We start from the raw sequence: 251,692 nt of genomic DNA on the forward strand, positions 1-251,692 counted from the left end.
TTGGTGCTGCAGTTCTCAAAGCGTTTCTCAATCTCGCACTAAAGTCTTGTTTACAATAATCTACCCAATATAAAACGAAAGAGCAAGGAATCGAACCACAAGAATGTCCACTGTTGTCGAATTCCAGTCTCCTCCCAACAGCGATGCTCAGGTCGTAGATCACCCTAGTCCTCGTTTTCTATCTATCTCATTCGTTTCCACCCCGAAATCACTAAACTGTCTATCACATCCACTTAGCTGTTTTCTACCAGAAGTATAACAAAGCCTCAAGCGCTCTGTGCAAAAATCGACAAGACAATGGATATAAAATAATGTAGTATAAGTAATGCAGCGGGATATTAATTGACACTAACTGATTGCTTTTTTAAAAAAATTATTATTTTATTTGTTTTATTCTATAGCAAGAAACTATAAAAAAAAACACACACACACACACCACCATTACTAAGAATATGACTGGGTAATATTAAAAACAATTGTAATGCAATTTCCTACAATGTGTATATTTTGATTGTGTACAATATTTGAATACTGCATGTCGCCCAATTTTAAATAGAGACACCGACCAGGCAAAATCCATCCCGCTTTTCGGATTTCTCATTTTCTGGAATTCAGAATCCAGATCCCGAACTCCCGGGAAGTCCAGATCGTGTTTTCCGCTGGCGCTCACAGAATTCTAGACCTCTTCCACGCTGCCGTTTTCCAGGCAGTAGCAGCGGCTGCGTCTCCCGCGGCACATCAGATTTTCAGACAGGTCTATTTGGTCTCCTTGTTTACCCACCTTTTTAAAGTCCTTTTGGGTTTGTTTTGTTTTGTTTTTAAATCCGCCCTGATTGTTTTATCAGTGATGCTATTATTTATGAGCGCGGCTTCTCCTATGTTATGGATTGACTCCGATCTCCCTGCTTTCCTTTCTAACTTATTCAAGAAAACAAAATTGAACCCCTTCGTGTTTCTGATCCCAGGTCTCCTTAGTTATACTGCATGTTTCACCCGGCCAGCTTCAAACCAAGCTGATCCATGATGTTTTTGATTAATATAATATAAAGTGAAAAGGACTTTTCTGTTTAGCTTTGGGAGGAAAGAGAGAGGAACGGAGCAAGAGACGGTAAACGAAGAGGATTTAAAACGCGGATTTTTTAAAAACATTTATTTTTGAAAAGTGATGGCGGAGTGGGGAGCTCGGTTGCTCTTCTCTATTTCGTGTATCACCGTTCTTTCTTCCGCTACCGTGGCTCGGCACGCAGACAAAGGTAAGTTACGATATTGTAATGTTTGCGTGCATTTTTTTTCAATTTTTTCGCGGAGACTTTTAAATCAGTTGCACTTCAATTAAACGTGGTTTTTGATTTGGCTGCAGCATGCGTGTGGTTTGCACAGCTAAGTATTGGAATGCAACACAGTCACGCAAGGTATAACTGACACGTCAATTTGCAGTGTCAGATGTATAAACATATTTAAACGGATTGTTTAAAAAAATAACCTGACTCATTTGTTTACTTATCCCGATCTTTAGTTTTGTTTACAAATAAGATACGCTAGAATAGTACTGCTAGCAACAGTGGTGCCCTGCAATGTTGCAATGTGTGTGACACAAGCTCAATCTCATCGAGTACGGCTCTCGTGTATGTCAGTGTTTCTTTGCACTAGTTTGTGTTGGTTTTTTGTCTTGTAAGACGAACACATCGTTGGTTTGTGTACGGGTGCATTACATTCCGAAATCGAGTAATGCTCACAGACTGAGAGAGGTGGCTTGTCTTTCTGTGTGGTAAATTAAAAGGAGATTTAAATCATGTTTTTGTTTAACAAAATAAATACTTAGTTTGAACCGCAAACTCGTGGGGTCTATATTATTTTTGGTTGTTGTGAACTACGGAGAGATAGTGAAGATTTACTTTAATGGATTTGTGTAGTCAGATTTAGATAATCTAAACGTAATAACATTTATTCAAAAGCAAACCCTAAATCTCAGCCTGTTATATTTAGGGACATATTCTGGTTATGTACATTGATGTTGGTCTTGTAATTTGTGTGGTATAATGTGAATATCGGAGAACGCGATCCATTTAGGAGACGGTACATTATTAAATAACATCATTTCTGCGTTTACAGACTATAGAGTGGAACTGGATTAAACATGGTTGTTTTTTATATACAGGTATATTTTGGTACTTACAGGAGAAATCTAGTTTATTGCAAAGTGACCATAATGTGTGAAAACGAGGTTCCCATTATGTTGCTTTTGGTTATCGATTTTACTTCGTTGCCGTTTCAGTACCTAGTAAAAGTCCATGTACAGGGTTATTTCCAAAAGCGTTTTTTTTTCACCCTTGTATTTGCGTTTAATAACGATACATAGCTGAACTGTTTATTTACAATGTTTTACAGTGTGTAACGGTGCTGTGAAAACAATTGACAGAATTTAACGTAATAACTAAGTAATTACAGCAATTTTGTTTCTCCAGTTGAATAGAAAGAGGCGATGGTAAATAAAAATCAGATGCTAGCACGGAGCGGGTTTTTTTTTTAAGTGGTTGACCTCTGACTTTTTGTGTGTAATTTATTCAGTCGGCAAAAGTATTTCCACAGGGACTCGGGACTTTATTAGTACAGTGTGCGTCGTGGGGGTAGACGAAATTAAGACGTGACGATCCCAATACTGTAACTGCTGTGCTTTCAATATTGATCTGAGCAACACGTTTCGCTGCTCATGCTTTTAAATTATCGCTCATTGCATTGTCAGGGCAGATTGCTTTGAAATTAGCACTTATTTATAATCGTTGGATATGGTTCCTTTCGTTCCCAATACCTTTATAGATTATCAGATGATTGTCTGTTTTGTAATGAGAATGTATTAATGACACTATTAAAATCCTAACTGTGTAAGTGCCAGATAACCGCGTCTAGTCTTGGCGCGCGATTGTCTATTTTATAATACATGATTGCTGTTGATTTTAATTTTTTTTTTGTTTATTTTACGTGTAGTTACAATGCAGTTATTGTTCTGCGGGTGGGGTCTTGTGAAGAATGACCTGGGAAACTGCATACAACAGCAAACAAAGACGCCGTTATTTCACCAACTGAGATTGAATACCCTCTGGTTGGCGATTATTTAGGCTGGAAATGTTATTGGGGGATCTTGGAGTGAAATACGATTTGAAGATGAATTGACTTATACAGTAAATTATATTAAGCTGCCTGCCTGCACGCACAATTACATCATGCACATAAAGCATTGCCAAGTATTATTCAGCACCGTATCACACTTTGTGTAGAATACTGGGGCATGAACAAGGACAGCACATGTATGTACAGGAAAACCTTGATCTTTACAAACTTCAGTTTGAATAAACGCACTCTGCAGCCCCTGTATCTAAGTGCAGCTGTCTTCTTGTCAGAAAGAAAGTGCTGTACCCAGCAGTCTCTCTCTGGTATCAGTGAAGTACAGTAGGGCTGTATGTTGTATATTTAAATGTACTGTAGTTATTCCTGGTGTTTGTTTATGAAGAATGTAATGCTGTTTGAACTCAATCTTGGCAGAGCGTGGGGCGCAAGCCACTATTTAGGCCTAGTCTCATCAAAACAAAAGCTACAGGCTATAAACTTGTGGAAGTGAAATGATATCGGTGAAATAGGCAGCTGCTATTGAGGGTTGGAGTTGAGGTTGTTCGGGGCTTTGAGTCAAGAAGGTGATGAAAACCGGAGAGAGCAAAGCAGGAGCAGGCCGCAGTGGAGTACAAAGGAGGAGAGGTGGGGGCAGGGAGGAAGGGGACAGGGGCCTGGAAAGCAATAAAACAAGGAGCTTAAAGAGGGAAGGATTCCTTGGGGAATTTTCCCGGATTCCAGGGGATCGAGAAGGGGCTTTGCATGCAGCGTGGGTGTCAAATTACTAATGGGTCCAGGCTCTCCTGAATTACTACTATTAATTTAAAACAGCTTTAGAGGATTTATTACTACATGCACACGCACACCCTGACACACACACACTGACACACACACACACACACACACACAATCTCACCCCCCCCACACACCCTGACATGCACACGCACACGCACACACACACACACACCCTGACCCCCCCCACACACACACCCTGACACCCCGCACACACACACACAATCTCACCCCCCCCACACACCCTGACACGCATACGCACACACACCCAGCCCCCCCTCCCACACACATCCCCCCCTCCCACACACACAGCCAGCCCCCCCCCACACACACCCAGCACCCCCCCCCCCCCCACACACACACACACCCAGCACCCCCCTCCCACACATACACCCTGACACACGCACACACACACACACAGGTTTATTCCATGCTGTAAATGTGCAAGGTTAAATGGCTTGCAGTTGTAGTCCACTTACAGCTATGGCCAAAAGTTTAGCATCACCTAGAACTGTAAGATTGAGACATTAATTAAAGAAAAAAAATCTATCTATAATATATGAGAACATAATTTAGATCTTTTATTTAACGTCATGTATTGAAAGACACTACAAAATGATGATGCTAAGGTCTACCGGAAGCCATACAGTATTTCATGTTACATTTTTCAATTTCTGCCGGTTTTTCATTAAGTATATATGGTAAACTGCAAAGCGGTATGTAATCATTATTCAGCAGGTTTCATACAAAGTTCTGAAGCAGAATGAGTTAATTCTATAGGGGTGATGCTAAACATTTAGCCATAGCTGTATATGTATAATGTCCTGGGGATTGATATGAAAGGGTTTTGTGCAGTTATAAAACCTGTGCAGTAACCGTGTAACTGCTGGTCTTGTCACTGGGGCAGCTTGCTTGGAAATGCCCTTGTCTGTAAAAGCGTGCCCTTTACACAGTGTGTACATGTTGCCTTGTCTTGCTTTCAAAGTCATTACAAAGTATTTTGTGAAGTGAACATATTGTATGTCACAAACTGCCCACTGGAAATTCAAGAAAGGCCCTGAATTAAATGTTACACATGACTCCAGAAACCTCCTTGGCAGGTAGGCCCCACTGGTGCTTTCGTGGGTGACATTTAGAAAAGTGTTCCCTCTATGAGATTTAATAAAACGACATGTGCTTGAGAGTAGAACATGACTGGGAGGGTGACCCTGGCCTCAAGCCAGTTCGACTGTGGATTTTACCAAACTGCCAGCATGCTTCATAGGGTTAAATGGTACAACTGCATAGCGTTCATATTTGCTAGCAAATATTCCCACAATTTATTGTTCACTTGTATATTATTGTTTCAAATCACACACTCAAGCACTAGTCTTTGCTCTGTGGTTTCCGTGTGAACTGCCTGTTTAAGGAGCTTCACATATTGTCTCTTGCTCCTTCCTTTTGGCTGATGCTGTTTTCAGTGCTGCCACTCTGTTAAGTGAAGTGCTGGTCTCTTGTCACTGGGTGTATGAAGGGAAGGAAGTAATCAAGTTGTCACATGGGAGGGATGCACCCTAGAGTACTGAGAGATGAGAAATGCTACATGGATGATTGCTGGGGGGCAGTTTATGGTTACTGGTGTACCAGATTATGTTTGATTATGCACTTGCTGTTTTTTGACTTGGTACCTGTACTAATCTTGGACTGTCTTACCTATTGGTACATTAGGTAGTCCAATTGGTGCTAATCAGGGTCTGTGAAAGAAGTCCTAAGAGTAAAGTAGAAGGCACAGGGCTTTTCTTTCAGAAGCCATTGAAAGAAAAAAGCCTTGTGCCTTCTCTGGTTCATTAAAATGCTGCAAACAATGTGAAATTAGCTGGATGACGCCACAAACACCAAGCTCACCTTACTGTTCAAAGTAAATCAAGCTGCTGACTAATTATGTCTTCGTTAAGTTCAGTGATAATCTCCTAACGGATTCCTTGAGATCGAGGGGATGACTGCACGGTTTGCCAAGCTGTTGATTCATCAGTGTGCCTAATTAAAATGTCCTAGTTAAGCGATTTCATTACATTCTTTGAGCTATGGTTTTAGAGAGAGCGCTGTGATCGCCTGGGTTAAGCTACCAAAAAACTAAGACTTGGTTAAAGTTGTTAATGGAAAGAGATGCATGCATGCAGTTCAGCTAAATTGCATGCCCTTTGCTTGTTACACAATATACAGAGCAGCAGCTTTGTACTGTTTAATGAGACGTGTTTGAAGGTGTAACAGCAAAGGGTCATTGTAGCTAACAAAATACATACATGCAGTACATTTTACCTGTGTACATGCCCAGTTTATTTTATTTAACATTCGTTTAGTCATGAAAATCCCATTGAGATTAAAATCTCTTTTTCAAGGAAGAACTGGTCAAGAAGGTTGCATATCACACAAGGAACACAACCAATACAAACATGTCTATCAAATTACAAGAAACAATTTAGGAGCCTCAGCCAAAAAAAGCGTTTCTCAATCTGTTTGTTTTTTTTGTTTGTTTCTAATCCTTTAAAGGTATCAAGACACTAAATTTCAGTTCTTCCTGAATTTTATTGAACAGTCTGAGATTATGAGTACTACTAGAGGTAATTAACAGTGTATTAAGGTCATTTGGGATTCTGCCAAGGATAACCTCATATATAATTTCAATCTTTGCGGAGAAAGAAGACAGACCAGCCAAACTGTATGAGTCACAATGAATTGGATCTCAATGCAGAATGGTACAAAGGATCCAGTTTTATTAAGACCGTGGTAGTAGATGCTGTATAAATAATATCACCAAAGTCAATCGGTGGTGAAAATCTACTCAAGAGCAATTGCTTTCTTGTTTGTGCTGCAAAACAGTGTTTATGTCTATTTTATACAGTTTCCAATGCAAAAAACAAATGTAAGCAAGCAAACCTGCAAGTAATAATATATAAAACTCCTTACTGTACCTTCCTACATTAGAACATTAAATTACTGTAGAAGCCTGCCACTAAACCTCATGGTACAGGTGTAGGACCGAATCACGTGTATTACACTGAAAATGATTGTAAGATACTGTAGCTTTAACGGCTGTCATTTTGTTCCCCGGGATTAAATCTGTCTGCTGGCGGGGGGTCCTTGTTGCCACCAGCTGCTTTAGATAGCTTCTGGATTGGTTTATTAATTCTAATAGCCAGAAAACAGACAGAATAGCCCTTGGCTAACTGTCTTAGGGACATAGCCGGGCCTGTAAAGGGAGTGAAGTGAATTTGAAAATGTGTCGTCTTCTTTTGGATATGTGCCTGCAGTAAACGCTAGCCACAGCCCAATGCTTTGACTATACAGTAGACTGCCTGCATTAGAGGGGGCATTTTCTGAAATGTTTTTATTTTTTTTATTTTTTTGTTTATACTTTTGTTTTTCTCTGAAGTATTTAATTGCAATATTTGACCCTGATTTTTATATTTTGAATGAGACTAGGAGTATAGGAGGTTAAAAGCTTCCCGGGCCTTGTGACAGAATTTCATCACTGTAACAACAAAGCTGACCGCAGCCCTTCGGAGGCACTGCACCAGGACGCCCTGTAATTCAGCCACCCCGAAGCCTCAAACGATATTCAATGAGCTATAATCATCAGATAATTGAAAGTCTAATAGGAATCGTGCAGGTTGAAAAAGGGGCAATTAGGCAATTAAAAATCAATGGATTGTCAGTATTTCAGAAATAGACACTTGCTGCAGTATCTCCCTCCAGCAGGTAATTATTGCTCTTCTGACTGAAAGTACAATATCACCAATTCCCATATTTGAATAAAAACAGATTTTAGCCGCTGCCTGTTTCTTGTTTGTTGAATTACCTTTTCTCCAGATTACTTTTTTTGCCCCCCTCTCCCTGTGGTTTAGTGTGCCGGTGAACAGCGAGTTCATGGGTCTCTGGTTCTCCCATTAGAGCATTTTATATGGAAGTGAACTTCGCCTTTCCAAACCGTGTGCCGTGTGACAAATAGAGCCCTCTTCAGCAGTTGCAAGTACTGTATCATTTGTGCGGTTAATTTTTAGCACTGTACAAAGATATTCCGACATTCTCACTGACTGCCTGCACTTCCCAAGTTAATTTGAAGTGTGATATTTAACCACAGATGTGATATTTTAATGTAATACTTCTAATAAAGGGCATGTCATTTTCGCATCATTTTTCGCATGCCACTTATTGTAAATCTTGTTTGGGATGCAGAAATTATGTTCTGCATAATACTGCATTACATTATTGGGGGTGGCCTTTAGCAGTTCAATTAATGTTATGCTGTATCCCAACGCCACAGAGATTCAGAGGTGTGCTAAGCAACACGCCAATATGGAGGACTTCTGTTGCTGATCTTGGATTTACTGTGTGCTTTGAATGCATTGAACTCCCTGTAAAAATGCACTCGGTCAATAAGCAGCTGGGCAAGCACACAAGAAAACTCTGAGACTGCTGCTTCACAGTTGGCTGTTGGTGGCCTATAGTTAAATCAATTTCAGAATCTTTACCTGTAGGGTTCTAAGTGGGGGGTGCAATCACACTAAAGTTCATGTTTGCCTGAACTTTCACCTTACTCTAACCATCAATGTTAAGATTTTGTACTTTTATATCACATCTTACTTCTCTACCCATAGATAAACAATGAATTCATGTTCCAGTGGGGGGGTGACATCATCATTAACCGTTTGACACCATAGTCCTCCTCAATGCCATCGTGTTCTGAGAGCACAAGTCTCCTGATATCTACTAAACGGGGATTTCATATCTACACAACTTTAGAGAAAGAAAACTGGCTTCACTGTGGTCTGTCTATTGATGTAACCTTTGGTATCCCAGCTGAGTGTGTCCCAGGTTAAGAGATTCCCTTCACTTCAGTTCAGACTGACACCTCTAATGCAGACCCCAGGCCCACCCCTGTGCTGAAGAAATGTTTCGTTTTAGCATTTCAGTCTTGCTGCATGGCTTGGTTATAAAGCACTGAACACAGTGCAGTATAACGTTGATGATTCCAGGCAAAGCATTAACCAGAAATAGACACGAGGAGGCTGTGTGGTCCAGTGGTTAAAGAAAGGGGCTTGTAACCACGAGGTCCCTGGTTCAAATCCCACCTCAGCCACTGACTCATTGTGTGACCCTGAGCAAGTCACTTAACCTCCTTGTGCTCCGTCTTTCGGGTGAGACGTAATTGTAAGTGATTCTGCAGCTGATGCATAGCTCACAAACCCTAGTCTCTGTAAGTCGCCTTGGATAAAGGCGTCTGCTAAATAAACAAATAATAATAATAACCACACTGCAGTACATGTGCAATACAGGTTCAAATTCTCAGTTCAAGTGTTAAATCTTTAGCATTTTAGAATATGCATGGCAAATATAGATGCTGGCCTCTGTGTGTGTGTACAGCGTGAGGTTTTTTAATATTCACTGTTTATTCAAAGGAATTCCCGTACACATGTAGTCTCTCACGCATTTTTAGTACTTTTAAATAAACAGCTTCTCATAATGGGGTTTGTGATTGACAGTGAAACACTAAGTCTGGCTGGATAGGGGTGGTGGGCTTCTGAACCTGTGTGTGATAATATTTGCGGTTCACAGAGATGAGGAATGTGGGATTGTGTTGGTGGGGGCTGGTTGGGCTGGGGTGCTATGGGTATGGAGGAGACAGCATGTACATTAGTCATACAATGAACTAATACTATTGGATCTCAGTACAGTAGCTGTACTTTGTAAAATGACAAAGCACAATATTGCTGCATTTCTAATGAAATTCCAGTATTTTTCACTAAAGGGCAGTGCAAGAGTTCCTGTTCATGAGTTAGCTTTTTATTGTTGACCATTGCTTGAATAGGCCTGTTGTCTGTGAGCTCACCGTTACACAAATTATTCTTGCTGTAGCTTCATTTGTCAGAGTCTGTAAAATGGAAATGTTTCACTTACTGCGACATGCTGACAGTCCCAAATGTAGTTTATCCACAAAAGAAGTGTGGCAAAAATACAGCCCCCTCCAACAGACAGGAAGCTCTTTTAAATCCCTTGATTCTCACAGTTAGTGCTTAACAATGTCCTTGCCAAGTTTCAGCACAGCACATTTATTTCAAATCCTCTTTGTATACCAGTTTTGAACTGTTTAATTTGTTTATTTGTTGCTGTGCTACAGAGATATATCTTTCTTGCATACTGTCAGTTGACTCTGGGGTTTTGGAAGTGTGATAGACCACCACAGCACGGTAAAGTGTAGCGCAGAGGGTTCATTTAAATAAAGTCCCTTTTATTTAAATTTATTTTGTAAAAATACTTAGACTGACACTGTTGGTGCTCTTAACATTTCTTCAAAGCCATTTTTTTAGACATGTGTATGAAGAGGTTAATACGGCTGTTTGTATTTTGAAATGCACACAAGCAAACATCCTCGATAGTCCCACACTGAACGAGCTTGCTAACCTATTGTCTGGCCCAAGGCCCCTTCTCCTGTTACCTAAGATTTATGGAAATTATATTTCAGACTGACTGCTCATTAGTTATCTCCTTTAGAACTCCCTGCCATTAATGTATCATGAGGGTGAACCATTCACTGCTGAGCTACAAACCTGACAAACCAAATGGGTCATGTACAATCATCAGACTAACTGGAATTGTAATGGGTCATGTACAAGCATCAGACTAACTGGAATTGTAGTGGGTCATGTACAATCATCAGACTAACTGGAATTGTAATGGATCCTGTATAAATCATCAAACTAACTGGAATTGTATGCAGTTTAAAAGACTTCTCTGCTCCTGTATGGCAAGCCAAATATGGAAAACACATGCACACACACACAAAAGGGGGCAACACAGAGGCATGGGCAGGCTTTCAAGGCTAGAGAATACTGTTTACACAACAACCCCCCCCCCCCCCCCCCCTTTTCCTCGTTGCCACCCAGGTTCTGGGGCACTGTATGATTCCAAATGAGACACAGATTAATATGAACCGATTTGACCCTGACCCACTTAGTAAATAAGAAAGCTTTTGATGGGTTACTGCTTTCTGTTCCTAAAAACCAGGGCTGCCCAGTGACCTACTTCCTTTACCCAACTCCACACACACACATAATTTTCAAGTGCTTTGTCTTTCCCTCACTGAACTCTCAAGCAGGTACTGTTGCTTGCACTGCTTTTCATTGCCAGGCACACATCTTGAGGCAGTCTGGATCCCTCTCTGCCCTTTTCATTTTCTCTTCTCTCCACGCTCTATCAAAGGCCCATTTCAAGACAGGAGGCGCACACACATGAAGAGGGTTACAGAGGGAGTCTTGTGTGAGCTGCTCAAACAAACCTCGGGTCGGCCAGCTCTGCTTGTAGCACTTGGCAGCACTAAACAGAGGGATCTGTGTCCTCCAGTGCGTGGACTGCCTCTTTATCAACACAGCCTAGAGAAGACTGCCCTAACTGAGGGCGCCCAAGCCAAATAAACTAGTTAACAAGGAAGAGAAAAAAAAAAAAACACTGTACCTTTATGCTTGCATTAATTTGCCAAATTCAACTTCAAATGTGGCAGTCACAGATGGATTTTGTTTGGGTTTGTGTTTTGCAAAGGAGGGAGCTGGCAAAATTAGGCTCTCCCCCCCCCCTCTTCTAAAATGAACTACTATACAAACATGCTGTTTTCCATATAGCTCTGGCTTTCTCTGTGAACCGTTTGATGTGAAAGCAGGCTGTTATTACTGATCTAAATGGCCATTTACTGTTAAGTTGAATTCCGTTTGCTGAGGTATGAGCGAATGGGGGGAATTTAGTAGATATTAAGATAGATATTACTATTTATATATATATATATATATATATATATATATATATTTTTTTTATTTATTTCTGTTGGTTTATCAAAATAGTTGGCTTAAGAGCTGGCATTTGATGGCCAAACACAGGTATAGGCCTACTTTACAAAAAGTTATTGTCTTTTAGCATGGGCCTAGTTAGTCTTTTCTTTTCAAGTAATTACCTAAGTGATGTTGTCATGGCATTTTTATATAAAAAGAAAAAGTGGGAGTGGTGTACCTGTGGCCCAGGAAATGTTTTCAGCACACTACCACACCTGGTTAGGCTTTTGGGAAGTGAAACTGTCTGTGTCCTGAAGGTTCTAGTAATTGTTATTTTTGAGTTGCTCCTGTCATTGACAACTGCATTCCATTGGCCTAGATCAGAAAACAGAACTGTCTCTGTTTATCCTCGCTGTACAGAACTCTGCTAGTGTTACTTCTGCTTTCCCATTGCTGCTAGGGTGACGTTTTTAATTTTCATCTAAATTAAGTTGTTTACATAAACGTGTCATTCAGAGCAACACTTCATAGGCAGCTTTGGATCTGAAAGCAAGGCCTGTCAGAGAAGTTTCTGTGGTGGTGTTTAAGAAAGCAGTTCTAAGCTTCTGGCTTAACAGCTATGGAATGAAATTCAGCTTACTATGTAAACTTAGTTTAATTTCTCATTGCCAATCACTACAGGAGCTGGCTATTTCCACTCAAGTACTGTCACAGTTTAACTAACTACGTTTTAAAACCAGTCCTTGATTGAGATTTTCATAGCCCTACGACTGTACTCTGCCTAGTTCTAACTGTGTAACTTCAAGCAGTGGGATAATGGTACAATATTTGAACTTTTTTATTGACTTTTCATTTACTTTAATCCCGCCCCCCCCTTAAATGTTCTTTAAATGCACTGACAGTACCTGTCTTAAAGCCTACCGTAGTAAGTAAATAGCATAAGGCCATTTTCTTTCTATGCCTATTTAAACTGTCCCCAGAACTGAATGGCAGGGGGTGTTCTAGTAAGAGCTGTGCAGGGGAAGCTCATGGAGCCTGTCTGTAGCCAGTGCCATTGTCACTCCGATAACATTTTATAACCAACAAATGATACTCAAGGGTTCTTTCCTTTCCTGGGGAAAAAAATAAAGTAAGCATGAAATGAAATGCCAGTTGCCAATAAATGTATACAGTTATTGCACAACGCTCCATAGTAAGCCCACATCAACAATATAGTTTGACGTGAAGAGGTGATTGTCATAGCTACCGGGCATGCTAATACTTCTGCGTTAAGAAAAGAGCAAAGTGCTTCAGCTCAGCCAAACACTAGAGGGACGTTTTCCCGCTGCTTCTTTCATCCATCACTGCTTTGTTGTGCGCCAGACCTGCAGCAGGTAATGTGACACTGTGGTCTGGCTTTTATTTATTTGTGGCTGGTTTTCTGGCTGGAGAAGCCCAGGGGGCTGGCTCTGTAGGAGTGAGAACTGTGTAGTCTCTATTGTTTGAGACACATGCCTGAGGGGCAGTGCTGAAACCCCACTCCCCAGGGCCTCCCCCTCTCCTGCACATGCAGTAAACGGGGATCTGGAGTTTGAGGTTGCTGGTTTGAAAAGAGCCAGAAGTTGCCGCAGTGAAGTCCTGAACAGTTTGTTCTTGCAGCCGAGTGACTAAGCTGCAGTCCCTGGAAGTGATCACTTTTTGACTTCCTTGAATTCTGTTGCTGATTTTATGGTTTATTCTCTAGCTGCACCACCTGTACTGATGAAACTGCTATGCAACAGGAGTCTTATTTCCATCCCTGCCTTGGAGAAAGGGAAGGGTTTAAAAGCTGCACTGTAACATCCGACAGTCTGCCACCGCAATATTAACCAAGTCCAGCAGTCACCTTGATCCTGGGGGGGGGGTTGTGCTGACTGACCTGCCATTGCTGGAGGAGTTTCTCTGGGCCCGGAGGTTCTTGACCGTGAGTAAGCAAAAGCAGCTACACAGGAGCTGTGGGGACTCTCCAGACCTCTGAACCCTGACCCCTGACCCGAGAGGTAATTCCTGGAGAGCGGCGACACAAAGGGAATGGCAGGAGCACCTGCGGATTGGCTGCTGCATTCCTGCGCAGGACTCGCATGTCAGACATCTGAAGGGACTTCCACTGGGGAGGTGGGGGAGGGACGGGAAATAACAGGCAAGCTGTTAGCGCAGAACATTAATGAGGCTTCTTGGCAGCGAGTCAGCGGGAGCAGGTAAACTAGCAGGCTGCACTGCCTCTCTCGTGCTCTGTGCCTTCGCTGTGTGCCCTAATGGTATCGCTTGGAGTCTGTCTTCCCTTAAACAGCTCATCAACAGAATTAATCACCCCCCCTCCCCCACCACTATTCATTGAATTATTAAACAGACGTTAAGAGTGCAGTGCATTTCAGGTTTGAATGTTTATGTTTTGTTGTATTATCTAGTGCAGAGTCAAATGTATCTGAATATGCGCGGGACATTTTCAACCCTTGTGAACCCTTGCCGACAGACTGCTGACAAATAAGTAACAGGTAGAGTGATTTTATATATATATCTATTTCTAGCTGATTATAAATAAATATATGAAAAATGTGTTCTTGTCCCAGCACTTCTTTGTACTGGAGTTCTGCGACAGCTGGTTACTGTCCTAAAGGTAGTGCATGTCTACATTACAACACAATCAGCCACTGGTTAGAATAGTTGGCAATTATAGTAATATTATTTTTTGAGTAATTAACTAAAATGATCACAAAAAATGTCTTCAATCTTATTTCAACTTTGTATTTTGACTTTGTATTTAGTTAGTCACACCATTTGTTTCTCACTGGCTTTTTAACCTAAAGCCAAAAGAAGAAATTAACTCCTCAGCTCCCCTCCTGTATATAAAGTAGTAGTTTTAATAAAGGTCCATTAAACTGTACAAAGCTGTTTCATTTCAGACTCTTGAGATAGTGTCATTGCTCTTGCTGTGATCAGTCATCCCTGTCAAGCTTGTGTGCATTAGACCCACCAGAGACAAGCTTCCCTGTACCCTCCCTGAACCCCCAATGCACAAAACAACCCCCTCCCCCCGCTGCTCTGAACAGATGACTTGTGACCTGTTGTTGCACGTCTTGACGGCAGACTTCATGATTCACTGTTTTCTATTTCCATAATCCTCAATATATAATAAGGAGATTTACCTCCCTGCAACACGCTCACACTCACACACCCTCACATACTGGAGGAAGCCTGGGAATGCACAGGGCCTTCTTAACTTGGCTGGGTGCTGTCTGGAGAGTTGTATCACGATGGTGGTCACAGTCTCCACTTCGGTTCAGTCAATGCACTACACTCATGTCATGAACGAATTGGGACCAAGGGGCGTTCGGATAAATTGTTCTGATCATCGACTGTGACATTTTTAAAATGAAAGAAAGAAACCTCCTAAAAATATATCATTCATCCCTTTACCTGTAAGTATATAACCTACAGCACTGCACTGCTCTGTAAATACCTGGGATTGAGGGCTGAATTGAGCATTTTCTTTGCAAACCTCACAGAAGGGCTCAGCACACAAGAAGACGGGTTAACAAGGAGCCGTTTGGATAACCGAGGTGTTCAGATAATTGGGATTCAGATAACATATACAACTAATAATAATATAATAAATAAACTTACTGATGTGTTTCATGAGTACTGTAGGTTACCTCAGTTGCAACTCAACCTCCATAGTGGGATAGGTTATTGTAACATTTGAAATGTATTTGCTTACGATTGTAAGTCGCCCTGGATAAGAGCGTCTGCTAAGAAATAAATAATAATAATAATAATAATAATTATGTTGTTGTCGTTTTGCTGTATTACTCGTTCGCGTTGTGTTCCAGTAGGTATAGGTTTAAACTTTGTTCAGACTTGCTGGTTATGGTCGTGCTTGTTTTTTTTTGGTCAGCACTGGAGTGCTTTGTATTGATTAGATTTCCTGAGGGGAAACAATTGTGTGAAATGCAGGAAGCCATTAGGAAGTGTAGGCCTCATGCCTCGGCGCGCTGAGAAAACACTGGACTCGCCTCTCTCTCGCTCCGCAATCATAAATGATCAAGATGGCAATAATAAAGTCGTCATACAATATTTAAAACCGGCCTTTCTGCCTTCGTTCAGAACGCAGATTCAGACACAGGGCTGCCTCTTTAGAACGGAAATCTTTCCACTAATAATATTTTTTCAAAGGAGTCAGTTTCCACAAACTGAGGGTTGATTTTGTAAAGTTAATTTGGACCATTTTCTGCAAACCCCCCCCCCCCCCCCCCCCCCAAAAACATTCACTCTGGAGCAGTAGCTTCGCAGTCGCACGGAAAGATGAGCAAATGGATTCTGGAGCTGTAATACCACCACAGGTGATGGCTTAATATTGAGAGGGGTTTCCATTGTCACGTTAAAAACTGCAGAATGCTCATTTTCAAAGGGACACGCTGCACCTCTTGATGTATGGCATCCTTCAAAACAGCAGCAACAAGTGGGCAGCCAACTTCATTATCATTCTTATACCGGGGCTTCCGTTCATATTGAACCGCCTTATTTTATCAGTAGGGTTAGGAACTAGCATTACCCCTGCTGCATCCAGTCCTGGATTTCAGAATGACCCATTATTTCGAATATTATTGAAATGATCAGGAGCCAGGAGTTTTGAGCAGTCGGACCCCTGTTCAATAAATTGTACCTGTCCGTTGACTGCATCAACAATTCTCAGGTTAGGCTTATTCACGCTATGATAAGGGTGATCAGTTCAGAGCAGATATAGCAGGGGCGTGATTGTTCAGATTCCTGTCTCATTTCAACAATGTACTGAAACAAGGGGAGTTCTGAAACCAACTAGGTGCAGGATGGGTGTTGGTTTCTAACCCTGGTACAGCTTTTGTGTATAAAGATCTGCCCAATCTTGGCTTGTATGTGCTTATATTGGCTCTGTGTCATTAGACAGTGTTCTTAACTTGTTTTTCTTTATCTTGATTTTAAAAGTTTTATTGAAGGAAATGACTATGTCTCTGTCTTTTGATCAGTATGGCTTGGGAAATAAAAAGTGCCACTTTTTATTTTGCTTAAGCTAAAATTGAATCTAATATAATGTAACATTTTCCTTCCTGGTTTTACACTCAGTTTTTGGATGGAGGTCATGCATGCATAGATCATAAACACATCACCTATGCCTTTTTAAAAGCATTGCAGCAACCACAACCGTTAGGTGTGAAGCTCCTAACGATACCGTATTCATTCCCTGTGGTGAGGGGATTATTTTGAGTCTACAATGCAGCCTTTTCATTACCCTGATTGCCCCTGGAGATGTGGATCCTGTTAGCGTTTGGATACAGCAGAATTTCCAGAGGTGCCGGCACAATGCAGCTCTGTTACACTAGTTTACATTATATCAGTGATGCCCTATATCTAATAGCCATTTGCCTGCATCTATTCCAACATTATTAAATAATGTGCCACCTGCCTGTAATTACATTTCTGAGCGTGTTCGGATCATTTCTGATTTCAGACTTTCCGTGTGAAGCTAATTTCCTGTACGCTGAGCACTAGGATCCTGGTGCACACACCATGATCTCAAGCAGTGGTTTTCTTAGGTTGCTCACCTTGGTTACACACTCCGTCATGAGGATTCACAGTCAATTCACCTCCAGGCTTGTAGAACAAACGAACTGGCTTTCCAGCACCTTTTTTTTTATAGAACGTGGCCAGGGCTAATTGATAATCAGTAAATCAATGAACACCTGGCCACATTCCACACCCGTTTAACCAGGGAGGGGATTCTAACCCCGGACCTGCTTTGGTTAACACAAACTTCAATTTTAACAAACTTTTATTTACAAAACCCAAATAAAATTCAAAATACATTCTTTCGATGTGCAGGGCCTCAGCCCTGCCACACTCATGCAAGCCCAATAAGGTAACCAATTACTAAACCCAGTAAGTAAATTCAGCTACTGGTTTAGTAAAGGCAGTGATTATGGTATAATTTCAGCATGTTCTTGGCAGGCCCGATTGATTGCAAAGCTTTGTACTCTACCGCACTGAATGACTACACCTCTCACTCCTCATGTCAATTTCAATCAGCTATCCATACATGGTGTGTAGGGGCTTTTCACCACTTTATTTTTCATGCCATCCAATGGTGACTTATTTGAGGGTTGTTTTTTTTCCTGGGGGGACATGCCATTAACTGCTACCTGCTGGTTCTTGGTGTGTCTGTTTTCTGAACACCCTCCCAGCCCCCATCCCCAGAGCTCAGGCAACGCAATCAATGAACGCCCCCTCCCTCCTCTTTCTACACATCCCTTCATCATTTGCTGCCCCCCCCCGCGATGACGTCTGGGTAAATTTAAATGAAGTTCTCTGCAATGACTGCCTGCTTCTCTGAAGTAGATGGAGTAGCTTCGGTATGTTTGTTTGTAGGACGAGGCTGGTAACACTTGGGGTGAAATGAAATATCCCACCCAGTCATTCTGCATTGGGATAAAATGGATAACATGCATGGTAGTTGAAGTCTGGCTTATTTCACCTCTTTTATTCAAGAGGGGACAATCGCTTCCATTTCAAGGATAACAAGATATTTTTTAAGAAAGTGGTCTGGTGAGTTAAAATGGGCCAATGCACTCAAGCTAATGTAGCACATTTTAATTGTTTGTAGACCAATATTTTGCATGCTTTTCAGACAGCCATCTTCTTTGCAATTATCCAATATATATTTTTTGTGGTTGTGCATCTGTTTAAATTATTTGACTTTTCATTGACTTTGCTTAAACACACATAAAAAAAATAAGAAACAAAGTCAAGCAGACAAGTGTTAACACTGATGAGTTTTACCTTCAATGTGGGGAATATACTTTTACAGAATTTAAGCCATCACTGATTTTATTGTTATGTGTTGAAATAAGCATTGTCAGAAAACCACTTGTTTGTAATCATGAGCAGGGATGGAAATAAGACACTCATTGATTGCATAGCAGTTTGATCCAGTCCTGGTTTTACTAGGAGTTTAATAAGACACACCTGAGCTTGTTAGCTATACACACTGTGGCTAATCGAGCTGGAAGTAATAGGTGAAATGCCAATGCAATAGGAGTCTTATTTCCAGAGCAGGTGAAGGAGCCAATGTACCACTGTGCATAAAAAGTGAATTAGGCTATAATGTGGTAAATAGAAAAATGAACAGCACACAAGGAGGAGGGAGTAAGTAAGTGTGCAGGGGAAGAATGCTGAGTAGAAGTGAAGGAGGAAAGGTGAATCCGTTTGTAATGGTGGCAGACACAAAAGGGCTGTGTAGGAGAGAGAGTCAGTGTGTGGATACAGCAATGGAGCGGGGGCGAGGAAACGGGGAAAAGAAAACGGCAATTTGCGTTTCCATGCCTCAGCCACCTCCTGGCCCCGCAGCAGACTAAATTAGATCCAGAGCCCTAAACAGGGCTGCTTGCATTAATAATTAACACAAACGCACTCCCCTGCTGCAGACAGCAGCAAACCTGTTAAATTAACCAAAGCCTTCTCTTTCTTTCCCCTCCCCGACCGTGTGTCCTCGGCTCATTTTTTCCTGTTTAAATTCTTGTCCCGGGACTGCGCCGGCTGCCTAATGAGTCTTTTTGTGTTTGCCTTTTTCGTCTGTCTCTATTAAAACAAATTCATTTATCTTGAAGTGGGAATTCTGCAGTATTTCAGATCGGTTTGGTTGTTTGCTGCGAGTGGATGGTTGTGCCAGCAGACATGTGTGTGAATTTGCAGTTACAGTAGATACCGTTCCAGGGGGTGGAATCAACAGGGTTGAAAAGATCTGTTAGAATGCAGCGGGATTCTCTTCCAGCCTGACCTCCCTAAACCACAGTTGACTCGGTTTGGTTTATCATCACTTGACCGTATTGCTACAGCGCAGTGGCAAGGGAAATTATGGAAGTTCCTTGCCAGAGTCAGCTGTGGGCACCATGGCTACACAGCATGGTACGTAGTAGACATGTAGACAAAGTATTGTAGCCTGCAATATGCATTCATCTTGTACTCACCCTGAGGACACCTTTTCCAACTGTTTCAATTGTTTTTCTTGGTTTTCAGAACAACACTAACAAAAACCAAGCCAGACTGTGCCTGGGAGTGATTTTTCATTAATAGTCTGTACTGCAGCTCGTGAGGGAACAAAAATACCATGCTACCTAACAAGGCCATTGTAGGGACCAACACAATGGTTTTAATAGGGGGTGGCCAATGAGGGTGCTTTTACATAGTGTTTACATGCAGTGTTTATTTTCTTAAAGCAAGGTTTTATTGTCTAGAGAATAAACAGACTCCATTTATTCACCTGTAGATAATCCCTTCCCTTCTGTAAGGGAGCTTTGCTATCATTATAGCAGATAGTAAAGCCCCCTACTGTAGCTGCATACTGGAACACATTATTATTATTATTATTATTATTATTATTATTATTATTATTATCCTGGAGGATTGGACTAGTCTCGTTGTGCACCATGTGGGAGCTGAACTCTGCAGATTATTAAAAGCTACACCCCATTTTACATGCAGGACTGAATCCCTCAGGCTAGTAAGAATTTGAGAGCTTTTTGTTTTTAATCTACAAACAAAGTTTGTAAGAGAGTGTTTGCATGGTAGCTTTGTACCATATTCAGTTATAAAGATTCTCCCCCAATGAGCAGATGGTCAGTCTTGTATAAAAAAAGCCTGTATTTGAATGAGAGCTCCACTGTGTCAGTGGGTTTATCTCCTGTCACAGCAGACGGGGAGAGAAAATGAAATCAATGAGAAAAACAAAAAGGCTTCACGTTGACAAGAGGCTAGGGTTTAACAGACACTCTTAGATAAGGGCAAAAAAAAAAACGGGCTAAAAATTGACGTTCTTTATTTTAAAAGCCTGAGATTTAGTTCTCTTTCATGAAGTTCATGTTATATATATATTTTTTCTCTTAACTGATTGTTATCCCGGTGACACTTGGCATTTAAGCAGGTGTTTTACAGATGGGAGTTAGTCAAACGTGTATCAAAGAAAGCTAAAGAACTCCTTTCAGACAGTGGGTGTCTAAGGTATAAAAAGGAACTATACATGGGTATTTTAGACTGATGAGCCTTCAATATACAGTAGGTCTTTTAAAGCAGATCGTTTGTTATTTTAAATAGGAATGGACTAGCGATGCAAAAATTAATTGATTATTGATCGCCATCACTTATTTTGCGAGCATCAGTTAAACCTTCATTGATTGACCTGGTACCCTCTTTGGAACTACCCAATATGCAGAGAATTAGCCCTTTGAACCCGATCACCTCATTGGCATGATGTCCTGTGGAGGCAAGTACACATCCCTAAATGACTGCCATAGTAAAAGAAACAAGTGTGTCAACCCAGTTGCTTAGTGTTTAGCGTCGTGTCTAAGGACTGTTTGATTATGGACTTGTAAAGACTCGCATGTGTACTATGGGAAGTGCTGTATCACAGTAGCTACCTGTCTGAAAGCTGTACATGTACTTAAAAAGACAGTACAAAGAATAGCTGAGGGGCCTTCAAACTGTTTGTTTTATTTAGCATGTGTTTTCCTTCAGTCTTAATCCCCGAACGCACTACAAATATTTTAAACATGATTTTATGGCAGCTGAGGAAATCCGATTTTACAGACTCCCATTCTGTTAACTTCTGTTTTGTTGTCTTAATTTTAGTGCTGGGGCTAACGAATAGTCTTTCATGTTTAATATATATATATATATATATATATATATATATATATAAAAATTTAATATATGCACCATATTACCCTAAAATAAACGCTGTATCCCCATGAAATTCGAGAAACACTTGTGTAGTTTTTCATTACACGGATAGCTCTGATGTTACAGACCTGGCAGGGTATATCGTTGACTCTTGTTTGATAAAGTGCATTGTGTGTTTTTCCATCGGTCACGTTGCGGTGACTTCTGATGTCCCAGATTGTACAGTCCGTCTCTGTTGCTAGCGGTCCAGCCTGTGAAAGCCACTAATCCAGAGCTGTTAATGGGGATGGCGGTTCTGGAAGATGTCCTGATTTTATTCCAGCTCCTTCTCCCCAAAGTGATCCATCTTCCTCTCACCCCATTGATCTACACCTCATAAATATGGATGGTGTTGAGGTTTGGTGGGAAAGCGGCGACCAAGCAACGATCTGTTTTAATAGAAATGAAAACCAGCCTGTCTGTATATGTGTTTGTAATCCTGTTGTCCTGTATTCGTGTGCCTGAATTTGCACAGGTACTGTTTATAAAAGACTGCATACACATGTTCTCTTGTTCAAAATCATTTTAGACCACATTTAACACAAAGAACAGTACACAAAGCCATTTACTGTAGTTACTCTTGAGCTTGTGGCTGCTATAGACCTTACTTAACATTACAGACCTTCATTTATATATTAGGCAAATAGATGTGTTGGACAATTGGAAATGGCCAACAAGCCTAGGCTATAGAAAATCCTGATGCTTGGATGACCAGGGACCTGGTATATGGGATTGCACTGACCAGCAGCTGTTCTGGTGTAGACTTGCTCATGGGGTACAGGTGAAACATGTAGCCTGCTGTGTACAGCTGTTCAGTACCTGAGGGGTTCAAGCTGTGAGTTTGAAGCTCTTGGCGTTTGACACTGAAATAGGAATTTCAGGGTTACAACTGCAAACTGATACCGTTTCCCAGACATGAATATAAACTCCTTTTCTTGGTGTTTGTTGCTGCAGTATTTTTGCTATGCCAGCCCACGTACCTGCGGAAAGGTTAATTGGTTTATGATTGATTTGTTTTATGGTAATACCGTAGTTTTGCAATGTGCGGGATTGGGAATTGGCTGGGTGTCTTGGAATGTCTAAGGTCCCCCCCACTTGTATCCCAGGCAAAGCAGTTCTATGGCAGCTAATTAATCACAGGGTTACTGTGCTGGCTGTTCAGGGATCTGGTGTGATTTTTTTTTTTTTTTTATATTCACGCTGGCTTTCACAGTTACCGTACCATATGTTGTGTGGGTTCCTGGGAGCCTGTGTGATTTGGAGCAGATGACTTGTTGTTTTTTTTATCGCAGTTCATTTTGAATACAAAGTGATGTGTTTAAGCTGTCTGGTTTACCTGCAGGAAGAAAAGCAGAGCCCACCTAGAGTACGAAAGGGAATCTTCTAAGGCAGGACAATCTAATGACTGGTTTCAGGGGCGGTGTCTGACAGAAAATATCTTTCGTAGCTTTTAGCCAGGGGCTGGGCACCAGTCAGGGTTACGTGAGGTGAAATTTAACAAAAATATTAGATGTTTTTAATAAGGTCTATTTACAGCGGAGACAGTGCAGTGCAACGCAACACTGCCCCGATATGAGAGATGAGCCATCTTTACGGGAGATTAAACAAAGTCTTTTGGGTATTGTTTGTGTAGGGATGTGCAGCACAATTTCTCATTAAAACTGTTACAACTATGGAGGTGCAAGCGAATTCTATAATGTCCTTGCCAGGCTAAAACAGGAGGTGAAATAAAACCTCTGGAAGAAAAGAGGTGGACTGATTTAAAATACAATTATAAACTGCACACATATTATACAACAAATAATTGCATATTTAAAAATATGGTTTTCAAATAAGAAATATGGTAGTTTTGAATATGCAATATGACTTCAAGGCTTTGAACTTCAAAATCCTTCAACATGCCCCCCTGTTTATCCTTATGGAGATTTCTAGTCTTTCATTTTTTTTTTTTTTTACTGTGTTCATGTTATTTGAAAACCAATTGTCACATTCTCTGTATTTTGATCAAATATAAAAAAAGACATGGTCTGCTAATTTATAAGCAAGTAATAGGCATCTGTGACATCATAAACCACTTGAAAGTGGACTCAATTTATTTAATTCACTCCCCCCCCCCCCCCCCTCCCCCATATATTTAATATTTCTAAAGGAATGAATTGGTGCAACCACAGACCTTCCTGTCATCAAAGAAGCACATTTATATGAAACTGTCCCCCCCCCCCCCCCCCCTCCCCCACCACAATGAGTGACTCAAACATTTTAAAGCAGCAGTTTCTCTTTCAAAAGCATCATGAAAGAAACTGACACCTTTGTGTCTCTCAGTATGAGCATTGGGACCTTTGAACCTACAGTCATTCAGTCAATTTATACTGTAACTGGAGTTGGAGAAAATACAGCAGCAACGTGCAGTATACAGTATCTCCCGACTCCTACTCATGCTAAGACAACAAAAAATGTTACAAAGGGGAACAAGTATATAAGAGTTATCGTATAGAACAACATGCAGTGTTTGCAAGAAGCACGTCCCTTTACCTTTGCTGTATGCCTTGATGCCTGTATAATATATTTTTAAACGTATGCATATTTTTATTTTATTCACACACAGGTCTAAATCACCTGGGGAATACGTTTCTCAACTTTGATCTGAGTATTTCTCTTCCAAGCACTGTAATGTGTCCTGATGATCTCCCCGCTGCAATGCTGCTCACTGTTTCCAACACGGGATACAGCAAGAGAATGTTATTCATGTTAACATTGTTAACACTAAGTTAAAAAACAGGAGTGGTACTGTAGCATTATTAGACCCATTTCAGGTATTACTGTGAGTTTCAGAGAGACCCTGCATACAACTGACAGCTAAAGCTGATAAGAGATTTTGAAAGAACAGCAATAGCTCCTGGTCCTGACGGTGCGCTGTGGTTCTGAGGTGTCTGTGCAGCTGATGAAGACATGTCACCTGTGACACTCAAGCGCTCTCCTTCTGTCAACAATTCAGGTTTCAGTGCTACTGCTGCTCCTCACCCTCGGGATTCACAAAGACAATGTTAGCATTCTGCGGTGAGATTAGCGGGTAAATGTACAGGGTAAGGGTTCTTATAAGAATGGTTGTGTTTACCGGTGCAGTGAAATGGGTCCTCATCTTGCTGGGGACCTTCACATGATCTTTCCTTGTGTTTTAAATCCACTCTACACTTGTGAAAATGGGTGTCCAGGCTGTCAAAATACTGCATTGTCCCTTATAGAGAGAGACACTCCTGGAATTGCGTTCCATAAAGGAACTCTCGAAACGCGTTTAAAAAAGTTGCCGGCTCTGTGTAGATATAAACACAGCAGGGCCTGGGGATATAGACTGTTTTGTAAACAGGCATGCTTGCTCAAAATAATGCTGCATACGTTTAAATAAACGTTGCCTACTGGGAATAGCTCCATTCAGAGTTTCTGCATTGTTTACTGTCTGCTGAAGTTGTAACCCTGGCATTGTTTTGACTGAATAGCGATCTGTGCTAAACAGCATAGGGGCACAGCGTAGCGCTGGCTACACTGTGGAGTATTTGCATAGTGGTAATGGCTGTAGATAAACCGATGCGGTGGGGTTGGTGGGACCATTCAGATAGACCTCATAGTCTACTGTGATGCTCACTACAAAAGGGTTGTCAATAGAATCATACTGCTGGAAGTCAAATTAAAAATGATACTGCAGCTTATTCAAAAGGGAGGTTGGGAAATTTGATTACAAAACCAATAATGTCCTCCACATTTATTTTGTAGCTGTCATTCGATACTTGATTAGTTCTGTAATTATAACTGTATAATGCAACACAGAGGGGATATTGTCAGCTAAAAATGGATCCTGAATCTTAAATAATTGTGTACGCTTGTTGGGATTCATATGATAAATTCAGATTGCTTACTGTTTTGTTTAAGAAAAGGCGTTTCTGCTGTTGCTTAGCAATAGCGGTGACCTGCTAAGCCGTTTTTGTGGTCTGCTTTCTAAAGCCATTTGTAATTTTGTCGTAACTGTGGGTTGATAGATGTGTTGTTGGAAGCAGTTTTTCTGGCTTTTTTATGCGTGTCCAGCATTAAAGGAAATGTTATATTTTAATTGTCAAGCTACTGTACATACAGCAAGCTGTCAAATTACAGTAGAAAACTGTCGAGTCTTAGGAAAATTTAAATTGCGGTAAAATTCCAAATTAGCATTCAACTGCCACTCACTGAAAATGAGTCTTCCTTTAAAATAAATAAATCAAATTATAATTTTTTTTTTATATATATATATATATATATATATATATTTATCATGCTGACAGTTTAAATTGGGCTTTTATTAAGAGAATTGTCAGTTGGAGCTGAATCATTCTCCTTTCTTCAGCCCTAATTAAGCTTACAAGTTATTAATTACCTGGGATTGCTTCTTAATGGGAGCCTGACCTGCCCTCCTCTCCCTCAGGCCGTGTCTCCATGGCGACCTGTGGCTGAGCTGCTGGCCCCTGCAGTAAGAATCTGAGTCTCTTACTCTCACCACAGTTCCATGCTGTCAGGACTGGGAGCTGTGATGTCAGGGACTGGCTGGGGGTTTGAGGAGGAAGCTGTGGAAGTAGGGAGTCTCTCTTGGCAAACAAGACTGGCTTTTAAATCTGGGGTGAAGCAATTGCTGTATAGTATCTTCTTGCATACTGTACACTGTTAAAATGTGTGTCACTATAGACTTTCTATCCAGATGCTTTATTCCTCTGTGGATAAATCTCAATGCACAGTGGTGGTGTTTACTGCAAGAAAGTTAGTCAAAAGCGTTTCATAAGTGCTAATTGGTATAATGTTCTGAAATATATTTACTGGAAAACTTCATTGCTTGTCCCTGAGGGTAAGCGTTGCAGTATTTATAGCAAACCACCTGAGTCTCCATAACTTAAGCATTGGCGTTTTTAAAGTGCATAATTATAGCCTGCAATACTTGCACTGCTTTGCTCTGTCGCCTTCTGTGGTCATTTTCTTAGCTTCTTCCAGTAATGTAATGCGAAAAACCTTGACGTACCTTACATTGCTAAAAATAAAGGTTGGAGCGGTGTTTTATGAACTAAAAACATCTAACATAGGTCTAAGGCACATTTAGAACAACAAGATACTTAAACTGCTGTGAGATTTCCTCTTACAAGCTCAATGCAAGGTAGAGAATCTCAGAAATATTCTCTTTGTGATTGCAAACAATGGGGAGACGATTGGGATCTCACTGCCTTTCCTATTCATTGGGCTTCCAATCCTGTTACGCTAGGGGCAGAACAGCTGACAAGACCAAAGCACTTGTCATGCAATAGCAGGGCACTCCTTGTACACTCAGTGCACCCTATACTTATCGCTTTAATATGCATTACCATAACCAGTAATATTAGATTTCTTGATGGGAAACTCCAATTACTGCACATAAAGACTGCTTAACTCCCTAACTACAACAGACAGAGGCGGATGTACGAATGCCTCTTGTATATTATTTCATATCTTCATTTTATTAAATGTACGATATGAATAAACCCTGCTGCTTTTAGTAGCCACATCCTGATGCACATCTTTTCTTTTATGAGAAAGACCTACTGACCCAAACATGGTGGTGTTCCTTAATGTAGTCTCTCTTAGCATATTGTTCATTGCTGTGATGTCAGTGTGTGTGTGTGTGTGTGTGTGTGTGTGTGTGTGTGTGTGTGTGTGTGTGTGTTGACTTCCTCTGTCTCCGGCTCACCTTGCATGTTCACAGACCTTCCCCCTCCTCACGCAACCTTCCCCGGTCTTTAGCTCAGCCTTCGTCCCTCGGGGCTCCATAAATATCATTTCATCCAGCAGAGCTGCTGACATGAAGCAAAGGGCTCCAATAAATAATTCATCTGCTGCGCTCTCTCCCTCTCCCTCTCTCTATTTAGGAATTCACGCGACTCTTGCTCTGGAAGTTCTCCATGGCAGGAAGCCCTTTGTGTGGGGGAAGCGATGAGCTGTCTCTGTTTCATTTTTGTAGTATTCCGTGTTTGATTTTCCCCTAACCTTCCATTCCTAAATGCGCATAGCTTTCTGTATCTATTTCTAATTGCTCAATACTACAGTATAAATCCCCTTTTATTATCTATTCATCTTGGCTAATTCTGTGGTTTAGCTGTAAACTTCAATGCTAATTGTGAGATGTATTGTATTGTATTGTATTGCATGCTACATATGGCAACTGTTGCTCGTTGTCCATCACAAAAATGTATAGCATCTCATTTATTTAAGAAATATATATGTGTGTAATTGTATAAGAATGATTTGATATGTGTAATAAGCATGGTATAAGATACTATTTTAATGCAGCTTGAGAAACTTACTTGTTCTGCACCCAGTTCTGGTTTTCAGAAATGATGTCTATTCAGTACATCATTTAAATGATTTTGAGCCAGGAGTTTAAGCAACCAGGCCTTTGTTAAATAGATTGCTCCTTCTCCCCTATAGCTGCACAGACAACTTCTAAACCTACGGGTAAGATTCACACATTGATAAGTGCAATCAGTTCAGAGCAGATTTAGGAGTCAAATTCCTGGTGCCTAGTCAACAATTTCTAAACAAGGCGAGTTCTGAAGCCTGGGACTGGAGTTTCTAAGTCTGTAATTTGCGCTTGTGTGTGTTCAGGAAATTTCCATTAAAGAACTCCAACATACTGTAGGCCTAGTGTAATCCACATCTTGTTCCATGCTTTGAGACACAAATTGGGTTGGCTTTACAGTAGTTCATCCATGCCTATGCTGCCCTGTAGGTTTTGAAACCAGGGACTTGTCGCTAGACCACACTCTTTCAGCCTGCTAACTGAGCGGCAGTGTGTACGTTTTGGCTGTGCTAAGTGTGTGTTTCTGCGAGCGTGCCATTAGCTCAGTGTCTGTAGCGTGCCGGCTGGTAATGCGATGAGACAGGTAGCTCGTTCCGTGTGCAAGGACTGGAACAGCTGCAGGGCTCAGCTGTGTGGTGCCAGAAAGACCTTGTGTACCTGCCAGCGGAAACAGAATCAAATTAATTTTGTACCAGAGTCCCTAGGAGAGGTGCCCAGGGAGTGGCAAAGGGGAACCACTGAAAACAAAGCATGAATGTTTCACGTAGGGCAAACCACATTCGAAACGTTGTGTGTATCTGAGAGAGAGAGAGGCAAAGGCCAGCACATGCTTGCTTACAACTACAGCAGCAATAAAACTGTATGGAATTAATTCCAAAGCTTGCAGTAGCAGGACCTGCATACACTATTCTGCCAGTACCTCTGCTAATGAACTCGGGGGGGGGGGGGGGGGGGCTGCCTAGTCTCTCTGATCAGATTCATGCATCCAAATACAGTAATTAAGAGAATGCATTAGAGTGCAGGCCATTTTTGGTGTATCAGAGTTCATCTTCTGCTCCATTATCTAAGCGGCGCTACAGTGTGCCTAGCACTAATAAACAGAATAAGCCGAACAGTATATTGGAGCAGTTCTGTTGGGGATGTAGAGTTGTGAGTAATGTAAAGAATAATTACTTATTCCTAATAATGTTGTAATTGCATACAGCGCTTCTGGTAACATGATAAACCACAAGAGAGAAACTCTTATCTGATCCAGTGTTGTCGGAGATCAGAGGTAGGAGTTACAGCCTTGTACTGTTCAGTTTTAGTTTATTTACATTTGGTTGACAGCTGTATTTTGTTATATATTGTAATTGATTCCTAATGATAATTTTTAAAACTTTAACCAATTTGTGGCCACATTTGTTGTACCTCCTTTGTTAACTAGACACCCAACCCCGCCCCCAAACACAGACTGGCAGTTTTGATGCACAGGTATCACCCGGGGGCTAGCTTGAGATCACCAAACCCATCTCCCTAGCGATCTGAGCCGCATTTTAAACCAGGGGCCTCAGGAGGTGAAAGAGTTAATCAGCTAGTGAGTTCATTTTGTGGCAATGCCTTTATATAACACTGAAAGTTTCTCACAGTCACCTGGGCTGCTGTTGGTACAGATTCTATTTCGAGAGACAAGCGACACTTTAATAAATATAGATGCCGCCTATAAAAATATATTGTACCAACAGTGGACTTGCACGGTTATTCTCTTGACAAATAAGCTTGTGCAGCCACTGGTTGACAGTATAAATCTTGCTTCACAATCTCGCCGGTAAACATTGTCATGGCACAGGATTGTGTCAGGAATATTGTCTCTCTCTTGTTAGAAAGATAAATGACAGTGTAATACACTGGCTCTTTTGGGACCATGAATGGGATGAAATGTCTGTAGTGCCAGGAAAAAGATGACAAGTACTGCTATGGTCCCTCAAGTTTGCTGGCGGCTTACAAGGTTTTTGTAAAAATGTTTTCATTATGTTTAGGGCGTTAAGTTTAACCGATTTAAAACCCAATACAAAAAAAAAATTTAATCGGTGGATTGCCAATAAACACTGGAAAACACCGGAAAAACTGTGGAACTGGTTAATCAATTCACGTTGACTTTACCCATTTCCCATTAAAAAATAAAACCTACTACAAAAATAATAATAAATACATTTCCCAGTGCTGCAGGGCAATGCCCCGCCTTCCTATCATTGATTCGTTTTGAATACTTTAAACCCGCCCCAACTACTGAGTGACAGCACATTCCTACATTTTTAATGGAGACTCCGCTTGCGAGATTTAAAACAAGATTACAATCAGGATGGAGGCTTGTTAGTGGAATTTAAAGCTGTATTACAGTTAAGATACAGAGGATTTAAAACAGAATTGTGGCAAAATGTACAAAAATGCCTACACACAAAAACCCCAGAAGAATGTGTCCTTGACCATAGGGATTTTGTTGTGGAAGACAGCAAAGGAAAGAAGGTACAACTTAAGTGTGCAAGTACTGTTGAGTTACTATACATATTTTGACATACAAAAAAAAAATGCTCAAGGATTTTGGAAAGTAACTGAAGACACTAATTTCATACAGTATATCAAAAACGAAAGCCCCCCAAAAAACCGATATACATGATAAAACCTGAAAATAGCTAAAAATAAGTACCGAAAAATAGTATTAATAAAACCCAAAAAACAGAAGCCCTAATTATGTTATTGTTTGTTTTAGTTAATTTATTCATCTTGGGATGTTAGATTTGTGTTTTAATATCCTATTTTAACGTTAGGGTTAAACATATTTTAAGAGCTCTTTTCACAGACCATGATTAGCACCCATTTTTGACTACCAAATGTTGCCTGAGTTAGTGGGTATAGATAGTAACTGAAGGCTATGTATTCATCCTTTAAATTAAAGCCATATTTCATTTTACAGCAGGCAGCAGTTGCATCCTTACAAAATGTAGGGCCGTCGGAAAATCGTTCTGATTTAGATGACTTTTTGTTAACTTATGTTCCCCATTGACTACGGCGGATAAACTTTATCTAAGGCTTAATCAGCAATGTATTGCTATGGATGCTTGTAAATGTGAAACTTAAAACATTTCTAGAACGGTTTCATGTGCCTGACTCAAATGCATATAATGACACTGATGCACCACTTACTTTAGCCATTAACACCATCCATTGGAAATGCACTGTAGACCAGGGGTGAAGTGTGAAAAGCCTCTGCACTGACCCCTGCTGTCCACTTGTTATTAGTGCTTATTCCTCTTGCATTGCTGAATATCTGGAAATGCAGTTCCTGTGCCTTTAAGATTCAGCTTGATGACCTGCAATCCGCGTTTGATTTGGATGCAGCTGTCCCTGAATCAGTACTGTGTAGACTTTCCTGAAGGAGCATAAGTAATCCCTCAGAGAGGAAATAACAGTGAAAGTGTGAAATATCAATACCTTATCATATTATCGGACTGCTTGAGATTTCCACTTCCCTAGAAAGGTGCAATCCACCCTTCGGATGTCGCTCGATAGAGATTTCAGCCCTTGGCAGGAATGTTACATTCTCATTAATGCTGCTGCTTGCCATTCAGTTTCCCAAATGAGTCGAAGGGATGGTACTGGAGGTGGGGGTGGGGGTGGGGGAGTATGAGTGTTAATATATGCGGTACCTTCTTTTGGAATTCAGTGCACTGATGGATCTTTCACAAAGGCTGAATCTGATTTAAAATGGGGCTCTCTCTGACAAAGGCACCTTGGATTCATGTGAACACATTAATAGCTTGTACAGTACTGGATCTTCTCGGGAACACTAATGTTTCTGTAGAGGGTCCATTTTCCTTGCCACTGCTTCTAGGGGCTTTCTGGTCTGTTGAATTCATGTGACATGTAGATGGGACTAAAAACCAGCAACACCTGCCGAAACACGAGCAACGCTTAATAATTATTGATCACCTTTTATTTTGTGAGTTTTTTCAGCATTCATTGATCCCCCTGGAGCCCTATTTGAAGCCTTATGTGTATATTCTATGGCTTGCAGCTTTCAGTTATATTTGAATGCTTTTGTGACTGTTCCTGCTTTGTAATAATAAAGCTTTCTTAGTGTGTTATATTGCTGTGTACAATAGCATGCACAAGCATATTTGATGGCTTTTGGCAAGTTTACACATTTGTTTGCTTCTTGCTTTTGAATAAAGTGTTCTCAATGCAATGATTATTGCTGATTTATTACCACTCTTGGATTAGGAAATGAGTTGCTGATTGCAAAGCTGCAAAACCCTTTCAGTGCACTACAGGGCCACCGGAACGGGGACTTTTCTTGAGGTCTATACTCCCATTACTTAATGACTACAGTGAAATCTGCTCTGTCGACTGTACCCAGGGTACCCCAGTAACTTGTGCAGGCGTGGGTATGAAAAGCCCCTGCCAACTGAATGCCTACTCAAGCAGAGTCTGGAAGATCGTCTTTTTGATCTTGCAACAGGGAGATGCAGTTTTTTCTGTCCAGAATGCATGTCAGGGATTGAAAGCCTATCGGCCGACTGTCACTCTGAACTTCTGTCTTGTAGATCTAGACTGAAAATGGAAAAGGGAGGTGCAGCTTTTATATTTTACAGACGTCTGTGGTGGACATGAAACACCTGCCATAACTGTCAATCGGTCCATGACAAATGAAGTCACGTTGTAAAAAGTGTGTGTCTGTCTGTTTCTGTTTTTATCATAAAGATGCGACTTCATTTGTTCTGGTTTGACTACATATGACCAAGCAGTGCTGTTTTGACTATTGGCTTCAAGTGTACTGTAGTACAGCAGTACAGATCTTGATTTCTTGTTGATGGTCAGTCCCAATTAAGTTCTTCCGGTCCCTGAGCTTCACTGTCTGTAGGGACAGTTGTACTTGAGCTCTATTAAATAGCCTTCTGCTGTTGCTGTTAGTATTAAGTGAATCCACTTAACATGAATCCAAAGCAGCTTAACACCAGCTTTCATTAATACTGTGATCGTTCCCCTTGGAAACAGGTTACATCATAGACGTCCCCATTGAGGAAGCTGACTCTTTTTCAATAGCAAGCGCTGATAGCAAAACAACTTTTATCTTGGATTAAATCTATTCTGGGAGAAGCAAACGTCATTCCCCTACACACACACACAAATCCATCATGGCTTTTGTTTCCTTTTTAAATCTGCTTTATACAAATCTGAACACATATTGAAGTACTCATTCCAACCTGCAATAGCTCACCAAAAATCAATTTCGTTTGCTGCCTGTCAGTGAGCAGGTATACGTGTATATGGAAATTCAATAACTGCAAGCATAGCTATATCTGAAGACGGTCTGTACACTGAATCAATCTGCATTCTTTTTTAGTAGCTGTATGAAGCTGAAGTTGTGTCCCATCAATATCATGAACCAAATCCAAGAAATCGTTTTCTGCAGGTTTATACAAGCCTCCCTAAACTGCGCTGAATCAAACCTTAGGCATGGGTATTGGGTGAGGAGGGTCTAGTGCTCTTGAAAACTGTGATTTACACTCAAATCCTTTCAATATCACTTCAAAGGGATCACTGAAGTGCACTTTATCAAGAATCCAGGGGTTGGTACAGCAGATCCTGTCCTGGATGGCTGTTCCAGTCCATGTTTAACAGACAGTGGTCCAGGCTGAGGTAAGGCCTGTCAATATAGTATTAAAGCAATCGGGGCGTTGCATATCAGAATTGTTGTATCCCCTTAAAAAGTAATCTATTGTGGAATTGCGAGTTTGAATGTTTTAGAAAACATTGAAATAAAATGTTTGTACAGTATATCCTAGAAGATAATAATGAACAGAATTGTTCAGTTAGGCCTGTATTTCCATGGTAAAATGCCACAGGAGCATATCTGGACAGGAATGGCAGTGTTTATGCTGTGGCTGAATGCTGCTCATTGTTAATGCTAGAGAAAGGCTATGGATCCCTCAGCCTGTTCCATCCCCACTAGCAGAGCTCTATGCTCGTTGTACTGGTCTGCTTGTAGTAGTTTTGCAGAGAAGTTTAACTCATTTTCAGCAGCTCCCTTCCACTAATCCCGCTCCAGTAGGATTGTTGTAAGCCTCTGCTAGGTAATGTGGTTAGAAGTGATTGAATATGCATACAATCAGGGCATGTAATGCAGCACTCTAAACCTGAGTATTTAAGGGCTTCTTGTATTTGAACTGCTAGCTGGCTGCTCAAGAAAGCTGCGCTGCTCATCAGCCTTTTTATTTTCTTCTTTGCGCTGTATGCCTCTGATGTGTTCATTTGTCTTCAGGGTGAGGGGTTGAGTAATATACAGTACCTGCATGCTATACACAGAAACCGCTTCAATCCACCACCAAGTAAGGGCATCTTTAATAGGGTTGCTATGGGATACAAACAGCTATGGCCCAACATTTTGCATCACCTCGAATTTTAGGATTGAGACATTAATTAAAAAAACAAAAAACCTATAAACATAATTTAGATATTTTATTTAACATCATAGGCAAAGAAGCTACACAATTATATTGCAGAAGTCTACCGGAAACCAGAATAGTAATGCAGTATTTCATATTGGATTTCAAAATGTCACTTTTTTCAATTTGTCAGTTTTTCGTTAAGTATATGGAAAACTACAAAGCGGTGTGTAATTCAATATGTTAACGGAACGTTGTTCAGCAGGTTTCATTCGACTTTATGAAGCACAATATGTTTATTCTATAGGGGGATGCAAAACTTTTGGACAGAGCTGTACAGTAAAAACAATCGGTTATCCAAAACTAATCGGGACTCTCATTATTGTTGTCTTATAATGCAGAGAGGAACAGCACTAGTAGAAATTGTGTGCTTCCTTGCGTGAGGTTTGATTTATCGATCAGGTCCTGCCCATAAACATGTAGGCTCATGCTTGTTACATTAAATAAGTTGTCAATATCAAACTGCTGGCAGGCTCAAGACTTTCTGATGATGCTTGCAGTAGAATTCCGTTATAAAAGACACACACATTAGGGTAACTGTATTTTTGTCTAAGATATGAACACAATTGACTGCATCATCCCTGTATGAGGATTACATGAACATTGAAAACATGCGATTTGGTTAATTACACAATGCTGTTAAACCTCCCTGAAACCTGACCCTTTCGTTCTACTTTATCAGTAACTCACATATTTTATTTTGCTCATAATCACTTGGAAAAACTACTGTCAGAAAATTGTAATTCATGTTTACCGTAACATGTGCATCTTTAATAGAAAAAAATGCCTGTTTTTAATGGAACTAGTTTGTTTGCTGCAAGTACTTTACATTTCTATGTTAGGAACAAAACAGAAATCTTGAAAGTTGACCTGCAAAGTTCACAAGCTCCTGGTGTAGGCTGCATGACTTCTATCTTGATAAGGGGCAGGGGGACGCGTTGGGCTTATTGAGCTGATTCTGAACCTCTTCTGTTGACATGAAAAACAATTCCTTTATCGTGAACTATTACATTAGTTCCACTGATTTCTGTGTGTGTCTGCAAGACTCTAGGATGAAATTGTTAATCTGCAGTTGGTGTTCGTGCTTGCAAAATAAGAGTGAATTGCATTTTCCAGGCTGATTGGCGCACGTTGTAATTACGCTCATTTTATTATGTAAATGAAAGGGGACGATCGTTTTTCAAATTGATTTGCAATGCCCTTACGTTGAGCTGGAAGTGGCTGTACCACGGTATAAGCCAGGTGTTTTTTTCTCTCTCTCTCTCGCGTGTATTCTCTGGAGTAATGCAGTGTTGTGCAGCCCTATTATTAGTGGAGGTGAATTTCATTTCACTGTCTGTAATGGAGCAAGACAAAGCACAGTTTCAGGGTTTTTTTTCCCAGTGTAACTAGTTTACACCTGGCAAATGAAATTGTTTTTCAAAGTCTCCCATTTTAATAAATTACCAGAATATTGCCGTCCTGTAATGTTTTGTCCAGGGGCTTTGTTCTGTCTGTATGAGAATGAATACATGTTGCCTTTCTTTGTTAATATACTGTTCAGCATTTGTGTGGACTGGCCTATTGAATTATTATTGCCTTCACAATAATGAAGCCACATACATTCATTAAAATGTAAATAAAAAAGTCTTAGAAGTCTGGAACATCCAGACGGCTTGCCACTGTGATCCCTGTTAATAAACTGCAACAAAGCGATTTGCCTACTGCAGCTATGAATTAAAAAGTGTATCATTGCCGTGCATTTACTGCTTTGAATAACCATCTTGTCTTGCTTTGCTGGGTTCCTATTAGCCCAGCCATCAAGAATGAGTCTTTGAGCGTCTGATGCTTGATCTGGATTGTTCAGCTGTATAATTAAGATATTATTTATTACAATGCTTTACAATATGGATGGCTTACTGACTATGTGTTATAAATAAAGTGGCAGCTGAATCTTTGTTTTCAAAACCTGCACTATTGAGAATGGAGAAAAAGCAATTCTACTGTAGTTTTAAACTTTCGATATCATTAAACTCCTATAGAAAACACTGACGTTGTTCTGAAACCAAAAATGTTTTGAGGGAATGCTGTCCTGTTTATCAGTTGCATCTAGTGCACTTTTGTAATGCATTCTGTGCAGCCAGAACGCTGAGTGATTTAGAGCAGTCCTGTTCAAACCATTCCTTCACACTTCAAAATAAAGATAAATACAGACGTGCTCAAATTTGTTGGTACCCCTCCACAAAAAACGAAATAACTTGAAACTGACAAAAGTAATTGGCATCCACCATTGTTTATTCCATATTTAATAGAAATCAGACTTTGCTTTTGATTTTTTATTCAACATAATATTGTAAATAAGAAAACAAATGAAAATGGCATGGACAAAAATGATGGGACCGCTAACCTAATATTTTGTTGCACAACCTTTAGAGGCAATCACTGCAATCAAACGTTTTCTGTAGCTCTCAATGAGACTTCTGCACCGTTAACAAGTAGTTTGGCCCACTCTTCCTGAGCAAACTGCTCCAGCTGTCTCAGGTTTGATGGGTGCCTTCTCCAGACTGCAAGTTTCAGCTCTTTCCATAGATGTTCGATAGGATTCAGATCAGGACTCATAGAAGGCCACTTCAGAATAGTCCAATGTTTTGTTCTTATCCATTCTTGGGTGCTTTTAGCTGTGTGTTTTGGGTCATTATCCTGTTGGAGGACCCATGACCTGCGACTGAGACAGAGCTTTCTGACACTGGGCAGTACGTTTCGCTCCAGAATGCCTTGATAGTCTTGAGATTTCAAGGCACCTTGTGCCAGGCGCAGCAAAGCAGCCCCAAAACATAACCGAGCCTCCTCCATGTTTCACTGTAGGTATGGTGTTCTTTTCTTTGAAAGCTTAATTTTTTCGTCTGTGAACATAGAGCTGATGTGACTTGCCAAAAAGCTCCAGTTTTGACTCATCTGTCCAAAGGACATTCTCCCAGAAGGATTGTGGCTTGTCAATATGCATTTTAGCAAATTCCAGTCTGGCTTTTTTATGTTTTTCTGTCAAAAGTGGAGTCCTCCGGGGTCTTCTTCCATGGAGCCCACTTTCGCTCAAAAAGCGACGGATGGTGCGATCAGAAACTGACGTACCTTCACCTTGGAGTTCAGCTTGTATCTCTTTGGCAGTTATCCTTGGTTCTTTTTCTACCATTCGCACTATCCTTCTGTTCAGTCTGGGGTCGATTTTCCTCTTGCGGCCGCGCCCAGGGAGGTTGGCTACAGTTCCATGGACCTTAAACTTCTTAATAATATTTGCAACTGTTGTCACAGGAACATCAAGCTGCTTGGAGATGGTCTTGTAGCCTTTACCTTTACCATGCTTGTCTATTATTTTCTTTCTGATCTCCTCAGACAACTCTCTCCTTTGCTTTCTCTGGTCCATGTTCAGTGTGGTGCACACAATGATACCAAACAGCACAGTGACTACTTTTCTCAATTTAAATAGGCTGAATGACTGATTACAAGATTGGAGACATGTGTGATACTAATTAAAGAAACTAATTAGTTTGAAATATCACTATAATCCAATTATTTATTATCTTTTCTAAGGGTTACCAACAAATGTGTCCAGGCCATTTTAGAATATCTTTTGTAGAATAAGCAATAATTCATCTCTTTTCACAGCTTCTTTGCTTTATTCTATGACATACCAAAGGCATGCAAGTATACATGATAAAATAGCTTTTAAATTCTTCACTTTTCAGGAGGAATGAAGCATTATTTCAATGAGCTGTAAGGGTACCAACAAATTTGAGCACGTCTGTATTTGTTTTAGTTTTGCTAATCAGATGGAGAATGTGCTGGGCTCCACAACACATTTGAAATGTATCTAAGACAGTTTAACTGAGTTTTTATAAAGCCACTGCCCCTGGTTTATATAAATGCTGACATGCAGCTTGTCAGTAGATTTTAATTCATTCATTTAACTCTAATATGTGACACTCCCCTTTAATAAGGATACCTGTTGTCCTGCCCAGAAGGATTAACCTAAAGAACAGTGTTGACACAAACTACAATTTTGTTTTGTGTTTTGAGAAAAAATAAGTTGACCAGATTTTTATTTTACATAATTGCATGGTCTCGGGACTGTTCTGAAGTCATGCACATAACTGGAGTGAGGGAATACAATGGGATACAATGACAATAGGTCTATAGGTACGTGCACATGTATATAGGATGCGGTTTTATCACATTCAGAACTTTATTTTTCCTGTTTAATATTTTATTACAAGTAACTTAAAATACTGAACAAGTTCAGACTTGAAGTAGGTTATACGCTCAATGCAAACAACATTACTGTTTGGCAACGCACAATATGAAAAGTAAAACTTAATGTAAAGAATCAATAGTTCCTAGTTTATTATTCGTTCACAAAAATGTTGCTAATTTAATGATGTAAAGACCACTTGAGGCGTACCTGCTTGGAAAAAAAATACCCAGTGTGAAAGAATCCTTCTATTCCCTGGCTGGCGTACGTTGAAAGGCAGGCACTAATGGCAGTGTGCCCTCTGCAATGTCAACCACACAGGTCCAGGTACTGTACAGAGCAGCAGTATCTACGCTGTCCTGGGAAGACTTCCCTCAACACCTCTCGTTATTTCCTGTCATGGAATCAGTGGTGCATTACAATGAGCTGCATCCCAGTTCTTTTAAACCCCCTGGTGTCCCGGTTAGAAATGAGATGCAAATGAATGTGCATGGGGAACTACAAAGTGTCAACATCAACACAACTCATTTTGTACTGTTTTTGATGTGCTTGTTTATGCAGTTGAGAGGCGAGTTTTATTAAATTGCGGCGTATAACACAAAAATCTATATACAATAAAGGAACACTGATTTTGAATCCACCTCTACTGGTGTTTACAGTAAATATTTTAGTCTTTTGAAGCATTTGAAAGACTTGGTGCTAGGGCATATCAATTATTATTATTTTTTTTTATTATTATTTTTTTTTTTAGACCTAACAAATAAGGGTGGTTCGTGTTTTGGACGAACCGCATATGGAACTCTTTCCAGGAGATTTGTTTTTTTTTTTTAAATGTAAATTTTTGGAGTTCAGTAAATCATCTGTTAAGTTCCTGGGTTTCTCAGCAAAGCAAGGGCCTCCCTCGAGTCTGTCTGTCTGTCTGTCTGTCTGTCTGTCGGTCGGTCTGTCTGTCTGTCTGTCTGTCTGTATGTTTGCCGCAGACAGACAGCGAGACCTGGAACGTGGCCCTCTCCCAAACCACCTCCTTCCAATTTACAGCTCTTGGACCGAGATCTGTCCCTGTGCGAGGCCTGTAATTTAAGCTGAAACACGCTGCCTCTTCAAAAGCTTTTTTGGGGCGAGGGAGTGGTCTGTTGGGGAAATTATTATTTTTTTTTTTTTAAACCCACATTTTTTTGTTTAAAGAAAAAAACTGATATTTTTGTCGTCAAGAGGGACATACTGAACCAATTTACTGTCATGGTAACATTGCTTTATTCACAACTCAGTAAAAACGTGTGTGTTAAATGTCTTGAGGATGTTACAGCAGTGATAAATTATAACAATCCAGGCACCGAATTTGCACTTTTTTTAAAATCTCCCAGTGTGGTGCTTACCAGTTCCAGTTATTAAACAGCCCAGCAGCAGGGAGCCTATTCAAAGTGTTGGAGGGGAAAAGTGTTTTGAATTGAATTTTATTTTAATCTGCTTTGTAATACACTGAATGTTATTGATTTGAAATTCCCCAAACCTCCTTCCTTGGTTACAAGAATCTATCGGATGATGTACGTACAGCTGGAGCAGTTTCAGGCTTTCTTAAAGAGACATTGCTTTGCATTCTAATTTTTTATGCTGTGGCAAAGTCCCATATTCCTGCTGTGTTAGTCAGTGTGACTTTCTATTGTCCGTGTTGCCTTATCAGAAGTGAAATAATGACAGCTAACTTGTTTGTGTTTAACCCATGTGGAGACTTGCCATAAAACAATATATTGCCTGTTTTGTATGAATTCTGTTTACTTAAGTATCAGCGGTTCATCCCCATGGCCAACGTCTGTAGAATAGAACACGTCATCAAACTGGTCCTCCCTTTTTTTAAATGCATCAAAACCAGTTTCATTTAGAAGGAGGCCAATTCAGAGAAGCAGTTGTTTGCCCCGCCTCCACCCCCCTCAAGTAAGGCTGCTGAGGGAAGCACCCTTGGGGATAGTGAGCGCTGGTTATTATGAAATGCCTGCCTCTGTCGGTGGGTCACCATGGAAATGGATGGTATGTGATTCCCACGGCGACCCCCCCCCCCCCCCCCCCCCTCCCTCCTCCCCGTGGCGTCTCTTGAAGCTGTAAATGCCCAGGGCCTGTTACAAGCCGAGGTTTGTGTGTGTGTGTGTGTGTGTGTGTGCATGTTAGTGCTGGTTTACAAGGATTTACACAGCAGTAATTGTGTGGGCCTGGATTGTTCCAGTGTAATTGTGTGCTGATTGATGGTCCTGCGCTGCACTGCAGCCACGCCTGCCAGCACAGAGATGCTGGAGCTGCAACAGGATTAGCACCGGTTACTGGGGACACAGAGGCTTACCGGGGCTTCTGAGAGGGCCTGTGAGGGTGTAGAAAAACTCCCAGGCCTCTGCCGATTCCTGAACACACTGAAGATGCTTACGTTTGAATGCACGAGAGAGAACCCAACCGGGAATTTCAGTGGGATATATGTACCGGATAGAGAAGTGCTTATCCGATTGTGAGGTAACTTGGTTAGGACAGGTTTCAGAACGCATAATTGAGAGAGCACCAGAATCCGGGCATATAAAATAATACACTGATAATCATGTGCAGCTGGGCAAGAGCACATACGGATAAGAAGACGCCTGGTCTGTGCACAACTTGTTACAAATAGCAAAGACAACAGTCTTACTCAGGAGCTGCTTTTAAACTTTGTTTTCTTAACCTTTGCGCCTATGATCTATGTACACTGGACATGATGTACAGTACTAGCAATTTGACAAACTGACAATACGTGAGTTATAACAATTACTAACAGTGCCACCCTTTTGGTATAGACTGGAACAAGAGTTGCTACCTACTGTAGATGCATACTGTATACAGTAAAGTGAAAGACTGTACAAAAACATACAGCCGAGACAGTACTGCATTTTCTGGATAACATTCAAATGATTGCTAAAGGAATTCCTACTGCAGTTCCGTGGGTATTACCATTCAGCTTGCTGTTTAGGAGCCTTTTTTTTGTTTTGTAAGAAGAGGGACATAATAGGGAGGAATTCAAGAGGGAGTTTCAAGCTCTGTGGACCAGAGATTTTTTCCTCCCTGGTTCTCACAAAATGACATTTCTGTAGGAGATTGCAGCCCTATGCTACTGTAATGTACGCTACTGTCGTGCATGCTGGCTGGGCAGGGTTATGTTAATGTGATTAAGGGGGATTAGGGCGTCCGTCTGCAGATCAAAAGAGCCAAACCAATTAGCACCCCCGCCTTTTTCAACAACACAACTATTGCCAGATCAAACGTGCCTGTCCCGTCAAAATGCCACATCGCCAGAGGAAAAAACTGCCAAAACGAAATGCTTGAGTAATGTTTATTATCATAATCCTCCTTGAACTGCATTAGCATATCCGTACCCCAGGACTCTAGCGTTAGAAAAATATTGGTTGTTAACTCAAATTTTGTTTAGTGTGCCCCTAAATCTTGCACCAAGCCTCAAGTGGCTGCCAAGCGAATGAAAAGACAGAAGAAATCAGAAAGGGGTGGCTGCAGGTTAGAAACTTTAATAAAACCAGACTCCTTTGTCCTTTTTATTACTCCTTGTAGAATTGCACCCTCAGTATTGTTCAGGTTATAGATATCAATTGAAATACCTAGAAATAAATATTTTAAATTCCTTCGTCCGTGTGTTTGTATTTCTTTTAAAGCTTATCGCATGGCTAGTGCATAACAATGCGCTCTTCCTCCTGTTTAGATACCCTGAATGCATGAGCACATCACAACGAGCTGTACAGTAAAAGCATGTATTGATTTTTCTCGTTGATGCATAGCAAACCCAGCAGAAAAGACATTCATTGTGTGATAACTACCACAAGAATATGTCTGCCTGCTCATTGGGGAACATGTAAGCATCGGCTTAATTGCAAAACATTCCTCACTTATAAATAGGGGGGTGCCTATGATTTCCAGCTTTATAAAGATGCAATATTTCATTTTGTTAAGGCATAGAGGAATTTTGGAAGGTATGAGTATTGCTACCCATATACAGTACCTTTTTATTAGCCTTTTGGTTAATATTAGTCTAGGAACATAAGCCTATAAGCATATATTCAAACAAATATTGCTTGAAATGTATTCTGAGTTTAAAAAAAAAAAAAAAAAATTGCAACAAAAAAAGCCAAACAAAAAAGGTGCATTACTGTCATTTGGTGGGGTACAGGATTCAGATATTTCTTTTACTATTCTATGTAAGACAGTACTGGTTTGATTTTTAAGTGACTTAAGAAAAGAGAAACCAAAATTTCAACCACAAAATACAATTATTAATTATAAATATTAGATAAACAATATTACCTGTTTAGTAAAGTCCTCCAAGAAGTAATTCCTCTTTCAGTCTCTTAACAGTTAGTTAATTAATGCCGAGTGCTGTGCTAACAAGTCCCTTTTGTGATTCGGGCTGCGGAGGCTACCTGTTTATTTCTATGAATAAGACTGGAGCCTCGTGTAAGTGGATATGAAGGCATGCAGAGGGGATTAGGAGGTCAGGCCTGGAGTACACATCTATTCTGAAAGCTCTCCAGTCATGCAGTGACCCCCACCAGGCTGCACTAAAGAGCCTTTCAAATATTACAGTCCTGTGCAGTCTCTTCGACGTACAGCGCAGTGCAGTTGACGTCTGAAAAAACAATTCCAGGGTGTATGGTTACCACATTCTTCCGTAGTTTACAGGGACGGAAATTAGACTTCTACTGCATAGCAGTTTCATCCATTCTGGGTTTTACTACATGCTTGATAAGCCACCACGGATAGGCAACAAGCCCTGGTGTGTCTTATTAATAAAACTAGGAATTGCTATGCAATGGGAGTCTTATTTCCATCCCTGGATTAGCTGTCAGTGCAGCCCTTGTTAACTGGTTGGTTTGTTTACATTCCCCTAAGGTCGTTTTGGCTTTTTGAAACTTGCTTGCCATTTAGATATCCGGTATGCTACAACGTACAGCAGTGGGAAGTTATAGATGACATTAGAGTTTCCGAACCATCGTTAGTATGCCAGGTTAGGTTAAAAGTTGCATTACCTTTGTGTTTGATTGTGTTCTCCGTTTGGTGTGCCTGCTTTTACAACATTTTTTAATTGCCATCTAGCGTTTTGATTGATTTTTGAAGGTTTGTTTTTTTATTACTATTGTTGCCATAAAGTTTTTGTTATTTTGATGGGCGTCTGCACTAGATCATTCTGCCGTAGATATCAATGTGATATTAAAGTAGACTTTAGATAGGATTACAGGAGATGTTGGGCTGCATGGCTCGGAGCTCAGATCCTGCGTCTCAAGTCAAATGACCCAGAGCCGGTCGATAAGATGGGATTTAGATCGCGCCAGCCGATGGATTTATTGAGTGTGAAAGAATGCTGCTGCTTATTGATGGACAAATCTGGTCTGGTAAGCTTGTCTCAGTTTGTCGATAAATAAATCTGTTGCTGAACTGGCTCAAAAACATACCTAGTCTGAGGGAATGATACTTAAAGCTTGGGGAGAATTTAGGAATGGTGTCAGTAACTGTGATGGCATTTGGTGAAGTGGTTACAGTGTGTAACAATATACATTTGGCAGTGGTGTGAGTATGCATAGCATATTGCATTGTATTCTTATGTGCAAATGAAGTGTTGGGATGTTTTAACAGCACATCTTACTGGACAAACAGGCAAAATGTACACCCTTTATTAGGACCTGTCCACCTGATTGGCTTGGAACACCCTGGTTTAGGTCTTTTGATTACTCTGGAATACTGTAGTTTACTGAAGAATCTCTGAGGATCAAGTCACCCAACAATGCTGCACTTGTATCCTGATGGCGATGGCTACTTTCAAGATGATTGTGCAACAATCCACCGTGCCAGAATCCTGTGTGAATGATTAAAGGAGCATGGCATGATGTGGGTTACTGTGTCTTTCAGTGTTAACTGTTGCAGGAAAGAGCAAAAAAAATCAAGACTATAACATCATTTTAAAATTCTGAACGATTAAGGAAAATTAAAACACGAACATGTGAGATTTGCATTAATAAATAAACATGACCTTAAACGATCACATTGTCTAATTGGCTACAGTAATAATAATTTGAAATAATGAGCTGCTTGATTTATAAGTAACACATGAGACGGTGGTTATTACAAAGTTTCACAGGGATAACTAAATTAGAGGAGACTATTACAAGTGACAATGCAGTAAGTGAAATGTGACAGCCCAATGCTGATCTGAAGACTAGCAGCTTGGCTCTGAGCTGTGCAGTTCTGCACTATAAGCAGTGACTGGGCGTGATTGTGTCTAGACCAGATCCCTCAGCATTGATTTCAGATGGCTGATGGCTGACAGCATGCACTAAAGCTCCCAGTGTGTGCAGCAGCCATGCAGTGAGTGCTCCCTGGAAGCCAGGCCGGTGTTTACAGTTTACAGAGGCATCTTGGTCTGCCGATAAAGCCTCCTTTTGTCTGTCCTGATCTCATCTAGTCGAGGAAGTGTCTGTGTGAAGTGTTTTGGCCTGCTTCTTCCTGTTTCTTTATGTTCCAAACATTGAGATGAAATCGGATAGATAGTGATGGGCCTGGAGAGAATCCATCACTCACAATCTCTCCCTCCCTGTGGCTCTGTACACACATCCAGAGCCAGGACTATTTGTCTCTGTCTGTCTGTATTTCTCTCTCCCGCCCAAAATTTAACAGTAAGAAAAGAGAAGATGTATGGAAATCCCTTTGCACTTCAAATGAGGTGACGGGCTGCAATATAATGTGTCGAGATTTTTGCTGCCTCCTTTTTTTTCTCGTTTTCTTCTCGTCCCCTTTCACCAGCCTCGAGGGAGAATGTTTCTCTATTTTGTACAATGGAGAATTCAATGCATCTCGGATTGTCCACTGTCGCAGTGGTTACTGTCTGTCTCTACAGTATTGCTTCCCCATTCTTAAGACAGGCAGTTTCTTATCGTCACCAGATCTAAAAATGACCAGCGCAGCTGTGCACACAGTCCAAACCTGGGTTTGTTTACTCAGTCGCAGTAATAGATTGCAGAGCTCTGTTACTGTATCACCATCATGGGCCTTTTTCTTTCTTCACTTTTAATCTTTCTATTGTTTATTTTGATGTGGTGTTAACATTACCCATATTGTGATATTAATGATAAGACACTGTGAAGAAGGTGTTATCTGTTAATGCCTGGCTGAAGCGCTTAAACTATTAACCTACCATATGGCCCATTGAATAACAGCAAATTAGCTATTGCAATCAGAGCCACAGGGTGCCATAACACAAGCTCTTCAAACAGTGAGATGTTATGGGTTACTGTCCAAGTCAATAAACCCATCACTGAAAATGTGATCTCTTTAGTTTACAATTAAACGTTCCGTTTCTAATTTCACATGGGTGGCTATGATAATGTGAACCCTTGTACAATATTCCTTTACCATAGTAAAGCATAACAAAGTGTGCAGTGGAAACATGGTAAAGCATTAAGAACTATAAAGACCACGAGGTATGGTAAAGCATATTCTTAAACATGAAAAACCAGGGTCAATGTGCAGCATACAGTAACCACGAGACAACTGCAAAAATACCATGGTGAACCTTTATAAGAGTTCGCCTATTTAAAGATACCACGGGATACTATATAGAATACTGTAAATAGTAGGAGGCTGTGTTGTCCAGTGGTTAAAGAAAAGGGCTTGTAACCAGGAGGTCCCCGGTTCAAATCCCACCTCAGCCACTGACTCATTGTGTGACCCTGAGCAAGTCACTTAACCTCCTTGTGCTCCGTCTTTCGGGTGAGACGTAGTTGTAAGTGACTCTGCAGCTGATGCATAGTTCACACACCCTTGTCTCTGTAAGTTGCCTTGGATAAAGGCGTCTGTTAAATAAACAAATAATAATACAGTACTTCCAACTTTGTATATTTACAGTGTGTAACACCCATTTGTAACTTGGGGGGGGGGGGGGTTGTACACGACTCTCCCCAGTTTGTAAAAGTGTGCGAGTTGTATGATGTATTTATAAATCTCACCACCTCCTGCCGAATGAATGATAAAGACCATTCTCTTCCAGACAGTGTCTTTACAGCGTCTGTCTTCTATGATTCTCTCAATACACTTCAACTACAAGTGGTTTCCAGGAGAAATTATCATTCCTTTTATAAGCTCTGGACATATCAATGATAGGCCTTGCATATCTTTTTTTTTTTTTTTTTTTTTACTTTGTTTACAAATCTTTTCATCTGATTCTGTATGACAGCCTTCTTCGATTATGCCTCAAACATTTCTAGTTTCTTACTGAAGCAGTGTATATGTATGTTGGTTTTGTGGTGTGCATGCGTGCGCTGGGTGTGTCTCCAGTGCCTGCAAGGTGTTAATTAGTGCTGCACGACCCGATTTTTCTGATTTATTCGGATCAAGCTCTCCACAGGTGGGGGTTGATGGTGGTGGTTGGGCTGATTTTGCCATTCCAAGTGAAGAAACAGCTGCTTGGTTTTGTGTGGATTGCTGTTCTTCACACAGTCTAAGAAGAGCAGCAGTCCTCCCAAATCCAGACAGGTGTTTCTTCACGTCTTTCTCTTGGAATGGTAAATTTGGCCCAATCAACACCAATGCCCCTCCCCTGATTTTCAGCACTTGATTTCTGTGGAGAGCTCAATCTGAATAATGGGTTTGTGCAGCAGTCTTTGTCTATGAATAAGGATGAATATTAAGCATGGAATTAATCCAGAAACGATGACATTATTGGAATTCAATTGGAAATTTATTTTGTATGGAATTATTTAAACCATTAACAAAAAATGAAATCGGTCCAACTAAGAGGCATGTAAAAATAAAACCTGTACTTTCGTTACTTAATGTTTACTACAGTCAATAGCTGGGGTGGCAAAGAAAAAAACAAAGACCTTTGGAGAAAAGAGAGCAGAGAGAGGGAGGAGGGGCGGGGGGCGAAGTGCTTACTCCAAAACACATTCCAGATTCTCCCAGCGGAACAGAAAAGAAAACCTCTGAGGATGGAGTTTGCTGCTGCAGATATGATCAGTGTACAGAACTCCTGCTAATGATGGCTGTATTGCCAGTGTTACATGCTGAAAAGCCTCACTGTGCTGAAAAGCCTAAGGGCTGAATAACCAATCAGGAAGGACCCCCGTCATATCCAATTGGCTACAATATTTAATATGGCGCAGACACCCCAACATTGTCGCAGTATTTTTTGCTTTTATGTCGAACCAATTCTAAAAGTACAAGTCATTCTGAAATAAAAGTTTTATGTTTTTAGATTGTTTATACTCTCCTCTTCTATTTCTTGCTTATTTTCCTTTTGTCTTGTTGTCGGTTTTACTTATTTGAATAGTACAAAGTGATCTCATCTCGTATTTTGCCCCCATATGTCGATATTGCGCAATCCACGTACACCGCAGAAATCATTGAAGAAATTACTTCAGAAAAGTTTTCAATAAATAGTTAAGTCTTTTTGTATCACGTTTGTCCAGTCAGAATTATCAACATAGGAAGTATAAGGCATATTCACATCACAATGAAAAAAGAAAACAAGACCAAAAAACTCTAAACAAAATGAGTTTATAAACAAGCAAATGACACAGCTCGTCACTTTTTTTTTTTTTTTTTTAATTCCACAAATTGTTTTAAACATGTCGCACGCTTGTAAGATCTTTGCATCATTTACTGGATTTCGGTGTTGTTTATTGTAAAGTTTTATTAATCAGTGTTTTCCATTTTTACAAGGTATAGGCTTTTCAGCACGGCAGGCTTTCGAGCACGCACCAATCCCGTGCTGAAAAACCTATAGGCTTTTCAGCAGGTAACACCGGTAATAACATTTAATTTCTCTCTGTGGCATACAGTACAGTGGCTTGCCTTTTGTTTAATTAGCCCTTTAATAGAGCAGAGAAACAATGACAAGGCTGTAATTATCAGTTGCATTTTTGGGTAACCATGCTGTTAAAGTTACAGTAAGGTTCTGTTTTTGTAACATGTTGTGTTTGGAGCTCCGGTTTAATAAGGTGAACAGTAACTCCAGGCAGCTTGCAGGAAATTAAGGCAGTTTAATAAAGCAATGAAAGAAAGGGTGTACATTAGTTGACAGTTTCATGTCGTTTTTCAATTTGCTTTCATGCAGCCTGTTGGACTTCGGGAATCTGCTTGAAAATGTCACCTACGATACTGTACAGCTGGGTGCTTCGGTGTTTGACATATGAAGCATGTTTTTAGATATGTATGTCTCTATTTTAACAGCACATGAAAAGGGATGAATGAGCTACAGTGTGATACTTTAGTTATTATATTGTCAAATGTCAGTTGTGTGTTACTAGGGTAAAAACTTTTATAAGAAGCGAAGAAACTTTCATCAGTGTACTGAAGACTGTGGTTATGATATCAGTTAGGAAGGGCTGAGAATTTGGTGTGAATCTCCTAGTCATTGTAACTGATATTGATACTTCTCTAATAATCAGTGACAGGCAGAGTAAATCACAGGGGTATTGCTTTGACCATTTTTAGTTCTGCTACAGTAGCATGAATACGTTCTAAAGACAAACAATAAAGAAGCTACAGTAAGACATTGGGGTAGTGACTGAAACATGCTGAACTCTCTCCGTTCATGATCTGTACAGATCCAGTTATGGGCGCTATGATGGATGGCAGTGGTGACTTGTGAGAGTGAGAAGGCACACTGTCTTTATTCAGGATAGCTGTCAGGCAGTGCTGAAAGCTTGGAGACACGAAGAACGATGAGGAGGGCCCCTCTATACCAGAGTGAGAGACCGACAGCCAGTGGAGTCTGCAGGATTTCCCTGTCAGTAGAAAAGAGAGGGTTTGCCTGAGGGGAGCAGATAAAACCCACTCCACTCCGTTGGCAGTCAAGTCATTTTAACAAAGCTTTGTACAATACCGGTATGATTTGTCCTGTATTGTAGGAGGGTGGGGGAATTCGGAGCACTAATTATAAAATAAACTCCAGCAGACCTGTGTGCTGTACATTTGAGATGAAAGATAAACTATAACACTGCAGTGCAAATAACAGCCAGTTACTGTAAGGTGGCTTTAAATGGGCAATGATAAAATAAAATCAGTTTGTGGTTTATGTATCCCATAGTCGTGTTAAAAAAAAAAAAAAGGTAGATATTTTTTATCAGCTTTTTCCACTGTACTAAGCCCCCTTTCCTCTCCAGTCTATGCATATACAGTACTGTGCAAAAGTTTTAGGCAGGTGTGAAAAAATGCTGTAAAGTAAGAATGCTTTCAAAAATAGACATGTTAATTATATTTATCAATTAACTAAATGCAAAGTGAGTGAACAGAAGATAAATCTAAATCAAATCCATATTTGGTGTGGCCACCCTTTGCCTTCAAAACAGCATCAATTCTTCTAGGTACACTTGCACAAAGTCAGGGATTTTGTAGGCATATAGTCAGGTGTATGATTAAACAGTTATACCAAACAGGTGCTAATGATCATCAATTCAATATGTAGGTTGAAACACAATCATTAACTGAAACAGAAACAGCTGTGTAGGAGGAATAAAACTGGGTGAGGAACAGCCAAACTCAGCTAACAAGGTGAGGTTGCTGAAGACAGTTTACTGTCAAAAGTCATACACCATGGCAAGACTGAGCACAGCAACAAGACACAAGGTAGTTCTACTGCATCAGCAAGGTCTCTCCCAGGCAGAGATTTCAAGGTAGACAGGGGTTTCCAGATGTGCTGTCCAAGCTCTTTTGAAGAAGCACAAAGAAACGGGCAACGTTGAGGACCGTAGACGCAGTGGTCGGCCAAGGAAACTTACTGCAGCAGATGAAAGACACATCATGCTTACTTCCCTTCGCAATCGGAAGATGTTCAGCAGTGCCATCAGCTCAGAATTGGCAGAAAACAGTGGGACCCTGGTACACCCATCTACTTTCCGGAGAAGTCTGGTCAGAAGTGGCCTTCATGGAAGACTTGCGGCCAAAAAGCCATACCTCCGACGTGGAAACAAGGCCAAGCGACTCAACTATGCACGAAAACACAGGAACTGGGGTGCAGCAAAATGGCAGCAGGTGCTCTGGACTGATGAGTCAAAGTTTGAAATATTTGGCTGTAGCAGAAGGCAGTTTGTTCGCCGAAGGGCTGGAGAGCGGTACATGAATGAGTGTCTGCAGGCAACAGTGAAGCATGGTGGAGGTTCCTTGCAAGTTTGGGGCTGCATTTCTGCAAATGTAGTTGGGGATTTGGTCAGAATGAATGGTCTCCTCAATGCTGAGAAGTACAGGCAGATACTTATCCATCATGCAATACCATCAGGGAGGCATCTGATTGGCCCCAAATTTATTCTGCCGCATGACAACGACCCCAAACATACAGCGAAAGTCATTAAGAACTATCTTCAGCGTAAAGAAGAACAAGGAGTCCTGGAAATGATGGTATGGCCACCACAGAGCCCTGATCTCAACATCATCGAGTCTGTCTGGGATTACATGAAGAGAGAGAAGCAACTGAGGCTGCCTAAATCCACAGAAGAACTGTGGTTAGTTCTCCAAGATGTTTGGGCCAACCTAGCTGCCGAGTTCCTTCAAAAACTGTGTGCAAGTGTACCTAGAAGAATTGATGCTGTTTTGAAGGCAAAGGGTGGTCACACCAAATATGGATTTGATGTAGATTTTTCTTCTGTTCACTCACTGCATTTTGTTAATTGATAAATATAAACTATTAACATGTCTATTTTTGAAAGCATTCTTACTTTACAGCATTTTTTCATACCTGCCTAAAACTTTTGCACAGTACTGTATTTGCTGTTTTAAACAGTTTCTATAGATAAATATGTAAATGGAGCTTTCAGGCTCTTCAGGTAGAAACTAAAGGTAAAAATAGTTCCTCTAACAGGTCTGTTCAGCCTCTGAGGAAATTACTGGACCTTCAGTTTCCACTTCTCTCCTGAAGAAGAGGCTTTTGTGGTTTTGAAAGCTAGTATAATGTCATGTTGCTATTAGAAGGTAGGTCCACGCATGAGAATCAACTCCTACTCTACATTCAAATGGTGTTGAGCATTTCACTTTTAAATCCTGCACAGTGGTTTTTCCATGTGTTCTTAGTCCCTAAACCAAACCCTACTGGGTATTTAATACCACCTGCCCTAAGCTGTCACCTGCTCTTTGCCATAAAGTAATCCCCATAACAGAAAATCATTTGCGTACACATAGAGGTGAGCTGTGAAGATCCATTTCTGATTAAAATCTCCAGCTGGCCTGATTTCCCAACCCGATTAGCTGCTCAAACACATGCAGGCTCTGTCTGTGCAAGGGGCCAGGAGCTGGAGAGGAGAAGGGAGGCGGTGCTTATGGATGAGCACAGTGGAACACTTCTGCGGGTTCCACTTTATTAATAATGCTGGTGTTGCCTGTGACAGACAGATACTTAATGAGGCATGGCGTGAGTAGGAGGGCATGCTTGAGTTTAACTACATTAAGGAAATCTTATTATAGCAGAGATGAGATGAAGGGAAGGTATACTGGATTGAAAATATTGACAGTAAGGCATGTACCTATGGGATAAAAGGTTTACCTCCAAACATTTTTTTAATGCATTTTTTTAGGTACATTAAATATGCTTCAATAGGGCTGTGTTAAGTTCAGATGCATCAGAAGGGATAATGATGTGCAGCAAATATACTTGTTTCAGAAACCTAAGACACAGTATTTATTATTTTACTATCAGTACCATAACATGAAGATCCACGAAATGAGGAAGAAAACCCAATATGCCCACATCTGTTTATTGCAGACCTCTGGTTTAGCTAGGAGGACATCAAGATTGACATGTTAAGTGACATGCAGTACATTTAGAGCTTACTGTCTCTTGGATCTGTGGGCTGAGGTTGTTTGCATTGTAGTGTGTTAATTGCCTTTCTACGGTTTAGTCTAATGCTTTGTTGGGGTGTCTCGTCAGGTTAACAGACCTCTATTTGGGATAATGGAAAGATTCTCTGCAGATGCAAACAAATGGAGCTACAATAAGTGGCTTTTTACATGAATGATTCACTGCTAGGGTGAATTTTCAACATTATAGTTACTGTATGTTTCATATGAACTTAAGGTATCTAGTACATGTCAGTATCTTGGTGTGTGTGTTTTCTTACTGCATCTCTGAACAAGGTTTCTACAAGAACAGGATACAACCCCACAGGCTGGTATCCAGATCTCACACCACTCTTATATTAATCATGCCTCCCAGGCTGGACTGAGTGTTCCCCAGTAGATCTCACACCACTCGCAGGCTGGTCTGAGTGTTCCCCAATAGATCTCACACCACTCGCAGGCTGGTCTGAGTGTTCCCCAGTAGATCTCACACCACTCGCAGGCTGGTCTGAGTGTTCCCCAGTAGATCTCACACCACTCCCAGGCTGGTCTGAGTGTTTCCCAGCAGATCTCACACCACTCCCAGGCTGGTCTGAGTGTTCCCCAGCAGATCTCACACCACTCCCAGGCTGGTCTGAGTGTTTCCCAGCAGATCTCACACCACTCCCAGGCTGGTCTGAGTGTTTCCCAGCAGATCTCACACCACTCCCAGGCTGGTCTGAGTGTTTCCCAGCAGACCTCACACCACTCCCAGGCTGGTCTGAGTGTTCCCCAGTAGACCTCACACCACTCCCAGGCTGGTCTGAGTGTTCCCCAGTAGACCTCACACCACTCCCAGGCTGGTCTGAGTGTTCCCCAGTATATCTCACACCACTCCCAGGCTGGTCTGAGTGTTCCCCAGTAGATCCCACACCACTCCCAGGCTGGTCTGAGTGTTCCCCAGTAGATCTCACACCACTCCCAGGCTGGTCTGAGTGTTCCCCAGTAGATCTCACACCACTCCCAGGCTGGTCTGAGCGTTCCCCAGTAGATAAAACAACGAGATTGCTGCTGCAGGGCTGCTGGTAATCTCCAGAGGAGAGTGGTCTCTACCCTGCACTCGGCAGGGGCTCCTGTTGCTGGCAATCCTGCCCTCGTGCCAGCATTGCATAAGAAGGTTGTTTCTGATCAGTGGAGGCTGAACAGGGCACAGGAGGATAAACAGAACGATACTCCACAATGGAACACATGTGTTGCTTGTAACCCACACTATTAGTAGTTGTGCAGAACCTTTTTTTTTCTATAATAAATGGTTCAATGTAGGTGTTTTAGTTTGGAGGTTCCGTAGCTGTGTGTGTATCGGTACAGAGTTTTTTTTTTTTTAATTTACTGTGTGATCTGACTGCTGCTGGCATTTTAACTTTGAAGCGTTTGTATCCGAGCAGGCATTAGTGCTAGTCAAACACTGTGACAGTATCCTGAGCTAAAGGCATCTGAGGTACAGTAGGCATCCTCCCAGAATGACAAGTCTGTTTAATGGGTGCGCTGTGAGGAAATGCACTGGACTGTAGCTGTAATGAAAGAATGCAGCAGTTCCACCTGTTTGGAGTCTCTTCAAGAGAAACTTAGACAGAAAGTAAATAATTCCCATAACTGCTGCAATGTAAATATGTTGGCAGATCATGTGATGGTTGTGGTTGTGCTGTATTTGGTTTCATTGTTGAATAGGGAGCACCTGGCTGAACTGACAGATAACACAGGAGCTCTGCCAGGATTGTTTTTCTGCTTCAGACATCTGCTGCTATATGGAGTAAATGCAATTTTAATTTTGAATTGCAAAAATTATATTGTGTTTTTATTTATTTATGTATTTATGTATTTAATTGATCAGTTAGGTACACAGGATGGTCATCCATAACTATTAAACACTTAATAGTTCTAAATGTCTTCCAGGAAAAGACTTCTAGTAGAAACATTTGTCTTTGAATTTGCAACATTTCTTTTAGTATTTCTATATACACAGTTTGGTCGACCATCCATTCAGCTTGAATGTTTGTGGCTAAACTACTTCTATAGCGTACAAGACTCCTTGAAGGCATTTTGTTTTAATCAAAGCTACCAAAGGGGAATATCTATGAAGTTAAAACTACGAAAATAAATCCTGTTTGCTACCAATAAGTGACCCCAATTACTGTATGCAGGATGGAAAGGGTTTCTTGCTTTGTCGTATCCCGCAGTTTAGACTTTTGACCACCGAGTGGCACTGCAGGGATTGAAATGATGGCCATTCCATAACTTTTTTTTATCCATTCCAGGTTTTACTACGCTCTTAATTCACAAACGTTTTTACAGAATGTGACACACTTGTGTATCTAATACTGTAGGCTCCTAATTAAATTGGAATGGTTTAATATGCGTTGTTACTTCTAGCTTCTTATTCTGGAACTAAGAAACTTGCTGAGATATCTAATGTTTTCTTCAATGCCGATGAATGTTGTTTCGAAACAGGAATTCCTTACAGTTTATTCTTGTTCATTTATTAATGTACTATTTGGGTTTTCTTGGTAATGTGAGCTGTTTTTGGCACTCAAAGAGAATATATTAATTCTTTAGTGTTCTGCTTCACAAAAGAAATTCCTACTCTTAAGGTCATCTTAATTCGCCTGCACCTGTCTGTAGTGTATTGATTTCTTGAATGTATGTGAATACTGTAATGTTGTTCCAAGAGAAAAAAAGCAAGAGAAATCTATGGAGTTTTATTGATAATCTACTGAGGGCATCAAAGACCCACAAATCCCCAAGATAAAGAAAAGAAAAGTGAATCTGAATGAGCTGCCTGTGTACAACAAAGGGTTTGCAGTTAAACAATTTTCCTCCTGCTGTAGCCAGCAACACTGTGCTCTTACTGAAGAGCTTTCTTTGAGGACGTAACCTTTGAGTAGAGATCTTCTCGTGTAAATGTTGCGACTTGTATGCCATGCTAAAATGGGATGGTGGTGGTAGAAGGTATCAAGTTGATACAAGTCTTTTCTCCCTTGAAATGTGTTCCTCTTGAAGTAAGTTGTGCAGTTTTGCATAGAGCGCCCCCTACTACAGCATGTCTCAATTGGAGCCTGTCAGCCACTATCGTGGGTGGAGCTGACCTGGGAGATGCAGATATATTCTGCTGGTTAGACGGCCCTACATATTGCAGGCGTTGCAGTTGAATTTGTTTGAGTTGCCAAATAGGTCCTGCCACATGCTGCAAGTAATTCTTAAGCAACGTTCTTTATTAATGACGGCTGTGTTACACCTTGCACATTGCTCTGCATGAAGAACACCACAGAAAATGAAGCTGCTTGGCTTTTGTATACTGTACAAGATCATTTTGAGAGAATGCCTATAGCTAGGATAGCCGTAATCACGAATCACCCAAGTTCTCCCAGGAAATGTTCAATACAATACCGTCGGATGAAACACACAGACACACGATAATCTGTGAAAGACGCCGATTATAATAAATAGTGTTTTCATTAGGAGAAGCCTGCTTTTCACGTCACACTTAATTTTCCTACAATGAATTCCTGGGCGCCCGCACCTCGCTGTTATCTGCTGCACGGGTATCATTGAAAGTGACAGTTATGTGCCGTGTTTCCGAGTTCTTTTATTATTCTCTCCCAGTAACATGGAGAGTCCCCTGATAAAGGACACTCAGTGGAATAAAGTGCATATTAATTATATAGGAAACTCTCCGAGTGACATTCCACCTTGAAATTGGATTGTTATAGCGCTGCTTGGACTGCGCTTTGGTTTGATTAGCAGGATAATGTGGTGACTAATCGAGGAACAACGGGATTTGTCACACTGGGGATTGAGCTGGCAGGGGCAATTTTATCGATTTTTATGGAAAATGTACCTATTGTGAGTTTTCTAATGTCTATCCTTTGATGTGACGGCAGCCACATCTTGCCTCTCTGTTTTATATCAAAGGGGACAAAAGAGATTGGGAGGGGGAGGGGGGCGGCACCAAAAATGCAAGAAAAGATGATTACACTATAGAATCACATTTTCCCAGTCCCTACCACATTACTAGCACAAAATGGTGAGTAGCTGCAACCACTTCTTATTTTACTTCTGAAGTGCATTTCCTAAAAGCACTTGAGAATTACATTTGAGGCTCTCATCGTTTTGCTTTTGCGTAGCCTACTGTATGTGTTAAAGTTGTGCTTGAGAAGCAGTGATAGTCATGTCAACACCAGTGCGATTGTGTGTCTGTGTACTCCTGATAGTGTTAGAATCCTGAATATCCCACAACTAACCCAGACTATACTTGGGTAGCATTTGGGGACTCATAATTGGACATCTGCAATGTTAATGTTACAAGGAGTCCCCTCCTTGACTTTCGCAATTGGAAATGGGACAAAAGGAGTGTTGCTCTCCCAGGCGCAGGGTGAGCGGAGCGGTCTCTTTGTAGCAAGGGGCTCTTTGATGGCGCAGGGAGATAGAACTCCAATCTGTTTGGTTAATTAGTGTGCCCAGCGCAGGTGAAAGGTGCTGCTGTGGTAAAAGGAAGACTGCTGTGTGAAATTGCCTCTGTGCTCGGGGGAATCGTTATCACAGAGAGACAGGGTGTAGTTCTGATATCTTCTGATCCTCCTCCAACACACACAATCCCGGACCTTTCTCCCTGACCCCAGGGTTGCTGCATGATCAGACACATCCTATTTATTTTCGTTTTTGGTCCCTTTTTCCCAAATTGTATTTATTATTATTATTTTTTTTTTTTTTCAATGTCTTGGTGGTTTTCAGTTGCAGTTGTTGGGTACTGCCTGTCTTATGCTGGTCACCTGTTATTCTCTTTAATTGGCTATAGGGGTTCTTCCCGGTTTAAGACATGGTTTACTGCTTCGGTGAAATTCTGGGTGGTTGCCGTAGTTACCAGCTGTAAATAGAGGCCTTTTCTATGTATGTAACATTTTTAATAAAAAATATACCAGTATTCCAGTGTCAGTTTTATTTATTTTTAAGAGAGTGCAAAGTAACTGTTACTTCAAATTAGAGGAATGATAAGGTGTGACATTATTCAAGTATTAAATGCAGCATTTTCCTTTATTATAATATGCAGGTCAAATACATGACCTTGTGAAATATATTTAGTAACTGTACAGTATTAAGTAAATGGATTTTTACACCTACTGTAGAACATGGTGCAATCACTGTTACAAAACCACTATTTCATTGAGTTTATTTAAAACTTGTATACAAGCCCTATTTAAAGTCATACCTGAAGTAAAACTGTTAATCAAGTATAAAAAACTTTACATTGCACTCGAAAGGCAATAGCTGAAAAGTTTGTCAGCTTGTAGTTTTGCCTCTCTAGTGCTGTGTGTGTGTGAGTCGCACTGGCGCCCAGCACAAGGAGTGTGTTCAGTACAGCAAGCTGCAGGGAGCTGTGCTGTGAAGCCCGCACTTGGCGCTCAGCTGTGTGCTTGGAGCATTGATAGAGAATTAGGTGCCTCATTCATCCCTCTGGGCTGTGGTTTGATGGAACAGACTTGTGTGTCTCCAGGGTGACTCGAGATTTAAACTTGTTTTTAAAAGCTGTTAGCTGTCGATGCAAGCCAAGGCCTCCATCTTGCTTTAACTCCACAAGTCCCTGTAGAAGCTTTCGACTCACCGCAACCAGCTGTGGGGGACATTTTCAGACTAGAATACTTCAGTGTTTTATTTTAAGCCTGCGGGAAATTACTTGAAAATATCACGTACAATTGTTTCTTGTGACAAAAAGCTACGTCGCCCCAAGTCGTAGGCAAACCTGTAAAGCTTTATTGGAATACTTTCCAGAAAGAGCTGGATGCGGTGGAGCAGTGCAATCAGAAAGTGTGATGGTAGAGCTCTGGTTTCCTAAATGAGAAAACCCATGGTCAGACCGAAGAGCAGCACTGTGTGTGTGGATGTACTGCGAGGGGAAATGATGTGTATTTGCAGTTAAACACCTAAAGCGCTGTGCTTTTGGAGGGGCTGTATCAAAGCCAAGTCTACATGGCTGGCATTACCGTGACATACAGTGATAATTACTAACTAACTATACTGCAGTTCCATAGATGTCAAACACATTCAATGAGGATACAGGGGGTCTGGAACTTGTAGTCCACCAAATGGTTTGTGAATGCAGAATTCATGTGATTTTGTAGTTTTGAATTGAATAAATGCTGCCCTTATCTTATTTTAAGTTTTATAGTCTGTCGTTAATGATGGCTTTGATCTTACTGCACATCACAGTTAAGTAATCCAGCTGGACCATCGCATGCAGTGATATTGTTAAACTTTACGATTTATTATATTAAGTTTTGTAAATTCAGTTCCAGGTTCGTGCAGGTCTCTAGGAGAATGGCCCATAAAAAAAAGGCCCATAATTTATTAAATGGTTTCCCCATTCGAGCGTGATCGTTAAATAGAGGTCTGCACCTTACTGCTGGTAGAAGTAATGACCTGTTCATTTTGGGCACAACCAGAACACGTCCAAGCATGGCCACCCAGGGCAATGGCAGCGTAGCTGAGAACTGGATCCCTTCCTTTTCAATCAGCTGGTTGACTTGGAGCCAATAAAGCTTACTTGGTGCAGCAGCTCAAATCATTTGTAGAGCAATTGCAGTTCTTTAGTCCATAACGGCGGTGCTAATAGGCCTTTGGAAGGGAACACAGCACTAATTCAGAGGACTCCTGGCACGGGACCTCGTTTTAACCTGGCATTGTTTCCAGTAGTCTGTAATAACCTTGTCATTTAAAATAAACCAGCAAGACAATGGATTTCTTCCAACTGTGCTTATGTAGTTTCCGATGACAATGAGTTTTATAAAAAAAAAGAACAAGAAACCCTTGACTTGCATGTCTCTGCTTCCTTTTTCCAGTCTATATTGACTGGAATTTAAGATTTTTAAAAGGAATGAGTTGTCCTGTAGCCAAGGGTGAAAAAGGAGCCATTGCGACCGTGATCTTTAAACCGGGGCTACGTCTCCAGTGCGTGATTTGGAAGCACAGGTTGTTGCTTGATACCAGTTATGTTGTTTGGGGATCTGTCCTAGCTTGGAGATAGTACATGCCTCTGGGATCTGGATCAGATTGGTGCATGTGGCCTCTTCTCAGTTCACGTTTTTATAGCTTTCTGGTAACATTGCAGGCGGGTGCAGTACTGCTGCATTCTACCTGTGGGGGATCCATCGCAACAGATCTTTTTGTAAATATACAGTGTTTAATTGTTTTTCACAAGGTGTCTGCTGAAAACTGCAGACCACTGGAGATAAAAGCCAGGTTTCTGAGTAATTGAGAGCCTGTGGATGTGTAAGCTTGAAAGGCAAAGGAATTTTCAGACTGACTAATTAGAATGTGACACACTGTGTGGAATAACACTCGCTGACTGACAATGAGTGATTGAAAAAAAATAAAGCAAGCCTTTACCTGGGACAGGGGCTGCAATGCACATCTGCACCTTTCCAGTGCAAACCGCTCCAGAAGATATTCTTCATTTGAAGATATTTGTACAGTTTATACTGTTTCAAAGCAGGGTGACCCAACAGCACAGTGCTGCCTTCAATTCATGCTTGGGCATTTCAGTCCGTGTCCTCAACTGAGCCACCAGCACTGCGACCTAAGTTCTCCCATTGACTGACTCAACAGTGCCCATAACCCAGCGTTTCTCACCAGGGGGATTTTGTGTGTCCACAGCAATAGTGTATCCCCAGTTACCACTAGACCACCAGAAGACCCTCTCCTAATCAACCTTATTATGGTATGGCCATAGCTATTTTTTTATTTCTATTCCTTTTTGAATTTTTGGACAAAAAAACAGTTTCAGGCTTGGCAAGAATAAAGTGGATTTTTACAGGGCTCCGGCCATTCGAAACCGCCTCTACTAACAAGCAGCTTCATTTTCTCTTCATCTCTCCCCTGCCTGGTGGGAGCTGCACTATATATTTAAACAAAGAACCCTGCCCAGATTGCAGGGAGTAGATGATTAGGCTTCAGGAGTTTAATGGGTTTTCCAATACAAGGTCCACCTTTCCTTCATCTGAAGCACACACCACTAAGTGTTTTTGTCTCTCAAACTAATCAAACCCTGTATCCTGATTCAAAGACACATTCTTAGCATGTGTCTATGCCTTTCTGTGCTTGTACTAGGAAGACGATGTGGAAATAAGCATTAAGAAGCTTGTGTGTGTTTTGTATCTTAGCTTTTTAGGGTAACTTAACCCTCTTTCATCTGGAATTTAATATTTAAAAATTGTTATTTTAGGAGTCGTCAAATATGAAAAGTCAATCAGTCCATGATTTTTTTATCCACAGAGTCGCTGAAGGAATTTAAAGCAATACCAGATTTTGAAAGATGACACTACAAAGATGTATATTTCTTTTTTTTTCCAATACTGGGACATAACATACAGTATGTAAGCATCTTATTGCAATGTCCTCAGACAGTTGCTTGGATACGTTACGTTTTTATAAATCCTGACATCCAAACATGAAAATGGATACCATAACTGAGTTATTGATTGTATAGTGTAGTGTCCCCTTAACAGAATTAAAAGAACCATCCAGAAAAATCAAGAGGAAGCCAGATACACATTCCCCAGTGCATCGTACGGCCTTATTTTTGTGCTGCCAGCAGGCCGGAGTGTATTCTCTGCACCAGAGCCAATAAAAACAAATGTTTTATAGCTTTTACCGCAACTTTACTGGGAGTATCCGCTTATCTGTCAAGATAGAGTAAACAGAGCATTTCTGGACACTGCCAACAGCCTCCCTTCCCTCCACGTGTTCAACCCCAGAAACAGAGCCAGGCCAGGAGTGAGGGCCCGTGACCACAGGGAAGCGATGTCAAAGAATTTGCTTTGTTTACACGGAGAGGGCTGTCTCTGTGACATGAACTAATATACTTCTTCACATTGCTTAATATATTCTGATTGTGTGTGGTAGAATAAATACAGCTGGACAGTTTTTAAAATGTGTAAGGGGGAATAAATCTATGAACTTCTGACCTTGGCTGTCCCTGGCCGACCACATGCTAATGTAGGCCAGCCAAGCAACTGTATTTAAAAAAAAATGTTTTATATAAAATGAATATTTCAGGTCTAGATGTCATAAAATTTAGTATTTTTATTTATTTTATTTATTTATTTATTTATTTTATTTTATTTTATTTTATTATTTTTTTTAAATTTTTTTTTAAAGAGGCAGATTACAGTAAAAGTGACTATAAATAGAAATATCCATCTACATATTCTACTGGAGCATCTTAAATTGTTGACTGCATTGTCTGTTTTACTGTATTTGGTTATTTTCCTATCAATTTCCTATCAAAATCTGCGGTTGAAGAAGGCACTAGCTGAAACGTTTGTCTACTTAGGATTTTAATTGATCAAAATGGTGTTGCACAGCATGAGGAGACCAATAATTTACACATACACACACAAAAAAAATGCCTTTCAATGTTTGTGAATTGAGCATTTTGATTGCCAACTAAATATTTACTACTGTAATACAGGTTAAACAGAAAATAATACAATTGGATAGCTGTTTGAAACCTATATATAGGCCTTATTAGAGACCAAAGACTCAGTTCCGTGTCTGAAGTACATTGTAAAGGCAGAAATGGAATTGACATTTCAGTTGACAGTTTTACCTCAGAGTTTGAGCATTATAAAGTTATGTTCAGAGCATCTCTATCGCTGTGTATGCTGCAGCGTTAACCCGGTCTGTGTCTCTTGTTTGTGTTTTACGCAGCATCGGGCCCGAGACAGTTCACCCCCTTCTGGTTCTCGGTGGAGCCCGTCGACACGCTGGCTGTGCGCAGCTCCCCTGTCTTCCTGAACTGCTCGGCCCACAGCGAGCCCCCGGCGCGGGTGGAGTGGAAGAAGGACGGCACCTTCCTGAACCTGGCCTCCGACGACCGACGCCAGCTGCTACCCGATGGCTCCCTGCTCATCCCCAGCGTGGTGCACTCCAAACACAGCAAGCCAGACGAGGGCTTCTACCAGTGTGTGGCCACCATCGACAGCCTGGGCACCATCATCAGCAGGGCTGCACGCCTCACAGTCGCAGGTAAGGCCTACAGCTGACCCTGTTCAGCGGGTATTAACTAGTCCTTTTACACTTTAACAAACCCTTTTAAATTTCAGTCCACTACTAATGAGATTAATGTTACCATGCGTTCACAGTGGATTGAAATTTGGATTTATTAATACTGAAAGTACAGATAAGTGACTGATATTTCACACCCATAAGTTGTTCAAGTCAAAGCAAGAATCTGTCGCAGCATCTGGTGAATTTCACACTGTTTCTCCTACGAAGCGCTCTTGCAGGGTTTCAGAGCCAGCTAGCATCGTACTCTTTGAAGCCCCCGCAGACTGAAGCCCAAGTGGCTTGATTCTAATAACTGTCTTTAGCACACATGTTCTCTCTCCCCCTGGAGACCCGCAGTCTGACTGCAATAAGAAATGAAAATGGGTGTGGTGGTGTCGGCTCAGTCCTGCTTGCAGGAATCGCAGGGGCCGCGTGGTGCCGCTCAGCAGCACTGCCTTCTGTTAGCAGCAAGCATGTACTACAGTGTGTTATGAAAACAGCGCAAAAGAGAGCTATTAAATATTTAGAAAGTGTGCAATTTGAAAACCAAAAAAGTGCTCCCTACTTGGTTGTAAACAATACATACTAAAATTTAACACAGATTCAGCTGGCTGTGTGTCTCTCTACCTTTGGTAGCTCCAACCCAAACAACAATCGGAATGTCTGTATAACTACCTGCCTTAGATGAAATCTGCCAACAGCCAGCAGGCTAAAGAACATTGTTCAAAACCCTCAACCCTGACCTGAACTCTTAAAAGAGCAGGTCTGTACAAAACAATTAGCTGACTTTCCGCTCTGCTGGCTGGTAATAAAGGGGTTAATTGCATTGGCTCGAAAAGGCCCCTTACTTTAAGAAATACACAGGAAATTGCCTTGCGATGTGACCTTTGAGTTGTACAGCAATAGCAAACGCAGCACGCCGACAAATTTGATGTACAATATTTGTGATTGATGAACGCGAGCGAGTCCCCTTTCTCATCCCTCTCCCCACTTCCCTCCTGTGGAGCGATACACAATTGTAGCGCCCAGGCTTTTACTAATTTAAAGGCCCTCTTCTCCCTTTTCTCCATCCTTTTCTTTTCGCTGAGAGATGAAGCCGCAGACAGATGCATTTAAGGAGAAAGGGATTATCTCTCCGCACGGCTGTGTTGCTCGATTTGTATTCAGATGTCGCTCCTATTAAATGATAGGGCCGTGTCTGAGAGATCGGTAATGAGTATTCTGTGTCTCGTCCCTTTGGTGTGCTTGATAGAGCTTGCGTTGGGCTTAACCTTGTGTGTGGGTGTGGGGGAGGCACAACCAGCATTAGTGAAGAGGGCTCTTAAAAAGCTGTATTAAACTGCCATCAGAATCCTTCTCTTATTTTTGTGTTTCATTTCAGTATTTGTGGAAATTGCCCTCCTCACAACTAAATAAGTAAATCCCTGTGCTTGCTTAGAATCCTTCATTCTTAAATTAGGTTTTAATTCGGAGTCCCTTGCCTGCATCTACACTGCGAGTCTTAAATTATTACTTAGTGTTACAGCCTTGTGCTGTCTTACCAATGTTTTTAACTGTTTGGTAAAATTAGCGGTAGGGTCTACGAAACAAGGTGATTTTCTTTCTTCAATAGTGTCCTCATTTATAGTCTGCTGATATGCTGTACATCCAATATTGTACGTGAAAAACAATGTCAAATAATGAAGTAACATGGTAATAATACTGCAACATACTCAAGCGCATTTTTTCTTGGAAATTTGATTTACAGAATCTGAAGTTTCTGTCATTCATATGTGAGATTGAACTTGTGACACTGATTGAGGTCATTGTTGGAACAAATCCTTCAGTTAATTCTGTATCCGTGGGCCCTCTTACTCCGGCTGCATTGCAATCCCGAACCTCTGTCATCACTCCCTGACGAGCCTCGTTCTCTCTGCCGTGCTGATGGCTGGCCGGTGCTCCAATAACGCCACGTCTCTGCCAGCTAGCTAAATCTGTTTCTCATTAAAAAAAAAAGAAAGAAAAGTGAAACCCAGCACACTTGTTTTCATTTCTCTGGTTATAAAATCAAGATGTCCACACAGGGAAGATTAGACTGCTTTTCCTGAACATCTTTGATTTTTAAGCAAAATATCCATTCCCCTGAAATCTCATGCTTTTCCTGAGATTGCAAAGCTTGCTGATCACACAGCAGGCTTCCATCACAATGAAACTGTATGGGCCGTACCCATATTGATAGACTGCTGTGAGTGGAAGCTTAATTCACTGCAGTGATCGGCAGGCATGAAGATTACTGTGTGCGTGTGTGTGTGTGTGAGAGAGAGACAGAGTTTAAATTCATACAGTGTGGTTATGAAGCTCAGCCAGAAGATTTTTTCCTTTGAGAGGTTGGTGGTTGTTAAAATGTAGTCTCATATATGTGTGGGCTCACAAACTGACATTATTTATGGATACAAAAGATCAATTTCCAGTTACAATCTACTGAACCAAAAGTTATTACCATCTTGCAGCTGCACAGGGACTCTTACTGTATTCTGCAATCATCACTACTTTAGGCTTATTGCTTATGTTCAGATTTGCCCAAAGATGCAGCAAAAATCTCCATCAAGTATTGGCCAACAGTGTTCTTGAGCTAGCACACCATTTCATATGGAGCTCACAATTGCACTACCTGCTTAGTATGGGCACTGAGGTCAAGTCAACATGGGTGTGGTTTACTACATACATTTCGCAGGGATACAAAGATCTTAAGAGTTTCCCTACAGCAGCAGTGCCATAGTGCCATACGGTCTTTACATTCATTAAAGACATACAAAAATGACATTGCACAGATTTTACTAATCATATTTAAGCCCTGGTTCTGCAAGGACGAGGCTATAGACCATCATACTTGTGTGTTGAGGTGAATTAAAAAAAAAATCAGTTGCATGTAATGTTGAACGGCATACTTGGTTTCAATATTATAGGACATACACAGTTCATACCGCAAAAGTAATTGTCAAGATACCTAGTAATTTAGATTTATTTATGGAGTTTTCAATTTCAGCTTGTTTCATAATTTAACCAGTACACGTTTTGTAGGGAGCTAGGACATAGTGTATCCATTACAAATATATTCAAGTCATAAGGATATTTCCCTCCTCTCATGCTTTTTTACTGTATGTCCCAGTATCATTTCCTCCCAGCTACCCAACACAGGAAGACTGAGGCCACTGTACAGAAACCATAACCCCTGTTTCCTTCTCTCCCTGAGACCCAGGTCTCCCCTTTTTCACTCAAAGGAAAAAAATACTCTTTAAAAGAATTCGCTTAAATAGTTGTAATGAATCTGTGCATTCTGCAAGGAATTCTTTGTAATTGAAATAGACATTCATAGTAATTCCTATTGGCTAATTCAAGTAATTCAGGTGGAAATGTGCTGAACATTGACCTTAATCTTAAATGTTGTCATTTATTTGATTTCATATTTACGTTAAGGACAAGCTATTTCACAGTATTCATTCTAATTTTTTTAATTTCCACTTACACCTAAAGAAGATTATTTTGAGGGCTTGAAAGCTTCTGTTTGTATATCACAATCAATCTAACAAACAGTATCAGCTCTTCAAATCAATGACCATAACTACAGTACTTTGTATTTCATGATGATTTTCTGTGTGTGAGTGGATACTCTGTGCTCCAAGTCCATTGCAGTGAGGTCAAAGCCTGCGCTTGATATGACTTGCTCCTAAAATCGGGGGATTCAGAGACGTTTGTGCCTTTTGTGGGAGGGGTACTACAGGAGACTTGGTGTAAGACTGTTCTGTTTCTTTTGAAGCTGTGGATAAACAATGTCAGAAACTCCCTCAGTCATCATTTCTGAGGTTAATGCGCTCAACTGCTTGAACGGCTGTTGCTTAGCGTATGGAATTTGAGCCACGACACAGTGATGTCCAATGAAATGCATGTACCGAAAAAGGCATTCATTGAGGAGGATCTTTGTGTACTGGACTCCTTCTGGTAGGTCTCTCAAACTGGAACGCAAATGTAGCTAGGCTGAGTGAAATGTTCTGTTTATCTTTGCGTGTGAAGCTGTGGTGTTTACATCGTCTAGAGATTGCCCCATAACTACCCATAATGCAATGCCGAAACCCCTCTCACAATACTGACTGCCAGGTACCTGGATTTCCATGGCAAAGTACCGCAGCTTGCCTGCATGTTTCGCTAATCTGCAGTAACCTTGGGGGTGTAGTCTCTGCTTATCCACTGTGGGGGTGCTGTATCAGCTGGCCAGTGGAGCTGCTGGTTGCCTAGATTCCACAGAAGATCTGAAAACGCACATTGGCTCAATCTACATAAGAAAATGTTGAAAATTGCACCACGCCTATTGCTTACCATAACAAGAAATCTAGACGTGACTCAAATATTGTTGGATGAATCCAGCTTTCCAAAGCGATTTGAAACGGAGAGGTGCTGTAATATCTTCACTCTAGCAGGCTGTGAGCTGCGCTCAGAACATCCGAGTTCTCCGGGGTACGCCGCACTGTCAAAGACGTGAAGCGTTTTCAGAAAAATCTAACTTTCGTGTATTTTGCTTGCCTTGGAGAAGAAATTTCTTGCTTACTCCTCACTGTGTAATAAACCACATCTGTATGAAAAAATGCAATTTACATTTTAGAAAAAATATTCCTCCACCGTCTTCATACACAAACACTATTTACTACAGCTATAAAAAAAGCAAAAACAGACAGACATACTACTTTAGGCAATAAATGTGAGAGCCAGTTCAGTGTAATACAATCGTCTCATGAAATTGCCCTCATTAGCTTTCCCTTCTAAATACAGTGCATTCATAAAGGTTTACATTTTGGCCATTGCCATTTTAACTATGTTGTCGTGACTACGACCAATAGCAGCATTCTGAAAAGGAGACCTTGTAGTGCAGGGAGGCCTTTTCAAATAGCTCGCAAACTGATTTGAACCCGTGGGAAGAGTAATGTGTCAATTCAGCCACCAGCTATCAGTGTGTTGTTTCAAGGCTTTCTCTTATGAACACTTCCAGAAAGCTGATAGCACTAGTTGTTGTTCAGATAAGGAAACTGTACAGGAAAGTACAAGACTCTGCTGTTCCAATGAAGGCGTGCAGGTGATTTTTCTTGGCAGTAAAAGTAAAATAAAAAAAATAACAATTGCTTCTTGGTCTGTTTTGAAAGTATAATTTCTCTCCCGTCAGGATTTCAAAAGGAATTTGAAGTAGTTAGTGTGTGACTCAAACTGTCTCTTAAAATGTCAGTCTCTGCTCATTATCCTCAGTGTCTGCCAGTTGTCTTGGAGGTATTAAACTAAACCCATAAATTAGTACACATTAATGTCGTCCTCACTGTTTTTGGAGTAATTATTTCCAGTTGTGAAACCAGTTGTTTTTACCAGGCAAACCTTTTTTCAATTTCGTTATTGAAGGTATGTATTTTTTTATTTATTCATATAAAACCTGTCCCTTTTATTTCTATCACTTGTACGTGACTTGCAAGAGGGAAAGAAAGGCACATGTCTCTTTAATTATGAGCATTAAAACACCACAAGTATTGTGCTTTACAAACTGCATGATCTTCTCTGGAGCTGTGAACTTCAGAGTTTTTTGTCGGACCACTAAGACACTAATAAAGACAGTGAAACAATTGTGTTGAACTTATTTTTAATACTGAAGATCCCCAGAGTTTTAAAAATTCTTAATGTTAAACGATTTAATCCAGTTTGGTCAATAATGCTTCCCAGTCAAGGCGGCTTGGTCAGGTTGTCCTGTGATTTTACTTTACTTAAGATGCCATCTAGTCTGTTCATCATGCCAGTTTAAATGGACTTGCAGTGCTTGTAAGGATTTTTGCAAAATGAGGCCTGAGAAACTTAACAGAGCTGCTTAAGCCTGGTCTTTTGGACTGGAACCAGTACATTTCAGTGGACCATTTTAACTGGTTTGGCCTGGAAACTGGGCCCACCGCTGTAGTGTGAGCAGTATCAGCTTATATATTGGACCAGGTATACTGTAATTGTGGGTTTGGTCTGGTACTAATTCATTTTACAGAGCCAGTCAAATGTGAACTGGGAACAGTGAGTTTTTATTATGCTTGTTCATAATTGTGTGTTCTGGCTGCTATCTGTTCGTGTTGTTTGCTAAAGCAGGCTGGCTCAGGGCAGAATTTTGCCAAGAGGGTTTTTTATTTTATTTTTATATGACCAGTAAACGCAATTTGGACTACCATTATGCTATGAACTGGAGCAGTAAAAGAAAGGTTGGCAAATACTGGTGAAGTTCAAACATAGGCACCATTCCACTCCTTCTGGATATCCGGCACATAGACTGTCAATCTGCTTTGATACTGTGAATGTTTCAATGCATATGTTCAATTTAAAATGTACACATGGACTTGTAATTTTATATGTAACTTTTGAATTTATTTCTAATTTTACATGGATTTTCACATACATTTTTGGACATCTAAGTCTTCATAATACAAAACATTGATTCCCTAGACGTTACTACAGTACTTGTAAAGTAATTTATTTCCCTGGAAAACCTTAAAAAAATGTGTCCTGGCTGTGTGAAGTCACTGATCTTCGCTGGGGATTCCTGAGGGAGCATCGCAGTGGCTCTGGTGCTTCTGCAGGTTAGGGAGGGGGAAATTTGTCAGGGACTGTTTCTCTTCATCGTGCTACAGCGAACCTTACTGGCCAGGTGCCTGGTGAGCTCAGGTAGGCATCTACTAGGGATGTGAAAGACAAATATTTTGACTATCGATAATTCCACAGCTGTTGAGGTCGACTAATCGAATAGTCGCCCCCCCCCCCCCCTCCCATTCAAAATGAGACGTACATTAAATTCGAAATAATGCAAAGTGACAATTATTGCAATTGCAATAAATTCTGAACTTTATTTTAAAATACTTAGCTAACTTTGTTAAATAAACATTAGGCTATGTAAAAAATACCTTCCTATTAGGAAACATACAGAAATGCCATAACAGCAGCAATAACATAAGCATACCGTCAACTCTCGTGTGAGACTCTCGTATTTTGCAAGCAAGTGTTATTTTTTTTACCGATATTGTCACAAGCTTTTCCGTTAATTACAATTTCAAATGAACTATAAAGGTTGTGACAATTAAAAAAAAAAAAAGTATAATTTTTATTCAATTATTAATTTAATTTTCATTCAATAATAGTTTAGCAATGTGAGCTGCGAGGCAAACGCCTTAACATTAGCATCCTTGTGGCAATAATGTTTTCCGGTCATAACAGCGAAATACAAAATGCATTAGACTATCTAGCTAGCTAATTTATACAATCCACTTAACTAAACGATTTACTTTTCCTACGTTTTCAAACCACACACAACATGCAGACTACCGGTCTACGTTAAACCAGATCGGAAACATACCTGTGCGTTCGAGTTCCAGTGAATAAAAAATAAATAGCCTGTATAGGCAACAGCTTGCTATGTATGTAGCTAGCTTAATAATATTAATAAATAAATGAATTAACAAAAAGGCCTGAGTGGCATTAACGCACTAGCCTTCCATGGAAGCAAAAAAAAAATCCTAACTAAAACTTTAGGAATAGTTAGGCTAGCAATGTCCATTATTATCATCATGTTCACTTATTCTTGTTTAAAAAAATCAGCATGTCCATCAGGTCCGGCAATACTGCAGCAGACGGTGCTCAGGCAGAGTTGTTTGTTTTTGTTTCCACTTCAGAGCCTGAGTAGCTATTGCACTGTGATGAAAATGCGACACAAGACGGCTGGCCGCACCGACTACATTATGTATGGCACCAAGTTTAAAGCCATCGTTGATGGCGAGCTGCAGAGTGTGTGCAAAGCACAAATTCGAGACCCATTCAACAAACTCCGAAGATGATGTTGCTGGCATTGTCGTGAACACAGGCAGTGATTTCCCCCCCTAGTTAAACCCGAATGGTCTACAGCGGTGTTAACACATTTGCGAGATTCTCTGCTGTATGCCTCTCTGGCGTGGCGCGAGTCTGTAGAACTACGTTTTTCATTTCCCAATCCTCAATGAAATGACAGGTTATTATGACGTACGACTCGGTATTCAGTGCAGTCCACGCATCTGTAGTAATCACCACCTTCTCAGCCTTTGACAAGTTTCTGCTGACAGACGCTGCGGAATCGGCATGCATTTTTTTCGAGTCGAGTGGTAATTGTTTTAGTGCAGGATTTTTCGTGCATGGATTGTGTATTCAGGTTCCACAAATTTCATCAACTCCCGAAATCCCTCACCTTCAACAAAACGTATGGGAAGCATGTCCTTTGCCACCATATTAGCAATAAGGGCTGATGTTTTTCAGCACGTACGACGTTGTCACACTGACGAGGCCTCACCGCAAAGGATGCAATGGCGGTTTGTTGCGGTCCTCTTTTCTTTTCTGTCGTTGCTAGCGTCACAGAACGGTGTTTGTCTTTTAGGTGGGTTAACATACCAGTTGTAGATTTGTGGTAGTTTAATTGCACTGCACATATTTTACACTTAACAGTGTTTTCATTTACTTTGTCAGAGTATTTCCATGCTGAACTTTTCTGTGAGTAAGCCATCGTTAGCCGAGGTACGTTCTAGTTTAGCCAATCACAGACAAGAAATAACAAATCCCACCCTCCAGTCAATCTTCATTACCGCTACATAGAGAGCCAATCAGCAGTACAGCCTTTAAAATAAAATCAATATATACATTTTTTTTTTTTTTTTAGCTTTCGAATGTTGGATTCACTTGTCGATAGGTGCCATCGTTATCGAATAGTCGAATGTTCGACTATTCGGTCTCACCCCTAGCATCTACAGGGCTGTTCTTTGTCCTCCAGAGGCCGGTAGCTCACTGACATCCGCTCTCGAGTTCCTGGGTATAAAGAGGCAGTTGGCTCGGTCGTGGGGCCGTGTGGGGAATTGTTGCGGTGAGGGAAAGAAATTGGACATTCCACTCAATGCCTCCCTCTGGCCATGGGCGGTCCAGTTTTTTGATCATAGCCAACCTGGTTTAATGGAGGTGGGTTTAGAATATAGAAACACAAGGAAACCGGTCATGAATTATTTTCAAACTATATACTACTTGAGAACCCTTTATAAATGTGTAAAACACACATTTTAGAAATAGTCTTTCTTACAATGTAATTTGGTATATATTGTATGTGCAGGCATTTGACATTTGACAGCAATGTTTTTGAAACTGACAACACTTGTAGTTATAAACTCCCAAGTTGCTACAGACATCCAATTTCCCCGTCAAAATCTGTGTCACTATACCAAAGTGTTTATTGTTTGTAAAACTCTTTAAACAAAACTGTTATAAACAGTGTAACAATGTAATTTTATACACAGCAGGAAAAAGCGCTATTGTGTGACAGTCAACGGGAGTAAAATGTAATGCTCAAAAAAATATATATAATCAATAAACTATAATCAATTACTAAAAAAAAAAAAAAATTACTCAAGCATGTTAGGAAAATCATTATGCAAAAAAAGCAAGCAGAAAAAACACCCCTAATGCATGTGCTTGTTTGTTTTGCCTGGCTGTGCTGAACTCTCACTATGCTGGCCCCAGAGACCACAGGGTATCTCTCCTCTCCTCTGTGATTTGGAGCCTCGATGTCTTGGTGGTGCAGTAGCAGGGAGCTGCTGGGGTGTTCTAGGACAGTGAGAGAGGAGGTGGAATCAGGCTGCGAGGAGTGTGATGAGAGCCAGATAAGGTGCTGTTTACACCCTCCAGATACAGCTTGCACTTCTCATTGATTGGAGGCACTATCAGGAGCTGAGAGATGAGATGTCTTGATTTTTGTTTTCTGTCACTTCATTTCCATACTCCATTCCTGGCTCAAAGCAGCGCTGGGTTTGTCTGTTACGCAGAGATTACAAGGAGGGGCTTTTTTTTTTATAAGAATGGGGGCGGGTTGGTGGTGGTGGGTGTATGTCCTGCTCTATTTTCTTGGTTTGAACTTGGTTTGGACCTTCTTAAGTTATTGACACACAGTACTTCTTTTAACATGCAACGACAAAGGCTTTAAAATAAACATTCTTTCCTCGTCAACGACATTTTCAAAAGTCCCCTGTATTTATTTTGATGTGATTTTATTTTTTTCCCTCTGTTATAACACTACAAGCTCACTCCCTGTATTAGACAAGCCTTCCAAGCTGCATAGGTGGAATCCGGTGGGGTTACCAAACTGTGCTTCAGTATTCCTCATTTCATTTTATATACAATCATGCATCAACCGTGCCACTAGCCATTTTATCAGAGCTACGTTTATTGTAGACGACACGTTTGAGTCGCAATGCGTTCAACCTCAGCTGAGTGGTGTCGGCACGTTTTAAACAGTCAAAAAATCGAAATAAACAAAAACAAACGTGTTGCGTCGGCCACATACCCAGCTTCTTCACCTGCATCTCCGCTTGACTTCTCAACAAAGGGAAGTGCTCTTGTAGTCATAATGATGCAACCCCCAATTAAAGGGTTCAGCACATTAGTGAACAAATGGTTATTCCATCGTATGTGTTTTTCACATAATTAGCACATAATTGAAGTCTTACTGTACTTTATGGGCTTTAGTCAAAGAGAAAATGTCTGGAGAACAAAAGAGCAAATCCAATATGCCTATTAAGAATGGAGTGCTAATGAGAGGTAAGAATTTTTGAAAGCCTTTTAATGGTCTTGGCACTTGAAAGAAAATGAATAAACCAAGCCCAGTTATTTAGTAAAGCACAATACAAATTTAATATATCAAATACATACTGTTAAGAACTACAGTAAGTACTGGACAACAATGAGTGGTTTATCTTAATTTGACTATTTACTTTGGTAATATTAAAAGCCTGTAACATGTTATACAGTACATGCCTGCTTTCCAGTAGGCCCTGTTAGCAAATAAAGCCAGGGCACGGAGTTGATTTCCAGTCCCCCTGGTCATAGCTTGCTGGTGCATTGAGCATGTCCACAACCATCCCAGGCTTGATTTGAAGCTTGATGTGTTTGCCCAGTGTTAGTGTTACCTGCCTAGCCCCCAACTAAACCCTTGGGAAGCCGATCACAGTGATTCATGTTTCACAAAGCAGCATCCCACTGTGTCGTGTGTACTGTAGCAGTGCCGTCCACAGAAAAAAGGAAGCTGTGCTGCTCACGTCTCTATTGTCAGGTCTTGCTTTGCACAGACGCAGTGCTAGATTACATTGTGAATGGATCACTTCTCATAAGTAAATAATAGTAGTGGTAATTAAATAATTGAATGTTTTTAATTATAACGTATACGGTAACTGACACATACAGCATAAGGTCAAGAGCCGTTTGCTTGTTAAACTATAAAGAAAAAAACGGATGAAGCTGTGGCTAAGGGGGCAGATGACATCTATTGAGCTGGCCATTACCCAAATAGACCATTATATGACTTGACAGTGGGGCTATTTATAATGCTGCAAGAATAATATATATAAGCACACTAAGATATTTTATAACGCAAGTGTCTGACTGGGGTAAACAGGCAACAAATGCCCCCCCTTTTCACCTGTCACAGTACTAGTTCCCGTGTACAGCATATGTCTCTATTAAACTACCTAAACTACCTTTCACTCAATTCTGTCAGGGCTGTGTGTGCTGGCCAGTTTGGGGATGTGTGGAATTGTGTTTAGAGACATGGAGCTTGAGTAAGATGCAGTCTGCGAGCAATTCGTTAGCCCCTCTCTGCGTCTCTTTTTTCATCTTTCGGTTCTGTCTCTCATTGTCACTCTTTCTCTCACCCTCGCACATTTCTCTTTGTCCTTCCAGCCTGTATTGGCCTTATCTCAGTCAGTCTCTTTCAATCTCTCTCTCACTCTCTCTCTCCCTCTCTGCCAACCCCCCAATCTTTCTGTCAGTCTAGTCTTTTATCATCTAAATTAGTTTTGATTTACCATTCACCCCAATTTTAAAGGTGTGTTTTAAAGGTTTTTAAAATGTTACAGATTTTTTTTAAACACATGTCATTGACAAACTGGTTTTGGGGGGGTATAGCAATGGATTAGTTTAGTTTAAACGTTATTTATAACCTCCTTCTGCTGTAGGTAGTCCAGAGCCATATCTATTTGCCTTAGCAAGGGAGGAAGTCCCAACAAACTACATTTGCAGATGTATACAACTTGCTTCCTGATAAGTGCCCAGAAGATTTAAACTCTGAAATAATGAAGCAAACTGACACCAAAGAATGGTATTGTAGGTCACAGTAATTGGCGTTAAATTCTACGCGCGTGTATTCTAGACTGTACATTCACTCTGAAGCCTGGCGTAGGTTTTTTGCTGTTGAGTACAGTATCTTGGTTAAATCAGAATGGGATGATATTTTATTTTCTTGTGGTTCATTCATGCAAGGATTTGGGCATAGTTTTAAAAAGCACCCCTTTAGCGTTTGGATGAACCTGTTCTCCAGGTCTGCGGTGAGTCAGGGTGTGCAGTCACACTACATTTAGCCTTCCTCGTGAAACATTCCTGTTGATCCCCTGTCAACACAAGCTGAGTGTTTAGCACCAGGAGAAGAGACTGAGCATCTGAGTAACTCCGGCTGAGCGCTTGTGTCACCCAGTAAGACCGGGCCAGCTATACCTTTGTTGTGTGTTATAAAAATAAATGGTAACCTCCAACATTTGACTTTTGTCTCTCTCTTGAATCAAGTACATTAAAATCGTCTTAAAAGCCTTCATACCAAATCAAAGTTCATATAGTCATGCATGTGTTAGCACAGAGAGAAGAACAAGAGGGCATAAATGGAAGCTGAGTCAAAGTAAGTTCAGAACAGAAGGTAGGAAGCACATATGAATGCATGGAATTGCCTACCAGGTGGCATAATTCTAAAACCCTGGGAACAATTTAAAAATTGTGCTTTTCAATTAGAATCCCCCCCCCCGTAGGGGAGAATTGGTGTGCTAACAAAGGACAAGCCTTGATGGGCCGAATGGCCTTTTCTTGCGTTCTTAAAGACCAGCGTAATGCAGTGTTTGTTTTAGACTAATTTGCCCACATTGGTAATAAGTCTGGTTCTTGTTGTCATGGTTTTGTTTATGGTCATATTGTGAAATTTAGCTGAATTGTATTAAACTTTTTCAAAAGGCATATATATTTAGATATACAGTATTTAGAAAGACCGTATTAAAACGTAAGTTTTAAAATATGACCATAATAAAGAGACAATTAAAAGTGTACAGTTATGCGTTTATTGATGTTTTCATTTCATTCAACATGCGTGCTGCTCTGAGCTCATCTTGAGCCCGGCTGTGCTGAATGGGGTTTCAATTGAGGGACTTCCTTGGGAGTCATTTATCATTGGAGTCACCTCCTCTGAACTCATTTTATCAGGAGAATTTTGCTGATCTACAATCTGAGAGAACAGGACTTTGTTGTTCAGAGAAAAAGGAGAGGTGGGTTGAACCTTTTAAGCACAGCGGATTTCATGGCCTGTCATCACTATTAAGAACCCATCAACCACTGCTTCTGTGCCGCTTTACAGCTGGGCTGCTGCAGCACCTAGGCTAGAATCTTCCACAGTCTTGCTTGTTTGCTGTAATTATGGGTCATACCAAATCTTAATATGCAGCAGCAAGGGTGTTAATCTCAGCTTTCATCCGCATACTTGTCTTAAGCTTTGTGTGGTTGCCAGTTGGTATTAAAATGTTCCTCTTGGACCGCCTTCACTCCCTGCCCTTCTCACGCCCTGTGTCCCTGCTTGTACTGATGCAGGTCTCCTTGTAGTCCCTACAGGTTCTGGATAGAGCCAAGGATTTCATTTGTAGTGCCCCCTTGGCTTTTGGTCATTAGGTAGCATTAGATTATTTTAGATATCATTTTTATTTTTTTATTTTATGTACATGCCTTCATGAAGGGTGCTGTAAAAATGCAAGTTTGTTTTGTAATAAATGTTCTTAAGAGAAATATTTTTTCTTTCAAGCTCATATGTGGTAGCCTGGTGCAGATCTGCTACAATATTTGGCGTTTCATAGCTTTTGAAAAGAAATAACGCATTGGCCAGCCCTACGGCAGAAATGTTGAATTTGAAATGCAAACAATTGTTTTTGAAAGACTTATTCATTTAACCGGGTAGTAACACGAGATTTGAAGTTTGGGTACTTTTAGAATGTGCCAGCCTCTAAAATAAAAATGTCAGATATATGCAATTAACATATGGAGTCACAGGTATTAATGACTTTAACGTTACAATAATGAGATACCCCAACCCCTGTCGTAACAACAATCAAACACAGATATATCATGAAGAGAACTCAGACACACACACACACCTGCCTCAGCTCACATACCGCTGCAATCAGTCTTTCACAAGACCAGCTAATCATTTGCATGGGTGGCATTTCAATTTGCCAGTATCTGTCACTGTGTCTCATTTCAATTGGGAGCATTATCAGTTGCGCTCAGGTCAAGCAAATAACCATGAGGTACACGAGTCTAACAAAAAAACACTAAGAAACTTTGAGGATTTTCTGTTTATTTCTAACAAAAACATTCCAGTAAGTCTTACCTAATATGTATTGTCATCATTTTGTAGGTCTCACATCTTTCTATATGAAAGACTCGCAGAAAGTTCGATTTTGTAATGATATTTTTTTTCTAAGGTAAGGTTGTAAAGAAAATGTATTGATCGCCACTTGCAGATACTTTAATGCTGCACTCCAGTTCTGTGCATTCCATTTCAGGAGGCTGCATGAAGGAACGCGGCCGACATTGAAAACACTGGGAAGGCAAGCCCATGCTTCTGGGAGTTTGAGTTCTTGCAAGGGAAATAAGAACCAGGAGTAATTTTTCCTTTTGCAAAAACTCAAGCGCCAACTTCGCATATTTTCACTGACCCGAATTGCAACATTAAAAAGAGTGCAAAAGATGCTTGATTTTTTTTGTTTTGTTCACTAATAGCAAATACTTGTTTGACATAATATGCTCACCTCTCAGATAAGAAAATGTGAGGTCGACAAAGTGATGCCAATACATATTAGGTAGGATTTAGTGGAAATATGTCGTTAGTTTCACAGTATGTACTTTAAATAAACCTTTTTTTAGCAGGAATTGATGTTCACGTATTGTTTTTAATGCCTTGGTTATTGCACCTTAAAGAAGTAGGGGAAAACGGTATTTCTGTTGTATTGGTGATGAGCTCCGGTCGCCTTCAGAAGTCATGGGAGGGGTAAAAACATTTTTCACCCTCCTTTTGGAGTACAGTACAGTGTTAGAGTTACTGGTTATTCATCTTCGCTGTCTCTTATCAGTCATGTTCCATTAATTGATTCGTCTGCCTTATTGAACTGCCCTTCAAGATAAATTATACATTTGATGATGAAAGGACCCAGAAAAGGCTAAACATAAAAGCTAACAATCATAATTGGTTATCTGCAGTGGTGTAGTGTTCTGCATCTCTGTTGATTTCCCTGGCCTCCCTGTAACCTCCTTGTACCCTGGCTTTATCCACGACTCACTCGGTGGTAACAATAAATAGTGGCTAGAGAGAGAGGCACTACCTCATGCCCTGATAAGGGGTGGGGGTTATTGGGTGCCGTCAACACATTTATCAAAGCTGTATAATGGGATCTCGGCTCCCAGGATGCAGCGGTTTCCATGGCAACGACCTCTGTAGAAGGTTAAATTATAACTGGGTAAGAATGAGCCAAGTTCCACAGAATAAAAGGAGACATTAACACGATTAAGCTTAATACAATCAGCATTGCTTTAGATACAACTCAATTACCTGTAATGAAAACATCATTTCCATAGTGGAGGGGGGGCAGGGGGGGGGTAAGGGTGGATAGGTTTGGCGCAGTCACAGAATCTTGCATTCTCTCAGGAGATGATTTCCTGTTGAGAAAAGAAGGCCTTAACCGTTTCCCTTCCACTGTTAAGACACTGACTTATTTCACTTAGATGTTGTGGTGTTTCCCAGCTTGTGTGTCTGCTTGTACAACACTGCTGTATGGCCATCTAGCAATGAATGATAAATCCAACATGACAGAAACGTAGGAAATAGGGAATCGCGTGCCAATTACTACATTTTCCAAATTGTGCATTGCCTCAAACTGCAGACTCGTGGAAATCCCTGCCTCGTAGTGGCGTTTTCCACAGAACTCCACACAGAGGTGTGACGAAGTAACAATCAGGCAGCGTGGGTCGGAAGCATCTACTCCACAGGAAGTGAACCTTCTCTACAGCAGGAGAAGTGGGCTTCACATACAGTCAGACTTTAAATAAAGTCTGGAAACTAAATTATCCACAGCAAAATAAAGGACGAGAGGAAGTCGTGCTAATGATGTGTAATGTGTTTTTTTAATGCTTGGTAGCTGTACTTAATCGCTTCAGATATATAATAGACGGCACAAGACTTTCATCTGTTGTTGCTGAGATATACAGTAATAGCCCTGATAGGCATTGTGGGTGAAACCTCAAATTCCAGTTCACATATAATGAAAAACATTTCCTGAGTTAAGGAAAGCCAGCTGCATTCTGTCTTGGTTATGTTATGTTATAATATTTTTTTGATTAAATAGTACCAGTATCATGAGTCTGCTAATGAATGCGAAATAGTTGAAACCATCTGCGTTCGTTTGAGGAGAAGGAGAAATCGTTTTCTTTAGCTGTTCATGAAGTAATTCTTTTGTGCAATTCCTTTGTAGTCGTCTTCTCTCAAACATCGTCTCAAATTGCTTTAACCATTTCAGTACTGTACAGAAAGACAGCTCATTAAAGCTTTAAAGAATTATCTTCGCTCTTTTCTACCAGTCTACATGCATTAAATAAAAGTGCTTCAAAATATTTGTCAGTTTCTTGGCCTACATTTTCTGGCTTGAAAACTGTAATTTCTGGATATCTCTAAATATTTGTGTACATAGAGAAGACTCTTGTCTGCAGCTCTTTTCCAGTTGCATTGTATTTCAAAGCCTGGCTCATTAGCAAGGCTTTAGGGGAAAACAGCACAGCTGAGATTTGAAGAAGCCTTCCACTGTTAATATTTAGACAGCTGCTCTAGCAGACTTGTACACAAAGAAACATGTGTTATTCATGGAGGACATCGTCAACATTTAAATACAAGCATCTCAATTGTTTCCTTTGCCTAGAAATCGCTGTTTCCATAGCGACTACCATTAGATTCCCTTTTTCATAACTATTTGCACACCTGCGACCTTTCTGGCCCTTGTCTGTTTGGTTTTCAAAAACGAGTGCCATCACTTAGTAGTGAATTAGTATTTAATAGAACGCTAGGATATAATAATGTACCAGCAGCACCAGGTCTGTGCTGGGTACTGTACAGTATTAAATAGGTACTCGTTATAAATGAATCAGCGCTTCAGTGGTGCAGCCACCATGGGCACCTCCACAGACCTTTTGTTCAGCCGTTGTCACAAGAGAAGAAAGCTGCCATCCTTTCAAGTACAGAAAGCTGGCGAGGCGCCTCGTCTTCAAAGCGCTGCGTGCAGCTGATGGAGTGCATGTCGGATTGCCACTGAACCGTGTTGCCATTCTCAGGGAGGATGAGTAGATCTCCTGCCCTGGCACTGCAGTTTCCGATTCCCCTCACTGCCCTGAGCTCATTCTCCATCAGTACACCTCCTGTCATTGCAGGTTAACCCTGACACTCATCTGTCCCTCCCAGCACAGACATTGCACTGCAAGGCGGGGGCACTTTTCAGTGCTCAATCTGGGGGTGTTGATAGTTTAACCTTTCGCTAAATGTTAATATTTCGAATTTTGCCTAAATGTTTAAATGTGTAGGCCAAATATAGTGGTAAGTGTACAGTGTATACTTTGTTTCCAATGTACACAGTATTTTCCTTATACACTATATATGCTGTACACATACACTGTTATGCACAAATACATGTCATACTAAGTGCTTACAATGGCTTTCCTAAATTGGTTTCAAACATATGTTAGAGTTTAAATGTTTTTAACCCTAAAGTGTAAACGTTTCTGAAATTAAATGAACACCCATAGCTCAAGTAAATGTTTGTTGTTTGAAAGAGGCTGACACTGTTGTGTTCGGCAGCTGTATGAATGTATGTTAGTGCCGTGTATCAAAAATAATTTCCCCTACTCATTTATTCAAACCTTACCAATAAGCAGATTTAGATTGCGTCCTCCTTTATAAAGAATTATTAATGCATAATAGTCATAAAATATGCACCCATTTCAGAAAGTTGATATGGTGAACTAGGTCACATTGAGATGGCTGCACCGTTCATAGGGTCACAGACAGGCCTGGTTTTTGAATGACTTTATGCATATTGTAATGGGATAAAATAATTTGAGGAATTTTGTCCTTGTTAAAACCATTTTATGAGAAGGAAAAGAGATGGCAGAGTTAAACATAATATTTATAAGTTGCACTCTAGAATTTTCACATCTGTAGTTAAAACCTGGTAGACCCCAGTGATTTTTTTTTATTTTGCCGAGGTTTTGTTTTGTGGTTGGTCTCCAGCAGTAAGCATGTAGAGCATAGTTTACTACATGCTGTAAATCCTGTAGCGTTTACTATACTCCTGTCAGGTTGACAGAAACTGCTAATAACCGAGGCCCCTGATTGCTTATAAAGGTCTACATTCCTCACTCCAGCCCCCACTTAAAGCACAGTCCATGTGTTTAAATTAGCTAAACTAGCAGTGAGTTTGTGCCCCGGGACTCTCAAAACGGTCACAATCTGCCCATTTCAGGGAGATTACATTTCATAAAATCATTGAAAACATCGCAGGCCTTTCTTGTTTTTTTTTTTTTTTTTTTTTAATAGTAAGAGAAATTAGTGACACAGTCGATCCCTCAGACCTGACAAAATGGTGTACCAGGATCCTTCCCCCTTGGTGTATTCCTGCCTGGGATCGGACACGATCTGCAACAGCAGAGGCTTGCTCAGTGATGTAAGGGCATACTGAGACCAGTGCTCCTGACACAGCCTTACTAGGAATCCACAAGTATCCCGAAGACGCTGTAAATCTGGACAAACAGGGTCACTTTCTAGCATGATAAAAATATTACACGTTTTGTCTGTTTCATCTCCAACAAAAGTCTCCTACCCCGTGTTAGCACTGGGTTGGCAGTGCTTGTGCTGGGTTCACCCAGTGTGGTTTATCTCTACTGTCTCTCTGAAATGAGAATCCACCTACATTTTCCACCAGTCCACGCTCCAACCTAAACAGTTGTCCTTGTTTACAGTGTACCCGTGTGATGATCCACATGTTGTTTCTGACTCACCCAAAATCCTTTTCTTTCAAGGGCAGCTTTAAACACGGATGCAAAGCTTCCTCATTCTCATATATCACTACTAGGCCTCGCTGCCTCTCAGTCCTTCCCTGGCCTCATCCTCACAGTTGCTAGGCCTCACTGCCTACTGGTCATTTGACTAAAACCACTAGGCCATGCTACCTTCCAGCCCCCCCACTCTTACCAGTAGACCACAGTCCAATTACTGCGTTTCCCAGTCTTCATTCCTACCCTCTTGTCCAGAGTGAATGGCATGTTATTTTTTTCACCACGCTGTCCATCTTGTTGCTGACTTTGGTATTGTGCCTAAGGAATTAGTGTGCAGTCCATTTCTGGGTGAATTCGGAAGCACGTTCTCCTATTGGCTTCCTCTCCGCCTTTTATGAATCATTCCTAAATGTTGTTTTTGGATGAAACATTTGGAAACACACAGGAGAGATTAGAAAAAAAAAAACTTTACGCTGGGCAACAAATTTCCTGAGGTTGGTGCTTTTCAAGGGGAGGGGGGGAGTCTTCAGGAAAAAAAAAAAAAAAAAGTTTTAATTGTATTTGCCATAAATTCCGATGAAACTTGACCCTCGTCTAGGTTACAAAACAGTTTGAATTACAGTTTAAAATATTTTACCTCGGTCTATTAACTACATAAACCATTCCATAATAAAAGGTCTTGAATATGGAGAGCTATTTGCAGATTAGCTGGGCCTCCGTATGTGCTGTGAAAAGCTACTTGACAATTCCTTGGAGCATTTTAATTATGAAAATATAGCCACATAATGCCAACACTGTTAGCAGTCTGATTTCTGATGATATCTCATTGCACATCATTACAAGTGAAACAGGAACTAGACTAGCTGTCCTTCTCATAACAGCGTGCTCCTTAAGCAATACTAGATAAAGGGACTGGGGGGGCAAGTATCATTAAGAAGAAGAAAGGGAACAGAATTTCTGAGACGTGGTATAAGAGAGCTAGCCATTCAATGTGCCCTTGTATTCAAAAATGATAAGCCACCTTATTTGGCAATACCAGCTTCACGTTAAGTACCCTGTATATAAAGTACAGGCCTCGGTGAATTAGCAAAACCAGTTTGCTTTCTCATGGGATCATTGGGGGAGAAAAGGGAATCGCATGCTAATTGCAAAGAGCTGAATTCCCCCAAACCTGTTAAGTACCCGTACCTAGGTAACACTGCAGCCACATTTGCTACACTTTCACCTGGCCTGGGTACAGATGTGCAGTGGTTTCAACTTGGCCCTCTCATAGGCCACATCACAAAATCACTGCACAGTCACTTGATTGAGAGAAGCCCAGGGCGCAATGGCTCTAACTTGTACAATTTAAGGTCATTTTTCCTCCTTTGCATCCTTTTTTAAACCACTTCAGTTTTCAGTATGTTTAGAACTCTGAGATGTGGGAAGTATAGAATAGCTGATACCAGGCTATTAGGTTCGATATTTATCTAATAAGTGACGGCATACGAAGCTTGGAGTAGATGTGTGCCAGCGGTGACGGAAAACCTGTAACCGTAAAATAATTCCCATGGGGAGGTAGTCTGTGTTTATGCCATGGTTTTTGTTCCCTTTTATTAAGATACAATTTTTAGCTTGCACAAGTGGACCTACTTGGGATTCGATATACAAGGTACAAGGTTGCATTAGACCAGTTCTTTTCTGCAAATTAACCACTATTATAGTTCCATTAAAGATTTTTGGCTGTCACTTGTTGGTAAAATTCCTTTCTCATTGACCTCTGTAATTATTTTATTGTGCAATATAAATATTAAAATCAAAATACCAGCTGCCACAACAATAGGCATTCTGTGTGTATTGCAATCACACAATACAGGTAAATAGTTCAAATCACTTAAAGGCCATGGCTAATTTAATAAGAAGAGAAACATCGCTTTGCGAGAATGCAATTAAGCAAGGCAAATTAGAGAACATGATACCGAAAATGAGAATCTGCTGGAGAGTTGTGTAACACCAATTAGGTGGAAATGTAAATGGAATCAACCGTACTTGCACACAATATAACAGGATCAAATGAAATAGGATGAGCTATGGCCCCGGCCATGGTAATCCTGTGAACAGTAAAATCTCATAATCGTGTTAGTTTACTGTTGTGTAAATACTCATTATTGCCATTTATTTAAATAGCTGGTTGCTAAACTATTACTTATTGTGCCGGCTTCACTTGATTAAAACAGCAGCTCATTTTATCACAGAGGAAAAAATTGCCAGAACACATTTTTGTAGCTGCTGAGTCACTATTCAGTTTCCTCGGCAGGAATCTACTTAGTTTTTAAAACACCAGTTAAAATCCTTTCGGAATGCTGTTTTTCCACCCAGCATGTCATTCCCTGTGCGTTTTCTATCCCTGTCTGAACAACTGCACTTCCCTACCCCAACAATAGGGGGCTCTAAAAATGACAGTGCAGTAGACCAAAAAGCTGCCTTTTTAGTTTTAAAGTTGTTTAACATTTTGAATTTTTATAGCTTCAGTACATAATCATGTTTAGTTTTACTAGAATATTTCCTTTTTGCTTAGTCACCAATAGTTTGAGCTTTTGTGGACAGAAAACACAGACTTGCTTGCCTCTTGTGCTAAATATTGACGTGCTGTTTTCCATCCTTTCAGGTCTTCCAAGGTTTAGCAGCCAGCCAGGAGCTTCTTCAGTAACCCAGGGCGACAGTGTGGTTCTGAACTGTGACATCAATGTGGACCTGGTGCCCTTCACTCGCTGGGAGCTGGACCAGGAGCCACTGGACCTGGACGAGAGGGTGGTCAAGCTGCCTAACGGCACCCTGGTCATCAGCAACGCCTCGGAGGCCGATGCCGGCCTGTACCGCTGCGTGGTAGAAAACGTCGGGCCTGTGAAAACCAGCGATGAGGCTGAGCTTCAGGTTCTACCAGGTACATCATTCAGGGGCAGGCCTTTACTACTAGTGCTCTGTAAGTCAGAAGATAGAGCAAGCTGGATCTAAATAACAATGGTGGATAGTATTGGTCACAGAGCATTGAAATCTGGGTGAGCTGACCACATGACATGCTCTCCAATTGCACTGTGGACCCAAGGTGTATAAAATGTGGATTACGTTGCTTCAACTAGCATCTAAGATGTATAATAGGCAGTTCTTGGTGCACTAGCATGTTCGTCCAGCACAGACAACATGCTGACCTTGAAACAACACCTAATATGCCTGTAAGTTTACCTGCTGTACGGCTGATGTACAATCCCCTATACATTTCTCAAAAAGGTAAACTGGTCCTGAAATCACGGGGAGTGGACTGCCTCAGTTGGGCTGTGTTTTGGGGTGTAAGTTTAGACAGGTTTGTAATTTTATTCCAGGCTTAACTCTTCTGAATTGTGCTGTCAGTCCAGCTCTCTGAACTGCTTTATTTACAGTAACTGTTAAGTGCCCTCTGTGTGAGCTAAGTAAGAAATTAGGGGTTGTAAATCATGGCTTAATGTCTGCCTGCTGCTGCCGTGTTTATCTTTAAAAAGATCTTATAGTGACTTATGGATCATGCCCAGCCCGAAAGCAATTTCAATTAATGTAGGGAGTGTTCGATTTTTCCAGTGTATCTAGGGACTTGCTGCCCTAGCAATTTTACTACATTTCCTTGAAAAATTAATTGAAAACAAAAAAAAAAAAAAAAATTTCAAAGAAAATTAACATGAAGCAAGTTGATTTATTTATTTGTAATCTTCTATATTTTTTTCAAGTTGTTCATTTCTGACACAGTAATCATTTTCATTTGAGCATTTAAGAAACTGTAATTGCTGAAACAAATATTAAAATATGTACAAATCAACTAAACATTTAGGTCAAAGACTATGCTGTTCAGATTTTCTTTTCTGTTAAATATACAGTGTTTAATGTAACTGTACTTCACTCACTGCATCTCTTAGGTTTCTCAGCTTTAGCATATATACTTATCCTGGCACTGCAAAAGCTTGTGTGGATCAAGTCTGATAATAACAAATAATACATGCAATTTCATACCTATCATATGACGTTGATCAAATTACCAACTCCAGGTTCGTTCTCTTTGGGTGCTGGAGGGCACATTTGCTGTTGCTTGGCTTTTTATTCTGCAAATGATTTCATGATATTGACTTTGGACTGTATTTTAATAATAATAAAAATAATACTAATAGAACGATTCCAAAACCCAAACTGGAGGCTTGTGTCACCCAGTCATTATAAATGATCAGAACGTCTCTCAGTACTAACCTTTTTCCGTATGCACAGTTCAGATTGAAGTGGAGGTACTGCATATATTTGTAATACAGTGTTGTGTTAAACCAGGTGGCAGCAGGTGCCTAAGATTCCTGAAGAGTGTGCCGTCTGTATTCACGGTTTGATACAGGAAGACAAGCAGTGCTGCTGTAAGTTTGGGGTTCATCTTTTACAGACACGGGCACAGACAGGAGGCTGCAGTTTCTGAGTCAGCCCGCCCCTGTGATGAAGGCTAGGGGGCAGGACGTGCTTCTGCCATGTGTGGTCTCGGGGTCCCCTGCACCCACAGTCCGGTGGATGATTGGAGACAAGGTCATCGATGAAAGGTTAGTGACAAATCACAGTCTGCCACCTTACAGACTTTCTTCCTTGTACATGGAGGCAGGGGTTCAATTTAAAAACACGTTTTATGTATTCATTTCTTACATGGCAGTTAAGTGTTCGTATTTTGTCTAAATGTTTAACTGTAGGCAAATATGCATTTCAAGTATAGATGTTTAGTTTTTATATATTAGTATTTGAACCATTTTTTATTTCCATCTATCCATATACACACTACACACTGGTAGTCCTGTACAGTACATGTCAATGTTGTAGCAATTTATATTGAAAACAAAAATGCAGAACAGATGCCCATTGTACCGTATATGTACCTGTAGTTTCACATGCACATAGAGAACCACAAACCCCATTGGGATGAGACTTCGTAGGGACATTGTTTAGAACTAGTTATCCCCACTGGGGATGAAATCCCCTGCAATGAGGATACAGTGGAGGTGGTCGTACTGCATGTCAATTCACAGATTCTTTCCATGTATCTGGACATCTGCTTATCCAGTTGTCATGAAATTTGGAATTAACATTATTTAGCATAGATTATTAGATTCAGGGGATATAGAGGGGTGGCTGTCTGTCTGTATATCCCATATATCTGGTTACTATAGTAACTAGGTATATAGATTCATGTCCGTCTTTTATGGCGCACCTATATTTATCTAGAGAGCCGCTTTTGCAATTGCGATCAAATTGTATACTATAACAATCTTTACCTCAAATTATCAATCTGTCATGCGTGTATTACACATGCATACAGTGGATTTAGGTTATGGTGATATATTTTCAAGATACTGGTGGCTCTAATTGTGTGTTTCTTGTAACCGACATACTTGTTTGTTGTCATGAGTCATTCATGAGTTTTTTTTTTTTATTATTTTTATTTTACAGTGAGATGTTTTGTAAAGACAGGCTCATGCAAACACAGAATTCCTTTCAAATAAAATCCCAGAATAGACATTAACGATCACTGTTTAATTGTGTGAAGCAGTGTGACTCAAGTTTGAAGCGGACTGGGCCTCAGCCGGCCGTTGCTCCATTCTAACCACGGGGCGCATCAGAAGAGGGAATGCGGTTGAGCCATAATTGGTACAGACTTGAGGGACAGCTTTAAAAGCCTCTGTTGAGAGTTTACTAATTAGAAGACAACATAGAAACCAGACTATTCATGTGCTGGGTGGAGTTTCCATTTAAAAGCATTTCTGGAAATACGATAAGGACAGTATGTGTGAAGCTCATAAATGAGTGCCTTCGCATGATTTAGTACTAAATTTAGTTGCTGTAGTGTAGAAGGTATCGGTAAACAAGGGGACCATTTATATTTCAAAACTTGTGAAAGTACTATGAATTTGTTATTTAGAAAAGTTTGATTTACTCCACTGGTAAACAGAACCCTGTTTTCTTTTTTCGTCTGTCTTGATATTGTTTGGAATAGTCCAGCACTGCGGTGTGGTAGACCTTGTTTTTGGGCATGGTCCAAACTGCTCCTCGAGATATTTAAATTGCTCACTGCTGGGACCCATTAGAAACTTGTTTAATATCTCTCTGGTGCCTGCGGTCCATAAAACACGTTCTACAGGAAGCAGTCCGACTCCAAACCGGGTTGAGTTTCTGAACTGCTTATCAGACTGAAGGGTTGGTTATTGCTCAAAAACACAATCTTTTGTTCCATAGTCCAGCCCCTGGAGACTTCATTAGTTCCATTTCCTCAGACTGGAGCTGCTCACCTGATTCTCTGCGTTTTGCTGCTCCGACTGAATCGCCTGTTTTGAACCTGGCTACAGCTATTAATCATCACAGAATGTGAGGATCTACAATCTCATAGGAAAATTACCTTTAAAAACTAAATGGTTAATGGTTACACACTGAGGCCTCAGGTGTACTTGGGAGAGCTTAATTGAGGGCACAGGGGTGCTTAAACTTCTGCGCTTTATAAAGTCCCAAAATGTGATAACTAAAAGGGACAATTAAACCAAGTTAATCTAAACGCTTTAGGTAAAATACTGTATGTCTGTTAACCGGATACAGTTGCTCTTAAGTACTGTGCTTTGTTGTTTTTCTTGTTCTGTAAGTATACAGAGTTACCTCGTGATACTACTTCTAGAGTGTGTTCATGAACATTTGTTTCCATTGTATTTATCTTCTTGAAACCTTCTCAATAGTGTTCCAGAAATAGTCATCTTAACTTGAACCAGTTATTCTGCTATGAAGGGGTGTGAACAGTTTAGAGTTTGACCGGTGTGTTAAACTTTACATTTCCAGGTGTGTTTAATTGTTTAGGAAATGAAATGGAAACTCCTCTATCCAGGACTGTTTCTTACCAGAGTGTAATTAATTGAATCTCTGGAAGATTTTTAAAAGGAAGGGTAACATGGGAAGACAACCCCCCTCCCCCCGGTCAGGCATTACAAGCCCTGTATTGTCCAAGTGACTCTGATTCAATGCGCTCAGTGCTTGTGTTTAGCCGTGGGGATCTGTGGGAAACGGCAATAAACTTCATGCTGAGTGTAGAATTGCTTCACATCACTGATAGTTTGTTTAATCAATGCTTGACTCTGAGCGTCGTTACTGTCAGGATGTTCATTTCGGGATTCATTCTAGTGAGGAGTGAATTTGATACTACATTTAACTTGGTAGTTTCCCATCTGTTTCACTGCTGGGTTTACCTTGGTATCCATGTTTATCTTTTCATTTTTTATGACAGTGCTGTACAAGTTCAGCAATATTCAGATTCTCCTCTGAGCTAATCTCTGAAACCTGGACAAGCAGCTAACGTCAGTTCCCATCAATTTCACAACAGGTTCCCCCAAGCTGAACTTGTCATGTGTCCATCCTCGATAGAAATGAAAGTTTGGGAAACTCCGTAGTACGTACTGTAGTGTTGGCTAGAACCCCTGATTTTAAACCCTTTTCAACATTATATGACTTGCCATAGTTGTCATTTTCATTTTGGACTGAATTGAGTGAACCATGCTGGTGTTGGACACTTTAGTAATCTAAAGGCAACTACAGCATTAGTAATAAAATAAATACATCATTATTTCAATAGTCCCACCTAAGTCAATACTAAAGGTGAATTATGTGTAGATGCAAGTGGGGTTATTTCCCCATTTAGAATCTTTTTGAGTTCATTAAATGTACTGATATGCTGCCTGTAATATTTTACCATAACTGTCATAAATTCACAGGTTTATCAAGTGGTGAAACGCGAACACTGATGAAGGCAATAGCAGAAACATTTGTACAATCAAACCTTCCTAGTATCACTCCTTCAATGTCATCCTCCACTTTTTTATCACCACACTAAAATGTCCTGGCCTGAATATTATACATTGAGGACAAGCTCCTGATAGTATCACTTTGGCTGTTATCAATGTCAGTCGCATTTAGCAGTGTTACCAATGATTTTACTGAACATCGCTTTGAGGGGGGGAAAAAAGCGATGGGAAGTTTACATTGAAATGTCTCTATTTACAGTGGCATAATGTAGCATACAGAACACTGCAGTGTGTGATTACAGCTTTCTCTTTAGTGAAGACAAAGTATTAAACTACTGTACATGTTGCTTTTTTTATTAATTAACATTATGATGTTGTGAGCAGTACAATACCTAGTACTATATTCCACTGTGAAACAGGCATATTTGTTGCATCGACACTTACTGTGCAGTGGTATTGGTGAACTCCTAATTAAGCCAGTTCTGCTTACTGTCGCCCTTTTTACTCTGTTCATTTTAAGTAATGTTGTTTCCTCTAGATTTCATAAACAGTTTTTATTATTTTTTCTCCACAGTCTGTCATTTGAAGCACTTGAGCCTGTAGCTCTCAATAATAGGGCCTTCTAGAGTTCTTATTACATTCACTCTGCTTCGCAATTCAGATCAGACATTTTAAGGTCAGACGGGGTTTTCTTTTCCAAAATTTGCTTAATAAAATACAGCTTAAACTAGGTAGAACAGCCTGTGTGAGGATATGAAATGGAGATTACATGATTTAAAAACTCTGTAGGAGCCCCTATCAGTGATAATGGCTTGCCATTTTATTGCTCTTAGTTTAATACCAGCATTAACAAGATTAATGACAAGTCTTTTCTCTGTTGGCTGGTGCTTAGCTCCTCCATGTAAAATTTATAGCGTTTTTATTAGAGTTCCAAGTGAAACTAAAGACCAACGGGGAGTGCTGTATTTTCCAAGATATGGAGGTTGGCAATTTCATTAGAAAAGAGCTCATGTTAATTCTGTCAGGGGGGTTTCGGGTTATTACTGCAGCTGGAGTTAAAGGTTAGATTCTCGGTTTTCCAACAGGAGTCGGTTTCACCTGGCTGGTTGTCCATTTTAAATGAGTTTAAGCATTTCATTTATGTGCAGAATGTTTCCAGTGTTCGAACACCTTGGAAACTGTGTAGGACGATTGAGATGTCAAGCGGTCAGTGTTTACTGCTCAGCATTGCCGGTAGTCAAGGCAACAGTCTACCTGTAATTAAGGCTTTCTCTGCTTTTAATGTGTCTTGCTGGTCTGCAGTATCTGGTCTACTATGTCTCTGCAGACCCAGGGCTGTAGTTTTAGACAGCTTCCAAGGTCAGTTGTTCAATTCAAAATAGTCTTAACTAGGGGTTTTAATCTGGGCTATTACATTAATTGATTAATCAGAGCTTGTGAATAATAACTTCCTCTAATCACATATATTGAGATCCATATGATGTGAATTGTTACTAATGGGTTTGATTTTAAAGCCCTATTTGTAATCTCTGTTTTACACTGTGTGACACAAGCAATGTATGAGATTCACAACGATGGGTCTTTGTGACAACCTTTACTAGCATATTTGAATTTAATATATACCTTCTAATTAGTGTATTGCAGTCAAAATAACATTTCAAATGTTTTAAATCTATTGAGCATTTAGACTACATGGGGTCTGTTCAGTTAATCTAAGCAACGATGAAACTGAATGCTGATACCATATAAATCATTAAAATATGACATTTCTATAGATAGAAATATATTGTTAGAAGTTTGATTTTTATTGATTTTAAACAGTGGCTGTTTTTGGTCTTGCCCCCAAAATGCAGACCCATGTGTACTGTAGAGACTTTGAGTATTAACAGAACACTACAACTGTATAAACACTAAGGCTTACAGTTATATTTGACAACATGCATATGGCAGCAGTGCAGCAGTGTGGAGTAGTGGTTAGGGCTCTGGACTCTTGACCGGAGGGTCGTGGGTTCAATCCCAGGTGGGGACACTGCTGCTGTACCCTTGAGCAAGGTACTTTACCTAGATTGCTCCAGTAAAAAACTGTATAAATGGGTAATTGTATGTAAAAATAATGTGTAAAAAATAATGTAATTGTATGTAAAAATAATGTGATATCTTGTAACAATTGTAAGTCGCCCTGGATAAGAGTGTCTGCTAAGAAATAAATAATAATAATAGTAATAATGTTTGACAAATGCTTAACAAAACATTCTGTAGAAGGTAATATAATAAGCATTCTTTTAGTATTTTTTTAAACCATTTAAAAAATATTTATTTTTGTAATTCATTTATCACTGAACCCCACATTTTAAGGAACCCATTTAGTTTTATCTGTCTGGTGGTGCCTCTCCATATGGAATATTTCACATTAGTTGTTTCTGTTCCAGAAGGTTGTTCTCATTCTATTAGTGTGCTCTTAGGTAGAGAGCGTTTTCTTGCACATACTGTAGGTGCCTAAAATACTCTGTAGAAATGCAGCAACATTACGATAAATATTACCGGAAAGACAGATTTTGATGTCTTGGCTGCTTTGGGGAAAGCGGTATGAGGATTTGATGGCGAGGTGGGTGTTGGGGGCAGACTTTTGAATCCGATTTTGAAGGGGAAAGGGTTAATGTGTTGCTCCCAGGTGGTGCTGCTGCTCCTGGCTGATAGCAGACTTGGCTGTGCAGGGGGAGCGAGGGGGCGGCTTGATCCATTTCACCAGCTACGAGGGGGCCTGTCGTCTGAGCCACCGCTGCCTGCGATGCTATCTAGCAAGCATCAATAACAATAGGGATCGGACAAACAGAGATTTGTTGGCTGGTTTCTGTGGAAATGAGTTTCAGTTACTCGCAGCCTCTGGGATAATAAATTGCAGAGGCGCGCAGGGTGTAATGAAGTGAAGTTGCAGACGTGGGGAGTTTGGAAGCAGAGAAACAGACAATCAAGCTGTTTTCTGTTACTGGAGCATGTTGGCTCTTCTTACTGTGGGCCTCTTTCCTTTTTTTTTTTCTTAGTGGTTCTGTAGATTCAGGTTAATCATGTAGTCCTTTTTACTTGCTGCTTGCAATTGAAACACAGCTTGCAACACTGGTGAATATAGTTTTGGCTAGCGATTTGATCAAGACAAATTCAAATTAATTCCTATTTTTGTTATACAAAGCTGTACGTTTTTTGCATATGTCTTTTAATATCAGTCTGGGGCTAAATGTACATCACATTCTCAGTGGAGAAGACAATATGGCTAAATATGCCAAATTTCCAGAAACACAGGTCACGTGATGTTTGTTTTTTTTTTTTTTTTTTTTTTTTTTAAATAGATGTGGAGCCATCATGTTAATTGTGATTTTATAAAAACACTTGTTTTGTTTCCCAAGCTATGAGATGCTATTTATAACCACCCTCCACCGCAAGTAGTAACATGAGCTCACTTAGTTGGCAGTTGCAGATTGAGGCAGTGGCGAGAAGGCTTTTTTTGCGGTGGTAATTGACATCTCATTAAAAAAATATATATTTTTAAATGTTTTTTGTGTACTTGTTTTACTCTTTTTTTTTATTTTTTTATAGGTTTCATTGTACCTCCCTACTGTTGTAACCAGTCACAAAGTTTTCCGGCTGGAATTTTAACTCGGGGGGGGGGGGGGGGGGGGGTGTATGTCCTCCTTAAATACCTTGAAATAAATTCAACGTGTGTGTGTGCTTGAATCGGCAGCAGAGCTGAATATGTATGGAATCGATGAAGAGGTTTTTACAGAGTGTGTGATGGCAGGCAGGGCTGCATGTGAACAGACAATAACAGGGGGCTTTGTTCTGCTACTATATGCAGTCTGAAACCAAATCTCCACTGAAGAGGAAGCAAAAAGGGCAGCAGGCAGTGCTGTGTCATTAAAGATGAGGTAATGTGGAAGTGCACTGCACTGTGGCACAAAAATAATATCCAGACGTGTGCTGTAAACTGCAATACCCGCGGTTCCAGAGAAAATACCTCACTTTCAGTCTTAAAGACACAACCTTTGAAGCCAGTTTTGAAGAAGATAAATAAATAAACATGGGCAATTTTATACATGCCTTGAAAGTTTTGAAGTGTAAAATAGCATTCATAACACTGGTGAAGGCATTACCGAAACATTTGTCTCCTAGTTTTTCCTCAAAACCAATTTTAAAATATGTACAGTCTAAGCAGTTTGTGTGTTTTTGTTGCTACACGTACAGTACGCAAATCCAAACGGGCCAAGTTGTTTTTATTGCTGGTTAAGTTCAGTGTTTGCTGAGGTGTTTTATAGTCTCCAGAGTGCTCTAAAGGGAAGGTGTTTGTACATTTGCTTTTCGCTTCTTATTTCACTGCTGGGTTTCTGACTAATAATTAAAATAACCAGAATTCATGCCTTGTATGTAGGGCTCTGGCTATGGAAACTTTGTGGAATGATGTCTGTTATAATATGAGAGAACGTAAATGTATTAACTTATTCTAAATGAAAAAAAAAAAAGATTGTACTGCTGTTAAACATAAAAAGAAGCGATGTTGTCTTTTTAACCTTTAACTGTTTTTAACTGTAACCTATATTCTATGCATAAGTACACAGGATTTTGGACAATTCTGTAACTGTTATTGGTTGATATAATATATGTGAGTTTATACAGTATTTCTGCAAAGAAAGAGGACTGCTACTTCATGCTTCACTACGAAAATCGCTTGAACCTGTACCGCTGTGCACAAGCCTGTCACAGGTCTATTAGTCTCCAAATGAATGTCTCGCCTAAAAAATATGGCTGATTGAATTGACACAGGGCACTGCCTGAGGGTGGTTGAATACAGTGCGCTTGTAGAACTTATCCATTCCATTCTGGATGTCTGTATGACAGATGACAGAGGATAAGGTCTTCTCCTGGTTTAGCTTCATACTGTACATGCATTCAAATCATTGCGTTAATGCACGCATTTAAACCGCTCGATAGCCAGGGTATCAGATTGTGCAGCAGGATGAGTATCTCTGAATCGCTTCATTTCTAAGCCGGAGGACAAGGTCTCTTCAGGGAGAACCTATAGTGCTCTAGTGATATTCATTGTGTCCTATTGATTTTTCTCCTTTGCTTAGCGGTGAGTTAACTCAACATGCAGTACTGTGAGTGTGTGCGTATGTAGTTCTCTCCTGAATTAAGTGGTACCAGAGGTTAGAGGGGAAAGGTCAGGTCTTGCAGGTCACTGGGTTTCAGAAACATGAGCAGTAAGGCTACACTCAGAATTGTGTCTACCTGTAACTCAATAGCACTGGGACAGCAAATCATTGATTTGACTTGGTTAACGGATTCTATTTTCTTTCTCTTTTTAGTTTTTTTTTTTTTTTTTCTCTTTGCTTGTCTCCATTTTTTCCCCACATTTGTTTATTTTTATACACATTATCTGTCTAAAGCAAAACTTAAATAATTCAGTGGTTGTGTCAAACAGAGGTCAGGCGTGTTTACACTGCAGATGCTACAGTCAGTGCTTTTTGATTTAGTCACGACTTGATGCCAGCAGTAACCGTATATTGCTACTAAATCCGTATCGCATCCAGTATAAATGTGACAATTAATGAGTAACAATTGATAAAATATATGGATTTGTACTACAGCCCTGAGAAATAAAGGGGTCGGGGAGAAATTTGAGGTGGCTGATTTACCTCCAGATGATGGTACATTTAGTTTGGTTCCACTTGTTTGTGTACTGTAAAGAGTATGGACAAACACAGTACCGGTATATCTATATCAATGTGTGTGTGTGTGTGTGCTTGCACTTTTCACAGAATAGTCAGTTGACACTACAGCAACACCTCTCAGCACACCTCTGTTACCCACACTGTCCCTTTGGAAACCTGTCTTCTTGTGTGCTGTGCTCTTAAGCCTGATTTGTCATAGAAAATGCAGTAACTGTAATGTTCAGAACAGTGCAGTGTTGCAAGGTATATATTTTCATGTAAAGTGGTTGCATGGTGTATTTTCAGGAGGCTTCTTGATTGGGAAAGTCATATAAAAGATGTCCCAGTCTTATTGAAATGATCAGAACAGTGTGATTATTCAGACACCCATGGTTCCTGTTTAGTTACAGGATAATGGAGGTTTTATTGTACACAGTAAATTGTACATGGTTCTTACTGCACTTGCCAAGCTTCTGTTTTCTATTCCGTATCGACCCTAACATACTACAGCATTGGCACTGAATACTCGTAGAGTATAATAAATAAATAAATATTACATTTGTTTCAATGTTATGACCTTTTGTTATGATGTTTATCCGGGATAATACTGCTTCAGACAACAGTTTATGCTGAGTCCTCTGTCTCTTTGTTCCCCTCTCTCTCTCTCTCTCTCTCTCTCTCTCTCTCTCTCTCTCTCTCTCTCTCTCTCTCTCTCTCTCTCTCTCTCTCTCTCTCTCTCTCTCTCTCTCAGTGAGGCCAGGTTTAAGGTGGTAGGAGGCGGGAGTCTGTATGTGATGAACCTCACAGAGGAGGATGCTGGGATATACAGCTGCTTGGCGGACAACGGCAACGAAACCATTGAGGCGCAGGCAGAACTGACAATCCAAGGTATTTTACAGATAGTGCTGGGACCGATATTCAAAAATGTGATCAAATACGACTTAAGGCAAACATAACCATGTTTGTATTAGTTTCTACAACAGAATTTTAAAGAAAATGTATCAGTGGCTGCATAACAAGTTCACCCATTCCAGGTTTTACTACAAGCTTGATTAGCCACAGTGTGTATCTTATTAAACTCATAGTAAAAACAGGAATGGATCAAACTGCTATGCAATGGCAGTTTTATTTCCAACCCTGCTATCATAGGACTATTTCTCTTATTTGTTTATTTGATGGGATACCAAGTTTATTTGACTCCTGAAAGATTTATCTGCTGTAATAACTGTGCTAATCTTACATCTTTTTCAGCAAATTCTGCAAATATTAGGTTACAATTTTGAAAGAATATTCAAAAATGAAAACCAGTGTATGTCACTAATTAACATCCCTGTGATGGAAAAACTCCTCTATCAGTTACTAAAATGCCAGTATTCTACTTATTCCATTGAATTGAATTTCTGAATGCTGTTGAATATGTTTTCTGCCTGGTAAACACACCTTGTGTTACACTTATAGATCATATTCACTGTAATCAGCCAGATGTTCCCCCTTTAAGTACAGGCGTTTGGTAATTATCAGATGTAGGGGTGTGTAGTGAAAAGTTGTGTTCCTAAGGCCAGAAAACATCTCTGGTGACAGGTAAAACATATGTAGCTTTGATTAAAATAACAACTACCAAGGGAAATTGCATGGGCTGGCTTTCGTTCGAATCTATACCAGGATAATTATGAACAAGGTGAAATGGAATCCTTTGTTCTTAAGGGAATACTTCAGGAAGTTAGAGTGAGGCTGTTTTGTTTCATGAAAACTGCACACAACACTAATGTATTAGGTACGGGAATACTAAAGGAAACAGGATTTTATGTTAAAACAGATTTACTAAGATAAAACAGAGACAATATTAACAGTAAGAACTTACTTTAGTGCTGCCCCCCTTTGCTGTAAGTCCCAGGCAAGGTCAGAAAAAGTGATTCAGAGAGGAACAATGCAGTCAGGGGTTCACTGTTAGGCAAGAGTAGCCGTACAGGTTTAGTTCAAAATGAGAAATACAACATGGCTTAAGAACGTTAAGGTGCTGTCATACTAAACTTAATGTTTAAACTTTAGGAATAGGGGTGTAAAGATTCATCATGTATCAGTGAATCGTGATACTTTCATTCCGAGTTATGCTTGGGAGGATTACAGTAATCTTCATTCACACTGCTGTATGTTGGGCAGACCTGAGTTGCCCTGGGCAGCCTAATTATTTCCTGCTTCTCTCGCCCTCTGACAGACCAAGTCCCCAATTGATTTCCTCAAGGCTGCTCGTGATAGTTGTGAACGAGCCTTGTGAATGAAAGGGCAATCCGCTGTGTTCAGTCTTCCTAATTAGATAGGAGTCAGACAGAGTCCACCAGGGCCAGGCCACGCTGCTGGATCAGGTTATACGGCGAACCCTGATTATCGCAAAGTGCAGATTTCTGGAGTGGTTGTTATTTGATAACGACGCTCTATTGCTAGGCAACACGATTCTACAGCACTTCATTGTACTCCTTAACGACTATCAACTAGCTCTTCATGAAGTACAGTGCTCAGGATGGCTGGAGCGGTGTCGATGGGGTGGAGATTAATACAGAAGTATGCTAACCAGTGGAATCAATCCCACCCTCTCAGAGCTGATCCAGCCTCTCAGATCAGTAGCATTGGGATTTGTTATTTATCTCTCGTATGAGACACCCCACGCCGAACATATTGACTTATTCTGAAGTGTTAACACTGCGCTGAGTCTCTTGCCCCTGTGCTGCTCCGTTCCAACTGGGTCAGAGTTTGATTGTAATTTCAGCCCTCCAAAGTCTTGTTTTCAAATATAATTGTCAATGCAGGAATTGACCAATTTTATACATTTTAATTAGAGGGTTCTGTTTGTTAGTTTAACCCACCAATTGAAAAATGGAAGGGTTTCTCCTTAGTTTGGTAAGAGAATTTAGTGGAGTACAGGGTTTCATTTTGCTCTTTGACTGCAATATGATGACAAGACATACAAATCCTAATACTATTCCAAAACCCATATTGATCAGAACAGTTCTTTTAAAGCAGTCCTATTGCCAACTTTGTTTTTCTTTAGTTTAATCACTGAAAAAAGGGCCTCGGTGTATTGATTCCCTTCCGTGAGTTAATGTGCCTTGAGCTTTCCTTCACTTCCTCACCGAAGCATGAGGACACAAGCCAGCAGCATGTCTGCTCAATCTACGGCTCCCACTGTTTAATATACACTAACCTTAGGGCTGGGACATATCCAGAATGGGCAAGCATGCTTTGAGACACATCTTTTATAAACATCTTCAGATAAAATAAATGGCTGCATTGGATACCCCTGTAGTAAGTCAGATTACATCTCCATCTAATTACGGAGGTCAGAGCCTACCAGCTGTTGCAAGTTAAGTGTGAAAATCATGGGTCCGTGTACACAGCGTCTCTGCTGAATCCCTTCTTTGCCCTCGATGCATCAAGTTTCCAGAGTGAAGAGAGAATCCTTCTTCAAAGGAAGGTGGCGCTTGTTGCAGCCAGCAGCAGTGACGGCAGCAGCTGCCCCCAATACTCTAATGACTTAATACAAACGAGATCTAATTAATCTCCATGGAAACGGTGCCCCCCGAGTCGTGAAGATGTCACAGGGATGGTTCCAAACATGATTCAGTAAACTGACACGTTTTGCATGGCGATGTGCTTCCTTTTTGTTGTGTTTTTCTGTGGGTGCTGTGTTCCTGTGACTCCACACGGGAGATGGGTTCTTTTGTGTGTGAGAAACACACTAGGCCTATACATTATCATGGAAGGCCATCTGGGTCAGAAACGCATTATTTAATACACGTTTCAAATATTTAGTACACATATTGATTTGGACTAATCGGAATACTACCTGTTCTAAATAAATGTAAATGAACTATGCATTTTCTATGTAGTGGCTGGTCAATTTACAGTCATGCAGCGTAATTACAACAGTAGCCAGTCACCTTCAGGATAATATCTTTTTAATTTCAGATATTATTATTTAGTTATTTACAGATTAATTTATTACAGAAATTAAACAAAATATTACAGGCAATAAAAATGCAAAACCAACACATATATACAATATATACAAACTAAAAATAAAGGAAAATACACAAAAAGGTATATAAATAGGAATTTACAAATAAAGGTTGAATACGTGGGTTTTGAGAAGATGGTGGAATGCAGTAAAAGTCCTGAGGAAATTTGTTAAATCTGTGTAAATGAGAATTGACGGTGTGTGTTTGTGTATTTTATTGGGATGGTGTGATCAGTTATGCCAGTGCAGGTTTCAGAAAGATGATTAGAGCACAATGGGAGTGTCTGAGTGGCACGCCCCTGACCCTGCTTCACTAAATTACCAACAGGTTCTGAGCCACCGGAGCAGAGAAACAATTTGTGCTCATCTTGCACAGAGCTTCCATTCTTTCCCACATTCCCAGCCTCCCCCAGCCCACTTTGGTTTGGTTTGTTTCTCTCGCTGTCTCTGGCAGTCACAGAGAGGTTCCTGGCAGCAGTGTTTGGTCATTATCATGGAGAGCTGCTTGCTGCATGTGGGTTTGAGGCAGAGGAGCTAAGCGATCTCTGGGGAGAAGAAAACTCATTATCATAAATAAACAAATAACACAGAAGAAAAAGCATGTTTCTTTTTGTATTGATTTATTTGTGTGAAAAACAGTGGCGCATTGTAAGAATGCTTCGGGAGCAGTGGCAGACTGGGAGGTGCAAGGATGATTCATTCGCTTAAAAATATACTGAGACCTTGCCTTAAACGATACCTCATATTGTGATACCTGACCAAAATACTACATAGTTTTATCATCATTTATATATCATGTATCATTATTGTGTGTCTTTAGTATTACACCACTGCAGTAGATGGTAATAATCATTACTAAAGGGGTTCTTTAGTTCACCTAATATTTAATTTTTTGCCTGTTTAATATACTGTTACTATGAGTGTTCTCTACCGTTCTCTGTTGTTGGAGGTTACTAGTTATTGAAGCAAAAATTGCAAGTTGGCCAAAAAAGTAAGAACTTGTTACTACCACACTTCCACAACTTTAAAAGCCGTCAAGCTAGAAATCAGTCAGTTCTGAACTGGACATGTACAAGTCTCTTGAGTTAATTGCATATCAACTCTACACATTTCACAAACAGCCACAGCAACACCTACGAACTTGAACCACGCGGCAGTGAAATCAGGTCTTGTACCACCTGATCAAAAGCTTTCATCAGAAAGCAACTAGGCTTAATTTCAGAATTGCACCCATTGTATTTTTAAAAATCTCCTGGCACAAAAGCCATGCTCTTGCTGCTCCAGATGCTTATAGAATCAATTTTATTTTGTGTCGTACAGATATTCACTGGAGTTAACTATAAAAATATTTCCCTGAGAGTTGAAAAAGTGAGACCGGAGGTTCTTGCTTCCCATAAAGCTGCTTCTATCCACCTGAAGGGGGTGACAGAAAGGGAAAACTGCAGTTACTATCTGTTTTTATCACAATCGGTTTTTGGTCCCTGTATTAGACAACAAGGTTGTACGTTTTTATCATAAGGTTTACTGTACAAGGGGTTAGAGTGTGTGTGAAGTAGAACAACATTATGAGGCCTGCCTTGTTTTTATGAGGCCTGCTGACTTCCCCCACAGACTGAAATTTATATCCAGAAATCTACCCCTTCAATAAGGTTCTGGTCTTACTCTACCCTCTGGCTAGCATGGAAGAAGCCTTGACCAAGACAAACAGGACCCAACGGTAACCTTACAGAGGGGGATGGCGGCTTTTTTTTTTTTTTTTCTTTATGAGCGGAGCCTGTTTGTTCCATGTGTTCCTCGTTTATAAGGAAGGCCTGGGATCTAATAAAAAGCATTGCCTGGCCCTGCTGAAGTATATTACATTTTGATGAGCAGCCTTGTGTTTCAGCTGTTGTGCATGGGGGGGAGGATTTTAAATCTGAATGGGGAGAGTCAATTAAAAGCCTGTTTTTAATGAAAAAATAACAAACTAAATATGCATTTGGGGATATGGTTACTTAAATCTGTTTTGCCCAATTTAAGTGGAGGCTGTGGGTTGCCTGCGTCTGACAATAGGTGTTATTGTTGGTATCAATGTTGCTAAGGGGGTGTAAAGACCATTTGGTAATAATGTATTTATATATAGTACTGTAAGAATAAAATGGTTCATGCTTCCAGTATTTTAGGTGTGTTTTTTATGTTTTTAAGGATTTACTTTTTTCCCCTATATTTATTTATTTATTTATTTATTTATTTATTTATATTTGTTCTTGTTTAGAAACACTAAATATCTAATCGGTTGCGTCTCAGCCTAGTTCTCATCCAACTACCATAAAATCTAATATTATATATGTTTTTATTGTTTTTACTTTGGAAACCATGCTAGTTAGTAGGGATGTTTGACTCCATTTAATTACCTACACTTTAGGATTAAACACATTTAAATGTTTAAATATTTTTGTTACTAGTCAAAAAGAAAACACAAGAAGCCCTCCATTAAAGTTCTGGTTCTGTTTTTCGATGAGGCAGTGAAACATTAATGTGAACCAAACTGCTTGCTCACAACATGTGTACATGGAAATGTAATAAATAATACATCCTACTGTCCAAGCACGGCAGCTTGAATCTACTGTATATTTCTAGAAATCTTTGAAAATGGCCTAACATTTAGAAACCACTCTAAACATTTAACACTTGGAAATGTTTAAACATTTAAATTCTAAACTGTACACTACTGCTTAGGGAGGGAGAGAGATAGAAAGTACATTTTCTTGGTTTATGAATAGAAGGTAGGGTCACCATGGGCAGCCAGAATGGCAGTTAGTCTAAAAGGTGATTCCTCAGTGAGAACCCGCTCTAAATTCCCTCAGGGAAGTTGTTGGGAATAGAAATGTTTCGCAAACGTCTGTTCTCCAGAATGGCCCATAGTCCTTTGATACTGTAGTCATGGATACAGAAGAACCTGCCATACGAGAGCCCACTATGTAATTCTGTCAGATGAGATGCAGTTACTTAAACTTGGAAATGCATCTTTTTATATATTGTAGAATACATCAAGGATTCTGTTTAAGTTTTAAATTAATCTGTCGTTTTGAGGGGCGGCCCAAAAGTGTGTGTTACTGTACATATTGAAATTTTTTTTCTCAATCTGTGTATATGTGCTGACATCTCCAAATCTGTGTTTGATACTGATGAATAATTCAAGACAGATTGATTGAAGACCCCGTCCCATCTCTCTCTCTCTTTGGAGAGTGGTCTTCCCAGGGCAAGGTCAAGCTGCATTTGGGGACCTAGGAAGGCCAACACTCTTGCTACTTAGGTAAACAGGAATGTGGATGCTAAGACCTTTCATATGTGTACACAAGCTCACTAAAAGGTTAAAAAATTCCTACGTTTAACATGAGGTTCTTAAAAGCCTTTTTTTTTCTTTTGTGCTACGTGTGATGGTTGCCTGTGTGCTCCTGAGTTAAACACTTGTGACAATGCTGGGTGTTCGTCAGAATAGCTGCTGGCAAGCCAAGCTGTTTTGTTAGCGCAGCCCAATCTGCAGAGCTCAAGCTGTTGAATGAATTTTTCTTGAAGGAGGAGAGTTAACTAGCTCATTACAACACCGTACACATGCTGTTGTAAACAGGGATCAATAACTTACATGGGCTTGCGTTAATTTTATTGATACGTTAGTGGTGGTTTGTATTGATTTCTTACTGCGTTTAGAGTAAACCTTCAGTGAGGTGCTTTCTAGGGACGTATAATTGTTATAGGGTCTAGAAGACCATTTTTATGTTGTAGGTTTGAATTCCCACTTAAAGGATACTTGCTCTGAAAATGTTTATTGCAGTATATATTTTATATGGCATTTTACAGCAATATATACTACCTTGATACCCGTCTGTTACGTTTCGCCATCAATGGCCATGTTATCTTAGCTGCCCAGTTTGTTTATATTCTCAAGCAGTTTTACCTGTAGGGACACAAATGGGCATGTTTTTGCTGCTACATGCAGCAGTTGGAGGTTATGCACAATAACTTCTAGCTTTGTTAAAGGCAGCTGAAAAGGGATTTTTCAAATAGTGCATTATTATACTGCTACATTTTTTTTAGGATATACATACTGTACTATATTGAACTGATATTTTCCATCTGGACTACAGTATCTATGAATGGATTCAGGAAACGTTTGGGAATTGCATTATACTATATTTATAAAGACTTTATTTATACACTGCATAGTGTCCAATTGCCAACGCAAATATAACAGAATTTCCAGTAGTATTCCAACTTGCCGCAGCTCGTTGTTGGAAGTAGTGCACGAAGACCCATTTAAATAGTAACTCAATCCTAATTTCTCTGCTGCTTTTGGAAAATTAAGAGCCTTTTTGAGGGAACCATTTGCATATGCTGAAGTGGTTGTTGTTCCACCATTTTAGGTTATACACTGTGCTCAGGGACAGTGATTTTTACCTCATGGGTTACAGCACTCTGCGATTCCATTGAATTCCACGAGTGCTTTTCATTTCCGGTCTGGTGGGAAGCTAGCTAAAATGGCTCTGATCAGCAAGCTAGTGACTTAATGGGCTTGTTTTTTTATTCTTTAAGTAGAGAGTCTTTATGGGCCGTAACTGTCTAGTTAGTAAAACGAAGGCGCCTAATCTTCCATTACAAATCTTGCGCCCGGTAATGGGATCGTTTTCCTTTTTATTTCCCATAGCAATTAGTTCAGCACCCAGCAGTGGCTGGATTTAATCTTCGGACTTTCCCATGAAAAGAAACTGGAATTCAGATACAACTGCGGAGGTTGTTCTCATCAGGAATGACTGTGTCATAGTGCAGGGTCTTTCATATAATAAAGCAGAAGCTTGAGCTACAGCTTTATCTGGGGAGGCACAGCGGTCTAGGTGCTGAAGTAGACTGCATGACGAATTTATACTTTGACTGCTCTATATGGCTACAATTTGTCTTCAAACTTTGAACACTCAAGAAAGTATACTAAAAAAAACAAATCATAGACAATATTGTCTTTTTTTAAGACAACCTAAATTGCAAGTAAGGCTTAGAATAAACCTTAAAATGTATTTATTATGTGATTTATGTTTACACAGCAAGTGTATTGCATTTAGTTGCATACAACAAGCACATTTTTTTTATCATGTTGAGCTAGGTACTGATAATAATTTGTTCATAAACGGTTTGAACTATGGTTGGTTTTTAAAATGTGGTGTACATACAATATAATATACAATATACATCTATGTTTTGTATGTCTGTATACAAAAAGAAAGACAAATGGAATATGCGTTACAACTCAGTGCTTCAGTCCGGAAATCTTTTACAGAATACCACTTGACAAAGCCACATCAGTGATTTTATAATTTCATTCACCACACAAATACTATATGTTCTGTATTTTTTTCAATTACTATGCAATAGGTTTCTGGGTTACCTTTTGCTTTAAAGTAATGTCCTCAATTGTTTTTTTTTTCTATAACAGCAGTGCTAAGTGGCCTAGTGACTCCAATAAATTAGGACCCATTCACACTTACTTCAGTTTTGAAAATCTATTTCGAGTGGGTTTGCTTAGTTTGAAAGCATTTGTGAATGCTACAGTACAAACAAACCCAGTCCCCAACAGAGTTTGTTTTAATTAAACAGAGACCACCTTATTTAGCACTGAAGATTGATGAGAATTTAAAAAAGAAGCTGTTCTTTTATTTATTTATTTATTTATTGGTAAACTTGGTAAAGACCCTGCCTGTCTATGTAACACAATATAAATGACCTGTCTTGTGGAGCCGTCCTATCTTTAAAATCTGTTAAACCTTCACCCCCACCCCCCAGCTCAACAGAACATGCTGTTTGCGTTGTTGTACTGTAGACAAAGCGTGGTGGTCCAGCCAGCAGAAAAAACAAAATCTGTTCCTTCGCAGATCTTATCTGTCTAAGCTATGCAGACTGAACTCCACTCTAATAACAAAAGAAATCTTGGTACAAAAATCCACAAGCTCCATGCCCCAGCTATTTGAACCAAACCAGCTAAAGCACACCTACCGCCAACTTAACATCTCTTTACAAAACGGCTCCTGTGGGTTCCGGCGCTGGCCACATCTTTCATCACTGGTGCAGATTAACGCTATTAAGATACCACACTCAAATCCATTATGAATCATGTATATAGTGGTAGGGATTTCTCCTCTTTCCTTTGTGTGTGACCTGAGAATTGGAGGGAACATTCCCTTGAGCCGGTCCACACAGCTATGTTTGTTACCCCGCCTCCATACAGTGTGTCGCACTGTAGGGTTTTACCTGTATCTACAGAACAGCGTATGTCATTGTGATACTAAGTGAAGACATTTTGTAGTTTGAGAGAGTATCAGAATCTGGGAGTGTAAGGAGTACCTGTCCAATGTTTTATTGAAACTTAGAGAAGACATTATTTACCCACTATTTAATGAGGGATCTAGGTATTTATGGAGTCGCTTGTCCATACATTTGTTGCACTAACATTGTTACATACATGTTATGAAGTCATTATTGAATGTGCTACATCAGCACCCATGTTAATAACTATAGCAGTGAAACAATGCCAGAATGGTTAGATCTACTGTAACATTTTTTAAAGATTTTTTTTTTTCCCCCCCAAAAAAACAACCTCTCTAATCCTTCTTTGCTGACTCCCAACTTCGTAGTGTAGATATCTAAACATGGAGTGATTGTACAGCTCAGTTGTGACTGCCTCAATTTGTAGCCTTAGGAGGTCAAACTTGCACTGATAAAGGCATTCGCTGAAGAGTACTTAATCTAGCTTCTGATCTCTTTACCTCAGAATTTAGAATTTAGGCCGCACTCCTAAAAAAGTGTTCATGTCGCTCAGTTATTTACAGAGAGCTGTCCACTTTTTGAATGTCCATCATAGGCAAACCTATTCTTTGGATCTGGTTGCATGCAGTGAGGAGGCGGGTTGCCTCTGTCAGCCAGGGGGAACGATCCAGAAGAGAGTGAGGAGACGTCTGTTCCTCGTTGTGGTTTGAGGGACGGTTTCGTAGCACTCCGCTGGGCCCTGGGTCTGTGAGAGGGTTGTAAAGCTTCTAGGGAATTGGCCTGGTGAGGTAATTGGTGTGGAATTCACACTGGTTGCTGGCACTTTGAATGGAAAAATGTTTAACATCCTAAATGAATGGCTTATTATTTTGTGGATTTTTAAAACAATTTTATTGGGGTTTATAAGAAAGGCCATTGAAAGTAAGCTGTTATCATAAAAATAACAGCACTGTACTCGGGTCTCCCCAGGGGTAGAATGGTGAAGCTGAGCCCTTGTTTCACAATTCACTGCATTTTATTTGTTTCATTCAGGGACTGCTGTGCTGTAAATGCAGCCTCCCCTGGTATGTTTCTTGGTGGTTCTGTGGTAGGATCCAGTTTCACAAAGTATACTAAAAAAGACAGACAAGAAGTGACTGCCAAAAATATGTACTATGGAAGTTTTCACCTTTAATGGAACGAGGGTATATTTGTAGCGCCATCTTTTAGCAACATCAGACTTCAGGATGTTGTTTAGCGTTATCAGATGTGAGAAATGTATTTTAAAAGAGAGAGATTGTTTAATTGGAACTCACAATAAAAAATAGATGCAAAGTGTAGAAAAAAGGACCTAAGGGAACTAAGGGAAGCAGCAGCTGTGACAATGCCACTGTAGAACAGTATGTGCTGGTTCACCAGCACTGGTATTCGACCCCCTCCTTGATTGAACACTTCTTTGCAGTGACCCTCTCCCCAGGTAGGGTTAGTATAGAGACAGTCTCCATGCTAGCTGCCGAGATCCTGCAGTAAGATCACTGGCTGAGTACAGGGGGCTTCAAGACATGGCAAGGTTTTAGTGGTATTTTTAGCTTTTGGACTGTCTGCTTTTGTCAAATCGATTCCAAATGTTAAGCACATTTGGTGTTAATGGTGCGTGTCTGCACACAGAGCATAGCAAATGAGCACTTTCACAGGCGATAATCATCTGCACGGAATTCAGTGACATCATCACTTTCCGTACACTTCTAACCCATCACCGCTGTAGAGTGAACTCAACTTGGTAGTACTTTAATGTATACTTGTGTTAAGGCTGTATGGGATGTGAAACGTCTGGTCGGCTGACATGTGGAGGGACTGGAAACCTATTTTCGTGTTGGTGGTGGTGGGGGGAGGGGGTTGGGGCTTTTATTTGGCTGAAGGTTACAATGAAAACTGAGTTTTGTTTTTACAAAATACCAAGCATGAAAGGGGGGCTGAATTCCACCTTATAATTACCCGAAAAATTTGGTTTTAGCCAAATAGTCACGCTTTAAACAAGACTTTAATACAAACAAATACCGAACGAAATTGGTATGAGACGCAGACATCGTGTAAAATTACAAAAACAAAGTGTTCGGAAGTGTCAGATCCCTCACATCTTCTGTTTAGATATTTTAGTAAAACACTCGAACGGTCAGTTTAGAAATACTAAAAGGACATGTTTGTCATTGAATTTACTAAGTTTCCTTTTAGTTTTTCAAAATCGTTTGGTCTCTGCTACCACAGGAAATGGTCTCAGGGATGCTAAGCATTGTTCCTACAATCAAACATGAATTTGCTTACATTACAGCATGTGTTTGGAATAACCTGTCACCTGTCACTTTTAACAAGCTGAGTCCACCTGGACAAATGAGCTACTTGGGTCTGTTGGAATCGTTGGTGTTAAAAACAAAGTATAACCTCAAGTGGATGTGAATTTGTGTTGATCTTCAGAATACTGTACGGCATGCTTGGTTAAGTTGCAGGTTAAACAAGTCGTTCTAATGGATTGTGGCTTTGCTTGTGATCGTTACTGTATAAGTGATGTATGCTGTCACTGTAGATGCTGAATGCTTGCTTGCGCCAGGTCAATGGCACAGACCTGGGTAAATGTAATGGTAAACCATGCAGAGAAGGTCTGACGCAGTGTCTCCTGTGTGTTTCAGCTCCTCCACAGTTCCTGAAGAGGCCGAGTGATATCTACGCCTACGAGTCCATGGACATCGTGTTCGAGTGTGAGGTGACTGGCACGCCTGCTCCCACCGTCAAGTGGGTCAAAAACGGGGACGCGGTCATTCCCAGCGACTACTTCAAAATCATCGTAAGTGAAAAGAGCATAACGTTGGTCTTGGCCTCAGCTTAAAATGCTTATTCTGAAAAGTTTTACCTTGAGACTCAAGAGCGTGCTTGTGGAGACAGACTGTTGGGGAGGAAAGAGAATTCAGTCCAACCTTTAGTGCCCATGTTTTTATATGAAGTAACTAGACACCATATGGCGGGCAATGCATAATGTATTGCATATGTATGTGCTGGCTTTTGAGGCAGCACATACATATGCAATACATTTAGCATACCATTATTCCTGCTTGTGTTTTCTCCAAGACTGACTTTTTTCTTTTTTGTTATCTGCATTTTAACATTACTACAGCGCATACTGTAAAAATACATTGCATTACAGGGGTTTAAGACCAAATGGATGAAAAGGCATTGCTCTGAATTAAAGCAAAAGCATAGCAGTTTAAATAATGCCTATAGCTCCAATATACTATTAAATCCAGACCATGCTTGCAGTGTTTATTATTATTATTATTATTATTATTATTATTATTATTATTATTATTAATAATCCACTTTACAAAATTGGGCCTGAAGTATTCTTATTTTAACCTTTGCACAATAATGCAGAACTGTTGAACTTTTCTGTAAGCATCTGCTTTTGAATTCTTATAAAAAGAGGTTTGGTTGCTATCTTTGACTCCCAAGACCTGATGAGGCCAAGTTCAAATCCAGTCATGGCTCTTGAAAACACATTAAGTCCCACGTTCAAGAGTGTTCTAGTTACTGTGCTTGGGCCTAGACATTATTCAACAGGACCTTTACTTGGGACCAGAATTGAGCTCATCTCTATCTGTGAATCTCACATGGTCAAATACTGGTGCCAGTCATGTCAGAAAACACGTGTTCACTGTGGGCCACGCTGAAGCCACCAAACTAATTTTCATTCGTCACTTATTTCAGCCCAGGCCTCAGAGGTGAAAGGCCATTAAATTGGTCTGCTTTGTTACCTAAGCCCCCAAGCAGTTATATGTGGGGACCCAATACTGTACTCTTCAGACAGGCTTTATAAAACTATAGTCTTCTGTCCCGAAGGCAAGTGTGATACCTCATGCTGCAGAAGTGTAAGCCTCCTAAGTGAAACGTATTCATGTGTATTGTATGTGTAACAAATTGGACCGACCTAATGTGCCTTCTGAGGGGTGGTTGACTAATTGGCTTGTTTTCCTGTCTGATCTTTCCTGCTTTCAGGCGCTTTACCACATTCATAATGCTTCCTGTTGATGATCCTTCAAACTAATAATTGAGCCCGTGAAACTTTTTCATATAATCTTAACCCTATAATGCCTGGAAGTGAAATGGGGAGGATTTGATTTAAAGAGTGGCTTTTGTGGTGGGGATCAGAACCAAACAACACTTTAGTTTAACCAAGCTGAGTATTTATCTTCCCCCACAGGGGACTGGTATCCCCAGAGAATGGGATGTACAATACAGTACAGTAGTGATCTCATCACTGCGTTGTCCATCACCACCGACTACATCTTCACAAAACAATCTGAAATTTGGTTGCCAGATAGAACCTAGGTCCAGAACAAGTTTCAAAGTGGGTCAGATCTGTTACGTTATTGAGAGTTTAAGAATCTAGACATATAAGGAGGCCTATGTATGTAAGGAAGCCTTGGCATGAAAGGCGCTATACAAAATAAATTTGATTGAATGTCTCTCTTATTTTTACATACCTCTTGTAGAACCTCTTGTTCTTGAGGTTATTAGGATTTCATTCACTGGCATATTGTCACCATAACATGTATTATGTATGTAGTAATGGTTATATTCCTAAATTTGATCAAGATTCACACATCTTGTCATGGATGTGGTTCTTGTTGACCTGCTTTTTCATGGTACAAACAACTGTGATGCTGTGTTTTTAGCCTTGGAGGTAGAGATGCCTGTTAACAAACTTTGTATTTATTTTCTATTGTTTTTACCTTGATAGAACTCATTCTTTTTCCAAGGCTCATTCCAGGCTACTGCACCTCTGTGACTGAAGAAAATCAGTTTTATCTTTTTTAAACACAATGATGAATTTGAATGTCAGTAACTGTCGTTTTAATTTGGAGAGACTATCTTGTTTTGCCAGGGGATAACAAAAAGCAACCCACACATGAAAATTTCCTTCAGCAGGGCAATTGAGAATTTCTATCCCAATATGGTATTAATCATTGTTTTAAGAATATATTGGTTAGTCAGTAGATGACATTTTTGGTTAACCTTTCAAATAAAAAAAACAACTTCTTCAAATAATACAATACAGCATTGGAACTAAATATTCATTTGAAATCCTCAAAGTGGATCTGAAGTCTTGTATTCTCATTTTGGTTTGCATTGTCACCTTTTATGTTTGTCTTCACATGCTGGTGCATGACATGTACATTACCTCTGTGGCCTCATTATACAGTAGCTCTCAGAATCCAAGTATCTGGTATACCAGAGTTTCAACCAAGTCCCCCTGACACACCTAGTGGGTTTAGGAAATCTATCCATAAAGAAAATACCATACTGTGAAATACCACAACTGTGCTATTTCTTACACCCATTATAAATCATAAAGCTGAAGCACTACATACAAGTATAAGACATTAAGTAGCCCACACATGGAGTTTTTTTTGTTTGTTTTAAATGAAAACACGATTTATAATAAGTTAGAGTTCAGCTGCACCCGTCTCTTACGTTTTTATAGGAGTGTTTTCTCATTTCCCACAGCATTGCTTTTTGGTCCCATTGCTCACCCAATGTGCTAATGAAGGCAATCTTATCCCACAAAAGACAGGGTCATCTGTACATATTGACTTATACTAGGGGCAGTGTGACAGGTAGACAAGTTAATGGTTACACACTGGTGTACCAGAGACTAGACTTGTTTGAAAAGGCCCTAGGATGTGATGACTGAAACAGAAAATAATTAAAAATGAGTCTAGCATGTTTTATAAGTTCTCCAACAGTATTTGTGTGGTTCTCCACTACATTTTATCTGTTAAAATATGTAGGTACAGTAGGGGAGTCATTTTTTTAAGAACTAGGCTTTGCATTTTTTTGAACCTACCCAACAGTTTTTTTTGTTTGTTTTTTTTTAATGATGAATGGAGATACCAAAAAGAAATGGCTGGAAGATAATACCGAAATATTTTTTCTTTTTTTTAAATCTCAATCGAGAAGGTCCTCGGTAACTGTGTGTTTGTTTTCCTGTCTCAACAGAAAGAACATAACCTGCAGGTTTTAGGGCTGGTGAAGTCGGATGAAGGGTTCTACCAGTGCGTGGCTGAAAATGACGTGGGGAATATACAGGCCAGCGCTCAGCTTATCATACTGGAACATGGTGAGTAATCACAGTCCAGCTACCAGCTACAAACCAAACTCTTTGTGTTTGACTTCCTTCCACAGGGGGCGCTGTGGGCTGTATCAAGACCGTTCCAGTTTTTACATTAGGTACATGGACATAGCTGCTTGTACTGGAATAGAGAGGGAATGTTGGAGCTAGGCGTCGAGGCATGACACACAACATTAGAGGCCAAAGTGTAAGCACTGAGGTATTCAAACACAATATTAATGAATATGAAGGGTGACTTCCATGGCGGGTATCTTTAGTAGTGTTGTATAAGTTATGGCTTTTCAACAAACTGTGTCCCTGACAGTGCTGATATTGGAGATCTCTCATGAAACTGTATGTATACTTGGCCCTATCTGATGATATGCCTTTCTATACTGAAGATGTAGGTCACGCTAATCTACTTTTTTTTTTTTTTATAGTGACAGCTCTCGTTTGGTATTTACATCAGTGGCAGGGATTTATTCGTTTATTTATTTAAAGGTCAGATTGAAGAATGTGAAGTGAAATCTCCCTCAGTTCTGTCGTGACAGTGAGAAGCAGCAGATAAAGGTGGCGTCCTGCCAAGCCAAATACAAAATAATCCTTGTTTCAAATGTCAAGTTTAATGTGTTGATCCTCAAGTTTCTTGAATGCCGCAAGACATTTTTTACATTTTACTTCATCCTGGGAATATCAATGTCAAAAAGCCTGTACATTTAATAACAAACACGTCTGGAAACATTAATACCAAATCCGTTTAATCAAGTTAAACAGGTGATAATGAACTATTACTCATACAAAATCAAGATCCCTGTTTCTGATTGTCAAATGTCTTTAAACACACATTTGCTGATGAGAAGTACAGTTTCATAACCAATGGTAATAAGATATTATATTACACTATTCAAAATGGTGCAGTCATAATGGACCATATATTGGCAAATGCCTTTGTACACTAAATCTGTTCAAACCCAAGTTAAAAAATAATGAAATCCACCCTAGTATCTGTTGCGTGAATAAAATTTAAAATCAGCAATGTGGCTTTCTCTGCCTTTTAAAAATCAGTTCTGAACCACACTGTACCCTGCGACAAACTTTAAAAAATCACAACACAAATAAGAACTGGGCTCTCATTGTAGGGTGACAGTCTCAGAAAGAGACGTCAGTGATTCAGAATGGTGCCTGAACTTATCCCTCACCCCATAGGAGAAAGGATAGTCCCTTAAGGGAAAGCTAAGCCATTCTCTTAGGACAACCACTTCACAGCCTAATTTAGTTTCAAACCATTTATTAAGAAAATGCTATCACTGCCTACCTCAAAATTGAAGAGATGCACCAGTCTGGGACTGCATTTACATTACATTCTCAGCGAAGATGACCAAATGGCTGTGATAGTTTCTGACGTTCCCAAGAAATACCAAAGAGATTATAGAATACATATTTCTAGGTAATGTTTCCTTCTGATTTTTCCCTTGCAGTTTCCACGCTTGGTTTCTATTCAGTGTCTTAGTGGTTGTTTGATCTGTTTGTAGCACCTTGAGGCCTGATTCACACACCTCTGTACAAGTCCAATAAAACGATCACAAGAGGATGTGATAGGGGATGTTTTTCCAAAAGTCATTACAGGTTTCTCTGATGGATACGATCCTTTGCAATTCAGAAACCTTGTGTACTTGTGCCGATCCAGAGATGATCATTTCGTGTAGTTTTTTTTTTTCCCTTCGTGATAGCCATAGATTAACGCATGGGGATGCGTTCCTGTTCTATTCCCAGGGAGCTTCTCTTCCATCTGTTAGGGATACGATTGAGGACCTCAGCGTTTCAGGCACATTTATTACAATTCAGTCAATTTAAAGAAATAGCTTCTGTTTGCAATATAAAACGAAATACTGTAAATATTAATACATTGTGTATGGTTATCTGCATACAGCTGTATAATTTATGAACAGAAATAAGGATCATGCTTGTTTTTCTGTCTAATCAAACATTGCATGTATATCTGTTACAAATACTTACTCGATATTCTGTATGAAAGCCGTGGCATTTTATTCATTTATATCAGTTATTTAAGTTTTTAAAAGTTTTTAAGCTTTATCTTCATCAAGTTTCATCACAATGTGAAGAACTTAATACATTGTTTATTGCAGGCTTTAATGAAGTGACTCTTGTCTTTTGACTGAATTTGATCAAACCTTTTTACACAAAGTTTTTCTCTATGATATGCTTGACAAATGCGTAATTCAAGTTTGTCCTAAAGGTGCTCAATTGGATTGAGATCCATTAAGTCTGTTACACTCCTCAACCCAATCACACACAACTCTGGCATGATGGATGGTTGCATTATCGTCTTAAAAGTAGCCGCAAAATTGCTGAGTGGTCTTGCTCTGTAACAATGCCTAAATAAACTACGGCTTTGTTCTGTTCATCCAGAGTAATAAAGGGAGTCCAGGGTATACCAGGAGAAGATTCCCAACCAATGCCAACTCCAATCGGGTACACAGTTCACAATATAATTACAGGCAACTTATAGAACCGCTTAGAGTTTCAATGAATCTTGGTTTGTATTTTACTCATTTCTAGAGAACCGCTTGTCTAACTTTGATCAAAATTAAACCACAAGTCAAAATGCAGGTTGGTATTGAGGTACCTGTCTGGATTATATTTGTACATTCACACAGAGTGGATATACAGTAGATCAGGTTGATCTGCCTTTTTATCATACTGGCCGCACTCATTTTGTAATGGCATTTATGTAGTGCTCCACTCTTGAAGCTCTGGTCATTGTGTGTTCTGTTTTATTAGAAGTGAATCGAGTGAAGATGAAAGTACCTCCCACATTTCAGTAGTTATCTTTGCAGTACAGTGTCATTACATAAAGCGTACACTGTTTCTAATGCAGAAGGCTGATCAGCATGAGCAGCTGGTAATTTGAACTCGACAGAAGTGATTCCTTAGCGACAACAGAGCCAGACCTGAAAGTTTTTCTCACTGCTTTTGATTTTTTTTTTCTCTCTCAAAGGACCCAGTGTCAACACTTATTTAAATAAATTCTATCACAGTTAGGTGGAAATGACAAGATTACCGTAAATGGACTATATTGTAGCATCAGCGTTGTGGCTTGAGAAAGACAGCAGGCTTGACCTACTTTCATTAGTACTTCAAATCAAATGTCTTTTCTTCCTCAAGCATCTTATTTGTTTTGTTCATGCCTTGAATTAAATTGGCCAATTTTTATAAAGAAAACATACTTGTGACAGACCGTACATTTTTAAGAGGACTTCTTGCTGACCTGTATAAACAATTAACTGTATAAACAATTTGTTTATAGACCTTTCTGGTGTTTATTGAAATAACTGTAGTGCACGTAGTGTATGCAAAAATACTGGAAGTGTGGGTAATTGTTATACTAACCAGTATAAAATGTCCTGTATCTATTACTGTGTATGATTAGAGTTTTGGTCATTTTAATCCTGGTTTTTAATAAAGAAATTCAACAAGGGTCTTCCCCTCTGAGTTTGACTTCAACCGAATCAGTCATTCTACCTGGCAACAGGCTGCGGTTGCTATGCTGTCAATGGAGTCTTTATGACGTCTGTTTATCCAGACTGTACTGTATCATTGTATTGCAGGATAACATGATTCTTAATCCCAGTGAATTAAAGGTCAGATGCTTGGCATAAAATGGATGTTTTAAATAATGGATTCTCAATATATAACATGTTTGAGGTATGCATTTATAGAGTATTAGTCTTGTTTTGTATCTGTTATTTACATACCATTTGAAATATTTCCAGGGGTGCCCGTCAGTGACAGAAATACTGCTTGGTGTTCCTTACGGCACAGGGCAGGCCCCTGGTATATCTCAGACACACTGTACAACTGTGAGCGTTTCATTTACTACAGAAAATGAAATCCAGCTAGAACTACCTCGGTCAAGTGGATTTCCTGTATATATGCGGATGTGACAAGTGTATAGAAAGAATCTATTTAAAACAGACTGAACAGACTGGGGCCCAGTTTGAACATCTTTCCACCCAGTAAACATTGTGCTTGGAGGTGTTCAGATGAAGCCAGTTAATTTCTAACAAACCAATTCAATTTGATTATGGGGCATGCGTCCGTGTTGGAGTCTTTATCCCTCCTGTCGGAGAGCCGGGCTGTGCCATCTGGCTCCTCTCCCCTCCGATCGCCGCCACCTGTCCGATTGGGCCTTCTGAAGGGCAGAGCCGAGCCTGGGGGCTGGAACCCTGCAGATAGACCCGGTCTTGTGCGGCTGGCCCTGCCAGCGTGCCACGCCCATACCCCCTGCCCAACCTCATTGCCAAGGCCAGGATCCAGCTTCCATCAACCAACGTATCACTCCCTCCCCACTGTCATGCCTAGAGCTCTCTGCTTTGCTCTGTTTCTCCCAGGCCTGTCCTGCTGGGGGCATATTAGCATTCTTGGAATTGATCTGTGGATTTAAGGAACCAGCAAGCAATCTGTGCCTTAAAAAATACAATGGAAGAGCTTGGGTGTAGCAGTGGAAATGTCCTTGCTTCAGGACACTGCTCTCTACGTGGTTCACATCCAGCAAGAGTAATTGCATTTCAGTTCTTGAAGTAATGGTTTTAATCTCCAACATAATACCTATGGGGGTATATTCTCAATCCTTTTTATTTAAAGTGTTCATTATCATGTTTTTTTATATTATGTTCTTGTACTTTCTCATTAAGTGTCTGGGGGTTGATAAGCGTGCAACTCTGTTTCTGTATTTAGGCATTATCACGCTTTTTGCAGAATGGAAAAACAAGAAAGTTACCAGAAATAAAGAACCCATACATTGAAATGTATGGGCTTCTAAATAGGCTTAATTTTTTTTTTTTTTTTTTACTTGAAGTTTTGTAATTGGCGTTTTGTTTTCCTTTCAGAAAAAGTTTTGCTTTTAGAGTCTGTTGTGTTGCGTGAAAGGATTAACAGCTTCTGTTTTCATATAGATGCAAACTTTCTGGTATTTAAATTTTCTAAGGCTTGATAGAAAGAAAGACATGTTTGAATGAACAGATTTACTTGGAAGATGTTGATGGAATAAGAGTTTCTGGTTTGTTTAAACATGCAATGTACCAAAAGAATATCCTAATTACCCATGCTTAACAGTACGGTTATAACTCACGATACATGCAGGGAACTCAGTGGTATATACTGTATGCTGTCATTTTTGGAGTTTGATGTCAAATTGTTTTGTGAATTACAGGAGCACAAAAGCCACTTTCTAGAAAAAAGCATGATTGTGGAATTTCTTGCGCAGTTGAAGCTATCAAGGTGTCGAATGTGACAGATTCTGACACCAGTGAAAAATACTGCTTGATTACAGTGGCAGTTTGTGATTTACATAAAAACACAACTGACAGATTGCAGCGGGTAGTTCTGTTCAAAAGAAGAAAGCTTTTTAATCTTGGAAGCACAAATAATACATCTCGGAAGCTCTTTGCTCTTGATTGTCATGTTTGTGTGTACTGCATATTGAGTTTAAAAAACAAACAAACCAATAAATGATTTCCATAGGATATTCCCTAATGAATAGAATGAATAAGTAACACAAATAAGTAAAAAATGAGTACAATTAGAAAACCATTGCAATGCAGGCAGATGTATTGGTTCTGTGATGTTAATGGTCGTGTGAAGTTTAATTTGATCCACTAGACCTATATAAGCTATATGAGAGCTGTTTGCAACTATTCAGCAACAATTGCAGAGGCACATTTACAAAATACTCTTATTGCCCATTTTACTCCCCTCTGACCCTTTGTTCACTAAATATCTTGGTGTCCCCTGAGTAGATACATCGAGAGCATCTGTCATTTTGATGGATGGCCTTTTAACAGGTATGGGTTGGCTGTTTGCCTGTCAAATGAATATCCAGGGAGTTCCCTGTTGGATGAGGTCCATTCGGAAGTTTAAAAACCAACCCCACCGCCACCACTCTATGCCCTGTCTCCCTCCCTTCCTTCAGATAAGCAGCATGATGCCTTATTGGAAAATGAGTGGCTTGGATGTGATGGCTCCAGCCAGGCCAGGCTTCCTTTTCCTGGACACACTGCTGAGCAGCGCCCCCCACACACCTGGGGGCCAGGAAGTTACTGACGGGTTGCTGTGAGCACTGCGTCAATCAGAGGCAGACAGTGATGGGACTGGAATAGATATCACTACAAAAACGACATAGGTTTAGATAGCAGTTTATCATGCCAAGGCATCACAATGGGTTTTGCGAAAAATAAGACAGAACTGACATAAATAGTTGTCATAATGGTAGTAATAATAATTCCAGGCATGCCACATTATTATCAGTGATGCCGACTCACCCTTCTTAAATTTCTCTTGGAATTGTATGTAAATGTATGCTCAGGCTTGCTCAGCGACTGCCCCACAGGTGAAATATGCTGTGGATTTCATTAAATGTGAGTGCTGAAACAGTAATGCATGAGGATTAAGAAAACATTGTGGGATAAGAAAAAAATAAATATACATGTTACCAATTCTTATAGTATAGCCTATCCCTTTTAAGGTTTATTGAATATTTTTTGTTATTTTTAAATTTAGTGCACCATAAGATGGTTACTACTCAATTTGTCTTCAGTGCATCTTAAAGTAAAGTGAACAGACCATGATTTCATGTTAAACAAATTCAGAATGGCTGTAAATTTGATACACCGGTTGGTGTTCATACCAGACAGAAATAATTGTATGTTAACAACGGTTCGAAAAGCATGGCTGAATTTTGACAGTTTTATTTAAAGATAAGCTTATCCGGTTAAACCTATTTGAGCATGCTTGGCTGTTTCTGAATAGGCCCTGTCCCCTTGCTGAGAGGTGGGGATAGAAGCTATTTGCACACTGCTATTTACAGTCTCCTGATATTTCTTTCCAAAGAGGGGTGGTTGGAGGTTAAGCTGCTATGGAGGTAATGTTAGTCGGGACACCGATGGTCACCGCTCACTCTGTTTGTTTTTGACAAGTGTGACATATTCATTAAACATTTGCACGCCAGATGGAGACTTGATTGGGGCTCAACCCAAGGTCTGCACCCCCATACAGCATGCTGAGAAGTTGATAAGCCAGTCCTGTTTCATTTATGCCGGATAGACCCCGAAGCCCTCATTGGATACGTTCACGAGAGTGTCCTGTGGATAGCTGCTCAGCTTTCATCTTTTAAAATGATGAAATTGAAATAGACGTGAAGATTAAAATAGCCCGGCCAGAAGCTGAGAAACCAAACAAGGGCATCAAAACAAATAATGAAAAAAAAGAAACTTCTAAATAATTTGTTCAGGTCTTGCGTTTTTAATATTGGTTGAATTTCCCCAATATTACCAGTCTTGGTCGCCTACCTCTCCTATTTTTTTCATTTTCTTTAAACAATCTTTGCAGCAGAGCTGAGTGTTCTACAAAACGATGTTAAAGTACATCTGTTTGAGTCTCGCGACTCAGCATATTTTCCTTGGTGTTTTATTAGTTTTCATGTAATGCTTTTATAAAAATGTGCAGGCGACACCAGTTTCAAGGGAATATCTGCATACCACGTGGTCTAGCTTTTAGAGCAAAGGGACAAAGAAACATGAGTTTGAATCCCAGCATTTGATCTTCTTATGCCTCAGTCCTGCCTGATAACCACCTTTAGCTATGGCCAAAAGTTTTGCATCGCCCTATAGAATTAACTAACTTTGCTTCATAAAGTCGAATGACACCTGCTGAATAATGTTACGTTAACTTATTGAATTATATACTGCTTTGTAGTTTTCCATATACTTTTTTCTTTTTTCCTAAAACTGACAAAAATGGAAAAATGTGACATTTCGAAATCGAACATGATATACTGTACTACTATTAAGGCTTCTGGTAGACTTGTCCAATATCATTTTGTAGTTTCTTTGATTTACATGATGTTCAACAAAATGTAATTGACATGTTTGTTTTCTGCAGACATTTGATGAAACTGGACGTGGATATGATTATGTGCTGTGAGGACCTGTAATGTGGGTCATGCAACAAGCACGTTTTTGTAGTTATTATTGTTTTGATGATCGTTGTGATTTATAGAGCCCCGAGGCTTGTGGGCAGAGCTCATTTCAAGTTAATTATAGGGTGCTTGTGACGGGACAGCCCTGCTCTGCGGCAATCAAGCTTTCCTCCTTTTCCTTCCTGCAGCAGGCCTCCCCTCTCTCCTGTTTTTTCGAGGGGTGAAGTCTCTTGCGTCAGCCGGGTGAGTGAGGGCCCTGGCTCATGTCAGCGGCCGGGAGATTGAGGGTTTCCTACATCGAAGGTGCTCACAAACAACTTGGATTGACGTTTTATTATTCCTGTTATGAAAGTTAGATATGCAGCGCCTTTCTGGTTTCTGTTTGTCATTTTCCCACTGTGAAAGTAATGGCTTGCTGTCTTCCAAGCAAAGCAATCTAGATATGGATAGCAAACACAAACTGACATGCAGTAAATGTGTTCTAATACTGTTATTACTTCCAAGTGTCTTTGTATATCTCTAAACAGATAAGATAATGCCCTGTTTTAGATGGCAATGAGAATATACTGTTTGTGTGTGTGTGTGTGTGTATACAGTATAGACAGACAGACAGACAGACAGACAGACGGACAGAGACACACACACACACACACACACACACACACACACACACGTCCCTGACAAACATACCAAAACATTGGGAAGTTCCCTCTTATATAATGTAATGCACAAACAAAAACACCCAATGCGAATGATTTAGCACAATTGATAACCCAACATATGTTTTTGTGGAAATAGCTGAAAGGCAGCTGCAGCCACATGTTGAAAGCGTACCTAGCTATGTTAAAGATACAGCTCATTTTCTGAAAAGGATTAATAATATAAAGGTTAAACTTCCAGAGAAATACCATTTTATTTTGCATGGATGTAAAACCAGTGTTCTCAGGCAAGAAACTTTAGAAGCAATGTAATATAAAATGAAATATGTAGAAGAGACCGGTACATCATTATATATAAAAAAAAAAAAAATACAGAACCACCTATCAAATATAAGAAACAAAAAAGTAAATGAACCAATAGTTCAGCACATTACAAGGAACAGACACACCATGGATGACCTAAAGTTTGTGGTTTTAGGAAAAGACAAATAGAAAGGAACAGTAGATTGTTCCATCATTAGCTATATAGTGAATAACATCACAAAGACATTGGATTTAAAGAGAAATAAACGTGTGGTTACCATGGCATCAAAAGCCTATAAATCCTTCCAACTGAAGCAAAGAGGGTCAGTCTTTTTAAGACTGTTGAGGACTGTCACACGGCTGGCTGAGTGGTGACGTCAGAACCAGGAAATGAATACACAGACAGATGAAATGAAATGATGAAGGCGTTTGCTTGCGCCGGTTTATTATTTACGGGAAAATAAAAGGTTTTAACAAACACAAAACACAGGACGCGGCACTTGCGGCCAAAATAAACAGACCACGTAGCAATTGCTCTCTTTCTCTTTTCTCCTCACTCCCGTTCTTTCGCCCTGAACACACAACCCAGAGTGAATGAAACGTGCACCTATATATCCTGTTGTGCTGGGATTCAATTACTAATTAATTATTCAGCACGTGAATTAATTATGTGCAACCTCGTGCTCACATATTACATACTTTAAATGCACGTGAAGTGATGTGCAATCCCGTGCCTAAATACAATTATACATTTTAAATCACACGTGAAACACAGACCTGTTTATATCCTGTGTACCAATGACTATACACCAACATTAACACACCACACGCAACATACAACACAGAAATGCACACAGAGGCGGAGCACATTGCCACAAGGACATATTTGAAAGGTATGATACTGAGGTTTGGGAATGGGAAGGAAAACGATGATAAGGAAAGCTAACCCCCTAGTGGCTGTTTCCTTTCCATAAATATGACTTGTATTCTTCTTTGTCTAGGTTAGGAGTAGAGATACATTGTTAATGTTGGTGTTGAACAAACAAGCAAACGAAAGTGTTCTGAAACGTATTAACAGAACGGCTTTCGCAGTCATTTTGCTGTTGGTTTTCTGGACTTTATTTTCATTTTCACAGCCAACACTATAAGCCTAATTTTCATTCTGTTGCACCAATGCTAAGTTTGTTTCCATGGTATTTAGTTTGAAAAATAATGTATTAACTGCAAGAAACAGCTTGGGTTTGTGTTGAAGCAGTTAAGGATTAATCAACGACTTATTTGACAGTTGCGTTCCAATAGTCAAACAGGTTGACTGTAATAATAAATCATGCATTTGATCATGTTTGGTGCTCCGTTTGTGAAAGCACCGTTTCGTAACACTGCTGTTTGTGCACTACATTGTAAAGCTGCCTGGAAATGATTTATTAATGTTATAAAATGTCATTTATCTTCATGGATTCGAACTCCACTTCCGTCCATCTGAAGCTGCGCGCTTTACAATGACTTCACATGACGTGCGATTAGTCGACTACCAGTTTCTGAGGTCGACCGTTCAGTGCGACCCCTACTACAAACACAACTAGTTGTGAGCTCCCAAGTTCACATCCAGCCAGGGTATTAGGAACCCACGTTCTGTGCTACAGACCAGATTTTGTGGAGATTACTGTAGGTCCTATACCTGCTTTTCAAGAAGTGAACTTGCCTTGTTGTGGCAGGATAACTGGGCTTCACCTGACATCCCACTTCATTTTATATGGAGTTTTGACATAGAAGGGGATCACCTGCTTCTATTTGCTGTGGGTTCCTACAGCTGTCCGAGTGACCGTATAAAGCAGGTGAAGTTATCCTTTATCGGTACTATGGTATGTTAAACAGACAGCTTTGTATTGCACTAAAACAAATTACATAAAAGTATCAACTGATTTCAACCCCGCTTAATATCAGCATAAGAAAATAAAAGCATAAGATTAGAAGGTTTCCTTCTAAATAAATTGCACACTATTAAAGTGTTCCAGATATAAAGTACTGTAGTTCAATACAGAACACTGCCGTGCATATGTTTACAGCTATCTCATGCTTTTAATTAGGTTTTGTTTTAATGAACACTACTGTAATCCGTGCAGTACCTATATTTGCCATGTAAGCGCTTCTGTGTATTGATATTTATATTGTCAGGATATTGGTGAGCTTGTGATGAGGTCAATGTGCTTATTGTCACAATTCTAGCTCAGAAGGGGTGTTAGTGTTATATGAGTTATATAGAGTCATCTCAGCCCATTGTGTTTTGCTTACTTCTTCGTTCTCTCCTTAATCTCTGTTTAAAGATTCAGAATGACAAATGCATTCCCTCATTAGCATTGAGTGCAATGTTAGGATAATTCCTCATTAGGAGAGTGCAGCTCCGCTGCGCACTCCATTCTAACAGCAAGGCTGAGACGTGCGCTGGGTTCCAATGAGTGCTTCCACTCGCTGTGCACATTGTTCTGCACTTTTCCAGCTCATGGCACAAGTGCATTTGAAAGCCACAGGAAGCCTCTCTTTTAAGTGATATTTCCTAGGAATTGATTTGTTGCGCTGCTGTTTTGAATGTCAGACGGAGTACAGCATGCACACTGAGGGAGCTTTCAGCTATAGGAAGTATATACTCCTTTTTCAGCATAGTACAGTTTTAATTGCATTTCTTAGTTCCTATTTTCAAATAACTTGAAATGGTATCAGTTTTTGCTAATTTCATTTAAATTTGTAAACTTTATCACATTGTTTTAGTCCACTATTGCCAGAGAGGAAATATCTGTAGTCTTCCAAAAAATCTAATCAAGGTTTTAGAATCTGTTTATTAACATTAGAAATATGTACTTCAAGTTTGTGTCGCGTGTTGGGGTTCTCTTACTGTGTGTCTTGTGCTGTTTGAGCAAGAGAACCACAAAGCGATTTGTTTGGCTTATTATAAATCACGAAAACGAACACTGGACTCGCAAACAAAGTGTTTTTTAACTTTCGGATTGTATGTTCTGTACAGGGCAGGAACACATAGTATAAGATGTACTGGAATTTTGATAAGCTGCTCATTTGTATATGTGATTTGTAATGTCCAAAAGATGCAATGACCGATTTAACCAACCGCAGCATCACACTGACATCATTCGTGACGCAGTGTACTGGCACAGGAGCTCATGGCTACAACTGTAGTGCGTATGGTCATCCCGATCTCCAGTCCTCTATCACAGCACAGTACTGCACGTATCATGTGGAGCAGTATCTTCAAACCAATGCACCCTCGGAGAACAGCTCTGTGGGCTGCTTGGTCAAGCAAACGGGAGATGTTCAAAAGCTGTCATTTTGGATAGCTACTTCAAACAGATTCTTTATGTAACACAAGTATGTGCAAAGCTGAAGGCAGCAGCATGGAAACTGAGAACTCCAGCACAAAGCGATTTCAGAAGAGCTCCAAGGCGGCGATCTTATCCCGTGTGTGATTTATACCCAGCAGGCAGACTGCACTCCTTGCTTTGGCTCTAAATAAATCAACATACAGGCGTTCCTCACACAGTATGAGATGCTATCAGTATTTGTCTATATAACGTACACTTTACCATCGTAAAGAAGTGGGTGTTACAATACAAGGCTGTTTCCATTCAGTTTAATGACGCAGACAGCCAGGGTTCAGTAGTATTAGATGACACTTTCCAGAGTGTAGGTGTTATGTGATTGAAAAGGTACACTAGGTTTAAGATTAAGGCATTTTTTCCTAATAGAGGTGCTATTAAATGATTTCTCTAAACACACGACTAGCAGTATGAAACGGTGAATTATGCATGCAGCTTTCCACTTCTTGTTCAGTAATGTTTTTACGCTGGTTTCAGACTTTATAAATCTAACAGCAAACCCTTTATGTCTTAAGACTGTCATCAAAGTAATCTTTAGAACTGCAATGAGCTTTTCTTTTTGGTAAAATGACCGAACAGCTACATTTTTAGATTAGTTCCAGGTTCAAAATAACCTTGGTGGTGAAATGCCACAGTATTCTTGATGGTCATTCTTTTTTCTTGTTTGTTTTGAAGGCCCATCATTTTAGCCTGAGTAACATTTGATAACATTCAGTAAAATGGATTGACAACAAACTAGATGTAGAGAGACAGATACCTCTAGTGTGTTTGTTGAGATGGTGGATTGTGCTGCGTAACGGTTTGAGGGTATGGACACAGTAGATGCAGTCGCCTTATTTGGAGAATTTCTCTTAAAGTGCAGAAAAACTGCACTTTAAGAACACCTCAATAAAAAGACCACTTCACAGTTAGATTCCTATTACATTCCCACATTGCTTCTTTTTTTCTTTTAAATTTGGAATCGCCAGTTATTTTACCCCCGATTTTCTCCCAGTTTGGAATGCCCAATTATTCAACCCGGCTCACTGCTGCAGCTCCTGCACTAACTCGGGAGAGACGAAGACGAGCACTCACATCCTCACAAACGTGTGCCGTCAGCCGTGCGCTTGTTTTTTGCGCTGCAGGCCTGCCGTGAAGCCATTACAGAACTACAGCGTCGGAGGACCAAGCAGTTTGGAGTTGCACACAGGCAGGCCTGCAGGTGACCGGCCAGCCACAGGGGTCGCCAAGGATTCCCCAACTGACCTAAACCCTCCCCGCCTGGGCAGCGCTTGGCCAGTTGTGCGCCACCCACTGGGAAGTCCTGTCCACGGTCGGCAGTGGCATAGCCTGGATTCGAACTAGCGATCTCCAAGCTATAGGGTGCTAAAGTCACCTTCAGTGTTAAGGCCACCTTGTGCTGTCCTATATGTAGCAAGCCTCTGTTAAATTAGACCCCTAATAACATCAACTGCTTTTTATATATATTTTGTTTGCCCCTGGCCTTTATATTGAGGTTTCACTGTATTCCCAACAGGAACATACCACTGCTGTTTCCACTGGGAGACGGAATGCTTTATTTAGGCAGGGGTTTCCTGGGGTAAACCCATTATTATGCCCCAGTCCTTCCTCCTGTTTGCACCACCATACAATCCTAGTTTTATAGCTGGGTGGTGCAGATTTCTAAGCTCTTTCCTCAGGATATCCCACCTCAGAAGCCCCTTGTTACTGATTTAAGTTTTATTACTGCAGAGCACATGGGCACGTTGAATAAAAACAATGAATCATAGGCATCATATTGAGCTTGAATTTTAAATAACGTGCTGCAGTGCTTTACCGAGAGTAGAGATAAAGTGGTTGTCGGTGTATATTATGGTCTGGAATTGAATATTTTGGAACTGTGTTTTGTGTTCATTCCTTTGATTATTTTATGGTCTCTAATTGCACTTGTTTAAGAAACTGAAAACAATGTTAGAAGATTGCAGTAAGTCAAGTAGCTGCATGTTTTGCTTAATGCCTTAATTAGTATTCCATGAGAAGAAACACTTCCTGTACCATAAGAGACAGGATCAGCTGCTTATTATAAATCGTTTTTAGTTCATATAAGTTTATATTTAGACGCTCCTTTGAATTTCTGTCAGTGGATTGTTTTCTGTGTGTCATTTTAAAATTGAACTTTGGATAAAACCAGATGGAGTAAAACTACTAAATCTGCTGCCAGCTGTCTAAATACACTCTGAAGAAAAGTTTTATATTCAGCTCCTGCCTTTTAAAAAAACACAAAGAATTATGAAGAAACCTTGTGAAGTCTCACGATTAAGTACTGAATAATCCCACACACTGTATGATTAGCACTGGAGAGAATCGGTTGGAAAGACAGCATTGTATGTCTTCAGGTGAACATTTTTAAAATGAGAGATTTTCATGTAGTCAGGAAGCTGAGGGTCAATTAAGCTAAGCAGCTCTGCAGGTGCCTGGTTAACCCCTGTAAAAACTCATGTAGAATTCACAATGCATTCTCCAAATCCTTCAAGCGCAGTACATGTATTTTACACGACTGATAAGACGTGCTCCTGTTGCTACTTAGAGCTTCTTATCCCTGGCTGGAGATTTCCTCAGAGACGGGCGTACAGTACGTGCCTGTGTAACACTTCAGAGTTTTACACACACAGTATCTAGAGGACCTCTTGTCTAATTGAGATAGGACTTGCTAGGGACATTCGTTATCACAAGTAGGTGGATGAGAATCTGGTAATATGTAAGCTGTCTGCCAGCCTGTCTGTCTGTTTGACACACATGCATATCCCTTTTAAAGGGTTTACTCCTCTCTGCACTCATGTCTGTTTATCTAATTATGAGGAAGCTTGGTTAGGACATTCTTTACCGCAAGTTATTCAGAGCATCAGAATATGACGTTATATGGAGGGTGGCCAATGGAGGTTCTTTTGAAACGTGGTTTCTTTCACAAATTTGTTTTAAATCCAGTTTACTGCGGTTTCTAACAAATCTAGTTATTCAACCGAAAGATGAAGGGATGAAATTACAGAAATGTGGATGCTATATAAATACTGCAGAGTTATTGGTAGACCAGCAGAGTGCATTCAGCTCTGCCACTGGCCTGGCACAGGCTCAGAACGCCTCAGCTACACAGGTTACTGTCATGTGACTGGGCTTGGCCTGTCTGGATACTTTGCATGGAAGGCCTCTGTTGCACTCATTGCCCATAACTTGCGTACACAGTGTTGTCTGTCTACTTGTAAACTTTATAAGACATTTTCTCGAATTGCCCTGTGAGCCAGAGCATACTATAGCACTGCCACTCCCTTTTACACAGTAGGTAAACTGGCATTCAGAATAGACCTGCTGAAATGCTTCCTTCATAAAGCCAAAAGCCTCAACACTAGGGTATTGCTAAGATCTTTTTTTGCTGGAGTGAGCTTTTTGAAGCCCCAGTGCTATGTGCTTACTGTTGAATCTCCAGCCTGAGCACAGTGGTCTCCTATAGCCGAGGGTGGATTTCATTTTAGAGGCTCGAGTGAGTCTCGCTGCACGCACCCTCTTGATTTTGTGTTCGTCCCGAGAAAGGCCTTCGATTTGTTCTCCAAAAACAAGTGAAAAATCTTCAGTGAGGGAAGTCCTTGCCCAAACACTTTAGGCTTGGCCTGACGAGGCAAGCCAACAGTGCTGGAAAGAACAAACTTGTCAGAGCAGAGGAGATGTCAAAAGCTTCAGTATGAGGAGCAGCTTTTTTCCTTTTATTCTTTTTTTCTCCATACATATGTCTCCCCTGCGCCTAGCCTTTGACACTGAAAATGCAGCACTTTTATCAAACTCTAAATTTGTATAGCAGTCATAAGCAGAGATGGGGGTTGAAAGAACTGCATGCAGATCGTTCAGAGCAGTTTTGTGATGCCTGCGGTGCATTTGTAATGGGAGAATCAAAACTAACAAGTCCTTGTGTCCATTCCCAGTTAATTGCCTGTTGAGCTGTTTTTGGTTTATAAAGGATATTTACACATGAAGGATGCTGTATACAGTAAATGTTATTGGCACGGTACAGAGATACCTGTCTAAGTCACAGACCCCCAAAGATAATGTAATTCTCCAATATTTTTTTTTCTTTTGTTCTTTTGGGAGGGTGGGAATGTTGTTTAAGGAGTTGAATGTTTTATAAATGAGTTGCAAGGGAGCTGGGCAGCTCAGTACATTGGTGTTCAGAGCCTTTTCACCTCTGGGTCCATCTCTGCTCCAGCCGTGGCCATCATGACAGTCATATCCATCAGTCGGCTGGTCAGGAATGGCCCATGTGAAGCAAGCTCTGGTGGATCTCAGCCCAGTTCTCTGTGGGTCAGGGTCCACATAAAAAACCACCACCGCCTGGATCGGGCCCCTGTGTCTTAGAGAGGCCAGGGGTTGACGAGCAAGGTGGCTGAATTTTCCTTATCATGGTTCTCAAGCTCTATTCTTAAATACTCCCAATAGGTCTTTGTTTCAACCATTTTTTGTTATCCAGGGCAATTGAAAAACTAAACTCGCTTCTTAAATACATTTCTTATTTTAAATACATTTTTTTTGTAAATGATTTGTTAAAATTTCTAACAAAATAGTTTATTCTAATAAGTGAAACTGTCCTGCCCGGAGAGATTTGTTTCCCCAGAAACAAGCTTTATTTATATTACAGAATGTTTTATTTTATTTTAATTTTCATTGAAATAAAGCTTTGGCTTGTCAACAAAATAAAGACTAGAGTGTTGAACTTTAAAAGACTTTCTTACCTTACGTGGAGCAAAATTATCAGTGAGACAAACATTCTTGTGCTAAGATTTGTCTTAAATACAAAATGATAGATTAAACATTGCTATTGTTTACTTGTGTCTAAAATCGTCCTGTGTTTTAGGTAACATTTACTCTAATAGACTATCAGACAGTGTGACCTACAGCACAGGAAGACGATTTAGGAATCGGCTATCTGTCGAGCTCCAATTAAATACTTGGAGACAGCGGTCTAAAACCTTAGTTGGCATTCCTTTTAAGACAGTGAGGAGTGGGTGCTCGTGTACCCCAAACATTGAGCTCTTTAAGACCAGTATTGTTGACCCTGCCTTCAGCACTCACAGACGATGTCCGAGACTGAAGCTAGTGAAGCTACAATGATTCCTTTGTATAGAGCAGACTACAAAGCACATTTACAAGGGACAGAGATGAACTGGTTGAAACAAAGTGCTAGAAGGACTAGAGTTAAGAGCTCTCTGGGCACATTTATAGCTGCACCAGGGCTTGAAAGAAGGCTAGTGAAGTCTGAGGATTTCAGTCTCCTTTGCTGTCAATCCTGCAACCTTTCACCAGCACAGAATACAATGCAAATTGAAAAAAAAAAAAAGCCGTAATCAAACTGTTCATACAACATCCATACCAGTGAATGATTTGCTTGCCCCGTAGTGATGCGTCCTTCTCCCATTAGTATTTTTTTTTAGTGGGCTTGCATGCTAGCCTTCAGTTTAATGGTCTTTTTTATGTTTACATTCATTTGCCATTGTGTTTTTGTGACTTTTTATTTATTTCCGTGGTTTCTTTTTTGTTCCTTTTTTTCTTTTGCTTTTCTTGTTTTCTCACCCTTCCTACCTGCCCTGCTGTTGTATTGCCTCCTCCCTCCCGTGCCCTTCCCTTTGCACTTGCCAAGATGTTGCCATTCCAGCACCCCCTCCCACCTCACTGACCAGTGCCACTACTGACCATGTAGCACCAGCGGGCAGCCCCGGACCCACCCCCTCGGCCCCCCGGGATGTGGTGGCATCGCTGGTATCCACACGCTTCATCAAGCTCACCTGGCGCCTGCCCGCGGAGCCACACGGAGACAACATCAACTACTCTGTCTACTACAGCCAGGAGGGCGCCACCAGGTGAGGGGCAAAGCCAGGACTATTAGAGTACAAAGAGAAAGACAAAATCATTCCAGTAAATCTTATCTAATGTGTATTGTACTATTTAAAAAATAGTTCAGTGTTTTAAAAAATACTTGTAGTTTGCCACTGAACTTATTTCTTTTAGTATTTCTCAATGTAGCGCTAGTGAGTGTTTTAATAGGTATAGGTGATCCATTACCGTCACTTTGTAGATCTCGCGTTTATATGAAAGATGCACACATTGTTAAATGTATTTGATTTTGAATGGTACTTTTCTTTTGGCTATTGTTGAACCAAGCAATTGCAGAAAGCAGTCTTTCTAAGATAGAGTTCCCATCTTAAAGGAACGCAGCCGACACTAGTTCTAGGAGTACATTCCTGTAGGAAAAACAAATCGGAATGTGGTTTTTTTTTTAGATTGACTCCTTCCTGAGCTTTATTTTTGCCTTTTATTTCCTGTAAAAGAACTCAAACTTCCAGAAGCTTCATGCATTGACACGCTCTAGCACTGCCACAAGGTCTTTTCCTATGACTGCTGTAATCACAATGTCGACTGCATTCCTTCACGCGACACCTCACAGTTGACCGGAAGTTGTAACATTGAAGAATCTGCAAGGAGTGATCGATTTTATGTTTTCTTCAGCTTCAAATAAATGACCATTAATAAATCTAACTCACTTTTACCACAATGTGTGCCTTTCATATAGGAAATCGTGAGACCTACAAAATAATGACAGAACGTATTGGGTTCTTATTGCAGTTCTTATTGACTCTTGTCTTCCATGCTGCTAGGGAGCGGATTGAGAACACCAGCCGGCCAGGAGAGCTGCAGGTGACCATCCAGAACCTCATGCCTGAAACCAAGTACGTGTTCCGAGTGGTGGCACACAACAGGAACGGGCCAGGAGAGAGCTCCACCCCTCTCAAGGTGGCCACGCAGCTTGAAGGTAAGGTCTCGGACGTGTAACATGTGTACGTACAGGTGGTGGCACTCATACAAATGGTGCATATTTTTATATAGGATCTAATTATGATAAAACGATATTCTTGAGACCTGCTTATTCATGAGTTAATCTAGAAAGCTATATTTTTGGAACCAGTCATGTTAAATAAAGGAAACTTTGCATGGACTTTGCAATTAAACTACTGGGTATTGGCATGCAAAGCATCGCTAGGTGCTGGAATGTGGATGGGTGCGCATGGAAGGACGTGGGGCCCTTACATAAAGGTGTAAAAAATGAATGTTGTATAGAGAAAACAACTCAATGCTGGAGTAACGGAGTCCATGACCACTCGCAATGATTGCAAACATCATAAAAAGGCGAGGGGAAGATCCATAATCCATTGTGGAATGTCTCAAACTGCAGTGCAATCCAAGTCGTATTTCCTTCGCTGCATGTAAAACCATTCAGCGGCATTCTTCGATTTGTTTGATACATGATTAGGTCTTCCTGCATCATCTTGCTTGTGATGACTGGTTTCTCCCCTCGGTAAGCCTGTGTTTCTGAGGGCTCTGTGATTCCTCTGTTCTTGGCAATGGCTCCACGCGCTGGTTAGTAGTTTCTGCCAGCAGGTGTCTCTGTCTCACAGGAAATGTCACAACACCAGCGCTCCTGCCTGGCTCCATATTCCAGCTCTCCAGGATTATGGATGAGGGCTAAATAGCTGACCTGGTTCCTCGGCCACCTGCTGCTGCGGAGAGACGCAGGACCCAGACTGTCAACAGCAGCCCTTTCCAAATAGCTCTGCAGAGGACTTGCCAGACTTGAAATATAACTTACATTGCAGTTTGAGCCATTCCATCGTTTATTATATGCTTCGTTAGATTAAGCTAAATCATAAATAGTAGAATATATTTGGAAATATTAAATAAATATGATTTAATAGCAGTACTGATGCAATTCTAAAGAAATTATAATAAACAAATACAAAATGCAAATGCTACACTTAGAAATGCTGCAGAAAACTTCATACATTCAGTGTCGAAACAATTGCCATTGCATTTATTACATTTCTTTTAGCATTTCTAAATTGAGCACAATCAACTGTTTAATAGTTATGGATTATACAATGGAAATACTAAACAAAATAATACTTTAAAAATAAATAAAATGGTAATAACAATGAATGGGCAATCAACCAATACACGTACACCACTTGAAACTGGAAACAGTTTGTTAGATGATGATGATTATTATTATTATTATTATTATTATTATTATTATTATTATACATAATGGTACTAATCAGGTCCCACCTCTCCCGTCAATCTCTATCCTTTTGTTTCCAAAATGTAAAGGTACAAAACCACCTTGTCATAAAAAGAAAGAAAGTTAAAGTTTGCTTGCTAACAGTTTTTATTTGACCCGGTCCCTGGTGCAGTGTGAGTCTGTTAGCACACTCCAGGGCTGCTAATTGAAACTAATGATTCAGATCTAAATAAAGTAAACAACTGTTAGGCACCATAAACCTGTTTTTCAATTCTCTCTGTTCTGCTAACCAGATCTAATTAAAAAATACTTGAAGTAAATTCTTCTTTAACCCAAGCACAATCATCCAGATTGCAGCTGTTTGTGGCGGACGTGCCGGCGGTTGGGGGGTTGGGGGGTTGGGGTACCACTGCTTTGTTTTAAAGGGATTCTGTGTCGAGCTGTATTCAGCATAGATACAGCTGTAATATTGTGGATGCTCTCCATCAGTCATTGTCAGCAAGCATACTGCAGTTGATTATATCATGCCTTCAGCATACTAAAATCCAGATAGACTATGTGTTTCAATAGAGTGTCCTGTAGTTTAGCCCTCTGTCTGTGCTACTTTTGGAGACTTTTTCCCCAACTGTAATATTTAAATACTGGCGGTATTTAAGAGGCCACCTCGTATTTGCTTACATTCTTAAAACGTTGAGACAGCCCTTCAACTCATTTAAAGGTATACAAGAGAAAGCAATGGGGGTATAGTAAGTGATTGTTGTATGCTTGTTTAACCCTGTTTGTTTTTCCACCCCTTCCAGTCCAGGTCCCTGGTCCTTCCCCCAATCTGCGAGCGCTCGCCACATCTCCAACCTCCATCACTGTGAGCTGGGAGATGCCCCTGTTGGGCAAGGGAGAGATCCAGAACTACAAGCTGTACTACATGGAGAAGGGACTGGGGAACGAGCAGGTAACAGACAGCGTTTGAGCAGGAGGGGAGCTGCACAAACTGGATTAACATGTTACATTTTAACAACATTGTCGCCAAAATGGTCTAAATTGCGAACAGGTTTTTTTTTTATTATTGGTACTACGTGTTCGCTTGTGATTTCAAAGATGCCTAAGATTTAAGTGTGTTGTCAGTGTAGTCTGGGCAGAGAATGATGCTCGCCGGATGATGCTGTGCTGTATTTGGTTGAGGTGGGTGTTTGAAAACTGCTACCCTGGGTCCTCAAAGCTGAGCCCTAGGTTTAAATAGTGCTGTTTTAGGGTTACTATATATACTTCAGTTGAATTATGGATGTATATCTCTGAATATGTGAATATATGGAGCTGTGTAGGTTGGTTTATTTAAAGTCTAAATGTGTCTGCATTTGAACCAGAGACCCCACGACATGCATCAGTTAATTGCGTCCCCCATCTCTCCCCTCCTATGTTAATGTGTATCGAGTGGGTATCTCAGAGAGACAAGCAGCTTCGTAGCTTTAAAGAGCTTTTAATATGATGGTAGATAAAATGTCAGGGAAAATTTAGAACAAATGATGCTGCGTGTCCCTAGAGAAAAAAGACATACCTCTAATACAGTGAGTAATTGACTGCGTGAGAGCTTAGCAAGGTGTGGTATTCACTGTGCAGAACCATTCAGTGGTGAGTTTATTTATTATTTAAAGATATTTCTTGACAGTGGGTCCACAGAGGAAGTATTCCTAGAATGACTCCTTATTTAGGATTGTCCTGAACCATGGGAGGTGGGGACACTGAAGATTCACTCTGTAATGCAGGTCACTGGCAGGTTACCATTCCAGCTTTGTGACTTGGGTTGTTATTTGACTAGGGCTTCATTGTCAGTTAACACTCGTTGTGGTGAACCTGCAGGTACATGCATGTGTTCTCATGTAAAAGTACCGTATTCCTTCGAATTTAAGACACCCTCAATTTAAGACGCAGTCCAAATTAACCACCTTCGTTTTGAGGAAAAAATAAAACATCAAGTAAATATGCATTTACAAAGACACAACCTCAATTACGCTGTTGTACCGTACAAAACTGACACGAAACAGTGTTGTTGTAGATTAACCACAGAGCTTGTTTATTGTGCTGCGCACTGTATAATACTTAAGATGGCGTCTCTGCTGTACACACACCACCACTCACTTACGGGATCACACATCCTGGCAACAGCAAGCACGACGCAACACTCCACAGCATCAGGCAACATGGAACCCAGCAACCACAACAGCACTGCACTGTTGCTTGGCATGTTGAAAAATACGGGGGTCTGATCAGCAATCTGTCCAAGCTGGCACTGTGTGTTAGAAATGCTGAAATTGTACACGTTTCTCTTGGAATTCCTCAGGAAGTTTGATTTTTCTCAGCAGTGTCACGTTTGTGCTGCTTGTATTCTGGCAGACACCTTTGTTGTCTTTTTCTCGGCAGTCAGCCATGTTGCTGTTTGTGTACTCGGGTAGTCACGTGTTTTGTTGCCGATTTTAATACACACATCATTACACTGTACTCAGATTTAAGACGCAGGCTCTTTTTGAGAAGCAAAAAATGGTTAAAGAGCATCTTGAATTAAAAGGAATTCAAGGAATACGGTATTTTGAAAATGTGCACTTTGAGGTGCTCTGGCATGAATTGTGCTATTAACAGCATTTCAGTTTCGGCCCATTCACACCTTTCCAAGCTCTCACTGCTGCCTTGTGTGGATTTAAGTGATTTCTTTGTATGTACCAAAAGTACTTCTCTATGCTTTTTGGTAACCAGTGTGTGTCTCGTTTTTTTCAGGATGTAGATGTAGGAGGACTTTCCTATACCATCAACGGGCTGAAGAAATACACAGACTACAGCTTCCGAGTGGTGGCATATAACAAACATGGACTGGGTGTGTCCACAGAAGACGTAGTGGCCAGGACTTTTTCGGATGGTGAGTGTATTGAATTCCGTGTGTTAAACACAGGGCTCGCGACTTGTAGGAGGTGCATATACTGAAAATAAGTTGTATCCTGTTCCAGTGTAGTTCTTGCTTATTTGTATTCATTTTTCCAATTTTCTCCCAATCTGGAGTTATTATTCAACCCGGCTCACCGCTGCAACCCCCGAACTAACTCGGGAGAGACGTTGACGAGCACTCACGTCCTCTGAAACGAGTGCTGTCAGCCGTCTGCTTTTTTTCACCCTGTAAGCCTGCCGTGCAGCCATATCCAGAACCTACAGCGTCCGGGGACCACGCAGTTCTGACGGCCTGCAGGCGTCCGGGCAGCAACAGGGGTCGCTGGTGTGCAGTGAGCCAAGGACTCCCCAGCCGACCTAACCCCTACCTCGCCTGGGCAGCACTTGGCCAATTGTGCGCCGCCCCCTGGGAACTCCCATCCACGGTTGGCAGTGGCATAGCTTGGATTCGAACTGGCGATCTCCAAGCTATAGGGCGCATCCAGCACTCTGGACGGAGTGCCTTTACCGGATGCGCCACTCGGGTGCCCCCAATTACGTATTTTTGAATAAAATAAAAAAAAAACATTCCCGCTTTAGTATCCGAGTGGCTCGCCTGCTAAAAGCTGCATGGTGTGTCAGGTACAGTCCGGGGAGTGCAGGTTCATGTCCTGGCTGTGTGAAGTCACTGGTCTTCACTGGGCATTCCAGAGGGAGCATTGGAATGGCTCTGGAACTTCTGCATACTAGGAAGGCAACACTGGTATGGGCTGTTTCTCCTCCATATTGGCCAGGGGGGTCTGACCTTTGTCCTTTATGGGTGTAAAGAGGTGATTGGCTTGGTCGTGGGATCGGAGGAGGCCCATTGACCTTCAGTTCCTCCGAGCTGTTGTGGGGGATTGCTGCAGTGAGTGACCATAACTACGCTCTAAATCAGGGAGAAAATCGGGAGTAAAATAATTGGGTACTCTAAATGTGCTATCACTCAAAGAAGCTTTATTAAGTATAGAAATTGCAGAAGGGCAATGAAAGGGAAAACTGTGGCTCTCTGCCACCACTTTTGGTTTTTTGCTCATTTAAAACAGATTAAAAAGAATCGATTGCTTATCTGGAAAGCTTCAGAGAAAGGGTTCTATAAATCATTATTGATTTCAATTACGGTGTTTATAATGTATATAAAACTGTTAATGATATTGCCAATCAGGAACCATTTGCTATAATTCAGAAATAATTATTGGTCTAAGTGCAAACTTGAGATCATTCCATATTGATGAGCCCTCATAAAAATAAAAAGGCAAATGAAATGAAAATGAGATACCCAAGTGGCACAGGCAGTGCTTTCAACTCAACTTCTTACTGAATGCTTACAAGACACTTTGATACAAAGCTTTTTAACTTGAGTAGCCAGGGGCAATCCAGAACACTTGCTGAGGTAATGTATCTAAGACAGTGTATCTTAACGTAGTAAACCAAACCAACAGCTTGCTGCTTCGGATAATTCAATCTAAAATGTAGTAGCTTTGCTATGAATGTGACAGTTAGAGATTGAAAGCTCTTTCTCTCCGGCACTAAAACAGCTTTTTTCTTTTTCTTTTTTTCTCAGTTCCCAGTGCTCCTCCTCAAAACTTAACACTGGAAGTGCGCAATTCCAAGGTAAGCACTAGTCCTGCCCTTGTGTTTGCTAATCTAGGCTATGCAGACTTCAGAAATTCATGAAAATGTGCAAAGCTGTTTTATTTGACCAGGGCATTTGTGATGAGAAGCTATTCTGCCCTGTTATCCTAGAAAATGTGCTAACCAGCCCGCTATTCCTGCTATTTACTGTCCAATACTTTATCTATTTAAAGGTAAAGGGGCTTTTTGTCTTATTAACAGTTTTACAGTCTAATTCAAATCCGAACAATTCGATAATACAAACATACATAACTTTAAAACACTCGATCAGATTTCTAAGGTAAAAGTATAAGAATCTAAGTCAAGTAGACCAACGTTTTGTGCTGATAATAGAAACATCTCCTGGTTCCATGGTTTGGATAATAGAGTTTGAATGTTGAATGTGTTTCTTCTATCCTTGGAGAGGGGGTGGATATGGACAAGAACGTTGTGCTCAGTGACTTTCTGTGCAGTGCGTCTGGATATCAGATATATGTTCTTTTCATTAGCGCAACCGTTGAGTTCTGCTTCCCTTGTGTTAAGAAAAAAAATCAATGAAATGCATATTTTAAAGTAGAGAACCTATATGGAGTTAAGCAACAATTTGAAAAAAAAGAGTAATGAAAATCAACTAATTGATCACTCTAAATGAAGATTTCATTTTTCAAGGCTCCCCTGGCTCAGACAGTGAAACCGCTGTTATGTTAATTACCCTCTCTGCTGCTCTAGGATTACTGTGTTAGTTAGTTTGCCTGCAGGACTGGAATGACCTCCATTTCTCTTATTGCCCTGCAGCGTGTGCTTGTTTGAGACACAGCAATACCGGCAATGTTATTTATTATTAATGGATTTAGTCCTGCACCACTTTATGGGTCTCTCAATGCTCCTCAATATCACACACACACACACACACACACACACACACACACACACACACACACACACACATATCTAATATTAGAGCAATATGTTACCCTAATAAAGTGTGCTGTACTGTAAATAACAACATGTTTTTCAGCTGCTCTGTCCTCCTGTCGTGTTTTATTGCATTGATCATCAAATGTTCATGGAAACAATGAGTTACAGATGTGTGTAACAATCTCTTTGTACAGATGCCATCCCACACATAGGACGTGTGGCACAATTCTGAGGTTTAAAAGAACACACTTTTGATGTTTCATTTCTGACTGTTTCTCACCCAAACTGCAACTCTTCTAATGAGAGAGAGATAGGTCATGTACAGATAGGTCAAGAGCATTAAAGGTATTTTGCTACATGGTCCCTAAGTGACTCTCCTTGTAAAGGCAGTACCGCGTGGTGTGCAGAACGAGTCATGCAGCCAGGGGAGGTTCCTGGCTTTGCCAAGCTGTCGATCTTGGCAGGAGTTGCATTGGCCCTGACAACCCCAGAATGAAACACACATAGGAATATACATACTGTATCCATTGTTAAATTTGTTCCATCCCAGTCTAGCCTTCCTCAGACCTGTTTTTCAGTTTTACATTCTGTAAAGGTAGTGTTGGCAGCAGGGATAGAGTTAAGGTCCTGCTTCCACTACAGCAGTCAGTGGTTATAAATGTCACCTGTAACCTCTGCTTTAGCACAGGGAGCCAGACATTAATGGAAAATGGGGATTGCATTTTCCCCAGATGAGGATCTTTGTCTTACTGATTATATTATAGGAATAAAGATCAATGTCTGAAGCTGGAATTATGAGATAAATGACCAGCGCAATAAAGAAACAAGCAGTGGGGAGGTACTTTAGGTCAATTACGTCATAGATGCACTGCGGGAGGAGAGATTTATTATATAATTATACATCCATATGTGTTAAGAAAATCTAAAGTGGCTGTTGGTAAACATTTTATTCAAGGTTAAATATTCAGTGTAATTCTTAACATTTGGCAGGACGTTGAGCCAGTCAGTGATAATGAACTTTGAATTAAACACAAGGCAGCTGCTCTGTTACTGTGTGATTTGAGGTTCATTTGGCAGAATCTGTAGATGGTTATTTGATCAATGTAGTATAATTAACCAGGAAAAAGCAGATTGAGAATAATCCTATAGTTTTCCTGAATATATCGCAAGGGGAAAGAAATGATTCATTCCTTTTAAAGAACACACAGACTTAAAATAAAAAAAAAAAAACAATGCCAGCACAAATGCAGTCTACAGTTACGTACAGGGCTCAAATTTAAGATCATTAACACAGGTGCCTCACTTATGGAAATCATTTGTGGCAGCTCTTGAAGCAAAGGTCCTTTTTGTGGAAAAAAATACTGTTGCGGTTCTTAAATAATATTATTTACAGGACTTATCTGTAGGTCTCATATATCTTCTTGTATTGATGAAAACCTTCAGAAATGCTCTTTTTAAACCACACCAGTGATACTGTCATGATATTCAGGCACCGCTGCTTTTAGCATTATGTATAGAACCATGGCTGACATGGCGCCAATGCATCTGTCTGTTTCTTCCTCCAGAGCATCATGGTCCAGTGGCAGCCCCCACCACCTGGCACCCACAATGGGCAGATCACAGGCTACAAGATCCGCTATCGGAAAGGGCTGCGGAAGAGCGAGGCAGCGGAGAGCACGGGCGGCACGCAGCTCTTCCAGCTTATAGACGGTGAGTTCTTGGCTGTGCAGTGTGCTGTTTCTACTGATGCCTGACAAGCGGCTAGCATTACTTCTGGTGCGGCACAGGCCTATTTCTCAAGTGTGTTCAGCATCTCATTCGTCTTCGTGGGTGCTGCCGATATGCCCTGGTTAGTCCTTGAAGTGTTGATGGGTTGTAATCATTTCAGTAGGTACTCATTCATTCTTGCCATCCCGTTACACAGATTATTGCTGAAAAACGTTCTCCTGAAGTGATGAACACCATTTAACTTTTGGTGTGCAGACAATGTGGGCATTGTGCAACAGACAGTCTTCATTTGAAGGAGCCAAGGGCCTATTGCTTTACTATTTGCGCATGTCATGTTAAATTTCATTTTGTGAAATGTATTTCAGGTAAGGTACTGTATCTGCCAGTGTGAGTGTTATAGGGAAAATGACGTTGTGGAAGAGAGTGACACTTCAATATCAAAGCAGTGCTGAGTGTTTTGTGAAGACTCTTGAAGATTGTGAGATAATTGGTCCTGAATGCAGGCAGCACAAAGTCACAGACAAGCTTTTAACTGTGTTACATTTTATAGGAAGAACCGTTTTAAAACAGTGCGACAGCCAATTCATGACCCCCATTAAACAGTATGTTTTCCATTAAAGGTGACAAAGTACAGGGCTTAGGATTTGTATTTCCATTTAGCATTTATACTTAATGTTGAGGAATACTGACCTAAAATACAATGCCGCACGAGCGTCTGTGCCAATTTCAGCAAGGTGAATTTGCTGCGGTTGGATTTATGCTATTTAATTGATTGTTCTGTCAAAGTTGTTTTCAATTAATGTTGAGAGGGAGTTGAAGAGGGATCCTCTTGACAGCCGGTGACAGGCTCAGCTGTGTTGTATCAAAGCGTTTGAAATATACAGCTAATCTACTTAATTCAGATTCTTTTATTATTCTGTTTTCTTACAGGGTCATTTTTATAAGCAAGATTACATTATAAATGTGATTTACATAAGCGCTTCAGATGAAATGTCTAGTTTTCACTGGTGAGAGAACGCTTTGGAGCAGGCAATATGGAAAGTTAAAAACAACAGCCGACCAGCTTCTTGTTAATAATTCAATATAATCACAACCAGCTTCTTGTGAATAATGCAAAACAATCACTGCATCTGAAACTACAGACTTTACTCTGTCGACTTAGTAATATGAGCAAATATGGAAGTGGACTAAAGCACAATGACTTGAGCCTCTCCATCACCATTGCATTCCATACACAGTATTTGAGCTTGTGGTAAATCTTCAGCTGAACGTCACTTGACTGGTGTCGTATCCAAGAAAGAGCCTCGCCCCCTCCTTCAGATTTTCTGTTTACTGTTAAGACCCCATGGTAAGAGAGTGGAGTTTTTTCTTGGATACAATGCTAGGAGAGGAGGAAGTTCAGCTCTGTTCAGCTGTGGAGAAGCCTGCTACTGCTGCTTCCACTTCTCCCAGCAGGGGCTTCTACATGGAAATGCGAATAATACTCTACTGTCACCAGAACAAAAGGCTGCCTTCTGTTGTTGGTGCCCGGAGGATGAAAGCCTGTGTCGTTCTTCTTGTGTTCCCAGCAGGAGCCTGACACTTGGGTGGTTAAACCTGTGTGAAATACGCTCTGTGAAAGACCCCGCACAGTTAGCTTCTACCAGCTTTCTTAAAGCAGTAATAACCAAGGCTTATCCGACCTCTCAAAACAACATCCCCTTGTCATTCTTCTGTAGTTTTCCAGACTTCCTTTACACTTTCTTTCCACCCATCTGGTGAAGTCCATTTAACAAGCTGCCACACTGTAGTTTCACTTCCTGTGCAACAGCTATCAGAGCCCCCTTAGAAACATGGAATGTCTTTGCTGACTGTAGATAGTAACACCTGCTGCAGGGAGGTAATGGTGTGGTGGGAAAATGAACAAGAGACTTGCAAGAATATTTCTGTGCAACTGAGAGGAAAGAACATGGCTTGGTTTTTAAAGCTTTTAACCCTGTGTCTTTTCAGTGTCAGTTGCTTTTGTGGAATTTGAGCCACAAGATTCGGCCTCTTCAGCTAAAATAATTTGGAAAACATTTTATAAAAATGGTGAATACGTGGAATAAAATGTTGTATTTAGGTTCAAATGAATTCCTTGAGGTATTAATGTTTGCTCACCTCTATTCCCAGGTCTGGAGCGTGGCACAGAGTATACGTTTCGCGTGGCTGCCATTACTGCAAATGGAACTGGCCCAGCCACGGACTGGCTTACTGCAGAGACATTTGAGAGCGACCTGGATGGTATGTATGCTTTATATATATATAACTTAACAATGTTTTGATTTGGTGTCTAATGTGAAGAAAATAAAATTAGCTACCCAACCTAACGAGGTGGTCTCAGATTGGTAAACGAAAGAGATACAAATGACTTGGAACTGTAGAACATAGCATGACTAAAATAGGGACAGCTTTTACATTAGTTTTAATTAGAGGGGTTGGACAAAAAAAGACACCCCTGTCCGTAATATCAATAGGGTGTTGGGCCACCAAGGGCCTCTAGGACTGTACTCATTTAAGTGGTGGTAGCCACCAAAATTATTCCAGAAGTCATTTATTTCATGCACCTCCATTTGCAACATTGGTTGAAAAGTGCAGTTTTCAAAGAAGCACATGTTGCAATGATGGATTTAAATTGTACATGGATGATATGTTGTACACATGTGCTACCTTGCCCGTCATGACAAACAGTCTTGCAACAGAGAGATGCGTATTTTATATATTCCAGTATGTCAGGGATTCCACTATTCAGTCATATGAGTGTTGGACCATGTACAGTGGCCAGCCTCAGTTGTTTTAATTAATGTTGGAGTTCAAATCCTCCAGCATTCTTGCAAGAGGCAGCACAATTACTGTTGTAGTTTGTCATATTTTGTTGTTGTTATTCCTGCTTTTCTTATTGTCAGCGGTGTAACATGCCTTAAGGTTTGGGGACAAAGAGATTGCATACAATTTCTTTGGGATTTTAATTAGACTTGTGAAATGAAGTGAGGAATCTGGAAGACATCTGCCTTTGTTTGGGAATTGCCAATAAAGAAAAGAAAATCTCTGTCATGTTAAAAGCTTTTAAAGATCTTTTTTTTTGTTCTTGAAAGTGGCACACGTTTTTATCTCCGGATGAACCACTGTGGTTTCAGATTTTTGTTTTAATTACATTTTTCACAGTAGCCTTTTGCTTCAGCTTTGTTATAAGTAACATTAATGTAATGCAATTACTGGTACACAGAGACTAATTAGGAATTCTCTGTTTGGTTAATAATACTACGTCAATGTATCTGTAATGGAACTGCAGCATCAAACGAAGCGGTACCAAGTGCTTTAATGCTTAATCCTGATGTCTGAAAGCCATTTAATGCTCTTAGGCAGCATTTGTTAGAGATGGCTTGCACTGGCTTTAAAATTACTCTCAATTTGTAATGTTCCAATACATCTTGTTATGTTTGCAGTACCACTAATGCTAAAAGCATATAACAAACCATAATGAAAGCCTGTGGATTTTGTAAGCGTTTTCCAGGACTAGTTTATGATATCTGCTGTTTATGTTCCAGTAGGGGATTTATTTCAAATATTTATTAAATATAATATTTATAGAGGTATAAGGATACATATGAGTAAATGGGCATTATTGTAAACCCATAAGACAGGAGAGAGTGAAAAAAGGTGTCAGATGAGAGATGAGCAACAGACTCAATTCACTTGTGCTTAAGTTAAGTGTGTTATATTGTAACTTTGAGAAGATGCTGTAATAGTGACTTCTTATTTATTATTATTTTTTTTTTCAAAATGTATTTTACTTGAAAAACCAGGGTGTGAGTTACGGTTTTAGTCACGTGATAAATGAATTGGTTCAAAGGGGTATTTGGTAAGACCCGTCTGTTGTTTTTTAAACTGACCCCCATCTCTCTCCTTCAGAGAGCCGAGTGCCGGACATCCCCAGCTCTCTGCACGTCCGGCCGCTGGTCACCAGCATCGTGGTCAGCTGGACACCACCGGAGAACCAGAACATCGTGGTCAGGGGCTATGCCATCGGCTACGGCATCGGCAGCCCCCACGCTCAGACCATCAAGGTGGACTATAAGCAGCGCTACTACACCATAGAGAACCTGGGTAAGAACAGGGCTGTTCTTTGGGGTGTGAGGGTGGTTGTTATGATAATGGTTTATAATAAACACCAATGTTCCAGTCAACTAGCATTGAGATAAATCTGAATTTGTGTGTACTTTTTTTTTTTTTTTTTTTTTAATTTCTAAAAAATAAAAAGTGAGATACTTTGAACCAGGTAGCAACAATCACCAAGTTAATGGGTGGCTTTGACATCACGACTGTGGAACACCATGAAAAGGGGTTCTGGAGCTGTAGGTTCTAGTCTCTGCCTTTTACCTCAAGGCTGCACTTTTGTTGAAAATGAGCCTGGAACTCAAGCCACACACACAGGCTTTTGACACATCAAGACAGTGCTTTCTGTGTCAGGCAACCTTGATGGCTAAGTTGAGCCCATTATAGAGAGTTAGGCCCTCCACATAAACTGACCTGTCATCTGTTGTAATCTATCTTGGATGTATGTGTACACTGACATATCGTAGACTTAACCATTTGTTTTGCTTTGTTTTCAACACTGGTTTTTATTGCTTGTTTTTTAAAGTATTTTATAGCTGCATTGCCATTTTAGACAGTAAGGTGTGTATTGTAGACAAGTAACTTTATTGAACTTGTATGTTGTCATATTTAACAGTTTTACATGGCATTAATAACAGAAAAACTTTTTAATATGATTTGTGCTCCCACAGGAAATAATGCATTAGTAAAAAAAAAAAAAAAAAAAAATACTAAAACTGTAATTAAAATGAAATTAATTAAAATATGCAGTTTGTAGAAATGATGAATTCTGAAATGCGTCTCGGTGGAACTGTCCGACTAGAGGAAAAGATGGCATTTGAAATTGTGTTTGTGTTTTTCTTGTTGCAGACCCAAGTTCCCACTATGTTCTGACTCTCAAAGCCTTCAACAATGTTGGAGAGGGGATCCCGGTGTACGAGAGTGCAGCTACCAGGCCATTGTCAGGTAAGGCTGTCGTCAACACGATAGGCCCGTTGTCAGGAAAGACTGTAGAGCAGGCTGTAGTCAACATGATAGGCCCGTTGTCAGGTAGGACTGTAGAGCAGGCTAGAGTCCACAGCATAGGCCCGGTTCCATTTTGAAAGGTGCGTTTGAGGGGGAGGGACCGTCATGCCTCAATGCATTGAATCTTTGGCACTTCTCAAGCAGAGACTGTGACAAATTGTGATCATTATTCTCTACCTGGCACTACCAGGAGGTTTAACTTTGGTTCAGTTCACAACACAGCCGTCTGTGGACAAACTACAAACTAACTGGCCGTGTTTGCTTGAGGACCTGAACTGAATGATGAGGTCTATATTCCTCACAGTGCATGAGAGTGTAAAGGGTTTGTAGCTAATGTTTTACCATTTTTCTATGGGTCTCTCGCTATATCGTGGCCCTCGATATATATAGTGGATTTATATTGGACCCCGACACCCGCGATATATTGATTGGGTGCTGTATCTGGTACTACACTAAAGTAAATAAATATCTGTTTGCAAGCCATGCTTTCAGGTAATGTTGCACTTCCTTGGTCATTTCAATTGGTGAGTGAAATAGTCCCCATTAAAATACATGTTTGCTAATAAGATGCGTGTCTTTCTAAGCTGCATATTTTAGACCTCTGTAGCTAATGGAAGTACAAAATTATTTTAATAGCTACAGTCACCATAATTTTAAAAGCAACACCACTGTGTGCAAAGTGTCATACTGTAGAAGCCCACTTATTGTGGGGAGTGTTGACTTTGTGGGTACAAACACACAATCTGTCAGACTCGTGCATTTGAATTTGTCAAGGTGCTGATCTTGTGAACATGCTGCCCGTGTTGTAGCATTAGCACAGCATTCCTGGCTCATTGTTCAGCATGCGTAACAAAATACTAAAAGGAGTGATTCACGCTCTAGCAGTTATAAGGGCTAACCAGAGAAACGTAAGCCTGGAAGATGACTGGCCTGCTGATGAACATGCATGTTCCTTTTCTAAACGGTTGCTGTCATGTCAGTTATGAATTGCATTTTAATTGCAAGGTTGATCCAGTGTTAATTGCAGCAGGGCTAAGTCATTTTGCACAATGTGAAGAATTGAATTAAACAGCCTATATTTTAAATCTTTTATCTAAAGGCTGGATCTTAGCAGACTCGGAGACACACAGCTTGTGCTCACAAGCTAGATTTTTTTTTTTCTTAAATTTCTTCAGCAAGTTTAAACCACTCTTGGAATATTAAACAGCAAGCGGTCTTTGGAATTGCATGCATAATGTGACAGATAATACCAGCACAAAGATCCAAGCAACTGTATGGGCAAGTCAAACTGTTGTTGGCGGATGCCCTGAATACATTTCTACAGAAATCCCAAATCTACAGAAATAATCTGTAGTGTCTTCAGTTATTTTAACCCTTACATTGTTAAACACACATACAGAAACACTTGCTCTGTAAAAGTGTGAAGTATGGGTTCATGACTCTTGTTTTCAGATATCTTGAACACATTTCTGTGCAGTCAACAGTAGTCATGTCTGAGTGGTCTTTTCTTGGTCCCAGTATGCAGTGTTTCGGACCATTACCTATTGTTGTTGACAAGCCATAGAAAAATGCCCAAGAGGGTACGTGGAACTCTTAAACCATGTTATAACTTGCTGAAGCACTGTCAAACTTACATGTGATGTGATACAAGGATTCTCATTTAGAGAGTTTCAATTACCGCAGGGCTCTGTTTGTAAAGCAGTGGAAATAGTTAGACTATTAGTCTGCTGCTAAAGGTAACAGAAATGACCAAAAACATGTGTGTTCACAAACCAGGGCTGAGAGTTAACTGCTACTCATTAAAAAAGGGTTTTAATACAATGTGCTGTTTAAGAAAGACACACTGGTCACATAAAAGCCCCCATGTGTACAAGCTTGAACCACACACAACAACCCTTCTGAGTAGGTTGGCCTGCATCATCTCAAAACCTTGGATTTGATTTGCACTCTAGCCCAAAGTGTCAGTGAAGGCCTCCTTGCATTCTCACTGGAAACCCATTATAGACCCTGAACTATGAATGGGGCCTTTTATAGCAGATCTGGGGAATTCTTTATGAAGGCATAGAACGTCTGTGCAGAAAAGGGAACATTTATTGGGGTAGTCTGTTTCTGTGGGGAACTCCTTTTTATCCAGAATTGTCAAACACTCATAAATCATAAATTCTGAGGTAAAACTTATAAGAAGTGAAGTAGACAAACCTCAGTGTACATTAGTCTTCTAGTTTCTCCTATAGTTTTACCTCAGTTTTATAAATCAAAATACAATCTCAGGGCTTGTGTTTATTTTTATTATATATTTTAATGGACCAACTTTTTGGCGAATTGTATGCAAGTTTTCGGTCAAACAGTGGGGGGAAAAATGGAGAAGAAACAGAATTGTTCACAATAAAACAAAAAGAAAACAAACAAAATGCTAAGTGCAGAGACCCTTGTCTTTTTGTTTTGTAAGTGTTCCAAGCAGGTAAAAATGAGCCCCCCTTTGTCAGTAAATGAAGGGTTTGTAACCAGGTACTCTACACCACAGTATTTCAATAAGAGTTTCAAAGACTAATTTTTTTGTAGACAGAAGCTTTGCAAAACATGATGGGTGTAAAATATCTGGTGTCTAACAGATACCCATTTCTCCCTCTGAAAACCCTTGACAATCAAATGAAACAATGAGAGTACAGTCTCTCTCTTCTTATCTCTTATCTTCACAGAGAAACCTCTTTAGAAAGTTGTAGTCCTAATAATCCTGTAGTGTTATCTTGGTATTCTGTACTAATATTATATTCTCTCTCTCTTTCTTCACTCCCTCCCCACCCCCCCCCCCATATCCTTCCACCCTCCCCTTCATTTTTAACTCATTAACTCCTTTACCCTCCCTCCCTCCCGTTTTTGTTTGATTGCGCTTATTTTTCCCTGGCTTCTTTTTTTAATTATTATTTTCTGACATTTAACTGCTCTCAGACCCATTAGACCCTGAGGTTGTTTTATATGAACTTTTCAATGCTCCATACACTCCAGTACCAGACCCTTCCCCCATGCTGCCACCCGTGGGAGTGCAGGCATCAGTCCTGAGCCACGACACCATCAAGGTCACCTGGGCCGACAACTCCCTGCCCAAGAACCAGAAGATAACCGACGCTCGCTACTACACGGTGCGCTGGAAGACCAACATCCCTGCCAACACCAAGTACAAGGTATTGCCTCAATGTTTTCCCCAAAGTGTTCTTACCATGACTTCTTAATCGAACCAGCTCTGCTCAAAGCTGCAAGCACACAAATACATTATACACAGGTTATATAAGAAGATAGTGCGATGGTCTTTGGTTTTGGCCTTGTCTCTGCTTCATGCATCTAATAAGACGTTTTTTTCTCGAGTTTTAGAATATAGACATAGAATACGTGCTTGAACAATACGATATACTGGTGTGGCGTTATGGGTGGAATGTAGTTGTATGTATCTGAATTACAGCATTGTCGCAAATATAAGCTCTTATGTGCTGGTGAGATGAAGACTGATTTATTCAAAAACGTGTGTATAAACTTAGTTTACCGTGCGCTTATGCATGAATATAAACTTATCTTTTGGGGAAAAAAAAAACAGAATAAATAATCTTGGTAAAATGCGCTAAGAAAGCAATAACACGTGACAGGGTAATTAAAGGGCTGCGTGCCCTTTATAACCTCGTACTGCTGCAAGTAGTAGCAGGACTTGGTGACCTCATGTCAAGTGAGATCCAAGGGTTTAGAGAGCTCTTCTATTAGAGATAGAGAGGTATGTCAGGTATAGTGTTACATCTTTCAGTGCATGTATAATTTAGTATAGGCACAGTTAATGCATGCAAGTACTCCATGTTTGTAATTTGCACATGTAGAAGGCGCCACTCAGTGGTAGCAGTATGGTACTACACCTAAAAAAAGTCCCCCCCCCCCCGTCCCCCAAAATTTGCCATTATGCTGTTTTTGAATTAGTTATATGTGTCTTATGTTATCGATTTTCTCACCATTTAATAAAGGAGATTCCCTTCTATAAATTCCATGTGATCATTTGATCTTAAACATGTGGTTGTGGTTTGAAACTGAACTGTATTTTTGTTCTGCTTTTTTTTCTCCCTCTCAGACTGCAAACACAACAAACCTTAACTACATGGTGACGGGGCTGAAGCCCAATACCCTGTATGAGTTTTCAGTTATGGTCACTAAAGGACGTCGATCCAGCACCTGGAGCATGACGGCGCATGGGACCACCCTTGAGACAAGTAAGGAAAGAGTCTTTACAGCAGCTGTGGGCTTTGTACTGTTGCCAGGCAACTGGGATGTACGGTGGCTCAATGGGGACATAATAATAACAATTTGTATGGTCTAGATCCTGAGATTTGTTTATCCTGTGATCTCAAAAATAACGATTTGAAATGTCGAGTGACTGAATTTTTTTTCTGATCGCGACATAATCCCTGGAGTGGACCATAGGTCTTATCATCCCAACTGAGACTGGCATGACTGCACTGCATGTCTGCAAAATAGCTTTTTTACATTTCCTCAACCTAGTGAAAATGAGTCCACACCTAACTTCAATAAGTTCCGAATGTTAGTCCATATCACAAATCTGAACCACTGCCAGTCTTTCACCGTCTGGACTGTAACGCTTTGTGTCTCCTGTAGTTCCGAACTCTCCCCCAAAAGACGTGACGGTGGTGAGCAAGGAAGGGAGACCTCGAACCATCATCATCAACTGGCAGCCTCCGTCCGAAGCCAACGGCAAGATCACAGGTAACGGAGCCTTTCATCCTCGTTTCATCCATGAAGAACCGCAACATACAATGATCGATTCAGCTAAAACAAACAGTGACGGATTAAGCTGGTTTAAAAAAATGATCCTTGCAGTTGTCTGTTTTCAGTATAGCAAAGTCTACTTTGGATACAGATGAGCCCCCCTTCCTATATTTTTTTTTTTTTTTGAGCTTTCAAAAGTATCACCTGCAGCTGCTAGTAGTAATAGGAGATTGATGATTGAATCCCGTTCTGTAGTTGTAAACAAGGGTTCAAGGCTGGAGGAAGCTTTTGTCCAAACTGCTAAAACCACTTTTGGGGAATGGAAACATACAGGCCTGTCAATAAGTGCACAGAAGGCTAAACCATGGAAAAAAAAAACCTAGGAATTCTACATTAGTGTAAAGATGATTTGGGGGCATGCAGCAGACATAAGAACTAGTGCAACTGGAATTAAGATTACATTGCATACATTCATGAAATCAGCCCTTAAACACGGTTCAAACTCACTCTTTTACTCTGGTTTAGGCTACATCATCTATTACAGCACGGATGTGAACGCTGAAGTTCATGACTGGGTCATTGAGCCAGTGGTGGGGAACAGACTCACTCACCAGATTCAGGATTTAACCCTTGATACATCGTATTACTTCAAAATCCAGGCACGGAATTCTAAAGGAATGGGACCCATGTCGGAGGCGGTGCAGTTCAGGACTCCCAAAGGTAGGTGGCGATGTCGAGGTAATTGTCATGTAAAATATGGTGGTGTGAGTTGAAGTAATGTTTTTTGGTTTTTGGTTAAGGAGGGGAGTGGTCCGGAAGAAATACACCCAAGCTAGTAGAAGTTCTAACCCTCCTGAGGGTGTGGTGTTCTATACCAAGAATGCCATTTACATTAATCTTCCAGTTTGAAAATAGTTTCCCAGTCACGGTTCATTTTCTCCTGTTATTAGCTTTCTTAATTCCCCTGTAGGTAGTGACAGCTTTGTGTTTAAAATGCTGTTTTAACAAGCTGTCAGTATTCATTCAGAGGGTGCTTCACAAGTTCACAATGGAATCGAATGGTTATGGAAAATCCAGCTTGTTTCAAAGTGAACCAAGTTTAAATGCTGAGTGTCTTAAGAAACAGTACAGAACAGAATAAACACAAGAAATGTTTAGAGAATTTAATATCCAAAAAAACCAGTGATTCTATTGATGTTGTTTTCTAAATAATGGTTTGGTAATCAGCAATTGTTTAAACAGATGTATAAACTGAATATAAGGACCATGGCATTCATATAAGTCAGTCGGACTATCATAGCACAAACTAGCTTTGTTTAATGTTTATCAAAAAGACCATCTTTTGCGTGGTTTTTCATGTTAGCTATAGAAGTCAAAACCAGGTGGCTTGGTTTTAATGGTACTGTTCTTGACGTAGGTGAGTTAATAGTAAGCAAAGTGTCAAGCATTTACAGTTTTGCCATTGTCCAAAGTAACACCTTAGTGTTACATAGTAATAAGTGTAGAGTACAGGCCAATATGTTCAATATTTCTCCAATGTCTTTATACAGTTAAATGCTGTACACATACTGTCTTATACACAAATACATGCTGCAGCCATTTATAGACAGTGATGGATGGCTTTTTATGATGACTTTTCTAATTTGATTAAAAAACATGCTCAATGGGTCAAAGTTTAAACCTGTTTAATCCTAAAGTGTATTTAGGAAATTAAACAGCAACTGCCGCCCCTACTGTAGTTCGCCGTGCTGAAAACCTGCCTGCCTGCACCTCTCCCCTGTCTAAACACCTCTCTATTTTCTCTCCCTCCACCTAACGCTTGACCTGTTAGCTGAATCTTCTGACAAAATGGCTAATGACCAAGGTAATGGAGCCAAGCCGCTACTTGTCCTTGTCCTTCATTCTGCATCCCTCTCGTATTCGTTTATCTGCTTTCCAAGAACCCACAGCCCCCCGATTCCAAAGCCTTGCTTATTGCCAAAAAGCCTCTTTCACAAAACACACATTTAGAATTGCTAATGTTCATACGGGGGGCAGTTTTCAAATACAAAAATGTATCCAACCTAATTGATAGAAATACATGAAAAGAAATGCAAGTACAACTGGCCTCCACCAGCTTATTTTTTTATGTTCACAAAACGCTGAGGAATGTGTTTTTAAGGACACAGTACTTTGAAAAATGAGAATAAACCCTCTCTACAGTGGTCTCCTGAACTGCAAACTCAATTTAATTAATCAAAACTGGCTTTAAAAATAGTCCTTAACAAAACATTCCTTAACGTTTTGTGAATAGGGCCCTATATTACCTTATTGACTACTTACTATGTTGTTCGGTTGAGATTTCTCTACTGTAAGTCAGTGCTAGATTTGAATCCATGCATATTAGCACAGTATGACTATGGCAGCCTTTAGCTATGATTTATTCTCCTCTTCTCTTGATCAGCTTCTGGACCAGTTAAACCAGGCGGTCGCAACACAATACCACACAGGGAGTTCGGCTCAGTTGGTAATGTAGCTGTTTATTTAGTTTTTATTTAAATTATTTTCTGAATTGAGGGGTTGGTTTTTATCAACGTTTATCTCTCGTGGATAAGCCACGGCTCTATTTTTGTTTTGTGTTTTCCCCATTTGACACCCTAATTGCATCAACCATCTACCTGGATTATCACAAGACTTCCACTAAAAAAAGTAGTTGTTGCAATTCAGGTACATTACCTGGTACTGTAAAAATACAGCTGTGGCTCATCCCCACGGGGGTATCTCTTAGTAAGGATAACTAATTAAATAGATTCATGTTTTTTAGACTGAGAAATAAATCGTTCTATATATTCAGTCCATTAGTTTTCTAGACCTCAACACATGTCTGCAGCGTTGAAAGATTACCTTTATATTATATATATATATATATATAAAAATATGTGTGTGTGTTTTGAAATTAGTTTTTATGTAAGTATATTTGTTAGGTATACCCCAACCCAAGACTTATACTGTATACTGTGAACCCACTTCTGTTTTAAAGTTAACAGCCTCACAGAATTCTTGAAACGTAAAAGAACATCTGAATGTGTCAGACTAGCGGAACCCATTCTTAGATACTCAGCTATCAATTTAGAATTATAATTTGAATGGTGCACAAACAGTGGAAAGGTAATTCATTTATCAAGTAGGCAGTTTAGTGGAGTACTCTTTATAAAGGACCCCTGGTATGAGCGTCACTGACTCTGGTGTTGATTGGTCTGTTCCAGGGAGACCCAGCCACTCGGGGAGCCCGACCCCCACTCTGGATAACAACATGCTGCTGATTATAATCGTGTCTGTGGGCGCCTTCACCATCATCGTCGTGGTGATCGTGGCTGCCCTCTGTACCTGGCGCACCAACTCCCAGCAGAAGAAGTATGTGCAGACACACACACAAAAAAAATGTTTTTAGCATTTACACTTGTTACAAAAATGTGTGCCATGTACCCACATCTTCAGAACAGCTAATGGTGAAGCTTGGTATACACATTGTTTCTTACGTGTGAAACGCCAGTGAAAGCTGTTGTGCAGATAATAAAAATACAACAGCTGTTACAAAATCAAATGCCTATCAGTGCTTTTTTTAGTGTATTAGTGTTAAAATATATAAAATACTAGGGTGGATACTATTTGCTGTTGAATTCAAAGCCCCCTTGTTGACTCCGGTGTGATTCGCTCTGCTCTGCAGGAAGAGGGCAGCCTGTAAATCAGTGAACGGCTCTCACAAGTACAAGGTCAACTCGAAGGACCTGAAACCACCAGACCTGTGGATCCACCACGAGAGGCTGGAGCTGAAACCCATCGACAAGTCTCCAGAGCCCAACCCTGTCATGACGGAGACACCCATCCCCCACACCTCTCAGGACATCCCGCCAGTGGACACCGCCATGGACAGCAGCATCCTCCAGCGACGCAACTCCTACCGCGGTGAGCCACCAGCAGGGGGCACTGCAGGGGGAAGGTCACGCAACCACCGATAAGGCATTTCAATGTTAGGAGAGTTTTGAGTGGAAAATGACTGGCCTTACACACATGCTGTTTAGGGCACGTCCTGAGGGGCTACTTGTATAATACATAATACAATGGGCCATTTTGTTAAGAGTAATTAAATCGGACAGGGTGTGTGTGTATTCCTGCCAACAATAAAACACACTTATTTGTTCATTCACAAACCATTTGGTGAACTGTAACGAGCTATGTTGTGCTTTTGGTTTTGTGTCACGATATGAACGATACATACATGTAGTTTACAAAAATTCGGTAGTCTTTGGCTAGATACAGCTTAAGCAACTGTCAGCACTCTATATATATTTAGGACTGTTTTTTAACTGTTACAACTCGCCCTCTCGTTTTAAGTGTTACAAAAGCATGACAGTATTTTTTTTATTATTTTATTTTTCCATACAGTTGAGTGGGCTTAACTAATCAGTATACATTATTTAAACTGTTGACAGAATGTTTTCAGAACTCTGAATCCGGTAGCATTTTGAATTCTGAACAGCCAGACAGCATTCAACAGAATTGCCACCCATAGGTTCTAAAAGAATTTACTACAAAAGTGCGTCTCCAATAGTATTGAACTTAAGAACCCGGTGGAAGATGTGCGTTGCAGCAGTGTTCAGTATGAATGAAAAGCCATTGAACAGTGCAGTTGTGCCCGGAGGTCTGTTTAGCAGGTGCACTGGTAGTTGAGTAGGTGAATGGAGTGGCACTCCCTGCCATTGAGGGGCCAGTCCTTGCTTGTTCTGAAGGCCGGGTCGATGTTTGATTTGCAGGGCATGAATCAGAGGACAGCATGTCCACACTAGCAGGGCGGCGGGGGATGAGACCCAGAATGATGATGCCTTTCGACACCCAGCCCCCACAACGTAAGTCTGCTACCCAGATCAGCCTTCTCTTCCTGCGCTAGGATGCTCTGCAGTCACATGCTATTCAAGGGACAATATTCATAGTTACACGTTATTTAGGCTAGATCAGCCAGTGAGGAAGCAAGAGACAGCGCCATCTGCTGATCTGTCACTTTGGATCAGGTTTCTTTTTGTTTTGCTGGCGAAACACTGCTGTGCACAATGGCGCTTACTAACAAAGACACATTGGATTATCTAGTCTAGTCATTTAGCATTGAAGAGCTGCTACTGAACTTGTAGTCAAAGCACCTAAATACAAAAAATATAAATATATATATATATATATATATATATATATAATATATATATATATATAAACTGTATATACAGTAAAAAATTACAATCTAAAACTGAAGCTACTAACTTTACTAACAAATACATGTTTATCATTTTGTAGTAACAGTAAGTTAATGTATCGCAACCATTATGAGTTTATATTTAAAAAAAAAAAAAAAGAGGTTACAATATATAAACTATTTATTATTTCAGTTTTGCAGTCAGCTGGGTTCATTTCACCTGGCTGTGCTTCGTTTTAAATATAGTACTTCACTTTTTCTTTCTTTGTAGGTTACTAGTACAGCTTGGTAACGTTTTTTTTTTGTTTTTTTTTAATGGTTTAAACTTCAGGGTAAGTGCTCAAGTGAATAGGACACTATTTTCACAGAAGGGATACTTGCTTTAGACAGTCATGCTGCATTAGGTTTTCTCCCTCGTAGCTTGTATTCCCCAAATTCATCCATATATAATGTATCTCTTGAAATTGGCGATGTTTTCAGCGGGCTGCACCTTGCTCACACTGTATCTGTCTTGTGTGCAGCTGTCAGGTTACTGCAGTCAACCTGTGTGCAGTATCTGATAAACTGAAGCGTCCCTGTAATGTGTTTAAGGGAGGCTTGCCTGTGGTCTTAATGCTTTCTGAATGAAAACGAGCTTGCTAAATTCGTTTTGCCTGTAACTTGCCAAGAAATTTCTTTCACTTACATCAATACAAGAAAGGCAATCTGACAATGTTGGTATACAGTAAAAGTTTTATACAAGGTGGTCTTTTGATAGAGACTGTAGCTTATTGAAGCTAATAATATAAATCTTACCTGTTGTATACTTCTGTTCACTATGCAGGCCTTGCATGTGTTTTCATTTTTAAAAAAGCAATATCGTCTACCTTGCTTGCCTGGTTTCTAGTTACACTGTGAAATGACCTGGTAAGACTACGTAGAAGTAGGGTAAAGAGCTTTCTTCAGACTAGATCTCGCTTTTTAAATACATTTCTTAACTAACTTGCAAGATGAACTTTCTTTAACTCAGTTTCCACTTGTCACCTGAAGAGTCTCTTTTTAAAGCTAGTGTTTTATATACATATTCAGCTGATCCTATTGAACGTTATCACAAAAAAATACATGTTTGCAATAAATATGCTGGTTCCTAAACTACATAGCTGACTGAAGTGAATCGCTGGTATGATTTCAAATTCTTTGATATGAATGTACAGTGTTTCTTTTATCCTGTCTTGCCTCCCCCGTGTCTGTTCTGGGTGTAAACGCGTTCTCTCTGTATTGTGTTCATTCACAGCTGTGATTAGTGCTCATCCCATCCATTCCCTTGATAACCCTCACCACCATTATCACTGCGGCAGCCTGGCCTCCCCGGCACACAGCTATCTCCACCATCAGCTCAACCCACGGCCGCTCGCCAATTCCATCTCCCACATAGACAGGGCCAACTCCTCAGGTGAGACTGGGGATTGACCCACTGCTACAGCTGCAGCTTCAGGAACTTGAGCAGCAGTGTGAGCTCGTGCAATGAGGTTACACTTCAATTTGGACAGGTTTTTGTTTTAATGGTTCACTGTTGTAGACTTACAGATACCAGGGATGGGTCTTGGGATAAGTTCATGTAACATTGTTAACCTAACAAACCCTTTATTGTGGTTGCTGCAGACTGATCTATAGAAAATTGACCAAAGTGTGACCTCTTGTATTTATACGAACTCTGGTGATTAAATAATACTGCGACCAATTTCCTTTATCAACATGGAACACAGTCTGTCTTTAGTATGTTGGCAACATCAGGTCTGCTTGCTCTGGTGGTCTTTGAACGAAGCTCCGTCCTCCTGAAGAGTAGCAGTCCTACATGCTGTGTTTTGTCATCTTCTTGTGCTTGAAGTCTTCAGTTATAAAACTATAGGAATCTTTAAAGACTATTTGAGTAACAGTTTTACCTTGAATATCTTCCACTTTGGTGATGGTTGGAGGCAAAACTTTAGAACCTTTAATGGCAGATCACCAATATCCCAGAAGTATAGATACGGTTTGATAGAAGTGACGCTGTATTCAGGTGACTGCTTATCACACTTGACAGAGAATAACTTTCCATTTCTTTTTGTCAGTGTGTGCCTTACAGGTGATTATGGCTCATGCATCTTCTAAAATACATTTGAAAGGACTGCCCTTTTTTTTATTTCCCCTGCAAACAATAACTAAAGCTGTTAACCTTCTCACAAGCTTTGCACAACTCATTTGTTATATAAATGGGGTTAGGTTTTTTTTGTTTTTGTTTTTTTTTTTTAAATGAAAGAATGTTTTTTATAGAATGATGCCTGTAATATATTAAACAGTAATCCATCACAGGCTGAGATTTAAATGGTTGAATGTTTGGCTCACCAAAACAAAGCTAGCTTTCGAGAAAGGTGGGACAGATTGGTGTCTACACACGGATATTGAATTTGATTCCTCCAGGCAAAAACATTATGAATAACATTGAGTTGTACTTGCCGTAATTCCTGAATTATAATAAAATGCAATTTACATTCAAATAAAAAATACAATGTATAAGAATTACTGGAATTACTCATAATGAGCATTATAATATGTATGTTGTGTCTGCAAGCAATTCTCTGTAATTGAAAGTTATTTTTAGTTTGGTAATTGCAAACATAAGTAATGACATTTCTTAGCTTTGGTACCTTTCCTTTAGCTCTTTAGGAAACTAGAGGGTTTGAAGCTATTCAAAGGAATTGTTCATTTCTTTTCGTATAAATTACTCCAATAGATGCATTTTTTAACCATGTAAATGTCATTTCATGTGAAAATACTAGATTTAATTATCAGATGTTTTGCATAAGTGTATCTTTCAAAATTGTATTCCAACAAATAGTTTTCCAGTGCATCAGGTTTTCAGTTGGACTCTTGTCCCTATAGTTAAAATAAGCACATTTCTCCAGCTTCAGCTCTGGAGGCCAGGGTTTGAATCCTATTCTGGTCACATGGACCTGCGTTTGGTGTCTCACCCTAGGCCTCAGTGGGTACTACTACACAACAACCACCACCAGCAGCACCACCCAGTTTGGCACAAATGTCAGTCAACTGCTTGAGAGCAGCCCAGGACTGAATATCAGGCCAGGGAGGTTCATGTCAGGTTTGAGGTGCGTTCACAGGAAAGCTCCTCTCCCTGATCTTGAAGACATTGAAAAAGATTTCTAACCGTAATCATTTGGCATTGATTTGATTTATTTTCATTTAGTATTTAAATAATTACCTGACTCCCTGCCATTCAAAAATAAATAAATATACTAAATAAAAGAATGTTAACAAAATTTTATAGATATCCTCGGTTTTGAATTTGAAACATGGTGCAATAAATGCAAACCAGTAAGCAAATGTTCTGTCCGTGGGTGAGTGCATGAGAGGTCCCTGTGCTTTCTTGCAGAGTCTGTGAGGAACACCCCCAGCACTGACCCTGTGCCGGTAGTGAGTCAGCCTGCCTGCAGCATGGAGCACATGGAGCCTGAAGCCAGCTTCCTGAGCAGCGCCCCTGAGGAGGAGCCCAGCCGCAACCCCCCCACCGCACACGTGCGTCCATCACACCCGCTCAAGAGCTTTGCTGTGCCTGCGGTGCCCCCTGCCTCCCCCTTTGAGTCCCCCGCACTGCCCAGCACCCCCCTGCTCACTCAGACAGGTACGAGAGAAGGAGGAGCCCACAGAACCTCAGGCCGTGCTGGCGTATTTCTCGATTTCTTCAGGTGTCGCAAGCAAATTATTATTTTGGTTTCACGCACATCATGGCAAAAATGTATATAATCCATTTAAATAAAATATTATGGTGCAGAAAGACTTGCGCTATTTGAATGTAATGCTTTTTTTCCCACAGAAAAGGGAATTGTCCGGTATTTCTTTGTCCTAATGACAACACCCCCAGCACTGACCATAAGACAATACAGAATGAGCAGCTCCTCAAGAAAAGCTGCAACTCTATTAGATGGCTGTGTTTCCACAACAAAGTAAACCATTAGAAGTAACGTATTTGAAAGACACATGAGGTTGTATATAACTAATACCAATAGATTTATTGGTATTAGTTATATATGTTAAAAAATGGAAACACAAAATGAATAATGGGGCTAGCAAGTAAGTTTACCTGTGTTTTGTTCAATATTCTTAACCATGAAAGTGGCAGTGTTTTTATTTGACCAACAAACTATTTGCTGACCATTCATTATCATGTATTTATTTTTTAAAGTACTGGGAAGTTTTGGGGCTGAAATCTGCAGCAAATTTTGAACGTAGATTTAGGCCCCGGTGAGACATCAAAGTTGTTGCTATGGTTTCAGGGACCACGCCCCAGGTGCACTCTGTGAAAACAGCCTCCATCGGGACGCTGGGAAGGACCCGCTGTCCCATGCCAGTCACAGTGCCCAGCGCACCCGACGTACCCGAGACCAGCAGCATGCTGGAGGATGCGGAGAGTGTAAGTACAGCAGTGCTTCAGTGCTGCAAACCTCTCCCTGGGTCAGATTCAATCTGTCCCCTCACTCTATTCGTACACACTGCGGTGGCACCTCCAGCTCTTGCCATGTGAAGTGGTACTCTTTGGGATCCACACCTGTTCTGTTTAATAATGTGGTCCTCAGAACCACTCCCCAGTACTTTTAGAATAATGCAGCAGTAGAAAGCACTGGGAACAGCGAATGTGTTAAGCACAGTGGTGTTAATAATGCTGTGTTTGTATTTGTATTTCAAAATTATATATACAGTGGTTCACTCTCTTTTAAATGTGTAACACTACTTCACAATAATATTACTACAACTTATGTGGATATATGTGTACAATATGAATACATCTGACTTTATATTGCAACTTTTTGGCACCACTGAATGTGTGTATAAACTGGATAAATAGACATAGACACACATCAATTGGGACAGGCATTTGTAAACAATAGTTATTGATCAAATGCAGCTAAATGTTTTAAATTCAAATCCATTTATCTATCCAGGATTTTAATTTTAACTGTTAATTTTTTTTTTTTTCTAATAAACTTCTCTCTGTTTATTTCTCTTTCCCTGCTTTGTGCTTTACTTCGTCCCTTTTGCTTTTCTTTGTTTTTCCCGCTTTTTATTTGTTTTGTCTTTGGCTACTTTTATGTGCTTCTATATACAAATTGTGTTTTTAAACCACTACTAAAATCCATTTACACATCAATGTAACCACCATGCCTACCAATGCTCTGACAACACGTGTCTCCATGTTGTTTCCACCCATTGGCAGTCTCACTGACCCCCATGTCGTCAACCCCCCCCTTCCCCCTCCTGCAGTAACCTGTTCCTTTGCTTTAGAATTACGAGACGGATGAACTGACCGAGGAAATGGCCCATCTGGAGGGACTGATGAAGGACCTAAACGCCATCACAACAGCCTGATCTTAACCCACGAGGGAACATCTCTAAATTACAAGCAAAAAAAAAAAAAAAAAAGCATTTACAAAACTACAAACAAAAAACTCTTGGCTCTCCTGTGAAGACTGAGCAATTTTAGAGACACTTCATGTTTTTAAGAAGAAATAACATTCACAAAAAAAAGCTGGTGAAAAAAAATCATTTGTCGATGGAGACAAGTTATGGTGTTTTTCTTTGGTTACCATGGAAACCGTGTTCGGACAGACGCCATTTTGTAACTCTTAAGAGAAAAAAAAAAAAAAGTTGGCCGTTTTTTGGTGCTTAATGCACAGATCTACAGTGTTTGGACATTTACATTAATGTGTCTATACTTGTGTTCCCCATCCCCCATCCCCATCCCCATCCCCATCCCCATCCCCATCCCCCTCCCCCATCGTCACCCCTTTTTTGTGTGAGCTGAAATAGGACGTCTGAAATTCATATTTTTTTCCCATAGCTCGGCCATTTTGTACCTAGTGCCCTGAGCAAATGTGCCTGTTACGTTTTTTTTTTTCTTTTTGCGTTATATATTTTGCCATTACTTTGTATCATGTTTCATTTTATTAACTGTTTTTAGTATATTTTTTTTATTATATATATGCCTCATGCTCTCTCCATCATTGTGATGTCATTGGATCCACAAGTGACAAACAGTCTATGAATTATCTGGTAGTTGCTTTAACCCAAATGGGTGTCTGACATGAACTGTTTGGATTTTCATTCATATTTTTAATGTGCTCAAAAGGATTGTTACCTCTTCAAACTTTTTTATTATTATTTTATTTTAACTTAGACATTAAGTCAAATGTTTTGTGTGGGAGTTCCATTCCAAAGGCTACCTCAACAAACAGGTGCTTTTATGCATTTATATGGTCTCGGCCTGTATCCCTTCCACATTGGGAGGGAGGAAGCTGAACTCCAAGTCTGTGTCCAGTGTTACTTTATCTGTATGTGTAAAATAAAACAGTGTTTGACTTTTTATTCCGACATAGTTAAACTGTTTCATTATAACGGCCCAGAGCTTGTAGCTAACCCTTATGTTACCTGGTGCGAAACAGCTTCCCAGTCAAATCCATTTTTTGCTGTCGTTCTTTTGTTACAGACTTCATTTTTACTGAAGCCCATTTGCCACAATACTGACCGAATCTTCTTTAGGTTCACTTCCTGTGCAACAAGACACACCCCTTTGTTGGTACAAATGTGGCAATTCACGTGGGAATAACCTGAAGTAATTCTTTACAGGAGTCTAGCCTCAAATATGCAGTGCTGTGGAAGGATCACTCCTGCTTCACCCCCAGGTTAGCAACAGAAGGAGTCATTCCACTGAGGGAAGATGAGCGTTTTAATAAAATTGAATCTGCAGTGAAATAAAAGTGAGCGTGAGGCCCTGGAGAGTGCCATGCCGGGGTGGCTTCACCTAATTTAAAGTGACAAAGTCTGTAAAACTGAAAAGAACACAATGGCACAGTTGAGAATGCATGTTACACTTTAACAGTACCCTTGTAGTGACTGCAGTCATTCAGAGTGCTATAGTTAAAATATTTCCTTGTACCCTTTCTTCATTTTCCAAGTTGAACTCAACACTGAGCTGAGACCATCTAAACCCCTCTCTATACACTCCCCCAAGCTGTGATCATGCCCGAGAATCAAAACTCCACATTGGTTTGTTTTAATTACAAAAAATTAAACAGTAATACAGTAGATCAAGCTAGCTCTAATATATATATATACATTAGTCTTAAGTAACTGCATTGAAAATAAATTAACACTTTTTAATGTCTGTTGTACTCAGTTCTGTACATTATTAATTCTATTTTCGTTTAACACATTATCATTAAATGCACTTACCTTGGTTCTCACTAGAGGGCACTAAAAAACTCAGCACAAAACCAGGGAGTAATGCTCTAGTTTCTGTCCCTCATGAACTGTCAAAGAAGAGAACTGGTGTGTTTGTTTTTTTTTTTTTTAATCTGCGAGAATCGGACTATATTCAGATTTTCTTAAAATTAAACACCTGAGCCAATCATGGCCACATCTAGTTTTCAAATGTGATCTTGAACAGGTATTAATCAGTTAAAACTAAACACTACAAATAAGACCTACCCACAAAATTAGGTCTTTTGGCTAGGATTACCTGGCTGCAATCTTTCACCCACCTGTAGAATTTCAAACTACTGGTTTAAGAACAATGCAGCGCAGCACCCAGTCCTTCTGCGATGCACAGAGTTACGTTCTTGGTTATAAAAGGTGTGTTTTTGAAATGGGACTCCCAAGCAAAGATCATGTTAACCTCTAGCTGGTTATATGAAGAAAACAAGTAGCTAGGTAAACGGCTGAAATGAAATGTAAATTAAAAAAAAAAAAAAGAAAAAAATTAAAATGTTCATGTTATAAATGTTGTTTCCTCCCCCTTTTACCCAAAGAATGACATCATTACAATCATGTTACTGGTTATACTTTTGTGAATCTCGTATTTTTATTATGTACATCCCCATGAATGTTAAATATAACTGTGGAAGGAATTTTAATTATGGTTACAAAAGCTCAAAGTTGCGGAGGAAGGTTTGGGAGAAACTGTTGTAGACAGTTCAGGTTTGTTTTGCACTTTCACAATTTTCAAAGTACATTTTCTTCCATATCCTGTGTTTTAAAAATGTTCAAGCTATGCTTTGTGTATCGTGTAGTGTCCTAGTTTAGTGATTGGCAGCTGTCTTTTTATTTGTTGCCTCTGAAATCGGAGCTGCAAAAAAAACGTCCATGTTATTTTGTATTGGCGTTCCAATACATTTTATATCCAATTACTACGAATCTGAAAATACAGTTTGTTGTGTATATTTTATGTCCCGTGGGTCTCAGGGTATGTTTCTTTTTGTTCTTATAAAAACTGGGTTGCTGTGTGGCATAAACCTTTTTATCAATTCCTTTCACGATACAGGCTTTATCGAGCAAACATATATACAACTTGTCAAACATACTGTGTCTTGGGAATTGATTTAAAAAAAGGAATTGACCCTAACACTGCTGTGCACATTGAAGTGTAAATGGAAAAGACTGAGTAAATTAGTAAATACCGCTGCACAGCAGTCACTGTTCTAGAAGCAAAACAGCAACTTATATATCTGACATGAATATTTTTCACAGTGCTTTAGCATTTAGGAACAATTCTAAATGTTTTCAAACTGTTTCCAGTATTACTCTAAACCATCATCATCTCTAACACAGGTTATTATTTGATTGTATTAAAAATCTAAAACTAGAGAATTTTTATATGATGGATATCTGGGTTACAGCAAGCCAACAGGTTTGTATTATGGCTGTGCTAGTTATCTCATTCACATGTTACTGCAGAGGTATAAAAACCAACTACAAGGGGAACGAGAGCTGCTGCAGCCTCCACATGCTTCCTGCAGAAACTGGCTGCCTAAACCATTTAATAAACTACTACCTGTACAAGCAAACTAAACCCAAGTAATGAACACAAATACTGAATTACTGGATAACTAATACATATTAAACTAAAAAATAAGTATTGGACCTTAGCAACACAAGATACCTGAAGACATGATAGTAAAGTTTAAAATCAAACCACTGCACGAGCAACCATTTCAGACAAGCATTTAGAATGATAAAAGGAACAGCAACAACAATACTGATGGTCAATCTTCCAGAATGACAAGTACAATAGTCCAATTAAAGCAGGAAAAGGCCACTCAAAGCAAGTAGAAATTAGAGGAATCAAAGAGTCAGGTAATGTTGAATCCATAAAGCTTCAGCTAATTCAGTCTTATGGTGTTAATTTACTTTATGTTGAGGTTACAGTTGAAAAGCAGTTCAAAATAATGTTTACTGTTTTTTTTTTTTTTTTTTTTTTTTTTTTAATATAATCTCGCGGATTAGAATATTTTTTCTATTTGTTAACTACAATGTCAAAATACAGTAGGTGCTTTCTGAAATAGAAATTAAATAACATGCGTAGCTTAAGATAAAGAAATTGTAAAAAGGGGATTGCATGTTTTTTTTGGTGATACATTTTTTTTTTTTTTTTCAGTTCATGCCTACAGAGCAGATTTTAACAGACTTAAAAAGAAATTGGCCATGGTAAAAACTCATTTTCAAACTGTGTGGCAAACATCATTTTAATTTGTATCAGTGCCACTTTTACTAACCCCCTTATTATGTAGTTTGACTTTTCATGTGAAGTCATATATAGAATGAACAAAGCAATTCTATACATCTAATAGCCAAACAAACAAGTAACTGGGATCTCTGTTCTACTGGTTAAAGGGGATGGTAATTCAACTTAAGTATCATCACCAACACCTTGACTGGTGTGTACTTGTTTACAGCACCTCTGGGAGCAGGCCTCTAATCAAATATATCCTCTTATTTCTGCCCTCTGCCTCTTGCCGCGTTTTATAAAAAGTATTGTCAGAATACTCTAAAGTGCAGTGAAAGTTGCCATGTGCACACAAGGCACACCAACATTGATATTGATATAAATAAACACATTCTCACATACCTAAAACAAAAATAGTAAATATGGCAGATTAAATATTACGGTAGGTGGTCAAACCCTAGCCAAAACGGTTTGTCTGAAATGTCTTTATGATAACTGATTCAAAATGGACTCTGGGCTACCAGACCTGAGGTCTGAGTAAAACCCATCCCTGAAATATTACTAACAATAAGGTAGGAGCACCCACACCACTGCATCCCAACAAAGCTCTGTTCTGCCTAGCTATATTCAATGAAGTAAGGAATTGAGCTGGAATAACCAATGTATAAGCCAGAGTTGGTTTGGGGGGCAGGAAGGAACAGGGTTGCACAGCATGGAATGGTGGTGGAGGAGGTGCAATCAATGGCTTGCAGATTATATACTAGAGCACAGCTGTCCAAACTACTAGATCCATATCAATAGAGACATCCAAATAAACATTTAAAAAACACTGACAGAAAAAGAGTTCACTAAAAAACAACTACACAAAGACGGGATTCCAGTACTTTTCCACTAGCCTAAAAATTGCACGTTTAAACATCAATGTTGCTGCATTTAGATTACACTTGCAAAATAAAATAAAATAAAAAAATACAACCTTATTTGTGATACTTCAAAATAGGAAAATACATAAAGAGGGGTCCTTGTTATATCTCAAGCATTTGTTTGACAATCTGTTGGTTTCAGAGGCCCCAATTAGCACTAATCTTTTTTCAGTGTTATAAAAAGTACAGAAAGTGCAGCAATTCTAAAATTCCAGGACAAATTCACACACAATGCCAGTAAACACAGCCCCATCCTTCATTATTAAAGAGAAGCAGCCCACTGCAAGTCATCTGAACATGTATACAGGATTGATCAGAGGAGCACTAGGGAGACTCTTGTTGACAGTACAGTACTGGACCATAGCCTTCTACAACTGACTCCCAGCTCCCTGCACATTCACAATATCAACATCAGAAGAGAGAGACATGTAGAAAACAATGTACTGATTAGAGGAGAAACCTCAAAATGGAGTGATGTAACCAGTAGTGTACCACAGGGATCAGTATTCGGTCCTCTACTATTCCTAATCTACATTAATGATTTAGATTCTGGTATAGTAAGCAAACTTGTTACATTTGCAGACAACACAAAAATAGGAATAGTGGCAAACACCATTGCAGCAGCAAAGGTCATTCAAAATGATCTAGACAGCATTCAGAACTGGGCAGACACATGGCAAATGACATTTAATAGAGAAATGTAAGGTACTGCAGGCAGGCAATAAAAATGTGCATTATAAATATCATATGGGAGATACTGAAATTGAAGAAGGGAACTATGAAAAAGACCTAGGAGTTTATGTTGACTCAGAAATGTCTTCATCTAGACAATGTGGGGAAGCTATAAAAAAGGCCAACAAGATGCTCGGATATATTGTGAGAAGTGTTGAATTTAAATCAAGGGAAGTAATGTTAAAACTTTACAATACATTAGTAAGACCTCACCTAGAATATTGTGTTCAGTACTGGTCACCTTGCTACAAAAAGGATACTGCTGCTCTAGAAAGAGTGCCAAGAAGACCGACCAGAATTATTCTGGGTTTAAAAGGCATGTCATATGCAGACAGGTTAAAAGAATCGCATCTATTCAGTCTTGAACAAAGAAAACTAAAAGGTAATTCTAAAAAGGTATTGACAATATCGACCCAAGGAACTTTTTCTACCTGATAAAAGAAACAAGGACCAGGGGTCACAACTGGAGATTAGATAAAGCGGCATTCAGAAGAGAAAATAGGAGGCACTTATTTATTTTATGTTTTTTACACAGAAAATTGTGAGAGTCTGGAACCAACTCCCCAGTAATGTTGTTGAAGCCGACACCCTGGGATCCATCAAGAAGCTGCATGATGAGATTCTGGGAACAATAAGCTACTAACAACCAAACGAGCAAGATGGGCTGAATGGCCTCCTCTCGTTTGTAAACTTTCCTATGTTCTTTCACTCATATCCTTTTATCTTCCTTACAAACCAAAAAAATAATTGAGGTTTATTTCCTCACAACACTTCTACTTAGTACACGTGTGTCTGATTGGTTCAATCACTATTTGTTTTAAGTTACAAAAAGGTACTCACCCACAAAAAGGCTTCCAAGCCCAATGGACTCTTCTCTTTCTAGTCAGTGGAGCTCAGCACAGAAACCGCTTCCTGTTCTTGGAGTTTTGTATTGAATCAATATGCCAACAGTCCCTTTAAACATTAATTAATGTATTTATTTATATAAAGCTTACCGTTGTTTTTTTTGTTTTTTTTTAAGAGGAAGTAAACATGACCCCAAGTCCCTCTCCTCTCCTCTCTCACACTCAAACACATTTCCTAATCAGCACACCTTAATTGATGCAGCTGGAGGGTTCATGGTGTTCCAAAAAGGCAAGCCCCTTAAAGACACAGCGCTTCTCCAAATGCAATGCCAGAAGTTTAGAGCTTGGAAAAATAAATATTCCTCACTTCACAGTTTATAAAGAAAATGAAATACCTGAAATGTATTCGGGACTATATAACAGTTGCATCTACTTGTACAGTACTACTATAGTAAAGACAGGGTTTATTAAAAGGGTTTATCTACTTGTACAGTACTACTATAGTAAAGACAGGGTTTATTAAAGGATTGGGATCCACTGCCATTGGACACATACTGTACAACACAGCTTTGTTGTCATTTTTTTATTTCAGCACAAAAAGGTTCAATTAACGGCATTTACAATCTTACATGAAAATTTAAACAAAACAACATTGGTAATAAAATGCATTACTGAACATCCCATATACAGTTAAAGACACCATCTTACTAACCCCATTGATTTTACACCATTAAAACAAAAGTAAGAATTAGCAGAGAGAAAGACAATCGTCTGTGTTTATCTAGGATCCTACGGCAAAATTAGAAAACCTGTTTGTAAAATCCTAGCATTTAATATGCAAAAACTCCTAGTCATTCAACCTGTGCTGATGAGAAATGTAAAACTAGTCACAATTAAATGCCACTTCAAAGCAGCTGCAAAACAATTCCAAGCAAGCAAGAATCACATTTGCTGGCTGATTTTTTTGTCAAACAGGACATTATTTTGACACCTGGCAGAGCGAACAAAAAGCAACAAGGGAAGGAGTTCATATGACCTTACCAGTGTCCACTCTTCTGAAGAACACCTTTTAAACTACTACAATGTGTCAGATGCCAACAGTGTTTAATAATTTATATAAATAAAATACACCCTCCGTTCTAGATCTGTTTTTACCTCCATTATAACATTACAGGGACAGAAAAGTACAGATCAGGACTATCTACAGCCTTTTTCAATGTGCATACCTAAGAAATGTGTTGTTAAATATGCCATTCATTAAGACACCACCTTAAAAACACTTCAACTGCTTTACAAAAGAAGAATACTTTCAGCCAAAATAGAATAGGTTGCAGTCACAGGAGAAAGTATCACTTTCTTGGCTAAACGCCCAGTGCTCAAATTATACCCAAATAAAAGTACACAATCCATTTATAAAACTTTTAATTTAGTGAATGCAGTGTCTTAAATTCCCTTATAAAATAAGAAATATTTCAATGATTACACAACTGAACCTAGTCCTGTCCAAGGAAAGCAACAACAGAATGGTGGTTTATTCAGAGTATCTGTGATCCTATCAAGTGTTTCTCTGACTAGGTTTGCTGCAATCCTATGAAAACTGTTCTTACTGTGCCGTATACAGGAAAGTTATGAACTGGCCTTCTCACCATTTAGGGAAGGGAAAAGACAAGTATAGCAAACAGCACTGAATTCAACACTCGATTTAAACTTTTAGCATGTAGCCCCTTATATCACTGTGTATGCGGTTGTCCTTTTTTTTAAGCAGAAAAAAGCTAATGGGATTGTAAATACAGACTGCTGAGCTAACTGAAGCAACCTGGTGTTGTAAATGGATAGCTCCACATCAGACTGCAGCTCCACAAATGGAAATGTACCCTGTCTGTGCAGAACAGCAAACACCAACCTCCATTTGAAGCAGGATATGCTTTCTATTAGCACTTCAATCAAACACAAGGACCTCTGCAGATGAAATGACAAAACACATTCTTATAACATGCAGCACTCCTTAGGCAATACTGACATCAGATTCTTTTTTTTTTTTTTTTTAATTAATTTTTTTTAATAAAAACTCACTTCTTTTGGGGAAAATGGTATCAAAATGACCAATAGATTTGATATAGTCTGCAGTTATTTAACAAGATCTATAAGGCAGATACTGCATTGCTGTCTTTCTTCAGGCTGCTTGGTGTACACCATTAAACATCAGTACATTCATGTTAATATACTTTAACTGTACTATATTGCAGCAGAAAATGCATCTTTAGACACAGACATGTCTACCTGATGCAAACCAGGATGTTAAAAGATGTGCACCAACTCAGCTCAGACACAACACAAAATAAATCCTCTACAAATACAACCCCAGCATGTACAGTATCCACCAAGTGCAGATTTCTTTAAAAAACAGGACTAGATAATGTTCAGCTTGCTTTAAACACACTGTATATCTAATGCTGTACAGCAGGCTTCCTCTACAATAAGCTTTAAAGAGTTACTTTAATATATATATATATATATTCACAAATACAGGGGGAAAACATGAATCCTATTACAACACAGCAGTTTGACCCATTCTAGTTAAGTAGGCACTTTTAGGTTAAAGTAAATAATACCTAGAAAGGTACAAAACTGTCAAGGAGTCATACTTCATCCCCTGTATATTTATAAGGAAAAAACATGAAACACGTCATACAAACCTCAGAACCCCACACATTTTGAGACATTTTTACATTTAGCCTATTCTGAAGGACAGCAATTCCACTTCCAACAGCAAAGCCATGTTTAAATACTGCCAAACTGAGCTGGTATAGAGTCTCCTTGGCATTATGGATGATGCACCTCTTGCTTGAAAGCCTCTATATTAAAAAAAAATTAAATAAAATACTGTTGCAAAACAAGTTTTTTTTTTAAGCCAACTAACGTGCAATAGTAGGCTTTGCCAATTGCATAACTTTGCTAAATCCCTTTTCTGTCAAAAGCAAGACTACAACAGTCCGTTTGCTTGAGAGCTTACACAAATGTCATTGTGAAATACCTGTCTTTCACATTAATAAGTGTTCTGCTTTTCCTTATAGGCTCATTCTGGGAGGCCACCCCGAATCAGATGGCAACTAAGGTTTTCCAGCCAATAAAAATGGCCGGCTTAATATTTTTTAAACGTTCCTTACTTTTCTAGCAAAACGAATACATCTGCTTATTTGTAATCCTTCATTACAGATGAATATATAAGCTTTTATTTTCAAAGAAATATCTGATTGATACCACACAGGGTTAGCAGTTTAATAAATCAGTGGCAGTGCTAAACAAAGCAGGGCCGGTCACTGTCTGCTGGCTATGCCAGTGTCACACAGCTCAATCTAGCGTTCCTGTCTTCCATTTCTCTTCACTGTAGAAGAGGACTTCCCAAACCAGAATATAATAATGGCACGGTCACCACAAATGGTACAGAACGTACACTCTAATCCAGGAACAGTAGCCATGCTTGTTAGGAGTAATGTCTCATCCCCTTCAATACCACGTAAGAAAATGAAGAAGCAAAATCTGCCTTTAAACAGCTATTTGTTCAATCAAAAGGCAAATTCCTTCCTCACCCATAACAACGTTTAGATTTTCAAGATATTTTAAACGGTTACATCTCATGATTACATTGTCTGTGTTCTTTCAGCATTGTACTGTATATTACTCCCCCTTAGCACCTGCACTAACAAACATTGGACTCCCCTTAGAAATAGCTCACCCTTTGATAAGAGACTAGAGAATATGTGTTCTATAACTGAGTTCCTTCTTGGAACTCCAAAAGGGGGGAAAAAAGAGGGAAAATACATGAAGGAAGATTGCCATCACCAATGATTTGCCTTTTTAAAAAAAAAAAAAAAAAAAAAAAAAAACTCATTCACTTAAATCAGAATTACAGGAGTGTCCTTTGGGGGGGAAATGGGAATGAAGCTTTAAAAAATGCTGCAAATTCAGTATGCTAATTTCACTGCTGCTGTGGAAGCCCATTCCCAAGGACGCCAGGTGCCCAGAGAGGTTTTTGTCTCCGTTTAAAAATCCAATATTTTGCTGCTTTGGATGATCACTTTTTTTAAAAAGAAGTTAATCCAAGTACACTGGGTGAGGTCAGACATGGTATCTTACAGCTGCCATCAGCTATGTTCTTTTCTTTTCACAGCAGCTTTACAAAGTGGCATACTGACTTTATAACCACCCTGCATATTAAAACAAAAACAAAAACACTCCTGATATTAAGACCAAACCAAGTCAAAGATAAGTAGGCACACAATGCTTAGAGTTATTTTACTTTCATGAAAGTGCATCTTTTTAAAATAGGCAGGAGGGTTGTGACGGGGATCTGACAGGATGGCCAGGCCCAGCCCCGCTAGTTCCCCTGCTGGAAGGCGTTCTGGGCCGCAGTGGAAGCAGCTGTGGAAGCGGCACTCTGGAAGGTTCTGTTTGTGAAAACGCCCTGTGAGAACTCCTCCTGGGCCTTCTGGAAGCTGGCGCCGGTCCGTCTGTACTTCGAGTGCACCTGAAACGCACCAAAGACCAAAAAACAGTTACCCCAAACCTATCAGGTGATTCAAATGTCTGTTTATTAGTTTCTATGAGCCTCTTTTTATCTGGTAACATAATATACATCAGTAAAGTAAAACTTATATAAATCACAAACACATTTTCAAATTTCTCCCAAGAACATGCTAAACCGTCTGTGCTTGGTAAGGTGAAAGTGCTCTGCTGAACTCAGATTACATACCATCTTTAGCAGGATGATTGCCATGACCGCACAGGCAGTGAAGAAACCAGCCACCACCATCATGATGATAGCTACAGCATTGTTTGTGCCAATCACAGACAAGGCAAGAATCCAGCCACTGCAATCAAACAGTGAGAACAACAAATATTGTTAAGGTATCAGCGGAACAGAAACCCTCAATCCTCACACAATGATGTCAAAAGAAAATAAATACATAAATATATAGTAATAGCAGCACCCCAAATGCATGTATACATGAACTAGAATTGAAATTCCATGATAAAGGTTCATGTTGGTATCCACATGCATTTTACTATATTAATATTCATGGGATTTATTCTCATCTGCACAATGTAGAAAGCACACTTACAAAGAATGATACATAGAAACGGTGCCTATTACTTGGAGAGAGTAGCCAGAAGAATGCTCACACACACACACACACACACACACACACACACACACACACAAGAAATGTGTGGATTCTCAGTACCCCATAGCACACTCACCTGTTACCCCAGTAGGGGATGCCAACTGCCTGGATAATATAGACAGCAGTTTGGATGAAAAAGACGAAAAAGAAGAAAAAGAAATTGAAAGAGCTGTCAGACCTGAAAAACAAACCGAAAAAATGGTCAATTAATGATAATTTATAATATTTATAAAGCTCAATACGCAATCTGATTGGCAGGACTAAACAGTAGCACTCACCTAAAGGCTTTGTAGACAGGCCTGTACCAGCAGACGAATGCACAGGGGGTAAAAAGAACAAACCACAGGATTGCCAAGCCAAAATCAACCCCGTTGCTGCTGCTTACAGTGAATATTGCTAGGCATGCCAGCAAGTTCAGGAACAGAGTCACTGAATGAACTAGGAATGGAAAAAGAAAACTGCATTCATTATTTTTTTCATTTTTTTTTATTTAATTACATGTATTTTTTCTCCACGGTATACATTATGTACACATGAGTGCATTATCTCCATAATTATTGTTGTAAACCATACTGGACCATTTTCTGGCTGTACCAAATTCACAAATAACCACACGCTATGGACAATCTTGCACAATGAAAAGTTCAAACAAACAATTTGACTTTGTGTAATGAAAGTTCACAATGCTAAGTAAGTGCTCCATTTAGTAAGCAATACAGAATGTACTAAAATAAACAGCCCAAGTAACAAAGCAAAATAATAGGAATGGCAGCTCTGACAGAATGGTAGTAAACATGAAATAAAATTAATATCTGAAAAAAAATGTAAAGAGTAGTAATCAACCAGAAGAAATATGTATTAAGTATGCTTTGTTCGCCGTTTCTAAAATATATCTTTTTGGATCCCTGCAGACAGATTTATTTCAATGAATTTGTCTGAAAGTCTATATCAAATTCTTAGTGCTTCTTGTTTTGCTCAGGCTGGTAACAATGATTTGATACATTCGTATATGAATACATCAATGAAGCTTGTACTTACACATCCACAGGTAGTACATCATCTTGCATGTCCTCTGGAAATCTGGGGGAATTTCCTCAGCAAAGTCCTGGTAGAAGCAAGGCTTCACTGGAAATATCCTTGGAAGAGGGGGCCAGTTATTTTCTTTGGCTGTAAACAGAGATTTGTCTGAAATCACTATTCTTAATTTTTTTCTTTATCGATTTATCATACAGTTTATCAACCCTTCTGAGCCCTCTCTTCACCCACCAAACATGTACTCCAAACGGCAGCAATTTTACAAGATGAGCCACTGGGGACCCCTATTTGTCTTTTCTATAAAAGGTATTTTTTGGCCGTACAATAAAAGACTTCCATTTGCCTATCAATAAAAAACACACATTTTCTTACAAGCCACCTAAAACGTATTCTCAGACTACAGAATCTGAAAACTGAGCACACTGCATGCTTTCTTTGCAGAAAAACAAAGTGCACTCACTAGAACCCGAACTCTTGTTTTGGATTTCCCGTTCCCTGCGGTCCAGCTCCGCTGCTTTCCTCTCCAGCTCTTCTTGTTGTCTCAGGAGGTTTACCTGGGCAGCTGAAGCTGTGGCCTAGTAGTAGCGTAGAAAACGTAAGTTAAGAAAACTTAAGAATCAAAAGATCCAGCTATGTACCGAATATGAAGACATTATATCAAAGAGTGCAGTCACTATCTAGCTCTGATCTAAAAAGTCAAATGACCTCAATATGGCAGTTTGAATACTAACATCCCATAATAAAATCAGTGAGCCGTAGGGGGGATTAATTATTCTGCTTCTGAACAGGCTGGTAAGTGACTAAATCATCCTATCTCTGAACAATTTAATTAATTATGACTATAAATAAAACTGAAGACTCATTTCGGAGCTTACTGTACTTGCACATGATTCTCTCACCTTGTCCTTCTCTGAACTAAAGTGATCTGATATTAATAACCGTGTTCCATAATACATGTCCACTGGCCTTGAGTTTGCAATTAGATGCCTGACCTTCCTAATCAGTAACACCTGTAATACACAACTGCTTGGAATTTACTGACATTCAAAACGTTAAGCTGCCAGCTGCCAGGAAGAAGTAAAGTTAATGAATGTACAGATAAAATCCATACCTCTGACATCTTTCTGAACAGAGTGCTGCTATACCATTCCAAATACAACATGCAATAAAAGTGTTGTTTTTAACATTACAGCAGTTAACTCTCACTGACAAACAAATGGATGTTCCTAGAACACTTCTGTGCTCCCTTGAGCTTGGGGGGCAACTGTCCCTCCTGGGAAAGCTTTGCAACTCCTGGACTAATAATGCTACAGAGGTATTCACTAGTTTAATGCAATCTATTGATAGATTAAGAACTGTCCTTTAAAACACTGTCCCTCTTGTCACCTACAAGTAAATAAAGGGCCACAAATATATGAGAGGTGAAAATAACAAAAAGTAAATATAATGCAAACTCATCTATTAACAAAAAAATGTATCTATTAACAACAAAACAACATACCTTAAATTGAAATTCAATTTACTCAAGGACAAAAAACAGCATACCTTAAATTTAAATTCAGTTCTTTATTTGAGCTGTGTACAAAAAAAAACAGCTTCCCTTAAATGGAAATTCAGTTTACGCAAGATCTTTATTTGAGCTTTGTACTTTTGCTCCGCAGTTTATTTAAATACATTTTATTTGAACTGTGCAAGCAGTGTCAATCATTCCCCTCAGCCTCGCCCACTTCCATCGAGGAAATAGGGGCTTGCTCTTGCTGTCTGCTGACACGTTCAGCCAATCACAGCTAACTTTAATTGGAACCCAAAACTGACACTCAGCAGATGATGCGTTCTGGATGGGGGCTCTGAGCTTTACAGAAGGAACGGGTTCAAGTTAATTACTTATTCCTGATTCGAGGGCTCAAGTTAGTTACTTATTCCTGATTCGAGGGCTCAAGTTACTTATTTGCACAATTATGTATTGAATATTAGCTCTCATTCTATAAGGGGGAAATCACACAGATAGTCTGGATGTGCCACCTCAAACAGGGTATCATTTTAAAGCTTGAGCATTTCTCTTCAACATAAAGTAGATTGCAGAGTGGCACAAATAGGCATTCACAGGCTATGCCATGAAATACACACACCCTTCTTTTCGTGCATATTAGTGAACATTGTGAGGTTTTGCCACCTCAAGCAGGGTGTGATGTTGAAGGTTAAGTAATTGTCTTGCGAATAGAGTATGGTGCGTAGTGGCATGTACAGTACTATTTAGTATGAAAATTAGAGCATTTATTATGAATTATTTTGCTCAAATTGTGAAATGGAAAATATCAAACAAGCAAAGAACAAAACAGTAAAGAAGAGGCAGCAGAGACAGAGACAAATGTAAAATCGCAGCTTGAGCAGCACATTTTAAATCTGTTCAGGAACTGTGCATTTGCTCAAAGCACATTTCACAATTTGATTACATCACTTTACTCAAAGACCAAAGAAGCTGTCTCTTTTCTGTTTCGTTCTTTGCTTGTTTGATATCTTCTGTTTCACCAAAATAATTTGCACAAAGACCAAACCTTTCATTTCATTCTTTGATAATTTGTAAAAGCTCAAATCGCGAAATGGTTATTTGTCAGTGATTGACCGCATCCTGACTGAGTGTAACACACACACACATATATATATATATATATATATATATATATATATATATATATTAAGGTCAATATACATTTCAAGCTCATATGTTTGGGAAGCAAATATTTAATAAATACAAAAATAATAACATTTTGGAATCTCACTGCATCATGCTATAAAAAGGACTTTTGACAAAACTGTTTGTTATTTTAACTTCAGCCTTGAATCGGGAATAAGTAACTAACTTCAGCCCTCAGCTACACAGCTCAAATAAAGAATTGAATTTCAATTTAAGGTATGCTGTTTTGTTGTTAATAGATTCATTTTTTGTTAATCAATGAGTTTGCATTATATGATTTACTTTTTGTTACTTTCACCTCTGATGTAACTTACAACAACCTCTTTATTATTATTAATATTTATTTCTTAGCAGACGCCCTTATCCAGGGCGACTTACAATTGTTACAACATATCACATTATTTTTACATACAATTACCCATTTATACAGTTGGGTTATTAGTGGAGCAATCTAGGTAAAGTACCTTGCTCAAGGGTACAACAGCAGTGTCCCCCACTGGGGATTGAACCCACAAACCTCCGGTCAAGAGCCCAGAGCCCTCTCATACAAATATACTACAAAAGTGCAAAATCAAGCTGCTGCATGACCTGATGATTCCACAAGAGCTGGCTTAGATCTCACATGGTTCCTCCTGCAAAGCTCAGAAGTGGGCATGAAAATGATGATCAGTGATCAGAGTTGGTTACCCTGATTAGAAGGCAGCACTGACCTGTGGGCTGGGCTCAACTGAAGGCTGCAGCACGGCTGGCTGAGAAGGTGCAATCTGAGCAGGAATTGTGGTCTGTGCTGGATTAGACTAGAGAAACAATACAAGAATACCATTAAAAATCTGGTCAACTTGTCAAATTCTGTCTGTTATAAAAGTTCAACCTGCATCCTTTCAAATCATAGTTTTACAGTAAAAAAAATTAATAAGATACTGTACAGAGCCAGACCACAAGAAAAAGAAAATAAATGATCTGTTGTTTCTTTGAGGAGTCTTACAATATATATGAAAAAAGAAACATACCAGCTTGGAGTTTTCAGTAAATGGATTAAATCCTTCAATTCCATCTGAACTAGAATTGGTCAGCTGTGTAACCGAAGGATCCTGCAACAAAGAAAATTCAAATTACTATAACAGTACTGTAATTATCTAGAAAGAGGAATTGTGCCCAATTTGGGCAAAATCTATTGCATCTATGTATACCTTTTGTCCAAATAAAAACATAAGGTTTTAAAGTGTAGATATTTCATTTGGGCGATCCTAAAAAGCACACAGTTAAGATTACACATAACCTCTTCCCATGCTTAAATTAGCCTGCAAACAGAACTATTTGATCCTTGATCCTGGATTCTGAACACTTTGGACACTATTTTTCAGCTATGTATAACAGCTAGTTCCACCGTTGATCTGTCTCTGCTTCTCCTGAACTATAATAATACAGTCAACATCATTAGCATCGACAAAGTGGAAAATACTGTAGCTATTATTTGTTTTTTGTACTAGACTGTAGAAGGATTGTGTTTTGGTCCGAGTGACAGAGTGGCAGAATTCAAGGAGAGGGGAAGCTTGTGTTGTGTTTCTCCACAAACAGACAACACCACAGCTTCAATGAAGGTGGGCAAATAGTATTACAAGCAAAATAAAAGAAAAACTGCAGTTTTTGACTACATTCCAAGGGTGTGGTGTACAAACAATTAAGTCTGGTACTTGTATTACAATACAGTATCTCTCAATAACTAAATTAGGGCACTCCCTGTCTTACTGGTTTTACAACTGCACAGCACCACAGAATCACACCAGGTGGAAGACCAGTTTACTTTAGCTGCTTTTGTGGAAATACAGGGGAAATGAAGGCATGCTGATTTGGATACTAATCGTCAGTACTAAAAATCCTATAAAAATAAATAAAACGGCACAAAACCTCCCTGACTTTTTGATTAATAAATAATTGTTTTTCAAACTGCAACCATTCAAACGTCTCAATTGTATTGTACATCAGTGGTTCCCAACCCTGGTCCTGGGGACCCCCTGTGTCTGCTGGTTTTCATTCCAGCTGAGCTCTCAAAACTAGACCCTTAATCGGACTGATAATTTGCTTAATTAGACCTTTGTACTTGTTTTCAGCTCTTAAATAGCTGCAGAGTTCAAGTTACTTATAAAATGTTATAGCTAATTTGAAATCTGCAACTGTTTCATAGCTGAAAACTATTTTAAAAAATCTAATTAAGCAAATGATCAGTTCAATTCAGGGTCTAGCTAAGTAATTGAAAACCAGCAGACACAGGGGGTCCCAGGACCAGGGTTAGGAACCACCGCTGTACAGGATATGTGATCGTGTGCATATTTTCAATCTTGCTGATTTCATTTGGTCAATGCGGTCTGCGGGTTCAAATTTATTTAACAAAATGAAACCCCCCTGGTGACCAGTCATTCAGTCAAGTCAGGCATATAAGGTTATGATTAGTCTGGGTTTTAGTTATGAGTACAAATTGTAAAATTGGCCAGCTGCCTGAAAGTGGTACTTATTTGGTAATCCTGGTTTAACAAGAATGACTGTATAATACTGTATACAATACTATTACAAAGCCACTTGGGACCTTCAGTCTGCTGCTGTGGAATAACCTGCTTTCCATTACCAGGAGCTTATCCCCATTGACGTTTGTAACATCAGTAAGCGGGTGGTGACATGAACAGGTGTGATATGAAGTAGGTTTGACTGTACTTGTAAGAGCCCATCTAGTGGTACTCTAACAGTGTTATGTGCTTAACCTAGTTAATAAAGGAGAGGAACAAAATCAACATCGTGGTCGGAATAAGAAATCAGCTCCACTTCCTGTGCAAGACCTGGCCAGCTGCTGCACTATGCACGCCCTACAGGTAAACTAAGCTCCAGACAATAAGATGCTGGAATTGGTCACTGCCCAGTTCTACAAACAGAAAAGGTCGAATCAGGCACCTTAGTCTAATGTTCCTGGCCTAATAGTATCTACAAAACCATGTTTATTTCAATAAACAATACTTGAGAAGAAAAAAGTACTATACTGAGACGAAGAAAGGTAAAAGTAAAGGACACCAACTTGTGCATTACAGTAGCTTATCTAAAAATTAAATCAGAGGCTGTAAGAAAGCAGTTAATAAAGACATTGTACCTCAATAGATATAGATATATATATATATATATATAGATATATATATATATATATATATATATATATATATATATATATATATATAAATAATCAATCAAAGTGCTTGCTTTACAAGGATATGTTGAAGCCCTGCGTATCCTACAGCTTTGTGCTTTAAGTCTAGGTTCTGAGATCTAAGATAAATGCTATGGATATAGATATCATATCCTGATGTAACTATCACTATTATCTGCTGTATTATTGAATTGTGTTTTGTCACACTTGTACTTTGCTTGAACAAAAGTTATTGTATTTCTTGCTCTTATTGTATTACTTATTGTATTGTAACACTTGAAATGTATTTGCTTACGATTGTAAGTCGCCCTGGATAAGGGCGTCTGCTAAGAAATAAATAATAATAATAATAATAATAATAATAATAATAATAATAATAATAATAATATCGCCAACCCCACCCCACCCTTAAGCCTATTAATATCTACTCAAGGAGTGTGTGCCAAAACAGGTATGGGTTACAAGGTCAGAATTAGGCAACAAAGTTGCTTTTACACAGGGGCAAATTTGCAAAAGTATTTTATTTTAATTTAATAAATTTTTAATTGCACTCAGAAAAACATATATCAGCTTTGCACCTGGTGTAACAGATTTCTCAAGTTTCTGACTAACTCAGGCACTAATGAGTCAACTATCTTTTGCATCACTGTTTTATCACAACATAGAGCCTACACATCCTCATTCCATTCATTTTTTTTCAAGCCGGGCGTGTGCACAGGGTTTCACATTTGCCATAATGAATAAAACTATTGAGCCACATACAGTAAAGCCGCCGTCAGCATCATTTGTTTAGCAGATGGATCAGGACGTTACATGCCATTAGGAGCTTGTTATCCTACAGTAGCATGACAAGTCCACTAAAGCCCCTTTCATATTGACATGCTCTACTTAGGTCAGGACCCGGTGTCATGCAGGTCAGCTATGCTATTTCACACTGCGTTTGATAAAGCAGGGTTGACCTGGGTGACAGATGCAAGTAAACAATGCTGGTATCAATGCCCTGGAAGCAGATTGTTACAGACGCTTCCATCCAAGCTTCTCTGGATTGAACTGTCTCTCCAAATGTTACATACAAATACAATACATACAATAGTCCAGCAATCTAACATTTTAGTTCTAATAGTAAACACTACAACAATTACTGACTGGCTAACTGATAAACTTCAATTTTATTTTTTTTTCTACATAAAGCAAACATATACACAGTATATATAGTGTTTTCTTAATTGATTAATAAGAGTATGTGATCGATAAAATCAAATCACCTTGAGAGTTAGTAGGGTTTGAGAGTAGTGGTTTAAGAGTTAGTAGGGTTTGAGAGTAGTGGTTTGAGAGTTAGTAGGGTTTGAGAGTAGTGGTTTGAGAGTTAGTAGGGTTTGAGAGTAGTGGTTTGAGAGTTAGTAGGGTTTGAGAGTAGGGGTTTGAGAGTTAGTAGGGTTTGAGAGTAGGGGTTTGCGAGTTAGTAGGGTTTGAGAGTAGGGGTTTGCGAGTTAGTAGGGTTTGAGAGTAGGGGTTTGCATATCTATAGAACTACTTGTCCATGTGATGAAAGTTGCAAGCACCTTCGGTACTACTTATTTGTCTTAGACTTGTAACGTACATGTCATGGTGAGCTACTTTTTCCTGTTACTGATGGCTACAAATTAGAACTGTAGTCATGTTAGAATTGTAAGTCACTGGCATAACAGTTTATACTATAAACTATATAAATGAGTAATAAATCAGCACAGAGAAGGAAGTTACCCGCATTGTGAAATGACCATACATTTAAATTCATTTTAACAACTGTCTCAACAGAAATCAGTTGCAACTTAAAGGATCTGACCTCCTCAGTGGCAAGATGTCTTGTGCGATTATGATTAAAACCCCCAAAAATAATACAAGTAATATGTTGTTATATCTTATTCCCTAAACATTTTAAAACATTGCAACATAAAACTATACAGATAAGAACATGTCTTGCTAATCTAATCGACAGTGGTGATAAAGCTTTCCAGTACCTACAGTATCAGCAACATACTAGCATGTAACCATTATAATAACACAGACATGCTACAGTAATAAATAAGACAATCACTGACTACCAAATAACAATACATCACTTGTCTTGAAATGGAAGCGGAGACTACAAAAAGAATGCCACATTTCTTTGTGCAGTGGTCTCTATAAATCCAAAATGAAAGATTCTTACAGCTCAGAATAGAAAACCTATCCACATGCGTGCATAGCATCTACTGCCATGTATTGTACTATTTGCATAGCAACTGCAGGAAGCTGCAAATCTGGCTTGGTGTCCCCTGTATTCTACCGAGCTCTGCCTGTCACTGCCAACAACACTGAACAGTAGAAAAGTGTGTTCCTAAAAAGTGCAATAGCACTCTGAAATACTGTCGGGTGTCAACATAAAACAGCATTTTGTAATAGCCCTGCCGTTACAAGGCTTCCTTTTGCTTTCATAACAAGTTATCCTTCACTCCCTGCAGATAATTAGCCCACTAATAAACACAAACATTCAATTGAAAACATCATCACGTAAAAAGTGTTATAGTCTGGCCTTCATACAGTAAGTACCAAAGGGAATGTTATAGAAATTGGAGCTGAACTGAAGTACCACACAAAAGTACCACACATAAACTAACAGAAGCCTGGTCTTGTTGCAGGATTGAAGTATTTAAAATTTGTCGCAGGACCACCCAGGAATTTTGCAACCGGTCTCAACATTAAATCTTAATGACTCATGAAGAACAGAAAGACCAGCATTAACATACTCATTCATATATTATTTTCTCAGAAATGAAAATACTGCAACTGTTAAAACATGCATTCATCTAACTTTAAACTTCAGTACCTGGACTAGTTTAGCATTTTAATCTGGCTCATGAGTGATACTCATTTTAAAGGGTGTGCAGGGTGGGTAGCATGTGTCCTGAAAGACAAATCTTGCTTCGTGGAATGTAAACAAACTTGATTATCAACAAGGTCTGCTTTCTGAAAGTACATCAAAAACTTAAAGTATTGAAGAAAGCAAAAACAGACACCAATATCATGATTGTGGGACATTGCAGTTTACAGATGACAGATTACAACGGGATGTTCTGAAATCACTACTTGCGTAACAAAACTACATAATTGACCGATGAGGCATACAGCTGCTATTAGTTTATTTATATTTTTATTGTAACCTTTAATGAAAGGTAACAACCTGTGCAAGGCCCGATGTCTTGGAGGGTCTAGTACTGCCACGCTAGTTTGCAACTCATTTCATAATTATTTTATTGTCTACAATTGACATTTCAATGTGGTCTCACTGGATGTTAGCAATGAACTATGAATACATTTTGCTTGACCAGTGTAAATGAAAAAAGGTATCTAATGTTTGTTTACAATGCAGATACAATTATATTATTTATTCCCCAACAACTGTGGTTAATTTCTTCAAAGTAGGATTTTAACTGGTGCTAGCAGCTGATTTCGCTACACAAAGTTATTGTATTCGTTGTCCGTTCTCTAAAGGATAATACAAGATAAACAGTTGTTTTTTCCCCAAGGCCTGGTGGTGTTAAACTTCTGGCAGCTGCTTGTACAGGGTTTATTATCTGCACTAACATTTATACAGGAAATAACAACCCTCAAAAAGCAAGCTGCCAGTAAGATTTCGACAGGTTCCACAGTACTGACTTGCTTAACATGGTTACGACGGGAACAGTTAACCGCACTTTCCAGTTTAGGGCTTGTTATTCTCTAATTTAAACCGCAGTATAAAACTACAGTATTAGATTTACGGGGAAGAGAAAACTTTTTGAATTGGGTGACGGTGTACTTATTAAAACAATTGATAATGTAAGGGGTACATCTGTTTATTATGGCCATAAATTCATACACGTCATATCTATCGAGACTACTAGAGTACCGGCCTGAGTGATGAAGGTGTTTAAATATTTCTGCCAACTTTATATTATTATTAAACCCCGTTTTCTTATAAGGCCTATACAGAGTTTAAATAATCGATCACACAATCAACAAAACTATTGGGACTATTTCCTCTCCACCTGAATATACTAAAAGCATCCCCCCTTCGCCTCCCGATTTGCAGAGGGGTAAATATCTCGCTTATCTATTGGATAACAGCTTGTCAGTCATGCCACGTCGCTCGCGGAATATCTACTAGGGCCCAGCCCAAGAACCAACCCAACAGGTTTCGGTGCTGCGTACAGATGTGTTTAAGTATTTTAGTTTTAATTAATACATTTTAAGAGACTGAAATGTTTAAGACAGTACCTGAAACGGGTTGACGTCCACTGGGTCCGCAAAAGGGTTGCTGTCGAATCCTGACATGTTCGGTTGTTTATTTTGGCTGCCTGATACAGCATAAATATCCAGCTCTCTTTCGCACTTTCTCTGTTTGTTTCTTTCACCAAGCACAACTTCCTGGATACTCGCTTTTTGCGCATGCGTATTTCGGGTTTGACGCAAGGTCATGTCACTATTGGGTCAGATGGGGGGAAAGTTAGCGTTGTGACTCGGTGTACTTATAAAACAAAAATAATACTTCCATTGTTATAATATGTTTGAACCTCCCCATCTGTCGAAATTATTTCCATCCAAAGTTTTAAAATATATTTTAAAAAAAATTAAATTTTTAAAAAAATATTTTTAAAAAGTTGTTTTTTTCGGGTAAAAAATTGTTTATTTTCTACATACATTAAAAATAAGGAGAAATTTCATGACAGTTTGCACGCACATTTAAACTGGTCTGATTTAGGCAACCCCCGGTCAGCCTGATATAAAACAGTTCATTATTACAATATAGAACAATTTCCCATGTTTCTGTTGGCTTCATATATATTATATGGACCACTATTGCACTTTTTTTTTTTTACAGTGACTTTTTAACCTATACAACGATGGAGTGAGAAGTGACCATGCTTATACTAAACTAAAACCTTGTGGCTGCCCCATTTTAAACTTCAGAAATGTGAATTATATTTTTGTTCGTGCTCAGTACCGTACTATATGTCACTCACTGCCAAACATAAAACAGAGCTTATAACACGCGACTTTCTGGGCGTGTTAGCTTCTCTGACGTCTGCGGAGCTGACGTGACAACCGGCTGCAACGATGGAGGAAGTAAGAGGTCAGAATGATAATAATACAGCAGCTGTTATTGCATTTAAATATATAACCATCGCTTTAATGCACCAATTTAATGCATCGCTACAGTACGGTTGCGAAATTATTATGTGTTTAATATTCTATGTCGATATGGTTGTATTGTTTTTCTAAATAATGGGTAAAACTATGGGGGAAATGTCCTTTGTACCGTCACCGGATCAATACTGTTTTTTGCAAATATAATTGATATGTGTTTCAGTGAACGGGGATGTGATGGAATGAAAAAACGACGATGGTGCAGTAGCTGGCTGTCAATACAAGGGGCCGTCTGCAAAGTGCAGTTTTTAACCCTTTCATGCGTGACATATCGAAAATAGCACAACAAAAACATTTAAAGTAGTTATAGACACAAAATAAATATATTTTTAATTGACTTTTTTTTATATAACACACTATCTCCTACCTACACCCATCTGAGTATCACGCGTTTGCGTCTTCCTTATGTCCCCATATAAAGACTAGACTTTTTTTTATTTTATTTTTTTATTCTTTATCCATCGCCAGATGAGGTCGTGCATGAAAGGATTAAGCCATCAGCGTAAGAGTTTTTATCATGTGATTAGTTTTGCTTGTACAGTGTTTTCGGAGTTCTTGAATATGTTTTTTCCCTCTGTAGCTACAGTTCCTCATATATGTCCTATCATAGTTTGGTGGTTGGAAGCTAATCCCCCTCAGGACACTGTGGTACATATCTCTTTTTAATACATTAGGGTTTTTTTTTTATACTGAGTCCGTTTATAGCACTCATCTTGGGCTATCTACCTAACAACACTAGGTAGTCCAAGATTAGTCCTAATCAGGGTCTGTGAAACCAGCAGTCAATGAGGTAACAGTTTGTGTTGTTCCCACAGTGTTTCCTCTGTCCTGTGTGGTACAGAAGTACGCCTGGGGAAAGGTGGGGTTAGACAGTGAGGTGGCCAAGCTTGTCGTCAGTGGAGACCCATTGGCTGTGATTGAAGAAGACAAACCCTATGCAGAGGTAATGGCATTTTAAATGGCTGTTACAGTAAGTTGTTTAGCAAACTTACAGTAATTGGTGTTTTTTGCTTTTACGAAAAATGTGTGATAATTTGGGCTAAACAAATATTCATAACAATACTGTAATTTTAACTGCTCCTTAGTGTAACTGAGTTGTTCAATGCACTCTAAAATGTGGCTTTGCAATTGCTTTAAAATGGGGCTCATACGGTTAGTTTAACAGACCTTTCCTAAGGTAACATTAGTTAAAGATTAATGCTAATCAGGTCCATGAAACCAGACAATATCGTTGTGCCAGAAAAAAAAAACTATCAACCTCAAAACAGTTAGGAATTTGTGAGTGCTGTTCTGCTAATGAGAGGTAAATACATGTTTGTAAAGCCTTGGTTACTAAAGGTCTTCTGATTCAGTATGTGAAGTCTTACCTGCGTTGACTGATATACTCATGTTTTTTTTAAACCTGTTGCTTAACTTTTTTTTGCTTTGGTCTAATCGCTTATCACTATCCTCGGCTCAGTAATTGGCTTACTGCTTCAAAGGGATTTCGTGTGAATGAGTTGTTCTTTATCAAGGTTGTGCAGGGGTCATTAAAGCTTCTCTTAGCACAGAGGAGATGAGCAGAATTCCCTTTTCTGCATACAAAATTAGATCTGATATGAAGAGGTCACGATTAGCCCATAGAAACTGACAGTCTCATAAAGTACACCTGTCCGCTGTACTGCAGGAGACTGAGGTGTTTCGCATAGTTTATGCAAAATCCTCCTACCCCTTTTCATTGCAACATTGTGCAACTATGAACCCCCTGCTTAAGTACACTCACATGTTATTGCAATTTAAACCCTATAAGGGTTTGCATGTGTTCATTGAAAACTCAATATTCCTTAAAATTATGTAGCTCAGAAGCTGGGATTTGGGGGATTATAGTGGGATGGATTAATGGACAAGCCCTCATCGTTTTTGTTTATGGATTGTGACCCTGGAGCCATCTGCTGAGATCCTAATACACCTGCTTAGAGTAGCAGGGAAGGACAGTCATTGGAACTGTGTGCAGTTTTAAGAACACAGATCTCGGTAGTGGAAACAGCTTTATAAAGCCAGGGCTTTATAAAGATATTTTCCCTTTCCTCCCCCCCTTGATCAGCTGTGGATGGGTGCCCATCCCAAAGGAGATGCCGTCATCCGAGATAACAGGATTTCCCAGAAGACACTGGGGCAGTGGATAGAGGATCATCCTGGCTGCTTAGGGTCGAAGGTCAAGGACACTTTCCAGGGTCAGCTGCCCTTCCTGTTCAAAGTCTTGTCTGTCAACATTGCGCTCTCCATCCAAGCTCATCCCAACAGGGTAAGCACTACGCTGGCAGTACGATAAGTTTTATTGAGGAAAAACAGTCGACATGAGCCTGTCAAGGCCAAACATGAGGTGGAGGCTGGGCAGGAGGAGGTAAACTCAGAGCCCGACACTGACTTTAAAGAGAGGTTTAAATGGAACTAGCTGGAATACTATTGGTAGCTGCCACTGACTGAAGGTTGACATGATGGTTGCAGTGATTTTTCTGTCAATCATATGATCATATTTAGAGATGAATGACAAGTTTCCTGTTTGAAACCTTGCATCGCTTTACATTCAGCACAAAGTCTGGAATGGATCACTGGACACTTGGCCATTGATTGACTGAGAGTTTTTAACAGTTAAAAACAGAAATCTAGAGAAACTATGTCCCTTTTGTGTAGCAGTTATATGATTTGGATAGCATGGCTTTTTATTTAGCCCTATATATTGTTTTTCAGTTTTCTCCTTTTTATTTTTCTGCAGGAGTTGGCAGCAAGGCTCCACACTCAGTTCCCTGAGCATTACCCAGACAGCAACCACAAACCTGAAATGGCCATCGCACTCACCCCCTTTGAGGGGCTCTGTGGCTTCCGGCCTGTGGAGGAGATCGGAGGATTTCTAAAAAGTAAGCTCTTGAGAAGTGTTATGCTGTTTATAGTGTAGTTTTCACAAAGGAATCAAACCATTGTACCGTCACAGAACAAACTACTTCGTTTGCAGGAGTGAGTGGGTTGACTTGCTGTTTCTTGCTTTTGTGGTTTTATATTTCCTCTCTGAAATTTGCACACAAAAAAACAGTCATTTGTTGTTATTTGTTTTGATTTAGTTTTTTATTTAACCAGTATAACTCAATGTACAACTTTCTGTTTAGACATCCAGTCAAACTGGCTTGAGAAACCAGCTGTGCTCCCTCAATGCATATCTCCATGAATTGAACTCCAGTGTTTCAATGCCTTGACTACAATGCTAAATAGATTTGACATTTAACAGTGAACAGAACGGTAAATTGGCAATAATTGTATTCAATTCTTTGTTTAAGCATTTTGGAACCAGGTACCATTAGGTTATTGGTATAATCTAATAAAAAGCACTTGATGTTTTTATCGTCAGTTTTGGAGTAAGCAATTGGGATTTCACATACAAATAAGGAAGAAAGAGGATTTCTGACATGTGTTTTTATATGAACTCTTTCAACCTGGTAGACCTGTATACAGGTATAGGAAATACAACTTCATCTGAAACTGCAGATCAGTAAACAAATCTATTTTTAAAATATGCACTTTTTGTTCGGTGTAGATCAGGATGGAATATAAAACAAATGTAAAAATGATTACACAACCTGTTCCAAGTGTGTGAGTTTCTGTCGGCCCTGTGCTTTTGCAGAGGTCCCCGAGTTCCACGCCCTGGTTGGGAACGAGGCAGCAGAAGAGCTGCAGAGCATTGTGGGAGACCCGCTCAGAGTGCCCGGAGCCCTGAAGAAGTGCTTCACTAGGATGATGAACTGCGAGAAGAAGGTGTTTGTCAACCAGCTTAACATTCTGGTCAAAAGAGTCTCGGAGGAAGGTGTGTGCTGACTGTCTTACATGTGGTGTGCTACAAGTAACTATTTGTCCTCGATCACAATACACAACATCTGTATAGCAGTACATGCAATTAATTGGCCCAGTAAATATTAATTGACCCAGTAGCGGCAGTAAATATTATTATAGATATTTTTGGTGCTGATTATACACTATCTTGATCCTGTGATGTTTTGCTTGTTGCATTATAAATTATGTTATGACAGTTCTCACTGTGTTATAGAAAGCATGTAAAATGTATGGATGAAAGATGAGGCGCCAGAGCTCAGAGATTTTAACAGGAAAGTGTGTAAACTCAAAACAGTTCAAGCTGTGTTGCCAGACTGATGACAGATTCGTTAGGAAATACCGGCACCTAGTGGTAGAACAATTAATTGCCTTAAAGACTACATTTTGGTTTGTTTTTATTTAAAATAATGATAAGTTATGTTATTGTTGAGCAGGTCATTGGTGTTTCTAATTGTTATATAGTTAAAGGAAACTTCCATTGGGTATCAAATAAAATAAGATTCCTGCTATGTTTTTGTGTGCTTTCTGCATTTTTCCCTGTTGAATTCAGACTTTCTCTATTTCTAGCGGCCGCAGGGAAAGATACAACCGGAAGTAATGGAGAATTGTTGCTACGGTTACACTCCCAATTTCCGGGTGACATCGGCTGTTTCTCCATCTACTTCCTGAACATGGTAAAGTTGGAACCAGGAGAGGCCATGTTCCTGGGAGCCAACGAGCCTCACGCTTACCTGTTTGGAGGTGAGAGCTAACCTTGCCCTCCGAAAAACTTTACCAGGATTTTCAAAGCGTTTACACCTGCCAGTAATTTAATCCTGTTTAGGACACACTGTGGGAAGGTGCCTTGTAGATGAAGATTCTGGAACAAAAGTGTTATAAATAACATAGATAATATCAGAGTGGTTTTTTAGGGTACTAGAATAAGCAGTTACGAGTCAGCACATTTAAACAATAGTGTGTGCCACAGTCCATGTCGCTGGTATTTTCTGGTCCCACACACCGAGGTTAACGGTGTTCTACTATTCTTCTCTCTTGCAGACTGCATCGAGTGCATGGCATGTTCTGACAACACAGTGCGAGCAGGTCTGACTCCCAAGTATATTGACGTCAACACACTTTGTGAGATGCTGAGCTACACTCCCGCTCCAGCCAGCTCCAAAATCTTCCCTGTGTCCCGGGACCCCTGTGATCCCTTTCTCTTCATGTACGATCCCCCTGTCCAGGACTTCACTGTCATGAAGATACAGGTAACCCACTACCTAAATACATTACCTTTCCCAGTTAAAAAAAAATCTTGACTGTGGGCCCACAGGGAGCCTGGGGATAGTTAATTTCATTGTGCTTCAGTAACCTTTACTGGTCAGGTGTCTAAAAAGGTGAGGCAGAGACACTAGCCAGGCTGGGCCTCCAGGGTTCAGTAGCTTGGATGCATTAATTGTTTAGGTTCGCCAGAAGAAAAGAGTGCTTAACGCTGATCTTCAGTCCTCGTGCTCGGTAAGTGGATAATGAACATAAATCTTGGGAGTAAATTAATTGGACATAAAAGAAATGTAAAAGCCTTGCGCCTCTTAATGTGGTGTGTGTAGTTAGCACCTCTAACAGGGGCTCTTGTGCCTTGCAGGTCCCTGCGTCGGTGAAGCAGTACACAGTGTCCCCCATTGACTCTGCCAGCATCCTGCTGGTGGTGCAGGGAGAAGCCACCGGTGCCTCTACAGCAGGCCTCTCAGAGATGAGCATTAAGAGCGGCTCAGTGCTCTTCATCTCCGCCAGCGAGAGCGTGTCTGTGCACATCACCTCCCCCGCAGGCATGCTGCTCTTCCGGGCCTGCTGCCTGCTGTAGGCCCAGGGGACACCAGGCCTGGGACTGTAGCTCACGTAGCAGTAGACCGGTCTTAGAACTGGACCGGAAAAAAAAACCAATTTAAATAAAAAAGAGATGGAAATAAAACCATGTGTAAAGGTTGAGCAAAGTGAACAGGAGTGGAATATTGAATGCATTTTGGGGGGTGTTTAGTGAATCCAGCAGTAGTTTCACTCCTTGAAGCACATGTAAACAAATTAAAAAATAAACATTAGTTTGATTCTTACAAAAATTCCTTCTTTGTAACAGCAGTTCTGTCCTAGAGTACTACAGCTCAGGAAAGATGAGGGCTAGGGCAGCTCCAGTACCCTCTTGTCAGTGCCTGCCCAAGTTTGCACTGGGTTTGAGTCGTGTACGTGAATGTGAAATAACAGTAAATACTCTGGATGATGTGTTTGCACCTAAGTGATATCAGAATAAGTTATACTTGTTACCGTATTTTAACATTGCACCCAATCGAGCATTGCTTGATTAGGTTCAAAAGCGTGGCGAGATCCTCAAACAAGTGTACAAAGTCTTCACAAGTTGTCTAGGAGCTGTGTTCAATCCAAAGGAGGTTATGCCACATTTTAAGATTCACTGAATGGATGTAGTGCCAATATATGATTTATACTTTCCGTTACTAAACATATTATGGTTATATTATTACATATTATTGTTACATATTATTGAGACTAATGCTAAAATGTATGTATTTAATAAACTAGTCTATTCAGACTTTGGACACCACTGTATATTCTTGAAGGCAAGTCTGAAAACTTATTTTATTATAACTGTTAGGAATGCTGATTCCCCTAATGGTAAAGAATGGAAGATGGACAAGTCAGTTGAATCGATATGCATGCCAGCATCGATTTGTTTGTCAAACAAATATCTACTGAGTAATTCATTTGTTTCTTCTCCTGATTTATTTATTGTATTTATATATGTCTGGTCACACCCAAATCCCTGCCTCATAGCAACTCCACACAAAGGCATGACGTAGTAAAGTCTGTGGACTGCTATGGGAACTCCAGTGACAGAAGAACAAGGTTACCTCTGTTGGCTCCATCAGCTTCAAATGTATTTATTTAACCAGGATAGAACCCTTGATTATTTATTTATATATATATATATATATATATATATATATATATATATATTCATTTCAAGGGGGCCCTGGCAAGAGAAGCAGCAAGAAATAACATTATGAAATCAAAAAATCAATCAAACAGGACAAAAACACTTCAAGCAATCTTTTTTTGACAAACTGTATTTTCTTGTCTATCTATTGGCAGCTGTAATTCAAAGACATTAAACAAAAAAACAGCACGCAGAAATTTTACTCAAAGACAATATTTTATTAAAAGTATTAGACATCCCAAAATGCTATAAACTTTTTATTTTTATTGTTAAGGTTACATTATTATTTTATATTTGTCACATACCAGTACACCTGGGTTCGATTATGGGCTCTGTCTGTGTGTGTTCGTGTGGCTTTTCTCCCACAGTCCAAAGACATGCTGGCTAGGTGGATTGGACTCTCTAAATTGCCCCTTAGTTGCCCTGCGATGGACTGGCGTCCCTCCAGGGTGTAGTCCTGCCTTGCGCCCTATGTCTGCCGGGTTAGGCTCTGGCTCACCGCGACCCTCGATAGGATTAAGCGGTTACAGATAATGGATGGATGGATAGTCATACCAATACACGAGTCTGCTAGAAGTGACTGGGGAGCTCCAGGCCATATACAGTAAGAAGTGAGAGCCGGAGTTTAGTAGAGGTTCAGTCTGTGTTAATTCTAGGAAACAGTGCTACTGAAGAGAGCACTACCTCTGTGAATACTGAGAATTGCAGGTACGCTAAATTAAAACCTTTTCACTGCTTATGACAAGAGCAAAGTAACTGCAATGGCCATCTGAGTGTTATTTTCCAATGATCTACTAAAGAAAATACCTAAAACAATAACTAATTCTTAAAAAATGTAGAAAACACATACAAAAACAAATATTTCTTTACATATGTTTGAGTGATCAGGATTTCCCTTATAAAAGTTTACCATGGTATTTTTGCTGTTTTTCCATGCTTTTCCCATGGTTATACTGTGCATTTACCATAGTTTACCCTGGTTTGTCATGTTTATTAATATGATTTACCATACCCCTCGAATTCTTTACTTTTACTATGGGAAACTTGTATAAGGGTTGGCAGTGGTATTTCTGAAACTGACAGCCCAGTCATAAACTGCTACACATTTCCTGTCTAAATCTGTATGTTATCACTGCATTGGAGTATTTTCTCTCTTTATTTGATTTAACAAATATTTTAATAGAATGATTAAAACTTTTGTATCATCGCAGTCAAACTAGTTATCATAAGTTAATAAACCTTTATTCAATTTATTGACTGTGTCTGAAATCATTTTCACTAACCCTGAAACAATCATCTTGAATTACCCATCTCTAATGCGCTAGCTTTGATAAAAAAAAGGCCTGGGTATGTCTAATGGTTGTAGAAAGTTTGTTGGGACCCAGCTCATTGCCTAGATATCTCAACAAATGCTTCAAGCCCTTTTTAGGATCTTTCTGATATGCTTGCTTCAAGGTCTCAAAACTGATACCCTGTTGAGCCAGTGTCTGAGCTGAGGGTTTAGTGACAGCCATCGCCAGGACTAGAGGCTGCAGAGACATGTGAGCTTCCAACTGAACAAGCGAGAACAGGTGCTTCTCTTGTGCAGGGCATAAGGATTGGTAGAGTTCCTGCAAATTTTTGACTGCTTCTAAAGTGTTGTGCCCTGGATATGTTTTTTTGAGCAACATCTTTGACAGATCCTGCTGGGAAAACTTCTTAATGTCTTTGCCTTTTAAGTTGTCTCTAGCCAAAGATTCAGTGTCCAGAAAGCCGGACACTAACTCCTGTAACTCATCTTTCAGGCCGAGTTCATTAAGATGCCTACACAGAATGGGGCACTTCATCTTCCAGATGTTGTGCCCTACTAGTATTGTAGGCTGAACCAGCGTGTGGAGGAAGGCCAGGAAGGCGGTCAGGGCCTCAGTGCGGGTTTGAACTACATTGACGCCTCCTTCGATCTGCTGGGGAGATAGTATGGAGACAACAAAAGTCTTGTATTGGCTGATAGCGGACAGCTGGATAATATCAGGTGCTTGTTCTGTAAAGAAGACAAATGAAGCTTTGGTGAATGACTTTTTCTCTACTCCCAATCCATTGTTTACATTTTCCATGATGTAGTTTTTGTAGCTGGTGTGGGAAATTTGACATGCAAAATAATATAAAATGTTATCAGACTGCCCTAAAATACTATAAAGTTGATTTAAACAGCATCATAGTAAATACTATCACCATTGTGCAGTAAACTCTTTTATAAGGGCTACTACATTCAGCAGTCGGAGGTTATAAAATGACACCTTCAAGGTATATTATAGATGTATTATAGCTTGTATTTGACCTCCGCTACACAGTAAATCAGCAAACAAATAAAGGAATTAAATACTGTACCTTGTCCAGTGGTCTTCAAATCAAAAAACACAAGGGTGCAGTTTTCTATGTTGAGATTGGGTTTGAAGAAAGAGCTGCTCAGGTGTGACTGGGAGGCACTCGCACCCCCATCATTCTCATCATCACTATTCAGCATGTCAGAGGTCTTTTGAAAACAGCAAAGACAATGAGCTACATTACAAAAGCAAATTGTCATTTAGAAAGGAGAAAAACAACCGTTAAATAGGAATAACTATCTGAGGAATTTAATTCAAGGCCGTTCAGGTATTCTCTAGCTAAGGGGTCTCCAACCCTGGTCCTGGAGAGCCCCTATCCAGCAGGTTTTATAGGTGGCTTTACATCATCAGTGGCTAAAGGTCTGGAACTCCTGTTAATCTTAACTAATTAAGCCAATAATTGGTGCAATTAAGTAACAGAGATTGGCTGAAACGAAAACGAGTAGCCACAGTAGCTCTCCAGGACCAGGATTTGAGACCCCTCTCTAGTTATTTAAAAATGACACTTCAGAGTACAATCCCTTGTAAATGTCAATTATATATATGTTTTAATCTTACCCCAGATTGTGTCTCTTCACATTCATCATCATTGCAATCCAGTAGGGAATCATCTGTTAATATGTTTAAGTCTGAAAGATAATGCCCAGTTAGTCCTCATTGACAGTACTAATTGGGAATGGCGGCTCAGTCACGTGTCAATGTCAAAGCTATTGATCACTGAAACACAAACAGGACTAATTGTAGACAGAATAAAAATGTTAGTGTCAAACACTACTGACCACGTATTAAGAGAAACATATAGCAACATATTAAACCCATTGACTATAAAGTGTTCTTGGCCACAAGGGCTTGTAGTTAAATAGGCCATCATTTGACAAGAAGAACCAGCCAGGAACAACCATACTAAATGACTTTAAATCAATTTACACTTTCATGAACACTTACCAATTTGTTGTCTAACATTTGGAGGTAAAGCATTCAGTGCAGCTGGACTGAAACCTGGCTTTTCAAGAGAAGGTGTGTAAAGGCGCTTGGGTGGCAGTTCAGAGGCTAAAGATGTTCCAGGTTTAATGTCTTCATCATCCTGCCTCTCTCTTTTAATCTTGATCGGTGTTGAAGCCTTCAGGGTCATCAGAGAACAAACAGAAAACAATGTTTAATACATAAACCTCAACACTACAAGTCATGGGTGTCAAGATTAGTCAACCTGGCCTGAGAGAGAGTAATTCTGGACCTGTGAGAAGAATGGTGCTGTGAGAAGACTGGAAGGGGTTGTTGGGTTGTGGTGGACCTGTGAGAAGAATGGTGCTGTGAGGAGACTGGAAGGGGTTGTTGGGTTGTGGTGGACCTGTGAGAAGAATGGTGCTGTGAGGAGACTGGAAGGGGTTGTTGAGTTGTGGTGGACCTGTGAGAACACTGGAAGGGGTTGTTGGTTGTGGTGGACAGCAAGTTGAGTTCTGTCTAAACCCGCACAGTAAAAGCCACCAATTTATGGTAGTGTTCCAGAAAACAGTACTAGTGAAACCTTAAACACTAAATATCCAATACATAGACCAGTCTGAATGAAACAATGAAAAATAATGACAGCAAAAACAGAACAGTCAGGTATTTGTACCTGTAGCAGTCCCTTACTTTGAAACAATAACCTAAGAGCCACATTTCCATAAACTACAGTACAATATTTTCTTGCTCCACTCTTATAAGCACATTACACAAACACACACACACACAAACGGAAAGAAACAAAATACATTTTCTTACTGCAATGCAACTTACCTCCAAATTTGTTCCTGTCGCCATATCTAAAAAATAAACCAAGAAAAAAATATATAAATTCAGTTGTCAACCATGAACTTTACAAACCTAATTTCCATTGTGAAATACTAGGAAATAAAAATACTTTGAAAGTAATTGGATTGATTGACATCATTTGTATTAAACAATACTCACCTTTATGAACCACTAGGCTGCCCAATAGGTTGAGTGGCTCCAGGTCAGTTTTCTTAAACTCTACTGTGAAGTCCAGTGCGTCTGCATTCCCAGGCTTACTTCTCTGGAGCTGCTGCAGAGACGATTTCACAAACTTCTGCATCTCCATCACTTCTTCATCAGTGGCATACTTGATCATGTTCTCCAGCAGATCCTTGCTGCCTTCAATTCTCTTCTGCACATCCTCCATGTGAAGCAGCTTCTTGCTCATCTTGGCATTCATGTCCTTGTGAATTCCCTCCAGCTCTTTCAAGAGGGCTTCTCCTTTCTGCTCCACCTTCCTCACAGCTTCTTTCACTGACACCTTGATCTGTTCTTCCAGCTCCTTCTTTCGGGACTCATGGTCGCCCTTCAGATTCAACAGCTTCTTCAAGATTTCTTCAAAGGCATCTTCTTTCTTACACAGCTTAGTGCACATTTTAGCAAGATTATCCTTCTGCTCTTGGGCCTCTTGCTTGATGTCCCTGTACTCATGATCAGGAGGCTTGTGCATCAGTACAGTGCATGTGGTGCAAATGGACTTGGAACAGGTTCGACAGAAGATACTAAAAGGAATACAAACATAATAATAGATGCATTGAATTGCAGGAAAAACATAATTCCATTAGGCAATATGATCACAAGACATAAAAAGCATATGTAAAAGCCACTCCAAAATATGAATAGAGAGTAGATGAAACAAGTCCTATATTTTCACTTTGGCTTCAGAGAAACCCATTCATGCTGCCACAGCACTATAAGATCACCTTTACAGTTTACAGTTTGTCTATTAGATCATGTCATGTTAGAATATTTGTCAAATATGAATCACCTAGATGCGTGCAAGAACAGTATCGAGAGATGTTTATGTGCTTAGAATTTTACCTCGAATCAACTAAGACTTTTAACCTAGGAACCTGTAATGACGATTTAGAGTAAATAGCTTTGAGAATTTAGCCTATTGTCTGTTCCATGACTTAGAATAGAATATCTATAAAATACTTAATAGCATTACATTTTGAAATACTAAAAGAAACTAAAAGATAAGTCTTTTTCAATCTCTAATACCTTATAACTTTATGGAAGAATTGGGTTCATCTTTTTATCTGGCAAATAAAGCAATCAACAGCAAAATGGAAGGTAGGAACAGGTTTTTAAAACTTAAATACATTGTCACCTGATCGTCTGTTTGTCGTGGTCGGGGCAGTAGGGCACCCTCTTCTTCCGAGCAGTGGCCAGGAATTCCTGGGAGCTCATCACTTTCAGGGACTCCAAGCTCTCCATTGAGTGATTTTCCTTCGCTAGGAACATCTGGTGGCCTTCAAAACACTTCTGGCACAGAAACTTCTCGCACTCGAAGCACATGGACCTCGCCGAGGCATTAGAGCAAGAGCAGGACAGGTCACTGCCCCTGGCTATCTGCCTCAGGATGTTCAGTTTGCTTTGCATGTCAGATAAAAGCTTGTTGTCCTTCACCTCAGCCTTCTTGGTGGGCTGGTGGCAGGTGGGGCAGGTGACAACCTGACCCCCATCCTGATCATTCAAACATGTCTGACAGAAGCTGTGCAGGCAGGACAGCAGCTTGGGGAAGGTGATGCTACAAAAGCAGGCGCCACACTGTAGCAACTTGTCTGAATTTAGAGCCATGATCCTATAATTAATTTAAAAAAAGTAATAAATACATTGCTTCTGTGTTTAAGACAATGTGTGTACAGCATTTAAGTGTAAATAGAAAAGACTGATAAAATATTGAATATGAAACATGTTCGCCACACTGTACACTTACTACTATGTAAATACAAAGGCTAACACCTATATTTGGCCTGCTTATTTCTGACATTGGTTAAATGTTTATTGGCTAATGTTTAGATATAAACTATATATATACATATATATAGAAAGGATGTTTCAAAACATCAGCTGTATAAGGGTTTATGTGAAAAAGAAAATGAAAAAAGTTATAGCTGAGCAACCATCAGAGAAACACTGAAACTAGTGGCCCTGTAGCTAAACTAACCTTAGGAGAATTTAAACTAACAAGAAAATAAACACAGTCTCCCTTCTGTTGGAGTTTTATATCAGATATTTCATAACTAAAATAATGAAAAATACCAAAATGATTCCATTTGGATATTGATACATTTGATTTCTTGATCTTGTTCATTTTATTATGTGTATAGTAGAACTGGAAACAAAATGGATACTATGGAAAATAAATAGGAACTATCAAACAAATTCATTCTGATATGACCAATGTGCTGTATATTCAGATATCACTACTGTATATAAAGACAAACTAAAGTGTAACCGATATCAAAAATTACTCATTTTTTTGATAGCAAGAAAAAAATGACCCGTATCAATAACATCAGTGATGATTATTTATAGCCTGCCTACAGTAACTATAGGAATTCTTTATGAGGTCTCCACTGCCTTTATCTGGCGACTTCAGAATTTGTGTGTCCACTGTCCAGTGACTCAGTTCAATCCCTTTAATTGATTAGTGCGAGTTCTTTAGCATTTATTTTATATTTTTAGTTTTGTGCATTTAAATGTTAAATTCAATTGCCAGATCAGAGATTTTCCATCCAGATCTAGAGGTTTTATATTTCTGCCCAGAGCAATCTGTAGGCAAGAAATTAGGGGCGTTTTTCTGTCTGAAACTAGACTTTTTCTTAGATGTATTGATAATGTGCAAGTCCTTCCTTTAGTAAAATGTCAGATGCTCTATGACATCATACCTGTTGGAAGTCACAACCTCTGACCTCTATAGAATTTAGCTTTACTTTGGCTGCCACAACATTATAAGATAATTTTATGTGCAGCAGGTCAGATCTGTTCTGCATATAACATGAGTGAGGGACACAGGTTTTTGTTGAAAAAAAAACGACTTGAATGTTATTTTGCTGCTTGAGGTAATGTATCAGTATTATTTTCTAGCTTGTTTTTGTGCCAATGATTTTACAATTTAGCCACGGTGTACCAATGTGTTAGGTTAATTTAGAGGTTTAAGAATTATACAAGTACAGTGTATTCCAATTAATTGCACACCTGATAGTTTTATGTTCATGTTAACTTTAAAAAGTAAAGCACATTTCTTATGAAAATGCATATGCAGTGGATTCCTGTCAGTTTTATGCATTTAACCTGAATATACTATTATAAAGAACATATTTGTACATTTTCATAAGAAATGGGCTTCACAATTGTATGCAATTACAATCGGGTATACAAAAATAAATGTACCTGTAATAAAATACACTGTGCATGTTACTGATAATTCCATAAAACGTTTAGGCACACGGCTAAGCAATTAACAAGAATCTACTGTAATATGATTTTGATGTGCTTCGTATTATTTAAAGTAAGATTTCAGTGATACTCATATTAAATCACTGCATATACTCAACATTTCACAAGCCTATGCGAGTTTACAGATACAGTAGAAAAACAGGAACTCGCGCTCTGATATTAAAACAGAAATGTCTTCTCACGTCTCGCTCGACACATTTTTTCTAACGGCATTAGGTGCAATTCTGAAGGTTTTTTTTTGGGGGGGGGGATGGGGGGTGTCTGGCAACACTGTGCAGTACATAGCATTGCCGGCTGACCAATTACTAAGATCTGTTTCTACAATAACCTTTTTGAGTTTGCACTGCTTATGAAAACGCTACATCCCAATTGCTTACTTAAATTAAATAAATACACATATCATTCTGAGATCAACGTCTTTAAATACAAACAACATGTTTGCTTAGTAGCCTGAATAACAACAACAAAAACATGAACTTACCAAATTTTATAAAGAAAAAACGTGTTATTTTTTCAAGCCGGACGATTGACGCCCCTAATCTTTTGCAGCTTCGTTTCAGGATATCAAAACTTCAGTTTCGATTTGCTAAATTTACGTCACATCAGTAAAGTCATGTGGCTTTTCAGTGGAAGTACTGCCTGTATAAACATGCCGTGTTTTATTTTTTACATAATTGTACTACAGAGCTGGATCCCAACCTTTTTTTTTCTGCCACGGCACACTTGGATACCTTTCGTTCTTTTTTGACGCACACCACTATATTGTCTCCAAATGACCTTGGCCTCTAATCGTCTCAGTTCAAGCTGTTTACCACCTTTGCCATTCCTCTGACATCATTAACTTTATTGTACAGACTGTGACAAGTATTTTCAGTCGACTCATGCATTCACACCAAGACGCCAAATTATAGAAAACTTTTGTTTTATATGATGAACAACACATAATACAAAAGTTGTACCAATCAAGAAACCTCACCTAACGATATTATTATGTAACAAAACCTATGTGGTATAAGGTCATACTTTCTGCAGTGTGAGTAAAATGTATTGTAAAACTAAGAGAACACAATGACATGCATTCTTTATCTGAGCTATTTAAATCCTGCTTTGAAGCTATTTTTTTTAATATAGAAGAATTCATTTGGAGTTTATCCTCTTCATCTTCATCTTGGAAGTGAGCAACATCAAATGCCAAACTCCACAGAGTATTTATTCATAAGTAACAAATAAAATATACAGTAGGTATCTTTGCAAGTGAGAGCGCTTCATCTTTTCAAAATTGAACGCCAGTCTTTGCCAGCTTCTGAGCTGTGGTTTTGGAGATGGGTTTTCTCCTCCACTAAAGGCTGCAGAATTTTAGCATTGCAACGTCATTTAAAATGAACATAATTTAGATATTTTATTTAACATCATGTATTCAAAGTAACTACAAAACGATTTTGAAAAAAATCTACCGGAAGCCATAATAGTAGTACAGTATTTCATGTTAGATTTCAAAATGTCACATTTTTCAATTTGTATAAATTTTTCGTTAAGTATATAAAAACTACAAAGCGGTATGTAATTCAATGTTAACGTAACATTATTCTGCAGCTAAACACGAATCACTGGCAGCTGATGCTAATGGAAGCAAGACATTGTGTAAACAGAAAAATAAAGGGGGGTGGGGTCTGTTCCTCAAAATCCACACCATTCTGGGCAGTATTATTTACACCTCTATTCCCTGGCCCTTTTTAGGACTGGAGTGTTTGTATGTAGTCAAAAAGAGAACACTGATTAAAACATTACACTTGATTTATTCATAATTAACAAATAAAATATACAGTAGGTATCTTTGCAAACTGAAACCTACAATTTATTTAAAAAATACAATGTCTCCTTTCTAGTAGGCCTGTAGAAGACAAGGAAAACAGGCATAAATTCAATGAAGCTGGAAACAAGTTGTGCATAAAGACAGTTGATCATCCTGCTCTGCAGTATAACTCCCAAACGCAGTCTACTGCTCTATTTCAAAGAAGTCACAGATTTTGTCCACAGTTTTTGTGAACATGCTATTCTTCAGCTCTTCTTTCAATGGCTCCAGAAACTGCCGCAGCCCCTCACTGGGATTTTGCAAATGAGAGCGCTTCATCTTTTCAAAATTGAACCCGAGTCTTGCCAGCTTCTGAGCTGTGGTTTTGGAGATGGCTTTCCCCTCTACTAAAGGCTGCAGTGACATATGAGATTCCATATGGTCAAGAGTGAATAGATGGCTGGTTATTTGCGCTGGGGTAGGCCTTAGGGCACTGTAGAGATCCTGCAAAGCTTTGACATCTTCCAGAGCGTTGTGTGCAGGATAGGATTTCTTCAGAAGCTCCTTAACCAGGTTCTCCTGCTTAAAACTCTTGATGCCAGTGTTCTGCAGGAGGTCTTTGCTTAAGATAAGGGTGTCCAGGAAGCCTGAGACCAATAGCTTGAATTCCTCATTCAGTTGGAATTCTTCAAGGACCCTGGCCAAAATAGGGCAATCGAACCTCTTTATGTTGTGACCCGCTAGCAGAGGCCGGTCCAATGCTCGAAGGAAGGCCAGGAATGACATCAAACAGTCCCTGTGGGTCTTCGTCTGCACAGGACGGCAATGCAGATACAGCTTGTGTCTCCTGACGGTGAATCCAGTGACAGCAGACGCCTCCTTCATGATTGGTGTCCTGGGAACCATGTAGACATTGAAGGTCTTTTCCATGCAGGCAGCAGACAGCTGGATAATGTCACACTTTGACCCTGTATGGAAAGCAATGGAAGCAGCAGTTAGTTCTTAACACATACAATTCTTAAAATGCTTGAATTATACTAAAATGCCAATACTAAAATGCCAGTATTTTAAAGCATTATAACAATGCTTTAAAATAAACTCTTACTTATAAGACAAGTGACATGAATAATGTAGAAGTCACCAATTCACCAAGAAATATTTTTAAAGGGAAAGAACAACTAATGTTACAAACTAAGAGCAATATCAATTATTTAAAAACATTTTGCAGTGTTTTTTTTCCCCAAAGTTTTTACGTACAAGCACACAACTTGATGTACAGCAGGGGTGGGCAAAAACTTGTACTCAGAATTACCTTTAAGTATTTATCGGCAGGTATTCAATAAATTCATTCATTACTGTGTTGATTTCAAGACAAAGCCGCTTCCCTCACGTTTACAATTGATTACCAATCTAGGTAACTGTGATTTTTCCTGCCGCACTGGTGTACCAAGGCAGTAATTCAGTTTACGGTATTGATACGCCTATACAGCAATACAAATGTCAGTGCACCAGTTGAGAGGAACATATTCTTCCAATCTGCTTTTAAAACACTCAATTAACTGGTACTGAAAGGCAATTTCGAGTACGGGTTTCTGCACACCCTTACTGTACAGTATGTTCAAGATTTTTAAATGATTGGCTTATCAGTTTTTCAAAATTGAATTGAAATGCAAAGCCTGACAGAACAAATAAATTGACAAAAAAAAAACACACAACTATACCTAGTCCAGTGGTCTCCAAGTCAAAGAACACAATGGAGTGGTCTTCTACAGGGATGTTCTGGTCTGCTGCAGGAGCTGGGCTTGGGAGACAGCCAGCACATTCTAACAATGGTGTGCCTTTATCACTCTCCTTGCTGTTTAATGAATCCCCAATATTCTCTTTGTTCTCCATCATGCCTGAGACCTGGAGGCATGAGATAAGACATTGAATTGAGGAGGGAGGGACATTTAAATAAGTGTTAGGATATAGTAACCTGGGCCTGGTACATGAACACTGAAAACATTAAATGCAGTCTACAGCCCCAATTATAACCAAGCAATACAGTCTCTGAACCCATTTATATCATGTGTATTAACTATGTTTGCTGTGCTTTTAACATGGTCAACCAAACTTGCATTGAGAATTATTTTAAGTAGAAATGGATAGTGCTATAGTAAGAATAGTCATGTACATAATGAAGCTAGCACATACATTGCTTTATAAGTACATATATATTTGTGAAAGTACGACTAAAGTTTGTTTTTTTGGTGACAGCTTTTACTAGAATTTAAAAGTCAGTGCACTTAATAAACTTACTGAGCTTATCCTATTAAACGGTATCTCCAAAAAAAACAAACATTAGTACATCTCACATACTGTCTGGATCAGCATCGTTTGACCTATGCTATGTACAGTACTTGTATAAAGCCCAATAAATTACTGGAATACAATATAAGTCAAGCAAAGCCTTTTCTGTACAATAGTTTAGAATGTACAGAGACTTTATTTAATCTTAAACTTTACCAGCTTCCAGGCACATGGTATTTATTTCCTATCACAAAGGATGCGGGTGGCCAAGTGGAATTTATCCCTAAGTTGGGAGTTGATAGGGCCTTCACATTTGCTCCCATGGAAGATAATGAGGACACCTTCATATATATATTCATATATATCCTTTATTTAGCCTAGTGTTTTAAGCAAGCTATGAACAGCTGGAATATGAAGTTATGAGCCAGCTGTACTCCTGAGAACCTGGCCTCAGCGAAATTAGAAAAATGAATACTGACAACGTCCTGAGAAGAATCCCAATTTGGTAACTGATTACAGCACTTTATTCTACAGTACTTTATTCTCATAACAATGGAAACATGAAATGTTTATTTAAAAAAAAAGGCTGCCAGGAGTTGTAACATTGTACTTCAAATATTTTTATAACAGGCCTCTTAGGTATTCTTAAGTTATCTATTCCTAGTTTTACTATTATAGGGGGAAAAAAAAATGTGCCAATGACACTTTGGATTACAATCCTTTGTAAATGTCCATATATAATTGATTTTATCTTACCACAGATTGTGTCTCTTCACATTCATCATCATTGTAATCCAGTAAGGAATCATCAGCTATTTTTTAAATAAAAAAAACATATGTTTAAGTCTGAAAGATAATGCCAAGTTAGTCCTCATTGACAGTACTAATTGGGAATGGTGACTCAGTCAAGTGTCAATGTCACAGCTATTGATCACTGAAACACAAACAGAACTAATTGTAGACAGAATAAAAATGTTAGTGTCAAACACTACTGACCACGTATTAAGAGAAACATATAGCAACATATTAAACCCATTGACTATAAAGTGTTCAGGTTTTTTAGTTAAATATATCATCACTTGACTAGAAGAACCAACCAGGAACAACCCTTCTTAGCATTAGAGATTTACGTAATATCATCATTCCAAAGTATGATAGATACTGTGATAGAGACTGCAAGATAAAAAGTCCATTGCATATATAGAGGGAGACTGTGGAAAAGTAATTCTGTGCAACAGTATTGAGGACAACATCACACGTTTTGTAATTCTTTTAAATATAGAAGAACTCAATGGACTTCGAATCGATTTACACTTTCATAAACTTACCAGTTTCTTGTCCAAAATTAGGGTGGACGGGACTGACCCCTGGCTTTTCAAGAGAAGGTGTGTAAGGGTGCTTGGGTGGTAGTTCAAAGGCTAAATATGTTGTGCTGGACCCGTGAGAAGAATGGTGCTGTGAGAAGACTGGAAGGGGTTGTTGGGTTGTGATGGTCCCGTGAGAAGACTGGAAGGGGTTGTTGGGTTGGGATGGTCCCGTGAGAAGACTGGAAGGGGTTGTTGGGTTGTGGTGAACAACAGGTTGAGTTCTGTCTCAACCCGCACAATAAAAGCCACCAATTTATGGTGGTGTTTCAGAAAACCGAATGAGTGAAACCTTAAATACTAAACAACAAATACATGTTTATGTTAACCAAGGCTTTTAAATGTTCCTTTCTAGAAATCTTATCACTTTTTCTAAATTAAGTTAATTCATAGGGCTGTCAGGGCTGGTTCATCCTTCTGTCCCTGATGAATGCGATACAGGCGCATACAGCTATAAAAGCTGTGCAGCTTCACTCTGACTGTGCAACAAATGTTGACATTTTTCAACATTATCCGACCCTATGCGATTTCAGGTCGCAGATGCATGAGAAAAGGCTGTACGACTTTCCAAAAAAGACACACGTCGCAAGAGTGTGGATGATGTAATTCCAACCTGTCTCAGTATGAACCAACTTTCAGAATGCATTTTGAGCTTTACTAGTTACAAACAACGAAAAATAATCATAGCAAAAACAGAACAGGCAGGTATTTGTACCTGTAGCAGTCCCTTACTTTAAAATCCAAGAGCCACATTTCAATAAACTATAGTACAGTTGTTTCTTGCTCTACTTTTATAAGCACATTACACACACACACACACACACACAAATGGAAAGAAACAAGATATATTTTCTTACTGCAATGCGACTTACCTCCAGATTTGTTCCTGTTGCCATATCTAAAGAATAAAACAAGAAAAAAAAAAGAAAAAAAAGATTTTATATATATATATATAAATTCAATTGGCAACCATGAGCTTTGCAAAGCTAATTTTCAGTTTTCCATTGGGAAACATTAGGAAATAAAAATACTTTGAAAGTAATTGGATTGATTGACATCATTTGTATTAAACAATACTCACCTTTATGAACCACTAGGCTGCCCAATAGGTTGAGTGGCTCCGGGTCAGTTTTCTTAAACTCTACTGTGAAGTCCAGTGCGTCTGCATTCCCAGGCTTACTTCTCTGGAGCTGCTGCAGAGACGATTTCACAAACTTCTGCATCTCCATCACTTCTTCATCAGTGGCGTACTTGATCATGTTCTCCAGCAGATCCTTGCTGCCTTCAATTCTCTTCTGCACATCCTCCATGTGAAGCAGCTTCTTGCTCATCTTGGCATCCATGCCCTTGTGAATTCCCTCCAGCTCTTTCAAGTGGGCTTCTCCTTTCTGCTCCACTTTCCTCACAGCTTCATTCACTGACACCTTGATCTGTTCTTCCAGCTCCTTCTTTCGGGGCTCATGGTCGCCCTTCAGATTCAACAGCTTCTTCAAGATTTCTTCAAAGGCATCTTCTTTCTTACACAGCTTAGTGCACATTTCAGCAATATTATCCTTCTGCTCTTGGGCCTCTTGCTTGATGTCCCTGTACTCATGATCGGGAGGCTTGTGCATCAGTACAGTGCATGTGGTGCAAATGGACTTGGAACAGGTTCGACAGAAGATACTAAAAGGAATACAAACACAATAATAGATGCATTGAATTGCAGGAAAAACATAATTCCATTAGGCAATAGGATCTGTAATAGCATTAATCACAAGAAATGAAAAGCATATAAAAGCCACTCAAAAATATGAATATAGAATAGATGAAACAAGTCCTATATTTTCACTTTGGCTTAGGAGAACTCCATTCATGCTGCCACAGCACTATAAGATCACCTGTTTACAGTTTGTCTATTAGATCGTGTCATGTTAGAATGTTTGTCAAATATGAATCAACTTGATGCGTGCAAGAACAGTATAGAGAGATTTTTATGTGCTTAGAACTTTGTGCTAAATTCTCAAAGCTATTTATTCTGAATCACCATTAGCACCTTTCTTTCAGGAAGGGGAATTTAACTTAGGACCCTATAAATAGTCTGAAGTTGTTTCTTATTTAGAATTGCAATGGTGTTTTTTTTACTTCCAAATAAAAACTTAAATAAAAACTAAAAACTGATTTAGAGTGAATAGCTTTGAGAATCCTATTGTGTGTTCCTTGATAAATTGTGAAATACTAAAAGAAACAAAAAGATAATTGTCTTCTTCAATGTGTTCTGATTACAATGTTTATCATTTAATTCATTGCATTTCCTTTAGTTTTTATAGATTTAGAATATGTTAAAGGACCCAAGCTGACCCCACATATTTTTCTATAAGCAGCAGATGGGGTTCCTTTAATCTGTAAAAGAGGAAGTAAACTTATAACTTTATGGAAGAATTGGGTTCATCTTTTTATCTGGCAAATAAAACGATCAACATTAAAATGGAAGGTAGGGACAGGTTTTTAAAACTCAAATGCATTGTCACCTGATCGTCTGTTTGTCGTGGTCGGGGCAATAGGGAAGCCTGTTCTTCCGAGCAGTGGCCAGGAATTCCTGGAAGCTCATCTCTTTCAGGGACTCCAAGCTCTCCACTGAGTGACTGTCCTTTGCAGTGAACACCTGGTGGACATCAAAACACTTCTGCCACAGAAACTTCTCGCACTCGAAGCACATGGACCCTGCTGAGGCATTACAGCAAGAGCAGGACAGGTCACTGCCCCTGGCTAACTGCCTCAGGATGTCCAGTTTGCTTTGCAGGTCAGATAAAAGCTTGTTGTCCTTCACCTCAGCCTTCTCGGTGGGCTGGTGGCAGGTGGGGCAGGTGACAACGTGACACCCATCCTGATCTTTCAAACATGTCTGACAGAAGCTGTGCAGGCAGGAGAGCAGCTTGGGGGAGGTGATGTCACAAGAGCAGGCACCACACTGCAGGAACTGGCTGTAGCTTAGCAACGTCTCTGAATTGAGGGCCATGATCCTATAAATAATTTTTAAAAAAAGTAATAAATAAATATTTCTAGTGTATAAGACGGTATAGGTACAGCAGTTAAATGTAAATAGAAACATATTAGCCACACTGTACACTTACTACTATGTAAACCTGAAGGCTAGCACCTATATTTGACCTGCATATTTCTGACATCAGTTAAGTGTTTGTTGGCTAATGTTTAGACTCTAAACTATTAACAATAACAATATTAATAATACTGTATCATTATGAAATTGAAGGTAGGAATATTACACAGGTACTATTAAAACATTTGATTTTGTATCTAAGAACATTTCTGAAAGTTCTGTTGAACATTATACTGTATTCCGTGGTCATTTGAAAGTGAAATACTGTCTGCATCCCAATGTCATCAATAACTAAAATGCAAAATAAATACGAGTTATCAAACAAATTCATTCTAATGTGACCAACGCACTGTATATTCAGATACAGCTACGATATATACAGCAAAACTAAAGTGTAACCGATATCAAAAATTACCCGCTGTTAAAAAAAAAGAAAAAAAGAATCTCTTGTTTAATTGATTTCGTTTTATTTCACCTAGAGTTATAGCTGAGCAACCATCAGAGAACTAGTGTCCCTGTAGCTACACTAACTTTAAGCGTCCAGCAGGCCCCTGCAGTGACCTCTTTGGCCACTATGGGTGTCCAGCAGGCCCTCATAGTGATTCTTTCTCTGTGAAATGCTTTTCTTTCTGCTCATCAGCAGTTTTGAGCCTTTGTATCCAGAGATTGTTTTGCCAGATTTGTAATAACTTCATTGAAGGAAACTGTGCTATTCCGCCTGTAACTTCCTTCATTTCCGCTCACCGTAACTCCACCACATCCAGCATCAACAGTCCCTCACGAAGATTGCTCCCTGCAATATGCAAATCGACCACGCCATATTCTTAAATCAAAATTGCTGGAAAAAACGCATGACTGGCTAAAGCCAATATATCAAACACATTTAAAATCATGCCCATTGAGCTTGTCCTCAGGGGATTGTATTTTTTATAATTCCACTTTTCTGTCCGGTCCCCCTCCTACTAAACGCAATCTTCTGTCCCTCCTAGGCCATTTAAACTACATGGGAGCATGGGAGGATTTGCAAACAAGAGGAGGCCATTCAGCCTACCTTGCTCGTTTGGTTGTTAGTAGCTTATTGATCTCAGAGTATCATCAAGAAGCTTCTTGAAGGATCCCAGGGTGTCGGCTTCAACATTACTAAGTTGGTTCCAGACCCTCACAATTCTCGGTGTAAAAAAGTGCCTCCTATTTTCTGTTCTGAATGCCCCTTTATCTAATTTCCATTTGTGACCCCTGGTCCTGGTTCAAAAAGTCTCCTGGGTTGACTTTGTCAATACCTTTTAGGATTTTGAATGCTTGAATCAGATTACCGCGTAGTCTTCTTTGTTCAAGTCTGAATAGCTTCATTTCTTTTAGCCTGTCTGCATACGACATGCCTTTTAAATCCGGGACAATTCTGGTCGCTGTTCTTTGCACTCTTTCTAGAGCAGCAATATCCTTTTTAACGAGGTGACCAGAACTGAACACAAAATTCTAGGTGAGGTCTTACTAATGCATTGTAAATTTTTAACATTATTTCCCTTGATTTAAATTCAAAACTTCTCACAATATATCTGAGCATCTTGTTGGCCTTTTTACAGCTTCCCCACATTGTCTACATGAAGACATATCTGAGTCAACATAAACTCCTAGGTCTTTTTCAAAGATTCCTTCAATTTCAGTATCTTCCATATGATATTTATAATGCACATTTTTATTGCCTGTGTGCAGTACTTTACACTTCTCTATTAAATGTCATTTGCCATGTGCTTGCCCAGTTCTGAATGCTGTCTAGATCATTTTGAATGACCTTCGCTGCTGCAACAGTGTTTGCCACTCCACCTATTTTTGTGTCGTGTGCAAATTTAACAAGTTTGCTTACTATGCCAGAATCTAAATCATTATGTAGATTAGGAATAGCAGAGGACCTAATACTGATCCCTGTGATACACCACTGGTTACCTCGCTCCATTTTGATGTCCCCTCATCAGTAATTACAGTTGGGAGCGGCTGCTCCCGCGTTCCCCAACCTCCATCAGTGCAGGCGTCCAGCAGGCCCCTGCAGTGACCTCGCTGGCCACTATGGGCGTCCAGCAGGCCCCCATAGTGCTCCCTTCACCTCCAACTATAACCTTTCAGGTTACCTCTCCTCACTGCAGGCGTCTAGCAGGCCCCTGCAGTTAGCTCGCTGGCCACTATGGGCGTCCAGCAGGCCCCCATAGTGCTCCCTTCTCTGTCAAACGATTTTTTACCAGCTGCGAGCTTCAACAGGGCCCCACAGCCCCCTTCTATTCCTTACCTCAGCGGTCTTCCAAATGTAACCTTTTAGGTTACCCTCCCCTCACTGCAGGCATTCAGCAGGCCCCTGCAGTGACCTCCCTGGCCGCTATGGGTGTCCAGCAGGACCCCATAGTGGTCTCTTCTCTGTGAGATGCTTTTCTTTCAGCTTATCGGCAGTTTTATTCAAACACTTTCAAAACCGTTCCCATTTCTTTGAATATCAGCCAGGGCCGCAATACTGCATACTCTGGAGGCCTTCTGTTTTCTACATGTTAACTACTAATCCACGTGCATGCATTTCCTCGAATCCCTACTGCGTTCAGTTTGAGAAATTAATCTTTTATGTGGGACTTTGTCAAAAGCTTTCTGGAAATTTAAATAAACCATGTCATATGCTTTGCAATTTGTACGCAATGAGGATAAATCCTCAAGGCAGAGCTTTTATCTCCTACCTTCTGTCGATTCCCTCAACGATGTCATACTCATGGATCCTTTTTTTCGCAAGGAACTCTGCCTGTGGGAGCTCCTACTAAAAGAAAGGAATGGCAGTACTTTCTTTTACGACAACTGTCTCCTGCTGCACAAAGACATTCAACCGTTCAAAGATGCAGCTCCCTCTCTTGGCTTTGGAGGATACTACAAGGGAAAATGGTTTTCTGCTCCATGGCCCAACGAATTCAGCATCATTCCTATAACCGATCACTCCTCGTCATTGTGCAAAATGTGTCCATTTGCTGTAGCCGCATTCCTTTTGGGGGTCTTCCTGGGCTCAAAATCCATTCTTCTCCGCTCACATAATTCACCTACAGTCTAAATCTTTAACAAGGTCGTTCATTCTCCCACCATATAATGAGAATATTCCGAAGGATTACCTGTTTATCTGTTACTCATCAGTTCATTTTCAGAGCTCAACACATTCTCGGCCACCTGAATATAATCGATTCTCTCTCTCGTTTCCAAACGCAGAGATTCAGAGCATTAGCTCCCGAAGACGACCTCCTGCCAACTCAGATTCCTCCCTTTTCAGACCTGACATTCATGTGAGCCACCTACTGCATTCCCTGATTATGCAGGCTCAAGAAACAACTCTTCTCAGCATCACTCCCCGCTCACTGCAAATGTACTGGTCATCCTGGAATTGCTTTAAAATTTCACTTTGCATTCAACATTTCTTTCCATCATATTCAGTGCCTGTAGCGTCATCCTATATTATGTCCCTTAAGAATAGAGCTATAAGATTTGAATTTCCGGCATCCAGTTTTTCTACAAACTCAACTCCATTTCGGCGTCCCAGCTCTACACTGTGCAACTCACAAATTTCACTAATCCTGAAAGGGCTTCAACTATCAGAATCTCTTTCTCCCCCTGCTTGCCTACCTATCGCCATCAACGTAGTCTCTTGGTGCCTCTCACCTGCTCCAGCTACTCCTGCCTGTTTTAGATAAAACTTTAAAGCTCTTTCTCTTAGCCTTCTTGGGTTCCCATAGGTGGTCAGTCTACATCGCTCTCAAATTCAACCCCCAGATTCACCCCTTAATCTCTGTCCTAGCAATCACCTCATCTGATACCCTTTCCTTCCTGCTCAAAAGAAGTAAAACTGACCAGGAAGATTAGGGAAAGTTTTTCAATTTGTTTATAAATTAAACTCCCATGTTGGCCCATATGACCCCTTTCTCTCTTATCCATCTCCATCTTTCTCAGGGCGCATCACCCTCAGGCCTGCTGTTTATTAACGAAAACTGAACAATCGTCACCCAACATTTGTTCTTCTTTCACCTTTTCACCTGATTTATTTCCAGGTCTAGATTCGCAGCTGAGCAGTTTTCCGGTCATTCCTTCAGAATCGTAGCAGCTTCTTCCCACGGAGTTCCAGACTCTCTTATCAAACGGTTAGGTTGTTGATCCTCCAGTGCTTGCCAAGTTTACATTATAACAAATATTATGGAGCCTAAAAATGCTTTTACAGAAATGTGCTCTTAAGTGTTAGTAGCCTGCCTGGAGGAAGGGCAATCGAATCAGCCATGGATTCCCAGAGGTTTATTTCCCAAAAATGGGTTTTGTTTTCCTCTCCTGCGTGCTGATGATCATTTGTTTAAGGTTGGCTAAACCTTCAAGTGGGCTATATTCAATTCTAATTGTGGCATTGAGACCGGCTTGTTCTTTTTAAGGGTCTCAGTCTCGTCCACTCGGCCAGGCAGCGAACCCTCAAACCAAGTTAGGTTTGATGCCAAATGAATGTATATATACAGCATACTTTTCTGTAAAATCGCATACTCTGCATTCTCTACAATAAATATTTGTACTAAAACATTTTGTGATTGGTGTTTGTCCCGAACTACTGAACTTTAAAAAGTGAAGCACATTTCTTATGAAAATTCATATGCAGTGGATTCCTGTCAATTTTATGCATTTAACCTGAATATACGATTATAAAGAACATATTTGTACATTTTCATAAGAAATGGGCTTCACAATTGTATGCAATTAGAATCGGGTATACAAAAATGAAATGTACCTGTAATAAAATACACTGTGCATGTTACTGATAATTCCATAAAACGTTTAGGCACACGGCTATGCAATTAACAAGAATCTACTGTAATATGATTTTGATGTGCTTCGTATTATTTAAAGTTGGATTTCAGTGACACTCATATTAAATCACTACATATACTCAACATTTCACAAGCCTATGCGAGTTTACAGATACAGTAGAAAAACAGGAACTCGCGCTCTGATATTAAAACAGAAATGTCTTCTCACGTCTCGCTCGACACATTTTTTCTAACGGCATTAGGTGCAATTCTGAAGGGTTTTTTTTGGGGGGGGATGGGGGGATGGGGGATGGGGGGTGTCTGGCAACACTGTGCAGTACATAGCATTGCCGGCTGACCAATTACTGAGATCTGTTTCTACAATAACCTTTTTGAGTTTGCATTGCTTATGAAAACGCTACATCCCAATTGCTTACTTAAATTAAATAAATACACATATTATTCTGAGATCAACGTCTTTAAATACAAACAACATGTTTGCTTAGTAGCCTGAATAACAACAACAAAAACATGAACTTACCAAATTTGATAAAGAAAAACGTGTTATTTTTTCAAGCCGGACGATTGTCGCCCCTAGTCTTTTGCAGCTTCGTTTCAGGATATCAAAACTTCAGTTTCGATTTGCTAAATTTACGTCACATCAGTAAAGTCATGTGGCTTTTCAGTGTAAATACTGCCTGTATAAACATGCCGTGTTTTATTTTTTACATAATTGTACTACAGAGCTGGTTCCCAACCTTTTTTTTCTGCCACGGCACACCTGGATACCTTTCGTTCTTTTTTGACGCACACCACTATATTGTCTCCAAATGACCTTGGCCTCTAATCGTCTCAGTTCAAGCTGTTTGCCACCTTTGCCATTCCTCTGACATCATTAACTTTATTGTACAGACTGTGACAAGTATTTTCAGTCGACTCATGCATTCACACCAAGACGCCAAATTATAGAAAACTTTTGTTTTATATGATGAACAACACATAATACAAAAGTTGTACCAATCAAGAAACCTCACCTAACGATATTATTATGTAACAAAACCTATGTGGTATTAAGGTCATACTTTCTGTAGTGTGAGTAAACTGTATTGTAAAACTAAGAGAACACAATGACATGCATTCTTTATCTGAGCTATTTAAATCCTGCTTTGAAGCTTTTTTTTTTTTTAATATAGAAGAATTCATTTGGAGTTTATCCTCTTCATCTTCATCTTGGAAGTGAGCAACATCAAATTCCAAACTCCACAGAGAGCCACGCCCTATATGACACATAATGGAACTCCGAAATGCTGTGATTCACAGTCTGTGATGAATGACCACAACTTTATATATATATATATACAATTAAAAACAAATGTTATGATCAATCTGAGATCAACGTGTTAAATAGCAAACAACATTTTAAGGTTTAGCCTTAGTAGCCTGAATAACAACACAAACTTGAAATTTGATTAACATTTGATTTATTGTTTTCAAGCCGAATGATCGAGATCTCTTTTGCTGCCTTATTTCAGGATGTCAAAACTTCCGTTTCAATTTACGTCACTACAATAAAATCATGCGCCTTTTCAGTAGAACCATGCAGCGTTTTCTTTTGTACATAATTAAATTCTATAGACCCTTAATGGTACACTGCTACTACGATTTCATAATATGTTCTCAAACATATTTATATAGGCTGTTGCTTTACTTAAAAATTGTTTATGAGAGAGTACCTGATTATTAACATACAGATGTTGAATAGAACTAGAAAAAAAAAATACAGCTGGTTTAACAGACCTTGATTATCACTAATTACAATATGCATTCGGGTTAGGTGGCACAGGGGGCTAATTACATTTCCTTTCAGCTAAGAACTTAAACTCCGGCTCAGGTATCTGTGTTACAGTCATAAGTCACTGATATGAATAATGACAAGTCCTACATTTATTTTGAGGTGAATCATGATTTCCTAAAATTCGTTGCTATTAAAAGCTTGGGCTTTTAATTCGGGACTCAGACAAGTGTACAAAGTCTTCACAAGTTGTCTAGAAGCTGTGATAAAACCAAAGGAGGTTTTGCCCAATTTCAAGATTCACTGAATGGATGTCAGAATTTAAGATAAAGGCTTTCCATTACTAAACATATTACGGTTTATTTTTGACTAATGCTAAGGCTTCTGTATTTAATAAACGAGTCCATTCAGACAGCTACATGGTTGAATATCCAAAACCACAGGGCTACTTTGGAAACCACTGTATCTTGTTGTAGGCAAGTCTGAAAACAAATTTTATTATAACTATTAGGAATGCTAAGAAAGGAAGCTGGACAAGTCCATTGAACCGATATGCAAACCAGCATGGGTTTGTTTGTCAAACAAATAGTGTATGGATGTTTCTGTTTGTAAAAATCTTAATAAATATCTACTGAGTAATTCATTTGTTTCTTCTCCTGATTTATTTATTGTATTTATATATGTCTGGTCACACCCAAATCCCTGCCTCATAGCAACTCCACACAAAGGCATGACGTAGTAAAGTCTGTGGACTGCTATGGGAACTCCATCAGCTTCAAATGTATTTATTTAACCAGGATAGAACCCTTCAGATATATATATATATATATATATATATATATATATATATATATATATATATATATATATATATATATATTCATTTCAAGGGGGCCTGGCAAGAGAAACAACAAGAAATAACATCATGAAATAAAAAAATCAAACACGACAAAAACACTTCAAACAATCTTCTAGATTTTCTTGTCTATCTATTGGCAGCTGTAATTCGATGTTATTTTACAACGATTTACTGAAGAAAATATCTAAAACAGTAAGTATAACTCTTACGACTGTATAAAACACAGATGAAAAAAAAACCCTAATACTTCTTAATGTAATTTGATATATACAGTTGACTCTGCATAATAGCATGGCCTCAGGACTGGTGTGAGGTCATGCACCTGACTATCATTTCTCCCTACACCCCCCCTCGCCCCCTCTGCTCTTCCGACCTACCCACGGATATCAGGACTGCTCAGTCCCTGACCACCTTCCTGCGCCTCCTCAAGACTGTTAAGACAGCATCTGTAAACCTCACAACTCTCCACTATACTGGACTACATGGCACCCAACTGTACTCCACCGAACAGCTCCATACCTTGCTGTATTATATTACTGCTCTTAATCATAACTATTCCCTGTATCTTGTACTTGATATCCATATTCACGTTTTTGGTAACTGCTCTTATTTGAAATTGTTCTTATCCATTTATCTTACTTACTATGTGCTCTTAATGGACTTTACTCCTATAAGCATTTTTTTTTTTTACTAGAAGTTAACTGCTCTTAGTCAAAATCGCTTTTAAATGTAATTATTTACTGTATTCTTTATTTTGCTCTTATTTGAATTTGATCTTATTTTCTACTGATTTTATTGTACTTTATAACTGCTCTTAACTGTAATGTGATATTCTGTAATAACTTTAAGTCGCCGTCTGCTAAGAAATAAAATAATAATAATAATAATAACTGGAGTATGCACATAACCGTAGTGAGGGAATACAATGAGATACAATGACATTAGGTCTATACATACATGTATATATGACTCTTTATCAGATTCATAACTATTTTTTCCTTATATTTTATTACAAGTAACTTAAAATACTAAACAAGTTATGAAAAATAAACCAACTTGAAATACGTTATACGGTCAATGCAAACAACATACTCTCAGGCAACGCACCACATGAAAAGTAAGATAATGTACAGTATATAGCAGCCAGTATAAACTAAGTTATTGCAATACAGTACAGTTAAACATAACAGTTAAAAAACAGGTGTGTGCAGTACCTTACTATAGATCTTGTGACTACAACGTAGCTAAAACATCTTTGATGGAAGTCTGCACAGTATTCGGCCAATTGAGCTGATAAACAACTGGCTGTAAACTGTAAAAACTGTCATAAGACTGACAGCCATTTGCCTCCATGAAGGCTCGTAGTGTGCTGAGGCTCTGAAGGGCTGCTGAGAAACTTGGAGCAGCTGTTTCTTTAGTTGCTTCCTCGCTATCGTCAGGCTCCAAGTCTTCCGTCTCTGGTGATTGCTGGACGTAAGCGCAAATGTCAGTGTCAGATTTCTCTTCACCAGTAGGTAGGTCGTTGTTTATAGCGACGTAGCGACTGAAGTCTTCTAAGTCCATTCCTGCCAGCACAAAGACATCTGAATTGTCCTCTCCATCGATCACTGGCAGTTCTGCATGGTATAACTGTTTAATAAAACTGGCTCGTCTATAGCAGTTGACTATGGTCGACGCAGTGATTCTGTTCCAGGCTTCTCTCTGCAGATGCAAAGAGTCCAAGAGGGTCAGTTTTCTGGTTAGTTGCACGGCTGCTGTTGCGTCGGATTCTGTGCTATCGATAGTGTTCACAAGCTGGCGAAGGACAAGTGATCTGTACTGCTTCTTGAAGTTGCCGGCAATGCCTTGATCCATTGGTCGGATAAGAGGTGTATTGTTTGGAGGTAGGAAAACGAGTTTGATGTTTGTTAATCTAATGTAAGTGACGTGTGCAGCACAATTGGCACACAGCATCAGGATCATTCGTTTCTTGGCTCTCATGATGTTGTCTATTTTTTCTTACTCTTACCGATAACTAAGGGTTGCAATTTCTCGCTTCCATCTATGTTGCACGCAAGCAGTAAAGTGACGCGGTCTTTATTTTTGCTCCTGCCGCTTCGGACCTCTTTCCACCTGGAACGGCTCTCCAGTGCAGCCCAGTTTCCTCTGCATTAAAAATGTCTGCAGGGTTGTACTCTTTGATAATGTCGGGAAGCAGCTCCAAGACCCGTCGCTCTGCAGTGACGTCGCCTGCTTCTTGCTTCTCTCCGTGCTGCTTCTTAAACTTGATGGCATTGCGCTCTTTCCATCTTTCTAGCCACCCGTTTGTGGCTTTGAAGTCCATCAGCCCGAGCCCTTGTGCTAACCGATTGGCTTTCTCCATCAGTAACGGACCGCTTACAGGAATCTGTCTGGTTCTGGCTTGAATAAACCACTGCAGAAGAGCTGCCCCAACATCTTCAGCTTTCCCTGCCCTGTTGCGCTTCCTGTGGGGATTCCCGTTCTTCTTCCATTCTTCCAAGATCTTCTCTTTGTTTTTCTGGATCCTTGAAATGGCGCTTTGATTCACGCCAAAACTTAAAGCAATTGATTTCTGACTTTCTTTATTTTCTAATTTTTTTTAACACTTCAACACGTTCTGCAAGCGTGAGTGTTTTGCAGATTCGCTTTGCCATTTTCTGTGTGTTTCTTACCGGTGTTGTAAATTTCTGTATCCCTGTCTCTTCGGGACGCTTCCTTGCTTTCTTTCATGTTACATGCACGCCCAGCTACGGAAGAGCCATAGGGCCATGTGAGAAAATTCGATTTTAAAATCCCGAAATTTCGCTATTCTGCATACGAGTCGGGTCCGTGGAAAAGGCGGAACAGGCCGAGCTAAATAGCTAAACCTTGTAGTAAGCATGTTTTACATGATCAATAATGAATCTACGTTTCCTTAGGCAATACACAGTTTTTAATTACGGCTGTTTTATCAATAAAAAGCGTCTTGTCCCACCATAATTGATGATTTTTATACAGCATTGTGGCAAAGTGGTAACGACGTGCAGGTGAATGCAATGCAGAATAATCACACGGACAACGTTGGTACAGGTGCAAGGGTGTTTATTTAATTTAATAAATGTCCAGAGCCTTAAGGCAAACCTGCAAATAATAATAGTGCTGGAAGTGATACAGCGGCGTGTATCACTTCTATTTGTAATCCACGGGTTTGACCCGTAACCCCAAAAGTCCCGTTCAGACACCCACACAAAACACAAACACAAAGACAGTGCGTGATTCAAGTGCTAATGGTGCAAACAAAAGACAGTTCCTGTAGTGGAAAAAGGTGAGTGGTGAAGTCCGGGTTTCTCGCTGGCCTGCGGCTGCAGCTCCGGATCGTGCTCAGTAATCTTTAGTGAAACAACACACAAGACACACAGTGTTAAGACACAGACACGAAACACTCACGGTTTATTTTCACAAGACGGGCTCCTTCTCGGTTATTTAATTTAACCATATGCAAAGGAACAGATCACTCAAGCCATGCCCCCTATTTATACCCTTGCCCATGACCCCGAGGTTAACGAGCGCATCCGCTCCTCCAGTCCTTGGATGCCACGCCGCTTACCGTCTGGGTCACTGAGCTCGGGTGCCATAGCTCCGCCCCTTTCCGAACTGACCGACTTCCATCTACCCTACGGAATAAATTGTCGTGCCATTTCATTAAGGGTACTCTGTTCCTCGTGCACCGTGCCCTCACAGGTCGAGAGGGAGATCTAACACTAAGACTCATTCGATCTCTGTCACAAGCATAGACAAATGTCTCTTCGAAAAAATACATGCAAGTTTGGAGCAATGCAAATTATTTACATTTAAGTATCATACTGACGTCACCAACGGTGTCAATAGTGTGCCATTAAACGTGTCATTCCTATAAGAACTTATTGCTCCAAGTTTTTATATATATATATATATATATATATATATATATATATATATATATATATATATATAAATGTGTGTGTGTACACATATATCTTGGAAAAATAATGTTCGAAGAAACCCGTAGGGCGGGATGCAGAAATTCCACGGGATGTAAGGCTTTTCCAGCTCATGCCGTTACTATGCGCTCTACGTCATTTTGAATTATTTTTTCAAACACTCCGACGTTGTTTGCATTTATGTAGTTCTTCTAATTAAAATGCAATGTAAAATGGACTTCGGGACCGTGCAGCTTCATGCAATTAAGTATTTAGCCGATATGCATTAACCGTACCATAAAATCATAGAAAGTTATGCACTAAAAAACAGGACCAGCTGCATGCTATTCAATTAAAATAGTTATGCAATTATCCAATATGCAAATAAGTGGAGTCGACTGTGCATATGTGGAAGCGATCAGGATTTCCCTTATAACAGTTTACCACGGTATTTTTGCAGTTTGCCCATGCTTTTCCCATGGTTATACAGACTATGTGGTTCAGTGGTTAAAGGGCTTGTAACTAGGGGGTCCCCGGTTCTTATCCCACCTCAGCCACTGACTCATTGTGTGACCCTGAGCAAATCACTTAACCTTCTTGTGCTCTGTCTTTCGGGTGAGACGTAGTTGTAAGTGACTCTGCAGCTGATGCATAGTTCATACACCCTAGTCTCTCTGTAAGTCGCCTTGGATAAAGGCATCTGCTAAATAAACAAATAATAATAAAATGCATTTACCAGCGTCTACCCTGGGTTGTCATGTTTATTAATATGCTTTTCCAAACCCCCTACCTAAAACATCTTTTCTTTTACAGATCAGCCTTCTACTCCACATTGCTTCATTAATAAACTAAAGTAATATATTAAGAATAAGATACCAGATCTTGGGTTTCTGTTATGAGAATATGTTACAGAAGATGATCAACCAAGTTCCTTAGAAAATTCTGTGGAAAGATTTATTTGAGGATTGTAATCAGTAACTGGCTCAATGAAGAAATTTTTCTTTGAACAAAGGTTTTAGGTTTTAATTCTTCAGAAAGGCTATGCCACTCCCCAATAGATTCCAAAAAAGCCTACATCAAGTAAATCATTAACTGCTCATGTATGTATTTAGTTCAAATGGAAACCGTTGTATGCAGTACCTAATTTGAAATGTCGAGTTTCGAACGTCGCCTCACCCCTTCAAGCCAATCACATCTTTTCACCTCCCAAACCTAAGCAATGGCTGCAGTCAAGCTTCTAAGTCCTGCCTCAAGGGAAGGGCCCAGCCTGGACGTCTACGCCTGGACTGTGCCTGTAAATGTATTTCTTTGCACGCACCCCCTCTGTCCTGTGTTTGCTTTTCATCAAAAAGCAAATATTTTTTATTGATATTATTGATAGCCGTTTATAGGAAATCATGTAGAGTAAAACCAGAAGACAAACACTACGTAGTAAGAATGTTATACAAGTCAAGGGATGTTTACTCATTTTTATGAAGTACTGTTCCTAGTGGTCTCTAAATAGAAAAAGCCTGCTGTTTTGAGGTCGGTTTTGAAGAAAGAGGGGTTCATATAGTCTGTGTTATGGTGACATGAGGTAGCAGATATAGGCAAGCTTGATAAACAGTACTTTTCTGTACTTTTTTTTTTAAACAGCATTAGGTGACAAACAATATACATTTTTGGGACTGATGGTTGCCCTTCAGATTCAACAGCTTGCATTGATTTTCACTTTGTATTATTTTTTTGTTTCAGTCATCACATCCTAGTGACTAAAACTCAAGACATGTAAAGAGCACGTGGCCTCAATAGAACGCTGCAACACTTTGCTCAAAGTGGATATATTGAAATACTACGTGTTAGCCATTGTCTGAGGTTTATGAAAATTGGCAGGTCTGCCAATTGTTTTGCAGAACATGAAACAATATATTCAAAATACAGTATCACTGTGTGAGTAATCCTGTCTAAACTACTGAGAATGACTAACTACGAAGTCCCGTGCATAAGTGTTCTGTTTTTGTTACTCTCTGATAGGAAGGATAGTTTATAAACATGTGAAAGGTATCGTGGATTTGACACTTACTCAATATGAATGATTGTCCCTTCACAGGGCTCACATTTTCCTACATGAAAGACACACACGTTATGCTAAACATGTATTTTGTAGCAATTAATGAACTAAACGTTGCCCATCTATTTGTGTCTTTTTCAGTGCTGCATGAGTGAACACGATAAACACAAATTAAAACATGTAGGAAAAGCTGTGAGTCTGGCTCTGTTCTCAGTCATCAATCTCTGCTTATCCTACGACATTCACAATATGGAGCAATTAATAAAAAAATGACATTAAAAAATCAAATACTCATTCTCCACGTTGTGTGTGTCTTTGATAGAGGAAAATATGAGACCTACAGTTAATATTAGGTATACCCGAATTATTTTGTTAGCTCTACAGCTTGTCCTTTAACATTCACTGAACAATTAGTCTTAGTCCATAAAAGAAAGTGTAACAGTATTAAACTCATGATATTGCTAATAGAAAAAAAAATCCTTTAATGCCTTGTCACCCTAATGTTATATAGATAGAAAGTGTTTGACCAAAAGTTGGAATAAGTTTGGAATTTTTTTAATTGATTAAAAAAATGAACAGTACATGGTTATTCTTTTAGCTTGCACACGGCGGTCTGGAAACCATATTGGAGATCAATACACCCAAACCGGCTGAACGAATTTCTGATGATCTGATCAAATATGACTGACTGGTTGCCATTTTGGTTGGCAACTTTTTACTTGGCAAGTGGTCATAATTGTGTACGGTACTGTGTGTCTGTATATCAGCAAAGGTTTGTAAAAAGTGAAAGAACACAAAGTTCAGTGCATGCCACCTGCTCTCAAATGGATGTTATTATGAAAATGATAAAACACAAAATAATACCAATTAAATTTTTTATTGCACATGGAAAATCAAAACGGGTAAACAAGCTAAACTAAAAGTCAAGAATTTTATATCAAAATTGTTTCAGCAGGAACGTGTGCCTCTGTTTGTAGAGAAATACAGTCTTGTAACACATTCAGACACATTAGAACAATATGGCCTGAAGATCAGTTTTAGCTCGTTTGGAACTGTTCTTCTCATTCCATCGTGGATTCCGTTCTTTTTTTCGGTGCTTTGTGTTTTCTTTTTCTCTTTTTTTTCTGCACAAGTAAAACACAGGTAAGCAATGATGTTCAATATGACTAAAAAGCAAGAACATAGTTATACAAACATGCAGTCTTTGTATGTTTAAAATATTCAAAATCTTCCCCTCTCTCTGCTCAATATCACCACTTAATTAGTAATTGTTCTCCTTTTTATAATTATACAGACGCAGTTTCCGGTATATGTTTTGTTTGGTAATACCCTAAAATCAATATTAATATCTATCAGTTGAACATCAAAACATGAGATTATTGTACATGAAAAAATAAATCTCTGAACGTTTGTATGTTGCTATTGGTGGCTCGTAAACCAAAGTGGAATTTTTAGAGCATTTTAAAAGCACTGGTTAAGCACCATGCATTGCATCCTGGTATTACTCATATAAATAAGTGGTGGATGACATCCAGTTGGATTCCCTGGCACTGAAAAATGCCCTTCAGGGTGCTGGTTTATCAAATAAACGTTGGTTTTCAAAAGCATTGTTGTTATGAAACTGCTGCTACAGTACAGTGAGCATATTGTTTAACACTCCTTATTGAATATTCTTACCAAGGAAAATTCATCATCTGATTCATTAGATGATATCAAGATGGACTCCTCAAGCGAAGTGCCTATGAAAAAAAAGTTACATTGTTCTCTTTAAACCTTTTGACTGCCACTCATTATTTAGCATAGGTTACTGGGAGCATCAAATTGGGGGGATATATGGAGGTGTCTTTCTGCACATCTGTCTGTCTGTATAACAAACTTACACTTACATGTATCTTGAGAATACCATATTGTAAATTTAAATATACTTTATCATGATGCAAACACCTCATTTGCTAACCTAATGACAAGTATTAAATACCACTAATCCAACTGTCAACAAACTGTGTCATTTCTTACTTTCATTCTACTGTTTACACACTATTGATTTATTTAATGGTCATCCTCTTTTTTTTGTCCTAGTGATAGCTCTGATTTTTAATTCACAGCTGGGGTGGGGCATGTATGTTACTGATCTAATAATCATTTCACAGTTTGAGCACCCAGACCTGCATGAAATGACACCTACACACATTCACTTATATTGTGGCATGGTTAAGGCAGTGCCACAAAACAGTTTGATGAAGTGAGCAGCCAAGCCGTTTGTCTCCTTGACTTCCTTTCAGTTTTACCACACAGTGTGAGGTTGTCATTGATGTAGAACAGTTTAACGGTTATAACCAGCTTACCCTTTTCCCCTGTATCGTGCCCAAGAGGTTCTGTATTGGGCTCTTCGTGGTCCGCTGGAGAAGCCAGGGCTGTGCTAGCAGCTGATCCTTCTCTATGGGATGTGCTGGACCATGCATCCAGGCTGGTTTCCATGCTGATCCAGGGTTCTGAATCTGGTTCCGGACCCCATTCCTCCTCCCTCTCCCTTTTCCAAGCTATCGGAATGGCAGCCTTCACAATCATCAGAAATGAACAAAGTACATCAGTAACACAACACCGCCCAGCAGGGATACATGTACAACATGGAACAAGGTTATTTATTCAAACATGCAACATTAAAAACAATTATATTACAATATGTTATTAATGCTGCTTTCATGTGATTTGGCACGATCCATTTGTTAATGAAATATTGAAAATGTGCAACCCTGACAAACACAAGCTATACAGAAGACAGCAGTCCATAACAAGAAAAAAATGGTGGTACCGATTCACAAGGAGCCTCCACTTCTGTTTCTGCAGATCTGTCTAAAATAAATGAATAAATAAATACAACGTTTAAAAACAATCTAATGACCAAATGATCTTCAATGGTGTCACAGGTTACAGCAAAACCAGCATCTGTTTTTCACGGGAGGTTCCTCATCCAAGTACTAACCCGGTCCAACCTTTGTGTCTGAATCATGAAGATTCCAAAGCTACATTTCCATTGCCTAACGATGCTGTTCTCAGGCCCTTTACATGGACAGTAAGACTTGTTCATGTATTACAAACCTGTGCCAAGAATACTTCCCATTATACTATTATTGTTATTTAAAAATATAACAAATCAGTAATATACATATAGTTTATCAAATGGTAAAAATAAATTAATAAGCTTTTTCTGTTTGTTAAAAACTTCATATTGGTCCTTCATTACTGCAGGAGATAAAATTTTGACATTTCAGCTTTTCAAAAGAATATTTCAGATGTTGACCCCTTCCTGTTTTGAGTTATGTGGGCTCACTTAACCTGTAATGCTTTACTATCCACTTTCACTGAGACATGAGAGTCTGCAGAGGGAGGGGAGGGCAATCATTCGAGCAGCATGCTGATTGAGAATGATGTTCAGGATAGGGTTTGTAGCAGTGGAAACACAGTTCATGTACAGCATACTGGTTTGATTCGCCTCCCCTAGCAAAGCAATCAAGATGAAGTTCAACACTCACAGTTACTCACTACCAAGCTGCCCAGTAATTCACTTGGTTCCTGGGTGGTTTGGATAAATCGCACTGTGGTTTCTTCTGAGTCCACGTTCAAGGGTTGTTCACTCTGGAGCTGCCGCAGAGCCGACTTCACAAAATCCTGCATCTCCATCACTTCTTTCCAAGCTGCGTAGGTGATCATGTTGTCAACCAGACCCCTGCTGGCTTCGATTCTCCTCAGCACATTCTCCGTTTGAACGATCCTGCCCTTGATCTCAACCTCCCTGACTGTGTAAAGGCCCTCCAGCTCTTCCAAGAGTGTGTCTCCCTTCTCCTCCACCTTCCTCAAGGCTTCTTTCACCGACGCTTTGATCTGCTCTACCAGCTCCTTCTTATGGTGCTGACTGCGGTCCTGTAGAGACAAGAGGTCCTGGCAGATTTTGGCAAATTCTTTCTCTTTTTCCACGAGCGTGGTGGACATTTGGGTGAGGTCCTGCTTCTGCAGCTGGGCCTCCAGCTTGATGTCAGCATAGTCATGCGGCTTGTGCGCCAGGACTGTGCACGTACAGCAAATGGATTTGGAACACGATCGGCAAAAGATGCTATGATGAGAAAACAGGGCCAGTTAAGTGCTCGTCCCATGCTGTTTTAAAGACACAGAGTTTCACAGCCAAGAATAAGCACTTCTCTAGATATTATATGTACATGTGGTGAACATGGCGCCTCCATACCCCGCCCCCTCCCCCCTCCCCCCGAAGATACTATTATGAATCAATAAGCCATTCTATAGATATCGGTAAAATACAGAGAGACGTTATCCTCAGACCCCCAGATAATGATACATTAAATGCAACACAATTGGACAAGTGGTTCTCTAAATGTACATGAAGTATCGACTGTAACTCAGAAAAGAAGAACTCAATTACCTGATTGTCTGTTTGTCGTGGTCGGGGCAGTAGGGCAGCCTCTTTTTCCGAGCAGTGGTCAGGAATTCCTGGAAGCCCATCTCTTTCAAGGACTCCAAGCTCTCAACTGAGTGACTGTCCTTCTCAGTGAACACCTGGTGGGCTTCAAAACACTTCTGGCACAGAAACTTCTCACACTCGAAGCACATGGACCCTGCCGCGGCATTACAGCAAGAGCAGGACAGGTCACTGCCCCTGGCTATCTGCTTCAGGATGACCAGTTTGCTTTGGAGGTCAGATAAAAGCTTGTTGTCCTTCACCTCAGCCTTCTCGGTGGGCTGGTGGCAGGTGGGGCAGGTGACAACGTGACACCCGTCCTGATCATTCAAACATGTCTGACAGAAGCTGTGCAGGCAGGAGAGCAGCTTGGGGGAGGTGATGTCACAAGAGCAGGCCCCACACTGCAAGAACTGGCTGTAACTTTGCAACGTGTCTGAATTGAGGGACATGATCCTATAATTAATAATTAATTAATAAATAAATAAATAAATAAATAAATAAATAGTTTCTCTGTATAAGTAAATAGAAAAAGACTTTGATTAAATATTATACATGTACTACTATGTAAGCACTAAGGCTAACACCTATATTTGGCCTGCTTATTTCTGACATTGTTTAGGCAAGTTTGTAAGGATTAAACTATGTTTAGACTCTACACAATTAACAACAAGAATATCAATAATATAATTATGAAATTGAAAGTAAAGCTTGAAATATACACAAGTGCTGTCTGAAATGTTTATTTTGTAGCAATGACCATTTCTGAAACTTCTGTTGAACAAACATACTGTAATTCCATGGTCATTTGAAATTGAAATACTGTCTGCATCCCAATGTCTGGCAACAGCATTGTGAATAAAACTGAACCGGACCTATTAACGTTTCTTATACATTTCACTTCATATAACAACATAAATACCAAAACGACCATTTGACTATTGATACATATGATTTCTTGGTAGCTTTTTTATGTGTATAGTAGTACTGTAAACAAAATGGGTATCATGGAAAATAAATACGAGTTATCAAACAGATTAATTCTGCTGTGACTATATCTGTATGTTCAGATATACCTTCCATGTATACAGTAAAACTGAATTATTACGTTTTTTGACAGCAAGAAAATAATTACCCTGATCAATATCAGTTATTATTTTTTGCCTACCTACCTACATTAACTCAGTTCGCTTTAATCGATTAGAGCCAGCTCTTTAGTCTTTATTTTTCGTTTTGTGCATTAGAATATTAAATTCAATACAACATACAGTACCGCAGTGCGCTACATTGAGAACCGTTTCTCTAAAAACCTTCGTGAGTTTACATGTATTGCATACGAAAACGCTACATCATTACTTAAATAAATAAACATATCATTCTGAGATCAACGTCTTTAAATACAGAACAAGATCTTGAGTTTTAGCTTTGTAGTAGCCTGAACAACAATAACAAAAACACGAACTTACCAAATTTGATAAACAAAGATGGTGTTTTTTTCAAGCTCTTTCTCTGCCTTGTTTTATCAAGACTTTAGTTTCGATTTACTGAATGGTACGTCACTACAATAAAATCATGTGCCTTTTCAGAAGAATCGCTCACCGTACAAACATTCAGTGTTTTCTTTGTACATAATTAAGCACTGTATAGACAGTTAATGGAACAGAGCTACTACGACTTCATAATATATTCTCATATATGTGTATATAGGCGTTGGTTACCCCCACGTTCTTATAAACTCCATTGGTAATGATAACTTCAGCTGAAACGGACCTTATGAAACAAACAAATCATATCAGACCACTGACAAATCTCTATTAAAAACGTACTGTTTTTCCAAGCTTATGGAAAAGACTTTATATAGCTGAATTGTTAGTATTTTAATTGTTGTAATTAATGCTTTAATTTGTTCTTGTTTTGTAAAGTTCTTTGGGATGGCTTGCCATGAAAGGCAAGATATAAAAATACATTGATAGGCTTTTATATAATTCCAGTGTAACAGGCTCACCAGTTTTCTGTAGTTTGTCCACTTTTAGGATTTGTTTAGATTCCCTGAAGTTAGTTTCAGCTATACAATCAGCTACACTCTTTGAATCTTCCACCTGCAGATGTTGCTAAGGGAAGCAAAACATGACATAAACAGAAACCTGTGTGCTGGGGGTCTAGTCCTCAATTTACACCAGACTGGGCTCTACATATCTATCCCCTGGCCCTTTTAAAGAACTCAATTCAGGACTGGAGCGTTTGTGTTTAGACAAAAAGAGAACACTTAAAAAAAGTAGTTTTATTTATTCATAAAATATACAGTAGGTATTTTTGCACACTGAAACCTAAAACTCATTTAAAATAAATATATATTTCTCCTTTCTAGTAGGCAAGGAAAACAGAGGTACAAATTCAAGAAGTTGGATTATCCAGTGCTGCAGTATAACTCCCAAAAGCAGTCTACTGCTCTATTTTAAAGAAGTCACAGATTTTGTCCACAGTTTTTGTGAACATGCTATTCTTCAGCTCTTGTTTCAACAGCTCCAGAAACTGCCGCAGCCCCTCACTGGGATTTTGCAAGTGAGAGCGCTTCATCTTTTCAAAATTGAACCCGAGTCTTGCCAGCTTCTGAGCTGTGGTTTTGGAGATGGCTTTCCCCTCTACTAAAGGCTGCAGTGACATATGGGATTCCATATGGTCAAGAGTGAATAGATGGCTGGTTATTTGCGCTGGGGTAGGCCTTAGGGCACTGTAGAGATTCTGCAAAGCTTTGACATCTTCCAGAGCGTTGTGTGCAGGATAGGATTTCTTCAGAAGCTCCTTAACCAGGTTCTCCTACTTAAAACTTGATGCCAGTGTTCTGCAGGAGGTCTTTGCTTAAGATAAGGGTGTCCAGGAAGCCTGAGACCAATAGCTTGAATTCCTCATTCAGTTGGAATTCTTCAAGGACCCTGGCCAAAATAGGGCAATCGAACCTCTTTATGTTGTGACCTGCTAGCAAAGGCCGGTCCTATGCTCGAAGGAAGGCCAGGAATGACATCAAACAGTCCCTGTGGGTCTTCGTCTGCACAGGACGGCGATGCAGATACAGCTTGTGTCTCCTGACGGTGAATCCAGTGACAGCAGACGCCCCCTTCACGATTGGTGTTCTGGGAACCATGTAGACATTGAAGGACTTTTCCATGCAGGCAGCAGACAGCTGGATAATGTCACACTTTGACCCTGCATGGAAGCAGCAGTTATATCTGAACACTTAAAATGCTTGAGAACCAACGCTTTAAAATCAATGTTCTTATGTCTGAGATTTATTAAGCCTTATGCAGATAATATTTTGGTTCTGTCACTTTTTGTGGATATACATTATAAATAACCTGTTACAGTACATAACTACGCTGTAAAGTGAATATCTGTTATATACTTCAGGTGGTCTTCTAACAAATCGCAAAGACAAGTGATAAGAATAATATAGAAGGCACTGATTCACCAAGAAGAACAGCTACTGTAATGTTACAAACTATGAAAGAACCACAGTGTACATTTATTTAAGTCTTGCAGTGTTTCTTCCAAAGTTTTCACCACCTTAAAAGAAAAAAAAATCTAAACTAAGTGGACACAGAAAAAAGTACAAGCACACAACTTGGTGTACAGCAGGGGTGGGCAAAAACTTGTACTCGGAATTACCTTTAAGTATTTATCGGCAGGTATTCAATAAATCCATTCATTACTGTGTTGATTTCAAGATAAAGCCTCTTCCCTCACACAAAAAACCAAACAAAACAAAACAAAAAAAAACAAACAAAAAAACACAACTATACCTAGTCCAGTGGTCTCCAAGTCAAAGAACACAATGGAGTGGTCTTCTACAGGGATGTTCTGGTCTGCTGCAGGAGCTGGGCTTGGGAGACAGCCAGCACATTCTAACAATGATGTGCCTTTATCACTCTCCTTGCTGTTTAATGAATCCCCAATATTCTCTTTGTTCTCCATCATGCCTGAGACCTGGAGGCATGAGATAGGAAATTGAATTGAGGGGGGAGGGACATATAAATAAGTGTCAGGATATAGTAACCTGGGCCTGGTACATGAACACTGAAAACATTAAATGCAGTCTGCAGCCCCAATTATAACCAAGCAATACAGTCTCTGAACCCATTTATATCATATGTATTAACTATGTTTGCTATGCTTTTACAAGGTAAACAAAACTCAAGGGTGTTTACATTGATAATTATTTTAAGTGGTGTAACAGGGGGAGACCTGTGCTGACTCTTCTGACATGTTCATAGTGCTGCAGGGAGAGGGCAGCAGCTCGTCAATATCCGCCTGTCAGTCATGGCAGTTACACGGAGAGGGGGGAGAGTGGGTGTGCAGACTTTCCTTCTCTCTGAGTGGCTGGGAGGCGGGTCTTGGGGGAATTGCTGACCCTACAAGTTTCATTCTGCTGTTCCCTCAGGTCTGCCCACGGAGACGTAAACGGCGTGTGGAAGCGCTGGAGGAAAATCAGCCGGGACGAAAATCCCAGCAAGACAAATAAATAATAAAAGAAAGAAATAAAAGAATTAGCGGTAGCGGGGAAAACTCTTGGGCAGCCCCGATAAAGTGTATAGCAGGCTGAGGGAGCCGCTAGGGTAGGACGGAGACCCGGGCCGTGCGGGTAGCGACGGTTGGGGGGAAGCTGCCGAGCGCAGCACTTTTTATTTTGTAGTTTTGTTTACTGTGTTTTGTTTAAACCTCTGTACCCTGTACCGCTCCGGTATAGTTGTGGCTCTGTCGCTACCATAGCTGGTACGGCAGGCCACAGACAACAGCGCCCTCTGCGGGCTGAACCAAAATCAGTTTAAAATAAAACTGGGCACCTGTGCAGTGTTTTCAGACTCATTTCTCTGTGTCCTGTGTCAGTGAATTACCCACCACCCTTCCACAAGTGGAAATGCACATACATTGCTATATATATATATATATATATATATATATATATATATACACTACCTGTCAAAAGTTTTAGAACACCCCCATTTTTCCAGTTTTTATTGAAATGGTACAAAGGTAAGCGATAAACTGCCAGAGGTTAAAAAAAAAGTTTAGGTTACCAAAAACTGAAAAATAATGTACATTTCAGTTATACAAAAAGGCCTTTTTCAGGGAACAAGTAATGGGTTAACAACTTACAGCTGTTCTGCAGCAATGGAAGTAAATTAAGCCTTGAAAGTTGATGCTAACAATTCCTACTGGTGTCCCAACTTTTGTTGATTACAAACCCTCTGTCTGTATAAAAGCAGTGTTGGAACAGACTGTGTTACTACACCCTCTTAAGCATTATTTGGACAGTATTGTACTACAAGAAGTAGTATATTGCTCTCATAATGGCGAGAAAAAGGCAATTAACAAAGGAAGACAGACCATCATAACCCTTAAAAGTGTAGGTCTTTCCTTTAGAGAAATTGCAAAGAAAGCCAAGGTGTGAGTGAGTACAGTTTCCTGCACCATCAAAAGGCACTTGGAAACTGGAGGAAACTCTGACAGGAAGAGTTCTGGCAGACCAAAAGCCACAACAGAATCAGAAGACAAGTTCGGTTCATCACGCAGGGTTTTTGTACGCCATCGAGTAGGTGAAAGGATGGTTCCTCGGTGTGTGACACCAACTGTCAAACATGGAGGAGGAAGCGTGATGGTCTGGGGCTCTTTTGCTGGATCCAGAGTCGGCGACTTGCACAGAGTGACTGGCACCCTGAACCAAAACTGCTACCACAGCATTTTGCAGCGCCATGCAATACCCTCTGGTATACGCCTAGTTGGTCTGGGGTTCATCCTACAGCAAGATAATGACCCAAAACATACCTCCAGGCTATGTCAGAACTACCTTAGAAGAAAAGAATAAGACGGTAGGCTTCAAATCATGGAATGGCCAGCACAGTCTCCAGACTTAAACCCCATCGAGCTGGTTTGGGATGAACTGGACAGAAGGGTGAAAGCAAAGCAACCTATTTGTGGGAACTTCTGCAACAGTGTTGGGAAGAACTTTCTGAACAATATTTGATTTCCATTGTAGAAAGAATGCCACGAGTGTGTTCGGCTGTTATATCTGCAAAAGGTGGCTACTTTGATGAGTCAAAAATTTAGATTAAATTTTGTTAAACAAAACGATTCCATGATTTATTTTTTATCTCCAATTGTTTATTTGTCCTATGCTTTAATTTCAGAGTACATTGAGACAATAAACTGCGTAAATTTCAATAAAAACTGGAAAAATGGAGGTGTTCTAAAACTTTTGACCGGTAGTGTATATACAGACGTGCTCAAATTTGTTGGTACCCCTCCACAAAAAACGAAGAATGCACAATTTTCTCTGAAATAACTTGAAACTGACAAAAGTAATTGGCATCCACCATTGTTTATTCCATATTTAATAGAAATCAGACTTTGCTTTTGATTTTTTATTCAACATAATATTGTAAATAAGAAAACAAATGAAAATGGCATGGACAAAAATGATGGGACCGCTAACCTAATATTTTGTTGCACAACCTTTAGAGGCAATCACTGCAATCAAACGTTTTCTGTAGCTCTCAATGAGACTTCTGCACCTGTTAACAGGTAGTTTGGCCCACTCTTCCTGAGCAAACTGCTCCAGCTGTCTCAGGTTTGATGGGTGCCTTCTCCAGACTGCAAGTATCAGCTCTTTCCATAGATGTTCGATAGGATTCAGATCAGGACTCATAGAAGGCCACTTCAGAATAGTCCAATGTTTTGTTCTTATCCATTCTTGGGTGCTTTTAGCTGTGTGTTTTGGGTCATTATCCTGTTGGAGGACCCATGACCTGCGACTGAGACAGAGCTTTCTGACACTGGGCAATACGTTTCGCTCCAGAATGCCTTGATAGTCTTGAGATTTCATTGTGCCCTGCACAGATTCAAGGCACCCTGTGCCAGGCGCAGCAAAGCAGCCCCAAAACATAACCGAGCCTCCTCCATGTTTCACTGTAGGTATGGTGTTCTTTTCTTTGAAAGCTTCATTTTTTCGTCTGTGAACAGAGAGCTGATGTGACTTGCCAAAAAGCTCCAGTTTTGACTCATCTGTCCAAAGGACATTCTCCCAGAAGGATTGTGGCTTGTCAATATGCATTTTAGCAAATTCCAGTCTGGCTTTTTTATGTTTTTCTTTCAAAACTGGAGTCCTCCTGGGTCTTCTTCCATGGAGCCCACTTTCGCTCAAAAAGCGACGGATGGTGCGATCAGAAACTGACATACCTTCACCTTGGAGTTCAGCTTGTATCTCTTTGGCAGTTATCCTTGGTTCTTTTTCTACCATTCGCACTATCCTTCTGTTCAATCTGGGTTCGATTTTCCTCTTGCGGCCGCGCCCAGGGAGGTTGGCTACAGTTCCATGGACCTTAAACTTCTTAATAATATTTGCAACTGTTGTCACAGGAACATCAAGCTGCTTGGAGGTGGTCTTGTAGCCTTTACCTTTACCATGCTTGTCTATTATTTTCTTTCTGATCTCCTCAGACAACTCTCTCCTTTGCTTTCTCTGGTCCATGTTCAGTGTGGTGCACACAATGATACCAAACAGCACAGTGACTACTTTTCTCCATTTAAATAGGCTGAATCACTAATTACAAGATTGGAGACATGTGTGATACTAATTAAAGAAACTAATTAGTTTGAAATATCACTATAATCCAATTATTTATTATCTTTTCTAAGGGGTACCACCAAATGTGTCCAGGCCATTTTAGAATATCTTTGTAGAATAAGCAATAATTCATCTCTATTCACAGCTTCTTTGCTTTATTCTATGACATACCAAAGGCATGCAAGTATACATGATAAAATAGCTTTTAATTTCATCACTTTTCAGGAAGAATGAAGCATTATTTCAATGAGCTGTAAGGGTACCAAGAAATTTGAGCACATCTGTATATATATTATTATTATTCTTATTGATCATTTTGGTACACAGCAGTTTTCCTTTTTCTCAAACTTTACATATATTTTTACTGCTACTTAAGAACTATGACTTCCATACGAAAAATAACATCACAGTGCTTCCAAGAACTAACAAGATTTACCAGTTTTTTTAACCCAAGAATAACTCCAATTTATATCAAACTTGCAAGATCAACATGGAACAAGACAAGATTTACCAACCATATTAATTTCATTAAGAACTGTTTAAAAGTAAACCTCATTCCTAAAGGCTTCAGAATGAATTTCCATCCAAGCTACAACCATAGAGGATATTACAGGCATTTTAACAGAAATGACCACACTATAGAATACATCACAATTTGTGGGATGGTTCAATGCTATGGAACTAATGCTGTCAGGAAACAAATGGAATGTGAACTTATTTTCAAACTAGGCTCTTTGGAGCCATTTGGAATGAACATTCTATTCTGAGGTCGTCATCATCATCAACATTCTGGAATTTTGTTTAAAAGACTACTTGTTTGTTTTTTATCAACTTCTTAAAGCACTGTTTTTTTGTATTCAGCCGATGAAGGACTTCGCCAGAGCCAATGTGACGCTTCCTTCGGAATCCCCAGAGTGACAGTAAACATGGACACAATGATGCCTTCTTAGGTATACCGGTAAGTTAGTGATCAGCAGATGTGTCAGCCACACGAACAAAGCGTGTGGTTTTCACTTACTCTACTGTGTAGAATAAATTATTTTTTTTCTATGGGTAAATATCGGGACTTTCTATGCGTCAGGACGCGTACCAATAACTAGGAAATCGGGATTTTCCCGACCATATAGACGCTGTTGGCATAACAGGTGAGCAACTCAGGTACCCTGATGATAGCTTTTAACAGGATTCGAAAGTTTGTTATTCAATATACATATTGACCAATCCTATAAAAAGGTACAACCAAAAATAGAAATAAAAACATATGTTGTACTTCTCATAAACTGCATGGATCCACATAGTTTAACCTATTTTGTATATTCTGGCAATATAAATCTATATGCCATAATACAAACCAAAGAAAAAAAAAACATTTAAGCTGACCTCTCTCCGCAATTCTTTTTATTTACAATTTCTGGTTGATAAACACTTTTCTAGTTGCCAAGCCAAGCACAGCCTTTTCTGTAAATCGTTTAGAATATGCAGAGACTTTATTTCATCTTAAACCTTACCTGCTTCCAAACACTATGTTGCTTTCCTGTCAGAAAACGGATGGCCAACTGGAATTTATCCCTGGAGTTCTATGTGTTGGGAGTGGATCGGGCCTTCACATGTTTGCACCCATGGAAAACAATTGTTCCTTCATGTATAACATTTCAAATAATGATTTATGTTTTGACAAGCAGATACCCACGCCCTAAAGATTAAGCAGTGTCTTTTTCATGGGTGGCTGGTATTTTCAAAGAGTTTCAAAGTGTTGTAATATGTTGTTTTGTAAATTAAATTTTGTTTCTGAGTCATTCTTTGTTAATTTCAGCAATATATGGATTGCAAAAGCAGAGGTACAAAATACAAGGACATCCAAATGGAATCACAGAAGCTAAATTGTAGCTTAAAAGTGTAAAATATTACTGTTGCTAGTTAAGTGATATACAGTAGTGCATTGTATCTTGCTTTATTTTAAAGAAACAAAACTTATGCAAATTAATATGTCGCTAACACTATGTTTTTATTGTCTAGTTCTCTACGTAGACGTAGGTGATATTCACAGGGCTGCAGTTCAAGTCCAAACATATTACTATAATTACCCTTATAAATGTTTGCCAAGGTATTTTTTACATTTTTACCATGTTTTTACTGTGGATATGCTGTGCATTTACCATAGTTTACCCGAGTTTGCCTTACACTTACATGTATCTTGAGAACACAATATTGTAAATTTAAATATACTTTATCATGATGCAAACACCTCATTTGCTAACCTAATGACAAGTATTAAATACCACTAATCCAACTGTCAACAAACTGTGTCATTTCTTACTTTCATTCTACTGTTTACACACTATTGATTTATTTAATGGTCATCCTCTTTTTTTTGTCCTAGTGATAGCTCTGATTTTTAATTCACAGCTGGGGTGGGGCATGTATGTTACTGATCTAATAATCATTTCACAGTTTGAGCACCCAGACCTGCATGAAATGACACCTACACACATTCACTTATATTGTGGCATGGTTAAGGCAGTGCCACAAAACAGTTTGATGAAGTGAGCAGCCAAGCCGTTTGTCTCCTTGACTTCCTTTCAGTTTTACCACAGTGTGAGGTTGTCATTGATGTAGAACAGTTTAACGGTTATAACCAGCTTACCCTTTTCCCCTGTATCGTGCCCAAGAGGTTCTGTATTGGGCTCTTCGTGGTCCGCTGGAGAAGCCAGGGCTGTGCTAGCAGCTGATCCTTCTCTATGGGATGTGCTGGACCATGCACCCAGGCTGGTTTCCATGCTGATCCAGGGTTCTGAATCTGGTTCCGGATCCCATTCCTCCTCTCTCTCCCTTTTCCAAGCTATCGGAATGGCAGCCTTCACAATCATCAGAAATGAACAAAGTACATCAGTAACACAACACCGCCCAGCAGGGATACATGTACAACATGGAACAAGGTTATTTATTCAAACATGCAACATTAAAAACAATTATATTACAATATGTTATTAATGCTGCTTTCATGTGATTTGGCACCATCCATGCAAAACTGTTCATTTTGTTAATGAAATATTGAAAATGTGCAACCCTGACAAACACAAGCTATACAGAAGACAGCAGTCCATTGAGAATGATGTTTAGGATAGGGTTTGTAGCAGTGGAAACACAGTTCATGTACAGCATACTGGTTTGATTCGCCTCCCCTAGCAAAGCAATCAAGATGAAGTTCAACACTCACAGTTACTCACTACCAAGCTGCCCAGTAATTCACTTGGTTCCTGGGTGGTTTGGATAAATCGCACTGTGGTTTCTTCTGAGTCCACGTTCAAGGGTTGTTCACTCTGGAGCTGCCGCAGAGCCGACTTCACAAAATCCTGCATCTCCATCACTTCTTTCCAAGCTGCGTAGGTGATCATGTTGTCAACCAGACCCCTGCTGGCTTCGATTCTCCTCAGCACATTCTCCGTTTGAACGATCCTGCCCTTGATCTCAACCTCCCTGACTGTGTAAAGGCCCTCCAGCTCTTCCAAGAGTGTGTCTCCCTTCTCCTCCACCTTCCTCAAGGCTTCTTTCACCGACGCTTTGATCTGCTCTACCAGCTCCTTCTTATGGTGCTGACTGCGGTCCTGTAGAGACAAGTGGTCCTGGCAGATTTTGGCAAATTCTTTCTCTTTTTCCACGAGCGTGGTGGACATTTGGGTGAGGTCCTGCTTCTGCAGCTGGGCCTCCAGCTTGATGTCAGCATAGTCATGCAGCTTGTGAGCCAGGACTGTGCACGTACAGCAAATGGATTTGGAACACGATCGGCAAAAGATGCTATGATGAGAAAACAGGGCCAGTTAAGTGCTAGTCCCATGCTGTTTTAAAGACACAGAGTTTCACAGCCAAGAATAAGCACTTCTCTAGATATTATATGTACATGTGGTGAACATGGCGCCTCCATACCCCGCCCCCTCCCCCCTCCCCCCTCCCCCCGAAGATACTATTATGAGTCAATAAGCCATTCTATAGATATCGGTAAAAATACAGAGAGACATTATCCTCAGACCCCCAGATAATGATACATTAAATGCAACACAATTGGACAAGTGGTTCTCTAAATGTACATGAAGTATCGACTGTAACTCAGAAAAGAAGAACTCAATTACCTGATTGTCTGTTTGTCGTGGTCGGGGCAGTAGGGCAGCCTCTTTTTCCGAGCAGTGGTCAGGAATTCCTGGAAGCCCATCTCTTTCAAGGACTCCAAGCTCTCAACTGAGTGACTGCCCTTTGCAGTGAACACCCGGTGGGCTTCAAAACACTTCTGGCACAGAAACTTCTTGCACTCGAAGCACATGGACACTGCCGAGGCATTACAGCAAGAGCAGGACAGGTCAAGAGTGAATAGGTGGCTGGTTATTTGCGCTGGGGTAGGCCTTAGGGCACTGTAGAGATCCTGCAAAGCTTTGACATCTTCCAGAGCATTGTGTGCAGGATAGGATTTCTTCAGAAGCTCCTTAACCAGGTTCTCCTACTTAAAACTCTTGATGCCAGTGTTCTGCAGGAGGTCTTTGCTTAAGATAAGGGTGTCCAGGAAGCCTGAGACCAATAGCTTGAATTCCTCATTCAGTTGGAATTCTTCAAGGACCCTGGCCAAAATAGGGCAATCGAACCTCTTTATGTTGTGACCTGCTAGCAGAGGCCGGTCCAATGCTTGAAGGAAGGCCAGGAATGACATCAAACAGTCCCTGTGGGTCTTCGTCTGCACAGGACGGCAATGCAGATACAGCTTGCATCTCCTGACGGTGAATCCAGTGACAGCAGATGCCCCCTTCATGATTGGTGTTCTGGGAACCATGTAGACATTGAAGGACTTTTCCATGCAGACAGCAGACAGCTGGATAATGTCACACTTTGACCCTGCATGGAAGCAGCAGTTATATCTGAACACTTAAAATGCTTGAGAACCAACGCTTTAAAATCAATGTTCTTATGTCTGAGATTTATTAAGCCTTATGCAGATAATATTTTGGTTCTGTCACTTTTTGTGGATATACATTATGAATAACCTGTTACAGTACATAACTACGCTGTAAAGTGAATATCTGTTATACTTCAGGTGGTCTTCTAACAAATCGCAAAGACAAGTGATAGGAATAATATAGAAGGCACTGATTCACCAAGAAGAACAGCTGCTGTAATGTTACAAACTATGAAAGAACCACAGTGTACATTTATTTAAGTCTTGCAGTGTTTCTTCCAAAGTTTTCACCACCTTAAAAGAAAAAAAAATCTAAACTAAGTGGACACAGAAAAAAGTACAAGCACACAACTTGGTGTACAGCAGGGGTGGGCAAAAACTTGTACTCGGAATTACCTTTAAGTATTTATCGGCAGGTATTCAATAAATCCATTCATTACTGTGTTGATTTCAAGACAAGACAAAGCCGCTTCCCTCACAAAAAAACAAAACAAAACCAAAAAAAAAACAAACAAAAAAACACAACTATACCTAGTCCAGTGGTCTCCAAGTCAAAGAACACAATGGAGTGGTCTTCTACAGGGATGTTCTGGTCTGCTGCAGGAGCTGGGCTTGGGAAACAGCCAGCACATTCTAACAATGGTGTGCCTTTATCACTCTCCTTGCTGTTTAATGAATCCCCAATATTCTCTTTGTTCTCCATCATGCCTGAGACCTGGAGGCATGAGATAGGAAATTGAATTGAGGGGGAGGGACATATAAATAAGTGTCAGGATATAGTAACCTGGGCCTGGTACATGAACACTGAAAACATTAAATGCAGTCTGCAGCCCCAATTATAACCAAGCAATACAGTCTATAAACCCATTTATATCATGTGTATTAACTATGTTTGCTGTGTTTTTAACATGGTAAGCAAAACTTATGGGTGTTTACATTGAGAATTATTTTAAGTGGAAATGCACATACATTGCTATATATATATATATATATATATATATATATTAGTACTGTGCAAAAGTTTTAGGCAGGTGTGAAAAAATGCTGTAAAGTAAGAATGCTTTCAAAAATAGACAAGTTAATAGATTATATTTATCAATTAACTAAATGCAAAGTGAGTGAACAGAAGAAAAATCTAAATCAAATCCATATTTGGTGTGACCACCCTTTGCCTTCAAAACAGCATCAATTCTTCTAGGTACACTTGCACAAAGTCAGGGATTTTGTAGGCATATAGTCAGGTGTATGATTAAACAATTATACCAAACAGGTGCTAATGATCATCAATTCAATATGTAGGTTGAAACACAATCATTAACTGAAACAGAAACAGCTGTGTAGGAGGAATAAAACTGGGTGAGGAACAGCCAAACTCAGCTAACAAGGTGAGGTTGCTGAAGACAGTTTACTGTCAAAAGTCATACACCATGGCAAGACTGAGCACAGCAACAAGACACAAGGTAGTTATACTGCATCAGCAAGGTCTCTCCCAGGCAGAAATTTCAAGGCAGACAGGGGTTTCCAGATGTGCTGTCCAAGCTCTTTTGAAGAAGCACAAAGAAACAGGCAACGTTGAGGACTGTAGACGCAGTGGTCTGCCAAGGAAACTTATTGCAGCAGATGAAAGACACATCATGCTTAGTTCCCTTCGCAATTGGAAGATGTCCAGCAGTGCCATCAGCTCAGAATTGGCAGAAAACAGTGGGACCCTGGTACACCCATCTACTGTCCGGAGAAGTCTGGTCAGAAGTGGCCTTCATGGAAGACTTGCGGCCAAAAAGCCATACCTCCAACGTGGAAACAAGGCCAAGCGACTCAACTATGCACGAAAACACAGGAACTGGGGTGCAGAAAAATGGCAGCAGGTGCTCTGGACTGATGAGTCAAAATTTGAAATATTTGGCTGTAGCAGAAGGCAGTTTGTTCGCCGAAGGGCTGGAATGCGGTACACGAATGAGTGTCTGCAGGCAACAGTGAAGCATGGTGGAGGTTCCTTGCAAGTTTGGGGCTGCATTTCTGCAAATGGAGTTGGGGATTTGGTCAGAATGAATGGTCTCCTCAATGCTGAGAAGTACAGGCAGATACTTCTCCATCATGCAATACCATCAGGGAGGTATTCCATCTGATTGGCCCCAAATTTATTCTGCAGCATGACAACAACCCCAAACATACAGCGAAAGTCATTAAGAACGATCTTCAGCATAAAGAAGAACAAGGAGTCCTGGAAGTGATGGTATGGCCCCCACAGAGCCCTGATCTCAACATCATCGAGTCTGTCTGGGATTACATGAAGAGAGAGAAGCAACTGAGACTGCCTAAATCCACAGAAGAACTGTGGTTAGTTCTCCAAGATGTCTGGGCCAACCTACCTGCCGAGTTCCTTCAAAAACTGTGTGCAAGTGTACCTAGAAGAATTGATGCTGTTTTGAAGGCAAAGGGTGGTCACACCAAATATTGATTTGATGTAGATTTTTCTTCTGTTCACTCACTTTGCATTTTGTTAATTGTTAAATATAAACTATATTAATATGTCTATTTTTGAAAGCATTCTTTCTTTACAGCATTTTTTCGTACCTGCCTAAAACTTTTGTACAATACTGTGTGTGTATATATTATATATATATTATATAATTTGTGAAAGTACAATTAATAATGTTTTTGGTGATAGCACTTTTTTAAATATTATTTTTGATTTAGAGTGCCCAATTATATTACCTCCAATTTACAATGTCCAATTATGTTTTCCCCTCACAGCTCCGGAGGTTCAGTGAGCGACCAAGTCACTTTCCTCTTTACCACCTAGGACCTGGAGAGCGGATGTCACCGCGCTACCAGCCTCTGGACGACAAAGGCCATCACTGCTGGTGCCCGCTCGAGGCAACTGGCCAACTTTGCCCCCGCGGGATCGCCAGAGCCAATGTGACGCTTCGTTCGGAATCCGCAGCGTGACAGTAAACATGGACACAATGAAGCCTTCTTAGGTATACCGGTAAGTTAATGATCAGTAGATGTGTCAGCCGCACGAACAAAGCGTGTGGTTTTCACTTACTCTACTGTGCAGTAATAAAAAGGTACAACCAAAAATAGAAACAAAAACATATGTTGTACTTCTCATAAACTGCATGGATCCACATAGTTGAACCTATTTTGTATATTCTGGCAATATAAATCTATATGCCATAATACAAACCAAAGAAAAAAAACATTTAAGCTGATCTCTTTCCGCAATTTTTTCTATTTACAATTTCTGGTTGATAAACAGTTTTCTAGTTGCCAAGCCAAGCACAGCCTTTTCTGTAAATCGTTTAGAATATGCAGAGATTTTACTTCATCTTAAACCTTACCTGCTTCCAAACACTGTATTGCTTTCCTGTCAGAAAACGGATGGCCAACTGGAATTTATCCCTGGAGTTCTATGTGTTGGGAGTGGATCGGGCCTTCACATGTTTGCACCCATGGAAAACAATTGTTCCTTCATGTATAACATTTCAAATAATGATTTATGTTTTGACAAGCAGATACCCACACCCTGAAGATTAAGCAGTGTCTTTTCATGGGTGGCTGGTATTTTCAAAGAGTTTCAAAGTGTTGTAATATGTTGTTTTATAAATTAAATTTTGTTTCTGAGTCATTCTTTGTTAATTTCAGCAATATATGGATTGCAAAAGCAGAGGTACAAAATACAAGGACATCCAAATGGAATCACAGAAGCTAAATTGTAGCTTAAAAGTGTAAAATATTACTGTTGCTAGTTAAGTGATATACAGTAGTGCATTGTATCTTGCTTTATTTTAAAGAAACAAAACTTATGCAAATTAATATGTCGCTAACATTATGTTTTTACTGTCTAGTTGAACTACCTACTTACAGCAATCTACCCATTAAAAAAGCGATAGGAATTGTATTTCAATCCCATTACACTGAAGCAGCATACAACAAGCTTGGGGTTTCTCAGTATTTAAACACTAAGCAAAACAGATTCATTCATTCATTCATTCATTCAAATTAATTCAAAACCAAACTAGTGTTTGCTCCAGTGCAAAGTTTTCACAACTTTTCATAAAACAAAGAATGCGTAACAATGGTATCTTTCTATTCCCATTCCAGCCGTCATTGCAAAATCTGCACATTATTATTTTGTCACTGTCAGCTGCATACATCCCCTCAAATTCTTTACAGCGTTGTTTAATTGTTATGCGCGGTTCTCTTTTCCATCACAATTTTAATTCCAAAACGACTCACTTCAAATTACACATCTGCGCAAGTGCTAGTCAGAGCTTCCGTTTCCCTTCAGACCGTGTCTATGGTAACGGCTGAGCCTTGACAACTACGATTGCAAGTATTTATTTAAAGTATTTTTTGTATAAACCTCCCAATTTAAAAATGTCATTCTATGTTTGTTTTATAATGTTTTTTTGTGTTATTTCTTTTTATATTTGCATTTCGTTTTATTTCGTTAATATGTTACATGTTACATGTTACATTTTGTGTTATTTCCTGTTACACTGATCACTAAGGATAGATCTGCATTGCAAAGGTTTACATCAAGTGTTGTAGCTGGGGTATTGTAGGAGGAGGGCACTGAAACAGATATACAGTATAGAATGGAAGTGCACAACTTTATGGAATTTATTTTGTTAGCTACAAAAAAAAAACAAAAAAAACAGAATGTCTTAAACTGCCAAACCACAAAGTACATTTAAACAACACAGTTCAAATAAAACACAAAGTTGTTTATTATTTGTTTTATTATTGAAATAGGTAAAAAAAAAAAAAAAAAAAAAAAACATCTTACAACAACCAAGAGAGTTGATAGGTTTTAGCAGTTTGAACATACAGTCATACACAATCAAACCTGAATCTGAATTGAACATTCATTCACACACAAACCTTAATCTGAATTGAACATACATTCACACACAATCAAACCTTAATCTGAACTGAACATACATTCACACACCAACCTTAATCTGAATTGTACATACATTCACACACAAGCAAACCTTAATAAACCTTAATCTGAAAACACCTGTAGGAGGAAACTTCCCTTTTCAAAACAGATTCAGAAGTTGATTTTAAAAACACAGATGTACCATAATTGATATATCCTTCTTGCCATCAGCAAGCTACAGCTCTAAATATTATTAATTTTTATGAAGCGATTTTGAAGTATATAGCCCAAGCATTTATTATTTCATATTTATTTTTATACCTTTATAAAAGTGAGGTGCTGTGCTTCCTTCAAGCTCATGTCAGCTTCCCTGAGTCATAAACAGTATTCCTCACTTTTTGGTTTGCAAACCATAATTTATGTGATGGGTCATCTCCCCATGACTTATATAGTGCCTGGCCATTTTCGCCGGGGTAGGATTTAAAGCATAGAAGAGCTCCTGCAGAGATTTAACGTCTTCCATTGCATCGTGGGCGTTGTAAGATTTCTTCAAAATCGCCTTCACCAGAGTTTCCTGCTTAAAATTCTTGACACCAGAGTTCCTTAGGAGGTCTCTGGCCAAGGTTAGTGTGTCCAGGAATCCTGTCAACACTTTATTGAACTTGTTTATCAGGTGTAATTCACGCAAAAGCCTAGCCATAATGGGCCAGTCAAACCCCTTGATATTGTGACCTGCGAGCATGGGTCTGTGCAATGTGCCAAGGAAGGCCAGGAAGTCTGTCAAGGCCTCTTCGTGGGTCTTTGTCTCCATGGGAACACCATGTCGGAATAGTGTTTGGTTTGCGACAGTGAATCCAGTGACAGCAGAGGCCCCCTCAGAGATCTGCTGGCGAGGATACGTGTAGACATTGAAGATCTTATCCCCACTGATAGCAGACACTTGGATAATATCACAATGAAAGATATCTGTGTAAAAGGCAAATAATGCAGCTGTCTGATTATGTTGTTTGACTTTGATTCCAAGTCACATCCTGTATAAATATTTAAGAGAACTATAGTTTACCTTTTCCAGTTCTGTAGCTAAAATACAAGAACCACTACTTTATTATGTAGTGGTGCTGGTAGAAACTCAGCTTTGAAATTCAATAAAGCAAGAAAAATTACCCAGTCCGGTGGTCTCCAAGTCAAAGAACACAAGAGTGTCGTCTTCTGTCTGATCACAAGACATGCCTGCACCCTCCTGCACAACAGATCTCTTTGGGCAAGAGTAGACAAGTTGTGTTAAGAGTAGCAATGTTTCCTACCTTGATTAACCCCTACATGTACCACATTTCAGCCTGTAAGTTTTTTTTCATTGATGTTATAGGACTTCATGCTGGGCAGGCAAAGTGTTTTTGATTAATCCCTGTTAGCAGAATGAACCAACATGGAACTGTAATGTGTGTTTTTAATTTATTTCAAGGTTTGATTAACAATCACACAGAGTACTGTTTAGTTTTGATTCTTTGAATCACTGTTTTCAAATTTAAGACATTATTTCAAACACATTAAGAAGGTGTTTTTTGCTCCATTAGTAATTGATCTAGGGGTCCTAATTTTTAAGTTCTAACAGATGAACACTGTTAAAACACACTGGTTTGTTTGTATTCTCTTTTGATTTATCAATGGAGACTTCTACCTACTTTGAGTCCACTTAACATGTTCATGATGCAGTTTACTGTGTTTGTTTCAATAGAGGTACAGTACAGTACAGTGCACAGTGTGATCACCAGCTGTGCTGTTATTTGATTTGGGCAGTTTACAGGATGTCTCACCACATCAAAACTGCATAACAGTACTTTTGGGCAACAGCAGAAAGAACCAGTAAAAGCTGTGATAAACACTTCATTTCGTCCATGTAAAAACAGATTGAAAATGTCTAAAAATAAACAGGTGGTATCTGTATATTCCTGTTGCAATCTTGTTAAACAAAAAACAAAAACAAAAACAAAAGAGACACAAAACCATGATGCTTTCTTACCCAATCCGATTGCATTTCTGATTCTGCACTTTGTATCTCACAAGGTCTAAAAGGGAAAAAGTGTTCAGGTGTTTAACTTTCAGTGTTTTGAAAGCCCTTATGGAAGATTGTGACATTAGTCTATTTAAATGTAAAAAGCTCTGACTGCAATGGAACATATCAGCTCCTATAATATTTTTGTTTGGCATGGTTTCCTTTTAGAAATAGTAAATTCAATGACAATGTTTCCAGTTTTACCAAACTGGTTTACCCTGGTTTGACACGTTTATTAATATGCATTTGCCATACCTCGCTTTTCTTTCCCGTGCTCACATATGCTTTACCATGCTTTCACTGTGCTTCATTACACTTTGCTATGCTTTTAATAGGGTAAACATTTAATAACGGGTAGTTCCATAACGATTAAACAACTTCCACACAAAACATTTCACTTTCGGGGCGTCACTTGTAGGCAGAATTTCCATCAACCCGTGTGGTTTACTGTAAGTATACTTAAAAAGTGTTTTAATATAGTACATTATACAGTTATACCGCTGCAATTACTAATAAAGTGGGAGGAGATACTCTGACTGCTGCATACGTACTGAAGTTAAATCAGTTTCGATTTAGGGCAATCCGGAATTAAAGTTTCCAATTCCCAGCTCTCATTTCATAACTTCCTGTTTGTTGAATAATATTCCATGAAGTAACTATAAAACTGTAAGGTGCAGCGGCAGGTGACATAAAAAAAAAACCCTGATACAGTACATTGATTTGGGCAGACGTGTTATCTGTGTTCTCTCGGGGGGCATGCCACTGTAGTACTCAGAAAAGTGCTGTCATTTACAATGGAAAAGCAGAGCAAGCACGGTAAACACATCTGTTACGCATGGCAAATGATTAGCCGTGGGAAGAAAATATTACAGTAGGTAAATCGCGAAATTACCCTTCAAATTTACCACAGCAAACGTTACGACAGAGAAAAGTTACTAAAACATACAAAATCAGTATTTTCACAATAAGTACCGTATAATCAAAATCGAAACACTGCAGAAAATTGCAGTATATTCTACCGGAGTGCTTTTGAAAATGAATTGGACTGCGGATTGAATACACTCAACTAGTCTAGGGGGAAACATGTTGGTAATTATTACCGCTAAAGTTTACTGAAGACGAAAATAGTTCTAAGCAAAGTTTTAAAATTGGTTTAATTAACAAACCACTAAAAAAGATATATACAGAAACACTTACCAGTTACCGGTGAATAGACGTTTATCGGACAGATGTTCAAAGTTCAAGACTGAAAAGCTAGAATGTCCTTATTCTTTACGCACAACCATTAATATTATGAGTAAGCAGGGGCGTTGTCGAAAGCGATCATATAGGATGTGGTCTCCCTTACTAATATTCATTTAACCAATTGTAATAGGTTTTCCTTAGGTCTCCCTGAAATTAAAAAAAAAATATTGCCTTCTTCAATTACAGATTACTATGATACTGTATGTGATACTACAATATTTACTCGTTCTTTACTATTTACTGCAGTGAATTATCTGAAATGACTTTAATGTAGTGTGTTTTGCAGTATCCGTCACAAAACGTACAGCATAGGGTATTTGACACAGGTCCTATGTATTTGAATGTTTTTATGTATTGTGTGTTCCTTGCCATCTGGACTTTGTTCTTTGTGTGGTTACCCTGAGTATTCATTCCAGAAATATCAGAAAGTACCAGTTGCTATTTAAACCACCACTATATATATAATTTGCAAAATAGTACAGAAAAAAACATTTACAGTAGTAATTTGCTGTTCATACATTATTTCTGAAAGATTGTATTAAACCGCAGGTCACTAAAACCTCTTTGAAAGCACAATATTTCCACTTCATAATAATTTATAGTCAATACTAATTAATACGAAATCACCTATAAGTACAGCTCTGTTCAGATTAGCACCGAACAGAAAATGATATACCCTATGGTAGTGCCAATAAACATTAAACAACTTCCATTGAACAATTTCATTCTTGAGCTTCACTTGCAGGCAACAATATAGTATTTACTGTAGAATACTGCAATACATGGCAGTATTTTTTTTATAAGGGTTATCCAAAATTAGCTTTATAAAGAGGTCACGTGTTTCAAAGGAAACAAACAATAAGCTATTCTTCAATTAAAAATAAAGAAGCAGCATTACCCTGGTGAATAAAATGTAAATAAACACAAAACACAACAAAGTAGGTTTTACAAATTGTAAGTGGATTTTAATCAGCCAGTATAAAAGAATTATTTGGGAGCATCAGAGTAAATTGCAGTTTTCTGTATTTATGTGCTGTGAGTAGTATATACGATAGTTGCTATTGTCGCAGGTGACACTGAACTAGTTATTCCATATAGTAAAATATTGACTCCTTTGACATGGAGGATCTCGGTAGCTACAGCTGTTGGTTCATCAATTGAATCAGATTCAGTTGTATTGTGTCTACCAACTGATGATGTGAGGCAGAACAGTAATTGGATACCAGAAAATATGAATAACAGTGAGTTTTGGCCTCCTTCAGTGTTCTGGATGGAAGGCGTACCTCGCAAAGTGACTCTGTGCGAACAAAAGGAAATATAAAGAAATAATATTTACAGCTAAACGTGTCCAACTATCTTATAGGAATGAAGTCAGGCCATGGAAATCCACACCTGTGATGGAGAAACATTGGATCAAGGGACTTCTTGTGGAAACAACTAAGAGCGAAACCTGGTACAGAAGCTGAATCCTGCTGAGAACATATGGATATGCTGAATATGTACTAGGCGATTTTAAATATGGAATGTATTATAAAATGAAGTGTCAAAGATATTAGGAAGGATAAAGAAAGAGTATCCTTGTACCACCAGTGGATGGCTCTCTTGCTCCATGAAATAGGTCAGTCTACATATGGTGCTAATTAAACATTTAGCAATCTGAGAATTTTTAAAATATATATATATATAATGAACGATTTACCACAAGTATATCTTATCTTCAGAAAGCATGACGCTTGATAAAAAGCACCATTCCGGCTAAAAGTGAACGTTAATCTACAAATTTATGTCAAGAAAAACACAAGATAAGAAGAGACTCTTTATGACCAAAAGATTAACTAACAATCCAGAGGTCTTGAGAAAAAATCCTGTCTCGGCTGGATTTTGTATGAACAAAGGGTCACGCCTAGTTGAATGCAGTTATACTAGCATATATTTGGATTTAAAGCCTAAAAGGGATTCACCAAAATAATATTATAGCAATTGATAAACAGAGGTAAATTCATTGAAAGATTATCTTATAATGAAACAGGTTCAGTGCTAATTGAAACGGTTTATAGTTCATAACAGTTATTTCATAAGATTAATAATATGTTTTAAGTATTTGCTATAATGAGAAAACATATTATTTAAAACTGACAAGTATTATTGCTTGTTCACGACTTTGCTGTAGTGATAAGAAGATTAAAACCTGGAGCAGTATTTGATTTACTTAAATGGGAAAATGGTACAAGTTTATTTTTCTTTCTATTGAACAATAAGACTTCTAGACATTATGATATCCATTGAAGTATAGAAGTTAAAAGGTGTTGTGTTATGTTTTTGTGTTAAGTTTGTAATAATATACTATAATGTACCTTGTTATTAATCCACTATACTATTGTCTAATGATGGTAGATGGATTCCTTATAATGTGGTGATTTGAAACTGCTACAGTGAAACCAGGGCCTCTCTTCTTATCTAGAAAGAGGGAATGTCCTTGAGTTCCACTTCAGCAGAGCTGCAAGCCTCATAGAGATGGAGTGTTGAGGTTTAGTACTGATAAGTAAATGTCTTGAAATAATATGCACAACTCATGGCTTAATGGACAGGTCATATATCTAAAAAAGTGTTTGCACAGACTCTGACCTTGGAAAAAAACAAGAGACTGTGGAAACTGCTAGCAGTAACATATTCCCAGAGAGGTACAGGTCAGAGCCTGGTCAGTGCATCTCTTAATGGATAAATAATTGTAATGAAAACTATTACCACTTAAACTTAGTGAAACTAAATGACTTGAATATTGTATGAGACAAACTTTTATCAAATACTCTGTTAGACAATGGTATATGGAATCAAAACTGACTCATTAACAAAATGATGAAACAATATGAAGTTAAAAGAAACACATATCTTTAATTTAGCATAATATAATCACTTAGAAGATGATGTCACATATTAAGAACATCTCTCATATATAACACATATAAAATGATTGTTTTGCATGCAGTAGTATTTTTATATTATATTATAAACCAAGATCCTGGGAACCTTGGTTCACTTAAACTTTTCAGATAAAGGAGGGGCTCGGAGGAAAGCAAAGAAATGAGATCATAAGAGTTGAAACAAATGTGAAGTTTTGAATTTATTGAAGTCCATGACACCTATTAATTCTGAAAAGTTAGTCCGGATCTTTTGAAAACTATTATTTGTAAAGGGGATAAAGAGCTGTCTCACCTGATTAATGATTGGATTTAATTGAGGCGTCCCATGTATTCCAATGAGACGAAAAACCTATTTAACTCCAGAGTAATTTCAATGGAGTACCACACTCATCCCAGTCAGGGTAAGGTGGTCCATCTTCTGCAAACCAAAAACACAATTGAACTGATTTAACTCAGTTTAATTTGCCTGGTAAAGACAGTCATATCCTTTTACGATCTATATTAAAGGGTAAGCATTAATCAATTATTATTTTATCTCACATGTATTGCATGTATTGCTATAAGGGACTCACGCTATGTTTAGAAGATAGGAGAACATTTGTTGAATGTGCTGAAAAGAGGCTACTGGGTGTATTTAGTGTCGTGGTCGTGGCCAGGCCTGCTGGCTGCACGAATACATAAAGATGTCTTAAAGTGTTAACGTTAATATCTGTTAAGACACTGGACTGCCCAGAACATCTGTCAGCTGGGGATATGAAGTAGCCTGTAGCTACTCAATCCAATATTTAACTGTTAATAAACCGAAGGAGTACTGATCATACTCTGATTCGTAAAAGCACTTTAGATACATGAGTCTGTCAATTTCTTGGGTATTATATTGGTCATCCGAATATACTGCGGGTCCAGAGCACGAACTATATCCCACTAGGAGTAATAACATCTCTGTCCTCCTAACGTCTCCCCTGAGATAAGAGTGTGTGCTGAGCAAATAAAAAGAGTACGTAAAGAAATCTGAACACGTGGATTTCGTGACACTATGAGTCATTGTTGTATTCTTCTGTAAATATTGCTATACACTAAAAAAACTGTTGTCAAATGTAAGTAAATACTACAGTACAGGACCCTTTTATTATGTAGAAAATGTACCATTTAGTAAAGCATAGTAGAGATCCTGCAAAGCTTTAACCTTTTCCATACTATCATGGTCTGGGTAGGATTTATTCTGAATCTCCCTGACCAGATTTTCAAGTTTAAAATTTGTGACGCGGGTTTTCGGAATATATTTTTTGGCAATGAGAAATGTGTCCTGGTATCCTGATATTACCTTCTGAAATTCATTTAGCAGACAAAATTCAGACATAATCCTAGACACAATGGGCTTGTCAAACCACTGTAAATTGTGCCCCATTAGCATAGGCCGGTGCAAGGTGCCAAGGAAGGCCAGGAAGTCTGTCAAGGCCTCTGTGTGGCTCTTTGTCTCCATGGGAACACCATCTAGGAAGAGCGTTTGGTTCTTTACAGTGAATCCATTGACAGAAGAGGCCTCCTCAGAGATCTGCTTGCGAGGACAAACGTAGACATTGAAGGTCTTCTCCCCACTGATTGCACACACTTGGATAATGTCACAAGATGCCACATCTGCGTAAAAGGCCATTAATGCAGTTAATTATATTTGCTTACATAACGTATAAGCTTTTTAAAAGGTTTTCTTTGATGTCTTTTCGATTTACTGGCTTTATTTACAAGCATTAAAACATTATAATTGAGTCTTTTCCTTTTAAAGCACTTTTGGGATCAATTCCAATTTTTGTATATTGCATATATTAAAAAAGTACCCAGTCCGGTGGTCTCCAGTTCAAAGAACACAGGGGTGTAGTTTTCTGTCTGATCACAAGACATGTCTGCACCTTCTCGCACTACAGAGATCTTTGGGCAAGAACAGAGAAGTTGCGTTAAGAGTAGCAATGCTTCCTACCTTGTACCCCTAAGACACAAGCAACATGACAAAATGTAGGGGTGTGTCACTTCTTCAGATTAGCTCAGTAGTGCAGTCCAGTGTAAATGAATAAAGTGTTTACTCACATTTACTCTCCTGTGGTAAGCAAAGCCTGGCTATATCAAGAGTTAAGAAAAGGCATATTCCAATATATTATATGTTGTGATTCAGGCACATTTAATGATGGGCACAATCTCTTCCAATTAACCTTTAACCCACAATTTTATAATTGTAATACTTACTTTTACACTATCCTTTACAACTATACATGTACGATAAAATCAATACTTTTTTATATTATTCATAATTTTTTATTTAGTATTACTATAGTTTTACCATTAAAAGCTACAGTTTATTATTTAAAAAAAACCCGAGAGTAAAACTGTAATTCTCAAAATATAATATAATAAGGACTAGTACTTTTTTTTCCATGCGATGGGGGGGAAAACAAAATAATTTCAGTTTCGATTTCTGTGAAATCCTTTCCCATCAGTATTAGGGAACATCTTACATTCCCAACATTACAATGAATATTTCTGCTCATAGCAGCATGAACAAACGGTTTACAATGGTAAAGCAATATGCATAGGATACAAGCGTGGTAAAAAGTACTGTTTATTCTTGTCATTACAATATGAGGATTATTGTTCAGTGTACAGAAAACATGATGATAATAAAATCCATTCGACTGGGGATTGAGTCAAGCAACAAATAACTCCATATAACACCATAATAAATCTATATACGTATGATTAAAAAAATGCAGTTAAAACACAATAAATGAAAAGAATGCATACACAGAAACGCGTACCGTTTAAAGGTGTTGAAGAAACGGACGTCAATTGCAACTGCTTAAGTTTTTGTCCAGGTGCCTTGCAAATGATATCCCGAATACTTGCATTGGTTCATTAGAGCGTGGGCGTTATCGACATGTAGGAACTCTGGTCTGCATGCGTAACAGATGATGCGGAAGATATTTGGTTTCTCGGCTTGTTTTATACACTTTAAATTAATTCTATTTTATGAGTCGTTATATTATAAAATAAATGTATATATATATATTTAGTATTACTATATATATATATATATATATATATATATATATATATATATATATATATATATATAAAAGCTAAAACAGCTATTCATTTGTAGAAATCCAGCAGATATTTCAGGAGAAAAATGTCGACCATAGAAATCTGTAGATTGTAGAAATAAAAAAGTCAACTGTAGAATTATACAGACCTATACATTTCTATAGAATAATAGACATTCTCGTTGATTTCTATACAATAATACAGACAATGCTATTGCTTTAGATAAATAAAGGCATTACTATATATTACTAGAGAATAGAAACACCTATAAGAAAATTATTTTAAAAAATATTCTGTTTG

The 251,692-nt window shown here is 39.5% G+C and overlaps 7 protein-coding genes and 2 pseudogenes across 16 annotated transcripts; 2 read left to right on the forward strand and 7 right to left on the reverse strand.

The window, feature by feature from the left end:
• The first annotated feature begins 621 nt into the window (after window positions 1–621).
• LOC117964337 (neogenin-like) lies at window positions 622–162,602 on the forward strand. 9 transcript variants are annotated; one of them, XM_058994978.1, is made up of 29 exons: window positions 625–1,253; window positions 62,086–62,403; window positions 84,287–84,562; window positions 86,069–86,219; window positions 95,895–96,031; window positions 108,110–108,264; window positions 111,474–111,594; window positions 129,589–129,808; window positions 130,604–130,758; window positions 132,822–132,970; window positions 134,788–134,926; window positions 136,535–136,584; window positions 139,068–139,212; window positions 141,382–141,492; window positions 143,161–143,355; window positions 144,214–144,309; window positions 147,319–147,551; window positions 148,475–148,613; window positions 149,017–149,124; window positions 149,653–149,847; window positions 150,959–150,991; window positions 151,571–151,633; window positions 152,373–152,520; window positions 152,834–153,072; window positions 153,921–154,013; window positions 155,622–155,780; window positions 157,758–158,006; window positions 158,659–158,795; window positions 159,665–162,602. In XM_058994978.1, exons 1-29 carry the CDS (start codon window positions 1,166–1,168, stop codon window positions 159,746–159,748), a joined length of 4,386 nt encoding a protein of 1,461 aa, XP_058850961.1. In that variant the 5' UTR covers window positions 625–1,165; the 3' UTR covers window positions 159,749–162,602. The 9 variants fall into 9 exon arrangements, with proteins under 9 accessions (XP_058850969.1, XP_058850968.1, XP_058850970.1 ...); XM_058994982.1 differs by having other exon boundaries at window positions 129,649–129,808; XM_058994983.1 differs by having other exon boundaries at window positions 159,597–159,740.
• Window positions 162,603–166,948: 4,346 nt separating this feature from the next.
• Window positions 166,949–183,023, reverse strand: LOC131699111 (secretory carrier-associated membrane protein 2-like). The gene is made up of 9 exons (XM_058994995.1): window positions 182,765–183,023; window positions 176,307–176,387; window positions 176,007–176,093; window positions 173,062–173,176; window positions 172,605–172,733; window positions 171,845–172,004; window positions 171,643–171,744; window positions 171,134–171,251; window positions 166,949–170,908 (listed from the first exon to the last, which is right to left on the reverse strand). Exons 1-9 carry the CDS (start codon window positions 182,963–182,965, stop codon window positions 170,759–170,761), a joined length of 1,143 nt encoding a protein of 380 aa, XP_058850978.1. The 5' UTR covers window positions 182,966–183,023; the 3' UTR covers window positions 166,949–170,758.
• A 219-nt stretch (window positions 183,024–183,242) lies between these two features.
• Window positions 183,243–189,648, forward strand: mpi (mannose phosphate isomerase). Of its 2 annotated transcripts, none has more exons than XM_058994993.1 (8): window positions 183,243–183,620; window positions 184,510–184,637; window positions 185,778–185,978; window positions 186,450–186,591; window positions 187,350–187,529; window positions 188,123–188,296; window positions 188,594–188,802; window positions 189,177–189,648. In XM_058994993.1, the coding sequence occupies exons 1-8, from the start codon at window positions 183,605–183,607 to the stop codon at window positions 189,393–189,395; spliced, it is 1,269 nt and encodes a 422-aa protein (XP_058850976.1). In that variant the 5' UTR covers window positions 183,243–183,604; the 3' UTR covers window positions 189,396–189,648. The 2 variants fall into 2 exon arrangements, with proteins under 2 accessions (XP_058850976.1, XP_058850975.1); XM_058994992.1 differs by lacking the exon at window positions 183,243–183,620 and adding an exon at window positions 184,174–184,196.
• A 1,259-nt stretch (window positions 189,649–190,907) lies between these two features.
• LOC117427810 (RING finger protein 207-like) lies at window positions 190,908–212,136 on the reverse strand. The gene is made up of 9 exons (XM_058994988.1): window positions 212,064–212,136; window positions 209,441–209,514; window positions 206,137–206,628; window positions 204,708–205,291; window positions 204,499–204,524; window positions 193,847–194,021; window positions 193,460–193,530; window positions 192,906–193,050; window positions 190,908–192,558 (listed from the first exon to the last, which is right to left on the reverse strand). The coding sequence occupies exons 3-9, from the start codon at window positions 206,622–206,624 to the stop codon at window positions 191,852–191,854; spliced, it is 2,196 nt and encodes a 731-aa protein (XP_058850971.1). The 5' UTR covers window positions 206,625–206,628; window positions 209,441–209,514; window positions 212,064–212,136; the 3' UTR covers window positions 190,908–191,851.
• On the reverse strand, window positions 199,958–203,838 carry LOC131699112 (protein PML-like). Its single transcript, XM_058994996.1, has 4 exons — window positions 203,591–203,838; window positions 203,019–203,074; window positions 201,695–201,878; window positions 199,958–200,941 (listed from the first exon to the last, which is right to left on the reverse strand). Exons 3-4 carry the CDS (start codon window positions 201,867–201,869, stop codon window positions 200,178–200,180), a joined length of 939 nt encoding a protein of 312 aa, XP_058850979.1. The 5' UTR covers window positions 201,870–201,878; window positions 203,019–203,074; window positions 203,591–203,838; the 3' UTR covers window positions 199,958–200,177.
• Window positions 212,137–221,022: 8,886 nt separating the features above from the next.
• On the reverse strand, window positions 221,023–226,228 carry LOC117427732 (protein PML-like). Its single transcript, XM_034045979.3, has 7 exons — window positions 226,099–226,228; window positions 224,597–225,088; window positions 223,695–224,272; window positions 222,974–223,014; window positions 222,507–222,717; window positions 221,839–221,900; window positions 221,023–221,285 (listed from the first exon to the last, which is right to left on the reverse strand). The coding sequence occupies exons 2-7, from the start codon at window positions 225,082–225,084 to the stop codon at window positions 221,223–221,225; spliced, it is 1,443 nt and encodes a 480-aa protein (XP_033901870.3). The 5' UTR covers window positions 225,085–225,088; window positions 226,099–226,228; the 3' UTR covers window positions 221,023–221,222.
• An 846-nt stretch (window positions 226,229–227,074) lies between these two features.
• LOC131699114 (protein PML-like) lies at window positions 227,075–228,604 on the reverse strand (annotated as a pseudogene).
• A 6,364-nt stretch (window positions 228,605–234,968) lies between these two features.
• LOC131699113 (protein PML-like) lies at window positions 234,969–237,895 on the reverse strand (annotated as a pseudogene).
• Window positions 237,896–241,982: 4,087 nt separating this feature from the next.
• LOC117963214 (protein PML-like) lies at window positions 241,983–245,474 on the reverse strand. The gene is made up of 4 exons (XM_034902414.2): window positions 245,331–245,474; window positions 244,101–244,146; window positions 243,245–243,335; window positions 241,983–243,046 (listed from the first exon to the last, which is right to left on the reverse strand). Exons 2-4 carry the CDS (start codon window positions 244,113–244,115, stop codon window positions 242,472–242,474), a joined length of 681 nt encoding a protein of 226 aa, XP_034758305.1. The 5' UTR covers window positions 244,116–244,146; window positions 245,331–245,474; the 3' UTR covers window positions 241,983–242,471.
• Between the last annotated feature and the right edge of the window lie 6,218 nt (window positions 245,475–251,692).

This window comes from Acipenser ruthenus, chromosome 21 (genome assembly GCF_902713425.1).
Source record: "Acipenser ruthenus chromosome 21, fAciRut3.2 maternal haplotype, whole genome shotgun sequence".
NCBI lineage: Eukaryota > Metazoa > Chordata > Actinopteri > Acipenseriformes > Acipenseridae > Acipenser > Acipenser ruthenus.

Coding starts and splice junctions, on each gene's coding strand:
- LOC117964337 (XM_058994978.1), top strand. CDS start 1,166: ATGGCGGAGTGGGGAGCTCGGTTGCTCTTCTCTATTTCGTGTATCACC. Junction 129,809..130,603: donor AGCCAGGAGGGCGCCACCAG/GTGAGGGGCAAA, acceptor CCATGCTGCTAG/GGAGCGGATTGAGAACACCA. Junction 148,614..149,016: donor TGGGACCACCCTTGAGACAA/GTAAGGAAAGAG, acceptor TGTCTCCTGTAG/TTCCGAACTCTCCCCCAAAA.
- LOC131699111 (XM_058994995.1), bottom strand. CDS start 182,965: ATGACCTTGCGTCAAACCCGAAATACGCATGCGCAAAAAGCGAGTATC. Junction 176,094..176,306: donor TTACTGAAAACTCCAAGCTG/GTATGTTTCTTT, acceptor TTGTTTCTCTAG/TCTAATCCAGCACAGACCAC. Junction 172,005..172,604: donor GATGTACTACCTGTGGATGT/GTAAGTACAAGC, acceptor TTCCATTCCTAG/TTCATTCAGTGACTCTGTTC.
- mpi (XM_058994992.1), top strand. CDS start 184,175: ATGAAAGGATTAAGCCATCAGC. Junction 186,592..187,349: donor GATCGGAGGATTTCTAAAAA/GTAAGCTCTTGA, acceptor GTGCTTTTGCAG/AGGTCCCCGAGTTCCACGCC. Junction 187,530..188,122: donor CAAAAGAGTCTCGGAGGAAG/GTGTGTGCTGAC, acceptor CTCTATTTCTAG/CGGCCGCAGGGAAAGATACA.
- LOC131699112 (XM_058994996.1), bottom strand. CDS start 201,869: ATGATGGAGAACAAAGAGAATATTGGGGATTCATTAAACAGCAAGGAG. Junction 200,942..201,694: donor CTTGGAGACCACTGGACTAG/GTATAGTTGTGT, acceptor CTTTCCATACAG/GGTCAAAGTGTGACATTATC.
- LOC117427810 (XM_058994988.1), bottom strand. CDS start 206,624: ATGGCCCTCAATTCAGAGACGTTGCTAAGCTACAGCCAGTTCCTGCAG. Junction 204,525..204,707: donor CAGCCTAGTGGTTCATAAAG/GTGAGTATTGTT, acceptor TTTATTCTTTAG/ATATGGCAACAGGAACAAAT. Junction 193,531..193,846: donor AAATGTTAGACAACAAATTG/GTAAGTGTTCAT, acceptor ATTATCTTTCAG/ACTTAAACATATTAACAGAT.
- LOC117427732 (XM_034045979.3), bottom strand. CDS start 225,084: ATGTCCCTCAATTCAGACACGTTGCAAAGTTACAGCCAGTTCTTGCAG. Junction 221,901..222,506: donor GCACGATACAGGGGAAAAGG/GTAAGCTGGTTA, acceptor TTTTTTTCATAG/GCACTTCGCTTGAGGAGTCC. Junction 221,286..221,838: donor CAGATGATGAATTTTCCTTG/GTAAGAATATTC, acceptor TTACTTGTGCAG/AAAAAAAAGAGAAAAAGAAA.
- LOC117963214 (XM_034902414.2), bottom strand. Junction 243,047..243,244: donor CTTGGAGACCACCGGACTGG/GTAATTTTTCTT, acceptor CCTTTTACACAG/ATATCTTTCATTGTGATATT.